Source organism: Camelus ferus, chromosome 4, assembly GCF_009834535.1.
Source record: "Camelus ferus isolate YT-003-E chromosome 4, BCGSAC_Cfer_1.0, whole genome shotgun sequence".
NCBI classification, from domain to species: Eukaryota; Metazoa; Chordata; class Mammalia; order Artiodactyla; family Camelidae; genus Camelus; species Camelus ferus.
In genome coordinates this window covers 45,428,075-45,716,432 of record NC_045699.1, presented here as the reverse complement: position 1 = coordinate 45,716,432, position 288,358 = coordinate 45,428,075, and the positions used below count along the sequence as shown (strand labels likewise).

General features: G+C 41.9%; 5 protein-coding genes, 1 long non-coding RNA gene and 1 other non-coding gene across 33 annotated transcripts; 3 read left to right on the top strand and 4 right to left on the bottom strand.

The window, feature by feature from the left end:
• The first annotated feature begins 19,751 nt into the window (after positions 1–19,751).
• LOC116663196 lies at positions 19,752–33,171 on the top strand. Its single transcript, XR_004319340.1, has 3 exons — positions 19,752–19,763; positions 28,848–28,850; positions 33,052–33,171. It is a non-coding gene; the product is annotated as an uncharacterized LOC116663196 (long non-coding RNA).
• A 17,400-nt stretch (positions 33,172–50,571) lies between these two features.
• XPA (XPA, DNA damage recognition and repair factor) lies at positions 50,572–73,612 on the top strand. 2 transcript variants are annotated; one of them, XR_001366445.2, is made up of 7 exons: positions 50,572–50,846; positions 54,859–54,969; positions 58,216–58,321; positions 61,212–61,377; positions 63,251–63,368; positions 66,330–66,554; positions 72,154–72,290. XR_001366445.2 is itself a non-coding variant. In XM_006187779.3 (6 exons), exons 1-6 carry the CDS (start codon positions 50,669–50,671, stop codon positions 72,300–72,302), a joined length of 828 nt encoding a protein of 275 aa, XP_006187841.1. In that variant the 5' UTR covers positions 50,574–50,668; the 3' UTR covers positions 72,303–73,612. The 2 variants fall into 2 exon arrangements, 1 of the variants encoding a protein (XP_006187841.1); XM_006187779.3 differs by lacking the exon at positions 66,330–66,554 and having other exon boundaries at positions 50,574–50,846; positions 72,154–73,612.
• Positions 73,613–75,320: 1,708 nt separating this feature from the next.
• NCBP1 (nuclear cap binding protein subunit 1) lies at positions 75,321–110,397 on the bottom strand. Of its 2 annotated transcripts, XM_032478034.1 has the most exons (23): positions 110,001–110,397; positions 104,681–104,769; positions 104,019–104,119; positions 101,888–102,044; positions 99,657–99,764; positions 99,179–99,300; positions 98,228–98,297; positions 97,132–97,347; positions 94,887–94,984; positions 94,081–94,144; positions 92,483–92,593; positions 91,698–91,762; positions 90,310–90,372; positions 90,004–90,078; positions 87,990–88,093; positions 85,583–85,705; positions 84,550–84,652; positions 83,626–83,719; positions 82,686–82,789; positions 80,882–80,996; positions 77,870–77,998; positions 77,124–77,237; positions 75,321–75,845 (listed from the first exon to the last, which is right to left on the bottom strand). In XM_032478034.1, exons 1-23 carry the CDS (start codon positions 110,032–110,034, stop codon positions 75,732–75,734), a joined length of 2,373 nt encoding a protein of 790 aa, XP_032333925.1. In that variant the 5' UTR covers positions 110,035–110,397; the 3' UTR covers positions 75,321–75,731. The 2 variants fall into 2 exon arrangements, with proteins under 2 accessions (XP_032333925.1, XP_032333926.1); XM_032478035.1 differs by lacking the exons at positions 104,019–104,119; positions 104,681–104,769; positions 110,001–110,397 and having other exon boundaries at positions 97,132–97,255; positions 101,888–101,929.
• Positions 83,426–83,497, bottom strand: TRNAA-GGC. Its single transcript has one exon. It is a non-coding gene; the product is annotated as a tRNA-Ala (tRNA).
• Positions 110,398–110,483: 86 nt separating the features above from the next.
• TSTD2 (thiosulfate sulfurtransferase like domain containing 2) lies at positions 110,484–141,822 on the top strand. Of its 20 annotated transcripts, none has more exons than XR_004319335.1 (15): positions 110,484–110,632; positions 113,974–114,186; positions 118,466–118,779; positions 120,754–120,874; positions 124,980–125,105; positions 125,907–126,012; positions 129,166–129,284; positions 129,718–129,876; positions 130,440–130,578; positions 131,449–131,735; positions 132,097–132,177; positions 136,561–136,905; positions 138,437–139,956; positions 140,561–140,663; positions 141,446–141,822. XR_004319335.1 is itself a non-coding variant. In XM_014561834.2 (11 exons), exons 2-10 carry the CDS (start codon positions 114,022–114,024, stop codon positions 131,733–131,735), a joined length of 1,536 nt encoding a protein of 511 aa, XP_014417320.2. In that variant the 5' UTR covers positions 110,484–110,632; positions 113,974–114,021; the 3' UTR covers positions 132,097–134,211. The 20 variants fall into 20 exon arrangements, 5 of the variants coding, with proteins under 5 accessions (XP_014417320.2, XP_006187886.2, XP_032333928.1 ...); XR_004319329.1 differs by having other exon boundaries at positions 131,449–132,177; positions 138,437–138,485; positions 139,846–139,956; XR_001366442.2 differs by lacking the exons at positions 132,097–132,177; positions 136,561–136,905 and having other exon boundaries at positions 138,437–138,485; positions 139,846–139,956.
• On the bottom strand, positions 133,029–211,133 carry TMOD1 (tropomodulin 1). Of its 4 annotated transcripts, none has more exons than XM_032478041.1 (10): positions 210,989–211,133; positions 193,087–193,241; positions 175,617–175,773; positions 168,738–168,857; positions 161,831–161,920; positions 160,757–160,887; positions 158,974–159,081; positions 154,801–154,944; positions 141,310–141,454; positions 133,029–134,662 (listed from the first exon to the last, which is right to left on the bottom strand). In XM_032478041.1, the coding sequence occupies exons 2-10, from the start codon at positions 193,204–193,206 to the stop codon at positions 134,598–134,600; spliced, it is 1,080 nt and encodes a 359-aa protein (XP_032333932.1). In that variant the 5' UTR covers positions 193,207–193,241; positions 210,989–211,133; the 3' UTR covers positions 133,029–134,597. The 4 variants fall into 4 exon arrangements, with proteins under 4 accessions (XP_032333932.1, XP_032333933.1, XP_006187843.1 ...); XM_032478042.1 differs by lacking the exon at positions 210,989–211,133 and adding an exon at positions 205,047–205,179; XM_006187781.3 differs by lacking the exon at positions 210,989–211,133 and adding an exon at positions 204,994–205,163.
• Positions 211,134–216,290: 5,157 nt separating this feature from the next.
• On the bottom strand, positions 216,291–279,548 carry TDRD7 (tudor domain containing 7). 3 transcript variants are annotated; one of them, XM_032478032.1, is made up of 18 exons: positions 279,413–279,545; positions 272,192–272,335; positions 267,372–267,584; positions 264,905–265,046; positions 263,729–263,942; positions 251,967–252,040; positions 249,463–249,680; positions 240,447–241,033; positions 237,094–237,280; positions 232,844–232,955; positions 230,936–231,138; positions 229,807–229,941; positions 227,986–228,072; positions 227,180–227,314; positions 224,784–224,894; positions 223,072–223,574; positions 219,083–219,243; positions 216,291–216,751 (listed from the first exon to the last, which is right to left on the bottom strand). In XM_032478032.1, the coding sequence occupies exons 3-18, from the start codon at positions 267,576–267,578 to the stop codon at positions 216,531–216,533; spliced, it is 3,297 nt and encodes a 1,098-aa protein (XP_032333923.1). In that variant the 5' UTR covers positions 267,579–267,584; positions 272,192–272,335; positions 279,413–279,545; the 3' UTR covers positions 216,291–216,530. The 3 variants fall into 3 exon arrangements, with proteins under 3 accessions (XP_032333923.1, XP_032333922.1, XP_032333924.1); XM_032478031.1 differs by lacking the exon at positions 272,192–272,335 and having other exon boundaries at positions 279,413–279,548; XM_032478033.1 differs by lacking the exons at positions 263,729–263,942; positions 267,372–267,584; positions 272,192–272,335; positions 279,413–279,545 and having other exon boundaries at positions 264,905–265,041.
• Positions 279,549–288,358: the final 8,810 nt, after the last annotated feature.

The window sequence follows — 288,358 nt, the reverse complement described above, 5'->3', positions numbered from 1 at the left end:
GGGTTCAAAAATCTCAGGTGAGCCCAGGGAAGGGTGAGGAAGCTGTGTAGTAGGAGCAGGGGCCTGTGAGAGGATGAAGCTGGAGAGGTGGGCTTGGGGAATGTTTTCGGGAGGCCCTGTGAATTCCACCTGCTGAGAGGTTTCCAGGCCTCTCTGGACGGGGTATTTGGATTTGTCCCTGTGGCAGCAGGGAATTGTGCTGAAGGTGTTTGAGCACAGCTGCTAGCTCCAGTGTGACTAGGGGCACTGGCTCCCACTCCACATTGTCACGGCTCCTCTGTTTTGAACATCCAGGGCCTGTCTGGGAGGCCAGCAGCAGGAACAGCGCGATGCACCAGGAGGCAGGAGGTAAGAGTGTTGGCCCTGACTCAGTGCTGGGTACCTGGGACACATCACTTTCCCTCTGTGTGTCTCAACCGCCACTTCTATAAAATGGGAGGAACCATCATTCCTGAGCAGCCTAACCCACAGGGCTGCAGTGAGGATTCAGTGAGGTAAAGTATTCCAACAAGCCCACTAAGTGGAGATCCTGCTATGTGCCAGTTCCTGTATTCAGGCCTAGGGAAGACTGAGATGAACAACACTGATCCTTGCCCTTGAGGGGCTCACCATGTTTTGGTTACCAGACAGCACAATAAGGCTATGGTCAAGTTAAACCCTAGAAAGAGCCTTTGCCCAGTGTCTGGGGAAGAAAGGCTGTGAGATGAGGGAGACATTCAGAAAATCTCCCCAGAGGAGGTGGCACCCCCAGTGGTTAATGTATGAAGGAAGAAATGATGTTGAAGCAGAGGAAACTGCATGAGCAAAGGTATGGAAAAACAAAATGCTATGGTCTATATGGGCAAACAAGTGGCAAGTGGTATTATTAGGACATTAATTTTGAGATTTGGAAGGAGACTTAATGGACACTGCTGACAGGAACAATGCTTGCATTTAAACAGATTTACATAGCTAAAGCTAAAGAAGTGAAGTTCTAACAGCAGAATTTCAGGAATTAGCTAGTATAATGCTTTTTTTTTTTTTTTTTTTTTGTCCCCCTTGAAATTGTACCATCGTCCCGTTGTTCTCTATGACAGGTTACATCAGTGATGTTGGGCAGACTGCAGGTCTTGAATGCCTGGCCAAGGGGTTTGCTCTGTAGTCTGCAGACTAATGGAAGAATTAGCCACAAAAGCCAGAGGATTTAGAATGGAATCCTTGGCATTCTCTGCATGTGCAGGGCTGGCTAGGCAAGGAGGTTCCCAGAAGAAAAACAGAGAGACCTTTGCCCTCCTCCTGCACTTAGGCAAAAAGTAGAATTAGGATAAGGTTGGCTGAGTGATCTGGCTATTGTGCCTGCCCTTTGGGTGTCACCATCCAATCTGCCATAGTGCAGGGGGCTTAAGGCATGCTGCTCAGGAGGCAGGGTGGTAAGCCCCAGCTGCTGCTCGGGCTTTGGGGAACTACTACATGTGAATAAGCCTGAGCCAAGGAATTAGTCCTGTTGTTGCCTGGAGGAAAGAGCTTGGCTGTACCTCCCTAGTTGGGACACACACTGTCCAGCCTGCTGCCACTGGGGGGTAGTTTCTCAGCCTGTTTCTTCAGGCTCCCTGGAACCTCTGAGCTTGAGAGCTGAAATCTCCCATTGCAAGGCTTCCAGAGTGGAGAAAAGCAAAGGCTGAGAGACATAGGGCCTGGCTCTGCCCTTAGGCCATTGTGTGACCTTGGGCAAGTCTGTTCACTTCATTGAGCCTCAGTTTCCTCATTTCCAGAAGGAGGAAAGTCTTCCAAGGGCAGATATGAGCATTAAATAAGTTAATGTGTTTGGAAGGGCTTTGCAGTGGAAGAGGTATCATTATCTTTATTAAAAGAGGCAGAAGTGGAGAGCAGAAAAGCATGACAATAACTGAAAGTGTGAATGCCCCCATACTATTTGATAATCTCAAATTATTAAAAAGTTTTAAGGAATAGTAAGTGTATTTTGGTTATGTTTTAAAAATTAGCTATATCCCTTAATGGCACATACTGAAATATTTATAGACAAAACTATATAATATCTGAGACATGCTTCAAAATAAGGAAGGATAAAAGCATGAATTGCCAAAGAAATCTTGAAAAAAAAGGACAATACTGGAGGAGTCATGCTCCCTGACTTTAGACTATACCACAAAGCTACAGCAATCAAAATATCATGGTACTGGCACAGTAACAGACACATAGATCAATGGAACAGAATAGAAAGCCCTGAAATAAACCCACGCACTTGTCAATTAATTTATTGACAAAGGAGGCATGAATATACAATGGAGAAAAGACAGCCTCTTCAATAAGTGATGCTGGAAAAACTGGACAGCCACATGTAAAAGAATGAGATTAGAAGTTCCAGTCAAGATGGTGGAGTGGTAGGACCACGAGCTTGCCTCTTACAACTACAATGAAACCACAACTGAATGCTAAACAACCATCGAAAAAAGACTGGAACCTAGCAAAAAAGATCTTCTGCAACTGGAAACATAAAAAGGGAACCACAACAGGACAGTAAGAGGGGTGTGCTCATGATATAATTGGGCCCCCTACCCCTGGGGGTGGGCGACCCAGAAGCTGAAGATTTGTTAAGATGCAGAGGCCCTCCCACAAGAGTGAGAGCTCTAAGCCCCACGTCAGACTCCCCAGCTCAGGTCCCGGCATTGGGAAGAGAAGGAGACCTCAAGACATCTGGTTTTGAAGGCCAGGGGGTTTGGCTCTGGGAGCCTCATGGAACTGGGGAAAACAAGAGACTCCGTTTGCTTGAGAAGCATACACAGAAACTCACGTGCACCAAATCCAAGGGCAGAGGCATTGATTTCATAGGAACCTGGGCCAGACCTACCTACTGGACTTGGAGGGTCTCCTGAAGATGTGGGGGATGGCTGCAGCTCACTCAGGGGACATAAAAGCTGGTGGCAGACATTCCGGGAGTGTTCATCTACATGAGCTTTCCTGGAGGCTGACATCTTGATTGGATCATCAGCACCAAGACCTAGTCCCACCCAACAGCCTATAGGGAAGCCTCAGGCCATACAACATACAGAGTGGGAACACAGCCACACCCATCATCAGACTTCCTAAGCCACAAAGCCTCTAGACACAGCCCTACCCACCAGAGGTCCAGGACCAAGCTTCACCCAGCAGTGGGCAGGCACCTGCTCCTCCTGCCAGGAAACCTGCATAAGCCTCTAGTCCAGTCTCATCCACCAGGGGCAGATACTAGAAATAAAAAACAAGAATCCCAAAGCCTGTGGAAGGAATCAACAAACACATAGAAAGATAGACGATGTGAGGTGGCAACGGAATATCTCCCAGGCCAAGGCACAAGATAAAATCCCAGAAAAAGAAATAAGTGATGAGGAGAAAGGTAGTTTATCTGAGAAAGAGTTTAAAGTAATGATGGCCAGGATGTTCAGAGAACGTAAGAGGAGTATAGATGCACAGAGTGAAGTTTTTAGCAAAGAGTTGGAAAATATAAAGAATAGCCAAACAGAGTTGAAGGATAAAATCACTGAAATGAACAATACACTAGAAGGAACCAAGAATAGACTAAATGAGGCAGAAGAATGGATCACTAAGCTAAAACACAGATTAGTGGAAATCTACTTCAGAGCAGAAAAAAGAATAAAAAGGAATGAGGATAGTTTAAGAGAACTCTGGGACAACATGAAGTGCTCTAATATTCGCATTATAGGGGTCCCAGAAAGAGAAGAGAGAGAGAAAGGACCTGAGAAACTTTTTGGAGAGATAACTGAAAACTTCCCCAACTTGGGAAAGGAAATAGTCACCCAAGTCCTGGAAGCGCAGAGAGTTCCACAAAGAATCAACCCAAAGAGGAACACACATAGTCATCAAATTGACAACAATTAAGGCTAAGGAGAAAATATTAAAATTAGCAAGAGGAAAGCAACAAATAACATGCAAGGGAACTCCCATAAGGTTATCAGCTGATTTTTCAGCAGAAACTCTACAGGCCAGAAGGGAGTGGCATGATATATTTAACGTGATGCAAGGGGGAAACTTATAACCAAGAATACTCTGTCCAGCAAGGCTCTCATTCAGACTTGATGGAGAAATCAAAAGCTTCACAGATAAACAAAAGCTAAAAGATTTCAGCACCACCAAAGCAGCTTTACAACAAATGTTAAAGGACCTTCTCTAGTCATCAAATCATAAGAGTACAAAAAGAAGAGAAAAAAAAAAAAAAGAGAGAGACCTACAAAAGATTGATTTGGCTGTTCTGGGTCTTTTGTGGTTCCTTATAAATTTTGGAATTATATGTTCTAGTTCTGTGAGGAATGTCGTGAGTATTTTGATGGGGACTGCGTTGGATCTGTGGATTGCTTTGGGTAGTGTGGACATTTTGACAGTGTTGATTCTTCCAATCCAAGAGCACAAGAATTCTTTCCATTTCTTTGTGTCATTTAGGTTTTCGGAGTATAGGTAACCTTCTTGGTTGGATTTATTTCTAGGTATTTTGTTGTTTTTGATGTAATGGAAATGTCTCTGCCAGTTATAAAATTCTGGTTTTTGAAGTGAACAAAAGTGAATGAAGGGCCGCAAATGGCAAAATATCCTCCTTTTTTATGGGTGAGTTGTGTTCCATTACATATATATATACTGCATCTCCATTATCTATTCAACTCTTGATGTGCACTTAGGATGCTTCCATATCTTGGCAATTGTAAATAATGTTGCTGTTAATAGCGGGGTGTATGTATCTTTTTGAATTAATTCTTATTTTGTGGTTGGCTTTATTCCTTTGATAACTATGTAAGTTTAAAAAGCTAAAGCTCTAAACATTCTTAGAAATAATGAACAGTACATATATGTAAATTTAAAAATACACTTGCAGGAAAAAAATGATCTATCAAGCCACAAAAGACATAGAAGAAACTTAAAAGACATATTATTAAATGAAAGAAACCAGTCTGAAAATGCTACAAACTGTACGATTCGAACCAAATGACATTCTGGAAAAGGCACAGCTATAGAAACAATAAAAAGATCATAGTTTCCAGAGGTTTGGGGAGAGGGAGGGAGGGAGGAATGAATAGATGGAGCACAAGGGATTTTTAGGGCAATGAAATTATTCCTTATGATACTACTATAGTGGCTACATGTCATTAAGCATTTGTCAAAACCCTTAGAATGTACAACATCAAGAGTAAACCCTAATGTAAACTATGGACTTTGGTTGATAATAAGGTGCTCATATTGGTTCATCGATTGTACCAAATATGCCACACTGATGAGGGATGTTGAGGGTAGGGGAGTATATATGTGTGGGTGGGGAAGGCTATGTGGGAACTCTGTATTTTCTGCTCAATTCTGTTATGAACCTGAAACTACTCTAAAAGAATAAAGTCTATTAAAAATTAAAAAAAAAGAAAAAAAGAATGAGATTAGAACATTTTCTAATACCATATATAAAAATACCTGAAACCATAAAACTCCTAGAAGGGAACATTGGCAGAACACTCCTTGGCATAAATTGTAGCAATGTTTTTAAAAAATCCGTCTCTTAAGGCAAAAGAAATAAAAGCAAAAATAAACATATGGCACTTAATTAAATTTAAAAGCTTTCACACAGCGAAAGAAACCATCAACAAAACAAAAAAGGCAATCTACTAAATGGGAGAAAATATTTGTAAATGTTATGATCAGTGAAGTGATTAATATCCAAAATCTATAAACTGCTCAGACAACTCAATATACTAAAAAACAAAAGCAAAAAACCCAGTTAAAAAAATGAGTGGAAGACCTGAATAGACATTTTTTGCAGGAGGGTATACAGATGGCCAACAGGCACATGAAAAACTGCTCAACATTGCTAATCATCAGAGAAATGCAAATCAGAACCACAGTGAGATATTACACCTGTCAAAATGGCTATCATCAAAAAGTCTACAAATAACAAATACTGGCAAGGATGTGGAGAAAGGGGAACCCTAGTACACTGTTGGTGGGATTGTAAATCGGTGCAGCTATTGTGGAAAACACTATGGAGGTTCTTCAAAAAACTAAAAATAGACCTACCATATGACCTAGCAGTTCTGCTGCTGGGTATATGTCTAAAGAAAATGAAAACACGAATTTGAAAAGATACATGCACCCTAGTATTCATAGCAGCATTATTTACAACAGCCAAGAAATTGAAACAACCTAAGTGCCCAACAACAGATGAATGGGTAAAGAAGTTGTGGTAAAAATACACAATGGAATATTACTCAGCCATTAAAAAATGAAATTCTGTCACTTGCAACGATGTGGATGGACAAAGAGAGTATTATACTTAGTGAAATAAGTAAAACAGAGAAAGATGAATACTCTGTGTTATCACTTACATGTGGAATCTAAAAAAAATAAAACAAATGAGTGTATATAACAAAACAAAAACAGACTCACAGATTTAGGGAACAAGCAAGTGGTTACCAGTGGGGAGAGGGAAGAGGGAGAGGTGAGATAGGGGTGTGGGATTAAGAGATACAAACTACTATTATAAAATAAATAAGCAACAAGGATATATTGTACAGCACAGGGAAATACAGCCATTATTTTGTAATAACTTTAAATGAAGTATAAAAATATTGAATAACTATGTTGTACATATGAAACAAATATAATGTTGTAAATCAACTATGCTTCAGTAAAAAAAAAAAAATTAAAAGAGGGAGATGGGAAGAAACAGAGAGAATGGATAGGAATGAGGGAGGTAGAAAGAGAATGACTCCAGAGGAATGGCTAGGAGGCTGGAATGGGGTGAAAGGAGAGGGAGAGGATGAATCAGGGAAAAAGAGACATCAAAGGGCACAGGGTGGGGAGAAAGGAGAAGAGCAGAAGCAGTTGTCCCTTCCTTCTCTTTCTCGTCGGATCCCTCATGTGACAAATTATCTCTAACTTCCTCAGCTGCTGGTTGAGGAGGGTGGGAGATGGAAAGGCCATACCTGTCTCCCTGGGCATCCTATCTTTTCCTAGAGACCTCACAACTTTTACCATGTAAGGTAATATTCACAGGTTCCAGAAATTAGGACATAGACATATCTTTGGAGATACTGTTCAGGCCACCACTCCATCTGATAACCCGATAGACTCATGGAATCACCTGCTGTCTCTCATTCATTATATAACTTAGTTGTTAGGAACAAAAGCTCTGGAGTCTGACTCCCGGGTTCCCATCCTAGCTCTGCCATTGTCTGTGGGACCTTGGGCAACTTCCTTAATCTCTCAGCACCTCAGTTTTCTTGCCTGAAAAATTGAAGATAGTATCTCCCTTGTAGGGTTGTAATAAGCATTAAACAAAATGCTCTGTAAAAGCACACAGTATATTACCTGGCACACAGTAACCACTCAGTAAACGTTAGCTATTGTTAGAGACGGTGGTTTTAGGATATGTCCACAAATTCTTTAATATTCCTTCCTTCAAGAGGTGAGGCTTAATTCTCCTCCTCTTGAGTATTGACTGGACCTAGTGCCTCACTTCTAATGAATAAAGCAGAAGTGACCATGTGTGACTCAAGGACTAGGTCATAAAAGATGCTACAGCTTGCTCCTTTCTCTCTCTTTAATCACTTGCTCTTGGGAAGTGAGCTTTTGTGTCATAAGGACCTCGTGGCAAGGAACTGAGGTCTTTAGCCATCAGCCAGCAGTAAGTGAATTTGGAAGAGGATCCTCCAGTCCCAGTCAAGCCTTCAGATGGCTGCAGCTCTAGACAATACCGTGATTGCAATCTCATGAGAGACTCTGAGCCAGACGACCCAGCTAAGCTACCCTTGGCTCTCTGACCCATAGAAATTGCGAGATAACGAATGTTGTTTTAAGCCACTAAGCTTTAGGGTGATTTGTCATACAGCAACAGCTAACTACTAAATTAGCTATTATTTTTTAATCTTTAGACATTAATTATCTATTGCATGCCAAGCAAAGGAGATTATAGGGATGGCAGAGTACCTGCCCTCAAAGAGCATTCAGTCTAGTGGAGATTGGAAGGGGTAATGGAATATAAAACAGGGTTTGCAGTAGAATGTGAGACAGTGCCAATGTGATCCGAAGCACAGACAAGGTAGAAATATGCTTTATTAAGACAGTATTTTGTTAAAAAAAAAAAAAAAGGGCGGGGATGTCTGCTGATCTGGTTGGGCCCATCTAGAGCACCAGAATATAGGCTGAAATTCAGTGGAATCCAGCCAGTGTAGGGGTCTGCATATAACAGTACTTGGAGAGACTTTATGAAGGAAAAAAAACCTCAGTAATTTATTAAAATCCCATACTAGAACTAAGTATAAACTTACCTCTGATCAAGAAATTCTACTCTTGAATATAAACCAAAGAGAAATGTAGTTCACCAAAAGAAAAGCATATTCATAGCAGCATTATTCATAATATTCCTAAACTGGAGATGTCTAGAGCCTATAAGCAAATTATAATATATTCACACAATGGAATATTTCTCAGCAATAACAAAGCACAAAGAACTGGTATATGCAACATGAATGAATCTCGAAAATACTATGCTGAGCAAAAGAAGCCAGACACAAAAGAATATATTTGCATATGCCAGGATCAGGATATAGGATATTTCTAGTACTTTCCTGTATGCACCTAATAACTCAATTTAAAAAAAGATAAATGGGACCACTAAAAAAAATGAAGCATATTATTAAGCAAGAATTATGTACATTTTATATATTTATTTATGCATAAGTGTATATACAACATACTACAAATCAGTGGCCTCTGACATAAACATGCAGCTCCTTGCCAGTTATCTCATTGACTTTGCTGTATGGCTAAGGCAGCAATTCCTAACAAGTGTACGCTGGATACCACAAAAGTGTAAACTCAATTTCAGCTACAGTAATTCTGGATGTGGTTGGAAGGTTGAGCTGGAGAGATTATGGGATTGAGAGCAGCTGTAGTACAATTTACTGTGAATGAGAAACAGGATCACACACAAGAGCTCTTCTTTGTGGGTATGTCAGGGAATACAGCCTGAGCAGCTGTCTGTTCTATTAAATAATGTCACAATGCCGAGAGGCCGGCAAATGAATGCTGCACACCTAGGGGTACAGTATAATCCCTTCAGACATACCTCTGGAAAGCCTAGTATTTGAGAGTGTGTCCCAGTCTCCAAAGATCAAGAACTACTCGGCTAAAATAGGGCCTCCATTCTGGTCCATTCTGGGTCTGTCTTGTCCGAAGTTCACATATCTTCCTATGGACTCCTGTTCTGTGCCACCTGCAGGAGGGTGATATTTTCTTGTCTCATGGCCTTTATTAATATTTAAAGAACATCTTTGGCCTGTTTTATGACATTACTCAAAGCTTGTGACAAAAGCAAGTGAAAGCCTTTGTGAGTTTATTCCTGGAGAAGTCTGTTTCCTGTTCACTCTTCAAGATCCCAGCAACCTGTCTCTGTGTCCATCTGGAAATGGCTTCTCTTCTCTAATGTGAGCAGCCTTCTCTGAATCTCCTTGTGGAGATTATGATGTTATGTTGTGATCATTCTGAGAGTTATGATCTGTTTCCTTTGGTTGGAAGAATAGTTTCCTGGGTAGAATCTAAGCGAAAAAGACATCTCCTTTGAACAGAAACATGAAGAAGGTGATATCTTTTGTGCAGTGCTGTTGACCTTCCTGGCTGCTGAAGTCAACAATTGTCTGCTTTACCATTTCTTGACTGATGCCATGTAGCCAATTCTTGATAATTGAGGTGAACCCAGGTACAGTAGTGGGACAAAGGAGGAGGTATAGTCACTTCTACCTGGGACCGGGAAAGATGAGGTGGTCAGGACTCTGGTTTCAAGTGATGGATAACTTCACTTTCAAGTGATGGATCAACTTAGGCCAACAGGGACATAAACTGGCTCATGTGAGCAAACCCTGGGATGGATAGGATATGGCTTCGTGTAGGTTTGGCAGCTTCATGATCACTGGTAGTTCTGGGTGTATCTTCTCAGCTTTGTCAACAGAGAGGAGTGGGTTCTTTACTCCCAGCTCCAATTTAGAAATCCTGAATTTGTTTTGGGTCATATGGCTGACCTTTGGGAAAATCACCATGGCTCCAGAGATGAGGGACTATGATTGACCCAGTTTACTCATCCTGTGGCTGGGAGAGGGGTTTTGATTGAAGGTGAGGAGGTGAGGAGGGAATAGTTCTTTAGGAGAGAGGAGGGTACTGTTACCAGAATAAGGGGGAAACATGTACCAGGAAGATAAGTTTTTCATCACAGAAAACTTCAGAAAATGTGGTATTTTGCAGAAGAGCCATAATTACCTCCCATGCTAATATTCGCTGCCTTTGCAATATGACTTTGCTGTTCTTCCAATCTCTACCCCTTGAATCTGGGTTTGGTCATATGGCTTGCTTTGGCCAGTGGACATTTGCAAATGTGTTATAAGCAGAGAGTTCATAAACACTTGCACATTGGGATTTGCCCTCTCTCTTGCTTCTGGGAAGGATAAGAGCATGTCCAGATAGACTCTGGCCATTCCTGCTGTCCAGACTTCTCAGCTGAGGCCCTGGACATGTGAGTGAGGCCACCACCGGCCATCTAGCCCTAGCTGAGTTAGCCTAGACCAAAAGGACTATCCACCTAATCCACAGACTTGTGATAAATAATCAGTGTTTTTTGTTTTAAGCTACTATGTTTTGGGGTGGTTTGTTATGCAGCAGAAGCTAACTGATATGGAGAGGGTGGTGCAATTTAGTAAGACCGTAAATTGGCTAGACATCTGAGGAAGAGTTGGTAGTCAGGGAAGGGGAAACATTCCTGGCAGAAGAGACAGAATCAGCAAAGGCACAGAGGCATGGAACTGTGGCACATGTGGACACCTCAGTGTTTTGGTTTCACTGAACACAGAGATAGAGTTGGGAAGTGATGGAGGACACAACTAAAGGACCAGGTAGGAGCTAGATTAGAAAGAGCCTTCCATAATGGGTTACAGAATTCCCATCTATAGGGAAACCATGGAAAGCTTTTAAGCAGTAAAGAGACCTGATGAGATTTGTATCCTTACAGAATATCATACCTATCGTTAATGGAATGTGTCCCATCTTCCCAGTGCTTTAGATATGCGTGGCTAGAAGAATGCTCTGGCCGCAGGGTGGGGAGTGGACTGGAGGCAGTCTGGAGGTGCAGACAGACCAGCCAGGAGGCTGCTGCAGGCATTTGGGTGAGAGCGGGTGGAAGCCTGAACCGAGGCGGTGGCCCCTGGGATGGGAGAGAGCAGGTCAGATGGGAGAGGTGTTTGGGGACCAGTTCCCTAGTGATTACATCAGGGGAGTGAGGAGGGAGGAGCCCAGGAAGGACTCTTAAGGGTCTGGCTTAGGTGACTGTGGAGAATCTTGGAATCAATGGTATTGAGGATTTTTAGTATCCTATAAACCCAGCTCCCAAGGGTTGAAGGGGTCTTAGAGACTATCCAATCTCATTCTCTCTACTTCACATACCACTGAGAATGCTCAAGCTGATTTAAGTAGTCTAAGAACATTCTTTTTTTTTATGGTTGGAAAAATTACTATTTTTTGATGTGGCTTTTAAAAAAATTTATTGAAGTGTAGTGGGTTTACAATGCTAGTTTTGAGTGTACAGCAAAGTGATTTAGTGGGAAAATTATTTTTATTGTATTAGGAACTATTAACATGTAAGACCCATGATTTCACTGATATTATTGCTTAGCAAAAGGCTAAAGAAGTTATTTCAATTTAAAAAGAAAGTTGATAAAGTGAAAAATACTGTCAGGAAATTGATAAAATGAAAAATATTGTTAGGAATAGATATGGCTGAAATTAGAAATGAGTGGAGTTCAGGGTACCCCGCACCACCTGGAGCACAAATCCCCACAGGATCCCAGATGGCGAATGCCCATGTCTTCAGGTGATTGGGTGGGACTGACCTGCTGCTGAGCCTGGCTGTCCAGTCAGATCTGGCCCATTGGCCCTTGGGAACTGACAGGGACATCTCTGTCTTTGAGTTGCCTTCAGAGGTAGATCCAGCTTGTTCAGGTTAAGGATTAGATGGTGGCTGTAAGAAGGTAGAGAAAATTAACATGCCTGTTCTCCAGAGGCCTTCAGGAGCCTCTGGCTCAGGGAGGTGAACTTGTCCTCACCTGCCTGCCCGCCCGCTTGCCCTTTGTGCAGATCTCTGAATTATGCTCAGAAAAGACTCCTGCACACCGGCTGAAATTTCACGTGTGGATGCAGGGACTTTGTCTTGGGAGGCACTGTAAGGGATGGCACCCACCATGCCCCTGGAGCCCCAAATCACTCACTGTGCAGGGTAAAGGGCAGCTCTGGGCACCGTGAGGATGCAGTCTGTGACTTGGTGGAGGGGATGATTAGCTCTGAAGCCCATTAGCCCGCCCCAGCCATCGGGCGGGGCATTCCCGCCTGGACATGGCCTTTCCTGATGGGCTGGGCCTCCCTTTGTGCAAGTCCCCGGCACAATGCATAATCCTGCAGACCTGCCCAGCAGAGGCGGGCGGACGGGCAGGAGTGCACTTGGCTTCCTGTCTGGCTGAATGTTTTGAATGGGCGCTGGGCCCATTCTTAATCCCCTAGCGGCTGACTGTCCCGTCATGGGGGCAGAGCAGGAAGGAGGGGAGGACAGCAACCCTCCTGTCTCCTCTCCAGGCAAGAGGCTGGTAAGGCCCTGCCCAGCACAGTCCTGCCTGCCTTTCAAGGTCATGACATGAGACCAGCCATGGGACTGCTTGCCGGCACCCTCTTGGAACCCTCTACCCTTCTCCCAGCACTGTCCTTGGCCAGAGTTGGTCATGCTAGGATTACAAGCAGGGAGCTAATGGTGGAGGAGGAGAAGAGCTTCAAGATCCCAGCACATCAGAACTGGAAGCAGCTTTAGGGATTCCATTTCCCCCTCTCTTTTTACAGATAGGGAAACTGAGGCCCATACTGGTCAGGGACATGCCGAAGGTCACAAGAGTAAGTGGCAATAACAGACTTCAGTCACAAGCAGTAACGTCCAGTGGATGGCAGCTGTTTCTCGAACTGCTTCCTGGAGCATCTCCAATGACTGGGTGACGATTAATGCCCCTGACAAAGAGTTACGTGGTCAGATGTGCTAGGAAATGTTGCACATGCACAAAGCACATAAAGCAGCAGAGGCCTTAAGAAGTCGTACAGGGTGTGAACTTGGTCAGTGTTAATGCCACACTTTCCAAATGTACTTGGCAGTGCAGTTCTTTTTTCACTCTGCACCTTTTCTCACACGGAAGTATCACTCTAAAGCATGCCATCTAGAAATTCTGCACTAGACCATACTGTATACTTAGAAGTGCTGATGAAGATGGTGAGGACACTTCTATTTAAACCCTGTGGAGTTTAGCCCTCATGGGGGCCTGTGCAATGGGAGGGATCTCCTTTTAGACTCAGAATCACCCAGTGTTTATGGAGCATGTCTTATTACCAGGTGCCTTGCATCTTGATGATCTCTGCTGAGCCTCCCCACAGTGCTGTGGGGTGGGTAATAAAACCTTGACTTCACAATCATGGAAACTGAGGCACATGAAACTGAGCAACTTGCTTGAAGTCACCTGGCTAACAGTCAGCAAAAGCAATTTTAGGCCAGGGTCCTCCCAACTTAAATCCAGGGCTCCTGCTCTTCTGCTGTGCCCCCCTCTCCTCTTCCCATACACTCTGATAATAAGAAGCAAATACATCAAATAATACATCAAATAAAAAAAAAAAAAAAGCCTGGGTTCATTCCCCATTCCACTCCTGATGTATTGCGTGACCTTGGACACACCTTGTCCCCCCAGGTCTCCTCCCCTCCCCCCACTACAATGAGGGTTAGACGAGGAGCCCGGTCCCTGTGGCTCTCTTCTGCCCCGGCATTCCATGACTCACTCCATGACTCTGATCCTCAGGCCCAGGTATATGTCATCCTGGGGGGTGGGGAGGGCGGGTCAGTCCAGGGATGAGGTAGCATGAGGCTGGGTTCCTGTGTGGCATCAGGACAGACCAGCTGCCTGCCTGAGAAGGCAGAGCCTGTGCCGACTCACGCCTGGCACCTCGTCAGAGCCATGGGAAACTGTCACCCAGGGCTCAGGGATGGAGTCAGCCCTGCATGGTGCTGGTTCTAGGTAGCATGACCTGTGACACCCTCATAGGTAATGAACTCCTTAATGGGGGGTGGAGAAACTTGCAGGACTACTGAGGGTGGGGCCAGGAAAGGGGCCAGCAGGTAGGCAGTAAGAAGGCATTGTGGCATTCTGGACCTGACTTGAATTTACTTTTTCAAGCTGTTTTTGTCATTATCTAGCCAATTGGTCCACTCTCTCTCTCTTTTTTTTCTTTTGAAAAAAAAAGGTGATTGTCTTAGTTTAGGTTACCCCAGAAGGAGACTCTTAAGACAAAGATTTAAGTGCAAGTAGTTTATTTGGGAGGAGGGGCGGGTCCCAGGAAATGCTGCCATGGAGCCTGGAAGTAAAGCAGGGAAGGGAAAGAACACAACGAATGGCACATTATCAAGCAAGTGACCCCTGTGTGGGCAACTGGAGCTTGCTGGTGCTGGGGGGCTCTGGGTGCTGGTGTGTACAGCCTCAGCATTGACCTACCTGAGGGGCGAGGCAGCTGGAGTATGTATCCCCTAACTTGTGTCAGTCACTGGTTAGGGACTGCTACCTGGAAGGGGGCTATGAATTCCCCAGCATGTCTGGCCTGTGCTGGGAATGACTGGCAGGGAGAGTGCCCAGACAGAGTGACAGGGGCTGAGGGCATGTGGATGGGCGAAGGCATCAAAGTATCTGCCACAGAGAGCTGGTGAGCCAAAAGCTGAAACACCTACACCTGAAAAGGGGTCTAAGCACTGCCACAGTTTGCTGAGTCGGGGAAGGAGGAGGAAGGCTGAGCGAGTCACTTGCCCTCTTGGGGTTTAGTCTTTGTGCCCAGGTGGGAATGGAATCCCTGCCCTGCCTACCACACACTGGCCCAAATCATAAATTGTAAAAAGATGATGAGTATATATTCACCTCGCTCCCATCTGTTCCTTCTCATCTGCCTGCACCCAGTACCACGTACCAGTTCTCAGTCACTTCAGCTAGGATTGTGAGCATTTTGGTCATCTCAGCACCAGCACACCCTTCCTACCCAACCTGGCCAAGGACTCTTCTCCCTTAGAAAGGGAAAGGATTTTATATCTAGAAATTAAGAATATTAGGCTCAAAAGGGATTAGAATGATATGGGCCTGGGAGTCAAGAGACCAGGAATAAGACTTCAGTTCATTCATGTTTTCACCTAATGTTGACTGAGGACCTGCCATCTCCATGGGCTGAGGGTGCCTGATGAAGACACAGTTCCCAAAGGAGCTCTGCGTCCTTAGGTAAGCAGCCCCCTTGTCTTCTTGTTGCTTCGGTCTCCCTGCTGTGAGATGGGTCAGGTGGTTCCTGGGGTCCCTTCTAGCACTATTGTTTTTTACTTTAAGTACACACACCCAGTCTCCTGAGATCTGCAGTCCGGGGTCAGTGGAGGAACCGGAGGCCAGGGTCCCACTGTGCCTGGAGATGATGGGCGGATGCAGGGAAAGATCCACGCTGGGCCCTCCAGGGAGACCGCCATCATGCCTGGGCTTCATCCACTGTGAGCACCGCGTAAGCTCTGCAAACAGCGGCATGAAGATGGTGGATTTGGACAGCATTAAGCTGTATTAAGTCGAGCTGTTTCTACAAAGAGTATATTTTAGCATAAACCTGACACCAAAGACAAGCTGAGAGGATATAGCACTTGTAAAAAGTGGCTTCATGCCATCCCCAGCACCTGGTGCAGAGAACTATTCCCCAATTCCACCCACGTGTAGGACTCTATAAGGAGAAAATTGCACGGCATCCTTTTCCTCTGTTTATTTTAAGAACACATCTCTTGAGGCCCTAAGCACATGACCCAGACATCTGGGCCAATCAACCTCCTAGCTACTGTGATAGATCCAAGGATGATCATGTGACCCAAAGCAGGCACATTAGAGTCCTTTCTTGGGATTTCTTTTAACTGGTGGGAAAGAATCCTCTCCTGATGTGATGGAGATTTGAACCTAGAGATGTTGGAGAAGCCTGTCTGTGATAGGACAGAATGATGCCAACAGTTAGAGATGAGATGCTGAGAACAAAGTATCTTGGTGTCTGAATCTCTGGTCCCAGGCCTCCCTGAGGCCATATCCAGCTCCACCCCTGTCCTTCTTGGTTACTTAAAACAATAAAATGCCTTCAATAATCATGGCCCCATGCTTGTGTGAAGGATTATGTAAGGTGATGTGGTGGAAAGCTCATGGCACATAATAAGCCTAGTAAATGGAAGATGTTGGTCTTGTTTTGGATTCTCTTGACTTGGAGCCCAATTCTTCATTTAGTTTATTACTTTTCTAATAAATTTCTGGGTCCTTACAGTCCTCAGAGTTTCAGACCCTCTGCTATAAGACACTTGTTTCCAGGCACAGATGACGGTGTAGAGAGCGATGCAGAAAGCCTCACCTTTTTGCTTTTAACCACTGAGAGTTTGAGTTTCCGTCACTAAAACCTCCCATGGGACCTTAGTCAGGGCTGTGGGCAGGGAGTTGGGGTAGACTAGCTGCCTTTACCTCCAACAACAGAGGGGTCCCTCAAAGCCAGTGTAGACTGGAGGGGACACAGGAGAGCTCACACTAGCCTTGGCACTGGCAGTGAATCTCTGAGTGACTTTGAATATGTCCACCACCACTTACTCTGCTTCCAAGAAAAAAAAATAACCACTCTTACTGAGCAGTTTTGAACATGCAGATACTCATAACGATCCAATAAAGTAGGTACCACAGTCACCCTACCTGGCTGATGGGGAATCTGAGGCACAAGGCAAATAAATAAGACATCAAAGGCAGCATGACACAACTAGCAAGTGGCAGAACTGGGATTAGGAGCCAGGTAGCCTGATTCCAGAGTCCATTCTATTAACCACCTCACCATATCATCTTCCTTTTGAATTGCGAATCAGGGTGTTCTCCTGCAATCAGACCGTTGCAGATTTGGCAGGAGGAGGGCACACCAGATAGTGTGATTCTGAGGTTGAAATTGCCAATTTGTATTAAGGTAAAACTAGAGTAAATTTATTTAATCTCCGTTAAAGGCAGCATGCATGACTTCTTTTATTAGTTCAGAAAAAGGAAAAAAGGCCCATTTTCTGCCGTTCGCGTGAGCAGACTGGATGAGCATTATCTCAGCAGTATCTTTACAGTTTGCAAAGCTACCTGCAATGTCTCTGAATTTAAAGGATCCTCTGGCAAGGTAAAGAGTGTTGTCTCCCATTTCACTGATGAGAAAACTGGGGCCAAAGAGGGGAAAATACTTGTAAATGTGCATGCATACGCGTGCGTGTGTGTGTTTCTGTGTGCATTTGCAAGAAGGGCCATGAATGTTCCTGCAGGCCTGGATGCCAGCTATGAGAAGAGCTCACAGTTGTGACGCTTGGAGGCAAGCGTTCCAGCTCACTGCAAATGTATGGAGTCACTCAGACTTAGCTAAGTACACAGCAGCCAGGAGCCTGCGCCGCCGCAGCAGCTGAAATCAGTGGGCAGCACAAAAAAGTAGGTGTGGCTTCCTCCCCTCTCCTCCCTTCCCTCTTCTCCCCCCCACTCCCACAGGGTGGAACTGCCTGGAACAGGCCCGGCCTGGCCCATGAGCCTGCACGCGCAGTATCCAGGAACAACTGCAGGGCAGCTCTGGGGCACGTGTGGAAACATGCACCCTGACACACACACATGTATGTACATGCATGTGTGTACATGCATGGCTTTCTAGAAGGAATACTTAGGAAAGGTGTGGGGCTCTGGGTTCTGGTCTGGCTTAGCCTCTGACTCCCTGGTGACCTCTCCATCTGTATAATGGGCATGAGGATGCCTACCTCCCAGGGCTATTACAAGTATCCAAGAAAATATGCTAGGATCTGAGAACTCTGGATCTGAAGGAGCCCTGGGAGGCAGTTAGCCTAATGGTCAAATTTCACAGAGCTGCTGATGCCCAGAGAGGGACACAGAGCAAGTTAGGCACAGAATGGCTAGAACACAGGCCTCCTGACTCTCAGGACCTGCACACAAGGGGTGGCCCTGAAAAGTACAAAGTGCTATTTAAAGTGAGTTCTTGCTTTTGCATTTTGAACATCCACGTGATGTGATTTTGAGACCAAAGTACTTTGTAAACGCCACTTGGGAACACAAATTCACATGTACTCTGCCAGGGGCAAGGGGAGGAGGATGTCCTCCTTCTTTGTGATATATTAGCTCAGATAGGCATACGAAAGACTTTATAAGTCTCAGTTTGCTTAACATATTTGATTTGCTTTCTGCCTACAAGTTCATACTAAGCTTTTGCATATCTGCTGGACTCTTTATTGACACTGTATCAGTCCAGCTTTCCCTAAAAGATAAACTCCCAAATAGGTGGAGAGGCAGGGCAGCTGGGTTTTAGGGCCACTGGGAGTGTTTGCCCAAGTCCCTGACCCTCCACTTGCCCATCTGTAAACTGACAGACTTGCACTTATCTTGGCCCCTGCCCGCCCCAAACTCTACTTCCTCCCCTAAACTGTCACTTTGCCCTCTGTCTGCAGCTCTCTGTCAGCTTGGGCGCTCCTCCAGGGCGGGAACTGAAACCCGAGTGCCCCTCACAGGACCCAGCCCACAGTCGCTGCTCTGGAAATGGGATGGCTCCCAGGTGAACTTGGAGTTCAGACATGCAGGTCACAGGAGTAGGAAGGGAGAACCTAACGACAGTAGGTTGAAAGCAGTGGGGAAGCCAGCATTCCTTCTTTCCCTCTGCTCCTGCTACCCAGCCTGTGTAACATTCCAGACGATGTGATAGGACTTCCAGGGCAATCTAGATTCTCCTACTAATAATCACATCCGTTTATTCAGCACATACCATGTGCCAAGTGTTACATATGTGTTAACTCTAATCCTAGTTGGGTCTACTCCCATTTTCAAAATTGGGACCTGAGGCCCCAAAACCTTCATTTATTTACTTCAAGGAGAGGAGGTAGGATCTGACCTCAAGTGTGTCTGATTCCCAGGGCCACACTCATTCTGTCATAGTTGTAACTGCTGGTCTCAGAATGGGATAGGGAATGACCGAGGCTGCCTCAGATGGTGATAATTCACCTCGCTGGTCCATAACCCATGGAAGCATGGAATCCAAGAAGATTTTCACACCTGATGAGCAGCAGAATCACCTGGGGATACTTAACTAAAGCGCAGATTCCTGGGTCCTGCTCCTGGAAGACCAGGGTGCTAGGTTTGGGTCAGGGGCGGGACTGTACATTTTAACAAGCACTCCAGATGATTCTGAGGCAGAAGTTTAGAAATCACTGAGAGATCTGGGTCTAAGATTCTTCTAAGTTAGAACACTAAGGAGCCAGGAGAGCCAGCGTTGAGGGGAAGGAGGGGGAAAGTTACTGTGAGTTAAAACCCCCTGATTCATTTGACATGGTCACACACAAGAAGATATGTTTATATCTTACCTTGATCCAAATAAGATTTAAAGCAGTATAGGAAAAAATAAACTCAGGATCCCAAAATTAAAAGTTAATCAGTACTTACAGATCTATACTGAACAGATATGCACATGTGTGTATTAAAAGACATTTATAAGAATGTTCATAGCAGCACTATTTATAATAGGCACACATTGGTAGCAACCCAAGTGCCTTTCAGTAGGAGAATGGGTAAATTGTAATATTTTGTAAAATGGACTACTATGCCTTAGTGAAAATAAAATAAAGCATTGTTACAGTCAAAACCATGATGAATCTTAAAGACATAATGTAGAGTGAAAGAAGCTAGACACAAAAGAATACATATTGTATAATTCCATGTATAAGAGTTTCAAATGGAAAAACAAATCAGAATGATACCTCTGAGGGGTATTTGTGTCTGTATGTTTGTGTGTGTATGTGTTTGGATTTTTTTTATTGAAGTATAGTTGATTTACAATATTATATTAGTTTCATATATACAACATAGTGATTCAAAATTTTTATAGACTATACTCCACTTAAAGTTATTATGAGATATTGGCTATATTCCCTATGCTGTACAATATTTCCTTGTAGCTTATTTATTTTATATGTAGTAGTTTGTATCTCTTATCCCCTACCCCTACCTTGGCTGTCTTCTTTCCTCTTCCCAGTGGTAACCACTAGTTTGTTCTCTATATCTGTGTCTATTTCTGTTTTATGCTCATCATTTGTTTTATTTTTCAAATTCCACATATTAGTGATAACATACAGTATTTTTCTTTCTGTGTCTGATTTATTTCACTAAGCATAATACTCTCCAGGTCTATTCATGTTGTTGCAAATGGCAAAAATTTGTTATTTTTTATGGCTGAGTAGTATTCCACTATATATATATTTACATGATATATACATTTACACCAAATATGATTAATTTTGTTTGCATCAAACCTAAAAGCAAGTCTCTGTGAGCTGATCATGAAAGAGCCAGGTAAATCAGGAATTTTAGAACAGCTCTTTAAGACAGGATAAAGCCAAATGAAAGAAAATGCCTCAATTCTAGATATATAAATACAAAAGAGAAAATATCAAGAAACAAAAAAGTCACAGATATAGATATGTCTCTTTCTCTATATATCACATATTCTTTATCCATTCATCTGTTGATGGGCACTTATTTGCTTCCATATCTTGACTATGATAAATGATGCTGCCATGAACATTGGGGTGCATGTACCTTTTCAAATTAGTGTTTTCATTTTGGGGGATATATACCCAGGAGTAGAGTTGCTGGATCCTTGTAGTTCTATTTTTAGTGTTTTGAGGAGGTCTGAGGGGTTTTGACTGGGAGGGGCAAGAAGTCTTCTTTGGTCTAGGTAATGTTCTCTATTTTGATTCACAGGGCATAGACATAGGTATATGTTTGTGAAAATTCATCAAGCTGTACATACTTAATATATATGTGCTTTACGGAGTATGTATTACGCATCAGTTTTTTTTAATGTTAAGGAAAAAATTGTAAGTAGTGGAAATCTCAGAGAACTCCAAAGTACTATCATCAAGCAAATCATATACACTGACCCAAGTGCAAAGCAACTAGAATTCAGTTTTTGAAAGATAGCTCCCCCTTGCAAATCCATATACCTGGAAACAAAAACACACTTGTAAATAACTCTTATTAAAGAGAAACCCAAATGGAATTTACACTGATGGGAGTACCATTTCTTAGTTCCTGGTACGTAGCAGATACTTAATAAATATCTGTTGAATGGTTAGATGTCAGATCTGTGAGATGTTGCCAAAGCAGTACTCAGAGGGAAATTTATAGCTTTAACTATTAAAAGAGAAATAGCTTCACTATTAAAAGAGAAAATTTAAAAAATAAGGAGTGGGATCACTAAATTTTCAAGCCAAGAGTCTAGAAAAGCAATGAAATAAATCCAGAGAAGTGTAAGGAAGAAACTGATATAGTTAAAATGAGAAATTACTGAAATAGAAATAGCAAAATCAAGGGAAAAAACCCAGTGCAGATGATCAACAAAAGGCCAGTTCTTTGAACAGCTGATAAAATAGCCTGGTCTTAGGAATAATTAAGGAGAAAAACAAGATACAAACAGCATCAAGAACAAAATAAAAGCAGGGGTTAAAAGAGGAATCTGACTGTAGACATGGAGATTTAAAGATGTATAAGAATAGTAAGTAGTGAGGTAACCATGGTAAATGGAAAGTAAGGACAGGCATGGACAATGAAGGGCAGACAGCTTCTTGGAGTTTCCTGTTTCACTAGGATTAGGCAGGACAGGGGGGTAGGAGGTTGAGTGAAACAGGTGAAGGGGATTAAGAGGAAATTTTCCAGTTATAAAATAGGTCATGAGGATGTAACGTGCAATATAGGGAATGTAGTCAATAATATTGTAATTACTTTGTGGGGTGCCAGATTATCACTAGAATTATCGTTGCAATCAATTTGTAGTGTATATAAACGTTCAACTACTATGTTGTATATCTGAAACTAATATTATGTGTATGTCAATGATACCTCAATTATAAAAAACAACATACAAGCTTTGGTTTGCGTTAGATGAAGTTCCCTTTATCCTCTCCACTCCAAAACAAAAACAAAATAGTGGCAGGATCAGGCAGAAAAACAAGGCAAGCAAGGCATTGTGTCCTTGAAGGGCAGAAGCACAGATCCCACCCTGGTCATGCAGGACCCTGGAGACAGCTCGCCAGTCTGGACCACCCATCCCTGCCCCAACTTCCCTTCCTTACTCATGTCTCCTCTTTGACCTCAGGAGGGCTGGCACTGTGTGAGATCCCTGGGCCCTCCTAGTTCTGGCTATTTCACCTCTAGGATGCTTTGATTGTGCAGGGTCCCTCTCTCCAAGGGCCCCAAGGCATTTCCTTCTGGGGTGGTCGGGCTCAGCACACCTCCAGCCAGGCTCGCTCACTGGGAGGTCGGGAGCCGCCCCACCCAGGGCCTGCTCCTTCCTCCTGAAAGCTGTTTGGGCCAGGGACCTGGGCCAGAGAAATCCAGGGCAGTGAGGACGCTGGTTCCTGGGAGAGAGATCACAGTCACCTCATCTCTTACAGTGTCACTCTGCTACAGAACCCAGTTTACAGTCCCTACTCTACACCCTTCTCTACCCATGCCTGCCCTGACTCTTCCTGACTGAGTCTTACCGATGATATGTTGGTAAATGTTTAACAAAGGCTCTCCTAAAATAGATGTATCCATATATATTTGTATATAAGTTTACTATATATTTCCCTGATATAAAGAATGTGTGGCATAGAATTTACAAATAATGATACAAAATACTCTTTACTATAAATTCCATACACCTTTAACTTCAGTGCTGCTATTCCTTATGAAATCCACTATTGGTTTTTATAATTCTATCTCCAACAATAGTGTTACAAAATCAAACTACGAACAAATGCTTGGTTACCATAGGATTCAGCCAAGAAGTCACTCATGTCACAGAGTGAAATTCTTTGATGAATGTTGGCTGATATTTTCATTTACATTAATGAGTAAGACAAAAATGAAAAAATGAAGACATATAATGGAAATTCATTCATTCATCAATGACAAAGATAATTTTTTTGCTGAATCAGATAATAGTTTTCAAGTACCAGAAGAATTTTCTCATATTTTGGTGCTATTGATAATGTTTAAAAAACCATAGACATGACAGACTTTTAAATTTAATCTGCATTATTAACATTTTCTCTATCACTTTGTAAAAAGTCCAGAGCCTGAACTCTAGACAGTCGACAAAGCATTAAACCAAGTCCTGATTTGTAGCATTTGCCCATTTCCATGGTGTAAACACTCCCACCACTGCCAGGTTCAAGCTACTGATGTGATGTCACTGTCACCATGGAGCTGGGGAGAGAGGCATGGGAGCACCCTGTTTACAGCATTCCCTCCGTACAGATACAATAGATGCAAACAACCTCAAAGGCACCGATCATAGTAAATTAAAGTAAAATAATTAGGAAGTGAGGAGTTTTGAGTATTACTCTTGTTTCAAATATTATTTATCAAATTGTGTATTTATATAATTTATTTCTAATAATAGCTATGTCTAAGCACTGACATGCAAGATTCCTGAAAATTCAGCAGTCAGCTCTCACGAGCTGGCACACACTAACACCTACATGTCATGTGTCTTCACTCTGCTTCAAGGTCCAAATGCCACTTCCCCCTTGATGTCTTCCCTGATTAATTCAGGTAGAGGCCAAATCTCTCTCCTATGTGCTCCATAAGGTTGGGCACCAGGTCTGATCTGCCTCTGTCCTCAGTGCCTCAACTCCCTTTGGCACTGAGTAAGCATGTGCCAAAGACATGTGTTGGACCAGCCCTCTCCACCCCAGCCCCAGATGTCTTCTATAACCTGACCCTCCTGGTGCATGGTCACCAGCTCCTCCACTCTGCCCCTTCAGGTACCTCTGCAGGCCACATGGAAACTGTAGGGACAGGTTCTCAATAGCAGGGCAGCCACTTGGCCTCAGTTTCCCTCTCTGTAAAGTGCTAAGGAAGGAGAGAGTAGAAAGAAGGGAAGCACAGTGATATTCCTTCTAGTCTCTTTTTCTTAGCATATACTTATGGGTTGCATTACATCTATACATGCTATTTGGTGTATTGTGGTTTCTCATAGAATATTGTAAGCAATTTTCTGTATTCCTGTATTGTTTTCAAATTTTCCACTATTAGTGAATACAGAATGTCATATTTTATTTAATTAAAATTCACTTTACCTTTGTTTTGAGACATGTATTTAGTTTTTTGTTTTCTAGAACCAGTTTTACCTCATCATCACCAGCACTGAGTGTTTTCATTTCAGAAAATAACATGCTAATTTCAACATCATGGACTGTCTTATTGTTTAATGTGCTTTAAAAAAATTTCCAAGTGCTACTGGACATTTTTCTGTCAACTTTTCTCCTAGTTGTCCCTGCACTTTTAAATAGAGAGCACAGATCACAAAGCAACTTGATTCTTAGTGTCTTGAGTCATTACCAACACCAGGAGCTCTGGAATGTGTAGACTTTCAATCCAGACTATGGTTCTGAGTGAATACAGCTGCCATTTATACTCTTTTGGACATTTCTCCTGTCAGGCTGTTAAATATTGCTTTTTGCTAGCGTCAGTAGGCCAGCTCTTTAGTCTTTGTTTGCTTCTGCTCTGAGAAACCAGACACAATAATGAAGCCTGTTAGAACTGCCTCGAAGAGAACACACAGGGCGTTGGAGCTGGCTTGCTTCATTGTGAAGAGGGTGCATGTCATGTGGTACAGCTGCCCAGAGGCCCTACAAGTTTATACCCTAACTCATGGCTGGCGTCTGGATGTCTGAGGATGTTGGATCAATGATCCCAAGAAAGCAGAGTGACTGCATTTGGTTTTGTAAAAATCATGCTGGTAGGACAAGTGGATAACACTACCTTCACATGTGCATTGAGCTGACACTCTGTGAAGCCCTCCAGACACGTCACAGTACCCTTATGTGGGAAGAGGGCACCACGTTGTGAGCGGGGATGCTCAGATCTGACAAGATTATACAAGATCCCTCAGCTGGTGTGTGGTGGGGCCAGCCGTAGACCTGTGGCTCTGGACCATTGCTCCCCAGCTACACGTAAGGTGTGCATGACTTGAGCGCCAGTGTGTCTGTTCCTTCACATGTTCGCTCATGTTCAGAAAGCAGGATGTGGGGAAATTGCTCTTAAGTACAATAAAGGAGAACCAAGCGGTAAGCTCACAAGGTCTTTTGTTTGGAATGGTACCTGTTTGTCTAACTGACTCTCCCCAAATCACTAATAATGTCTTTGCAGCCAGGAGATGGGCCACCCTGAATCTGAGACACAGGCGTCTCTTTTTGGAGTTCATAATGTCATTATTCAATCTATCCTGGTGCCTTGTGTTGGATAAATTCAAAAAGAGAGAGGTGACTAGGAGGAAGGAACCGTGAATGCCATCCTGTGGATTCCCATGAGGACCCTGGGATTTCTGAAGGCGGGGTGGTCTGTGAGATTCTGTGGCACATGAAGGATTCTCTATAGGTGACCCTCCATTGAAAAGGCACTAGTACCAGTGTAGTGAGCACACAGCATAGAACAGCAACATAGGTTGCATGAGCTGTGGACAGACCAGAGGCACCTCACAAACAGAGCAAGGCTGGAATCTTGACTGCCACCTCTATGACCCTCCGCAAGTCACTCAACCTCTCTGCTTTGCCTGCATCCAGGAGACCTGGAAGTGCCTGGGAGATTGCCCACCCTACCCCCTTCTCTGGTAACTCTGGGTATAGAGGTGTAAATACTCCAGCTCCCTTGCCCCTGACTGCTCTGGGGTGTAACTTTCAACAGAGTTCTCTTGGGAGATGAGGGTATCTTCTGAGTGATTTGCTTGATCACATACCTTTGCTGGGACCCATTTCCTCTCTGATTCTACTTCCCTATTTCCTTACGAGTTTGCTTGGGAGCTCCTCCTTGTAAATCAGTTGCACATGAGCCCTCCTCGCAAGGTTGCTTCTGGGAAACCTGATTTAAGAGGCAGCCGTGGAGATGCTGCTGCCGCGGCTGTAAGATAGAACGTATACAGGCTCACAGAGACTCCTAGAGGGCTTCTCTGCCGCTTACTTAAAAAAGGAATCAGCTGGGAGGTTGGAGGGAGGAGGAATTGGATGAAGGCAAGTCAAAAGGTACAAACTTTCAGTTATAAGGTGAATAAGTACTAGGGATATTATGTGCAATACACTGCTGTATGTTATATATTAAAGTCGTTAAGAGAGTAAATCCTAAGAGTTCTCATCTCAAGGAAAAAATACTTTAAAGTTTACTTTCATTTTGTATCGACATAAGATGTTGAATGTCCACTAAATTTATTGTAATAATCATTTCATGATGTAAGTCAAATCATTATGCTGCACACCATAAACTTATATAGTGCTGTACGTCAATTATATCTCAAAAAAACTAGAAGAAAAAATACCAAAAAAAAGGAAACTGGTAAAAATTCAACCTTTCAACAAAGTATTAAGCAAACTTTTTTTAAGCTCTTGAAAAAATTTTTTTCAAGATATTTTGTAGCATTTTTAAAAAGTTTTCATACACATGGTTTCATTTGAGCCTTGTTACATCGCTGATATAGAAAGAAATTATTATCTCCTTTTTCCAGTGAGGAAATTGAGGCCCAGATTGATAAAATGATTTGCCTAAAGTTACTCAGGTGTATATGACAGAACCAGGTCTAGGTACCCAAGTTTTCTATGACCAAGTTCAGTACCAGTGTATGGCACAGGGCTTTGTTTTGATAGTGTAATTGATGATGATGAAGTGTTTCCAGTGATTTTTAATAGTGTTTGTTAACATACTTATAAATCCTTTTGTAATGTTCTCAGAGCTGGCCCACTCCATTATTCTTAAGAAGAGAAAAACCTTTCACATAAATTTTCCCATTGTAAACATAATACCTTCTCATCACAGAAAATCTGGGATATATAGAAAAAAAGAGCAATAGGAAAAAAATTTTTCATAATCCCAACAGTTTCTTCTAGTTTCCTAGCATTTTCTTCTAGTCCTTTCTTTTTAACATGCATAGTTGTTTCTTTGTATCTTAGATACTTAGAATAATTATTCTTAGTTAATACCTATAATTTGACAATGCACAGTCATCTTTATTGATCTGTAAGTGCTACTTTCTCTTTTTCTAATCCCCCTGCTTTTCTTTCACAAGATAAACTTGGTATATCTTGTTGTGCTGGAAAGTAAGGCAGTGCTCAAAGGAAAGAATGAAGGGGGCAAATCACAAGGACATGGGAATCAGCTTGAAGAGGCTCCCAGCAGCCAAATCTGGGATAACTTGAGCATCAAAATAATTAAGAAAATAAAGAATAATAAACCATTGAAAAATAGCAAACTATGAATCTATACTGATAATAAATAGACCAATAATAAATGAGTGAATACCTAGGGAAGAGGAAGGGATTCTTGCTTACAGTAAAAATGCCAACCAATAAACCTGAAGGGAGTGCTGTGGTTGGAAGACTATTGTTTTGCTACCATCATGGTAAAGTTTGGTTGGAATAAGTATCATCCTGCTGAAAAGAGCTTTTCAAGCTGAAATGAAAGGATGCTACGTAGGAACAAGAAAGCAAATGAAAGTGTAAGACACACTGGGAGTGCCCAGGAGACCTCTCTGTAGTTATCATTTCATTCTAGATCATCTAACTTGTTTTAAGTGAAAACTGATTCTTTTAAATTCTTCCTTTTGTTTCTTTGTTTGTTTGTTTGGTTGTTTCTGATGTCTCTAGATGCAAGAGAAGGGAAACAGTGTTGGGTGTCTCCAGTTGTTGTAGGGTAAGGTGGTCAAATCTCCTTTCTGCTCATTCCTGCTAATTCAAATACCAACCCCCCGCCCCGAGCCCCCCCACCCCCAACACACAATGTAAACAGCCTTGTTTCTTGGAGCCTGTATTCTGTTGTCCTATTTTTAGCAATAGGTAAAAAGAAAGAAGACATTTCATTTTGGATGGTGGTAAACATTAATAATATTTCTAATAAGAAACCTCTCAAGTTGTTTTCCAGTTTCATACAATTTGGAAAGAATAAAGTCCAAGTCAGGGAGACAAATATTTGAGAGTTATGTGTGGGTTTAAAGAATGTTTACCCAGTCCAGGGAAGCATCATTTGCCACTGAAAGTTTCCCCGTGTCCTGTCCCCATCGCCATGTCCCCCTGTAGAAGGTCAAGTGGCCTTATGCACAGGCTCATTCCTTGCATTCCTGATCCAGGAGCATGGGGAGGGGGGGGGGGGGAGTCACTGCTGTCAGGAGCAGCCAGTGGGGACTAGGACCAGAAGCCCATAGTTGCAGAGGAAATTCAAATACCCTGTACCCTTCCTTCAATGGCCAAAAAGCAGAGGATTGCAGTTTGCATCCATTTTGGACAGAATGTTAGAAAAAGAAACAGGTAAACCAAGGTCTAGACATCATTAAGACCAGTGACCTCAAATGGCATTTACATAGTATATTACGGTTTATCATCTATGTCTCATCAGCCTGCTAAAGAGCAAAGAGGTATCTCTTGAAGGCTGAGTTCTAGCTCCAGCCCAGCTACTGACTTGCTGGGTAATCTTGGGCAGGTAACGTGCCTTTCCTGGGTCCCAATTTCCTCACCTGTAAAATAAGCGATGGAATAGGTAATGCCTAAGCAGGTCCCTGGTTATTCCTTTGTAACCCACATGACAACTCTGAGATAGGTGGGGAAAAGAGCATTATTCCCATTTCAAAGATTAATAAAAACTGAGTCTTATCAAGTAGATGAGCCCTGGCCAAAGTTGCAGTGTAAGTGGGTTTGAATTCCCTAACCCCTGTGTTCTTTCACAGAAGACCCCATTGCACAGTTGCATTGGAATTTTGTACTCCAAAAGGCATTGCACGTAAAGGAATAATGTGGACGAAGGCCCGGATTCCTGTCTTTGTAGCCCAGGCATATCTGCTTCCCCCTAATGCTCATTACTTTCTCTTTATGGGTTTAAAAAATTGGCTTATTAATGTTACGTAACTTGGTTTTCCATCAACACTGAAAGAAGAGCCCACAGACAGTCAGAAATAACCCTGGAATGTCAAAAATGCAGCCATTTCTCTTAGGCATGTCAGCAAAAGATGTGCTGGCTGATTCCAAGTGGTGAAGTGCTGAGCTGAGAAGTGCCCTTAATGGCCCCGTGAGCTGCAGGAGCAGTAGTCACAAGATGGGAACTCTCTGTGCAGCCACAGACCAGTCTCTGCTGTGAGCTTCACCCACATCATGTCATTCGTCCTCACTGCAGTCCTAGAGTTGGGAAACATCATCATCCCCACTTTGCAGAGGGAAAAACCAAGACCCTCTGTGTTTGGGGAACTTGTCCGGAGAGTCTCTGTATATGTGTTGGAACTTGGATGGAATCTGAACCAGGTCTGTCTGTCTGTCTGCAAGGAGAAGGTCTGTTTTCATTACCCCATGGTCACTTGCTACTTTCCAGGTTATTTGGGGGAAAATTTGCAAATCTGTGTCGCATACACAAAAGATTAAATGGTCATTTAATTTAATTTAATGACCATTTAATGGGAGGAAACCGGTGGCTGGTGGGCTTGGAAAAGAGAGAGACTTCCTTTTCAACATATATCCTTTACCCATTCAAAATGTTGACCCATGTGCATGTATTACCAATTTAAATGAATTAATTAAATTTAACAAAAGGTGACCTCTTATATTAGTTTCCTATGGCTGCTGTAACAAATTACCACAGCCTTGGTGGCCTGAAACAAGAGACATTTCATCTCTCACAATTCTGGAAGCCAGAAGTCTGTAATCAATGTGTTGCAGGGCTGCACTCCTTTCTGAGGCTCTCAGGAGAATTCATTCCTTGCCTTTTCTGGTGGCCTCAGGCATTCCTTAGCTTGTGGCCACATCATTCCAATCTCTGTGGTCACATTGTGTCTTCCTCTTCTTCTGTGTGTTTATCTGATAAAGGTACGTGTGATTGCATGTGGGGCCATCTGAATAAGCCAGGATAAGTTCTTCCTCTCAAGATCCTTAATTTATTTACATCTTTTGCCACGTAAGGTAGTACTCAGTCTTTTGCTATACAAGGCAATATTCACAGGTAGCAGGGATTAGGATGTGGACACATCTTTTGGGGGCCAGCTTTCAAATGACTGAACCTTGGAATTATCAGATGAATCTCCACCCCTTCTATCAGATGTTATTTTCTCCTGGTGTCTCCCTCTGGATAGGATGCTGGTATCTAAACCATCTAAGCAGTTGTTGATTTGAAGCTCATATAGGGTGTTTCTGTGGCCTTCTTGGAGAGTTATATGCCCAAGCTTGGGAGTCAGCTTGGGTGGGTTCTAATCTCAACTCCCCCATTTGCCACCTGGGCAGAGGGTGGGGGGCACTTTGGGAAAACCAACAGGCTGATTTTGCCAGATTAATATTTCTAAAGAACAATTCTGATGACATGACATCTCTTCCTTCAGGCCTTCTATGGCTCCCCAGTACCCACCAAATTAGCTGCACACCCCTTACCTTAGCATTCAAGGCCTCCTAATGACTCCCCTGTTCAGGCCCTGTGTCCCAGGCACGTCCATCTCATGAGAATATGGATTTGTCTTGCTCTTTCTTACTTCCCTGCCTCTACTAATGCTCTTTTCCTGCAGAGAATTCCTTTCTTCCTCATCTCTGCACATTGAAATCCTTCTCAGCCTTCAAGGCCCAATCAAATGCCACCTCCTCCATGACGTCTTTCCTTGTCCTTTTATCTGGACAGAACCTCTCCTTCTATTACTCCTTTGGCCCACAGCATCTCTTGCATCTCTTGCACTGTATATACACCAGCAGCTTGGCTTTGTGTCATAAGCCTCTCCGCTGACCTCATCTCCTCTAGTGAACAGTGGCTTCTTGTGGGCGGGAAATGTACATCTTATGCACTGTCAGAGTCAGGAACAAGACTGACCATAGGGTAAGTGTGCAATGATGTTGGTTAAGTTGAATTTATGTAAAAATAATAGAAACTCTACTAGAAGAACCCTAAGTAGTTGTGTGTTCAAAATTTTTCATTTTACAGATAAGAAAATTGAAACCCTGACTGGAAAGTTGCATCTTCCAGCCCAGTCTTTCAGGAAATCTTGAGGGATTAGAATAAAAAATGGAAACATTCCATTTAGGGCCCTACTGGCTTTTAGCTTGGGAAATTTTATTTATTTCTAATGATGGCAAATAGCAAAGGGCATGTGCTTCACGGTGAAGTTTATCTGTTTTAAAGAAACAAATACAAACAATTTGGTTCCTTTCTCACTATTCTCTGGCCACCACCAACAGATTCCAACCCTAGTCTCGCACATGGCCTGGTTAGAATACTCTTTGAACTGCACTCTAAATTTTTTTAAACCTTTTTTCACTCAGATTTGAGCCTGAACTACCCTTCAGATTCAAAGGCTTCGAGCTGTTTTTGAGAGTCCCCCTTTCCCAGGGAAAACACAGACAGGCAAATGAAATCTACCTCACACAGCAAACCCTCCCAGCTGTGAAAAGCTCAGGGAGGTAGGCCAATCTTCACCATCATCTTTGTCATCTGGCAAAGCGTTAAAAGGGTGAAGCAGCGAGGCAGAGCAGAACACCTGTGGCCATTATGAAAACCATAGCCACCTCCCCGCCCTCCGTGCTTTTTATTCTGAGTGCGCAGCATCTGTCAGCCACCGAGGAAAACCCTGCAATGGAGGGCCCAGAACTGGGGCTCAGATGAGCTGACTGAAGAATCAGAAGGGATTTTGTAATAAGCCCATTAATTCTGTTCAATTGAAGTATCTTCCAATTCCACACAGCCAAGGACAGCTGTACTTTGGTTTGACATTTTATCTGGCATTTTATGCCTGTCCGACAGCAGGGGTGCAGGTCTGCACCAAAAAGAAGGGCCAGAGATCTGGACTCTACAGACCAAGGCAGGGATTCTGGTGCTGTCGCTCACCGGCTGAAAGGGGTCTTGGCCAAATCACTTAAGCCCCCTGAGTCTCAACTACCTCATCTGCAAAAGGTTCTTGCCAGGAGCACATTAGAATGTGTATTTTATCAGGAGCTTAACCTATTAGGTAATGTGCAATTGTTCATATTAACACCAACTTGGGAGAAAGGGAAAAGCAAAACTCAGTGGTTGAAGGAAGGTCGTTTACATAAAGGAGAATTCACCTGTCCCTCCTAACTTTGGTTTCTTGACTTAAATCTGAGCGAGGGTAGGGATGTCTTAGTACCTAGGGTTGGAGGGGCTTCCAAGGGGACCCAAGTGGACTTAGCTATGGGGAAGGGATGCTGCTGGGGGCCCAGATGCCACCTTACTCACACTTGGGGTCCTCATCTAAGACAGCCCTGTTTTCCCTGCATTCTGTGAGGAACATCTTAATTACTCCTGGGCCCCAAACAATTGAAACCACCAATGTCTCTTAGAAGGCAGAATCTCATCTTAAATTGTTTTCTTTGTTTATACATTCGCCGAATATAAAAATAAATGCTGATGTTCTTGCTATAATGTTAAATCAATAAAGTAAGAGACAGCATTGCGAAGTGGGATCTCAACTATGTAAAAACCATGTATGCATAGATTAAAATGTTAATCATGGTTGTATTTGAGAGCATAGATAATGGACTTTTTCTGCTTTTCTATATTTTCTAAAAATTTAAAAGGGCTTATCAATTATTCTTATAATAAAGAAGATTCTATTCAGATATATTTTAATGCCCCAAAGGAAAAATCCATTTACGTATTTTCATGAAAATTATATATACAACTTTAATAAAAATTAATGATAATATAATACTGAAATTTTTGAAAATAAGATATTTTGTGAATATTAATAGATATACTAAGTCTGAGTCACTCAGTAAGAACAATACAGATGAAAGAATGTTACAACAAATTTCTTTCACAACAAAAATATCTACATGATCAAAAATGCCTTCAGTTTCTGAAAATCATACACTTACAACAAGGAACATTTAATTCATTTAAAAGCACAGCACAGGGGGAGGAGATAGCTCAGTAGTGGAGTGCCTGCCTAGCATGCACAAGGTCCTGGGTTCAATCCCCAGTACCTCCACTTAAAAAAAAAAGTAAATTAATAAATCTAGTTACCTCTTCCCCTAAAATATAAACAAACAAACAAACAGACAAATAAATAAATAAAAGCACAGCACAAATGTAAAAGAATTGGGGCAGCCTCTTGGGGTTTGTTGTAATAGAATTTAACCTATATTTAGGTTCAAAAAACATTGTGAGCTTGTTCAAAGTCGTAAATTGGAATTAATGAAGGACTGTATTAGTATTAAACATATGTAATAGAAATGTATGTATAACAGCACTGTGCAAAGTTAAGTTCCATGCAACTGTTATTTGGCAAGAAGTCTTAGATGTCACCTGAGGAAGAGGTTCAGTGGTTGGAGACGCTAGGTAAACTCCGTGGTAAAGTATTTAATAGACCTCATTCTTACACGACTTGGAGCCTCAAATATACTGATTTTCATTGTGAATCTGCAAGAAGGGTGTGCAGTGTATAGCATTTGCTCAAAGCATTTGACTGGAAAATCTTTTTTCCCCCTCACAAAGGACACTTCACATTGAAATATGCAATGTCACAGGCATGTAGACTTTATCTTTTCAACTTTTATCTTTGAGCCCACGAAGCAGAGTTCATCTTTCTCTATTGTCACAAAAGGGGTGTCTTATGAATTTGGAGCACAGCACAGATCACAATAAACCATTTAATGAATCATGTCACATAGAACCAAAGCCCAGTTCCCACCATCAGGTCGAGTGTCCATCATTCCCTTGCAGAAGCTGGGCTCTGATGAGACACCAGGGGACCAGAAGGGACTTGTGAGCTTCATCACATGTTCCATGCTTTCCCCTCCTTTACAAATTGGCTTAGGAATGACAAGCGATTCTGAGACTCACCCCGCCCATCCCCCAACACACATATGCACGCCCTTTGCTGGCATGCGAAGCGTGCTTAGAAAGGGGAAGAAAAACCCAAACCACAAAACCCCACATTCCATTTGAGGGCTGTATGTGTACACACCCTGGACCTTTGACCCTCTTTCCCTGTTGAACAGGGGTTTTCGAGGCTTTGAGTCAGGAGTCCTGGACTGCTAAGATGCTACCCTACCAGGTTCCAGCCTTATGCTTTCAGGGTTTCTCTTCTTGGGGGCTGTTTCTTCATCTGTAAAATGGAATAATGAGCCCTGGTCCTGGCTAACTTCCCAGGATTGTAGTAAGGATGAAACAGAATTTAAATGGTATGAAAAGCTGGAAACATGAGGCTTTGTTATACCATTACAAGCAGACCCAATACACTTTCCTTTTTTGAAGTGGTCAAGAGAGTGAGAAAAAACAGGGGACAGGCTGGAAAACCTAATGAAAGTTTCCAAAGATTCCCAAACTTCTCTCAGCCTCCCCTAGTCTCTTCACCACTTATCCAGCCAATCTTTGTCTTCTTACCAAACACAGGCTTCCATTCACTCTAGAGACAATGAAAACAGGAGAAGACAGGACAAGCGAAGAAAAGTGTGTCTAGAATACCATCCATAGCATCTTTATTCCAATTCTGATAAAATGTTTATACCACCGAGAAATGCGTTCAGATGAGCACTTTCTTTAAAAATCATATTCCAAAAAGGAAGAAAGGAATTTGGTTTAAAGTATCTGAAGCAGCCATAAAAGAAGAAACAAGAAAAGATTCCAATAACAATTCACCACACCTCTGAATCTGGGAAAAGTTGCCATTAATTATAAGGCAGAACTGGATTAAGTAAGTCTATCAAAATGACAGAAGAACAGGAAGACTGGGCATTGCATACTGTAGATTCCAAGTGGTTGTTTCAAGTTTTTAATTACAAAAAGGAGAAACAAAGAAGTACTAAAAGAATAAATATAAATATATATATATATATATATATATATATATATATATATATATATTTGTGTGTGTTTACATATATAAGTGTTTCTATAATTTTGGAATGGTGAAAGTCTTCCTAAGAATGACTCAAAGACAAACCACAAAGAAAAACATTGATTTAGTTTTCTATGTAAAATTAAAAATTTTTATTTGTTAAAAAGCCATAAACATCTCATACATTGCTACATGGGCTTTTTAAATGATGCAGCCACTTTGGAAGACAGTCTGGCAATTCCTCAAAATGTTAAACATAGAGTTACCATATGACCCAGAAATTCTACTCCTATGTATATACAAAGGAAAAATGAAAACATATGTCCGCACAAAAATTTGTTACATGAAGGTTCATAGCAGCATTATTCATAATAGCTAAAAAGTGGAAACAACCCACATGACTATTAACTGATAAATGGATAAAAAAAAATCTGAGATACCTGTGCAATGGAGTTTTATTCTACCATAAATAGGAATGAACTACTGACACCTGCTACAACATGGATAAGCCCTGAAAACATGCTGACGTATACTAAAAGCCACCAAATTGTATGCTTTAAGAGAATTTTGTGGTATATGAACTTTTTTCTCAGTATAGCTATTATTTAAACAACAAACAATGGCATAAATAGCTATTATTTAAACAACAAATAATGATAAATCCCAACATTGTAACATTCACAGAGATGGTTAGTACCTGTAATACACAAGGAGGGCGTATACAAAAACTTGAAAATAAATAGATCATTGAAAAATAGGCAAAAGCTAAGGTAGATTTTCAAAGGAAAAGCAGTACAAAAGGCCAATAGACATTTTTATGTTTATGCTCATTTTGAAATTTTGATTATCAGATCTGCTGCTAAATGTTATCATTTAGCATGTTAATAATAAAACTCATATTTTACTATGTCATATTATGAGAAGGGGTCACCAGGCTTTATCAGAACACCAATGTGTCTATGACCCAAAAATTGCTAGGAATCCCTGAACTATAGGAAATGGGTAAAATATGGTATGGCATGTCCATAAAATGTATGGTATGTCTGTACAAGGAAATGCTGTGTGGCCATTGAAATTGATTTTGTAGTTGAGGATGTAGAAAATTGGAACTCTCATATACTGCAGGAGAGGGTGGAAATTGGTGCAACCATTTTGAAGACTTTTTTTTCTGCTAATGCTGAATATATGCATACCTCTGACCTAGCAATTGCAGCCCTAAGCATATATGCAACAGAAATGTATACATATGTTCACCAAAAGACATCTACAGAATGTTCATAGCAGCTGTCACAGCCAAAACTTAAAAACAGCCCACATGTCCATCAACAGCAGAATGGATAAAGAAATTGTGATATATTTATACAAAGGAATACTATATGGCAGTAAGTGTGAATGAACTGTTGTATATGCAATGACATGAATTAGTCTTATTCATACACTGTTGAGTGAAAGAATATAGACATAAGAATAAATACTGTATAATTCCACTATCAGTATATAAATACTATAAAGTTCAAAACCAGGCAAAAGTCATTAAAAACTATAAGTCAGGATAGTGGCTTCTTTTGCAGGAGAGGAGATAAGAACTAAGAGAGGGTCCAAAAGGTCTTTTGGAATGCTGGTCTTGATCTGTTATTTTACATTGATACTGGATATAAAAGTAGATTCAATTTGTGAAAACACTTTAAATTTTATGCTTACAATATTTGCATGTTTCAGTTTTATATTCTATCAAAAGTCTGCTTTAAAATGGCATTGCAGAAAATTTTTAATAAAATGAAAAGATATTCATGTTGTCATATTATATTAAAAATGCAGGTTGATATTGGTGTAAATAGTGTGTAGAGGATGCTACCATTTTTTTCCTTAAGGATCATCACACATATATGCTTGTAAATGCATAATGTATCTTCAGGAGAATATACAAGTAAATGATGGGAGGGATTGCTTCTGGAGAAGGAGACCGGGAAAGAGATAGATATTTCACTTTATGCCCTTCTGTACCTTTTGAAGTTTTAATTATGTACCTATATTGCCAATTCAGTTCATACCTAAATTAATGATAATACAGATTACAAACTTGTGTGATTTCATTTTTGTGAAAATGAAGGTCTGGCATGACGAATATCAAAATGATAACTGTGTTTACTTCTGGGTAATATGATTATGGATGAGTTTTCTTTATTTTTAAAAATATCTGTATTCTCTGTCTTCTAATGTGAACATGTATTTCTTTTGAGAATGAGAAAAGTCATTAAGTTTGTTTTTGCAATTCAGTTTTTATGAAGTTATTGAAATATAATTTGCACACAATAAAACGTACTGATTTTAAATGTACAGTTCAGAGTTTTGTAAAGGTACACTCATGTCATCACTGCTCAATCAAGACATACAGTTTCCATCCCCTAGAAAGTTCCTTCCTGTCCCTCTGTAGTCAACCTTTCCCTCTCCTAAGGAAGCAGCCATTGATCTAATTTATAGCATTTTAGCTTAGTTTTGTTGGCTCTCAAAGGTCATAGAAATGGGATTAATACAGTATGTAATCTTTTGTGTCTGGCTTCTTTCACTCAACATAATGATTTGAGATTGATTTATATTTTGTGTGTATCAATAATTCATTATAATTTTTTTTAATGAAGAGTAATGTCCTAAGCACTTACTGTTTTCCGATCTATAGAGTGAGACCCCATCCACACAGAAAATAATCCACAGCCTCTCCAGGTATGTCTGCTGCTGGCCAAGTGATCTTACAGCCTCCATATCCTGGGATGAGAGACAGCAGCACCCCCTGCACCCCGCCCCCAGGCAGCGCCCGTCTCAGGTGAGAGCCACCCTGCTTGTTGCCATTGTTCTGTGAGTGACAGCCTCCGGGGCAAATGGAAAGCCGTCAACCTGAAGGCTGTCAACAGCAGACAAGAATTCCTTTCTTTGTCAGGCTGGGTGGTCTCTGTGGCTTCGGCATCAACCTGCACAAAAGATGATAAGCATCGAGTGTGCTTGCAGAAAAACATCGCCACCACCCAACGACTCTAACCACACTCCTTTGTAAGGCCAGGATTAGCCTGTACGAGGCTTCCCGTGACTGTGTACAGATCATCAAATCCCAGCCCCAGGAGGGCATCCAGAGGTCGTTTAGTCCATTCCCCCCATCTCGACCCTGACCACCTGCATGCTTCATAAAATATATTTGTCCCAGATTCTTAGTCATAGACTTCTAGAAGGTGCCTTAGAGATCACCTGGTCCAACCCTCCTGGGCTTCAGAAAGGGGTCCAGACTTTCCCAAAGTCATATAGAGTAAGGACAAGAACTCACGTCCTAGGAGCCTTCCTCTCTGGGGTGCTCTTTGCACGACTCCAAGCTGCTGCTGTTAATACGTGAACGCCCCACTCAATAGTACAATGTAAAGTGTACCTTCTAACTTCCCAGTGAAAAAGGGGTGTGTGAGTATATGTGTGTGTGTGTGTGTGTGTGTGTAAATCAATGTGTAGTTTTGATGGATCTCCCACAGCCCTTGCCTGCATAAAGGCTTTCTTGCACTTGTGGCCAGGACACCAGGCCCAGTTCATTTATGGAGTGGTTTGGTGCCCTCTACCGGTTGTCAGTACAACAGCTACCCCTTCCTGGGTGCCTACTTGTGCAGGACATTCAGCCTGTACCATTATTTCTAATTTCAAATCCCAAGAAAAGGCCTGTAGACTACGCAGTTTTATCCCTGTTTATAGATGAGGAAATCAACCCAGAGTGATCGAGCCTGGATTCACACCCAGCCTTGTGAGACCCCACGTTCCTTCCATGCCTCCATGTCAATACCACTTGTCACAATCCTGATGCTGTGTAGCACTTTCCCTTTAAAATGACTTATATATACCTCACAAATCTGCCAGGAAGTGGGTGTTAACACCCCTGTTTACACAACAGGAGGCTGGGCTGGAACATCAGTGACTTGCCCAGGGTCCAGGTCCAGCAGACCCTGGGCTCCTGCTTGCTGCCAGGCTGCAGCTCAGGAGAACTGCACACAAGGCCCACAAGGGAACTTCTTCCCGGAGTGGTCTTCATCCAGGAGAGGGATTAGGAGACCGTGTTCCTACCCAGGGGACCGCCCTCTATTCCAGGCCCCGAGGAACTCAGAGATAAAGAAAACACAGTTTCAACTTATGGGGAACTTGCATCACCATCCACTGATGCTGTGCAACTGAGCCCCTGGTGTGTAAATGAGTTCATGAATGACTGCATGAATGAATGAATGGAAGGGCTGAGAGATGAGGGATAGGACTAATGGCAGAGGCTGTGTAGGTTGGGGGAGGTTGGGCTGGCATCCTATGAAGATTTCAGTTTAATTTGAAGAGTCCATTCCCATCAGTAACAGTAGTCTGCAGACAGATATTGCTGATTCTGTGGGCTTGGGCTCCCAGGGTATGCAAGGAGAATTAAGAGGACCACAGCAGAGATGTAGAGGGGTTTTAAGCCTGCATGATATTTCTAAACATCAGCATCAAGATTTAGAAATTGGAAGATTTCACATTGAAGTCCTAATTTTTAGCTCCTCTCTAACAAATTGGAAGGCCTGGCCTCACTGGGCCTGCTGTAGTCCTGTCACAGCTGTCCCCTCAGTTCCCTGTTTTCACCCCAGGAGTGAGGATGACCAGTGGTGCCATTTCTCATTGCACAAGTGCTTTTTAAAAACATTTTTTGGTATATATATATTTTTATTGAAGTATAGTCAGTCTACAATGTTGTGTCAATTTCTAGTGTACAGCACAATGTTTCAGTCATACATGAACATACATATATTCATTTTCATATTCTTTTTCACCATAAATTACTACAAGATATTGAATACAGTTCCCTGTGCTATACAGTATAAACTTGTTTATCTATTTTATATATGTTAGTTAGTATCTGCAAATCTTGGACTCCCAATTTATGCCTTCCCACCCCCTTCCCCCTGGTAACCATTAGTTTGCTTTCTATGTCTGTGAGTCTGTTTCTGTTTTATAAATTTGTCTTTTTTTTAGATTCCACTTATGAGTGATATTATATGGTATTTTTCTTTCTCTTTTTGGCTTACTTCACTTAGAATGACATTCTCCAGGTCCATCCATGTTGCTGCAAATGGCATTATTTTACTATTTTTTATGGCTGAGTAGTATTCCATTGTATAAATATACCACATCTTCTTTATCCAGTCATCTGTCGATGGACATTTAGGTAGTTCCCATGTCTTGGCTATTGTAAATAGTGCTGCTATAAACATTGGGGTGCAGGTGTCTTTTTGAATTAGAGTTCCCTCTGGATATATGCCCAGGAGTGGGATTGCTGGTTCATAGGATAAGCCTGTTTTTAGTCTTTTGAGGAATCTCCATACTGTTTTCTATAATGGCTGCAGCAAACTACATTCCTACCAAAATTGTATGAGGGTTCCCTTTTCTGCACATCCTCTCCAGCATTTATTGTTTGTGGACTTTTGAATGATGGCCATTCTGACTGGTGTGAGGTGATACCTCATTGTAGTTTTGATTTTCATTTCTCTGATAATTAGTGATATTGAGCATTTTTTCATGTGCCTATTGGCTATTTGTATGTCTTCATTGGAGAATTGCTTGTTTAGGTCTTCTGCCCGTTTTTGGATTAGGTTGTTTGTTTTTATCTCATTAAGTTGTATGAGCTGTTTGTATATTCTGGAAATTAAGCCCTCATCAGTCTCACCTTTTGCAAATATTTTCTCCAATTCCGTAGGTTGTCTTTTTGTTTTGCTTATGGTTTCCTTTGCTGTGCAAAAGCTTAGAAGTTTGATTAAGTCCCATTTGTTTATTTTTGCTTTTATTTCTATTGCCTGGGTAGACTGCCCTAGGAGAACATTGCTGATACGTATGTCAGACAATGTTTAGCTTATGTTTTCTTCTAAGAGGTTTATAGTGTCTTGTCTTATGTTTAAGTCTTTAAGCCATTTCGAGTTTATTTTCATTTATGGTGTGAGAGAGTATTCTAACTTCATTGATTTACATGCAGCTGTCTAGTGTTCCCAACCCCATTTGCTGAAGAGACTGTCTTTACTCCATTGTATGTTCTTGCCTCCTTTGTCAAAGATTAATTGACCAAAAGTGTGTTTTTTCTTATTGTAAAAACAAAAACATTTTTTAGGTCTTTCCAGAAAAAAGGAAAAATAAAAGACCAAATCATCTATACATTTAAAAGGCAAGTACTCAACTGGCTTCAGTGGTTTTCATTACCAGCTTGGACACCATGACAACTTGAATTTGCTACCCTATAGAGTCTTTGGTGCGTTCTTGTCCGTGTTGTGTGGCCCTCAGGTCAGATCTCACCCTGTTGCCACTTGGGTCTTCAGCTCCTGAGAGATGAGGGGCCACTGGAGCAGGCAATGCATGTAGTCCTGGGTCTGGCAGGGAGACGAGAAGAAACGAGATGAGACGAGAAGAAATCCTGCCCACTGAGGTTGCTGTGAATTTCCAGTTAAGTGAGATGATTAAGGCCTGGCAGACCACATTGATGTCTGTGCCCCCGGAAGCCCTTTGGAGATGCAGCGCCTTGTTTGTGACTTTCTGAACTGACCTCCCTCCCAGCACTTTGTTCCTAGCCCTTCCCTCCCTATCTTGGCCACAGAGATGGTGCTCTGATTCCTCGAGTGTTGTCCAGAAGCGAGCACAAGCTTCAGATGTGGCCTGAGCAATTGAAAACAGCAGGATAAACATCTCCCTCAGTTCAGACACCCTGCTTTTTGTTCTTAGGCACCTCAGATCACATCATCTCTTTTTATCAGTCACATCACATGTTGGTTCCCACTGAGTCTGTGAGACACTGAGACCTTCAGATTGTTTTTCCATGCACCCTTCTCAAGAGAGTTCTACCCCTACCTTAACTGAAAATCATAGACATTGAAGGTTGAATATGGTCCTGAAGGTTATCTAATGCCACCTCTCATGTACGCAGAAAAAGACTACTTCATCAAGCACCCTGACAAAATTTTTGAACTGAAATGAGGAAGTTCACATTAACACACTTAATATTATGTTTTACCCATAGCGCCACTCCTCCGAGAACAGATCTTGATTTTGTAAAACAAACAAAAAACCTAAAACACATTAATCATCCTTTCCAGATTAATGTCATGCATAAGTTAGTACAATTTCTATATTTTCACGTGGGTTAGTAGCACATATTAGATATTCTGCTTACCAGGGTAATTCATTATCATTGTAGAAAACTTAGAAAAAGTATAAGGAAAACAATGAAAAACTCTGGAATATCTAGAATATATAAAGAACAGCTCATTAATAAAAAGGCAGATTATCCAATTTTAAAATGGGCAAAGGATTTGAGTAGACATTTATCCAAAGAAGATATATAGAATACACACTACTATATATAAAATAAATAAACAACAAGGATCTGCTGTGTAGCACAGGGAACTATATTCAATATCTTGTAATAACCTATAATGGAAAGGAATCTGAAAAAGTTATATATATATACATATATATGTATACATATATATATAAAACTGAATAACCTTCCTTTACACCTAAAACTAACACAACATTGTAAATCAACTATACTTCAATTTTTTAAAAAAGAAGATATACAAATGGCCAATATGCACAAGAAAAGATGCTCAACATCATTAATCTTTAAGGAAATGCAAATTAAAACCACAATGAGATACCACTTTACATCCAGTAGGATACTATAATAAAAAAGAAGATAACAAGTCCTGGCGAAGTTGTGGAGAAATCGGAACCCTCCTATATTGCTGGTGAGAATATGGAATAATGCAGTCACTTCAGGAAAACAGTCTGGCAGTTCCTCAGACTGTTAAACACACGGTTACCATGTGACTCAGTGGTTCCACTCCCAGGTATCTACTCAAGAGAAATGGTAACACGTAGCCACACAAAAACTTGTACATGGACAGTCACAGTATCATTATTCCTAATAGCTGAGAAGTGGAAACAATTCAAAGTCTATCAGCTGATGAATGGGTACATAAAATGTAGTATAATTGTACAATGGAATTTAACTTTGGCAATTTAAAAAATGAAATATTGACACATGCTGCAACTTAGATGAACCTTGAAAACATTATGTTAAGTGAAAGAAGCCAGACACAAAAGGCCACATATTGTGTTATTCCATTCATAGGAAATGTCCAGAACAGTCAAATTCATGAAGACAGAAAGCAGATTAGTGGTTGCCTAGGGTTGAGAGGGTTTGAGGGAACATGAGGAGTGACTGCTAGTGGGTATGGGGTTTGTTTCTGGGGTGATGAGAATGTTCTAAAATATATGGTGGTGATAGTTGCCTAACTCTGTGAATATACTGAAAATGATTTAACTGCATGCTTTAAATGGGTAAATTGTGTGATGTGTGAATTAAATCTTAGTAAAGGGTAAGACACGGCCTTTTGTGAGTGCTTTGTGTTCTCCCTGACTCATGGTGGATACAGTGTCCCCCAGCAGCATTGGCTGGAGAAGTGTCCACCCTGGGCCAGCTCCTCTGATGGTCCCTGGATGCAGAGGGATTCTGCCTCAAGAAGGCAAAGCATCTTGTATCACCCAAGGGAAATAAGGCAGCGGCAGGATTATTATATAAGATAGAAGGTTGGAAGATTGGGGTGCTTGGGAGTTGGGGATGGAGGGTAACTGAGAGGCCTCAGAGGAGGGAAGAGCTTACTTCCAGCTGAAACATTGGGGAAAGGCTTCAAGGAGAGGGGAATAGTATTCTTTAAGACAAGATTGTGACAGGTGGTGATGATGTGACCAGGAAGAATCCAGGTTAGACTTTAAGTTCCTCGAGAGGAGGACCATTAATTCATTGCTATATTCCTGGTCCTTAACACAGGACCTGGGTTGGAGCAGGAGTGTCATAAAGAAGTTGCTGATTAAAGTCAACATACAAATGAAGGAATGAGTGAGTATATGAACAGAATAATTGCAGGGGGAGAAATAGCCCAGAAGCAGAGGGACACAGGACTGGCCTAGAGGATAGACTGGTTTGGCTAACGCATAAAGTTCAGTGAGAATTCATGGAACGTAAGTCCCCCTAAAGGCAGCTAGAACTGGGTGATGTGGACTTCGAATTAGCTACAGACTTGGAGTCAAATGACCTTTGAGCAAATGGTCAAAACTGTACTTTAGAAAGATGAAGCTGTAAGGCCAAGTGAAAGATGGGTCAGAAGGGGTCAGCCTCGAGGCTGAGAGACCAGTTTAGAGGCTGCTCAGGCAAAAGATGATGGAAGCTCAGTTAGGCCAGTAGTAGTGGGACCAGAGAATAGATGGGGGCCAGGGACACTCATCCAGTTTCCAAGCATTATAAAAACTATAAAAACAAGTGCATCTGGTAATAAATAGTTTGCCTATTCACCAGAACTACAACTATTAGAGGAAGCACTTGCCAATAAAATTTAAGTGGTTTGTGGTTTCAAGTTGCAAACACACTTTTTATAAAGGTAATTGAAAGGAAAACCCCAATTGGGCATAATAAGAAAACAGGAAACCACATGACTACAACCCTGTTAGGTGGATTGGAGTTTATCAATATATTGGATGAACCCCAGACCACATTCATCCCACCCCAAACTGGTAACAATAACCCTTGGGTCAGGCTTCAGACAGAAGACAGCCTGGTCTGTTTCAGGCTGCCTGATTAGCTACATAGGGTATTCCAAAGACCTGGTTTCTGATCCCAGCTCTGCATTAACTCAGGCAGAACAAGTACTAGTGGAGAAGTAAGAGGAAGACTTGTTCTAATTTCAAGACTTACAGTTTAGTGGTTGAGAATATTGATCCTGGGGCTGGGCTGTGCATGGTTGAACTCAGCTCTGTCACTTACTAGCTTATGACCTTGAACAAGTTACTTAAACACCTCTGTGCCTTAGTTGTCTCATCTATAAACTGGAATTAGTGAAGATACTCATTGAGTAGTTTTGAAAATTAGATTAACTGATAAATTTTAAGTGCTTAGAAACACCTTCTATGGAGGAAGCAACATATAACTTTTATTATTATTATTATCATTATCATCATTATCATTATCATTATCATTATCATTACAAAAATAATGGCCAAAGCTAGACAACAATGGAGTAGGCTATTTTGAAGTAGAGCGCTCTCTGTCACTACCGGTGTATATGCAGAGCTGAAGTGGTTGTTGCGTTCAGCTTTGGACCCTGAGTTTACGGTGCTGATGAGACATCCAGCTAGGCTTATTCAGTATTATTTTTTCTGTTTATTTAACAAATATTTAATGAGCAGCTACTCTGTGCCAGGCACTAGGCCAGGCCCTGGTGATATTGGGGTGAACTAGAGGGGCCCAGTTCTTGAGGACCTGATAATCTAGTAAGGATGGCATGTAGGTGTCATGTCTGGTGTGGAAGGGCCACAACCCCAGCACACATGAGGTTCATAGGCAACCAGAGAAGGGAGTCAGGGCAGGTTTCCTGGAAGAGGCAGTAAGAAGCAAGGTCCACTGGGCCACATTCAGGATTTGGGGAATGCAGAGTTGGGAACATCTGCCCTCGCTGGTCAGTAGGTGACAGGATTTTGGCTTCCAGTGCTGATAATAATTTTTTCTAGGCTCTGTTCTTTGTTGAATCCTTTGGACCTTCCTTCTTGAAAAGAAAATTCTTGTGAGTCTTTCAGATTTTTTCTAAATCCCTTTGCACACACATTTTATGGATAAAGGTTCCAATATGATATTTTTGCCTCACTCCCTTTATTTTTTGGTTCAGGGAGGTTGAAATCTAAGTTTCTCCAGAAGGACAGTCAGTCACAGCCGAAAGAGACGGCATTTCCTGCATTACTAAATCAATACAGCTTAAGTCTACAGGGTCAGGCTACTTTCTGTGCTGCTGTCGTCCCATACAGCTTCCCCTCTTGGTGTGCTCCATACCGCAGGTGTTCTATTGTGAATTTATGCCAATGATGTTCAAAGTGACCACATGAAGGGGTAAAGCCCTGGGACCCTCGGGGAAAATAAAAGTAAAAAAGAAAGCCACACACATGACTCTTTGCTAGATAATAAAGACAAATACGTTCACGTCCTGTCATCTCAGGCATGAATAACCCCAGTAATGCACGCAGAGAGGAGGCCTGTCAGGAAACACTGCCAAGTTTCTCAGTTCCCTTCCTGACTTGCATTCTTACCTGCCTGCTCTTTCCCAAGCTCTGTTAGGGCTTTCAGTTCTTTCTGAGCTTTATTAATTACCCCCCTTTCAGCCAGGATCACAGTTGGTCTGGGAGATGAGAGAGGTACAAAGCAGGAAGACAGCTGGAGTCACAGGTTCTTCCCGAGACTGTAAATGGGGAGAGGCAAGAACACATTTACCGGTCTGTTCTCCTTGCCTGTTTTCCTTTTGGGCCCCCACCAAGATGACTCATGCCGCTGTCCTCCAGGCAAGCCCTGCAGCCTCTGTCACCATGTGGGATGTACAGATCTGGGCACGCATGCCTCCTTTCTCTAAAGGAGGAGTCTCGGCTTAGCTTGGTTGAGGCCTCAGCTAACAATTCAGACCCAGTTACACGAAACTTACTAACAAAGATCAGGAAGCCCAAGGAGAGGGAGTTACCAGTAAAAGGAAACCCAACAGGTTGTCGAGAGTTACAAAATACGAGGGCCTGTACAGCATCTGAGCTATGGTCCACGTCCTTCAGTACTCAAGCTTGGAATGCTTTGTTGGGGAGGAAGTTCTAGGGGCTAATTATTCTCAAAAGGTTTCCTTCGGGGAGAATAATTACCTTGTCTTCCATAAATATTATGCAGCCTGAGAGATTCTTAGAGCTGTGTATAGTCTAGAGAGGTCATGTAGGGCGCTGCCTCTCAAGGTTTGCTGCCCATTAGAATCATGGGGGTGGGGAGGGTGCTTTATGAAACCCTGATGCCCAGATCCCACCCCTGACCAATGACATCAAACTCTCTGGGAATGCAGGCATCAATGGTTTTTAAAACTCCTCAGGTGCTTCCAATATACAGCCAAGTTTGAGAACCTGGGGGCACATACTATTCAAAGTGTGGTTGGTGGAGCTGCAGCCCTACCATGGAGCTCATTAGAAATGGACAGTCTGGAGTCCCACCGTGGACCTACCAAAGCAGATCACCAGGGGACAAGTATGTGCACTAAACTTTGAGAAGTAGTTACTTGGGCAACAATGGGCCAAATTCAGCAACTACCCACTGGAACTGGGCAGTAACTTCCCCCCTTAAGAGGAACTCTTACATGCCAGTTTGCCGGAGTCCCACACCTGGACAGATTCATTAACTTCCATTACCTGCCTAGGCCCAGTCAGAATTTGAATTTTTAAAAAGCTTATTATAAAATAAAATTTACCATTAGTAACGTGTAGTACATTCACAGTGTTGTGAAGCCATCACAACTATCTAGTTCCAAAACATTTTTGTCACCAAGCAGGACCCTTTTGTCATCAGTGACCATCTGATATCTGTAATGGTGTTTTGTAACTGCTTAACTGTATAATGGCTTAAAAGGTTTTTCTCATGCTTTTGCTGACCAGGGTTAGGCTGGAAAGAAGGGAGTCTTGGATGGTCCACTCAGCCCTCTTGTGGTGCTGATGCTGCATGCAGGGATCATGCTCAGTGCCCTGCTTTTGCCCCAGTGCCCTGCTCCTGACCTCACTGCCCTACTCATGACCCCAGTGCCCTCCTCATGACCCCAGTGCCCTCCTCCTGACCCCTTGTGATTTCCTTATATCCTGTTGCTCCAGTGGCAGGCCTTAGCCTGCTTAAAAGGCTAAAAGCTTTTATCAACCTGACTTTAAACTGCACAAGTTTTTCTCTAGAGCTCTTTTCCAGGGAGCCCCTTCCTATGCATTCTTTGTTCTAGGTACGAGGATATTAATAGAGTCCCAAAGCTGAAGGTGAACTTCATACTTAGCAGAGGGAAGGGGACCACTGTGTCCACAAAAACAAGGACAACTTTGTAACAATTTGTTACCCTTTATGTGATCTCTATGGAAACTAGCTCCACCCCTTAAATTCTTGAACTTTTACTATAAAACTCCCTGCCTTCTCTCCCCAGTAGGCTCACAGTCTTAGAGGCATTAGCCCACTGTGACCAACTTTGCCTAGCAAAGAAAGAAAGCTGCCTTTTCTACTTCATCCAAAATTTGTCCTGGCGTCTCAACTCAGTAAGTAGGGTACAGAGGCCATGTTTCGGCAACGTTTTCATTACCCCAAAAGGAAACCCATACTTATTAAGCTGTCACTTCTCATTTCCCTCTCCCCTCAGCTCCTAGCAACCACTAATCTGCTTTTTTGTTACTATGGGTGTGCTTATTCTGAATGTTTCATATAAAAGAAATGCATAATGGTTTCAAGGTTCATCCATGTTGTAGCATGTGTCAGTACTCCCTTTTAATGGTTGAATCATATTCCTTGTATGGGTATGCCACATTTTGTTTATCCAGTCATCATTTGATGGATATTTGGGTAGTTTCAACCTTTTGATTATTGTGAATAGTGCTGCTATGAACATTTGTATGCACAGTTTTGTTTGAACACCTGTTTTCAATTTGAGGACCTGAATTCAATTCTTTCTACCCAGGAGTGGAATTGCTGACTCATGTGGTAATTCTATATGTTTAACTTTTTAAAGAACAGGCAAACTGTTTTCCACAGCAGCATCTTTTTATATTCCCATCAGCAATGTATGAGGATTCCAATTCTCCACACCCTTGTCAATGCTTGTTATTTTCTTTTTTTCCCCTCTTAATTCTAGTCACCCTAATGGGTGTGAAGTGGTATCTCACTTCACTTTTGATCTGATGCTTTTGATTCATATTTCCCTAATGACTAATATTGCATATCTTTTCATATGCTTGTTTGGCTATTTGTATATCTTCTTTAGAAAAATATGTATTTAAGTCCTTTGCTCATTTAAAAACTGTGTTTTTTGCCTTTTTGTTATTTAGTTGTAAGAGTTCCCTTTTCAGATACAGGTATCCCCCACTTTTCAAGTTTACTTTATGTTACTTTGCTTTTACAAAAAGACCTTCATTAGTAACTGTTTTTGCTAACATAAAGAAATCTGAAGAGAATTTCTGCTTTCAGGGGAAAAAAAAGGCAAAGTGAAAATAGCGTTCAGTGTTTGTTTTGCAGTGAGCTGTTACAGAGGAAGCACGTTTTGAGAGAGTGACACCACTAAGCACCTTCCCCGGGAACCGCTCTCAGCATCTTAGCATCCAGTCGCCATAGCTTTGAACTGTGTCTGTGAGCATCTGTGCTTTATCTCGATTTATTTTGTGCATTAGCAAGGTGTGTCATAAGGTGATGGCTTCTTCACTTTATGCCATTTTAGCTTACAAAAGGTTTTTTAGGAATGTTCTACTTTTGGATGGTGGGGGGGATGTGTATGACTTGCAAATATTTTCTCTCATTCTGGGAGTTGTCTTTTCACTTTCTTGATAGCGTCCTTTGATGCACAAAAGTTTTTAAATTTTGATGAAGTTTTTTCTTTTGCTGTGCATGCTTTTGATGTCATACAGAATTACAGATTTTATCACCTGGACAATATCAATGGGTAGCAAGTGAGAGGGATCTGAGGGGAAAGGGAGTAGGAATGGCTTGAGGTCTCTGTCTCCAGTTCAGCCAGAAGATCTCAGCACTTAACTGCTTTATACACATATAATTGTTAGATTAGAACCACTAGGTAGTGCTTCTCAAACTTTAACCATTGAATATTAGTAGGAAACCTCAGTGTGCTAGTTTATCCTAAAAACTAGTCCTAAATGGTTTATGTAGTAATTAGAACTTAAATGTTTTCTGGCTTCAATTATTTGTAATAAAGAAAATGCATATTTTTGGAAAAGCATACAATGTTTCTTTTGCTCCATCTACCACACTTTTTGGGAAGTCAGAATTTGGCCCAAGACCAAATTTGTTGTCTACCTGGTGGCAGGTCACCCATATTGAAGAAATATTTCATGGAAAAGAAAGCCAAGCTCATGCATACCAGACTTAGTACGGGGCGCTGCATCTGCCTGATGTCACATAGCAAGTGAGAGTTTAAACCCAGGTATTCTCATTTCAAATCTAAGACTTTAAACCCAGGTATTCTCATTTCAAATCTTAAGACTCTGTCCCCTAGGCCAGGCGTTCAAAGTAGTGTCGGACCAATCAATCATCTACTGATCTCTCTTGATTGGCACTATTGTTACTACTAGTCACCGTCATTTTTGGAAGCATTTTCTGTGCCAAGCATTGTGCTGAAAGGTTACATCTAATCCTCCCAACAACTGTGTACGTGGTTCTGTAATTATCCTCACTTTACTACTGAAGAAACTGAACTCAGGTTAAGTAACTTCCTAACAGTCACGCAAATGTTAAGTGTCAGAGCTAGGATTTAACCCAAGTCTGACCACAAAGCCTACATTCTGAACCACAAAATTAAATTATTATTTTAAAGATGACCAGTTCCTGAACACTGATCTCTGCATCAGCCCTTCCCCTGGATTACAAGCCGGCAGGTACTCCCCGCCCCAACGCATGCGCAGATTTCGCCCACTGCTCCTCCCTCCCGCACGTGCTTCTCAAATTGCGCAGGCGCGCTCTCTGTCAGCTACTGCGCTTTGGAGCCGGCACGGAGGCGGTGCTCGTGCCTTCGGGACGCTTAAGTGCGCCAATGCGCGTGCGCGGGGCTAAGTCGACAGCTCTCTGAGGAGGATGGAGATGGCGGAGACTGAGGGTGCTTCGTCTGAGCCGGCGGCTTCAGGACAACCGGCGGAGCTACCTGCCTCCGTGCGGGCGAGCATCGAGCGGAAACGGCAGCGGGCGCTGATGCTGCGCCAGGCCCGGCTGGCAGCCCGGCCTTACCCGGCGACGACGGCTGCGGCTACCGGAGGTTTGGGCCTTGGCGGCGCCTGCCCCTTCTCTCTCCTGGCGGACCGGGTGCCGCGTCCTGGGTGTGGCGTCCACTGCCCTCGCGTCTGCGCGCAGACCCTCCTGCAGTCCCGGGAGGGAATTCGCGCAGCTGACCTTGTCACAGCGGGCAGCCCAAGACGCTGAGCGACTCCTGACTCCCAGCCCTGGCCTTTCCTCACCGCACCTGGGCTGTGCAGCTGCCGTCTTTAGTTTGAGAATGCAGCCGCCCTCTCGGGCCAGCGCCTCAGCTCTCCCTTTCTGCTCTCTAACCGCAGCTTCCACCCGTCCCAGGGGTGGTCCTTGTATAAAGCTGTTAGGCCTGCATCCATTTCAGTAATAATCCTGTACCTGCTCCCTCATTCACCCATTCTACAAAGGGTGATTGGGTGCGCATTCCGTACCGGGCCAATGCTTGCCAAGTGCTGGGCCCTGAGCAGAGCAAACAGACATTAACTACTGCCTTCGTGGGGCTAACGGAGTGGCACCTGTTGTGCTTCACATATTTCCTTTTAGCTGATTTGATTCTCACAGCTAACCTGGAAAATAATTAGGGCAGGGTTTGGTATCCGTATTCGACTGAGGTGATAATTGAAAACCAGAGAGGGAAAGGGGGTTAGCTCCGGTCCATTCCCGCAAGGGCAAAGGCTAATCAGGACTGGAACTCAGGTCACCTGACCATGGGTTCAGGGCCTTTCTTTGCTCACCAGCTACCTCTGCCATACTAGGCCTCTCTCTCACCCTTAGGAAGAAAGGCTGTTACTCTTGTCTGGATTTCACCTTCCCCCTTTCTTAGGGCAGCCCTTGACCAGCGCCTCAGCTCTCCCTTTCTGCTTGCTTTATTGTCTATTTGTCTGTTTGCTTATTGTGTATGTTTTTATCCATCATATAATTCTCCACTGGGGTCAACTAATAATCTTCCCCAAGGTACCTAAAATACAGTTTGGTTGACATGAAGTCCTTCAGGACTATCTCTGCAACATGAGGCACGTGTGTTCCTAAACCTGTATCCATACTGTGAGAGTAATTGAGCAGTCACAGCTGGGTCATCTGCTATGCCTTTTCATCAGCCAAAAGTAAGGAAGAGTGAAAAGAGTCTGAGGTTGGCTGCGTGTCTTGATATTCATACTGGTATTGAATCTGCAAATTCCAGCCACTTTTAATAGTTCTGGTCTCATCCTTCCTGCTTTCTAGTGGTTTTCTTTTACTCCGTTCCCAACTTGAAGCATTCTAGGGTCAGGAGCATAAATTGTTCATTTGCATTAATTCATACTCAGGATTCCAGAAAGGTTTCTAGATCTGTACTAAATGGCTGTGGAACAGGGGTGCAAAATAGAACATAAACTGGTATTAAGTTAAACTTCTGATGATGGAAAGCAAGGTAGCATGAATATTTTGTGAGATTTCCTAGGCATTTACCAAAGACCTGAGCTGTGTTGTAGCATTGTGTACACCCTGCCATGCTTCAAGACTTAGGTAGGTGCTGAGATTTTATCTTTGTAGTACTTTTATTTCAATGTATGGTACAATTTTCATTTTCTGTGTGCTGTGATACATGCCATTAAAAAGACTGAGAGGAACTTGCTTAGAATGTGTTGCTTAGAGTAGTGCTAAGGGCCTGGGAAAATAGCAAAGCATAGAAGTAGAAATTGGGCTTTGTTTTTGGTGTGATTTAGCACTGTTCAGGATCCTGCTCAAATTATGGTCTTGATTATTCCAGCTTCCCTTCTTAATTCTCATTGCATTGGTGGTCATTTGCTACACTGTTCATGAAATCAAAATCATATTCTGGTACATTCATCTATTTCTGTCCATTCAGTAAGTATTCATGGAATGCTTATCTATTGTTCAGAATTACAGAGATAAAAGCACTCAGTGTAATGGAGGGATATGGAGAGATGAGAGAATTGCTGTTAACAGTAGAAACAGGCCTCTTATACTCTAATCCCTGTATTTAACAGAGGAAGAAATTGAGGCCAGAGAAGAGGAGTGACTTAATATATATTAAGTGTATCTTTTAAAAATTAGTTATAACAAATATATTCATGTAAAATTCATCTCAATTTTACCTATGTAAATGCTCCTGTAAACACTACAGGAATCAGTATAGTGTACAGACACTTCTAGAACCTTAGAAGCTTCCTTAATGCCACTTCCTAGTCAACCACTCACCCCTAGAAGTAACTACTTTTCTGACCATTTGATTAGTATTATCTATTTTTGAACTTCATTTACATGGATTCATACAGTGTCTGGCTTCTTTTGCTCAACATAATACCCGAGAAATTCATCCATGTTGTTGCACGTATTGGTAGTTTGTTCGTTTATATGTGGTCTAGTACTCTTTTATGTTGTTATACTTTAGTTTTTCCATTTTCCTTTTGATGGAAATTTGGGTAGTTTCCAGTTTGGGGCTATTACGAAGACAACATTTACGAGCTTTTTAAAAAAATTTAGGTCTTGGATATGAGCCTTTTTGTATCTGTTTTATGGTGGACATATGCACTCATTTCTGTTGCGTATATGCCTAGAGATGGAATTCTGGGTCATTGGGGAGATGTATATTTAGCATTAGTAGGTGTTGCCAAACAGTGATTATATCAGTTTAAAATCTTGCCAACAATGTATGACAGTTCCAGTTGCTCTATGTCCTCATCATTTGCTTTTGTCAGTCTTTTTCATTTTGGGTATTCTGGTGGGAGTGTAGTGTTTCATTATGGTTTTAATTTGTATTTTCTTAATAACTGATGGTGATAAGAACTTTTTCATCACTTGCCTTTTTTTTTTTTTAAGTTATTTGTCTTTTACTGCTGGACAGGATTTCATTGTGTAATCTGGATATGAGTCCTTTGTCAGAGATACATATTGCAGATAGCCTCTCCCCTTTTGCATCTTGTCTTTTCACTCTCATAATGGTGTCTTTTGATGAATAGAAGTTCTTAATTTTAATCAAGTCCAATTAAGCAGTTTTTTTCCTCTTATGGTTAATACTTTCATGTTTTCGTGTTTTATGTTTAAGAAATTTTTGGCTACCTCAAACTTGTGAAGTTATTCTGTTTTCTTCTAGAAGCTTTATTGTTTTACCTTTTACGTTCAAGACTATGATCCATTTAAAAATTGTTTTGTGTATATTGTATGAGGTAGAGCCATAGATCATTTATTGAAAAGACCATCTTTTACTCATTGTTTTGTAGTAATACCTTTGTCATAAATATTAATGCCATTTTTCTCACTGAATTGCTTTGGAGCCTTTGCTGTAAATCAAGTGACCAGTGTAGGTTTCTTTCAGGACTCTCTCTTCTGTTACATTGGTCTCTTTGTCTTTGTTTCAGTACCATTCTGTCTTAATTACTGAAGCTTTATGGTAAATCTTTAAATCTGGTGGTGTAAATCCTCCAGGTTTGTTCAAGATTATCTTGGCTATTCTAGGTTGTTTGTATTTACTTAGAGATGTTAGATCAGCTTGTCAGCTCCCATTACACACACATACACACAGACATACTCACAGATATACACACATACACACACAGCTGCTGGGGTTTTGACTAGGGTCACATTGAATCTTTAGATAAATTTAGGGAGCACTGACATCTTTACAATATTGAGGCTTCCAATCTGTACATAGTGTATTTCTCCATTTATTTAGGTCTTTGATTTCTCTTAGTGCTGTTTTCCAGTGTAGTGGTTTTATACATCTCTTCCTAGATACTACTTTGAAATTATAATTGTAGATTCTTGTGGATATTCTACATACATAATCCCATCATCTGTGAATAAATACTGTTTTACTTCTTTCCAACCTTCATGCCTGTTTTGTTTTCTTGCCATGTTATAGTAGCTGGGACCTTCAGTGTAATGTTGAATAGAAGTGATAATAATGGACATTCTTGTCTTGTTTGATATATATTAAATTTTTAAAAGTTCCTGTTTATGCATAAGGGAACATGAGGACTTATTTAGTTCATTTGTTGACCACTTTTACTTACTTTTTGTAGGCATGGCGAATGTAAAAGCAGCTCCAAAGATAATTGACACAGGAGGAGGCTTCATTCTGGAAGAGGAAGAAGAAGAAGAACATACAATTGGAAAAGTTGTTCATCAACCAGGTAAAGTGTGTTTTCAGAAAATGGGTACCTAGACTGGTCATTTTGAGTAACATGCATAATTCTTTGCAAATTGATGTTAAAAAATGCTACATTTGTGCTCACACAGTTGGCTTTGTAAGAGAGATGCAATTTGGCAGTTTTGCTAGTAGATTAAAAATTAAACAGATCTGTCAATGATTCATTTAATTTGTGGCTTGTGTACTTAGGGTCGATGCTCTCTGTTTTATAATAGGCAAGCTGATAGCATAAATTCTCAAAATTATCTTGATAGGCTGAAATGAGGGGCTTGAACCCAAGAGATAAGATTTAGAACATTTCTTTTATTTATGTTTGGAGGGAAAAAGTGGTTTGTAAAGTATAAGATAGGGAAACCTGGCATAAAAAAATAATAATACAACTATTATCTAAGATTAAAGTTTTGATAAATCACAAATCTATATATATCTCTGTATAGCCACCTATCCTCTGGAAGAGGGTACTTTGACACTGTTTGAACAAGATAGTTTTATTTGATCATAAGTTTGAAGCCATCGTGTAGTGTAACAGCTTAAAAACCTTCCAGTTTTAGCTGCAGCAGCAGAAGTGTTGTGTATTCATCAGTGCAGGTAATAGTCCTGTTTTATGTATGTCTAAACTATTGTTTTCAGAGGCTGAGACTTGAAGGATTATATTTATTTTCAATTTGGGTGCCATATTTTAAGATGGCTGTTAACATGTGTATGTATGTGTCCGAAACAAAATGGAAGTACTGAAATTGACATGTGAGGAACAGTTGTCAAAACTGGTTACAATGAACTAGAGAACACTTCAGCTGCCAGCAAATACAAGAAGTACTCCTCTGTGAAAGAGAGATATGTGCTGTGATTTGCTTTGGAGGGCAGATCTTGGACAGTGAGTGACAATTACAGGGAGGGAGATGCCAGCCCAGTGTAATGAATGTGTTCCTTACATATATTTAGCACTTTGCACTTACAGAGTGTCAACACATGTACCATGAGCCTCACAGTGACTCTCTGAAATGGAAAAACTTCCTAACCATGTGGAGTGATGCCCTAAATAGCAAAGCACTGAAGGAGTTTAGAGATTGAGAGACCACCCTGTATTAGGAGGGAAGGCATTGAATTCAATTACCTGTTAAGTCCTTATGATTTTATGGATATGAAGACTCATTGTGACTGTTTTTCTGTAGATTCCTGAATCTACCATGGGCATATAAAGCCCTGTTCATTTAACAGGTCATGCAATAGATATTTATTGGGAACCTCTGTAGTGCCTTTCTGCTTGACTGAGGTGTGCATGTGGCCTGTGTCATTACTGTTATTCATGCATTGATGGTAGGGCTGCTACTTGCAAATAGAATTCTGGTAGTGAATTTGTGCAAATTAGAAAAAGTGTCTTTTGGTTCACGAACTGGCCCATACACAGAGTACAGGGAGAGACCGAAATAAGAGGCACTCCAGATTGGTAGGTGGCAGTTTTAGTAAATAGTAGAACTTATTTATGAGGCTTGAATTATATACCATTGAAAAAATAGGAATCTATGAGTCTACGTCGATAATAAATAGATGTGTTAGTAAACGAATGAATAGGGGAGAGAGGGAGGGTTCTTGCTTACAGTTGACTGGCAGTTTCCAGATGGTAAATGTAAATGGAGTGATGGAGTTAAAAATCATCATTATGTATATTTAAAGTTTTCTATTATAAAGAATTTTTAAAATTAGGACAATTATGCCTCCTAATGGGTATTTCTGACGGCAGTTTCTTTCCAGTTCTAACACATTCTGGTAACCAGTTTTTTGAAGATACCACTTTGACTGTGTTTTCAGTTTTTCCCTTTGTATCTATGCCCCTCCAATATTTTACAAAGAAGAGTGATTTTTTGTTAATGTTTGGAGATTAGTGGGATTGAGGAGTGTTAGAATATTGACTGACTTTATGTTGGAATTCGGTAAGGGAAGGCAGTGATTAGAATATGTTGAACAAACCATGAATAAATGACAACTCTGTTTTTCCTCCCACTGGGAGTTATGGCAGTTCTCAGAGTTGGGGCTTGGCAGTAGCAGTCATCCTAAAGACTTACTAGAAGAGCTTTCAGATTCACTGAAAGAAACAGTTCTGTAGGATAAAGAGCCTTAGCTATGTATTTGAAGTCTCTAAAAAAAAAAAAAATCCTGCTTTACTCTACCTAGGATAGTTCCTGTGCTGGGTTTTGAGGATTATAGGTAAACAATCTCTGCCTCAAGAGATTTACAATCTACCCAGTGGTTGAGACAGATGAAGAGAAAGCTGTTTGCCCTGCTGGTAGGGGGTGGAATGGAGGGAGGGAAAGTTGCCCATTTGAAAGTGAATTCGTATTGTCTCTCTTCTACTGTTGTCTTGCTCTTTGCAGCTCTTTTCTGTGTTAAGTGTTAGTGCCCATCTCCCTTATTTGTAAGCAGCTCCTCCACCCCCCTCCTCCTGCCTTGGGACTAATTTTCATACTCTCAACAGTGCTGTGGGAGGCCGAATAAAGGCCCCCAAGGACGTCCACATCCTAATCACCCTGGAACCTGTGAATTTATTACCTTACAGAGGGAAAGGGGCTTTGCAGATATGATTAAGGTTAAAGACCTTGAGACAGAGGATTGTTCTGAGTTATCTAGGTGGGCTCAATGTAATCACAAGGATCCTTAAAAGTGGAAGACAGGCAGAAGAGGGTCGGGGGAGGTGTGAACAGCGTGATGTAAGAAGCTGTTTTTGCTGGCTTTGAAGATGAAGGAAGGGAGTCTTGAGTTAGGGAACATAGGCGGCCCCTAGAAGCTGGAAGTGGCAGGGTGATAGATTGTCCCCCAAAACCTCCAGAAAGGAGTGCAGCCTGCCAACACCTTGACTTTAACCCACTGAGACCTGGGTCAGACCTTTAAACTACAGATCTGTAAGAAAATAAATTTGTATTATTTTAGCCACTAAATTTGTGGTAATTTGTTATAGCAGCAATACAAAAGTAATGCGAGTACCTTACATGTGGTTTGGGTTCAAAAGTGCCTGATGAATTGATAATTTTTTCCTTTGTAGTCTTTCCTTTTTCTTTTTTCCTTAAAAATTTTTTTTAGATAAATGTAAGATTACTTAATGTTTTATATTGTCTTTTATGGAAATATATTTGTATCAGGCATAAAATACCTGCTAGTAAGCTAATAAAATAGAGGAAAATGTATTCTAGTTACAAAAAAAGGAAATTTAATGAATTAATCTTTCTTTCTTTAGGACCTGTTATGGAGTTTGATTATGTAATATGTGAAGAATGTGGTAAAGAATTTATGGATTCTTATCTTATGAACCACTTTGATTTGGCCACTTGTGATAACTGCAGGTACTTTTTAATTTCAGACAGTGTTTTAAATGACTAAAGTTTAATGTTTGCATGTAAGTTTAGATGCAAAATGATAGTTAGGTCTATTTGGATTTAATATTTTCTTAATAATCATGTTTTTTGTTTTGAGAGTCTCCTAAAATTTCTTTTTTCCATTTTACCAAGGAAAGATAGGAAGCCCTTGCTTATCAAAATTAATGCCACATAAATAGGAAGGATGCCCCTGATTCTGCCATAGACAGGTCCTTTTCCTGTCTGCTTGAGGGAGGGGTGTTGACTGTCTCTCAGTAGCAGGTTCCTAACCCTTCTCTTCCCCCAGCCCCTAAGGATCCCTTTGTTTCTATCTTATTTTCTGAGCAGGGTGTGTTGACATCTTGGTCAGAGGACTGGCACCTTCAGTGAGAGAAGGAAGTATAATCTCTCCAGCCACTGCCCTGGTACCCTCAGAACACCTTTCTATTCACTTTTCACTCTCCTGAATAGGCAGGGAAGAGAATAGATGAGGAAGAATCACATACTCTGTCATTCTTTTTTTCCTCCTAACCTTTTTGTATCACTGCAGAATAATCCTCCTCACTCCACGTGGTTCCTCTGTCCCTACTGAATTCCTCAGCCAAGTCCTGCGGTTGGGGTCTGTCACACCTACGGATCCCATCTTGGCTCCTTACTTAGCCTTCCTATCTGTTCCCTGTTCCCACTTCTTGTATGTACAGCCCCAGATCAACTCCCCACCGGCCTGGAGGGCCTGCCCTTTCAGAGTCCCTGCCCTTTCAGAGTCCCTGCCCTTTCAGAGTCCCTGCCCTTTCAGAGTCCCTGCTGCAGACATTGAGAGCTCTCACCGTTGACTTGTTGCTGAGTAGAATCCTTAGAAGGTAAAGAGGATGGGAGATGTTTCTGGTCTCATGGTCAGATCTGTGACAGGAAATGTTCTGGCAGCCACTGGAATTATAAATTACAAACTATATTTCTAGTGACGTAACAGTGTCATTGATGTGCCCAGTGGTTAAGGTTCACAGTGTTGCCACTCTCCTTCAAGTACAGACAGCGTTCAGGGACTGAATTACCCCATATAACCTTAGTTCCATGAGAAAATGGAAGGAACTTATGTATCAATTTAAAGAAAGTTGTGTAGTAATTTGGAAAAAATATACTTTTAAACGTAAACATAATTAGGAACACGGCGCTCCATTCTATTTTCTTCAGCATTTTTGACAATTTTAAGATAAGTACAGAGTGGTTTACCTGTCCCCTCCTTTAGCTTATACTTCCACATTAGTTAACATTCTTAAAGTTATTCCCATTTACAGCTTCCTCCCCCCTTGTCATGTGCCTCCTCTTCAGTGTACACCATTTCAGTCAAGGCCAACTTCATTCATTAGCTCTTTCTCCACTATCCCATGTTTAATTTCCAGATCCATTGGTTTCTCTGTGTAAACTGTGTCCTGAATTCATCCGTGTCCCATCCTCCTCCCGTTACTGCCTTAGGCTGGGCCTCCGTCTGCTCTTGCCTGGACCATCGCGGTAGTAGTCTTCTAACTGGCCACGTCGCCCACTTTTGCACCATTAGTCTCTTCTCCATGTAGCATTTTACTCAAAGCTCTTTAGAGGTTTCCAATCCATTTAGAATAAAATTGTCTTCACCATTGCTTACAAGGCCCCTGCCTACCCCTGACTTTATCTCCCATCACCCCTCACCTTCACTTACTTGAAGCATTTCTAGTCACTGCCCGCTTGCTGTGAACTCCATTTGCAAAGCACATGCCTGTCCTGGAGGCTTTGCATTTGCTCTTCTCTCTGCTAGGAATGTTCTTTCTCTGGCGATTCTGCGTATTCTCCGACTTCTTAAGGGCCCTACTCAAATGTCCCCTCATCAGTGGCCTTCTCTGATTACCCACCCAATCTGTCTGAAAATTGCTGTTTCTTTACCATGCTTTATATTCCTTTACAGCACTTTTATCTGTCATTATGTTTGCTTATTAATTCTTCTCCTAACTAGAATGTAAACTGCATGAAAACAAAGCTTTATTTTATTCTTTCTGTATTCCTAGTGCCTCGAACATACCTGGCATGTAGATGGAGAACAAATGAATGAGAAGAGCTATGTAATTGACTATATTTCCATTTTTACCTGGGCTTTGAAAAACAGCTGTGCTTGGGGCAGTTGGACCTTGTATATTTATATTCCTTACACCCTGCCCATCCTGACTTTGAGCTTTAACTTATATTTTTTAACTCATTGAGTCTTTTTTTTTTTTTTTAAGGTTTTCTCTTTGGGGGGGGGGTAGGTAATTGGGTTTGTTTGTTTATTTATTTATTTATTTAGGTACTGGGGATTGAACCCAGGACCTCCCGCATGCTAAGCACGTGCTCTACCACTGAGCTATACCCTCCCGCATCCCCCATTGAGTCTCAGTTTCCATTTATATTTACTGAACTTATGGAAGTCATTTCAGATCCTTTGTGGAAAAGAGGGACTTAAAATAAGTAAAAAAGAAATTCTTAAAATGTTGAATGATATGGATCTATCTGCTGCTAGTATAGCTTCTCACAATTAGTAAAAGGAAGTATTTTTCTCTTAGAATTCTTATGCTGCCAATTTGACCATAAGACATTACTTTCTTATTTCAGTTATTTTCGAAGGGGTAACTAGGTTTATTTATTAATTCTTTTTTTTAATGGAGGCACTGGGGATTGAACCCAGGACCTTGTGCATGCTAAGCATGCGCTCTACCACTGAGCTACACCCTCTCCCTAATTTGACCATAAGAGTTTCAGGAAACAGTATTTTATATGTTTCTTTTGGCATATATGCCCCTAGGTTTTTGGGCAATTTGAAAATTTAATTTATTTAAAATAACTACTTATATAAATGGACTTAATCTGTTTTCAGAGATGCTGATGATAAACACAAGCTTATAACTAAAACAGAAGCAAAACAGGAATACCTTCTGAAAGATTGTGATTTAGAAAAAAGAGAACCAGCTCTTAAATGTATTGTGAAGAAGAATCCTCATCATTCGCAGTGGGGTGATATGAAGCTCTACTTAAAGTTGCAGGTCTCTGATAAGTTACATTCAGTCATTTTAAATGCTGGGTCTGGTGAAGTTTAACAATGAACTAGTTATAATTCATTTAATTTTTACTTGCAGAGAGTTAAAAAGATCCTTTTCATTTTATTGCTTTGCATGAGTCCTAGTCATACATAATGACATTTAATAGTATGTTCCCTTACTTTGCTTTTTGATGTGGCACTTTGGAGCAAATATATTACTATTGGGTGATGTTAGGAGTATAACTTGGAAACTAAGAAAGCTTGGAATAGGGGTCAGACCATGTTTCTCATGCCCACCCCCCCCCCAAATAAAATCATAAAAAAAAAATTGGGGAATTTCACCAATGCCTAGAACTTTTACGCCACTTGGGAAGTGCTCACCTGGAACCCTGTCAGCTGACCCCGTTTGTCTAGTATGTCTCAGAGCAGATTTCTCAGCTCCTCTTGCTGCAGTTGTATTACAGGTGTGCCAGGATACTTAGCCACCCGGCACCAGGGGCTGCTAGAGTGCACAGGCTGGTGGGTACCTTGTGTCTGGCCCCAGGGTGGTAAAAAAGTCATGAGACTCTATTTGTGCCATTATATTTAAAATATTGGGGGGCATTGCTTTAGAGCACAGTTTGATTGGGATATATCAGAAAATCCTAGAATAAGCTACATTATAAAACTAAACTTGTACAGTGAATGTTCATGAAACACGAGACTGTTGATTAGAAGATCCACAATTATTTTATGTACCATTAAAAATGAAAAAATGATTTTCATTTTAAGCAATTAGAGAGGTTTGCTGGTGGAAATCTGTTTTTTTTATAACCCCGTGGGTCATAGTTAAGATTGAATTGATGCCAGTGCTGTGTTGTCACTTGGAGCTGTTACTTTATACTTAGTGAAATAGTGCCATTAGACTTCCTGTAGGTTTTTTTGCTGTATGTCATGCTTGTGTGTATACGAAAAGGAAAAGGCAGATTTATTCAGGTGTTCTTAAACTTCTTCATATTCAGAGTCCAATTCTTCTGAACCACTTTTTGACTCAGGGTTGTTAAAGTACCATTAATTACTTTGGTGATGCAGCATCTTCAAGGATGTCAGATTGTGGAAAATGTGATGTTTTGAATTTATGAAGTAACAGTGTATCACTTATGTTAAGAAATTTTAGTTTGGCTAAATTGATTGATATTTTGGTCCCCTTAACATTTTGTGAGAGATATCCCAAGCATAATTCTCTGTGTGTATATTATTTCCCTAAATGTAAATAAATATTATAAAGAGTATAGATTTACAATCCAAGGTTTTTAAACTAGAATAAAGATTTTTTAGGCCATTCAGCTACAAAAGTTTTTTTTTTTTTTTTAAACTCATATTCCTGAAGATCAGAAGTAGTCAAGTGGATAGAAACTCGTATTGATTCTGGAGAAGAGTGTTAGTGATTGATTTTCTGTGGTGGGAGATTTTTGGAGAGGACGTCATATTTAGATCTGATACGGCTAATTGGTCAGCAGATTTTTTTTTTGGTGGGGGTGATACTGCCAAAACTCATGTAATTCATTGACTACATGTACTTCCCTTGATTGAGGTGAAAACAAATCAGAAACAGTTGTAGTCAGAGGACAGCTTTTCTATTTATACAGGTACACCCTGTTTTATTGTGCTTTTCACATATGTAATCTAATTCAGTATACATTTACTAAGGGCTTCATAGGTTTAGAGGGAGGTAATATTAGAGCTGCTTAGATCAACATTTAAAATCTTTTAAATTTCAAATATTTATAAGCTTGTACTTGAGTTAGATCATTCTTTGGCCACCTGTGAATTTAATAATTATAAATATTTTACAGCAACGAATTGCAACTAATTTAAATATGGATTCTGTATTGTAGATTGTGAAGAGGTCTCTTGAAGTTTGGGGTAGTCAGGAAGCACTAGAAGAAGCAAAGGAAGTTCGGCAGAAAAACAGAGAAAAAATGAAACAGAAGAAGTTTGATAAAAAAGTAAAAGGTAAGTGGCTACATTTACATCATGAAGGACTGAATTTTACTACTTTGTAAAAAGCCTTTAGTTAAGTTGTTCCAGTTTAATGATACAATGTCACCAGTAGATTGAAATGTGTTTCTTTCCATAGACTGAAGGAAAAAAGACTTAGTTTGCCCTCAGTAGGTTGGTGTTTGAAACTTGCAGTCCATACCTCACAGTACTGCAGTTCTGAAAAAGCATGCAAGCCCTCATCTTAAAGTGAATCACATTTTTATGAGGAATGATGGCAGGATCAGGGAGGATCAGGGATGTATCCCTGGTTAAGGATTTGGCATAAATTCTATCTTAAATATGATCCATGGAGTTATAAAAGACAAAGATTTCCACCAACAAACCTCTCTAATTGCTTAAAATGAAAAAATAATGCCCAAGTCTTAGTCACCTTCTAAGCCTAATTACTTTTATATATGAACAAAAGACTTAGAAAGGTGGAGTGACTTGTTACATAGTTGCTAGAGATTTGGGTCTGGAGCCGGGCTTCCACGACTGAAAGCCTGCATTGGCACATTCATCCTCTGTCCATACATCTGTCCATTCATTCCTCTGTTCATCTGTCTCTGTACTTACTTGTGCACGCATGCATCCATGTGTGCATATGTGCAGAAGTCTGTCTGTCCACCTGTGCATGAATGCATCCAACAGTTACTAAATGTCAGCTATGTTCCAGGCACTGTGCTAACATAAATGCTGGAGTCACAGTTTGTCAGAAGAGAAAGACTGGGAAACTTAAAATTGTGAGTGTGACAAGTACTGGCATAGTGATGAACATAAGGTGCTGCAGGGGCACAAAGAGCACTTTCTGCTGTATCACAGGATCCTTAAAAAGAGCCTCAAAAAGTAGGCATAAAAGTTCTTCCTGCAGTGACTGTGCATCCCAGTATGGTGTAAAGTGTACATAGATAGCACATATTCTGTGTATATACAGGGTTATACATACACTAAGTTGAGTATCTTAGCCAGAATAAATAATGTGTTTTTAGGATTTAGAAGAGGTTTTGGAAGGTGAATGAATATAGTTCAGATGTCTTAAACAAAAAAGAAAAATAATTGAATGTAAGCCTGCCTTGTTTCTTCTTATTGTGGGGCACTTCTTTCCCCCTTTTCAGTACAAGAGTAATTCATGTGCAGTGCAGAAAAGTTAGGAAACTACAAAGAACTTCTATCCCATAATTCGACTACCCAGACGATCATTAATAACATTTTAAAGTCTATTCTTGCATTCATTTTCTATGCATAGGCCCTTAAATTTTTTTTTATAAAAATGGAAGCACTGTTGGACATTTATGAATTTTATCAAAATTTTTTCAATCTTAATCTCAGTGTCTCAGCTTCTTCAACTATAAAATGATGATAAAACTGTAAGGAATCGATGAGACATTACATATAAGTTGCTTAGCTGTGAAATGGGGCAGAGCAACAGCCCCAAGTCATAGTATTTCAGTGGAACATTATGTACCTGTTACAATACGGCAGCTCTGCATGTGTGACTGTAGAAGGACACTGTTTAGAGAACAGTTTTGTTTTCCCCTGTAGACATTGTATAATGGAGGCAGGTTAAAGGACCCATTTACATAGCCTTGGACCTGGGTGTAAATGTTCAAGTGTTTGTCAATTATTACTTTATTCTCTAATTACATGAAGAGAACAGTAGTTGAGCTTATTTCAAGTTTTTAATTCAACTTCCTTAATTTTGATTACAAATAAAAATTTTATTATACAAAATGGATCAACTTAATATTTAAGAATAAAAAATCAAAGTTTAATTAAAAAAAAGTTTATCAAGACAGATAACCCTATGATAAATATCCTTATATACATCTTTATATAAATTATAGTTAATCAAAATGTCATTTTCTGAATCAGAGGGCAAGCACACTTTATGGCTTTGTAGAGAGGCTTCCCACAGCAAACTGCGCCGTATAAGAGCATTTCATTGAAGAATCTTCCCCAGATTAGCTGCTGCTGTACCACAGTCTTCAGAAACACCTGCAAGGGACCAACTGAGAGGAATTGGAAAGACTCCTTTTGAATTTGGTCCTTTAATCTCTTCCATGTTCTAGTGCAACCTTTCCTCCCTTCCAACATTGAGGAGAGCCTTGAAGGTTAAGGTAACAGAAGGCACTAACTGAGGGGTGTAAAAGAGGAGGGCATATTTATAGATTAATCACGGATCAGTCCAGGGTTTTTCCAACTCCAGCTCCCTGAATCACCTCAACTCTTCCCTTTGTGCTGCCTCATTAAACAAACTTTCCAAGATGGTATTTTGGGGTAGACAGTAATACGTGGATAAAGGAATTAGAAACTTGTACCTGCAAAGTGATGAAATATTTTTAAAAGGGGGTCTGTAATTTTTCTTAGATACTGTTTCTGTAGTTTGGTCAAAATGTCATCTAAAGGTGACTAAATTCCTATAATTTGACTAACAATAAAAGATTATGGCATCTGTTTAATTTCTTTATGTTTTTTTCTGTAACAATTCTATCAAGATAGTCATGTCTATTAAGTATTAGTATGAATAGAATGTTTCTTTTAAGATTTACATGATTCACAAAGGTGTTTTTTAAAGGAGGTGTAAGCTCAAATGTAATTGGCTGTCTTTCTCACTATGTCACATTACTGCTGTTAACCACCAGATAAATCACTGTGGATTTTCCTCATCCTTGAAGAGTTTGAATTTGCCCTGAATTTTTTCTTAGACCTCTTAAGACTAAGGTTTCTTTAGTTTATTTCTTATTTGGATGAAGCATGTCTTGTTACAAGAGTGGTATGTTTTCAAAGACCCTACAAATCTAAGAATGTTTCTCTGTTTCACTTGCATATGAAAACATGAGTTCTCTCTTTTGTATAAACATTACATCATTGTGTCATCTAATGTGCAGAGGTCAATGCCATGCCTTCTTTAATTATGGCTTCTTCTTACTTTAGAGGTTGGTGGATATGTTCCTGTCCTCCTCCTGACTAGTGGAGTAGACACTGTAGAGATTAGGAACAAGGAGCTCACAATGCAGTTTGCTCAGAAGGCTCAGAACAGAGAGGAATAAAAGCAAGTCTAAAAATTTTAGTTGAAAAGAAATTGGAACCTGGTTCCTCTTGGTCTTCTGATTTTGACCCACAAAGAAGCTGTCACAAAGTTTACTTCTTTATGGAAAGGTAAGAGATTACATTTACCTGCTTTTAGAATATGACCTACTTTTACAGTTGAGACAAAATTGATCTTACTACAGAAGAACACTGAAGTATAGATAATATAAGGTATATATGTATAAATATTGACAAGGTGAAAGACGAAGAATTTTCTTGTCAGCAAGTTCAAATTGTTACAGATCTCTTAGATCCAGGAACGCAGAAGTAGGGATGATGGTATCACTGCTGAGTAGTTCATTAGATTTTTTAAAATGCAGTATGCCTTGGTCTTGATATCAGACAGGAACTTAAACTGGTGCAAATACACAGAACGTTTTGGGTTTGCGTGGCTCCTTTCCACTGATAAGGTGGAGGTGAGGCTTTTCTTTAAAGTTATACTCAGCTTTCTCTTACTTAATCCTAGTAGAGGTTAGCCTCCTAAAAAAAGGAAAAATTAATCTTCATTGTTTGTTACTGTGCACTTTTTTCCCCAGAAGAGGTGGGTAAGAAAATCCTATTTTGGCGCCTCTTCTAAGTTTGTGAACATTTTACATCCTGGGCCTGTGGTCATATTTATGACTGTTTGAGATTCCTCTCAAGAGAGTTTGAAGGACACAGTTTCTTGTGACTCTGCTTCGGTTTACGGAGGACAAACTTCATATGTCATTTTGTCATTTTCTTGTGATCTTCCCCTCTAGTTAACAATGTGCACCTTATGTCAAAACTTCGTGCCCTCCCATCAGGTGTTTAGAAGTCTCTGGTCTCCCTGAGCTAATTCTCTTACAAGTTTACCTCATAAACTGCATTGGGCTTCTTTGAATACAGGCTGCCTCTTTTGCAAAATTAAGATATTAAGCTGAATAAAATATAGTTTTAGAGTGGTATAAAATACATTTTTCATTGAAACAAACATTCAGGGGAAAACTCTGGGTAAACAGTAGCAGCAGTTCCTGAAGGTAATTGTCAGCAAGACTGATGTTACCGTGAACGTTTTTATAACCTTCCAAGAGAAGCAGCCGACACCTTTTCGTGCTGTGGAGTTCTAGGCCAGTGGGGCCAGCAGGCTGGAACATGGTGAGTTGCTGTTCTGTTCTCCAGCCTCAGTTAGGCTTTCAGGGCTGCTTGGCACGTCCTCTCTCCATCCCATGGTTTCCTGAGCTCCCCCAAGACCTAGCAGGCCTTTTCTCAGTCTTATAAAGTCTCTGACCTTTCTCCCTCCCCTTCTCATTCTCAGCAGTGGGTCATTGACCTCTACTTTCTAAAGTTTTAAGTTGCTTAAATGAAGTAATGGGAAAAACTTACTGGTCTTTAAACATATTTTTTATTTCACGAGATACTGACATTTTGTCACTCTGGCTTCTCTCCTATTCTCTCTCACACACACAACTTCGCTGAACCATGTAAGAGTTACTTGTAGGCATTGTGATTCTTATCAGTACTTCAGCATTTATCTGCTCTGAACAAGGACATTCTTCTACAAAACTAAAAAATAATCACGCACAGTAAACTTAACACTAATATAATGCTGTTATCTAGTATACGATCTGCATCATTTGTCTTTTCCCCAGTTGTTGCAGTGTCTGTTACAGCTTTTTAGTTGTTGGGTCCAGGGGCCAGTCGAGGATGATGCGTGTCCAGTCTCTCTTAGTACCCCAGCCTTTTTCTTTCATGGCATTTTGAAGAGTCCAGGCCACTTGTTTTGCAGAATGTCCCTCTATTTGGATTTATTAGCAGTGTACTTCCTCACAGTTAAGATTCAGGCCGGTGGTGTGTCTGAGCGCATTACCTTAGGAGACACGTGGTATCAGTTCTCCTCTAAGAGAGTGAGTTTGTTGCTTTGTTAAGGCAGGATCTGCCAGATTTTTCTGTTGTAAAGGTACGCTTTTCTCTTTGTAATGAATAAGAAATCTGTGGGGTGACTGACACTGTGTGAACATCTCATTCCTTAAGTCTCACTCAATGGTTTAAGCACACAGGGATGAATCTTGCCTGAGTCAGTTATTATTAGGGTAGATATAAATGGTGACTTTCTCTTTTTGTTATTTCTACAATTATTATTTGGCTTCTTTTGGAAAGAAGAGTTTTATTTAGAACCAGATTGAACCATGGATTCTTACTCTTTCATCAGTGTTAGAATCTGTCCAGTCCTGTCATTATTATGCTCAGTTTTGATGCTCAGATTGTCCAGATTTGGCCAACGGAAGGCCCTTCAGTCTAGCTCCTTTTTTTTTTCCTCAATGTTTTTATTCGGAAGTCCTTTCAGGCTGGCTTAAAATTGAAGGGTAAGAGCAGCACAGGGACGCTCACATGTTCTTACCCAGATGTGCCTGTTAGCACTTGTATCATCTGCATTCTCTCTACACACTCAGGTTTTTTTCTGAACCATTGAAGAGTAGATTGTTTACATCACCACCCTTTATGCCTAAATACTACAGTGTATTTCCTAAGAATAGGAATACTCTCTTACAGAATGAAATTATAGTATTGATTTTTTAATCTCATCTGTCATCCCTGTTCCAGTTAAGTTGACCCAGTTATGTCCTGTGTGGTTTTTAATTCCAGTACAGGATCCAGTCTACAAGCAGGTACTAGCTTTAGGTACTGAGTCTTTCTAAATTTATTCTGGAATATTCCCACAGCCTTTTTCATTTATGACATTGACATTTTGGAAGAAGTCTCTTCCTTTTTCCTGCCTGCCTTTTTAGAAGCAATGTTTTACATTTGGGGTTTTTCTGATGTTTCCTGATGGTTAAACACAGGTTATTCATTTCAGGCTGGGGATAGTACATAAATGATATGCCTCTTCCCAGGATCACGTCTGGAGACATGTGCCCTCAGTGGTGATGTTAATATGCATTTTTGATTTGATAAGCAAAAAACCCCTGTAAGACCAGGCACATGTCCTGCTTTTCCTCAACGCTTCCCCTTAGATTTAGTAACCATCCGTGGATGGTTCTTCCCCAAACCAGTCTTTGGTATGCTGGTTGTTAAAATTGTTTGCTAACATCAGTGCTCCCTCCACATTTAACCAGTTGGAAGCCAGCATTCTGTCCAAACCCTTCCCCCCTTTATTACTGTTATGGATTCATTCACTCCTATTATTCTCAATGGCTTTTGGTTCATTTCTGTCCTTAAATTATTTTGGTGCTCAAATTAGTTGTCTCAGATTTGGGCCACTAGGAGTGTCTTCAGGCTAGCTCTTGCATCCTTTTGACATATCTTCATCATTCTTTGAGTACTTCTGCTTTCTAGCTCAAAACACATGTAAATCTGTATCTATAATTAAAACCTTGAGTTCACATTGAGAGACTCAGTTCTAATCTAGAATTCTAGTGCTCCTTTTGGTTCTCTCCCTTTCTGTACTTGTAACTCCCTTCTCTGACAGTGAGAAACCTGACTTAATTGTCCTTTATAATATGTATAGTTATCTGATGAATGACCCTGAAGGTAACAAATTTCTCTTCACTGTTGCTGCCGCCGGTGTAGGAGACCCTCCTTACCATTTTCTTGGGGCTCCCCCACCCTCCTACAGATGCCTGCTTTACTCGCTCCACTTCATGGCTTTTTAGAACTAGATTGTTCAGGCGGGGAAAGAAGGGCAAGAAAATGACAGATGTACCAGTATTTTAGTACTTCCTTACTTTCTAGCACCAAGTTTTTCCAGGAATATCTAGTAAATACTAAAGATATGGCTTTATTGTTGTCATTATGTATCTTGATAGATTAGCTGAAGAATGGGGGGGGGGACATAAAATCAGTATAAAACCTTCTGTTCAGTTGTGACCAGTTATGGCTAGTAAGCTAGATTTTTAAGTATTCTTTTAGTGTTAATAATTTTCTTCTGTCTCTTCCTAAGTTCACGTAATGCTCAAATTAGGCAGAATTTGGGTTAGCTTAACAGTGACTGGGATGCAGTCAGATGTTGAGAGATTTTCTTAGTGGGGTAGTAAAGGAAAAGTGGCCAGGGTACCTTGCATCAGAACAAAGCAAAAGGGGGAGGTATTGGAATTCAAATGGGAGACATTGCCCTGTCATTGTCTGGTCAGCATATCACTTATTTTTATTCAGAAAATATTCTAAGGTAAAATAAAAAATTTAAAGATAATGGGTAGTTCAGATTATGTCTAGAAAAATTAGGCTCTTCAGAATGAGAGGATACAGAAACAAAGAGGTGGATGAATGTGATTTTCTCCCTAGTCTAGAAACTATCCAGAGCTGTACACATTGAAGCTTGAAAAGAATAGTCTCAGATGAAGTGCTTCATACTGAAGGGATGAAAAGGTGGCCCAGCTCAGTGGTTAAAAACGTGGACTGAGCTGGACTGTGCCTGTTTGACCTTAGGCAAAACTTACTTGCTTTTCTGTGCCTTAGTTTACTCATGTAAAATTGGAATGACAGTTGTACTTATATCAAAGGATTGTGAGGATTAAATGTGTTCATATAAAATGCTTAGAACAGTGCCTGATACATAGCCCTATTTGCTTGCTTATCCTCATGATATAATAAAGGCTGAAAATACAAAGATTCAAGTAATATTTTGATAATTTCTTACCATAGATCTAAAATGGATTAAAGAAAGTGGAATTGGTGTACATTGATTTTTGTGGTTGAGATTTGGAAGATAATGATCATACTCTCCCTTAGGTAGTGCTGCTGTCAAAGACAGTGCTGGGCTTGATGGATCCTTGGTCAGAGTAGGAAAATGTGAAGTTATTGTTGCTTTTTATTCATTAAACTAGAAACTGAAGTTTTTAGCTTGTTAATTTCTAGTTAACACGAAGCCCTGGATTTCTTCAGGTAACATGCCATGTGAACTTTAGAATGTCATCAACTAAGTTGCTTTTCAAAGCATCCAACATAATTCTTTTCTTTGTAAGAATGACATTTTAATAAATGTAGTGGGAAAAATTGTGAACAGTGGAATGAATGACCTGGGTTCCCATGCTATCTTTGCTCAGTTTCCCTACTTGCAAAATAAAATGAAGTAAAAGAAAAACTCTGGTTCTTCCCAGCTCTTAGTAGTGATTCTTTTATTTAGGTTGTACTTTGCAGTAATTATTAGCAATATGTCTCCTAAAATATTGCTCTTATTTTATAGGAAAAAGAATTTAATAGCCACAGGGTCAGTTACACAAGCAGGTTTTCTAAGATGAAACATCACCCAAATTCTTGGCTTTCTAGTTTTCTTGCAAGAAAAGCCTGACTTGCCTCTCAAGAGACTTACAAGGAACTTAAAATGTTCCTTATCCTCACTCATCCCGGCTGACTCCCCTTTCCTGCCATGGCATCCTGTTTTTCATAGTCACCTGCTTGAAAAAACCCTATTCTTTCACTTGTCTTCTGAATCTGGTCTTTTGCTGTCCCTCTAGCCCACATACCCCATTTCTGAATCTCTCATCTCACGCTACTCCAACGACCACATGAATGATTTTGCAGGCCAAGCTAGTTAGTGAAGTAAGAAATTAAGTTTCCCAAGTTTGTATAATCAGTTTTGATTTGTTTAAATTTAAGGTAAACCATGTTTGATTTAAACACATACACGTGTATAGACACGGCTGAAAGCCTGACATTTTTGGATTCAGTTGAACAGCACCACTGAAAAACTGGCTTTCATTTTTTTTCTTAGAACTACGGCGAGCAGTAAGAAGCAGTCTGTGGAAAAGGGAAACAGCTGCTCATCAACATGAGTATGGACCAGAAGAAAACCTAGAGGATGACACGTACCGGAAGACTTGTACGGTGTGTGGCCATGAACTGACGTACGAGAAAATGTGATTTTTAGTTAAGTGATCTGTTTTACATTTAGATAATCCTGTTCAAAATTCACCAAAATGTAAAGTCTTCATAGATGAGAGAAACACTTGTATAAATAATTTTTCAATAATTATAAATGTTAGGGCTTAAGAGCAAGTTTCAGTTAAGGTCCAGCAGGTCTGGTTGTGGGCAAAATACTGGGTCTGTGACCATTTTTCTACAATAGGGGTGGGAGCTGAGCAGTAGAAAGTGGGTTCAGAAGTGTGAGGTTAGAGCTAAAACTGAGAAATAAGCAACCAAGGTAAACCCTAAATTGGGGTAGCAGGAAGTTTTTTAGTAAAGGCAAAAGCTGACTGATGTGGATTCTTATTCCAAGAAACAGCCCAGACGGTGGTAGACCACCGCGCAGCAGAGGTCCTGCCAGGTCTTCCAGACTATTCCTGTCTCCAGGTCAGGGAGTGGGGAGCTATTGCTGGGACAAGTCCTGACTGGTAGCAACATACAGTGAGTTGTGGGAGTCTGATCGTGTCTTCCGTATCCTTAGGGTTTACTACTGTAGAGACCTTAATATTGAAATATGGATTAAAATGATTAAACAGCTATACTGTTTGTTGATTAAAGAAAGTAGTGATAATAAGTTGATCACAACTTGCTAACATTTACCGAGCATTACTGTGTGCCAAGTGAGCACCATGCTAATTAAGTGCCTTACTACAGGTGCATCTAACCCTGGAGGGAAGGAGGCTTGCTCTTGCAACCTGACTTCACCCCAGACCCCTGGACTAAGTTTAGTCAGATATCCCCCATCTTGCCAAAAGGATTACAAGGCAGTTATATCTACTCAGGATTTGATCCCATATGTTGATTACAGGGTCTATGCATTCTTTGATAAAAACAAATTCAGATTAAGTAAAGTAGATATTTTCAAGTTGTTCTTTGATGTGACTTTTTATCCTACTGCTACAAATAGGAAATTTTTATACATTTTCATTTTTCTGTCTCGATCAGTTCTTGGAGTTGTGCTTGAAGGAAGGCAAAAATCAAAACAAGTCAAGCCCAAATATAGTACTAATTGTTCTCTATATAAGTGTTCAGTACACTAATGTTTAATATATATATATTGAGTGTTGACTTTTTTGTGTTATGCTAAATATTACAGCTCAGTAAAAACTGATTCTTAATGGGCAGCAAGACATTCTTGGGACAAAAAAAGGTACCAGCTTGATGACAGAGTAACTAAGGGTTCAGATTCCACTTACTACCTTAGGTAAGTTACTCCATGGGCCTATTTGACCTGTCAGGTGGACATAATAATCTGTCTAAAGACTGTTGTGAGGGTTAAATACGGTGAATCTATAGCACTTGGCACATAACGGTCACTTGTTAACGAGCACATATTATCAAGACCGGTTTAGTTATAGATTTATTTAGGTAAGGTATGTCTATTCACTCTTCATCAAATTAAGACAGTCCTGGTACCCAGATAGCCAACTCTGTTTTACTCTGGTTGCCAAGTTCTGTCCTCATCTTTCATTTTCAGGTATGATTGTAGATTAGTAACTTACACAAATTGTTGCTCAGTACTTTCCAGGAAAAGCAAACTTATCTTCACATGAATTGCTTTCTGCATAGTTCCTGGAAGGGAGATTTAGAATCAAGGAAAACAAAGATGTTCACTTTGATAAAAGCATGTTAAATGGCATCAGTACAGTTTAACAGAATATTGATTTATTGCAAGGTACAGTGTACGGTGACATGCCATTCTTTTGTCTCTCTGGGCTTCATGTGGGAAGAGCAACTGTTGAATGTTTGCTCTTGTACCTTTATTTCTTCAAAATCCAATCTCTAGTTCAGTTTTTCTGTATACCTAGCAGCCAGGCTGGGACAGAGCAGGGTCACATCAGTGAGCTGCTGTAAGAAGCAACCATTACACATGAAGAGAGGATCCAAGAGAAAGGAGGTGAAAATCTAGAAATTCTTCTAGGATCTGGATCAAGTAAGTGTAACTAGCCAAACTCTCATAATGTAGTGCAAAGGATTACAAAGCAGCTTAGGGTCAAAGTTACCAAAGCCTTACAATGCTTATCCTTTAGCTTCTTGAGGACAGGAGCCATTTCTAATTAATGACATAGTTTGTGGGAAGGAGGAACAGTATAAACAGAAGAACATTCAGCTAAGAACCTGGATTTTAGTCCCCTTTCTGCCAGTAATTTGCCATGCTGCCTTAAACTTGTGAGTACTTCTTGTTCTTACATGGCATGGTGTTTAAAAATCCTAGGAATTCCCATCTGTTGTGAAGATTATAGTCTGTAGCCACTGAATGTAAACCAAAGAGACCCATGTATCAATATGGAAAATGCTTAATGTATCATTATATACTTACGATACACTAAATTAAAAAAAAGATACCTATATTGTACAAATGCACAGAAATACTACTAGTTGTGGAATTATTGGTAAATTTTTTCAAAGGTTTAATGAAAAATTCTAAAAATGCTAGAAATTCGGAATGTCAGATAATCCCTTGTGTATTATTTTACAGTGTACTTTTATTGTCTTAGTTAAGTCTCAACACCAGATAGGAAACAGGCTCAGAAATTAGTACGCGGACCAGATTGCATAGAAATAAAATCCACCCCTAAACTGAATGCCAAGTAAGTATAGTTTTAGTCAATCTAGCTACTTCTAACATCACTTTAGTATGTAACTCATCACTTTAGTATGTAACTCACTATATGACCTTGGACGGTACACACTGCAATTACCTGGGAGCCTTAGCTACCAGTGATGTCTGTGTTCCACTCCCAGAGACTGTGGTTTAATTTAAAAAATTACTTGAGAGATTCCCTGGTGATGTATATCCAAATTTGGAACTGCTACTCCAGGTAGTAACACTTTTTAATAACAGTAGTGTCTTAAAATACTATACTTATGAAAAATATCTTGAAGAGAAAATTTCAGATGGAAGTAAGTATACTTTCAGTAAGAAACCACCAATTTTAAAGTTGACTGAGATGATAAATCATTGAGATACCAAAGTTTAAAAAACATATTTTTAGTTTTATTTCAGCCATGTTAGGTTATCCATGAGCTGTGAGAAGCTATGCTACTTGATAATAAACCCATCAGTTCTATGTACTACTTTGTAAGCTTGACACCTGGTGTTCCACATACCTCAAATCAGTTATCTTTTGTGCCTTAAGGAAAAAATATATCAGAGAAAAGCTGTATCTGTCACATATATAATACACCTATGGTCATCATCACATTACTGTTATTTTAGGGGCAGTTAAAGGTAAGGTAATACCATTTTCACTGTCCTTCAACTCCTGTTTCCTTTAGTAAGTGAAAGGATGCTACAAGAAAGCAAGCATTCAAACCATCAGAACTAAGACAAGTTATTTTGAGATTTAAAAAAAAAATCTTGACATTAAGGGGGAAAAATGACTGTTAGGCCTGCAGGGCACAGAACTGCTGGAACACAGCCAGGATATGTGGGTCTAATTCAGCAGTGAAGAGCAGGTTCTCCAGGGTGACCATGTATTGCTGGATTATTTGGTGATGCTGTGGACACAGGAAAAAGGGTAAATGTTTAGGCCAAGAAAAAGAGCACTAAGCCATCTCGCAGAACATTCCCCTCAGCAGCTCCCCGCACTGTGGAATGACAGGACCGAGCAGGAAAAAAGAGTGTGCCGACTGGAATTACGGCCCCTAAAAACCCCCAACATTAATAAAATGTAGGGGGAAATAAGAAAAAAGGATATTCAATAACTTAAATCCAGCCTGGCCTGCTTCTGCGTAATGCAATTCATGCGTCAAGGTAATGGCAACAGCACGTGCTGCTACTACTGTTACAGACTAGGTCCAGCCGTGTCTCTCCTAATTAGGACAAAATACAGTATGACGTTTAAAAGTTACCCGGACAGGGACTAGGAAGATTAAAAAAGACAGGGAAGGTGGTGTACATTACAAAATAGGAATGGCACAATGTTATTTGTTAATTAACCATACTTAAACATCATGGTCTCTGAAACGTAAGAAAAATTTTGGAAGCATTTCCTTTTCTTTGCTTTTTTTGGATTGGAACATTATTAAACATTTTTTCTTTTCAAAAGAGAGATTTTGACAATTAACCAATGGTCTGTTATTCTACAACAACCCATGCCTCATTTATCTTACTGAAAATCAGTGACTTGTTGAGCCTAAGTGGAAAAAAGTGTCAGAAAATGAAATACTCTCTTCTGTGCGCACATATATAATCTTTAATATACTCAGAGATTCCTATAGGACTAGAGGCTGTTAAAAGTTCTTTTTAATTTGACAGTATCTAAAGATCTAGAGTGAAGTTCTGTTTGGAGGCCTAAACTTTTTTTCCCCTTTGTCTTCTGCTTTAATCACTCTTCTCGAGATCAAACAAATAAGGAGTTGGGATGTTTAGTGCCCAAAGATACCAAGGATTAGTCCCCTAGCAGAGAGCAGGTGTTGCATTTTGCTTTCTATGAGGACCTCAGGGGACTTAAATAGTACCCCTAGAAGCAAGGACATCATTTGAACATTAGATTTTAAGGAATTCTATAAATCCAATTACTGTTCCCTTAGCATTTTCCCCCCTACATTTTGTATCACAGCTAGGATTTCCAGCAAAGATGGCAATCTGGAGTCTGAGTGAGATAGAGCCAATTTAAGCCTAAATATTCTGATGAGCAGCACTAGGAGCAAATGGATATGAACTAAAGGGATTACAGGTACGACATAACCTCCTGACAGATTTGATGAAAATGGAAAACCCTTGTGGCTAAGAATAGTGATATTAATATTATCTAATCAAAGTTTTACACAAACCTGTAAGAAGATCTGCTGGAGCCTCTCTATACAGTTCTTATACCACGGCGTTAATACACTGGTCCCATCAGTTTCACATCGTACTAAGTGCTCGGTCAAGATCATGATAAAACGCTGGAAATGGGGTACAAATTTCCAGAGGTGTTTGTTAGAGGGAGAATTTTATACTTCAGAAACAATCACATTTTGACCAAGAGACCTCAAAGGTACTGCTTGTTCCACTATCTTTGTGGCATGTATCCCTAGCCGTCACAAAATTAATACTGTCTGTGTAGAAAGGCAGACCAGTGACAACATGAATTAGTACATCCTTTCTGGCAATACATGAAGACCTTTAATGTCCAGATTACATATGCTAGTAATTTTTCTTAGCACCTATTCTAAAGACATAATCAGAAATGTTAACAGGAATGTGTACACAAAAATATTCATCAGGAAGGAAAACAGTCATCTAACTAGATCAACAATTGGAAATAAATATGAAAGAGGTATTTAACAAAGAATCCCCAAGGTTTTTTTTGTTTGTTTTTTTAAAGCATGGAGAAATGCTCATGCAAGAACGCTAAGTAAACAACAGAATTTAGAGGTAAACATGGTTATCTCCAAATAGTGAACTCTATTTCCCTTGTAAACTTTTATGGTCTTATAAAAGAGCATGTATTACTTTTATGATTAAAAACTATTTTTTTTAAAAACTAAAGAAATGTAATTTTCTTTGTACTTATCAATGTCCCAAGCCAAGATACCTGAAATATGACAAGGAAGAGATTCTTTTGTTCACTCTGAGCAGATTCCACTTTTTCCTGCAGTCTTTCTATTTGTTCCTCAAGAGCCCCATCTTTCCTGTCACTGCTTCTGTCGTCATCATCACTTCGCTACAGAAATGCAAAGGAACAAAAGGAAACCACCATTTAGAATTCCAGTGTATTAAATCCCATCAAGTAAACAGAAGAGTTTTACTGTCTCTGGTCAAATGCTATTTGAAGACTTGTATGCTACAGTAAAAGTACTCCTGTCCCAGACACACAGGCGTACACCCAAAGTCCTGTGGGTGCTTATCTAGGTCAGGGAAATTTAGTGGTACTTATCTTGGGTGACGGCGGTAGGAGTGTTTGCAGAAGTCAGTTATGCCTTTTACAAGATAGCCCATTCAAGGAGGAAACGTGTCATGTTTTCCCTCCATTCAAAATGAAAACAGCTTTGAGCTCCATGGAAAACATACAGTTGATTGTTACTCACCATAGTTATGTTTTATGAAATTGCCATGAACCCTGAGTTAGTGAATGCTGAGCCCCTGCTCCTAGAGAAAATACAGGGTTAGGTTCTTGGGAGCCTCTTATCACAACATGTTCACCAACTGATACACAAACCTTGTCTGCTGTGTGTTTCTGTTTTAAAGATACATATGTCTAATAAATAATTATATACAGTAATTTCTTTATACCAAAACACTAGCTGAGGGGGATTTAACATTTTTCTGACCTTGAGTAACGTAGCCATAAATTTCCTTGGCTTTCAGCCCCACAAGAATGTTGTCCACTATGCTTTTTTAAAAAATTGGTCGTCATCTCATGAATCCACAAATGTAGTAGCAGCTTCTCCATCTTTTCTGTCACTTCATCACAGACTAGATGTTACTTTTAGTACTTGGGAAGCAGCCTCATGTACAGACTGGTGAATCTCCTCTTCCCTCTTCTGGATGTATGTGTGACACTGCTGATTCATGAACACTGAACTCAGGGCCAACAGCACAGTAACTCATGCCTGAAGGAAGCTTACCTAGTATGTACTTTTCACATCAAGCACATCATAGCCTTCCTGTGCTTAGAAACACTAGACAGCCCGCAGCCCTAGGCTTAAGGGTCATTTTAAACAGTGAAATCAACAAAAAGCCCAGCACAAACATGAAAAATGTAGCACTAATATACCACAAAAAGGACACTCTTAACAGTATGAGAAGTGAAACAGAGAAGGCAGTGTTGTCTTGTTCTTGTTTGACCTCGGCTGGGAACAAGCCCACTGGGCAGCTCAAATTTTTTTTTGCTGCTCAACAAATGACTGGGAAAGCACTTCATTTTGTATTGGGTTAACTAATAAATTTTAGACAGAAGGTAATTTAAAAAACAAAAAAAGAACCTGCAAATAATGAGGATAGATAATATATCCTTATAACTGTTTTTCTTAGTTGACCATTGGAAAAACCAACAGCATTGGTTTTCAGTCACTAATACATCACTATGTGAGCAGCACCAACAGGGGCACCCTGCTGATCTTTCATCCCCAAATGGGCCATACAGCAAAGCTGGGCAGGCCCTCGTGCAGCTGAAGAGGCTGCACATCCCTGAAATAATTCAGAAATGGCTGTGACTGACATAATAAATCAAAGCAGACTGTTCCAGACCCTCTGCTGGCAACGATGGACTCAGGACACCTCTGTTAAGCTTAAACAATTCCCTACCAGCTTACCCTGAAGAACTTCACAGCATGTGCTTAGGTGTGGGGTTTTTTGGTAAGGCGCAAGAGACAGGCATGATTTTACAGATAAAGAAACAAGCTGAGAGGTTAGATAACTGGTGTCACACAGCCAGCAAGTGGCAGAGCCAGACCCTGACTCCAGGTGTGTTATGTACTGAGGTCCTTTTAGCAAGAAGGTAGGCATCATCAAACCTAGAAAGCTTATTAGTTCCTTCTAGAGAACACTACTGGTAGGGCCCCAGCTACGCCAGCCTCTTCCGTGCTGCAAGCAAAATGTTTCTGTTTTTCATTTCTGCTTTTATCTTTAGCACAGCATCTGTTACAGAGTCTAGGCAATGGGGTACACGTTTGTCTTTTCCTAACACTACACTAAGGCAAGGCTCTAGAGTACCACTGCTGATACACCTTCTGTGATGAGGGAAACGTTACGTAAATCTGCGCCGCCCTCACAACCACCACTAGCTACACAGAACTACTGAGCACTTGAAATGTGGTTGGTGTGACTAAAGAACTGAATTTTAAACTGCATTTAAATTTAATTAGCTTCAAGTTACACATTGCTAGTTGTTACCATACTGGATGGACACCACATACCTAGAGAACAGTGCAGCCTGAGGGAAAGCCCCTGCAGTTTGTAGATGTATAAAATGAGGATGACACTGTCTACCCTGCAGTATTTTAGATCTGTACACACGTATGTCTATGTGGAGAGCAGCCTTCGAACCTGCTACAGGTTCATGTAAGTCATTAAACTTGCTTTCATCCTCTAGTAAGCGCGTATAACACTGGACAATACTGTCCTGACAAATACCTGCACGGTTTTGCTAAATCACAGCACACAGCAAGCTCACTGCTTCCACCCAAATGGCTACAATACTAAACCTATTAACATGAGAAGTACTCTGCAGGCCTGGGAATGACTACCCCACACGCCTCACAGTACTGGGGACTCGGTGAACACCGAAGGTCTTCTCCCTCTTCCCCTCCTGCATCAGAAACTCAGAAATACGAGTGTCCTCCTTCCTTCTCTTCCCTTTTGGGAAGGCAAACATGAGACTGACCCAGAGACAGTGAAGTATGGAAAAGGAAGGTTTGCGGCTTCCTAGGCAGGTTCACCACGCAGGGTAACAGCAGACCCCCAGGACCTTCCTCTTCCCCCTCTTCTACAGACAGCTCTGCAGTGATGCGGTCTCAGAAAAAATAAGTTCCCATCAAGGTAATGAATATTCTCAAGAGTTTCTGGTATACTGTCTTTGACCATTCACAGTGGACACAAGACTTACCCGTTTGTGTTGTCTTGCAAGTTTTTCTTTAGCTTCTTCCAGCTCTTTCTGGATCTTCAGAACATGTTTGTTCATCTTACGAATTGTGGAGTGCAAGATTTCCCAAACAAACAATCTTAAGGTAATAAGACATTTGGTTACTATTTGTCACACTACACTTGTAGAAAACGAGATCTCTCAACTTTCATAACCTACTCATTCTTAAGGTCTGACAGAGTCTTCTACTCTTTAGGCAGAATAAGTCACATTTCTCCAGCAGCACGAGTGATTTTACTTGTACTGTCAACTGTGCAAGCTTCTAGTGCCACTCATTAGAATCAGGTGACCTTCCCGAAGGTAGTACTGGGTTCTTGTCATTTTTCTTATTTCCATCTCCTACTAGACACACATAGAAGGTATGTGTACATACTCAACAAAATGGAAACCAGAAAAAATACTAACATTAGGAACAAAAATATATTTTTCCCTTCTAAATTTAAACACTAAGTATTGGAAATTTCTTGAAATGGAAACCTAACCTAAGGCTCATTTCACATGCTTTATACTATTTAGCACAAACTCAGCCAGTTCTCTTAGAACATTTAAGAACCTCATCAGTTGATAACTGTCAACTGTTGGGCTTTAAAGAATGAGCTATTTATGTCATCTACTTTCTCAGCAAATTGTAGGTGCTTTAAAATGTCTGTGGCATAATTTTTTTTTAAAGTAGCTTCTTTACTACTTTTCTGTCCATAAATTAGATCTCATAATCCCCTAGGATATACAGCACAGAAGACTGCTTCCTTCTACAGATTTTGATCTGGATCATGAAAGTTTGAGTGGAAGATAATAAAACAACCTGTTCATAAAACTCAAAGTCTACGATGTTAGCAGACAGGATAAAAAAGCAGAGTACTTTAATTCTGGAGAGGGTGGTCAGGGAAGGCTTTGCAGAGTTAAGAGCTGCAAATGTAAACCACTCAGGATAATGGCTAATACATACTTGGGTGATCAGTTTTTTTGAGATTTTATAAATCTGAGAATGTCTCTGCTGCCTTCATTTGTGAATGCCACCTTCGCTGTTATGATTATCTTAGATCATACCCTTTTGCTACAACGATTCAGTTTATTTCAGACTAGTGTCCCCTGCCAATAATAGATATAATGAAGACGACAAAGGTTTTGATGGGTATTTGTCTTGTCTTTTGTTTCCTGTTTTGTGGCAACTTTCGCTGTCCCAGTCCCGATCAGTTACAAAGCCTATGGACTCAACTTCATGTGTACGATCAAGCTTAACAAAAAATCTCTTTCCTTTAGGGGGAAATGAATCTACAATGAATCTTCTGTGTATTAAATCTAGGATTTTTATGACTGAGGTGAGACCTCTCTCCCTCACAGGCATCCAGGTGCCCACTAGGCTTTCCTCAATGCTTCCTTGATGGTCACTTAATCTACGGTGATGTTATATGATTTCTTCCCGTTCCTGGTGTGCATTTCAGGTGCTCAACGGAGCTGGAACTCTTGCCCGTGTCCCACTGACATACAGCCTGATCTTCTCCCTCAATAGTTTGGATCTTTTATAAGCATTTCTACTTGACTGGTTGAGTCCTAATTCAAGTTACTCGTGTGTCCCTAAGAGACACTGCAACCTAACTGGCTGAATGTCTACTGCGCAGGAATCTTTGCCAAGTGCAATCCTATCAGATTGGATCATTACAAGATTAATATCAACCTGGTTTGCACCAGAATTTGGAGCTCGTGTCTGAAAGACCACATATAAACCAATTCTTAGAAAATACAAAATCTGTAAAATAATCCATATTACCTAGTAAAGTCACGAGATAGTTCTGAAGAGAAGATCCAGTTTGCTACTGCAGCGCAGTCAACAATCTGTGTACGAATCATCTTATCTACTAGCACAGCGATCATCTACAGTGAGGAAAGAAGAGTTACTAAGGCAAATCACACTTACATGTAAACCACAATAATCCCACTGCGACAAAAGTAAAATAGGAGGGCTGTGAAATTCATTATGAGTGGTTATTGAACTGATCAATTTGACCATTAGATCCTAAGATTTATTTTGGCTTCTGCTTGGCTCCGGTACTTACTCTAAGAATACAATTAACACCAATAAAGATGGACTGAGCAAAAAGACACACTGAATGGGAACACTTAAATTGTTTTTTAATTTTAGATGATATACACAAAAATATATAATTTCCATTGAATCTTAAAATTAAAAAATACGTTTCATTATGAAAGTCTTAAATATATTCTGAAATTTGAATTCCTCTTTATAATAATACATGGTATGAAAAAATATATTGAAGTTTGAGAAATCTAGAGCTTATCTGTAGAAACTGGATAGACTAGATAATTATTTCCTATCCAATTGGACAATCTTCCAAGAAATAAACATTCTTACTGTTTAAAATGTGTTGAGGTATTATAATCCCAAAACCAATTATAACACTTGCTTTTTAGAGTGACTCAAACATTAGTACTTCCACAACACTAAAATCACAGATTTTATTATGCAAATTTTTTAAGCCCCCTCCTTAATAGAGGCACTGGGGATTGAACCCAGGATCTTGTGTATGCCAAGCACACGCTCTACCACTGAGCTATACCTCCAACTCCCTATAGATTTTGAAACTATTGTATGGTCAAATTTCATGTTTTACAAACTAAAACAATGATATTAATTGCCTTATTATTATACCTGTACAATCAGTACCTCAACATGTGTAGTCAGTTTTTACCTGTGGATGGTTCCGCCAGACCTCAAACATGACTCTTAGAACATGTAATTTTCCTTCATCACTTTCAGCTAGGGTTTTGAAGACTTCATGAAACCTTTTGATAGTGGGGGAAAAATACCACATATAACCTTATTCAATAAGCAATTTAATGTTTTTAATGCCCATACAATGTTATTCAATTTACAGTGCAATATATAAATGCAAAATAACCAAACATTAACCATTAAGGATATAAAAGGTATGATTAGGAATTTGTAGTTTGTATGCAATTTGTCACAAAATCTTAGGAGAATTACAATATACTATCACTAGCCTAGGATTATAGTTTATTGTGTATCTAAAAATAAGTGATGGCTAAGGAACTATCTTCAAACACGAATGCAGTATTCTGACTGCACCTTCTCTGGGAATCTTGCAAGTCATACAGTAACGTGGAAGTTGAGATGGGGTGAGGAGTCCAGTTTCTTTGCGTGGCAGGAGGAATACCTATACGTTCTTTCTTCTTTTAGACTGACGAGTTAGAAAGTTCTGTCTTTAGATGCCAACCTCTGGGTGGCTCCCCAAAATGTAGCCAGCTCTCGCTTCTGCTTACCTTCTTTTAGGAAGACACTTAGACAGGGTTCTTGACTTCTTACTGTATATATGACTGTCCTATGGACCCAGGTTTTCCACTCATTTCTCTAAAGGTCTATACAAAAAAATGTACATTCCACACATATTTGCAAACTGTACATAAAGACCGACAGGAGCTGCAGGATGGCGGTTTTAGCTACCACAAATCAAAACCCATTATGTCAAATTATATGACAATACTATTCATATCTTCATATTCAACAATTTTAAGTAAAAATTACTATACCACTGGTATTTACCAAGCAAAGTTCCAAACCCTCAAGAAAAGGTGCATGTTCTGATTGCACTTACTTTGCAAGAGCACTGAAGGAGTGGCTGAACGACTTGGCTGCTAAGTGTAGCAGAGTCTGTACAAACACCTCTATTTTCAGTGGGTTAAAACTGAACCCTTCATCTGAAAAATAATCCACAGTTAAGAGAGTCAGAAAAATGTTAAGTAATGTAATTCTTTGGTCCTTCACCTGAATAACTAAACAGATGGCACACTCACATCCAAATACTAAGTCAGATAGCAATGTCTTTGAGTACTAATAAAAAACAAAAGGCCATTACTGATATCAAATATTCAAAATATAAAACTAAGTATAATCTTAATTCTTAGTTTTTGGGGATTGTTTCCCTAATTCTTCCATATGATCCATTTCTTTTACAAATACCACATAGATTTCCTTCTTCATATCTCTCCACGTGGTGGTAAGATAGTAACAAAATCCCAGCAATAAACAATGCAAATACCAATAATGTTTTATTTTTGATTAAGCCATTTTCTATGCTTATGTACAAATCTAAAAAAATTTCCCCGCAAATGGTTACCCAGTTGTCTCCGCAGACTCTTCTTCTGTTTTACTGATTAGTCTTTGTTTTAGTTACCGTAGTTTTAAAAAATATTTTAATATGTGATAAAGCAAGTCCTTCTCATCACTTTTGGTCTTATCTATTTATTGACGATAAACTTAGAAATTATTTTACAATTTTCCCATTCTTGCCCAGAAAAAAATCTACAGATTTTGGTTGGAATCACACGGTAAATACTCAGTAAATGTTAAACATTATTATTATAACAGCTTAATTTGGACAGAGCATCCAACTTTATAATACATCAAGCCTTCCTGTGCAAGAACCTCTCTAAAGTGAGGAAGCAAGGAATGTTTAAGGGAGAAAATACCTGGGTTCTAAGGAAAACTGACAGGCTGGACAGGCCAAACAAATACATTGCTTTATGAGTATTCTATGAGATTTAAGAGGAACTCATGTTCCAGAATTACGTTTATACTTTAACCTGACCCATACATAGTTCCATTCAAGAAATATTTAATTCTGTTACCATCATCATCATCCTGGTTAGGATTTGGTACATCTTTCAGAATGCTGAAGATTTCATCATTCGTTGCTTTACTTTTAAAGGCAACAGCTAAACAGAGGGCAACTGAATGTCCAGGAAGAGAGTCTAAACACAGAAGGGGGAGGAGGGCAGAGAGGAGAATTAGATCAGGTTTTAAGACGATTCTCACAAATAGTTTAGTAATTGTGAAACTTAAAAAAAAAATTCTTTTTTTAAAAAAATAGGATATTCTTTATCCCAAGATCAGTATTTAATCTATATAAAGATAACCATATGTGAAAGTTTCATTTAATAGGCCAATGGTTTTTCACTTAAAATACAGCATAAGAGAGAACTCTCACCTCAATACTTCCTTAAGAACAATTAGCTAATTGTAGTTCAGAGTATAAAGGGTACTGATCTTCCTCAGGAATGAGGGGTGAGGGGAAATGTGGATATAGTTGCAATTGTTCTTTGACAGTCCTCAAATCCCTAGGCCTCTGTAAGCTGAAAAGCCGAGAATCAACTGTATTTCTTTCATTTTTGTCAATGTACCCTTCCTCCTCCTTCTTCTTCCTAAGACAGTGGAAACTAAGTTTGAGTTTGAACAAGTAAAGGCTGCTAACTTAAGACAGATTTTTTGCTTTTCTCTTTTGCTGAATCCACATCCTTGAATCTACGCTAGCCAGATGCTCATGGGCTGTGACTCCACGAATTTACCATTGGTTACTATCTGTCGAGTCCTTGTATGAAACTTGTGCCAGTATATACTGTAGGGCATCACCAGAGCAACTGGAAATCTACATTTAATGTAACGTGGACAAAGAGGTAACATAAAGGTAATCCTGACATAGAATATGAGTGAGTAAAGTCAATTACAACAGGTCACATGTGCTGTGTGCTTTTCCTTGAAAGTGAGAGAGAAAGTAAGTGGGAGAAAAAAAAAAAAAAAAAGAATCCCCTGCTGTTAAGGAGTCTACATTCTACATGGGGAACCAAGATATTCACATAAATAGTAGCCGGAGAGCAACACAAAACTGGCTTGCTAAAGGCTTAAAAAACATTGATACGAGTGGAGCTTGGGCTAGACCCTGAAGAGAGAACATGGATTAGAGACAAGAAGGGCTTCCCAGGACCGGGTAATGGCACAAACAAAGGCAAAACCATGAACAAGCAGCACGGAAAAAATAAAAAGGAAGTGGGCCTGGCTGGAGTAGAGGTCCATCTGGGAAGAAGTGACATACACATATAACAAAGTAGAAACAACTGTTAGGAAGGCCTTAAATGTTAGGCTGAGTTATTTCTGTGGGAAAAAAGAAAGCTCAATGTTTAACAAAAGTCTGAACTCTCTGATGTCAAAGACTGTATCTTACCGTCCTCTGAGGCAGTACAAAGCAGAAATCAAAACTTGGCACTTACAAGTGTCACACCAAGCTTTGCTCTTTCAGGAAAACACAGTGGCTGAGAGCAGGACTGCTCAGCTAGTAAGCCTGGATTTGAGTCTGGGCTCTACTGCTCAAACAATCTCACTCTGGCTTCACCTCTTTGAAGCCATTTCTTCATTATAAAATTGTTATAATAAACATACCTATTTTTCAGAGTTGTTTTAAGGATTAAGTGACATAATAACATAGGAAATGTACTTAACATTAGGATCAACTGAGTTTATTTCAAGGAAAGCAGGTATAGTCTGAGGTGCAGGTGGAGAACCAGGAATGCAGTATGAGAAAGCAAGGGAGTGCGGTGAGTATCAAGATGCAAAGACATGAAATGGGAAGCTCACGGAGGAGGCTGTTCAGTGCCATCTGAAAAGACTAACTTGGAAAAACTCCATACTTAACTCTCTACTAGTGATCACCAATGTACACCCTTACCTTCATTAAGTGGCATATCAAATTATAGTCCCCCTGATTTACAGTGCAAAAAATGATGTGAGCGAAAAGTAGGAAAAGCATATTTAAGAATTTACTTCTAGAGACACACTGCTGGTCAAAAGATAGTTATGTGCACCTATGTTCCCACACCTGAACTGTTATCAGATGAAAATCAATTCAAGGAATCTCCGCTGCCAGGAAAACCATACATTTCATTTTGATAAGTTATGGTTCTAAATTCATCCTGCTATACTTAGTAGCACATTTAAAATGTTATAGATATAAAACTAAAAACAATATTAAGAAAAAAGAAAAAAGTTTAAAGAAATAAATAACTAAGTATATCACAGTGAATCTTCAAAATGAGTATCAGGGGAAATAAAACAACAGTGGCTGGTGAGCAATCACTTTTCAAACAAAATATAAACCTAGTAAAAGGAAAAGTTCACTTTCTCCACCTTAAATAACTGGCTTCAGAGAATACTTCCATCAGTACTTTCTAAAAAGGGATGGATTTGTTTTATTTTATTACTTACTGCTACTTTCATCTCCATACTTGTAAATGCAGGTTGGATTTGCAGGACATAGAGCTGAGAAGGTAGGAGGGACAATATCTAATATCCGCTGATGGTAAGACAACCTACAATACAAATAAGAGCCTCAGAAAATGTCATTCATCAGTTCCATTCTTCAGCAACATCCAACTTACCCAGAAAGTTACAATCTCCAACACCCTGGACTCAGCTGACAACCAAGAAGTAAAAAGGGAAAACAAGTTCTTTAAACTTTTGTCTAGGCCAGCACTTCAGAACTCAAGTCTTCTTCAAAACTTACTGGTTTGCACTGAGATGTGGGCCAGTGGGTCCATGAGCCTGGTGGCCAGGAATACGGGGTGGTGATGATGGTGGGGTGAGGTGAGGTGAAGGAGACAGTTTGCATAGTTGGGAGGCTGGTTATACTGCAGCAAATACTTATTGAGGCTAATGAAAGCCAAGTTCCTTAATGCCGAAAAGGTATCTAGAAATCATGGCAAAGGGGAAGGCTAAAAAAAATGAGATGCTCGGTTGGAACTAGAGGGATACACACACTTCAGTAGACATGAAAGTTATAGACATGCCTATATGCATGTGTTTATGTGTGCAGAAGTATATGCACTACCCTTGTCCATCCAGAGGGCCTAGACCAATGATACTCCAATAGCAATAAGCACATCAAATGTCCAGATCTTGGTTCCTAAATATCATACTCTACTACTAGAAACTCAGACTCGAGTAAATAGATGACCCCAGGGAAGGGGCAAGGAAACACAAGATGAGCCCGGAACATCGTGTGCTAGAAATAAGGAAATGCTCAATGAATGGAGGGGGGACATTAAAAAAAAAAAAAAAAAAAAAAAGACACAGGAGCCACAAGGGACTCCCAATGGCCAAATAAGGGACAATTTGAGCATCAAAATAAATAATGACAGTAATGAATTATAACCCCCTGAATGAAACACATCCATTAGTCCCTACTGATATATAGACCGAGGAATTAATAAATGGGTGAAAAAGGTAAGCTCTTTCTTACAATAGAATAATAACTAATAAAAGCAGAAAAAATAATGTAAAAAGAGACTCATCACAGTGTTGGCAGATAAAGGTAGGAGTTGTCGGTGGAGGTGTGATGAAGAATAGGATATGAGTGTAACCTCAGAATATCTCCTTCAAAATATTAATCAACTATAAAGGGAAAGCTGGTGAATTTAAGGTAGAGAAGCATGGCAAACACTGATATGGCCATGTGATCATTTCCAGTGGTGGGATAATGCAAGACTTTGAGTCATGAGGACACATCAAGGAGACACAACAAAATAAGGCCTACATTCTTTAAAACTGACAATGACACGAAGATAGAAAAAGAATAATAGCTATTGAAGATTGAGGAATCTGAAGAAAATGACAACTAAATGCTACACATGTTTCTGGATAGCATTCTGGACCAGAAAGGAAAAAGACATTTTTGGGATGGCTGGCAAAATTTTGGCAGCCGCCGAGTATTGTATAGTAGTATCACTGTATGCTGGTCATGTAGAAGAGTGTTTTTGTTTTGGAGGAATATACAATGGTCTGATAAAGGATGACAGGACATCATATTTGCAGCTTGTTTTCAACGGATTCAGAAAAAGACTGATATAAAGAGTACATACATACAAGGACTTATCATTAAAAAAAATGTAAAATGTTAACACTAGAGTATCTAGACGAACATGATACAGCATTCTTTGAACTATTTTTGGCAACTTTCCTGAAATTTAAAATTATTTCAAAGTATGTTTGACAAAAACAAAAACAAAACCAAAACTTTTTGGCTTAATTCACACAGAATCCAGACGGCATGGTTGCCTAGGTTTTTCTGCCTAAATCTTGATTAAAAACTGAAAAGGAAGAGAGGCAAGTACTTGGATTTTAAAAATGATATTCTGGACACACATCACAAATGCAGAGAAAAGAAAAATTCCTTCACAGAAGTTAGAAGACCTAAGCTAAGGAGAAAACGCAAAGAGCTTACCTCATACATTTTTCTAGAACTTCTCTTACAAACTTTGGTTTGGGACTTTCAGGATCTTGAGTAAGACAATCTGACCTAATGAGGAAATATAGTTTAAGTTTTTATACATCTCACTATACCTAACTTGTACATAGCTACAAATAGTTCCCTTCCATCTAAATTTCATTTATCTATATAAACATCAAAAATAAACTAAATCTTTCAGACTGTGAAGAAGATTGCTTTTATGCTACAGTTTTAATTAACAGTTTTTTAAAAAACTACGGTAGACTGTAGAGAAAAGAAAGATGCAATGTAACCACTTACCAATCTTCCCAGCTCCAACGGAACTGGAAGTTACTTAGATGATGGGAAAACCAATTAATAAACCTATACAGAGAAGTAGGGTGAGGACAAAAAAGGATGAATGGTTGCAATTTACAACAGGTTACATAATCCTTCAGGCAAATAAAACCATATTTTATAGTTAAATAAAAAGCACACCTCTCTAGTTACAGCTGTGTCTTCTCCTGCTACTTGCCCTTTTTTGTACAAATTCTGTAACTCATCTTCTACTTCAAAAAAATAAGTGTATCTCACTCCTCCCAACAGTGCTATCCTTTTTAAGTGAATAAGAGATATGATTTGAGTGCCTGTTTTGTATCAAGTACCTTATATATGTTTATATAATTTAATTCTCACAACAACTTCTGAGGAATGTATTACTTTCCTTATTTAATTGACAATAAAACAAACATAGGGTGGGGAAAAAGAGGTTAAGAGTATTTTATAAACGGAGGAGCCAAAGCAGTCTCTCATCACCACACCATGCCCTTTTCACCACAAACAAAAAAATACACCATTGAAGTTCCTTTTTCCATTAAAAATATTTATCTGATCTCTCTAACTAAAAAGGGATCACCTTAGTATTCTGCATAATGTTATGAAATTTGTAAGAGCCCGATGCTTGAATGAATGGCATAATTGGGATACTCAATACAACTGGAGGTTTATTAATTAGACTGGAGAAAAAACTCAGCACTTTCTTAAAGTAAATCCCTCATGCATCTATAATTTCAATCACTGAAATTACTCAAGATAACAGGTCAACAAAATAGGATAGCCCTTACTGATAATTTTCAAATATTCCATTTGAACAATGGACATGATAGATTATAGAAAATGTTCAGTATCTGCCCTGATCTAATTTGGGAAACTGACAGAAAACTCAATATGGTCTTTTGTACAAACTGAGTCTTGAAGCTATAGTTATACAGAAGCTAGCTATTTCAGAAGCAGATACTAACTATAAACAAAAATACACGTTATATATATACATATAAAATAAATGTACAGTATTAGACTCTGCTTTTACATATGGGTTAGAATAAAGCCTATTTTAAAAGCTTACCTACCCAATTACAGAGGGAAAAGTATAACCACACCAAGGCATCAAACTAGTAAACAATGAAGGAAATTAAAGAAAACCTCAGCGTGGGCATCATTTCATACTGGAAGTCAGACGAGAAAGTGTAATGTTATATTACAACTATGAGTTTTATATTTATATAAAAGATTATATTGAGGAGGCAGGAAAGAAAAACTAACTTGGAAAGTATTAAAGAAGGCAAATGTTTTGCTGATCAAAATCTTTTATAAAGCATAGGGAGCAGAAGCTGCTAACACTCAGTATAGAAATAAGGCAAGTACTATACCTGTCTACACATGTAGTATTCATTGTGTCCAAACGCATATATAACATTTCAGTTGCCTGTGCAAGCTGTGAATTTCGGGATAAGGAAAACTATTCTCTACTCTCCTTGAAAATAAGTTGTAATAGAAAAATAAGTAACATTTCCTAGAAGTCTGTATAACAACTAATAATATTGAGCATCTTTTCAAGTGATTGATCTTTGAGGATCAATGATGTACATTTGACCTGAACACATCCATGAAATTAAGATAATGAACATTTAGATCACCTCCAAAATCTCTCCATGCTCCTTTGTAATCCATTCTCTCTTCTTCCCCTCCTCATTTATGCCCCCAAGCAAATACTGGTCTGCTGTCACTAGATTACTTTGCATTTTCTAGGATTTTGTATAAATGGTATCATTAGCATGAATTCATATTTGTTTGGCATCTTTTACTTAACATAATTATTTTTTAATTCATTCATGTTGTTGCCTGCATCAAAAGTTTATTGTTTTATTACTGAGTAGTATTCCATTGTATAAATACAACAAAATTTGTTTGTCTACTGATGTATTGATGGATATTTAATTATTTCCAGTTTCAGGTTACTACAAATAAAGTTATGAACATTAATTCTCCTGGATAAATACTCAAGAGTAGAATGGCTGGATTGTATAGTACATGTAACTTTTAAAGAAATGCTAAACTGTTTTCATGAAGTGATTTAAACCTACAAGCAAAAATATTTAATAGTCTCTTAAAGCAAGGCCAAAGAGAGTATGTTTAAAAACAAAGGAAAGGATACAACTTGGGGTAGAGAGCCAGGCTGAAGTTTGCACAGTTCAATGAGAAGTGTTGTGTACATCACATCAATGTGAGGGGGTGCTGGAAGTTGAAAGAGTTCTGCAAAGATCACCTACAAAGGAAACATGAGTCAGAACAATTCAACAGCTATCTATGCACTTCTACTATGAGAAAGACCTCAATGTTCTAAACGTCAACTCTAACTCTATGGCATCCATAATGAAAAAAAATTAATTTTTCATCTTTAAAAGTATGTTTTTTAAACACAAAGATCTCTAATTAAACACTGTAATGAAGATTCCCATTTCTATAACTCAAATAGGACTATGCAAAAATTAATGCTTATTTGATACTCTCCGAAAACTGCAATTAAATCCCAAGTTTGGAAGTATCATTGTTAGTTCAGGGAGGTACAGTTTACTGGGGGCTCAAAGACCCATCAGTTTCATTCCTATAAGATATAAAGCCCTTTTTAGACTCTAAGCATGGGAACAGAAGACAGTCTAGTCATTCTACACTGCTACTTGAAATCTTTTTGGTAGTCCAAAACTTCTTTGCCATGCTCTTGTTCTGAAAGCTGTTTCCATTCTTTCTATAATTATGGATCACCTACCTAGAATCCTAAAGCCTGGTCTGCATTCCTTCCTCTCACTCCCATCCCCCACACTTCTGTACTTCATTCTTATGAATTTCTAAACATTTTGAAGATTTAAAAATATAACTTATGTTTTGCATTTCAATTTTCATGTCAATGAGTCAAGTTCAAAGCCTAAGCACAGTCTCAAGTTTTATAAAGACAGAACAGGTGCAGTACTTTCAAGAAAGCACACAGGCTCAGTGTGAATAAAAAGTGAATCAAATAATGCATAGTAACTGCTCACGTTGAGTATTTTTAACATAAAGGAATAATGCAACTGACAGTTTGACCCATCTGTCAAGTGAAAACACTGTTTTTTTCGCTCTTTTGATTTCTAAGAATAAATAAGGATTCACACCTACCTCTACCATACAGTACAGGAAATAATATACTGGTCAGGTATATGTTAGTAATAAGAGGCCAGATAAACACAGTTAAAGATAGGTTATCTAGGGAGGTAGGGGTGAGTACAGCTTAGTGGTAGAGCACATGCTTAGTATGTATGAGGTCCTGAGTTCAATCCTCAGTACCTCCATTAAAAAAAAAAAAATATATATATATATATATATACACACACACATACATACCCACACAGGTATTTGCCTAAAAATACAATATTTTAAAGTATTTAAGCCACTTATACATCTGTTAAGTGGGCAATGTACTGACAGTTAGAAGTAACTTACATTATCCATGGTAACTACTCATGAAGATAATACTAAATAAATGAACTGCAGGCAACTCAAAATTCTACTTGGCTACTGTTCTCAACCTCCTCTTTTCTCTTAGCCGCTAACATGGCTAACAGAGCACCAAAACTGAAAGCGATTTCCTCTTTGCTCTGATAATTTTCAGTACCTGGTAAGTACCAAGAACAACAAAATAGACTAGGAGTAGATAATACTTCAAAGTCAACAGAAAGATTCGGAGGCTTAGAAACAAGCTCCATGTGAAATGCTTACCTCAACTATGTGGTAGTTCAAGGGGATCTTGTTCTTCCCAGGATAGCTCACTAGCTGTGCAGCACTAGAAAAAGTGTAAGTGAAGTTTAGTGAGTTTAACAGATACACAAAAAATAAAATAAGCAGCTTCAAAAGCAGTGAGTTTAGCTACAAGGAAAGGAAATCTTTTCTGAAATGTTCTAGATTTCAGTTACTTCACTTAACTACAGCACAAATTATTTTGTCTACCACAAGGAAACTCTTTAGTGCATACAAAACTCCTTAAAAGATCAAAAGGAGTGTATGTAATAATACTAGGAAGCATATTCAGATCTACTAACTTAAAAAGTTTTATAAGGTAGACCACTCTCCAAATACTACCTTCTTTTCCACCTTAAAAATCTAAACCCAAACTTTCCAAGGGTTTAGAAAATATTTAAAATCAACCTTTCCAAAGCTTGATGTCTAACTATTAGAAAACAGAGCAAAACCATTAGTATTCATTTATTCCCGCAACATTCATACTGAAAATAGCTTGCCATTCAAGTTAATTTGTCCACAGCATATGGCAAATATCCACAGAAGACAGCAGGCATCATACGCATATTGCTATAAAGCACTACCGTCTGACACAGAACCCAGAAAAGTACTATTTGAGGGTGAAGTGCCTCCAGAAAGCAAGTACTTGTTTTAGAAATTGGTCTTAGCAAGACAGGCATCAGGAGGACAGGAAGATTTTCTTACTCTTAACATACACTTGTCTCTTATTAAATCATCAAAGTCACTACTTCTTCACTCTAATAAAAGCACCATGAAAAGACTCTTACCAAGTCTTCCTTTCCTTCCAGTGGGACTTAATGATGCAGTGAAGATTCTCTTCTATTACAAATCTTTCCACTGAATGACTCCCTGGCATTACAGGTCCCTAGAAAGAAAACCAAATGTACCTACAACAGACCTACACAAAATATTCTTTTTTCATTTATTCAACAAATATTAAGAGCTTATTATGTTCCAGACACCGTATTGGATGCTGGGGATAAAAGTTCCTAAATGTGAAAGCAAATTTCATTGCTGTGTTCACTTATATCTACAATAGAATTAGAATGTCAGCTACAGTGTTTCTTTTACTACACTTGACACTGTACTCTCATTGCCCACTTCCATTCTTAAATGAAGCAAATAATTTTTGTATATTATTAGCCTTATACAGTTTATTTTTTTTAAACCATGGAAGTGGATTACTTCCGTAATAAACATGGAGGGAAATTTTTATTTCAAACACTATGTAGACAAAAAACTCCTGTATGCATTGGGAAAGATATCCATACTATGTTGTTTTAAAAAAGGTTAAAGAACATTATCTATATGATATTGTTTACTTAAAAAAATATGCATAGCAAACAGGTTCAAAGAATTTACTGATATTATTATTATTTATTACTGTAGACTCTTAATGGTGGTGATTTTTACTTTAATCTTCTTTATAATTCCTAATTAAAAAATTTTTTTTGGAAAGGCCAGAACAAAAGAACTAAATCCTCTTCAAACATATGTTTTGTATATTTATGCTCTTCCTACAAAGGATGACAGGCACATTACAGAGGCAATATCAATTAAGTACAAATAGTAGAGGAGAAACAAATTTTAAGGTCCCGTTCTAATGTTTCCCTTGCACAAATAAATACCTAATCACAAAGATTCTATCAGTCTTATTGTAAATTAGACTTTCAATTATATATACCTAATTAGATCATTACATAATGTTGACTAAAAGCTTTTTATTATACATGGAATATGGCAAGTGGGTAACAAGTTATAATTTCGTATATATAACCGATTATCCAACAACTTTTTACTTTGGGATAGAGTCTACATACACTGAAATTTCACTGGTCATACGTAATTTTCCATAGGACAAAAGAGAGAAGATAGGGAAAGAAAACTCAAATTTGACCTTAGGTGGTGATATTAGTTCTTAGGCCAGTGGTTTTCAACAGGGGGCAATTTTGCCCCTAAGGGGACAGAGACATTTCTGATTGTCACAACTGACATTTAGCCTCTAGATGCCATTGGCATCTATAGAGTTAGAGGCCAGGGAAGCTGCTAAGCATCCTACAATTCACAGGACAGCACCTAACACAAAGGATTATCCAGCCCCAAACATTAATTTTGCTGAGGCTGAGAAATTCCACCATATGCTGAGTAGGATGCGCTAAGCAACAGGTATGGGACTTCAGCCAGGCAAGCTTCTATTCAGAACAAGTCCAGTGATCAAGTGCTTGCTGCTTGGCTATTAAAGTTAAGACAGTCATTCAAATGCAAAGGTATAAAATAATTAAGGCATAATTAAAATGTAAGTTTTTATACCAAATGTTAATATCATAATTATACATTTTAATTGCTGAAGTATAATGGCTATCAACAACTTGATCTCATAATAAAGCACATATTTAAGAATTATAAAGTCTGCTTATACTGATCTTTGGGGTTTTTTAATTAAAATACTTCATACTATTTAAAAAATATAATTATATAATATAAATAAGACAAACTGTTGAGGGTTAGAGAGATGAACAACGTCTAAAACTGGGTATTATTCTTAGAAAAACAGCCTTATTAAGAGTAATAGCTAATATTATTGAGCACTCATCATTTCACATACTGTTCTATGCATATATGTGTATTAATAATTGAAACCTCATTACAGTTTAATGAGATACATACTATTATTATTCTATTAGGAAACTAGGGTAGAGAGGTAAATAGCTTACCCAGAATTACACAGCTAAGATCTGACTAAACCAGGATTAAAACCCAAGCCAATCTGGCTCTCAAACCTATGCTCTAAAATTGTACACTGTGCTCTTAATTCATACAGGCTAAATAACTTCTTGCATGATGAGGTGATACTATTCACTGAGTTAAACCGTTAACTTCACTGCCACTGACCTTAGATAATAAACAACTCAAAATTAAAATGTCTCACAGGCACAATTCAAACAAGATTAAACCACAAGTACAATACAACATAGGCCCTTTGAAGGACACTTCTGTTGGTCACGCATGTACCTCGGGATCATCCGTGTAATCAAACATTCTGAAGATGACCCTTGGCATCGGGTACATGGAATCTTCAGTGTGAGGAGGTGGTGTGAAAGGAGGCAGATTGTGCTGCAGTGCTTCACACAGGATACTGTCAAAGGCAAGATAAGGTCTTAGGATGTGCCGCTCCTGCCAGCGATCCTTTTTCAATTTCTGAATCTGGGCCCACAGGCAATCTAAATACTAAAGACAGATTAATTTTTAATAATTAATAGATTTGGGAGGCTAGACCAAATAACATTTTGACTAGGTAAAACCAAAAATCACTACCTTCTAAAATACAGGATACAAAAGTAAGCTAACTTATAATTAAACACAGTGCAACAGAATAGTGCTAAGTTTCTGTTTTTGTTTTAATTACTTTATAAAGTCTGTCTAGGGCTATTCCCTCTTACATTTTTCAAATTAGGCATTTAAAAAAAAAAAAAAAAACCACATCAACTCTACAATATCAGCAACCCCACAGAGTAGGGAATGTTTCAATGACATTCTTTTTTTTTTTTTTTTAATTGAAGTGTAGTCAGTTACAATGCTTCAATTTCTGGTGTACAGTATAGTATAATGTCCTAGTCATGCATATATATACACATACTCATTTTCATATCCTTTTTTAAAGGTTATTCTAAGATATTGAATATAGTTCCCTATACTACACAGAATAAATTTTCTAATCTTATTTTTATATATAGTGGCTAACATTTGTAAATCTCAAACTCCCAAATTTATCCCTTCTCACCCCATTTCCTCCAGTAACCATGACTGTTTACTCTGTCTGCAAGTCTGTTTCTGTTTTGTAGATGAGTTCATTAGTGCCCTCTTTTTCCTTCCCTTTTTTTTTTTTAAGATTCCACATATGAGTGATATCTTATGGTATTTCAATGACATTCTAACATTTATTAAAAATCCACTATATGCCTAGAGCTATGAGGAGCTGAACTCCTGATACGAAATGTAGAAACCTAGCTAAGGTATACAAATGGAACAATGTGCCAGTATCTCAGAGAAGAGAATCTACTGAAGAGCCAATTGTGCTTGTTATCACAAGAAACTAAAATCCTTTTACCTCTTCCTGTGGATGCGGTTTCTCAGCAGTCCATACTTGTAGCATGGGCACATGAGTCTTTTGGCGTCTTCTAAAGATAAAAATGAAAATCTACATTTAAGTTTTTAAAGACAAGAAAATATGTTCAGTTGCTTTCATTATTAATAAAATGCAAATTAAAGCAGTGAAACAACATTTTAACCTATCAGGTTGGCAGATACCAGAATTTTTGATAATGTTACCAAAATTACCAAAACGTGGGCAGTTTCAAACATCACTGGCAGAGGGCTAATTGATATAATCTCTTGAGAAGAGATTTGGAAGAGTGTAATCCTTTGGAAAACAATTTGACTAAATTTATCAAAAGTAAAATTGTTAACACACTTCAGCCCAGCAATGCCATTTCTAAGAATTCACGTCCCCCACAAACACATTTGCACATGTACACAAAAACACTATGTACAAGGATATTCACTGAGACACCGTTTACAAGAGCAAAAGACTTACCAAAGCCTCAATGTCTACCACCAGGAGACTAGTTAAAGAAATTATGGTACATTAAGAGTAGAATACTGTACAGCTATTAAAAAAAATGAGGTAGAGCTATAAAAGCAGGTGAAGAACTCTGTGTATACTGGACTATCATTTGGATTAAACTGGGAGAAGAACATATTCAAATGTTAGGGTATTCATACTCATACTGTCATTCTTTTGCAAATATCTATATATTATTTAAAAACTACAACTTTTGAAAAATATAAAACATTAAAAAAATCTATCATTTAAAGGTAGCTTAACATAATGAGAAAGTAGATTTTTATCTTTAGACTTTTACTTTGATTTGTAACTTAGTAGATATTAACAATATCCAAAGAAGTACCTATTAATGGATAGAAAATGAAAGTTATAACAAAATTATTCTGGAAAAACTTAAGGGGACACAAAACCATTACCATGCTGCTGTGCTCTTACTTAAGATAGCTTTCAGTGTTGGCAAAGATGCGGTCCATCTCAGCATCTTTCTTTTCATACAACTCCTTTCCAACCCAGGGCAAAGACGACAGAAATGTATACACATACCAATCCCTCCGCACCTAAAGAATTTTTAAGAAGGTATGTTTAAAATAAGTGCTAGTGAATTTTCATTCATATTATATTTATCCTTGAATGAAATCCTCTGGACACTATTTCATAGGACGTAAGGAAGACACCTGGCTCATTCAGAGCATTTTTAGATGTATTAGCTTTAATCTTACTAGACAGAATCATCTGAACTAACATACAGATGTCAAGAGAACCCACAAGTATGCCAGCTGACTTAACTTTTAGATATTAAGAATTTATAACATGATAATCTGCTGTTGATCTTTTGTCTTTTACTACTAAAGGGTTACTAGTGAAAAATTCCTCGTAGTATATGGACAAGATTTAGCACAAGGGGTTTTCTTACCTGAGGCACATCTTCTTCCTGAGTTACACTTACAAAATTTTCAAACATAGCAACCATTGATGGGGCAGCAATGACATGACAGTTTACAAGATCAGATAAAAAACGGACCTATTGGGGAAGACAATTTCTATTAAATCTCAATGTCCTTTATAATAATTATAAAATAAGCAATCTTGTAATGGTTGAAACCACAGGTCTGAAAACCTATAGCCCAAGGGCCAAATCTAGCCCACTGCCTGTTTTTTACACAGCCTGCAAACTAAGAATGGATTTTAGATATTCACATGCTTGGAAAAAACCCCAAAGAATATTTTGATTCATACAGTTTATATGAAGTTAAATTTCAGTGTTCACAAATCAACTTTTACTGGAACACAGCCACGCTTACCTGTTTACATATTGTCTATGGCTGCTTTTATGCTATAACAGCAGAGCAGAGTAGTTGTGACAGAAATTGTAGGAAGGACAGGAATCCGTGAATTTATGGCTTTGCATTTATACTAGACTAAGAACCTAAACAGTAATATTCTAGCTACTGTAACCAATAATCTTTTCTGTTTGGCTGTGAAAAAATTTTCACTGGACCAAGGAAATGGAAATTTCTGAACAGATACTTATTGGGTGTCTTTTGTGTGCCACTGCTGTCCCTGTCGTATGGGAGCTCATAGTCTAGTGGGACAAGAACAATTTCAACCCAAAGGAATGACTCCTATGCTAAAAGATAAATAAAAAAGTGCTCTAGGAACAGGAGCAAAGGGAGTAGGGGAAACATCATAAAGAAGGTAACAACAGGGCTAGGTCATAAAGAAGAGTAAAGTAGTGCTCAAGTGGAGAACAAGAAGAGGCTTCTAGGCAGAGGGGTTTAACAACAAAGTGTGTCCAGGTACCTGCAAGTAATTTTGATATAGTTGGAGGGTATGGGGGAGGCAAGGACAGAGAAACATTAAACCACGAAGGGTCAGGTTTAATGAAGAATCTGGACTTAGAGCCTGATGGGTGTCCAAACTCTCGATTTTGTACTCAGTAGAAATGAATTTGATCACATACCTTCAAGACATAGATATTTATTTATAATATATATTATATATAAAAAACTTATGTTTATATATTTAGTTTTACACGTATATATTTATAATATATATTAATATTATATATCAATCCATGTGTTACATATTAGTAGGGCTTAATTCCATTTCCATTTGAGATAAATAAGAATTCTTATATTTCCTTCCTGCATCATCTTGTGCACCAGGCTGTGAAGACAATGGGAAGGAACTGAGGTTTTTCACATGTAATCAACATGAACAGAGCCCAGTTACAGAACGACCACTCTGGTGCCACTGTAGAAGGTAAAGGGAAAGGCAGAGAATCCGAACACAAAAAGATCAGTGAAGAGGCTGTTAAGACAGGAGGAGGAAGGCACAAACTACACTAGAGGCCCTGGAGACAAAGGAGAAGGGACATACTGGAGAGAAATTTAGGAGGTACAACTGACAGGGCTTGGGGAGTGCTTACAGTAAGAGGGGGCAAAGGGAAGACAAAAATGAACGCTCAGGTTTCTAGATGGGCTATCCAGTAAACAGCAGCCACTGGGCGTGGGGTGGGGTGAGGGCAGAGGAAAGGAGGTATGAATAATTCATTGATTTAGGCAAGACACCTTAGGGCGATCCAGGTAGTATTTGGAACACAGGTCTGGAGCTCAGGAGAAACAGATTATAGATTTGGGGCAGGGGGCAAGAGGGTCATCTAAATAAAGGTAGTTTATCAAGCTATGAGAGAGAATGAGAATGCTTCAGGAGAGCATGTTTGAAGAAAAGTGAAGTGAGGACAGAATCCTGGGAAACAAAACTGTAAGGTGCAAAGGAAGCTGACTCAGTAAAAGACTGAGGAATAGAAGGTAGGAATAGAAGCAGGAGGTCCTGAAAAAACTGGTACTGCAGAAACCAAGAGATAAGAAACTAGTGTAAAGCATTACATGCTGCAGGGAGGTCAACTAGGATTAAGGGTGAAAAGAAGCCACTGGTAACGGACTTGGTAATGAGCAAGAGCAGCTGTTGTGGTGAGCGGGGAACCGTTTTTCAAGAGAAAAGATAAGTTACTGGATTGTAGCTCACCTCTCCCCTCCATCCCAAAACTAAGTCATAATATACTGGAAAAATTAAAAAACAAAACAAAACAAAACAAAAAAACCAAAAGTCCACAAAAACCAAAAAGCAAAAAAAAAAACTTACCAAATACACAGCTTCACTATAATTGTTTGCTTTCAATGATTCTTTAAGCTGACGAATCATGGCTTCTACAAATTCTCCACCAAAGTTGTAATTTCTGGCATTCAGCAGTCCAACTAAAGTTGTATAAATTGTCAGCTTCTCAGGTAACAGACGTGCACTGATTTGGGATCCAGTACAACAAGAAGATCCCAAAACAACATTATGTTAAGTTACTGAATTTTACATTATGTAAATCTTTTATCATTTTAGTAACTTTATAAAGAACAGTATTACATTTAGCTTTGTTTTAAAAACTATTTCAGAAAAGGTATAAATGTTGAGAAGAGTTGCAGACATCACCCTCTCAATTTTTTCATTTTAATTCTAGTTAGTTAATCGAAGAGTTAAGAAAGTAAAACACTCCAGTTGTGAAGTCATCAAACTAAAATAGATATAACTAATGCTAAACCAGTTTTTCTTCCAATGTGCTTAGTGGAATCAAACAGTAGTTCTACAGAAAATGATTTCCATGGTAAAATATCTGGGAAATGCTGGGTGAAACAAGTTTCTTTAATACAGAATCATAAAGGGGGAGATAGAACATTCAATATTTCGAAACTTAGCTGAACAAATTCTGTCATGAGATCAGAATTCCACTTTGAATATTTCAACACTATTCTAGTTGCTTAGAAAAAATTCAGAACTAAAATCAGTTCCTATCAGTTAAATCGCTGATTTCTTTCCATCCCAGTTTGCTTACTCCAAGTGTGTTAATTTTCATTAAAGTTATTTCAAAAGTAGGGAAGAGGAGGGGGAGGCTATAGCTAGGTGGCAGCATGCACACTTAGCATGCACGAGGTCCTGGGTTCACTCTCCAGTTCATCTGTTAAAAAAATAAATAAATCTAATTACCACCCCCCCCAAAACACCTAAAAAATAAAATAAAATAAATTGTAAAAAGGCATCCTGCAGGGAAGATGATTACAGTAAGCTTTGGAAAAAGCAAATGTTGATCCCTAATTTAGGCAGCCTTTAGAAATGAGCTCAAAAAGAAAAGCAAGTAAGAACTCATGATCATTCAGATTCTCTTATACTTTTTGTCTTTTCCCAAGGTTCCTAGCAAGGGTGTTAGTGACAATTTAGATTTTTAAAAAATATTTGCATTGATAGTAACCATTCCCCTTCTACCTTCCCTTCCTCTCAAAGTCATGGCTTTCACCAGAGTTTAAACATAAATTTACTCCATTCTAATAAATGTTTGTTTATTAGAACAGAAGGCATCTATAGACAACTACAGCAAAATAATTTTTCTTAGTCATTTCTTAGTCTAAGGACATGTCTTCCTGGATATTAACTGGGTTCCTTTAAAAAACTGTATTCCAAATTATTTGTACTTTATGAGATGTTAAAGTGAAATCCACTGATAGTTTCAATTGGTGCATACATTTTAAAATTTCAAAATTGAGCTGTAAGCAATAAAAATAGTATTTTAAAATAATTGAAATGACAACTTAAAAGTCACCTTCATAATGAAGACTCCTTTATCCAGATGTCATAGCTACTTCTTCTCAAGGCATACAGTTTAGAGTGATCAATGTCTACCTGAGCAGCGAGGAAGTCTGTATTGCTAATTCCACTACTGGGAGACTGTTTCATGATTTCATGTGACACTTTTCCCGCTTTAATTTTGTCACAAACTAAATGCTGAAACTTGTTCTAGCTAACCTAACTCAGACAAAGATTACGCCTATTATTCCATAGCTTCAAAAGCTTCTTCAGCAGTCCAAGAAGGGCTGTAACTCAAGTGACTGGTTCTCAAACTTGTTTGATAGTACTGATTAAAAATACAAATTAAACTAATATATTTAAATGTATATGCTTAAAAGAAATCACTAAATGTGAAAGTGTCTACTTTCTCACTTAAAAGTAGTCAACTCAAATGATTCTAAGGTTCTAAGAAACAAAGAAAATGCTCAATTTTAGTCCTATTGAACTCTAAGAGTTCACCAAAGGTCATTTCATTGGACAAATTTCCTGATAGAAGGAAAGCAGATGGCATATGGAACATACACACGTCTTTTGAACATTCTCAAAGCATTTAAGAGTAGATAATACATTATTATCTGAATTCATAAATGTTTTGTATACATACACTGTACAAAGAAGCCTTAAGATCTTGCTCTTGTAGTTAGGAAGATCAGCTTCTAAAACACCAGCCAAGCCTTCTAGGTTGCTCTCCAAAGAGCAGGCACTCTGTAGAGGACAGCATATTAAGTATCTGTCAAGTACTCAGCAATCGCTGCACTGAAATTTTCTAGGTGATAATAAAAAGTTAGTTTTATATACATTAAGGCACTGTGACAGTTTAGTATAAATCAATTCAGATTGCCATTGTTTAGAAATCCATGAAAAAGAGAATGAATGAAATTTAAAAAGCAATCTAAGATAGCATAAGTATTAGGAATGGGAGGACATCATGGGCTCTATCTGACTTCTCTAATTCTCTCACTATATGACTCTGGGCAAATTACCTCAAGTATCCAGGACTTGTTTGGTTCTTCATTTTTAAATTAAGTGGACTATTCCCTAAGGTCTCTTTTAAGAATCACAGTCCAAGAAAACTACTAAAAACAGTCAATTCTCAATTATCTTCATTTCAAGGGTTTTAATACGCATTTACTTTGGGATATAGATGCATGGAAATAAATCTTTGCCTAAAACTTAGATCATCAAGTTTTTAGATGCAGAAATTAACCAAGTACAGTCAACTACAACCCCATGCCCATCGCATTCTGCGCCTCTTTTCGTGCATACCTTTTCTCCTACTTTGCATATTAAAGATTCCAAATGATCTTCGGTTTCATTTGCATCAGATGTCTTTCTCCTTTTGTGAGGCTGTCCCCCTGTTTCAACAATGTATTAAAGTAAACATTATACAATGAATCTGTTGTCAAAAATTTTATTTAACTGTTTTGATGCTATGATCTCTTTTCTACCAGAAGCCCTACTATTTACACATGGCAGAAGCTCTTAACTGATCCTCCACTTCACAGACTAGGCTAGAGGAACCAACAGTCTCCATACCCAGGGACACTATAATAACTCCAGGAGGCATTATTTACGTTAAATTTTGTGGGAATGGTGCCCCATGGAGCTATGCAATGCAGCAGCCCTGTCTGTTTCTGTGGACAGGTAGGAAAGGTGCCCACAACACACTCAACACCAGCAGTCAGAGGACTCCTGTCACACTCAGGTACGGCTACACCCATTCTTTAAACCTGAGTTATTTATTTATCCTCAGTTGCTTGCTCCTAAAACCTGCAAGTGCCAGTAGTACTCATTATTCTAATAATGAAAATTATTATGTGAACTGATGAAATATGGGTACAAAACCAAGTTGAATGCTTTGAAAAGATTTGACTGAGGGGAGCTTTTGTTAAAAAAAAGAAAGGTGTGAAGAGGAAAATATCAAAAGATGGGAAAGGAAGCATAAAACATGAGGATTCCCCACTAGTTTTATGAGTGTCTGAGCTCTTGGCTCTTCAGTTAATAGTTTTGGTTCCATAGACAATGCAGCACTAGAGTCTAGTTTACCCCAAACAGTGGGAATTACAATCAGCAGGCAGACTCAAAGAAAAGCCCCACTCACTATATCAAATAATTGGTGGGGGAAAGTATATGTTTTACAGTTCCCTGCTTTAACTGGCTCTTGATTCTGTACTTTACAGATCCTATTATGTTCAAAAACTATCATTCAAAGAATCGTACAAACAAAAACTATCATTCTGAAATCATTACCAATCATCTGTCTTTTTGGTTGCTAAAGAATTCAAGTTGAATGAAGCTGTGCTACAAATCAACTTTAAGCACTGAACTGTGTACTGTTCAGTCTTACTCTTACTATTTTGTTTAAAACCTTAATACAACCACCTTACATCCGTTTGTGTAATAACATAAGGCTGAAAAAAAATCAACTAGTAACATGATTTTGTGGCTACACACAATGTTGGCTAGTCTCCCAACATAAATCAATTTTTGACTTCCACCAATTAGATTTTTAGGACAACATGTGGTCAAAGAAACAATCATCTGTAACTGTGCTGGGGCTCTGTATTAATAATGAACATTTGCAGATATAGGGTTACCCAGGAACAAGTTATATATATTTTCAATCTTCTCCAGACTTGTATACCCAAAGGAACTGAACCATTTTTCATAGTTCATAATCACTTGCCACTGGAACATTTGGCTTGAAAAATACAAAGATTTTCATAAAACACAGCACTTGGCTATTCTAATCTTGGGGTGTCAAAAGTTTTTCCAATGTCTGAAAGGATCTTCAGGTTCCTACCACCTGAACGTAAGCTGAATAAAACTATTACTATCCAGACAGGATCAGACAAAGTATTACAAAAGGCTACAGGGCAAAGCACTGTGCACTTTAACTTCCCAACCCCTTAGTCATCATTAAGATCTAGTTTAAATAACCACCAAATACAGTTTTGAAGGGATAGTGACATAAAAAATATAACACGCATACAGCACGACAGCTGAGATGTATTCCTGGAGATATCTGTCTGTGTAAAATATGGACATGTGTGGTATAGTGGATCAGTGACCTTGATTCTCAAGTATACATTAAATCTGTTACAAGATTTCTTATAAAGTTTCCACTATCGGAAGAGCCAAATTCAACACAAAGGACTTGAAAAAATTGCACGTTTGATGAAATGTTTACATAAGCTGTCAGCCAGCATATTAAAATAGCCTTCTCCAAGAGCAGTGCTTCTCAAAACTGGGTGGGATTCTGCCCCTCAGCAGACACTTGGCAATCTCCGGAGACATTTTCAGTTGTCACCACTGGGAGAGTGTCAATGGCATCCAGTGGGCAGAGACCAGGGATTCTGCTAAACATACTACACTACACAGAACAACTCCCAACAACAAACAATAATCCAGCGCAAAATGGCAGTAGTGTTGATGCTGAAACTCTGTTCTAGGAAGCAGAACATATTAAATGTTCTTCAAAACCAGATTCCAGGAAGGTTGGGAAAATGCAGATGCTAAAAAACTAGAATGAGGACAGCTTTTTGTTTTGTTTTGTTTTAAATCCTTAACCAGTGCCCCCTTTTTTCTGGCACATCTTCTTTGCCAACCATTTATCCCACATCCCACCTCCACAGCCTCCCTAAATTAACTATCCAGCTGGCTTGTTCCCAGATCAGTTTGGAATCATACCCAATCTTAAAAGCAACCCTCACTAGGCCTTCTGCATGCATGGTAAGAAGAAAATAATGCTATGGGGAGAGAAGGTAGGATTTCTGCAGAAAACCTAGAAAATACAAGTTTATAGTCCTATCTTTCAACAGCAACCCCCCCCCCCCGCCCCCTTCTCTTTTCTTCCTAGTTGACTACATGTCTGGAGAACTGGAAGAGACAGAAAGCATTAAGGAGTAATTGATGCCCCATTCTCACTTAACAGTTTAGAGAATATAAAGGAGGGGGGTGGCTACAGACACAATGTGAACTCATGCACAGTAACAGGATACTGAACTCAAGAGAAGGTGGCGAAAAACATGGGAAAATAGAATAAAATACTTTAATTATGAATAAAATTTTGAGAATTAGCTGCTTTCACCTACCCTCAAGAAAACATATCTATGGTAGCTCTCAAAACAAGAACAGATTTTATACTAAGATGTAACTATGTATAAGTCTTTCAATATAAATTAAAGTTATACATTGCCACTTCATTCTAAAACTCTTGGCTAGTATAGAAGAAAGAAGTAAATCTCTATTAAAACCCATCTGAAAGGATCTTAATACACCAAATAATTCTTTCCCCTATAAAGTGATCCTAATTCTATACGGACACATTGTACTAAATCTTACATCTTTATATAGAATTAGATGTACAATTAGACCCACAAAGTGGAAACAAAACCCAACTCTGAAAAAGAGAACGTAACAACAAAAAAAACAACTACAACAAGGTAAAAGAGGAAAGTACAGTGATTCTGCAGATATAAAGAAATAAACATCACTTCTGAAATAAGCTATATTCTTGTCAAAGTAACAAATCCCTTCACTTCTATACATTTTATGTTTTCTATAGTTAAGTAACAAAACAGTCACATTACCTAAAAAAGGTAAGGACCTAATTCTAACTAGCTTAAAAGAGACTAACATGGGGTTTTGACTAAATTATGGACAATCTAAATAATTTCTTAAAAGGACAAAACAATGTTTTGAACAGCTATTGCATGCATATCCAAAATAACTGAAAAGCTTCAGAGACATTCTTAAAAAGATTCTAAGAAATGAGTTAAAGTCAACACTGCACCAGTATCCACACACATTCATTTCCATTTAGGACTCTGCTGTCCTTGTCTATAAACTAACCTCTAGGTGAACTGCATTGGTACAGTCTCCTAACGTGTCTCCATGGATTCTGGATATTCTAGTTTCAACAGAGATACAATTTTAAAATCTCCCTCATGGGCTGATCCTCTGCTACCTCGCTGATCTTATCTCCTACAACTCTCCCCCTTACTTCACTATAGCAACATTTGCTGTTCTGTGAAGATGGCAGGGATATTATAGCCTTAAAGCCTTTGGTTCCCATTGCTTACACTACTGCTTTCCCTCACGTAGCCATCTGGTTTACTTCCTCACCTGCAGGTCTTTGATTAGATGCCCTTCTCAGTCAGGCCTTCCCTGACTAACCAATATAAAACAGCAACTTCTCCCCCACAGAAGCCTCAACCCTCTTTGCCCAATTTTTCTCCATATAGCACTTATCACCATATGATAAACTATATTTACTTGATTTTTTTTCTGCCTGTAAAAGGAAGTTTGCAACTTTATATTATCCACTGCTATATTGCCAGTAGTTAGAACTATGCCTGGCATGGTTAAAAATCTCGAATAAATTATTACATCTAGTCAAGCATATGAAAAGTCATGGCAGCCAGCGACTGATAAGAGCTGACAATAATCCAGAAATGCTCAGATGCATCTATTTCATTACAACAATAATAATTCAGCCTATTTTAAAAGAGTCTTCTATAGTATTTATCACCTTTTAGGCATCAACAGGTCATAAAATACACATCATCAGGAGCATTAGTTACACGTGTTACCTCACTTAACCCTCACAAAACAAAGAGTTACCTATTGTTACTTCTACATTACAGACTAAGGTTTAAATAAGTGATATAACCTGGGCAAGATCACAAAGTAAATGGCAGAGTCTAGCTTTGAACTTAAGCCCTCTGATTCCAAAATTTGACCTCTTAACCACTACACTCTTACCAAAGAATAAAACACTTAAATATTAATAACAGAATTACTCTTAGTTTTTCTTTTTTCGAATGTGTGTTCTTGACTGATTTTTGTAAATGTAAACATCTTTTCCTACTTTTAACTAACAAAATTATTCTTGGTTTTTATGATGGCAACTCCATAGTCCCCATGAACGCAACCATCCAAATGTAGATGGGAATCCCTGATTGAAATTTTTAAGGGCTCTCCAGTTAGTCTTCGGGCACTCCTTACACAAGCGAAATACGCTTACGGCCAGTTCAATGTATCATAACAACCTATGAACATCTGTTTATTAGAGACCTTTCGGGTGTGGATAAAAAACCAATTTCTTTCCCCGCCGCTTGAAAGAGGGCAAAACAACGGAAGACCGGTGCAGGGGCAGAGCTCAGACTCCGATTCTGATCTTTTAACTTCCGAGAGCCCATTTTAGGTGCAGTCTGAGGGTCAAAACGAGACACTGGGACGAGTGGGTCCCTGTCACTGTCCCTAAGAGGCTGCAGCACAGACACAGGTGTACTTCCCTGCTCGGCGGTGCAAAGGGCCAAATCTTGAAGAGTCCTCAGAGACAAGAGGGTCCACCAGGCCTCCCCTCGGCCGACGACTAAAGGAGGTAGGGCGGGGGAATGCAGGAGCTTCTCAGAGGTCGCCCAGCCACACTCCACTGTGCCACTCGCCTTTCCTCTGCGGCTCCCCGAACGCTCCCGGGCGGAAGCGCTTCCCGTCCCTTCGCTCGAGACCCGAAGACCAAGGGAGCCAAACGTCGGCCTCACCTGGGCGCGGCCTCGCGGGCCGAACCCAGGGCACTCACCATCGTTCTCGTCGCTGTGCCGCCGCCGTGACATGCCGCACGCCGGCGCGCCGCCGAGCAGAGACGCCGGGCGGGAAGCAGAGCAGGAACCGTCGGTCCGCCGGCCGGCGCGAGGAAAGCCGCGAGGCGCGCGGAGCGGCCGGCGCGCAGGCGCACTCGCTCGCGACGGCTCCCGGAAGCGCTAGGGAGAGAGGCGGGCCGGGTGGGCTCAGCGGGTTCGGATCCGGGAGAGCCAGCGTCTGGAAGCTCACCAGGCCGCGGGTGTCTGGTCTGCACGCAACCGCCCCCTCGAGCTGCCTCAGCCTCTTCGCCGCTTCCTTCGCCCGCCTTCGCTGGAAGTCCTTCCGGGCCACGCGGAGAGCACCGCCTCTTTAGTCGGCCAGAGCCGTGCCTGCAGGCCGGCGGTCAGGAAGGGACGCTCTAGTCCCCGCCTCCACTTCAGACCCTCTCTCCAGGCCTCTCGGTGGTTTTCCCGGCGGCCCTTTCGCTAACGGCCTAGACTTCCGGAGCGACGTGAGGTCCCTACGTAAACATCAGGCCGGGGCTGGACGCTCCAGGCCAGTGAGCGGCAACAACTGCTAGGCGGAGACCGTCCTGTGAAGAAAGATCCAAGAAAGGATCGGGACCGACGGGTACGTGGTCATCTTTCTCCCACTTTCGGGCCTTTGCCTGCTCGGGAGAGCTGGGCGGAGAGATTGGCCCAGGCCTGGCGCGGGGCCCGGGTGGGAGGCGCCGCCGCTCCAGTAGCTCTGGGAACCGAGACCCTCCCTAGCGTGAGCCTGCTCCTCCGGGGTTACCCCTCTGGCCGTCTTTTGACCTCCCGTCCCTCTGAGTTGTTGTTTAGGAAGGGACGGGTGATTGTTCTAATTATGTTTTCAGTGGTTTTTGGATACCTTTATACTATGTGAATATCCCCTGGCACTGACATCTCTGATGAACACCACGTCTTATCTAACTGCCTTGTCCATGGTCATCTGAAATTTCACACGTCTGAAATGGAACTCTTGATTTACTCTGCTGGCCTAACTTATTCCTTCTTCAGTCTTACCTATTTCAGTAAATGGCACCATCCATCCAATTGCTTAATCGAAAAATGTAGGTAGGAGTCATTCTTGGGTCCTTTTCTTTCATTCCTACCTAACAATCTATTGGTAAACTGTACACTCTGACTTTCTTCCTGTACCGCTAGTTAACTCAAGCTCGATCTCGCTTTAGAAATTTATACTATTTCCTTTGCCTAAGATCTCAGCTTCTAAGTCTGCTTGGATGGCTGCTTATCATTTAGGTCTCAGCTCAAACATCAGGCCCTTAGTGAAGCCTTCACTGGGCACCCAGTCACTTTTTTATTTAATTCCACAAATACTGTGTTTATTATGTGCCAGGCAGTGTTCTAGATGCTGAGGATGCAGAGGTGAACAAAGGAAAACCCCTGCTTTCTCAGTGCTGGTGACTCATTCAGGAATGGTCAAACAGTGCAGTCAGAGGTAGTGAGCAAATGGAGGAGTGGGAGAAGATGAGATGAAGGAGGTGATGGGAGGGGCTTTGTAAGGACCTTGGACCTTATCCTAATATGATGAGAAGCCTTTGGAGGTTGATCTGACTTAATTTATTAATAGTTACCTCTCTGGCTTCCTACAGGAGGAGGGCAGTTAGGCATTTGCAATAATTTAGTCAAGAAATAATGGTGGCTTACATGTCCATCCATAATGGATGGATAGACAAATTGTGGTATATCCATACAGTAAAATACTGCTCAGCAATAAAAATGAATAAACCTGCATCAGCATGGATGAATCTCAAAATAATTATGCTGAGTAAAAGAAGCCAGAGAAAAAAAGTGCACACTGTATTACTCCATTTGTGTAAATGTTTAAAAAATGCAAACATCTAGTAGGGAAGGGGGCGAGGAGAGATTACAGGGGGCACCAGATGCTTTTGGGAGTGATGGATATATTATTGTATTTGTGATGATGGTTTCATGGGTGTGTACATATGTGAAAACATAACAAATTGTACACTTAAAAGAAACTGGTGGCTTGTACAGGGTTGGTAGTAAAGGTGATGCAGTGTGGTCTGTTGTGATTGTATTTCAAAAAACAGAGTTGACAGGATTTTTAATAGTCTGAAAGAATAAGGAGAGAAGAATCCCAAAGTTTTCTGTCTGAGTAACAGGAAGAATGGAATCATTGTTTACTGAGGTAAGGAAGACTGAAGAAGAGCAAGTTAGAGTTGGGTTTTAACGGTTGCATTTGAACAGCCTGTTAGCCCTCCAGCTGAAGCTCTCCACGGGAGTTGCTTATGTGAACTTGGAGTTCAGAGGAATGGCCCAGCCTGGAGATATAAATTTGGAGTCATTTAGTGTATAGTGCTCTAAACATAAAAAGTCCTTTATTTATGATTATTTCCCTTTTTTATTTTTTCATGGAAGCTTCAAATATTTACAAGAAGTAGAGGAAATTATATAATGAACCCTTCTGTGCTATATCAGCCAGCTTCAGCCATTATCAACTAATGGGCTACAATATAATATAGTTTCACGTATATTATCTCCCCTTGCCCAACTATTCTAGTAAATATAGTTTGTAAGTCCTGGGGGCTAGATGAAGATCACCTCAAAGGTGATTGTAGATAGAGCAATTGAACACTTAAAGGCTGGGGTGATAAGGAGGATCCCCACCAAAGGAAACAGAGAAGCAGCAGCTCTTATCACTGATATTTTCATTTCTTTTATTTGTTTATTTATTTGGTGTCTCTTCTCTTAGAACATAAGCTTCAAGAGAACAAGGAGCTTATGTTTCATTAAGACCTGTATCCACAGCACTATTTTTTCTGCCAGGCACATAGCAAAGTCTCCATACATAATAGTTAAGAATATATAAAGTGAGCACTGAAAGAGGATTTAGAGTAAGGGGAGATCATTTTGGGGTGGTGTGAAAGGCATGTGTGGAGACCCCAAGCAGGGCTTGTCTGTGGAACTAAGTGAAGTCCACTGTGGCCAGAATAGTATATGTGAGGGAGAGTGTTGTCTTAGGTGAGCCTGGAATGGTAGGGGACTCTGTATGTGCCGAACCATGCCTGTTCCTTTCCATTCCTCACTACAGTCCTTCAAGGTAGAGACTGCCACCATGTTTTACAGATCTAGGAATTAGAACTCAAAGAAATTAAATATCTTGTCTGGGTTCACATACTTGGACCCAGCTGCTCCACAATCCAAAGCTCAGGCTTTCCCCAGTCTTTCATGTTGCCTCTTCACATTTGTCACTTACAATATTTGCTTTACTAAAGAAAGAATGTAGTATTGGTTGTACTGTGTCCATTTTGACAAGATTTGGCCACAGTAACAATTTGTGTATTTCCGTATATTGTATATTTCTTCTGGCTCATTAAAATAGGAGCTCTCTTGGTAGTTATTTCTTCTAAGGAAGGGAATTTGCACAGCTCGAAAATTAGGCGACAAAAAAGAGCAAAGTGTTCATAATTGAAGGCACTAACACACAGCTTGGTTAATCTTGATTGTATGTGGTGCTTTTTTCAGTATCATTGCATGGTTTGCCCTCTAATTCAGGTTTCTGCTCAGATTCTTCTGCCTTTACCTACTGACTTTACCTTTGAGTTTTAAAGAGCCCCTCAGTCACTTTGACTCCTTACCTTGCGTATTTGTCTTAATAGCCCTTTTTACCATCTGACTTTTTTTTTTCAAGCAATTTATTCATTTGTTTACCTTCTGTCTCTCCCCACTGGAAAGTAAGTAGAGATTTTTTCCTGTTTCATTCACTTCTGTATCTCCTGTGTTTAGAACAGTGCCTGGCATAGGGTTGGTGCTAAAAAAATATTTCTTGGATGAATGAGTAAATGAATGGATATACTAGGCTACTGGGCCCATATTCATTTTGCAGGATTGATTAGCTTCAAGTTTACTTAAGTAGTAATCAAAGACTTGGGCATTGTTGTTTTTCCCTTGCTTACTTCCTAGGAGATAGTTCACTGACAGGAATCTGTCCCACTGCTGCAACCAAACCAGATGCCTTCTTCCACTGCACCAGACCAAGGAGATGACCTGGAGGCCTGTGTTTTAAGATTTTCTGACCTGGATTTGAAAGACTCAAGTCTTATCAATCCCAGTAACAGTCTCAAAGCAGAACTAGATGTCAGTACAAAGAAGAAATACTCATTTGCAAAGAAAAAGGTAAAATTGCTGTTGACGTTTCAGGATCATATAGGCGCAGTTAATGTAGGTACATCTAGAAGTAGCTCATCACGGTTGTCCTCCAGGGAGTGGAGGGCTCATGAGACACTAGGCTGCTGCCATGTTCAAGGTAAGCTCTAGTCAGGGCCATTAACTAGTGATCTTAGTTCAGTGCCGGCAAAGGGGAATCACAGGCAAGGTGTGACTCTGGAACACTGGACTACTTGAGGACAGATCCTAGACAGATGGGCTGGATTCCTTTTCCCACCTAGCGTTATGGGAAGAATCCCAGAAACCCAGGAGACCTAGTCATAAGGAGAACAGACAGGTGTTAGGGCACCTGCTATCTAAGACTCCTGATCTGGTCTAGCTGGCAGGGCTGTTGGTTGAGAGAAAGGGCAGAGCAGCCCAGAATGCTGCAAGCTTACCGAGGAGGGTTGGGATTGGGTTTCAGTGGGGTGGTATTGATGCTGCTCTTCTGTGCCTTTTATTCTGTTTTCAGAGATCATTGACTAGACCCTCCTCCTGCTGAAGCTCAGAGGGAGGAAAATGACTGAGGGAATGCAATTGAGACTTAGTTTTCTTACCTCCAGCCTGTTGTCCCTCTTTTGCAAAGACATCTTATGCTGGCTCCATGTCAATGAAGAATAGATGTCTCTGCTTATGACTTCTTCTCAACTACCCTTCTGCCTTCATCTCATGCAGATTTCCTTGAAAATGAAACCCAAAGGGTACAGAAAGTTTTTTTAAAATGTTATTTTGCAGTAATTTCAAACTTATAGAAAGGTTGCCAGCATTACCCCAAAGAGTTATGGGGGTACAGTACAGAGGATGCCCATACTCATTTGGCCAGAAGCTTCATTCATGTTTCATCAGTTGTCTCAAGTGGCTTTTATAGATCCACTCTAAGGTCACATGTTACATTGAGTTGTCATGTCTCTCGTAAGTCTTCAGTCTGGACCACTTTCTCTTTTTTTCCCTGAAATCATGACCATGACATTTTTGAAGATTATAGATGAGTTACTGTGTAGAATGTATCTCAGTTTGATTTTCACCTATGTTTCCTTATGATTAGATTCAAGTTACGCTTTTGTTAACAAGACTGCCTGCCCCACAAGGGAGGCTGTGTTCATCTGGCCACTTTCTGTCAGAGCGTTCACAGTGCCAATTTATCCTATTACTGGTGATGTTAATTTTGGTTAGTTGATTAAAGAAGTGTCTATCAGATTTCTTTGCTATAAAATTACCCTTTTTTCCCTTTCAATTAATCAGTATTTGGTGTGGGGAAGCTTTGAGACTATGTAAATGTCCTATTCCTCAACCAAGTTTCATCTACTAGTTTTAGATCCATTGACATTACTTTGCTGAATTATTAATGTGATGGTTGCTAAATGGTAATTTTTTTTAAACTTTATTTTTATTTCATTTTTTGATGGAGGAGGGATTTAGTTTTTTTTTTTTTTTAAATGGAGTTACTGGGGATTGAACCCAGGACTTGTGCATGCTAAGCATGTGCTCTACCACTGAGCTATACCCTCCCCCTAAAATGGTAATTTTCTAATTGCTTCATTGCTCCTAGATTTCTTACTTGGAATTTTTCTGTAAGGAAGAGCTTTCTTTCCTCCCAATTTATTTGTATCAGTGTGTCCTTAAGAATTCCATCTACTCAATGGGTTATAACCTGTTATCATTTACTTTGATGCTGAGATTATCACACATTTGTCTGGGAGCCCCTTCAAGCTAGTATCTCTCTGTGTCTTTGTGACTTGCCTGCATCATTCTTTGAGCATTTCCTTACTTTCTGACTCAACAGGATGTTTCAGGGTCATCTTGTATTTTCCCCATCCCATTGCTGGAGTCAGACATTTCTTCAAGGAGCCCTGGTTCTTTCTTAATGGAGAATTGTCGAAAACCAAAACCTGGGGGCTCAGTGATCTCATTGCTGCTAAGGTGTTGCTTTTCCCAGGACCTCTAGTGGACAGAGCTAGGAATATATATAGATGAATACACACCTGTATGTATCATACATACACTTTTAAATTTACTTTTATATCAATACAAATCAGATGAGTTCATACCAATGTCTTCAGTTCCACTCCAACATCACAAGGTTTATTTTAACTGTCTGCTTTTCGTATTTATAAGTCCCGTATTTGGTGAAGTTTGGTGGAAAACCTAGCTCCCTTTAGTCCCAGTATATTTACTTATTTGCTTATTATTCCCCTGTATGCAGTCTTCCCACCCTGCCAAGTTGCCTCCCTTACCAGAGCCTGCTTTCCCCAAATAGGCATCACCCACCTTCTTGGCTCTGGCCTGCTTCTCTCTTCTTGAACAGACCCTACATGGACTTCAACTGCTGCTGGGTCCTCAATGCCTTATTGATGATGCCCTACAAGACCTGTGGCAGGCCACATGCACACTGAGCCTCCCATCTCCCTCAGGCCTGCCTGATGGCTTTTTGACAAAGGAAGAAAGGTGGAAAGAAGGGAAAAAAATCAGATTTTATATAGTATTTCTTTAAAGACCATAAATTTTTAAGACCTCAATGATAATGAGGCCTTGGATGCATACATTTACATTTATGTATGAACTAATAACCATAGTAACTATTGCTATACAGTAATTGTCAATTGAAATAACCTGTGTAATACTCAGCCTGTTACTTATAAAAAGTGTTTTCCTTCTGAGTACCAGCAGTTAGAGGACAAGATTTGAAGTTCTAAGTTTAATACAGAGAAGCACTTAAGTTGGCATACATGCCATCTCTCCCTCTCTCTGTCTCTTTCTTTTTTCCTTTTTTTCCTTTTTTTTTTTTTGGCCTATACAGAAGGATTAACTGCAGGAGAGGCAAAAAAAAAAATGTCCTCCAGTGTAATTTCAGGCAACCCCATCCTGCTTCAATCTGAGATAGTCCAGATCCGGTTGTGTACAGATTAAGGAAGATCCAAAAGTGATGCTCCATATTTAAAACTGTTATTCTTCAGAGAGCCCAATTTTGGATGCTTTACAATAGTCTTCAGATGCACTAAGAAAATTGTTTAAAATGTATATATATATTTATAAAAATACCTTCCTTCCCATTAGACCAGGAGGGAACATACTCTGAGAGGCTGATAATCATAGATCCCATTTAACTTCCATTTATACATCAAAAAACACCATAAACAAAGTTGAAAAACAAATGACAAGCTGGGAAACAAATCTGGATAACTACTCAACAAAAGGTCACTGAAACCACTTACAAATCAGTAAGAAAATGTAAATGCTACAATAGAATAATAGGCAACAGATGGGAACAAGCAAGTTAAAAAAGAACATAGAATCAATGTGAAAAAATACTCAACCTTACTACTAGTCAAAGATATGCAAGTAAAAACAGGATATTTCTTTTGCCATTTAGTTGGGTCAGTATTAAAAATATTGACTATAAAAATTTAAATACTGATACAACTTAATGCTGTGGATAAAATGGAACCCTCATGCATTGTTGGTGAGTGTATGAATTGGTACAATTTTTCAGGTAATCACTACTTATCACAGTTTAAAATTTTATGCTTCTTCACCTCTAAAATTTTCTTCTAAATATTTATTCTAAGTAGATAGTTAAAGAAATATAGAAAGATGTATGCATGGAATGCTCATTCACCATTGCTTATAACTGCAAATATTGGAAAGAAAAAAGCTCATTAGTTGAGAATTGGTTAAAAAAATTATGATGCGTCCATAATTTTCTCTTCTGTTTAAATTTTTTTTTTTTAACAATAAGCCTAAATCCTTTTTGTAGTAACAGTAAAGTTATCATCCAAAAACCGAATCAGAACATTTTGGTACATTTCTTTCCGGTCTTTTTCAGTGTACGTTTTAATGTAGTTGAGATTACATTGTATAAGCAAATTTTATCCAGTTGTTTTCATTTAACATTATATCAAATATTTTTCCATGTAATTTAAAACTGGCTGCTTAATATATTCCATAGTAAGTATACTCCATAACTTCCTTGACCATTTCTTTTTTGGAAATGACTGATAAAGTTATTTGTAGTGTTTTACTAATATTTGCCTAAAATTCAAATCCTTTTCTTAAGAACAGTCCCTAAAATTTTTAAAATTGAAGTATAAAGCTTATTAATAAAACTCTCACTCTCTCAGGAAGTTCTTCTATAGAATAGTAGGACATAACACTATAAACTCCCATGGGAAGATAAGGGATTTCACTGAGACTTTCATTAGCTTTAAACCTAAGGTTATTTAACAGTGACATATTTATAATGTAATTGCAGGCATTTGCCCTTTTTGTCAAAACTAAAGAAGTTCCAGCACCTCCTTTTGAATGTAAAGAGAAATGGTGGAAATGCTGTCAGCAGCTGTTCATGAGCCAGACCAGCATCCATAGACATGTGGCAACACAGCATGCTGATGAGATTTGCCATGAGACTGCTTCTGTTTTAAAGCAGCTGGCTGTAACATTGAGCACCTCAAAGAGTCTTAAGTCTGCAGACAAAAGGAACCCTCTAAAAGAGGACCTTACTCACAACCATGAAGTGTCTGCTTGGCTTCCTGATACAAGCTGCTTTAGCCCTGATGAGCTGATAAGGTAAGAATTTCACTCACTGTCTTTTGTTCAATTTTTAAAATAGTTTTCTAGTCACAGTCGGATACCACCACCCATCTACTAAAATGGCAAATCCTTAAGGTACAGAATTTCTTACCACCTAAGCTAGGCCGATAAACATGTTCTGTGTGTAATAGAAGACACAGCTAGGCGGTAGCACATACCCACACAGCTGGCAGTGTTCGCTAGGCTTCTTGGAAGCCATCCTACATCTTCTCTTCTCGAGGGAGAGGTAAAGAATAGAAAATTATATTATTTTCTGTTATTATCTTCTACAGAGAAATTGGAAGGCCCAGAAATGTTAATAATTCCTCTACCCTGAATAATGTCAGAACTTAAAAAGGGGTTTTTGTTACCAAATATGGTTTCCTGAGCTGAGTATGCGTTAGAAAGGGTGTTAACTTTTAGACCTGAGGCACAGGATTAGAAATTTAGATCTGCCTTTGAAAAACTCACTAAATCATAATATTACATAATTCTAGAGGACAGATTTCTGATTTTAAGCAATTCCAGAACTATTTGGTGAATAGAATATGCCCAAATTTGATAAACTTTTGACACTAGTATTAGGCCAAGTTCCCTTGTTGATCAGAAAGAAGAGAAAGTGAGAAAGAGAATTAAACTTGGAGTCAGACTTGAGCTAGTCACTAAAATTCTCTGTACCTATATATCCTCGCCTCTGAAACTGGAATAATAACGTCTGCTCTGCATACCTGCATTATTGCCATATGAATGATGCAAAATGATGATGGTAAGAGCGCTCGTGAACTATGAAGTGCTATACAAATGTGGTCGCTTCGTTTCTGCATGGCCCTGCTTTCTAGTTAGAACAACAAAGAAAAGGATACATGAAACATTTAGCAAATGGTATGAGACAGGCTATGTAATTATCACTTAAAATTGTATGGTTCAGACAATAATTTGTTACAGGAATTTAGAGAAAGGAAAACAGATAGGCTCTAAAACAGACAAGAAGGTTTCAGAGGAGACTAGGCCCTGAAATCTGCAGAAGGCACTGATGGGAGAGTCACAGATTCCAGAGCTGGATGGGACCTTAATTATCATCTATTAGATCATTCTCTAAAATACGTTCTGTACAACACTAGCTCTGGAGGATGCTATCAGGTACTGAAAAAAGGTACTAAAGACAAGTAAGTTTGGGAAGGACTAGGCTAAAACGTTCTTTATTGTAGGACTGCTCAGGGTGAGCCTTCAATAGATGAAGGGCTTTTACTGCGACTCTCGGAGGGAGGTGTTTTCTTTGGATTTCTTGAACATGTGATTTCATAGAACAGCTTCAGAGCACATTTTGAGAAATGCAGTTTATTTTAGTCCTCCGGTTTTACAGATGAGGAAATGAAGGCTCAGGGATGATCGGATACCCACCCAGGTCCCATGACTAGTTAAAGTCAGCAGAGTGCAGTAGAAAGAGTATGGGTTCTAGTGTCAGAAGATTGGTGTTTGAGTCCTGTCACTTTGTAGCTGTCTCACCTGAGGTGAATTGGCCCCAGTTTACTCAGCTATAAAATGGGGATAATGATAATCTGTCTGATGGTAAGAGGGTTACATGAAAAAATGGAAGTGAAAATTTTTTGTACAGAGAGAGATTCCAAACAGATACTGCCTTGTCTTACAGGAAAAGCCAGAATGGACTCATTTCCAGCTGTCGTGTGGAAAAGGTCATATCCTGTCCCATGGATGTGACAATTAAATGAGGAATCAAGTAAACTCACTTTTTATAAAGGAAGAAGTTCAGTGCAGTTATTGTCTTCTTTAGAGCAAATACAGACGGCAGTTGCTTCTCATTTCAGGAGAAGAATGATAGCTGGGGGCACAGGCAGGCATGAGCTGCTCCATTAAGCCTTCCTTCTGATGTGCCTGGATATCTTTTATGAATTGTGGCCTCCTTATGCCAGAGACTCAGATGCTCTTTCCCTGTGGTTTTCTGTTTTATAGTGGCCAGGGCAGCGATGAAGGGGAGGTGCTGCTTTATTACTGCTACTGTGACCTGGAGGATCCTGACCGGATCTGTGCCTGGCAGACAGCTCTGTGTCAGCTCCTGCACCTCACAGGCAAGGTGACAGCTTCTCCCACACCCCATCCTTCACTGGGCTCATCTTGCCTCCAACTTGGATTGCAGAGGCTGTGCTTGTTACAAAAAGGATTTGCTGTTGGGTTCTTAGAAATTAGCGAAATCCTGCTAGGCATTGAAGTAGAATACTAAAGTAGCTATTAACATGATATTTTTAAAGAATACTTAATGGCATAGACCAGGGGTCAGCAAACTTTTTCTTAAAGAGCCATACAGTAAAATTTTAGGCTTTGCACAAAAAGTACATGGTGTTGTAACATGAAAACTGCCATAGACAGTATGTAAAAGAATGGGTATGGCCATGTTCCAGTAAAACTGTAAGCAAAAGCAGGCACAATTTGCTGACCCCTTACACAGGGAAATGGTCTTAATATATTAACTGGAAAGACATTTTACAGAAGTACACATGTAGGTGTGACTTCCAGTTGCTTCTTAATTTTCCTAGAACATGTCAGCATCTTTTACCATTTTGTGGTGTTGACCTTTGCTATTTCCTTTCCTTGAATGCTTTTTCCCTAGATCCTCACATGGCTCATTCCTCACTTCAGATCTCTCCTCAGATGTTACCTCCTCAGAATTCTAATCTGAAGTGTAGTTCTCTTTCCAAACTTGATCACTTTCTCTACCCTCTGCTCAAAGAATTTCAGAGTTTACTACTATTGGAGAGTATAATCTTTGTTTAAATTGTTATAGTCTGTCTCCCTTGTAGAATATAAGCTTCATGGGGACAGGAACTTTGTCTTAATTGATGTATTGTCAGTGCTAGAACAGGGCTTAGTACATAGCAGACAGTAAATGTTTAGAGAATGTTGAATGAAAGAATGAGTATGGGTTTGTAACAAAACCACCAGTGTCTGTGTAAAAAGATGGAGCATATCAAAATGTTAGTGACTATCAAAATGTTAGTCATGATTATCTCTACATGATAGTATTGTGGATGGTTTTAATTTTCTTGTTTTTTAAAAAATATCTTTGATGATTTTATATATAGTATATATGTACATACACTTATGTGTATATTATATATTTTACAAATTTGAATCAAAAGGAAGTGAACTAGATTCCCTCTGAGATCCCCTCTGGTCATGATACTACACTGTCTTATGCCTAATCTTTCCCACACGTGCCCCAGGTTTTAGTTTCCTGAGGCAGTCATTCGCTCAGTCAGTGTATTTTTCATACTCATGTTTTCTTATGGATAGTGACTGAAAGCTTCATTTGCCTCATCCAGTTCATTACCAAGTTGTGTCATTTCTACCTCTAAACTGTCTCTCGTCTCTGTTCAACTTCTGTCCCCCACTTCAGATCAAGCCTCATCCTCTCTTAACTAGTTTATTTCACTAGCTTCCAGACTACTCTCCCTTCTTCCATCCTTGCCCGCATTTAATCATTCTCCACACAGTAGCCAGAGTGATCTTAAAAGGTAAATGAAACCATCCCCCTCCATTCTCACAGTCTTTCAGTGGCAATCCAGTACATTTAGAGCAAAACCCAAAATGTGCCCTTAGGTTCCTGCATGATACGGACCCTTCCGCCTTTCTCGCTTATCTGATACCACTCTCTACTCGTTACACTCCAGCAAGACAGTCTTTCAGTTTCTTGGAGCCCACAAAGTTCTTTTTGTGCCTTTGGGCCTTTTTACAAGAAAAGTCTCTTTAAAGAACTCTCCCACACCCACTGTGTTTCTCTTGTTTAATTTTCACTCAATTTTCAGTTCTCAATTTTGATGACACTCCCTCAAAAACATCTTTCCTGACCTTTAAATTTTTTAAAATATATTCTTTCATTGCATCATACAGTTATTTTTCATAGCACTTGTCAGTTTGCAACTTTTATCTTAATATTTGTGACCTTCACCAGTCTGTAAGCTTCAAAAGGGCAAAAACTATATATTTTTTAACCAATATAGCCCCAATTCCTAGCATAATTGCTGGTGCATTGTAAAAAAAAAATTAGTAAACATTTCTGGTCTATATACATTTCTTATTGTCTCTGTTTAGAGAACACCTTGAAAAATGGATATTCTCACAGGTAAACCTAAGCATACAAAACTAGGAAAATCAGTCTCTTGGTTTGGGGCAGATTTTTATTCTTGGCCCAGCCCAAGAGATGAACTAGTAGTGAGGGTCTCTACCCACAAGGTGGCAGCACCTGCCTGGATCTTAGCTCTGAATTCTAAGGCTGCTGCCATACATGCCAAGTTTTCAAGTTTTGTGTTGGTAGATTTGGCAGAATACTGGCACTTAGGGAAAGAGGAGAACTTGAAAATTCTAGAATTGTGGAAAGGAGCTCTGATCCCTTTTCTATAAATTGCTTACTGCCTCAAGAAATTTGAGGGGATGTGTTAGAGGCTTTGGAAAGGAAAAATGACAAGATTTAGACCCAATAAGATCTGGTCTGGAATCCCAGATCTACCACCTACCAACTCTGTGCCCTCGGGCAAGTTACTTGATTTCACTTAGCTTCTGTTTCCTTTTCTGTCAAATGGGAATTGTGATACCTACCTTTCAGGATTATAATGTAAAGCTCCTGTCTCATAGTAGGTGCTCACTAAATCCTAAGTGTCCATCTTTGTCTCTGAGGTCTAAGGCTTTCCTCACCCAGGAGCTACTTTAAACGATTCAACTGAAGCATCCATGAACAGGAATTGAAAGTCTAGTGCATGAGTTTAGAGATTGCTCTGCCCCAGCTATTTAGGGAGTGGGTGTGCTTGTCTTTTGTTTGGGTTCTGAGATTAAAATAACATAGGAAAGAATCTTCTGGACTACCCAAAAGACAGTTATACAGACGTATGTACCTCTCCATCATATTTGCCCCAGTCAGAGACAGTTTTAGGGTAAATTTCCTAACCATTATACTGGGTCAGCTCTATTTTTCTATGTTGTCCCTTAAAAAAAAATACAAGTCGGTAATAGGTACAGTACCCTGTACAGCAGAGATGGCATGTGCCTCCTGCTTTCCTCTCCTAGCCCAGAACAGGCTTCACTAGACTGCACTCCTCTTTCTCAAGGAGCCTGATGTGATTCAGAATGCTCATCCTGGAGCTCCGGACAGCCACCACTACTGAGTCGGCCCTGGCCTGTGAAATAAATCCCATTTATGTCCATGTCCTAAAGAACTGAATCAAGTGAGGCAACAAATGAAGTATCTTCTCTAGGCCCTAATAAAGGGGGAGTCTTTAAAATTTTTCAAATTCTAATGCACTGGTAAGCATCTTTTTGTCTAGAACTTTTCTCTAGAAAGTTCAGCTCTGTCTAAAGGTGATCTATCTTTAAACTTATCTGAAGGATTCTGTAGTACCAGAAGAAGTAACAGGCCCCCTGGAACACTGCCTCTTAAGGCAGTGGCCTTAACCCAGGCTTTAATGTCCCTTACCAGTGAAGCATTTCAAGGAGAGTAGAGGGTTTGAGAAGGCAAAAAGCCTCAGATTTGGATACACCTTCATTTGTTCAACAAACAGGTATTAAATGCCTACTATGTTGCAATTACTACTCTCAGCACTGATTATGCAACAGTGAACAAAACAGACACAGACTCCTGGAATTTGTATTCCAGTGCGTGGGTCTGCAGTGGTGGGCTTCCCCCCCGAACACTGCAGAGATGTCCTCACGTGCATTCCCAGCCCTTAGATGCGCTCTGTGCGGTAGGACTTGGATAATAGCGCCTCAGCAGTGTTTCTCATTGTTGGTTCTTTTTTACCTCTGTTTTATCAAGATGAGGAAATTGAGATTCAGAGAAGAGAATTAGTTTTCTCAAGACCACTTGGCAAGTAAGTGGCAAAGCTGAATCTTGATTCTTAATCTGCTGACCTCGATTTAGGTTAAGCTTTAGCCACTGGACAGCTAGAGCTCCAGAGAAAATGGGCCTTTCTGCTTGTTTTAGTCATTTCACTCTCTCGTTCAGCAGATGTTAACTGAGTACCTTGTCTGAACTGTGGGCAGTGCCATTTTAGAGAACTACAGTATCTTTGTGTGGTAACACTGCTTTTCTTGTTAAACTCATTGACACATATGGGCCTGCTCTGCCCTGGGAAGACTTGAACCAAGCTAAGAACAGACTGCATTCCCTTTCTCTCGTCATCTTGTCTCAGGTTCGGATTGCTACAGAAGGAATCAATGGGACCGTGGGTGGAAGCAAATTGGCCACCAGGCTCTATGTGGAAGTCATGCTTTCTTGCCCGTTGTTTAAGAATTACCTGTGTAAGGACGATTTTAAGGTAAGAAAATTGAAAATAAAATGGATCTAGAGCCATTGCTTCTGCTTCAGTGCCTCTTCCTGTTCTCGGTTATGAAGAGGGTCCATGTAGAGAAAGAAGTAGGCAGTGCCGGATGGAACACCCTGTCCCCACTAGCTTACCAGGCCATGTGGTGGAAGGAGCAGGCTCGTCTCAGTTCGTCTACCAAGTGGCTATGCGATCTTGGGCCTCAGGCTCCCTTTCTATGGGATAAGGACACTACAGTTTACACTCTCTAAACCCTGAAACGTAGCTGTGTTTGCTCACTTGAGAGACACCTGGCTATTTCAGGGGATCACTAGTATTTAGTAAACCTGATGTCATCAGATCAGCACTTCACACCACACGGGGAACAGAGCTGTTGCTCTCACAGCGCAGCTGCTTTGTTGGAGTGACTTTATGCTTGAGCATTAAAGGTGATGGAGGTGGTGGGAAGTACCTTGCTAGTGTTAGTACTGTTGATATGAAAAGAAAGCTCATGGCTCCAGAACAAAAGCTGGGATGTAATCTTATGTGTTGAAATTGCTCAGTGGTGTTTCACTTTTAAATCCTTATTGCTATAGAAACACCTTTTCAATGTTAACACTTCTGCACATGGTAGATATGCAACAAATAAGTGCCAGATATAAGATTTATGTCTTTTGTAATAATAGGGTAGCTGAAATATTAAGAAACCTCAAATAAGGAACAACTGTTTCAATGGGAAAAGGGAGTTAGATAACTTAATAAATATACCTGGAGATGAGAGAGAGATTGTATTCTGTTTTGTTTCTCATTGGCTAGACCAGCAGAGGAGGAGCTTGCTGTTTTCCAGAATTGCGTGTTGGTGTATTTGAAGAAATTGTACCCATGGGGATCAGTCCTAATAAGCTCTCCTATAAGAAGTCTGGTATGCTTGCTTTTAGAAGAAACATTTTGTTTTTCTTCATAGGGACGAATCTTAATATATGTTGAGACAAGTGTGAAACTGGACACACTGATCTGTAAAAGTTGTGATAAGTCCTCTCTTTAAAATGGCTGTGGGGTGGCTACACTTGGGTCATTCAGTCTTTAAATTGGTTCTTCTCTTTGGTGCTCTGGGGATTGAAGACTCACTGCTCAGAATGACCTGGCTTAGTTATTCTTCTTGGTGATGGTTTGGCAAGAAGTTGTTTTCTCTTTCCAAAGATAGCAATTTGGGGAGAGTATAATTATTGCTTGTAAGTAGTTCATCAACTGAATAACCAGGCTTTTCGCTACAGAAGCAAGTGGCTTTCAACACCAAAGCAGTTTGTTTGCAGGTGCTGTAGAAAGTTCTCTCTCCCCCTCCCTCATGGTTAACATAGATGGTTGTAAGATTTGTTTGACCAGGTGTTTTTGTTTTTGTTTTACTTTTTACAATAAAAATTTTCAAACATTAAAAAAAGTAGAGAAGACAGTAAACTCCCAAGTACCTCTCCAGCCTTCAGCAATTACAGATTCATGGCCAGCTTTCATCTATACTCGTCCCCTTTCCCCATCCTGGATTATTTAGAAGGGAATCCCAGTGTCATGTCATTTCATTCATAACTATTTTAGTAGATATCTCTAAAAGATATTTTGAAAAAGTAAGTAATTATAAAAGCATTATATCTAAAACATTTTAACACAAATTCCTTAATATTATTAAATATCCAGTCGGTGCTTAAAATTGCCAGTTATAATTTTTTAAATTTGTTTCTATCAGGATTCAAGAGAGGCCCACTCATTGTGATTGATCACTGTCTCTTTAAGTCCCTGTTAACCTAGAGATTCACCTCCATCTTTTATTTCCCTTGCAATTTTTTTCTTTTTTTTTTTTTTTTTTTTTTTTTTGGGAGGGGTGGATCTGTTTATATTTAATGGAGGTACTGGGAATTGAACCCAGGACCTCATGCTGCTAAGCTTATGCACTACCACTGAGCTATACCCACCCCCTCCTCAATTTGTTTTTTTGAAGGAATTGGATCATTTTGCCTGTAGCATTTCCCACAATCAGGGTAATGCTGATTGCATCTCCATGGGATGTTCCTCTGTCCTCTGTGTTTCCTATGAATTACAGTTAGATTTATAATAGTGCTGTCTAATAGGAATATCACGTGAGCCACAATGGAATTTTACATTTTCTAGTAGCCACATTTTAAAAAGCAAAAGGAAACGAATGAAATTAACTTCAGTAATATGCTTTATTTAATGCGATATAGCCAAAATATTATTTCACCTTATATTCAATGTAAAATATTATTAATGAGATATTTTACTGGGTTTTTGTTTGTTTTGGGGTTCTTTTTGTATTTCAAGTCCTTGAAATCCTGTATCTATGTCACCCTCATTACTAGCATATCTCAAGCCACATTTGAAGTGCCTGTTAGCCGCATGTGACTGGTGGTACTTTAATAGACAGCTCAGATCTAGAGACTTGATCAGGTTCAGGTTTGATTTCCTTTTTTCTTTCTTTCTTTCTTCCCTCAAGACTACTTCATAGGTAGTATTGTCTTCTTTCATCAGGAAGCACAAAGGTCTGGCTGACTCTGTGTCATTTTTTAATATGTAAATATTTAAAAGGTGGCTAAGAGTTAAACCAGAGGAAAATGAGAGTAAGATACAAGCATCTGGGAAAAGAGACTCATGTATGAGGAGAGAGGGGCCACAGAGGGCCGTGTTTGCTTAGTGTCCCTACCTTTGCAGGAGGCAGGAGGACCACAGGCAGCTCTTCTTGGTGCTACAGGACATTGCTCTGGACATCAGGGGAGGGTGGGCTCCAGGTAGGGCTATGCTGCTTTCATTTGAGCCAGGTTGTTTGAAGGCACCTCATTTAAGCACGTCCATATGAGTCACTGTCTGCTCAGGCCCCCACAGGCCAGGAGAGCAGCCCCGGTCACAGCAGCAGCAGGCACGTCCCCGCGGCTCCCTGTGAGTAGAAGTCTTAGCAGATGTCCATGCTTCTCTCAGTTTTGAACCTCCCTTTCCACCCCACTGTTTTGGTGAGCATGGAATTATGTGACAGTAACCTATATAGAATCTGGCCTCGTTACATTCTCCCTGCAGTCCTAGGTTGGGCAGGTAAGAATCCAGATCCCTTGGCCATGCTCTGGGTCTCTGGCCCCATCTGGCTCCCAGCAGTTTCAGGTGGTTGTCGGGATTCACCCGTGAGTGGAATGAGGCTTCTTTGGTGCTGTCAGGCTCTGTCACGAGTGGTGACTGAAGTAACAGAGCCCCCACCTGTGAGGTGTGTTCTCTCCACTGCAAAATTCACCAAAGTTCCTCACAATCCCTGGGATGTCTGGACCCCTAAAGACACAGGACTATTTCTATCCTGGAGAGTTGAGAAGGCGTAGGGCCCCACAGACAGGTTCTTTCCTTTTAGTCTCCTTGTATTCCACTTATCTTCATCTCCTTTCTCTCCTTCTTCTAGCTTTCATCCTCTTCTCTCTCACATTTCATTCCGGCTGTCAACCCCTCCCACCATTCTCTCATTTACTCATGCACACAAACTTAGACACATTCTTCTTACCCTTTTCTGTATTTTTAAAAAACTTATTCCAACATTATTCCATAACCTCATGCTCACGCCTGCCTACACCAAGGTTCTTAGCCTTAGGCTTGGGCTTGACCTTGGTATAGATGTTTATAAAGCCTACAGTCAAGCATATGTATGCCCAGGCTCCTCCGTGTACAGGAGCAATAGAACACTGGCTGTAACGTGGATCAGCAAACCCACGTGACAGTTCATATCCCTACTGTCTGGCTTTTATTATTGGGTTAGGCCACGTATGAGGATGCAGCATTCTTTGACTAATTATTTCTAAACAGCCAAGTCTCCACAGTGCTCACCTGAGGAGGGAGAGTGAGGATACATGGAATTACTAAATTTTTTCATTATGATCATCAGATAGTGTTATTGTCAGACATAATTGTAATTATGAAGAGACACGGTTTGGGTGGGGAGAAACAAAGCAACATGAAAGTCATTGGGCTGGGTCAGTTGTGATTGGGTTTTTTGTTTTGTTTTGTTTTAACTAATTTTGGTTTGGTTTGGTTTTAGGAATTCATTTATCCCCAGGTGAATTTCATAAAGAAGTAGAAAAGTTTCTGTCTTGGGCAAATCAAGAACAAAGTGATACTGTCCTACTGGACTGTAGAAACTTCTATGAAAGCAAAATAGTAAGTACGAACCATCGAGTTCCCACAGGTAGCATGTTTCTGTAGGGGACACTGTGGCTGAGTCACATGGCTCTCCACCCACTGCTAGCAGCTTCAGAGAAAACCCAAGCCTCTGAACCCAGAATCTGGCGAGAAAGTCTAATAAATTATGAATTAAAGACACCTTGGTACTTTCTGGCTCTTACATGCCTCCCCTTGACGTGTGTCAGGGATCTTCCTCTGAGGTCTCTGGATAGGTGACCCACAGCCCACAAGCCTTGTTTCTAAGTTTTGGATCTTGAAGTTGAAAGGTCAGAGTATGGGATGAAAGCAGCAGTGAGCAAGTGCTTCCTTGCCAAGGCAGGGGAGGGGGGTGGTGTTTGACACAGAAAGAACCTTTGTTCCTACCAGGTATGTTTCTGATGATTTTCCTTCTGCTGCTGCTGTATTGTAGGGACGATTCCAGGGCTGCTTAGCCCCGGACATCAGGAAATTCAGTTATTTCCCTAGCTACGTTGACAAAAATCTAGAACTTTTCAAAGAGAAGAGGGTGCTGATGTACTGCACTGGGGGTATCCGTTGTGAGCGGGGTTCAGCCTACCTCAAAGCCAAGGTGAGTCACCACCCTTAGGGCCCTGCATGCGTGGAGGTGAAGAAGGCTCCACCAACAGCGTGTGGAGCTTTCCCACCCCCAGCCAGCCAGGGATTTATCTTCCCCTTCTATGGTTCCAGCAGGGAGTTTCTAAGTATAAAACCTGAAGTTCTTAAATCTCAAGATGTGAAGAGCACTTGACAGTCTTAGAGACTCATCAAGTACAAAAGGGAAAGATCAGTTAACATCTCCCTTTTCCTAATCCTTTTACTTGATCCTGAGAAGAGCAAATTCAATAATATTACATGTCCTGACAGGTGTCTTCCTATATTTAGCAGGCAGCAAAAATAGTTGGGCTTCCCTGGATCTAGAGAGTGGAGGCCCTACTGCTGTCATCATCCATCCTCCTAGTAGGCAAGATCTGGCTGTTGGTTCCTTGCCCCCTCGGTCAGCAATTTTTCAGTGTCCTGCAGTGACAGCCAGGAGCCCCATTTTGGCATTCCTCACAAATGCCGCTCCTCTGTGGAGCTTCTTACTGGTCTCTGCTTGTCTCCTCAAATTTCCTCTTGTGTTTCTGCACTTAGGGAGTGTGCAAAGAAGTGTTCCAGCTCAAGGGTGGCATCCACAAGTACCTGGAAGAGTTTCCTGATGGTTTTTACAGAGGGAAGTTATTTGTTTTTGATGAGCGTTATGCCTTATCCTACAACAGTGACGTAGTGTCAGGTAAGTCAGCAGAGGCTCAGACCCTGAACTCACGGTCAGGCACAACGTATTCACCTTCTGGAAGGCAGGCCAGTACTGATTACTTGAATAAAGCAAGGGAAGGGAATACATAGTGCTACCACTTCCCAGTGGAGTTGGAGATGCAGTGGTGGGGAGACAGAAACCTGAACCAGGAATCAGGAGGCTTGGGTTGGGATCTGGCTTGTCTACTAGTCAGGAAATCCTTTAAAATAAGGATAACCTCTCTGTCTACCTACTAGGAGTTGAACTAATAGGCTAAATCTGGGATCTTATCCTGGAGTCAGTAGATAGAAGTCAGAGGTTCTGCGAATTTGGAACAGAAAATTCCATACTTTCGTAACCTGCTCACTAAATGCAGCACTTCCTTCGATTGTGAATGTAAGCGGCAGATCAGTAGTAGTAGATGTACCTGAGAGTGTGTGGACCACAGAAGCCGAATGTAGACGTGGGATCATCTATATTTAGGCCTGTTGTTTCCCAGCTCAAAAGGGATGATCTAAAGGAAAAAGACCATTGAACATGGGGTGGGTGGCCAGCTTCAACTAGTTAATGAAAGAGAAATGTTACTACCTGTTTTCTAAATGGGAAAAAGAAAAATGGATCAGTGAGTGCTGCAATCAGGAAGACAATTCCCAGAAGAAAAAAGTGGGGGTGGGGGAACCTTGTCTGTTAGAAGACAGGAGACTCAGACTGTTTAGAAACCTTCCCAGGCCCAACAGGATACATCAATTGCTGATGAGCTAAGAGTTACATTTAGGAAGTGGAGAAGCGCCTGTCTACACGCGCACGGGTACGTGTGAGCATGTGTGCACTAGTGTGTCTACAACAAGGATTTTCTCTCTTTCCCAGAGTGTTCGTACTGTGGGGCTCCCTGGGACCAGTATAAACTCTGCTCAACCCCCCAGTGCCGCCAGCTTGTCTTGACCTGCCCCGCCTGCCGAGGACAAGGATTCACAGCTTGTTGTGTCACATGTCAAGACAAAGGGAGCAGACAGGCTGCAAGCCCAGCCCAGAGCAGCTTTAAAGAGGAATGCGAGTGTACAGCCCGCCGGCCGCGCGTGCCCAGGGAGCTCTCGCAGCCGGAGCGGCTCCCCGGGGGCCCGGGCCGGGTGTTGGTGGAGAGGGGCCACTCTTAGGTGAGTGTCCCCATCAGTGTTTCCCCAGGCCTTCTCAGAGCTAGGTTTGGGACAGCCACATACCGGAGAACAGCAGGGCTGCAGGAGCAGAGAAACAGAACTTTAGTGCTGCCAGTGCCACCATGGCCAGCTGGTTTCTATGCTGGCCACCTGTCCTTCAGAGGAGGAGGGAAAGGGGAGTTGGGTGCTGACCTCTTACCTGAGACTCAGAAGATGCTTGAACACAGAAAAGGGAGCTGTGTGGGATCCCAGAGCTGCTGAGGGAGAGCGCCTTGAGCATGGTAACCAGGTCGTGCCTTCTCCGTGCCAAGCAGCAGGGCTGGTAGGAGTCTTTTTTCTTTTCTTTTTTTTTTTTAATTAGCAAACCTGTCGGTTCTGATGGCAAAAATGTGAAAGCTGTGACCCTGGAAGTGGACTAACTCCTCAGAACCAGGTGACATAGGTCAGTCCGTCACCCACCCCTACCCTCCTCTCTTCTCTGCCTGTCTCAGAGCACTAGGCCAGGACCTGCAAACTACGGCATTTGGCACAGCTCCTTTTGTAAATAAAAGTTTTATTGGAAGAGCCACACCCATTCATTTACACAAGACCTATGGCAGGATTAAGTATTCACACAAGAGGCGTTATGGCCTGCAAAGCCTGCAGTATTACAGGTGTACCTCAGAGAGGATGCGGGTCCAATGCCAGACCACAGCGGTGAAGGGAGTCACAGGAATTTTTTGGTTTCCTAGCGCATACAGAAGTTATGCTTACATTATACTGTAGCCTATTAAGTGTGCAGTAGCATTACATCTAAAAAAATGTACATAACCTAATTAAAATTTTTTATTGCTAAAAAATGCTACCATCTGACAAAGAAGGGTTGCAACAAACCTTCAATTTGTAAAAACTGCAGTATCTTCAAAGTGCAGTAAAACAAGGTATATCTGTATTCTCTGGCCCTTTACAGAAAAAACTTACTAACTCTGGTCTAGATCAACAGCTCATCTGATGGAGGAGATAGTTTTAAAGATGTGGCCCCGCCTTCATTTTTGTTGATTTGATTTCTGTGAGCGATTTCCCCATAGTAGCTTCTGCTTCAGCACCCACACTCAGGCTCTTAAGTGTTCTCTTTGAGAGAGTCACATTAGCTTGGTGACACTGACATTTGGGTAGTAGCTTTTAGATGAACACCTCAGGATACCAGACATTCTGTGGGAGGTTATTCAGCACTGTCGTGGTCGTTCCCCAGCCTTCTGGCCAAAATGTCAGGCCCGGGTCCCTGTCTCACAAGTCCCAAGAAACACGTGCGCAGCCGTTCATAGACCAACAGATTTAATATTATATTGCAGTTTCCAGTGATGCAGAATACAGCTGCAATTGTGTTTCAAGGAGAAGCCGAGTGGGGCTGGCCATTCCTGCAGCACGGAGCCGCTCCCGGGCCCGTCTGCAGCCTCAGTAGACACTCCTTCGTGGTGGTGAGGCCCTGGCTCCACCTCTGGTTACCCTGTACTGTCCACATCATTACAGTTCAGTGTACAAGACTTTTCCTTTTTCTTTAAAAGCCTCTCTCTCTGCTCAGTGCTCTGCAGCTTAGTCTGTGATCATCAGCTCTTTGGCCTGTCCTTTATCATAAGATTTGCTGAATCACTCATGAAAATAAATCCCCAAGCAACAGAAATACTACTTTAACTGGCACTGTGGTATATTAAAAGGCACAAGGGCATTGTGGCTTAACATTTTTGCTGGATCCTAAGAGATGCACATGATGTTAAAAAGGGATCCGGCAGAAATGCCAAAATTACATTTTCAGAATAATCATCTTAGGATGTTTTGGCCAGGTTTCCTAATTCTTAAATATCTAGATTTTCTTCACCATTGGCCTTTAGAGGCTTAATTTACAGGCATGAGATTAGCAGTGACTTGTCTAAGAAGCGATGCAACAGGTAGTTGGCGTCTGTAAGCATAAGCCATGATGTACTAGAAAGCTGTCTTTCGTGTTTACTTCATATAAGGCATCGGCCCACTGTACAATAGAGAAAGGTGTTTTCAAGTATTTGGCCATAGGTTGTCACATCCATCATAAGGTTGGACATTTGATAAAGAAAACATTCTTTCTGACTCCAGTATTAATTGTAAATTAATCCCAGATGTTCATAAAGAACACTCAAGGAAATGTTTGTTACCTGGAGTTGGTTTAAAAAAAAAAAAAGGATCAGTTTTTAAAGTTTAAAATCTCACCAGTGGCTTTTTCTGTTATTTCCTCATATCCAGCATAAGGAATCTCATATGTTTTTTGATTCCTGGCAGGGCTCGTGGCTTCAGTCTTTATTTCTTGAGGGAAAAAAATTGCATTCTTGATCCAGTAATCAATTTGGCAACTTTAATCTTGAGGTTCTTAAAATTTAAAGGAGGGTTAATAAAGAATGATGATCTGTTGTGTTTGCTAAAGAGCTAAGATCAAACTTGTAATAAAATATTTTATAAGGCTTTCAAACCACGTGGAAGAGGGTGCTGTTTGTTCATGTGTTACACGTGTTAAATGCACCTGAAATACCACACAGCAAGGCCGCCAGAACTGGGCTCCTGGGGCTAAGTCACTGCTGCTCTAACATCGTCTTCGGTGAGATCTGCCGGTTCGGGGGCTTCTTAGTTTTTAAATAACAATCAGACTGAACTTCTGTGACTAAAGAAAAACTTCACATTAACCACAGTTTATAAAAATTTCAACTGCAATCACTAGTTAACCTAAAACCTTAGTGCATAAAGAACTGAACCACAACAGTTTTTGTGCCGGCGTTCTGCCTTCCTGGCTTCCACTGCAGAGCACAGCTTATCAGTAGAACACGTCCAGTTCAAAGGCGTGGTTGGCACGTGCACACACTAGACGCCACTCCGGCACTTGGGAATGATGGGCCCGGTCAAGTCGGCCAGCCTCCTCTTCCTCACTGGAAAGGAATGGAGATGACTCGTGAGCCGGCTCTCCCTGTGCACCAGGAGCCACCAGTGTGACTCTGAGCACTGGGAAGCTTCTCCCCAACTTTGTTAGCGAAGTCTGAAGTCTTGTTTTTAAAGGAGAGTTTGCGATCATTCACTGAGGAGGGTCTGTAGTGGTGTGGATTTGTTCATAAATCATGTCTAAACCACTGGCCACACAGGTATAATAAGACCCACTTTATCCAACTCTGCTGTTTTCCTTTGTGTAGAGAGGCCCTGGAGTTGAAGATCCTTATTCCGGTTCAGATAAGAGTTAAGTTCAGCCGATCTTAATGAGACTAGGGTCTTAACCTGTTAGGAACATTTCCTGCAGCTCTTTCTCAGAGCTCCTGGCCTGCCTGTGTAAACAACAGAGTCCCCCCTGAAGATGACCCTGCATTATCTGCATCCCCTTATGGTTAACCTATGGTTTCCCCAGGGGCAAGACAATATAAGCTCAAACACTGTTCATATAACAAAGTTGAATGTCGTAAAGAGGAAAGCATTAGGCAGAGGGTTGCAGGCTGGGGTCATTAGCTCACAGGATGGCTGGGGATGGTTGGCGGGAAGCATTGGGCAGGGGTAGGGGTGGGGGTGTCCCCTTTGTTGTAATAAGGGAGAGTTGAAAACAAAATAGTGTCTGAAGATGAAAACCAGGCAGCAAGCTAGATCAGCCACAGAGAAAGTTCATTCAGAGAGCCTGTAGGTGGCAGTCAAGGGGGTTGCTGGTGTGGCTGAGACAGGAAGCTACTGTGAGAGGAAGAAAGTCTGTCTATACTTAGATGCCTTCCAGTTCTCGAGATGAGCAGGTAGACCTCAGATCCATGTTTATGAGCTACAACAAGAACTGAATGGACTTATCTGTGACACTGAGCATACAAAGCAGAACCGCCAGGAAGGTGCGTTACTCTGGTTGTGGCTAAGAGCTGGCGGGGAGGGACGCAGGGTACATGGGCAGCCCAGTCTGGGGCTTAGAGTTCAGGCTTTGCCTGAGCACCTCACCTTCCCCTCCACCCACCTCAAAAGAATAATTAATGCAAACCAGTGGGCAGTCTCCTGGAAAGAAGATTCCTGGAGACCATTAGAATGTCCAACAGCTTGAGAGAAGATGTGGGGGAACAAAACCCAAAGCCCAGAGAGCAGAAGAGGTTTGCCTGAAGCAACCAGAGGGTTTACATGAGCCAGGCTTCGAAGCATCTCCACATTAGCTGTGCAGCATTACTAAACTCCATTTACACCCAACCCCTCACTGGAGCCGCTCCAGCAGTTCTGGACTCAGTGTTGCTGCTTCCATGTTGTGGATGAGGAAAGTATGGCAGGGAGGGTCCATTTCTTGCTCAAAGCAATTCAGCTGGTACCAGACGGAACCAAGGCTTGTGACTCATCTTGAGCCTCGGTCCAGCGCCTGCCTCAGTACAATCCACCCCTGCCTATGTAGGCCTCCCATATCCACATCGCATCTGGTTCTTACAAGATTAGCTCCTTTTCCCTGGAGAAGAGAAGGGAGCCAGGGTCCCTGAGAGCGAGCGGCAGAGGCAGGACTGGAACCCGAGACCCCAGCATGTGGCTCGAGGTACAGAAAGGGATCCTGTGGTTTTCTCCCCTACATGCCCTCATTATGTACGTGGGGCTGCAACTGTCCAGGGTCTCCCCCCACCCCCCGCCACATTGGCTTTTACAGAGACTGCATGGGGAGAAGGGAAAGTCATCCACTTAACTCAGGCACTAATTTTCCCCATTTTAATAATGAAGGAAATTGAGGCTGAGAGAGGGAAGTAACTTGTCTCAAGTCACAGTGAATAAAGAAATGGGAGCAGAACCCAGGTCTCCCAATATCCTCCTCCAAGTCCAACCTGCTTTTTACTTTCAGTCAAACTCGGCCGTGTTGCTTATTGCAACTACCACAGACTGGTTTCTTGTCAGAGCCGGAAGGAATCTTGAGTCACCTGGACCAACCTCCATCCTCCTTGAGCGACCTCCGCCACTTCCCGCCAAGCTTTACACCTCCATTCTGTCTCTGGGGAGCATTTTATATTCCTTTATATTCAACAGCATTTACTGAGTGCTACGATGTGCCAAGGACCAGAAATAAACGACACAGCTTAACAGGAGACCAAGATACACCTACATGAAGTTTGATAAAATATCCCAAGTACCCTGGTCAATCTCTAGCATGAGAGGCACAGTGACCGGTCAGATCTTCTGGGGATGGCAGGTGACGTACTGGCTGAATCTTAAATGATAAAGGGATGGATGGTGGGAAAGTACTGAGAACATTAGGAGGCCCCTGAAGGGAGGGTTTTGCCTGTGTCACTAGGAAGCACTCAAGCTACCTGGACCAGTTGGTACTAATATGGCAAGAAGATGGCTTGTCGGGGTGTCAAGAGATGAGTTTGACAGGGCCTTGCCCGGAGAGGAGGAGGACAGCACAGTTTCCGGGACCAGGCTGCTGGTTCCAGTCCCACTCTGCCCACTGACAGTGGGTAACCTTACCTACTTCTCAAGGCCTCTGTTTCCTTCCTGTAGAATGAGGATAATAATGGCACCTGCCTCACCCAGTCGCTGGGAACATCACAGGAGTACAGCTGAAGTGTTTAGCGCAGTGCCTGGCACACAGGAAGCGCCATGCAAGTATCTGCTATGATTACTAAGGGACTGATAAGCCATGTCAAGGAGTCTCACCTGACAGCAGTGGGAATACAGAAAGGGTTCTAAGCAGAGTGGTGAGGCAAGCTTTGGGTTGAGCGCTGTGAGAGATGCCCGCCCTGGAGGAGCTGGAGGACGCTGGGTGTTGCAGGACGCCAGGCTGAGGGCTGGGCAAGAGGCAGAGCAAGACGGATGGTGAGGAGGTGGCTGGCTGGGCTGGGGGCAGCGCATAGAGAGAGGTGAAGATTTGAAGATTGGCCTGAATGACCGTGAGGAAAGTAGTGCCCTTTCCCAAGATGGTGTTCAGGGGAGATGATGAAACTGATTTAGGGCGTGTGTGCTGTGTCTGGGGTGCCTGTTAGAAAGCTCTACTCTGAGAACGTAGTAAAAGAGTGACTTTCCCAGGATGGGATGTCTTCTGCTTTTAAACAGGTTCCTGCCTCCTCTCCCCACCCCAACACAGAGCACTGTCTCAACCTGGAGGCAGCCATTCAGATTTCATTAAGTGGAGGGAGCTTCAGTGGCAGGTTTACAGGACCCGAGCACCAGCCTGGCTCTCAGCTATAGTGTGGAAACAGGAGTCATCTGAGGTATCACTGTGGGAAAACAGAGATGGGGATCCTCGTCTCCTCCCTGACACCCCCTCACCCTGGTGCCCTGCTCTCCCCCACAGAACTCTCTGTTAAGAGCCCAGTGCACAGGGTGGAAAGGACCAAAGACGCACCTGTCAGGATGGCCCTGGGCAGGCCATCTGTCTGCAGAGGCACTAGCTGACCCACAGCCTTGAAGACTAAATGTCTCCCAAGGAGGAGCCCACCTGCCTCTCAGGCAGGCAAAGCCCAGGCACCAGCACAGAGGCGGGCTGGAGTGAGGAGGAAACCAGAGAAGCCCGTTCTGCTCCACACAGAGCTTGCTTCCTGCTGCCGGCCTGCAGCAGCGGTCACTGGAACAACCCTGGAGGCTGGGCAGGGGCTGGCAGGAGGCTTTTGTGACAAACATACTCAGCTGGCAAACATGGAAACCTGCCTGCTTTATCAGAGCATCAAGGGCAGGATGAAAATATGGTGCTGGGGTAAAAAGTCAGGATTTCTCTTTTGCAGGAGGACGCTGAAGCACTATCAGAAGCGTTTCTGTCACAAAAATTAGCAGGTGGGCACAAATTTGCTTTTAAAGCTAGAAATCCTACTTCAACTAGTACTCTGGATGTTGTATGCAGTCACTTAGACGGTTCTGCTCTAATTTCTTCTGTGGGAAACCCCAAGAGAACAGCTGCACAGTTCCCTGGGGGTAACCCAGAGGCCCATTTTAATCACCTGTCATTCTTGTCCAGGAAACTGCCATGGTCCCACTTCCCACCTGCTTTCATCACCAAACTCCTTGGCATTTAAAAAGCCTCTGGCTCACAGCCTCCCCCTCCTACCCAGCCCCACTCCCGTAGACGCCCACATGCCTGTCCGTCGTCCTGCCTTTGCCCACGCTGTCCCCGCTGCTGGAATGCCCTCCCTCCCTTCTCTGTGAGCTCCTGTTTTTCCTCCCAGCTCTAACTCCGTGTAATAGTTCCTCAGTCCTTTTGGATCTTTGTCTCTTCCATCCCGCATACTAGATACTACCGCCTTGTCTTTGCCCATGCCAAGCACCCCCGCCAGGAATGCCCTCTGACCTTCTGTACAACCTATCTCTTCCTTTCAAGGCTGATTCAGGGCCCACCCACCCCAGGATGCTTGGCTTAACCGGTCTCCGTCCTCACAGATCATTTCCTCCCTTTGATATAGTTTGTAGGCATTCTTGAATTTGAGGGCACATCTTTGAGTCTTTTCTCCCCTAAAAGGCTGTAAGTTTCTTGAGTCAGGGAGCTAGCTTTCTGCTACCCTTACATCACTTCGCACAGTCCGGGGTGCACAAAAGATGCTCCCAAAGTGCTCAATGTAACTAACAACGGGTGTGACTTGACTGAGCCACCGTCTGGAAAGGCAGTCCCTCCCAGGCCTCAGCTCCTCCATAACAGAACGGGAGTGAGAAGCCTGGTGCCCCGTCCAGCTCTGGCACGCCGGGCTCCTGCTTAACCTTAGCAAGTCCCTGGTGATAAGAAGTGGGCTGGATTTTGGAATCACAGACTCTCAGGACAGAGAGTCCTCAAGGACCATTTCATGTAGCCTCCAGCTGTTCCTGGTGTCCCCTACAGCACCCCTGATCTCTAGTCATCTGGAAACTTCTGTCCCTAGAAAGAAGTCCTCCAAATCATCTTGCCACTGGGAGACCAAAGCTGGATTAGCCCTGAGGGACTCAAAAGAAACTTAATCTAAGCTAGGAGAAGAAACAAAAAAAGTGAGGTTACTAGGTATCAGAATAGATCTCCAGGCTTTTAAGTGCTGGTTCTGCAGCCAGATCACAGCAAGGCTGAGAATCTAGATTGCAGGGGCTCACTCAGCAATTCAGTGTGGCTATCACCTCTGTTACACAGAAATAATTCTTATTTGTTTGTGTTTGCTTTCATTTTATTTCAAATAAGGACACTTCAGATAAACCAGGACACATGGTGTGGCTTCTTGTTGTCGTTTGTTTGATGGATGGACTTTTTTGGACCAGCAGCTCTAGAAAAAAGTGGCACTTGGAGGAAGCAGTGAGTGTGCAGCCTCTGGGCTATGATTCCTTAAGAGCAGGAACCTATACTTGCAACCCAGGGCCCTCCAGGACTTTGACAGATGTTTGTTGAACTAACTCAATCTAAAGCGTGTGTGTGCATGTGTAGCTCTGCGGTTAACCACACAGAGGTTCTGAGAGTACCTGCCTTGTGCACACACACCTACACACCCATCCCCATTCTTCTAGGCTTTCCTAGAAGAATGAGGATTCACCTGGCCTCAGATTCATCAGCAGGAAGTGACATACTTGAACCCTGAGATATGCTTTAGTATTAAGCTCCTTGCATTTTACTGAGTGTTACAAACAAACAAACAAAAAACATATTTAGAGCAGGTTTGAATTTGATGAAAAACTCACTGAAGACACTGTCCTTTGGAAACATAGTTATTTCATAATTCAACCCCAGAAAGAAGATTTCTTCTTTTAAAAAAAAACCATTATGCTTCCTTCTCTTCTAAGAATAACGTAAACTGCTTTGTCTTCCTCCCACCTTGATTCTAGGATACTCACAGCTGAATGTAATGATCAATTAGGTTAACAGACCTACTCCTGTTTTTGTTTTTTCTCTTATTTTCCTACAGCCTTATCAGACATACACCTCTTCGGACACAAGTTCTTTTGGCAGCCAGCAGGAATACATATAACAAACTATCCCTAGAGCCTGACAACCATTGGCATCTGGAAGTGAGTCAGTGACTGGTCTCCCTTTTTGTTCAACTGACTTGTATTTCTACTCAGTGCTTGCTCACAAGAAAGATTATGACATTTTCTTTCGTTTTTTAAAGAAAAAATACAAACTATGCCTTTAACTGATATTAAATCAATTGTAACCTGTCTTCCTTAACTATGAAGTCAACATTTCCAATCTCCTTTTTAAAAGCAACCTGAAGTCTCCTAGGCTTGGGGTGTGGATGGGAGGACTGGTTGGTGGATTTGGGGTCTGGGGCTAGAGCCAGGCTGTATGATCTGGAGAGGACTCTGGGCTCCCAAAAGACGGTTCAGAAGAGGAAGAGGCTCAAGGCTGGCTTTGTGGCCCCGATGTTTCATTTCGCTCAGCTAACACGCTGAGGGTGCGCTCTGGGGCCAGCCCTGGGCTGGAGGAGGGCCCGGCCTCAGCGCCTGCAGGCAGGGCGCCCACGTCTAGGGAGAGGTCTGGGGAGGAGGCAAGGGGCAAACACCAAAAACAAGGATGAAAGCGAAGTGAGAACCGGAAGTCAGGCCCAACAAGAGGACTCCCTCGGGGAAGGCGGCAGTGGAATCTCCCCTGCCATACCTCCCAAGACAGATAGAAAGAACGGCCGGCAGGTGGGCAGGGGGCACATCTACTCACCAAGGTCGTTGTTGTTCATCATTGCGTTGGATGCCCGCAGCCGGGGCCCCTGCTGGGTGAAGTGGTAGCCGAATTTGAGAAGCGTTGCGTTTTTTTCCAACATGCTCACGATCTCCATTTCCACTTTGTTGCCCAGGGGCTGGCTCTTTGATCAAGAAAAGAACAACAGTCACCTCTCCTTCGTTCGTGCAGCACCTAAACCTCCTCTACAGGCAGAAATGCCGAGTGGTGGGCGGGGATTTTAACACCTCCCCGCCCCGCCCACTCAGAGCGCAGGGAATTGGAAGTTTGGAGAAGGCGAAGGGTCACGCAGCCAGGAGCAGCGAACGAGCTGGGATTCAAACCCAGGGCCGCTGGACTCCAGGGACAGATCTTCCCACTGCCCCACAGCCGCCTTCCTAGAATACTTGAGCAGGAAGGACTTTCATATCATCTCGTCTCAAGGAGATTTAAAAATCCTTCCGCCCAGTCTAACCCCCCATGCTAATTAAATCGGAATTGCTGGTTGCGGTCCTCAGGTGTCTGTGGTTTTGAAAACTCCCCAGGTGATTCCAATACACAGCCAGGTTTGCTCACCAGTCATTCTGACTCATTTCTATAAATGAAGAAACGGAGGCCCAGAGAGGAAAGAGGATGTGCACAAGGTCACACAGTAACAAGGGACTGCCAGAGTTAGCCTCCTAAAGCCTCACTCTGATCATGTTAGTGCCCTGTGGCCAGTTCTACAGTGATCATCTGACAGAGGTGGAAAGAAAGGAAAGGAAGACGTGAGCATACACAGTGTTGGGAAGGATATGATAAGGACATTCATCAGTCTCATTTATAATAGAGGGAATAAAAGGGAAACAAACATTCAGCAAGAGGGAGTTGCTCAAATAAATGATGGTTCAGCTTTACAGTAGAACACAGGCAGCTGTACAATGATGATGCGAATCTTCGGTCCCAGGCCTGGAAAGATGGCCATGAAACCATATTGAGTAGACAAAGCCTAGTGACAAAAGGGGTCATATTTATGTAGTTACCTGCATTTCCCATACACATACACGTGCACTGAAAAGGCCTGGGAGCATACTGGTGGTGGTGGGATTTTGTTTTCATCTTTATATCTTATTGTATTGAGTTTTCTGTTACCATGTCTAATAAGATAAACAAATAAACATAATCTTAAAGAGGTTTGAAAAGACATAGAAGGCGGGCTAACATCATACTTAATGATTAAAGACCTTCTCCCCACCCAGAGCAGGAACAAGACAAGGGTATCCACTTTCACCAGCATTGCTGTGGAGGTCGTAGCCAGGACGACTAAACGAAGAAGAGAAATAAAAGGCATCCATATTGGAAAGGAAGAAGAAAAACTACTTCTACTTTCAGATGACACAATACTGTATCTCAAACATCCTAAGGAGTCCACGGAAAACTATTAGAGCTAATAAACGAGTTCAGCAAGGTCGCAGAGTACAAGATCAATACCCCAAACCCAGCTGTGTTTCTATGCACTAGCAATGAGCAGCCCAAAAATGAAATTAAGACAATTCCATTTACAATAACATAAAAATACTTAGGAATAAATTTAATAAAAGAATTAAAGACTTACACTCTGAAAACTATAAAATAGCATTGTATATTAAAGAAGATTTGAATAAATGTAAAAACATCCCATGTTTTTGGATCAGAAGTCTTAATATTGCTCAGATGGCAATACTCCCAAATGGATCTAAAGAAGCAGCAAACGGAAACACACAACCACCTCCAATGACTCCCCCCTGCCAATAACTGCTGCCATCTATGGAGAGCTTACTGTGTTCCCAATGCCCTGTGCCCAACTTGTAGGGTCTCAGTTCATTCAATAACCCAACAGGATTATTGGATTAAGCCCCGCCTCCTCCTCAGCCCCACACTCAGTGCCCTGCACAGTTAAGTCCCCGCTTGCCTTTCCTCTCTCAGTCCTTACTCAGCCTGTTTACCCAAGGGATGGGGATCTGGTACCTGGTACCTGCTGCCGGGAGAGGTTTGCTTCTAAAAGTTTACGTGCCCCCCGCCTCCATGTGGAACATGCCCCTACCCTCCCGTGCCTACCTGTTGATGTGTCCTTAGTGCTTTAATACCCATCGCAAATGCCCCCTCCTCCACAAGGCCTTTCCTGATCCTTACCCCTGAAGACCATCTTTCCCCACTCAGCACTCAAGTGATACATTGTGTGTCCCCCTCTACTCCTGACCCAGTCCATCTGCATTATTTGGGTCACCTGCCTCCATATCTGTCTGTCCAACAAGACCTGTGTTGGTTAGTACAGCAGCCACTAGCCACATGTGGCTCTTTAAAATTTTTTAATTGACATAACATTATATTAGTTTAAGGTGTACAATATAACTATCCGATATTTGTATACATTGTGAAATGATCACCACAATAGGCCTAGTTAACATCAGGCCCTATACATAGTTACAAAAAAAAGTGGTTTTTTTCTTATGATGAGGACTTTTAAGATGTTCTCTCCTAGCAACTTACAAATATTGCAATACAGTATTATTACCTATAGTCATCATGCTGTGCATCATACTCCCATGCCTTATTTATTACTGGAAGTTTACACCCTTTGACCTCCTTCACCCATTTCACCCACCCCTTCCCCCCCACCTCTGGTAATCACCAATCTGTTCTCTGTGAGATTGGTTAGTTTTTTTCTTTTGTCTTAGATTCCACACATAAGTGAGATCATATGATATCTGTCTTTCTCTGACTTATTTCACTTCACATAATGCCCTCTAGGCCCATCCATGTTGTCACAAATGGCAAGATTTCATAATTTTTTAATGACAAATAGATTCCATTGTATATACCACATTTGCTTTATCCATTCATCCATCAATGAACACTTAGGTTGTTTCCATTTCTTGGCTATTGTAAATAATGCTGCAATGAAATGGGGATACATATATATTTTTTGAATTAGTGTTTTCATTTTCTTTGGATAAATACCCAGAAGTGAAATTGCTAGATCACATGGTAGTTCTATTTTTTGAGGAACAGCCATACTGTTTTCCATAATGGGTTCATCCATTTATATTCCCACCGATGGCGCACACAGGGTTCCCAATTCACCACATCCTCACCAATGCTTGTTATTTCTTGTCTTTTTAATAACAGCCATTTTAACAGGTGTGAGGGGATATCTTACTGTGGTTTGATTTGCATTACTCTGATGATTGGTGATACTGAGCAACTTTTTATGTACCTGTTGGCCAGCTGTGTCTTCTTTGGAAAAATGTCTATTCAGTTCTTCTGCTCAATTTTTAATCAGATTTTTTAAAACTTTAAACTTAAAAAATCCTTAAATTTAAAAAATGAAATTAAATAAAATTTACATGGAATCTAAAAAATAATACAAATGAATGTATATAGCAAAACAGAAACAGACTCAGAGATATGGAAAACAAACTAGTGGTTACCAGTGGGGAGAGGGAAGTGGGAGGGGCAAGATAGGGGTAGGGAATTAAGAGGTACAAACTACTATGTATAAAATAGATAAGCAACAAGGGTATATTGTATAGCACAGGGAACTATAGCCATTGTCTCATAATAACTTTTAAAGGAGTATAGTCTATAAAAATACAGAATAACTACGTTATACACCTGACACTAATATAATATTGTAAATCAACTATACTTCAATTAAAAAAACGGAAACATTAAGTAAAATGTAAAATTCAGTTCCTCAGTTCATTAGCCACATTTCAAGTGTACAATAGCCACTGGCTAGTAGCTACCATATTGGTCAGTGCAGATACAAAACATTCTAGTCATCACAGAAAGTTCTGTGATGACAGGATGGTGCTACCCTAGATCATGAGTCCTTGGAGAGAACACAGAACCCTGTATCTCTAGGTCAAGGTCAAGGAATTGAATTGAATGGAAGAAATAGGAACATGATTAGTGCAAAACAACACAGGGGGATGGACAAAAATACAGCAGCCTAACAGCCAAAGGGATGCTTATGGAACCGCATGCTTGTTGAGACGCTATTGAGACTCCAGACAGAGAACTCCTCCCAGGTATTATGAGTTCACCAGAGCTTGTCTAGGTTCAGATGGGGCTCAGACTGCTGGCTAAGGCAGGCGGAGAAACGATAGTGAGATTCCACCAGCCCATCTGGCAAGGCTCCTGAAAGTGCTGGAAAGAGCTCAGGTCTGTCCTCAGAGGCCCCAGCACAGCCCTGGGCTCTGGCCGATTTGGCCTGGCAGACGACAGACCATCTGAGACCCCAGTAAGGAAATGGCAGGTCCCCCGTCCACCCCATTTAGCAGGAAGCCTGGCCTCTCCTTGACATCACTTGCTGGGAAAGCTCTCCTAGAACTCATGCAACTTAATAACAACAACAACAAAAAAACCCAAACAATCCAATCCAAAAATGAGCAGAAACCTAAAAAAGCAATTCTCCAATGAAGAGATACAAATGGCCAATAGGCATATGAAAAAATGCTCAATATTGCTAATTATCAGAGAATGGCAAATCAAAACTACAATGAGGTATCATCTCATACCAGTCAGAATGGCCATCACTCAGAAGTCCATAAACGATAAATGCTGGAGAGGGTGTGGAGAAAAGGGAACCCTACTACACTGCTGGTGGGAATGCAGTTTGGTGCAGCCATTATGGAAAACAGAATGGAGATTCCTCAAAAAACTAAAAATAGACCTACCATATGAGATCCAGCAATCCCATTCCAGGGCATATATCCAGAGGAAGCTCTAATTCTAAAAGATACATGCACCCTAATGTTCATAGCAGCACTATTTACAATAGTCAAGACGTGGAAACAACCTAAATGTCCACTGACAGATGACTAGATAAACAAGTTGTGGTATATTCATACAATGGAATACTACTCAGACATAAAAAGAATGAAATAATGCCATTTGCAGCAAAATGGATGGACCTGGAGACTGTAATTCTATGTGAAGAAAGCCAGAAAGAGAAAGAAAAATACCATATGGTATCATTCATATGTGGAATCTAAAAGAAGAAAAAAGAAGACACTAATGAACTTATCTACAAAACAGAAACAGACTCACAGACATAGAAAACAAACTTATGGTTACTGGGGGGAAAGGGGAGTGGGAAGGGACAAATTGGGAGTTTGAGATTTGCAAATAGTAACTACCATATATAAAATAGATAAACAATGTTTCTTCTGTATGGCACAGGAGACTATATTCAATATCTTGTTATAACCTATAATGAAAAAGAATATGAAAACGAATACATGTATATATATGAATGACTGAAACATTACATTGTACACCAGAAGCTAACACACTGTAAACTGACTACACTTCAATTAAAAAAATAAAATACCACCCCACCTCAAAACACATACACACACACACAAAATAAAATACACATACACACAAACAACTCTGGTCTCTTAATTTTTCAAATAGCATTTAGTGGTCACTGTGTGCTAGGCACACCATAAGCACTTTACATAAGCTAAGTCAATTTCTCCTCTCTGTGAACCTATGGAATATGTAGTATTCTTACAACTTTCATCTTACAGATGAGGAACATGAACAGAGATACTAAGAAATTTCCCCCAAATCACAGAGCTACTCAGTTTCAGAACCAGGATTTGAATGTGGGTAGTTTGCTCTGGAGCCTGTGCGAGTTCCCATCTCACTCGGGTGCCTCAGAGGGAGCTCAGAAGGCAGAAGTAGGGCTGATGAGAGGAGCTACAGGCAGACGGAGCTGCTCAGTGTGCAGACTGAGGTCTCATCATTGCCAGCGTCAGGTAAAGTAGCGGACTGTCCGTCCCTGCAGGTTTGCGAACAGACGGGCCGCGTCTTGTAAGAGTCTCCTAGACATCCTTACGAATGGGGACACTTAGGCTCCGTGACCTTTAAGGCCTCCGGGGCCTGCATCCTGTACATCTATGAACAGCTTGCTCGGATGGCATAAAAAGTTAGGAGGCAACCTTGACAGTGTGTGGAAGGCAATTAGGAGCCCCTTGGGGAGAGACTGGGGTGGTGGGGGTCACACCAGGACTGGCAACACAGACTGCCAGCAGAGCCAGGGAGGGGGGTTGGGAAAGAACTCCTGCCCCACTTCAGATGTGCTTGAGATTTAAATAAATCATTTGTGAATAAATATAATTTCATTATTAAAAGTTCTAGTGATACATAGAGAACTATATTCAATATCTTGTAATAACATATAATGAAAAAGAATATATATAACTGAATCACTATGCTGTACACTAGAAACTAACGGAACATTGTAAATCAACTCTATTTCCATTAAAAAAAATCCTAGTGATACTAAAGCAGATGGAGTAAAATGAGTGTCCCTTCGCATCATTTATCCCCAGTCCTACCTTCTTTCCACACAAGTAACCTCCATGGCCAATGGGGTGTGTTCCTATGGATTTTTTTCTATGAAGTATGTAACAAAAATAAATATTTTTCTTATTTTAACTTTTTTTTTCTTAATGGAGTCATACTACACATATTGTTCTGCAACTTGTCTTTTTCATTTAATGTTTTCCACAGATCTTACCAAGTCAGCACACAAAACTACCTTATTCCTTTTAACAGCTTCATGGGATGCCCTGGTAGAGATGGATATTTCGTTTGCTTCCAGTTTTCCTTGTTACTAATAATGCAGAAATGGGCTTTGCAGGGGAGGGAAGAGGATTCTTCAGGCTGAATGTGGAGATACAGAATGGGTGGGCTGAAAGACTTTTGAATTAAAAGTGTGACTGCCCTACCAGAAGGACACAGATGCTGACGTGCCCTGCAGGAGTGTAGGACAGCTCTCGCTCCCTCAACCTTTACTATAACCACCTGTTATCAATCTGGAGAGAAAATGATCAGATTCACTACTTAAAAAAACAGCCAACCAACGACTCAGGTGGGATTGAGCTGCGACCTGAGCTGGCGGCTCTGAGACCCTCATTCTGGCCAGAGGCACCATGGACGTCAAGAAGCTCACTTGATACATTTCATGGAGCTAATCGTGGCCTTTTCTTTGTGGTCTAGAAGATGTGGACAAGCAGGAACACTAGAAAAAAGCAACAGAAAGGAGCCCTGGGAATTATCTAATCCAACTCCAGAAGTCCCAAACCCTGCAGAGGGGAGCGCACCACCCTTCGAGGTGCCTGCTCCATCCTTGGGCTGCTCTGCTGGTTTGAAAGACCTTTCTGGTCAAATTGCAACAACAGAAAACAATATAGATGATTCTCACTCTGCAAATTAAAATATGCCTGCAAATTCTTTGATATTCTGCCCTTCAAAAGGTAGAGCCAAATTCCCCACCCCTTGAGTGTGGTTGTCCATAGTGACTCACTCCTAATAGGCAGAATACAGGATGCCAACAGACAGAAGTGAATGCCAATGTAGGCTCTATAAAGGGTGTTTGCAGCTTTCTTCTTTCTCTGCCTTGGATCACTCACTCTGGGAGAAGTTAGCCGCCATGTAGTGAGGACACTCAAGCAGCCCTGTGGAGAGGTCCACATGGCAAGGAGCTGAGGCCTCCTGCCAACAGCCATGGAGGGAGCCACATGGAAGCAGTTCCTCCAGCCCTGGTCAGGCCTTCAGACTGCACCTTGACTGCAATCTCCTCAGAGATCTTGGGTTAGATCCATGCAGCCAAACTGCTCCTGGATTCCTGACTCAGAAACTGTGAGTGAAATACATGTTCATTGTTGCTCCAAGCTGTGAAGTTTGTTGTTTTTTTGTTTGTGGGGGGTGGGGGGCGGTGCTGGTATACAGCTGATAGACTCACAGACAATGCTGAGCAAAAATAGCCAGACAAAAAAGAACACATGCATGTGATTCCATGTATATCAACTTTAAGAACAGGCAAAATTCATCTATGGTGATAGAAATCAGAATATGATTGTATTTGCAGGGTACTGATTGGCAAGGGAGCATGAGGGAGACTGCTGGGGTGCTAGAAACGTTCCACATCTTGATCTTGGTGATGATTACACAGCTGTATATAAATGTATAAACCCATTGAGAAGTCCACTTAAGATGTATTTGCTTTACTATATGTAAGTTACACTTCAATAAAAAGTAAACATAAGTAGGAAAGGAAAGGAAGGAATAAGAGAGGAAGGGAAAGAGGTTAAAAGTTATTCCCTGTACGAACTAGAATCTCTCGGATGTCAGTCCTCCCCACCCCACCTTTCCACCACCAGCCAGGTCTAATCGACAATAGAAATATCTCCTCTCTTTATTGAGAGAAGACCATGTGCCAGGTACTGATTAAGGGATCAACACATCAAGCCCTCTCACAACCCTATTCGGGGAGTACGAATATCATCCTCATTTTATAGGTGAGGAAACTGAGGCAAGGGTACATTAGTGCCTTTCACCAATTACACAACAAGAACACACCAAGCTGGTGCTAAGCTGGGTCAACTTGATCCCTTGTTTGCCTTCAAGTGTCAGAGATTTGAAGCCAGGGAGACCCCATATCTGTCCATCTCCAGCCTGGAAAGCTCCTGGCTTTTTGGAACAGAGTACAGCCTCCAGTGGGGACCTGACATGGTGCAAGATGCACTATCATAAATCTTTATTCTGATTTCATTCTGATCCGCGTAGGGAAAAGGTTTTCTCTACGTCATTTCCACTGACTTTATCTCATCTTTCTCTGAGAAGTGAGGTCAGTAAAGGAACATAATTGATATTTAGAGGGATAGTGATACATGCCCGTCCTCTTGGGAGGCTGAATATTTCCAGTCTGAAATACTTCAATTCAAAATGAGACTACAGAAACAAAAATTATGTGCAGACAAGAGCTGCTGCTTAGAAGCTAAAAGTAAAAGGAACAAAACAGAGAACACAATTGGTCTTGCTCTCTTGGTTTTCAAGAGTCTGTTTTCTTCTATCTTGCAAAACCAGCAGCCACATTCAGCCTCATTTAAAAACCAGTTAGCCAGCTGCCATGAGTGTGGAATCTAAAATTAAGGGGTGTCACCATGAGTGAAAACCTTCAGGATCCTATTCCAGCATAGCTTTTGTTCTCTTTCTAAATTTATTTCCACTAGGACAATAATCCAATCTGGAAAAGAAGAAACACAATCTACACTTCCTTTATTTTCTTTCAAAAATACTAAGCACATCTTCACTGTCAAATATGGGAACAAAATGTGAGAAATCCGGCCAGTTCCCCTCAGATGTTGCACGTATCTCCACTTGGGGAGGGGTCCTGTTTTCAGGCCTCATCTGTGCTGAGGGGCAGGTTGAGTGCCCTGTAGCCCGAGGGCCTGACGGTCCCCTGGAGGGAGCTCTGTGGTGGGGAGGGGTGGGTGAATCAGGAGGGGCAGAGAACCACTGTTTGGATGGGGCTGACTTGGGGTGGGTGTGTCCTGCCTGCGTCCTGGGGACTGAGAGGGTCTCTCCTGTCCATCTGCAAATGAAGCCTGTCTGGAACCAGGATGCCTCAGTTCCAACTCAGCTCTGACACTAACTTGACCCGCAACCTTGTCATGCTCCATCCCTTCTCTGCCCCTGATTTCCCTATCTGTGAAAGGAGGACTGGACTAGATGTTTCTCAGCGCCCCCAGCTGTGGCTCAGGCCCCCCTCCTCTCCCTCCCCAGCCTCTCTGCCGTCCCAGGGCAACTTCAGGGGCAACAGAACATTGCATGGAGGTAAAGAAGGCCTGGCTGAGTAAACAAACAGCCCCAGAGCCCTATTCCTGAATCTGTGTCCTGAGCCAGCCTGCAAGGCTCCGTGTCACCCAGGGCAGAACTCCCCAGGTCCCTTTCTTTGGCTGTATAAGGAGAAAGGACAGAGACTCTGACACAGGTTACAGGCACAAGGGCTGAGGAGAGAGTTGTGGCCTCTCAGTGACTAACCAAGAACAAGGAATAAATCCAACACCACTCACCACCTCCTCTTTGCCACACCCTGCACAGCCCAGTGCTGGGGCCCAGCCTCTGGGGACACTGTGAGAGGCGTGGGTGGCCTTCCCCAAGCCAGGCCAGCAGGGCCCCTCCCCGAGACTGGCCTCAGCCCACTCTCCCCATCCCCTGCCAGACCCCCAGGAACACCTCCCCACAGGCCCCACATCTGGTGGTCAGAGCCCGCCCTGGTCTCTTAGGCCCCGATGCCCTCTTCCCACCCACAATCCTCTCCCATCCAGCCAGGGACTATCTTTGCAGAGTGTAACTCTGACTGGGGCCGACAGCAGCCCACAGACCACTCTCCCTCCAACTACCCATTCACAGCCCTTTGGAATCCCACTCCCTTTCTGGCTTTCCTCCGGGACTCCTGGTAGTCTAGTTTGGATGGGTTCCATGTTTCCCCTCCCCTTCTCTTTGTTCATGTGGTTCCCTGCACCAGGGATGCCACAGCCTCTATTTCACCCTCAGAGATACTGTCTACTCTACGGGCTTATCTCAAATTCCACCTCCTCCAAGAAGCCCTCCCTGATGCCTGCTCCTGAATGAGATTTCTTCCTGCAGTGACCCACTGTCTGTGGCTTGCTGGAGCACCTGGTTGGACGGTCAACTGTACACTTGTCTGTCTTCTCAGCCAGCGTGGAATCCTGAGAGGGCTGAGCCAGAGCCAGAGCCTCATTCAAACACAGAGCCCAGCATAACCCTCGGCTGTAGTGGGCATCATCCAACACTGAGATGAACGAAAAAAAAGATGCTTCTGGGATGGGGTTGGGGCAGGTGGTGACCAGTCCTCCGGCCTGGCACCAAGGGAAAAGGACAGCTTGAGAAAAGCCAAGGCCCACACAAAACTACAGTAGGGTTCAAGGGCCCAGACAGGCACAGCTCATGGACTTTAGAGTCACACAGACCTGGGTTTGAATCTTGCCTCTGTCACTCACTTGCTGTGTGACCTTGGGCAGGTTACATAGCTTGCCTGGGCCTCAGTTTCCTCCTCTACAATGCTGGGGTGGACTGTGACACCCACTCACAAAGTCTTTGTGAGCATTAAATGAGATAATGGATATATGGCACCTGCTCAGTAAATGAACTCTTAGAATAACATGTGAACTCCCTAGGTCACCTTCAGAGTAATTATAAAAGTGAACAGCTTCATAGTTCGCATCTGTTATCTCCTTAGAAGTAGAAATTCTTATTATCCCCATTTTACAAGTGAGGAAACTGAGGCTCGACGAAATGAATGTTCTCACACCAGGGTGTTCAGCCAGGGTGAGGGTGATGGTCAGCACTGGCTCTCTCTCTCTGGGCTCTGGGACAGCAGTGAGAGGGGAGGTGGGCAGCTCGCTCCCTGCCAGCTGCCACCACAGTGACCTGAGGCCAGGGTCATCTCTGGCCAACATTCTGCCCCAGGAATCAGGTTTCAGCTGACGTTGGGTAGACCCTGACTCCCTGCCTGGCTAGGCCTGGAGTCACATGAGTAGCCGATCCCAGAGTCTGGCCCAGCACTGCTGCCAAGCCTGCTACATGCCTTTGTTCCATCTGATCTGCCCCTGCTGCCTGCAATACAGCAGGGTCAGCAGTGGAAGAAAGGGTGGGAGTGATGGAGGCTGGGAATGGGTGATGCAGCAGCAGGCTGCTGGCATGTGAGAGATCGAAGGAATTCGATGCAGCAAATTCACATGACAGGGCTGCTGCAGGCTCATGTGGCCTCTTTCTAGGAACTAGAAAAAAGTGCCTTCTCTGGGTGAACAAAGCCCCACACCAAGGCTTGGAGAGTAGAATATGCATTGGATATTGCTCCCTGTCATCTCATTGTGCAGTGAAAAACATGCACAACTATCCAGGGCAGCCCTGCTTACCAAGTACCACTGCAGGGTCAAGTTCTGAGCTGGGTATTGGGATACAGAGATGACTCAAACATAGCACCAGCTTCTGAGAAGCTCAGAGGGAAGCAAAGGTGCTAGGAGAACACAGGGAGGGAGCCCTCAACTCTCTCTAGGGGGAGGCTTAGAGGCCCAATAGCAGGCTAAAGGGAGAAGGGAGTGATATGCTGGCTCTTGGGGGAAAAAAAAAGGTTGTTTTTTCAATTTCCATAGTATAAATACTTCCACTAGGGGTGACTTCAAGGTACCATAGTGCCATCACTGAAGGAAAGTTGAGAAGAGGCGCCCACAGTCAGCTCTGGCAAGCGATTCAAACTGGCTATTGAACACCACTGGGAGAAGGAGAGGCTTCGACTGAATCAAGAAGGAAGATGAGGATTTCTCTAGGCAGAGAAGGGCAGGGGCAGAGGAGGACATTCCAGGGAAGGGAAAAGCAAGAGCTAAGACAGGGAGGTGTGAAAGCAAGTAGGGAGCAAACTGTGAATAGTTTTGTAGGGGTCATGATTGAGAAAGGACTGTCAAAGTCTTCTGGAGGCTAGAGATGCTCTATTCTTGACAGGGGTTACATGCCTGTTATGATTCATTAAGCTGTACATTTAACTTCTATACACTTTTCTGTGTGTCTGTAGTATTTTTCAATAAGGATAAAAAGTAGGGATAATCTCATTCAGGGGCAATCAGTGTTTACAACTTTGTTACATTTCTGTCTAATTTTTTCCTTATACACATATATATATGATCATTCAGGAAACATTTTCATGTAGAAAAAAGAAAACACCCAAGTTCCTGATCCATAAACCATAAAGAAGACAGCATTTTAGCCCTGGAAGCAACATGGTGTAGTGGCAGGAGTGTGGGCTTTAGAGTCAGAGACCTGAATCCAAATCCTGCTTCTGGAAGTGCTCACTCAGTGGCCCTAAAAAAGCTGCTTGCCTTTAGCTTCTCTGAGCTGTCTTCTCTTCTGCAAACTGAGACTGATAACACCCACATACTGCAGGGTCGTTGGGAAGATTAGAGTTGATGTGTAAGGTGCACAGCACAGAGCCTGGCCCACAGGAGACCCTCAACACATGCAACATACAAGATACTGTTATTAGCAACATCTCAGTCAGAACTGAAAGAGTGTTCCCGAAAATAAATGACTGAACCACAGAAGTTATAGAGACACAATAACCCTGTAAGAATAGAGACAAACTAGAATTTGCCCAGAAAATAACCCTGATGATAAGGACACTTAAAAGCCCTTTGGGAAAAAAAAAGCCCATTGAGTGGGCGTGACTGATGAAAATGGGAATATTTAGCTTAGTGTGGAAGACTCCAGTGGTTTATAAGATCTGTGCACCCGATGTGTCCTGTGTGCAGGAGAGAACAGAATTAATCCCAACAAATACGACTTATAGGGAGCTAGTTTCTACTGGATATAAGGAAGTATATTCTCACATGAGGATGGAAGGGGTGATCTTGGTAAGGAGTGAGCTCCCCATCACTAGGGGTACACAAGCAGAAGTGGGGAGCACTTGATGGGAATGATGAAGAAGGCAGGCAAGTATGGTGCAGGGTGTGGACTGGTCGATCATGGAAGTCCCCTAAAGCTGGGCTTTGGCGCTTTATAAACAGCAGCATCTGCTCCATGTGGTGGCAAGTGGGAAAGTGCAGCACGGTGAGTGTCACTTAAAGGACACGAGGGGACCCTTGCCCATCTTACCTGGTTATCGATCTTCAGTTCCACCAGAGAAGTGTTGTATGGAAGAGCTTCCACCAGGCGCAGGATCCCAGCTCCAGAAATGAAGTTGGATTCCACGTTCAGCGTCTTCAACACCTTATTCACCTTGAGCATCTCAGCAAGGGCCTTGAACCGTAGGAGGAAAGGGAGGGTACCCATGAGTGTCCCGGAGCAAGGCTGGAGCCCCTGTGGGCAGAACCTAAAACACTGAGGGATCCTTGCTGGGAGCAAGAGTCCTTTGCACATGGAACCAGGGACCAGGCAAGATGAGCTCCACAACTTCCTTCAACAAGCAACACTCTGTGTCCCTCCTCTATTCTCACCTGCCACAGCCCCGAACCTCTCACTGCAGAGTTCCATGCTCCTTAGCCTGCATCGGAAGCCTCCGTCACCTGGTTCCCCCACCCCATTCAGCCTCAAATCTGGCTACCCACTTTCGATAGGGCTACCCTCAGTTCCCAGGCACGCCCAGTGCTTTCCCTCCACTCTGCCTTTGCTCATCCTTCCCTACCCTCTGGAACACCCTTTCCTTTCTGCTTCACTTTTCCAAACCTTGTCCATCCTTCAGGGCCATTCTCAATGCTCCTTTCTCCAAGACCTTTGCTAACATCCCCAGCTAGCTGTGCCCGCCCTCTTGAACCTCACAGACCTTACCCATAACCTCCCTCATGGAACTTGTATTCCTCCATTTACAGTTGTTTTTATACTGGTGTTTTCTCCACCATTAGACTATATACTCTTGGTGGCCTGATGATACACCTTGTTCATCCCGTGGTGCCCTCAGTGCCCACACAGTGCTCAGCACGTAGTAGGTCCTCAGTCACTGTTCACCAAGTGACTGGTGGAGTCCCAACCTTGCTATAGATTCTCCACTTGTCTCTTCTATTTCCCTGTTGGAATTCCATGGAGTTGTCATTCTCTTTGAGCAGCAGAGGAGGGAGCCTGGGAAGCCACCCCACTGGGCAAGTGACCAGGACAAACTGGAGGAGAGGAGATCAGGTCATCCCCGCACGTTTTGGAGGACTTTAGCCAGGGGGAGTGTAGATGACAATCAGAGCCTCTGAAGGAGATGAGGTAATTAGTATGTGGTGGAGACGATGTGTCATGGAGGAAAGGAGACACCAGCAGCTGATAGGCCAGGATGTATGATCAGAGGTTGTCTGAAATGAGGATCTGATCCAGGAATGCCCCTCCCACCAGTCCTGCTTGCTGAAACCCTTCACAAGGCTCAGCTCCCAGAATGCCTTCCGAGCCCAGATCCTCAGCTCTTCCTGTTTCCCTGTGCCCCAGGATGGGATGTCTGCTTACTCTGTGACCCTGAGTAGACTGGAGCCCCTGGGGAGAGGGACCCAGTCTGTGCCCTCTCCACAGCATCCTTCTTGCTCCCCAGGAGAGGCCTGGCCTGATATCAAAATATTTAACAATAGTAGGTAAGTGGACCAGGCTGATCCCAGTGGACATGCTGGTGGCTGAGCAGGTCCCAGAGGTACCTGAGTTACGCCAGTTGTCAACTCTTTGGAACGGGCAGAAGAGCTGGGGCAAGCAGTGGGGGCACTAACAGAGCTCTGGTAGCCTATTTACCAATTGGCCCAGAAGCATTTCCATCCTCAAAAATGAGTATCCTGGTGTGAACAGGCTGACATCAGCTGTTGGCCTGGCACAGGGTCAACGTCCCATAAATATTCGTGGAGCTGAGTTGAGTGCCAGACAGGATGGCCTTCGGTTTCTGATCTACAACATAGCAGTGGCCAGGGCACATGGCTTTGCCAGCTCTGTCTCCATGGGCAAACTCAGGATCCACTGGAGATGTCCTGAGGCCAGAGGACATCTATCCAGAGGTTCTCCATTGGCAGCAGTAAGAGACTATGAGTTATTTCTATCATTTCAAAAACATCAAAGGAAATTGTCCTACCTATTTCAAAGATCAGAAGATAATTGATTGCTATAAGTGGACTTCAAAGCAAGGAAAGTTATTAGAGATAAAAAAGGAGAGTATAGAATAAAGGGGCCAATTCTCCAAGAAGACATAACAATCCTTAATGAGTATGTGCCTAACAACAGAGCATCAAACCATGTGAGGCAAAAACTAATAGAATTACAAAGAGAGATAGATGAATCCACTATCATAGTTGGAGACTTCAACACCCTCTATCAGATATGGACAGATCCAGCAGGTCAAAGATCAGAAAGGACATAACTGAACTCAACAACACCATCAATCAACTGGATAAAATTGACATTTATAAACTATCTTATCCAACAACAGCAGAATACACACAATCTTCTCATGCACACATGGAACACTCACCAAGATAGGCCACATTCTGGGCCATAAAACACACCCTAACAAATAGAAAAGAAAAGAAATCAAACAATGTGTGCTCTCAGACCACAGTGGAATCAAACTAGATATCAATAACAGAAAGATAACTGGAAAACTCTCAAATACATGGAGGTTAAACAACATACTTCTAAATAACACATGGGTCAAAGAAGAAATCTCAAGATAAATTAAAAAGTATTTTGAACTATGACTAAGTGGGATTTATCCCAGGTATGCAAGGCTGGTTCAACATTGGAAAATCAATTAATATATTCCATCAGTCAACAAGCTAAAAAAGAAAAATCATATCAATAGATGCAAAAAAAATTGACAAAATCCAACATCCATGCATGATAAAAACTCTCAGTAAACTAGGAATAGAGGGCAACCTCCTTAAATTGATAAAGAATATCTACCAAAAAAATCTACAGTTAACATCATACTTAGCAGTGAGAGACTTGAAACTATTACTAAGGTCAGGTGCAAGGCAAGAATGTCCCCTCTCAGCACTCCTTTTCAAAATACTGTAATGGAAGTTATAGCTAATGCAATAAGGCAAGAAAAGGAAACAAAAGGTGTACAAATTGGGAAGGAAGAAACAAAACTGTCTTTGTTTGCAAATGACATCATTGTCTATGTAGAAAATACAAAAGAACTGACAAAGAAAAGTCCTGGAACTAATAAGCAGTTACAGCAAGGTCGCAGGATACAAGGTTAATACACTAAAGTCAATCACTTTCCTATATGTCAGTAATGAAAAAGTGGAATTTGAAATTAAAAACACAATACCATTTACATTAGCACTCCAAACAATGAAATACTTAGGTATAAAGCTAACAAAGTATGTACAAGATTTACATAAACAAAACTACAAAACTCTGATGTACAAAATCAAAGAACTAAATAAATGGAGATATATCTCATGTTCATGTCCAACATTGTCAAGGTAATAGTTCTTCCCATTTTGATATAGATTCAATGCATTCCCAATTGAGATCCCTGCAAGTTATTTTATGGATATCAACAAACTGATTGCTGCTAAATGGTTAATTACCATGCCTGGTAAGCTAATTCCTGCACCTTTTACCTGCTATTGGTGTTGTACTAATCACATTGTACTGTTATCTGTCAGCTGTCTGCATGGCTGAACTGTTTTGTTAATGAAAGGGTGAGCTGTGATTGTCTTGGTCACAGTTGTACTCTCAGAGCCTAATTCTGCCCTGGGCACAGACAGACTCAATAAATATGTGTTGAATGCTTAAAAAAAAAAAAAGAATTGATGGCTAATTTATAATAAGTACAATTTAATTTAATTAGCAATGTCTTTAAGACATAGGTAAAAAACAAATACAATTGGTTGTTGGGAACCACTGATAAAAATAATAATTTTTAGATATGAAGAAACAGGACCAAGGAGGGACAGGCTCTTGTCCAAACATGACATGCTGCGTGGAGAGAGACTGGCTTAGTGTCCATGTGACTTGCATTTAAATCTCAGCTTCACCTCTCACTTTCTTTGCAACTTTGGACAAAGCAAGTTGCCTGAGTTCTCTGTGCTCTGGGTTCTTCATCTGCAAAGTGGGGAGCCCTGCACCTCTGGGATAAGGGGTGGTTGTGGAGATTAACTAAGATAATGTACAGATGGTGCCTGGGTAATGGCCATTCTGTCCACATCCTCTCCTGGTTCCTGGACCAGTGCCTTTCTCCACACACCACACCACACCACACTGGGTTCCTCATCAGTGGCACATGGCCAGTCCTGAGGCCACAATGTGAACCTTTCTGTCTCTATGCTTCCTACTCTCAATGCAGCAGAACAGACAGGTACATACAAACGCCACGGGGTCATTGCTCCTTGTCCCCACGATGCTGAACTTCTTCACGTACGAGTTCTCTTTCAGGGCTTCTGCGTATGCCTTGAGAGTGGGTATGGGGATATTCTGCAGAGAGAAAGGCAAGCAGTGACCAGCAGCGCCTGCCAGGGGCAGGTAGGGCAGACAGATGGGGCAGTAACTCTCACATATGCAACCTGATTTCCAGCAAGTCTCTGACCAAAAAGCTGGATGGGCAAAGGCCTCCTCCTTTGCCCTAAATGGCTTTTGGTAAACAGATTGAGAAAATCCTCCCTGAAAATTTCAGATGGGACCTGCAACTTTCTCTCTGTACATGCAGAGACCGGAGGAGAAGGAAGACATCAAGGCAAAGGAGGCAGAGAAGCATGCCGAGAGCTCAGGCCTGGGTAGGGGAATGGGCAGGGGCCTGGCCTCCACCCCAGCACTTGGCAATGTTCCTGACTCACTGTGTGACTCTGGGGAAGTCTCTTCCTCTCTCTGGGTTTGCTTCTGGAAAACTAAGTTGGGATGATCTTTAAGAGACATCTGTCCCAGAGGGTCTCAGCCCCGCCACATATAGGAGGCTTCTGAGGAACTTTCACTGCTGATGCTCAGGCCTGCCCCGGACCAATAAAATCAGAACCTCTGGGGGAGAGGGACTGGGCATTGACTTTTTTTTAATCTTCTCAAGTGAAAACCACTGATCTAGTCCAAATGCTTCATGTGCAGTGGGGAAACTGAGGCCTGGAGAGGGCTGAGCCCTCACCTGAGGCCCCACGGTGAAGGGGCAGGGCCATGGCCTGGTTCCACACCCCCACGCCTCCCCAAGTCAGTGTGTGCTGCCAGGGTGCACAGTTCTGAATTGTGCCAGTGTCTCCCACTGCGCACATGGCAGATAGTGGAGGCACCCAAGAGAGAACCTGGCTGTCTGAATGGATCTTGCATTTCAGAGCGTCACTTTAGCCCCCGTGGGAGCAGAGCATGGGAGGCCAGGTGGGGGAGATCACCGCAGGCACAGGTTTCCAATCTGATAGTGCCGTGAGACTGGCAGCCACTTAAAAGAAAGCGGAGAAGAAAGGAAAGGGGAGCCAGGAGTGAGGGGCCCACTTCTTAACTTACCCCACCTACCGCCCCCTCCCTCGAGAACTAATCCCTTTGGCCTCCGGGCTGAGCAGGTGGGCAGGCAGCTGGGCCTGCTTCTGAATTCCTTCTGTGGCCTGTCCAGGGAAGGACTGCCTCTCTATCCATCCCTCCTCTGCCTTTGGTTGGCACACGAGAAACATCCAGAGAGATGTGGGCCGATATCGTGGAATATGTCTTGGGACCTTTGGTCGACAGCTCCCCTCTAGGGTTTCGGAATGAGGCTGAATATGGTTCAGGGCTAGGCCTCTCCCTGGGCTTGGGTTACCCCATGAGCCTGGTGGGCGCTGGGCTTTTCCAGCCTTGAGATCCAGTGTAGCCATATGTGTCTGACTCAAAATTTTATCTCGGAGATGCTCTCAGTGTTTTGAATAAGGTGGCAGGTTTCCAGAGTTGAAGCTGGGCTGGCCTGTGGGGAACATCTGGGTCGGACGTCAGTCCCAGAAAGAAACCGGAACCGTGGGCTGTGCTGTTTTACACTGTCCTCCCTCTGAAAGGTTTTGTTTCTATTTCTGATTCAGAAGCACCCAGAGTCCAAGCAGGACACTTGTCTCTGCATAGCCAGGCGCGGGCCTCTGTGTCTCGCTGGCATGGCACAGGGCTTTCCCCCACCACAGGGGAAGCGGGCTGAGCGGGGCCTCACCCGGATGTTGTTGAGGTTGACCTCTTCAAGCTTTGGGTCGTTGTTCTTCACCCGCTCCAGCGTTTCCTCTACATCTGTTGCATTTGGTTCTTCATCAGGCACGGGCTTGTACTGTGTAGGTTTGATCACACCTAGAGTGACCAACAAGAGGGGGGTGGCTCACAGAGACAGGGCATCACTTTCCCTCGACACAATGACACTGACGCTGGAAGGAAGTGGGGGCAGAGCTCAGGGATGTGAAAGGCTGCGCATCATGGGGGCTACAGGGTTGGGGGGAGGGTGGGCAATGAGCTAGGAGAAGCCCTGGGCAGGGCCAGGAGTCTGGGCCCCACTTGGACTCTGCCTCTGTCGTCCTGCAAGAACTGGGTGAATTAGCTCAATTCTCCAAACCTCGATGTCCTCATCTGTAGAGTGTGAATAGTCGTTCTACGACTCGTTAGGATAAAACGAAGCCTGGATGGGAAAGAAATGAGTAGGCCTTCCAGGGCGGGGATAATTACGCTTTGGGTGCCCTCATTTCTCTTTGGGGCCAAAATACCAGCTTGGAACAATGCAGTGGAGCAATTAAGACAAGGCACTATGGGCACAGGGAAGGACAAGTAGACCCATGGAGCAGGATAGAGGCACCCAGACAGACCCATGTGGCTATAAGGACATTTATGATCCAGGTGGAGTCCCAAACCAAGAGTGGAAGGTTGAACTTTGCAAAGAGTGGTGTTGAGACAATGCAATACTGATTTTAAAAATGAAAGTGTGATCTCATCTCACACCACACACAAAGATGAACTCCATGTGGATTAAGAAGTTGAATATAAGAAGTAAACCTTTAAAACTTAAAAAGGGAAATATAGGAGGATGTTTTTACAATATTGGGGTAGGGAAGGCCTTTGTAAACAAGTCACAAATCCCAGGAGAGGAAAAGGAAAAGGAAAAGGTGGATAGATTTGGCTCCAATGAATTTGAAATCTTCTGCAATGAGCCGGAGAGCAGGAGTGGGCAGAGGCAGCCAGATGCGGGAGGACCCTGCACTTCCAAGGCGCCCTTGCTGGGGCAGGGAGGGGGCCGGGTACTCACTGTTGAGTCCCTCCTTGTTCACGATGGAGCTGCTGCCCAAGGCCTGGTAGTACTGCTGGTTGCTCATGAGCGTGTGCATGCCCAGGATAGCTGTGGGGACACAGAGAGGGCCCATGACATGCCTCTCAGACAAAGGGCCTCCCGGGCAGGAACATTCCACACCCCAGGAAGTTTTGCTCACAGAAAGGGCAAGAAACACTTGCAGGTAGACTTTAAAATTTTATTCAGTTTTTACTCTTGCCTCTATTGACGTAACTCTTGAATCTCTGTCTCCAGCCTAGACTTCTCTAGTCCCCAGCCTCAGATTCCTAGATATCTCCATGATGTCCCAGGATACAGGATGCCCAGTTAAATTGAAATTTCAGATAAACAAAGAACAATGTTTTAGTATAAGTGCATCCTATTTAGTATTTGAGACCTATTTATATTAGAAACTTATTTATTGTTTATCGGAAATTCACATCCAGCGGAGTATCCTGTATTTGATCTAACAACTCTCCCTCCCCATCCTTCAAGATTTGAAGCCATGCTTCCTCCCCCAGGGAGTGCTCCTGGATTCCAACCTCTCCCTCTCTAGCTCTCACAGCACCTGCTCTCCTTGTCACAGTACATAGTCTACACAGTGTTAGAGCTACCTGGACATATGTGTGCTTCCCCTACTGGACTGTGGGCTTCCAGAGGTCAGAGAATATTCTCTCTCTTCTACCTTTTCCAGAATATGGTATTTGATAAACATCTGCTCATTTAAAAAAAAAATTCCCCTGGTCATTTCATTAGACATGATGTCTAGTTAGAGAAAAGAGCCCTTAGGCAAGAGTCAGGAGACCCAAATTCCAGGCCTGTCTCTGCCCCTGATGGGGTGTAAACTTGGGTAAGTCCCCTCCCCTGTCTGGGCTTTAGCCTCTGTGCAATGAGGGGTGAGACTACACCATGGGTTCTCCATCATGGCTGCACATACAAATCGCCCAGGAGCTCCAAGGCACTACAGTGTTCCTCCTAGATGAACTGATCTGACTCTCTGGAGATATATTTTTAATCTCCTTGGATGATTTTTGATGCTTAGTAGGAGCAAAGTACCACAAGACAAGATGATCTCAAAGTCTCTTCTGTTTCTCACATTCTAAGAGTCTTCTCTTCTAAAATTAGACTTGCCTGCTCATAGCTAAGGAGAACTGGTAGGGAGGGAGGCATCTGCACTTTTTTGAGCTCCCTGGGCTTTAATTTAGGCTGCGTCTACGTGGGCAGTGGGAGCTGAGCCCTGAGTCAGCAGCAGGTGAATCAGATCACCTCGAGTCACCTTCTGGAGCTGGCTCTTCCAGCTCCCACACAGAGAGCGGCTTTGGTGGTTGTTCGGGGCTGCTACTGAGATCCAGGTTTGGAAAAGTTGCTGGGAAGCAAAGGAAAGATGTAACCTCACATGGCAAGCTGGTCTTGCTTAGAGTGCATAGAAAGGTGGAAAATGGAAAATGCATTTTGTGCTTGGATGATAGCTTTTCATAGTGATCCAGAAAGTGGGGGCAGAGGCGAGAAGGTTACAAGGAAGTGCCAGGGGACAGAGGAAGAAGACGTGGGCTCTAGTCTGGACCTTGGTACTAATTTGCTGTCCAGGCCACCTCCACTTTCTGGACCTCAGGGTTCTCACCTGTAACATGGAGAGTGTTTGAATGATGATCTCTTACCTTCACATGGGACTTAATAGCCACATGACAATTTCTCACCTTTTTATGCTGTTTGATTTTACAACAAGCATCCAGGGCAGGTGCTGTTGACCTCCCATTTTCCAGCAGGCTCGGGAGGGAAATGGTTGGTCAAAGACTGTTCAGCGAGGACCCTCCTGGCTTCTAAGTCAGTCTTCCCACCCATGCCTCCACACCCTAGGTCACCAACAGGTCTAAAGTTCTAAAACTTTCCCTCAATGTCAGAATTCTAAGGACAGACAACATATATTCTAGGAGGCAATGTATGTCAATAGCAGGCCTAAAAGGAAAGAAAACCATTTTGCAGAGGAGATTAGGGTTCTAAGAAGGATGGACGGAGGAGGGAGGGAGAGAGGGAAGGAGGAGGGAAGGGCCATGCTCACTCTCCACTGCTGAGCAGAATGCCTGGTGGCTCCGAAGCCAGTTTTCCCTTCTCCCACCCTAGGCACCAAGTCATGACTTTCTGCTTGCTTGGTTTGGTACACTCCACGTCACCAGGAGTCAGTGATGGAGAGAAACAACACATCACTGCTGCTTCATTCTTTGTAGATATTGGCAGGGCTGAATTTAGCACTGGGGAATGTGATTTCTTAAAAAAAAAAAAGTCTAGATCTTCCTCAAAACTCAAAAAGGACTATTTTTGAACTCTGAAAAAGAACATCAAGTTCTCCTTTCTCTCTCTGCCTTGGCAGGGTTCATTCAGCTGGTAATTCCTCTTAGGACACGGAGAGATAGCGGTACACATCCCTAGCTTCTCCAGCTGCCAAGTGGCTCGGGGCAGGTGGCAGGAAGGCGTTTTCCTGCATCCTAGGAACAGGTGAGAGAAGCTGGCTCTGGCTCAGGACTTGGGAGCAGTTGAATCAACTGCTCCTGGATAAGCCACACCCTGACCCTCACTAGAACAGGAGGAGAAGAGGTGCCTAAGGACAGGAAGGTACTCCAGAAGCCGGGGTGGTCTGGCTAAGACTGTCTTTGATAGTCACAGGTTCTGGGCTTGCCAGCTGCCCTGGGGTAGCCTAGGGGTTGGCCATTCTGAAGGGTGAGTCTCCCTAACCCCAATTCCTTCTTGGGTCCTGCCCCGCCTGCAGGGTCCCTAAGGTGAGCCAGGGTCACATCCCTGAATGGGGAGGGGAGGCACTGATCACACACGTGCCTACAGCTGACTCCTGGTGGCCTCCGAGCTACAACCCAAGGCCACGTGCCAAGGAGTTAGCACTGTCAGGGGCAGGTGCATTGCTCATCACCCACGCTCAAAACTTTTCATGTTTCTTGTCTGTCCTCCTCGTCACATCCCAGGCCTCCACAGTCAGGGTCTGGATCTGATTCATCCTAGCTATGTACCTTGACTCTGAGTGAATGAATGAGTGCATGAATGATGCACAAACAAGAAAACAAATGAGCAAGTGAGAGTTCACAGGTCTTGCTCAGTGTGACACATCTGCCTGGGTGTCCTCTTACATGTCCCCATTGTCTCCAAGTATCAAGCCTGACGCAGGTGCACCTGCAAAGCAATGGCTCAGAGGAGCCACCTCTTCCCCAGCTCAGAGCCTCTCCCCCACTGTGTCCCTCCCTGGAATGGACCCCCCCCCGCCCCTTCCTGCTCCCCTAGCTCTCCCCACTCTTCCTCCTTTTGGCTCAGCTTCGGTCTCAACCCTCATCTTGCAGCCCCACCACCTAACAAGCCCCCTCCTGCACTCTGCTCTTTTCCCTATGACACTCACTCGACACTCACTCTCACTTGTCCTTTCATGTTGGCCTCAGTGTTTGTTTAACAGCTCTGCAAAGGCAAGAACCCGGCTGTTCGCTTACAATTAGTCCTGAGCAAACGAAGGCTAAGTTAATGGGACTGCTCTGCCTGGGAGTTGAGTTGTGAGGACTAGAGATGACCCGATGACCCTGTGCCCAACACACCTCCTCTTCTCTCTCTAATGAGTCCTCCGCTCATGGCTCCAGCTACTCCCTCCTCGAGAAAGGCTCCTACGTCCCTCCAACACACCCAACACTCAGGCAAGTGTCCAGCCTCCATCGCCCCGGTCTCTTGTGGCATCTTTGAAACTGACTCACAGCAGAGCAGCTCTCCTCCTGTCCCCCAGGCACCCAGCTGTTTCCTGGGGCCTCAGGCCAGAAAGTCTGGCATCATCTCAGCCTCTTGGCCTCTAATGCAGCACTGGGAACAGCTGGACTCTCGCTGGAGCCACATCCCAGACACAGTCCACCTGGGCCCTTGGCCTTACCTGGGGCCTGCTTCCTACATCCTCCCATCCTCCCATCCTCGGAACACCACCGCCTCTAGGCTCAAACCCCTGCTTTCACGTGGTCTCTCCCAATACTCCTCTAGGCTCGGGTGTCAGTGCTTTAGCTTGACATCCAGATCCTTTCCTAATTCGGCCCTATCTGCCCCCAGCCGACTCGGTAAGACTCAGCCACGCACCCCCTCTCATCCCACTGCGTCCATTCCCCTGCTCTGGAGGGCTTTATCCTGGTTGTACTGGGAGGTGATGCTGCAAGTGGGCCCTAGAACCAAGATGCCTCCTGGGTTCCAACCTCATGGGCAAGGCATTTAATCCACTGTGCTTACTTTCTCCATCTGTAAAATGGGGACATCAGTAAAATGTACTTCATAGGATTGCTGTGGTCAATAAATGCAGCCAGGTATTGAAAGCAACTCCCATAGCTCCCACATAGTTGGGAGTCAACAAATGTTCTGCGCCTCCTTCCACTGCCACCTCTCAAACGCTGACATTCAACAACAGGCGTCCAAGGTTAGCCAGTTAACGCCGGTGTCGCCTTACAGCACCCCTCTCCTTTCCGGACATCGGAAGGGTATGGTATCATGAACAGATACTAATAATTAGCCATGCCAACAAAAATAAAGAGGAATGGCTTCAAGAAATCCACACACAGAAACGTAGCACAATATTGCTGTTCTATTTTGGCACAGGAACTGGCGGTTCCAACAGTGGAGTCATTTGATAATCCCTCCAAGCTGCCTAATGAGGAGAGTGACGTCATGCGGAGTGATTGGAGAAGGACCAGGACACCAGCAGCCCCCAGGGTGAGTCAGTGTGGAGATGCTGGACAACAATCATGTCACCCACCCACCTCCCTCCTGCACTGATTAACTAGAAGTCAAGGGGACCCTGCATCAGGGAGACAGTTCCGTCAAAATACACGAGCCTCAAGTGGGATCTAATATGACTTGTGTGGCTTTAGACAAAACAAATCTTGAATGGCCGAGCAAACCAGCTAAGCACCTGAGCTAAGTGCTTCGCTTCCACCCCAGTGAAATCCTCACTGCTTTGTCCTTCATAGTGAAAATGAACACCTTTCTCTCTCAGCCCTGACACCATTGAAGCCACTGCCCTTAGTCCTTTCCCAAAATTCCTGCCTCCATTCAGGGTTATCTGGATGGAGTGTCTACACATTGGCTCTCTTCTTGCACCCCTTAGGTCCCTGAAACCTGGCTTTGGCCACCCCCCACTCCTCCCCCAGGAATGTTGTCAAGACTCAGTGAACAACACCCATGAGAAGCAGGAGGGTGTGAGAGGCAGAACACAGCTGCGGCTGGCAGAGTCCCCTCACCTGGCCCCTGGGCTCACACACGTGAGTCTCCAGCCGGCCCAGAACCCTCATTCAGTCTCCCTAGCTCTTGCATTAGGTTCTGCCCATCTTGACTCAGTGTTTGGTTCCCAGCCCATCTGTGGCTGAATGGCCCCCGCTGTGGCTACTGTTACCCTATTTCCACTCCTTGTCTCCCAAAGGCTTCTCCCTCGGCTAGGGCCCTTGACTCCACCTGCAGCTTGATGATGCTAATGACACCCACCTCTCCATCTCCCCTTGTAGACCTCAAGACTTCCACTCCAACTGCTCCCACTTGAGTGGCCCACAGGCATCTCTAACTCCAAAGGTCCTAGACTAACTCTGTATTTCCCTACACCTGCTCCCCACCCCTCCACCCACGCTACAGCTGAACTGTGTCCCTCCAAAATTCACATGTAGAATAAGGAAATGTCTGGAACTATATTTGGAGATAAGGTCTTTAAAGAAGTGATTAAGTTACAGTGAGGCTACAGGGTGGATCCTAATCCAATCTGTCTGATGTACTTACAAGAGGGGATTAGAACACACAGAGGGACACCAGGGGACACTACACAGAGGGACACAGGGAGATATGGTCATCCACAAGCTGAGGAGAGAGGGTTCAGAGGAAAACAAATTTGTGGACACTTTGATCATGAACTTCAAACCTCCAGAGCTGTGAGAAAGTACCCTTCTGCTGTTTAAGCCACCAGCCCGTGGGACTTTGTGAGGGCAGCCTGAGCAGACTAACGCACCCACCTGCATTAATGGTACCGACATCCACTTACTCTCTGGAGCCAGATCTGGGCTCCTCTCTGACCTCATAGTCGACCCTGTGTTTCCCAACCCCTTCCCACTTGCCTGAGTCTCTCCCTACCCCATCCACTCCCCTTTCATCATCTGGCTGAGGGTTGGTATCCCCCAAGACTGCAGAATAATAAAAAGACCACTACCTGCCCCACTGGCCAGCGAGCACAGCGTGATGGTGTGCAGGCTGTGGCCAGAGCCTGACCCTTGGTGGGTAAGGGACACGGGCGAGTGGGGTAGGGACTAGATAGTAACAAGGGGACAAATGCAGGTGGCAAAGGGCCCTGGATATCAGGCCACCTTCGGGAGTTTTAGGTGTTGTTTGTGAAGATCACATGGAAATGCACAGGAAGATGGAGGGTGTTGTAAAAATATGATATCTGGGTGATGACCTCAAAGCCCAGCTCTCTGAGCTGTTCAAAGTGGTAAAATCAGATGACTTGCTCTGACCCTCTGTGAGCCTCCCAGCCCTCTGTCTGCCCCCTCTAACCTCTCCTCCCAGGCAGCCTGGGCAGGATTGGATGCGATGGCTGGAAGGGGCCCAGGCTGCCCTCCCTGGGATACTGGCACATCCCTCTGGGATGGGGTCTCATGGCCTCAACAGGTGGTTCCGTGGTGGGATGAGCTTGGGTGGTTTTATCTCTATTTCCCTCATTTCGGTTTTCGATAATAGATTTAGATTAAGATAATAGATAATAGATTTCCTCTAGTCCTTATTAGAAACAGAGAGGGTGTTTATCTTATAATGAATGATCCAGGGCTCCCCTGCAAATGCGAGTCCAAACCTTTTGGAGGATGTGGGGAAGATCAGGAACACCTCTTACCTGCGATGTCACAGAGTTCTGCATCTGAGGCGTTGGCCAGGGCCTCCTCCAGCTCTGGCTCCAGCGTTACAGTTTCCAGCACAGGGTCCATCGGCTTCTGCTTGGGGACCCAGACCTTTCCTGAAAACACACAGGCTCCCATTACAGGGTGCCCATGCTGGGCAGCCTCTGGTGACAGCCCCAGGTGGGCTGTCCCAGAGCCCTGTGATCCCTCGATGCTGAGACTTCCTTAAAGCGTCTCCCTCTGGGGACAGAGACCAGACTTGCCCAAAGAAAAGGACTCAGAGATCTCCAACAAAGCACCCTTCACATTTGAAAAAATTAACTTTATAACTTGGTCAAGTGGGACTGCTTGCGATGGAAAACACTGGTCATTGGTTGCAACAATTTGTAAGTGGGGAAAAATACAAAAGAAAAATATAATAGAATGTCAGGGTCTGGGATACTCTAAACAAGGGTTCTGGCTTGAGAGAAAAATTCAGAAACATTTTAAAACAAAATAAAATACACTCAGGTTATTTAAAGAGGAAGAAGGTGAAAATATAATGTCTTCTGGAACATCATATTTCTAAAGTGTCAGAGTCGTAAATGAACAACGGAGCAAACAGGCATGCACAAGGATGGCCAGGCAGCATTCACCCAGAGGCGTTGTTGGAGAAATTATGGGGCACTCACACAATGGCGTCCCAGCAGTTGTTAATATTAAGGATGATGGCGCTCTCTGCTTACTAACAAAGGAAAATGTCCGAGACACAACGCTGTGTTTTGAAAAAGCAGGTTTACAAAACAGCATGAATTATTTAAGTCCATTTATGAAAGATTGTACATGTATATATTTATTCTTACAACACGTATTTATTGAGTGCCTGGCACCTTTCTTGGCGCCAGGGGAACAGCAGTGAACAGACTGCAGTTTAGTGAAAGGAGACAGATAATAAACAAACATGTAAAGATGTCAGATAGCACTAAGCATCACAAAGGAAAACAAAGCAGAGCCAAAGTTTCAGGCTGGTGGGGTGGGGAGGGTGGGCTCCGCTATTTTGAGTAGGGTGATCAGGGAAGATGACCTGTGAGCTGGGACCTGACAGAGTGAGGAAATAAGCCCCCAGATCAGCAACAAGGATGCCCACTTTCACTGCCGCCACCCAACACTGTGCTGGAAGTTCCAGTCAGAGCAAATGGACAAGAAAAAGAAGTAAGTGGCATCCAGGCTGGAAAGAAAGTATAATCATCTCTTTTTGCAGATGACATGATCTTATATGCAGAAAACTCTAATGATTCTGCAAAAAAACACCCCCAAAAAACAAAAAACTAGGGTACAAGAATAACATACAATATGCATGACTGGGGACATTGTGCTGTACACCAGAAATTGACACATTATAAATTGACTGTACTTCAATTTAAAAAAAAAAGGTTAACATACAAAAATAAGTGGTGTACACCAGCAAAGAAAAAGCTGAAAGGGAAATTAGGAAGACAATTTCATCTACAAAAGCATCTGAAAGAATAAAATACTTAGGAATAAATTTAATCAAGGAGGTGAAAGACTTGTGCATGGAACACTATAGAACACTGCTGAAAGAAATTTAAAAAGACCTAAATAAACAGAAAGATACCCAGAGTTCGTGGATTGGAAGACCATATTAAAATAGCAATACTGCCCAAAGCAATCTACAGATTCAATGCCGTCCTTATCAAAATTCCAATGGCTTTTTTTTTTTTCGCTGAAATGGAAAATCTAGTTCTCAAATTCATACGGAATTGCAAAGGGCTCTAAACAGCCAAAACAATCTTGATAAAGAACAAAGTTGGAGGCCTCAGAATTCTTGATTTCAAAACTTACTGCAAAGTTAAATGGTGTGGCACTAACATAAGGATAGGCCTATCACCTTTTATCTCAAGGGGATAAAATCAAGGGTCCTGAAATAAATTTGACAAGGGTGCCAAGTCCACTGAATGGGGGAAAGAATAGTTTTTTCAAGAAATGGTGCTGAGACAACTGGATATGCACATGCAAAAAGATGAAGTTGGATCCTGATCTTACACCATAAACAAAAGCAAACTGGAAATGGATCAATGACTTAAATATAAATAGCTAAAACTATAAAATTCTGAGAAGAAAACACAAGCATAAATCTTTATGACCTTAGATTTGGCAACATATTCCAGATATGACAACAAAAAAAGTAAGCAATGAAAGAAAAATAGACCAATTGAACTTCATCAAAATTTACAACTTTTGTGTATCAGGGGACATTATCGAGAAAGTGTAAAGACAACATACAGAAGAGAAAAGAGTCACCAATGATACATCTGATAGGGTCTAGTATCTAGACTATATAGAGAACTTTTACAACTCAATAACGGAAAGAAAAACCATCCAATTTAAAAATGGGTGAAGGACTTAACTGACATTTCTCTAAAGAGGATATACAATTGCCTCCTGGTGTCCAAAGGGGATTGGATGCTCAAGCCTCATATAAAATGGCATAGTATTTGCATATACCCTACGTACATCCTCCTGTATACTTTCAATCATCTCTAGATAACTTATAATGCCTAATACAATGTAAATGCTATGTAAGTACTTGCCAGTGTGTCGTAAATTCAAGTTTTACTTTTTAAATTTTTCTTGAACTTTTTTCAAGTAGTTTTGATCCACCATTGGTTGAATCTGTGGATACGGAACCTGTGGATATAGAGGGTCAATTGTACATATGGCCAACAAGATACTCAACATCATTGGTCATTAGGATAATGCAAATCAAAACCACAATGAGATACCACTTTACAACCATGATAATGGCTATAAATCAAAACCCTAAAACCAAAATGGAAAAGAACAAGTGTTGGTAAGGATTTGGAGAAATTGGAGCCCTCACGTATTGCTGGTAGGAAGGTAAAATGATGCAGCTGCTTTGGAAAACAGTTTGGCAATTCTTCAAAAAATTAAATGTAGAATTATCGTATGATCCAGCAATTCCACTTCTCAGTATATACCCAAAAGAATTGAAAACAAGTAGTCAAACAAATACTCGTACAGAAATGTTCACTACAGCATTAATCACAATAGACCCAAAGTGGAAACAAACAAAATGTTCATCAACTGACGAATTTGAATATTATTTGGTAACAAAAGGGAATGAATGTGTCTTGAAAACAATATTCTAAGTGAAAGAAGTCAGACACACAAAGTCACATATTATATGATTTAATTTATGGGAGATATTCAGAATAGGTGAGTCCATAGAAACAGATTGGTGGCTGCCAGCAGGGGCATGGGGAGTAATGGTTAACTGAGTACAGGGTTTTATTTCAGAGTGATGAGAATGTTTTGGATCTAGATAGAGATGGCAATTGCACAACAATATACTAAATGCCACTGAATTGTTCACTTTAAAAGAGTTAATTTTATGTTATGAGAATTTTACTTCAACTGAAAAAAAAAAAAACTTGCTCACTTTGGCTGCTGATGAGAATAGCTTGATGTGGGGTGAGGATGGAAGCCAGGATATGGTGAAGAGGCTCTGGCAAAAGTCCAGGTGAGGTGATGGTGACCTGGACCAGAGGTGGGGAGGGGTGGGAAGTGCAAAGAGAAATGCCCAGAAGAATATTCACTAAAATGGGATCAGTGCCTATCTCTCAGCAGAGGGAATTACTTTGAATTACTTTGTTTTATTATTTGAATTGTTTACAGCAAAGATCAATTACCTATACAAGCAAAACAGACAACAAAGTCATCTGGGGAAAAATGTAACATAACCTTCACCAGAGGGGATCTGGAAAAGGGCAAAACAAAATGGCTAAAAAGAAAATGAACTGTGAAAATGAGGCAGTGACTAATAGGATGAACATTCAGTAAATATTTAAGAGACCTGTGGTTTATTATACCCCTACAGCAGGTATCTCCATGAGGGTGGTGACTCTAAGACACTACAAGAGGGACTCAGACTTCTTCCCTTCCTTCATCTCTAGTCGGGATGTGGGTGTGATGACTGGAGCTTCAGCAGCTAGATGAACCATGAGGCAAGGATATATTGCAAGGATGGCAGAATGAAAAACTGGAAAGGTTACTGATTCCTAATGCCAAGGAATATGTCTTACCAGCCCTGGAATGCCTATCTCTGCAGCTCTTCTAAGTGAAAGAAAACTAAATTTCCATCTTAAGTCTTCCTTATTTTGTTTTACTTTTCCCCCTAGCACATGCAGCCAAATCTGCATAATGAAAATATCCTGCATGGAGCTTTATTCTGATCCCCTCACTTGAATGAGAGTGAGTGAAAGTCCAAATTCCTCAGGACTTTGCACCAGTTTATGGCTCCTACCACATCCTGCTGAGACTTGCGGTGACTGGACTGCTATTTCCCCTCAGCTGAGGATAGCTCTCGGCCCAGCATGGGGTAAGTGCTCTGTAGGGCTGGACTGAATGGCCCGGAATCTGCCTGTTAGAGCTGGAAGTTCTCCTTCTCCACACTCTCTGTTGAGACCCACATTCATTCAATATATATGGACTCCAAAAGTCATCACGTAAATACTTTATGATGATGATGCTGGTGGTGGTGATGATGACGATAATGATAAATCTTTTAGGCTTCTCTTACGAAAATAGAATAAATTCTAGCTACCCTCCTTAGGCCAGCCTGGTTTTTCACGAAGGCAGTCAGGCTTTGGGAGTCTGGAAAGCTTTTCCCGGCTCCAGTCCAGGGCAGCATTCCGGGAAGAGGCAGCAGGATTGGTTTGTGTACTGCCCAGATTCCCTTCCCCATCCCCCATCTCCAGCTCATCCCCTGGGAGGGGGATGGGTACATGAGGGATGCCAGTCATGACTCACCACTGTCCACCCAGGCCTGCTGCTGTCTCTCTCACAGCCTTGGTTTCCCCAGTTTTCAAATGTGCAGGTGGGATAATGGGAGTTTTAAGGCTCCCTGAAATCCAGACATTTTATTATCTATATCTGCTGCTCAGAAATCATACCTCATGGAACAAGAACCTTGCTTAAAACCATCTTGTGCTAACACTCTCAGCCAGGCACACCCAGCCCTGATGGTCAAGGTTCCCTTCCCCTGCCACCTGCTCCAGGATGCCTCAGACCATGCAGTTCCTCCAAAGCTCTATAATCCAGATGTCTCTCGGGCTTCCCTGACCTTCCAAGTTTTTGACAAAATCTAGACTGAGCTCCAGTTCCAGGCGTTGGGATGGCCTAAAGTCCTCCCTACAATGCTCACTCCTGCTGGCTCTGTCATTTTATTATTTATCAAAGTGCTACCCTGTGCAGCACATTGTGCTAATACAACAGGGATGCAGAGATAAAAGCCACAGACACGGACCCTTGGCTCATCACGCTGACATTCTTGAGGGTGAGGAGACTGGAAGAGGCTGAAAACAAGCAATTAACTGCCCAATTAATTAACTGATTAGAACAAATGCTTTCATTCAACAAACACTTATTGGGAGCCTACTACATGCTAGGGTTTGTTAGGTGCGAGGACAGAACCTGCGAACAAGACAGATGTGATGCTCGTACTCACGGAGCTCATGCTCTAAGGAAGGAGCTCACAAGCTCCATTATGCATTGATGTAATTTGAACTCACTCATTCACTCAACGACTCTCTACTGAACCCCACTGTATCCCAGGCCCTGTGCTGGGCACCGGGGGTTCTGTATAAGCAAAAACAGCTGAGTCCCTGCCTCATGGCGCTTTCAGGCCAATGTACATAAAGAGATAATAATAAAACAAGAATTGCTCTGAAGGACACACCCAGGATCCGGAGACGGAGAATAACCAAGGGGGAGTTGAAGGGATGGCATATCCTAAACAGTGTAGACAGGAAAGGCTTTCCTGAGATAGGAGACAACGGTACAGGTGAGACCGGAAGGGTAATAATAGCTAATACTGACAGAGCCTTCACGATGGGCCAGGAGCCATTGTAAGTGCTTTACATGTATCTTAACATATATAGAACAACCTCATAAAAATCTTGGGAGGCTGGTAATATTCTTTTCATCAGCTCATTTTACAGACAAGGAAATGGAGGCACAGCAGGCTTAAAAATATACTCAAGTTCACACAGCTAGTAAGTGGCAGTGCCAAGACCATGGCCAAAGGAGATCCAGCTCCAGGCTGTGTTTCTAACCATGAAGCCTCTTACAGAGGAGGGAGGGCCAGCCCTGAAGACAGCATGGAACTGACAGTAGGACCAGCATTCCAGGCAGAGGGTGTACGTGCAAAGGTCTGGGGTGGGAAAGAGCTTGGAGTGTTTGGGAAACAGAAAGAAGCCTGGGGGGCAGCAGCCCAGGGAGTGCTGGCAAGCATGATACAGGAGGACTGGAGAATGGTTTGGAGCACGAGGGAAGTCCAGCAGGGGCTGGACAGTTGGAGTGCCTCTCTGCTCCCTGAAGCCTTCTAGATGGCCGGCCTTAGGCTGGAGTAGAGATCTTGTAGGGACAGATGAAGGAAGGGAAGCTGCAGCTGCTAGACAGAGGAATTTTGGGGAAAGAGCAGGGATAGTCAGGGTCTAGGGACAGGGCGTCTTCTGTTCCTGGTTTGGATGGGACAGGCCTTGTTTGCGCCTCATGTCCTGAGATCATTTTAATAGTTCCTTCTTTCAACAGTATCTAGGTTTGTATGAAAAATAAAAGAGACACCCTAGTCAAAGGGGATGTAGGGGAGTGTTGCTAGTCTGCTTTACCCCCAAACTTCACCATGCTGACCTCCTGCCTCGATGCTTTTGGAGTTGCGTTTGTGACTTTGGACCCAGCAGGGATGAGGGCAAGGAGGCCCAGTCACATCGGGCCCAACTCAGGGCCTGGCATCCAGCTGGCACTCAACAGTGCACAGGGAATGATGTATTCAAAAGCATAATATTGTTCAGTACCTCGCTTCTCCCCTGTGTAGGGGACCAGATCTTCTCGGTCCTTAAACTCCTTTGCTTGCTTTTCCAAGTGATCCAAGAGTTCCTCCCTTTTAAAGGGGCCCGTGGGCGCCTTGGTGGTCTGATCCTTCTGCCTCAGGCCAGCAGGCAGCAGTGCATTCTACAGTGGCGGTTGGGGGACCGGTGACACAGAGAGAGAGAAAGAGAGAAAGAAAGCAGTCAGCTGCTGAAGATTCGTATTTCTCCAGAAACTCTTCACTGAACAACGGGGAGCTCGGAGCTCAGAGCTCGTGAATCAGTCCAAGTTGCTCATTTACATGTAAGGAAACCAACAACCCGGAGGGGCAGGGATTTGCCCAAGGTCACAGGCAGATGGGGCAGAGCAAGGCTAGGGCCTAGGTCTCTTAACCATCCCTGCTTCCCAGCTTCTAATGTTTTTAAAGGCAAGGGGGTGAGGGGTCAACTGACCAGGGGCTGAGCATAGACGGCGGGCACCCAAGAGCATATGCTGAGTGAGAAATATGATTAAGTTAGTGTTTGGATGCAGGAGGGTATTTACAGCCATTGTCTATAAAGTGTTTGGGGAGAGAAGCAGCCCAAGGGGGTTGAGTTAGGGCCCAGGGTGAAGAATCAGGCAGGAAGAGGCAGACCCCCAAAACAAGCAGGGAAAGCTGGGCAGGACTGCGAGAAGGGCCAGGCATGCTCAGGCTGCAGCCCTGGACGGCCCTACAGCTGCTGTCTACCCTCCTGACTGTCGTGTTCAATGCTGCCTGTTAAATATTTTGACCGTTGCCCCTGGAGATGGGTCTCTCAAGAAAGATAGCACCAACCAATCACTGTGTTCTCTTCTTCAAACATGAGCAGGCTTCTAGGTGTGGGCTCACTACTAAAGCGGATTCCTAATCAGGGTGGATTTGAATCACATGGGCTCCACTTTCACTCAGCCCTCAGTGTTGTAGAGGTTCAAAGAAGTTCACGGTTGCAAGCAGGCTGAGAGATCGTCTAGTGCACACATGCTCCCTTCAAAAGGAAGCTGAGACTTTATTCAAGTGATAAAATTTTGTAATGTACCATAGCATAATAAATAGGTCACAATTTATAGCACAATAATGAAGGTACACCTGGTCCAAGTGGACTTAAACCCTTCCTACTTCTGAGATGGAGGCAAAAGACACACATGAATTGGCTCTTTAAAGTATGGCTTTTTCCCCAAGTAAATATTAGCTTCAGTGAAGAGTTCTAACAATTTTCCCAGGTACTCTCTAAAAGCTATATGACAAAAACACATCATAGGGACCAAACTATAAAGATGCTATAGAGAATTTGTTGTGTCCTGCATCTCTTAAAAAGAAGTATACTTCTGGGAGGGAGGGACGAATTAGGAATTTGGGATTAGTAGATGCAAACTATTATATATAAAATAGGTAAACAACAAGGTGCTACTGTATAGCACAGGGAACTACAGTATCTTGTAATAACTTATAATGAAAAAGGACATTAAATATATTTATAACTGAATCACTGTGCTCTACAGCAGAAACTAACACAACATTGTAAATCAACTATACTTCAATTAAAAAAACCAGAAGTATACTTCTAAGACTTGCCCAAATCTAGAACAAAAACCAGGGTCTTTCTTCAGATTAGGGGGACGGGGACAATCTTCAAGTCTGATCATTGCTCCCTCCTCACCCCTTGTCATTCAGGGAAGTCACGGAGGATACTGGGAAGGCTGATGTGGGCAGAGTCTCACCTCACTTCTTGCTGCACTCCTAAACTGGCAACATTGGAGGGCCATTACATCTCCAATCTTGGTATCAGCAAATGCATATCTTCACTCATTTGCACTCCAAATCCTTTCCTAAAAGCCCCCTCTGAGGGGGGAATGCTGTCAGGTATGTGAAGAGAGCTCTGTGCCTGGCACGTGGAGGGATAAAGCTTGGGAGGGAAATACTACTGTTCAGCTGCAGTATGATTTTTTTGTACAAGAGATTTTACCTCTGTTCAACACCACAGTGCTGTTCCAACCACAGCAGTGGGTGCAAGATCAGGTGACAGGAGTGTGAGCCCGGCGCTGGGAGAGCTGAGGTGAGCAGGGCCCTGTACAGAGATCAGGGGCTCAGAGAGTGAGTGGTGCGGGTGTCCATGCAAATGGATTTAGGCCACAAGTCAGGAGGGACATTTGGGAGCTAGAGCGAATTATGAGAGGACAGCCAGTAGGTAGGAAATCAAGCCTTGACTGATTTAAGGGTGGGAGCTGAGAACATAAGTGGTGCCCCAGATGTCCCCATTTTCCTGAAGCAGCAGTCCTCAGACCTGCCCACTGTGACATGAAGGATGAACAAGGGTCCACAGATAAGCCATGCTTGTGGGCATGTCCCAGGTGAGCCGGGATTTCCTGTGGCTATTTGTGTGTGTTTCCACTCAGTGTAAGTACATTTACTGTAGCTCAACTGAGTGAGGGAACAGCCTAACTGGCCCACAAACGTCCATCTGTGATTACCCATAATGAGTCATCAAATTCTTTGTGACGTGCCAGCACCTCACAGCTGACCCCACACCAGGCTTAAGCCCTGACTTAGAGTAATGAGGTCACCAACTACACGATCAAGTCACCTAATCTCACTGTTCCTTCATTTCTACAGCTGTAAAATGTGAATAATTCCTGTCCCTCTCTCAGAATTGAGAAAATTAAATTCGATAATGCTCGGCACAGTGCCCGACACGGTGATCACTCACAAATTATTACTGACCACTGTTGCTCTTATTCTATAATCAGATAAAATCCCTTTTAACAGGAGATCAGTTACCCAAATATGTATGTTGAACGGGGGCTGTATTACCTAAATATATCTTAAAATTCAAAAAATGAACACACACACACACATAAAATGAATTAAGAATGGAAAGCAACTGTTTTCCCAATGATGCCAACAAGGCATCAGATTTTTGTCACTGTAAAGGATTTGGATGGCAGTGAGGTGCTGGGGTACATTCTGGCCTCCAAAAGGCTCAACGTTGTGTTGGGAGAAACCCACAAGGTTGTTACTGAGGGGAAAAGGGTTTGCAAACTCACATCTCCTTTTGAATATATCTGATAGAGGCCACTGATTTTCACATTTTTTTTTCTTTTTGGTTTTTTTTTATATCTATATGAGATGATGGATGTTCACTAAACTTATCGTTAATTATTTCACAATACATGTAAGTCAAATCATTATGCTGTACACCTTAAACCTATTCAGTGCTGTTTGTGAATTATATCTTAATAAACCAGAGGGGGAAAGTAGGGTTTTTCAATCTTGCCACAAGAAACATTTGGGCTGGATGATTCCTTGTCGTGGGGGCTATTTTATGCACTCTTGGCTGTTTAGCAGCATCTCTGTCTTCTACCTAATGGATGCCAGGAGCAACCCCTCTCCAAGTTGTCACAGCCAAAATGTCTCCAAACATCCAGACGTCCCCTGGGGGGGCAAAATCATCCCTGATTGAGAACTATTGTGTTAAACTGAAGCCCATATCATGATAATAGGGGAATAAAACTTTTTTTTAATGTATCTTCAAAATATTACTTATGTAGCATGTTAAAACACAGTTTCATTTATCTTCATTGAAAGCAGTTGATTTTTTTAAAAGGCAAAAACATCAAAGGCCTTTTCTAACAATTCTCAGCTTATTGGATTTTTAAAGTAAATATTGAAAATATTAGCCTCGCTAGTTTATTTTCATTCCATTAAGTGGTATGTTTAGTGAAATATAAGATGATTTCCAAGTAAAACCAAAGATAGTTGCATATTTTTAAACTCATGATTATTTATCATTTTAACTTGTTTTCAAAAACAGCATATGAACTCACATGGTATACAAAAATTAACTCAAGATAAATCAAAGACCCAAATGTAAGAGCTGAAACTATAAAACTTTTAGAAGAAAACACAGGCATAAATCTCTGTGACCTGGATTAAGCAATGGTTTCTTAGATATGATACTAAAACAATAAGCAACAAAAGAAAAAATAAATTGGACATCATCAAAGTTGAAAATGTTTGTGCTTCAAAGGATACTATCAGGAAAGTAAAAAAACAACCCACAGATCGGGAAAAAGTTTTTGAAAATCATATTTCTGAGACAGCTCTAGTATGTAGAATACATAAAGATCTCTTAAACTCAAAATATAAGACAAATAACAGAATTTAAAAAGTGGGCAATGGATCTGAATAGATATTTCTCCAAAGAAGGTATAAAAATGGCTAGGTAGCACATGAAAAGATGCTTGACATCATTAACCATCAGGGAGACACAAATCAAGCCCAGAATGAGATATGATTTCACACCCATTAGAATGGCTATAATAAAAAAGACAGATTAAAAACAAGTGGTGGCCAGAATGTGGAGAAATTGAAACACCCGTACACTTCTGATGGCAATGTAAAATGGTGTAGCCCCTCTGGAAAACAGTCTGGTGGCTTCTCAGAAGATTAAAAATAGAGTTATCATATGATATAGCAGTTCCACTCCTAGGTCTATATCCAAGAGAAATAAAATAATATGCTCACCCAAAAACTATTACATGAACGTTCATAGGTGTGTTAGTCACAATACCAAAAAAGTGGAAACAACTCAAATGTCCGTCAGATGATGAATGGATAAATAAAATGTGGTATATCCACACAACGGAATACTATCTGACAATAAAAAGGAATGAAGTACTGATGCAGGCTACATCACAGATGAAACCTTGAAAACATCATGCCAAGAGAAAGAAGCCAGTAACAAAGGACTGCACACTGTCTCATTCCATTTACATGAAATGTCCAGAATGGTCAAATCTATAGAGACAGAAAGTAGCTTAATGGTTGCTCAGAGCTGAGGATGGTGAGAAACAGGGAGTGACTGCTAATGGGCACAGGTTTCTTTTAGGTGATGAAAATTCTCTAAAATTGATGATGGTGACTGTTGTATAACTCTGTGAATATACTAAAAAAATGAATTGTACACTTTATTTATTTTTGTTTATTTTTGGGGGTGAGAGGTAATTGGGTTTATTTATTTATTTTTAATAGAGGTACTGGGGATTGAACCCAGGACCTTGTGCATGCTAAGCATGCATTCTACCACTGTGCTATACCCTCCCCCTGAACTGTACACTTTAAATGGATGGATTTTATGGTATGTGAGTTATATCTCAAAAAATGTTATTAAAAATGGACTAGGTTATCTAGGGAAAATGATAAAAAAATAGCTAATGCAATGCCAAGGACAGGGGCTCTTCATGTGCCAGTGGCCAAAGCTGATACTGAGATTGGCCAGGCGAGAGCTGGCCAGGTTTAAAATGATGTCCTGTTTTACAGAGTGAGGTGCTGTATAATGTCAGTTAGTCACAGAGGAATTAAATGGGTAAGAAAATACTGCCTTGGATCTCTCATAGGACTATTAGAACCTGAAACTGACTTTGAGACCCAGGCTATCTAAGTAGTGAAAAAAAATGTTCCCACAACTATTTTGTTGTCAGCTTTGACCAGGAGAGTATTTGTTGAACATGTACATGTAGAAATGTATCTTTCATTTCTTTATTTCTTATTCAGTCAACAAACGTCCATGGAGTGTCCAGGAAGTGTCTAACACAGAGGGTCAGGAACCCACCATGGGCTCTCTAATTTGGAGAAACCAGGGAGATGGAAGGTAAATGGGGGAAATGGAGTAAAATGAGAGAAAAATCAATTACAGCATGTCTAGAAAACAACGTATTGTTTTAGCCTCTAAGGTTAATCAAGATCCTAAAGAGGGCTCCCCTTTATAGAATAGCAAAGATAGTCGGTAACTAGCCTCTACATTGCCTGAGAAGGTTGTGCACTTCCATGGTTCCTGCAGGTAACTGGAATCATCTACCCTTTAAGGTACTTAAGTCTCATTCTCCTAATCTTAATGTCTGCAGGGGGAAATTTATTGGGCACATGGTCTCTTTATAGCTGTTCAAAAGGAAGCATCAGTCTGGCTCCTCCAGGACAGCTATCGGTTCTGCATACGAGGAATCTGTATTGACATGCACACATCACAAGTACATCTTCAATCCAAAGATCAGTGGTTTAGGGGTGAGATTTGCTTTGGGAGACAGCTTTGGTATAAAGAACTCAGAGCAGGCCTTGGGGTCCTTACTTACAACTAGAAACTTACTTGTGTGAGGAGGGCAGTGACTGATGCCTGGGTGATCTCATTATTCTCTCCCGACGGGAGAGTTAGTGTTGGTTATAAGGAAGAGGAATTTCCAGACACTCTCTGATCTTACCCTAAATATAAAATTATAGCTGTTACTCTCCTGGGACTGGGGAGGACTGTGGCACACTGGAGCTTTCTTTCAATGCCCCCACACTCCCCAGCTCCAGCTAATTACTGCTGTCTAAGAATGTGGGTGGTGTAATCTGCTCATCTTTATGTGAAATTTCTTAATTTTTAAATATTGACCCATGATCCAAATATTTTAAAAACAATATTCAGGCCAAATAAAACACATTTGCAGGCCATGCTGCCACCTCTGATCTGAGGTTCCTATCATCAAATCTATTATCATTCCTATCATAAATCATATCCTAAAATTCCAGGTAGAGAAAGTCAAGGTATTCATGCATTTATTCCACAAATATTTACTGGATGTCTTGCCCATTTCAGGCTCTGGACTAGAGGAAGAAAGAGGTATATACATGGGTTTTTTAATTTAGAGGTTTTTAAAAATTTTTTAAAACAAATTAGGAGTTTAATACATTCTTGGAAATAATCATGGGGGTGGAAAACTAGGCAGTCTCTTTCTGTACTTCCCTAGTTGTGGTTTTTTAAAATGGTGACTTCCTTTTAAATGTTGTAAAATTAAAACAATGGATGTGCAGCTTGACAAGTTAACATCTTAGTCTAATTTTCTTACCCAGGGTCTGGAGTCCAGCTGCCCAAAGGACAATGGAAACTTTGACAGATCCTCAGCTGTGCTGTTAGGAGCTCTAACACCCTGCAAACAGGTGCAGTAAGGCCAAATATTAAGTATCTGCACAATTATCACTGCTATAGATAGTTGGGGCTACGTGAGAAGCCATCCCGGCTAGAACTATGGTGGGCTGGGTTAGCAGTGCACACATGCACAACACGTGCACACACAGGCAACATATATGTGCACGTACACACGTGCGCGCGCACACACACACACACACACACACACACATACTCACAATGTATTAAAAAGACCCTAGACCCTGGGCAGCCCAGAGCTGCAAAGCCCTGAGAGAGCCACCAGGCCAAATCTTTCATTTTCAGTTGGGGAAACAGGCGGAGGAAACTGTAGTCACTTGCCCAAAGTCACACAGCTTGTAAGTCACACAGCCAGGAAGCCTGAGCTTAGATGACATGGTGTATAATTAGCATCTCAAGGATCAGTATGACTGTCTTCAGACTGGTGGCTTATCATATGTACAGTGTCCTTTAACCTGATTCTTCACAGTGACAAGAAAAAAAAAAGCAATTTTATCCATTTTTCTCCAATAAATCAGCTATGTCTAAGAAGAAGGGAATGCAAAATATGTCCCCTTGGTCTGGGCTCCAGGAGTCCTGGGTTTCTGTTCTGTGGCTAAACCACACACAACACCTGAGAAGAGGGCGGACCATGTGGCACAAGCTCTTTATCAGCTGTTGGGAGCAGCCGAGGGCCAGGGAGTGGAACGGCCTTGCTGAGGTCAGACGCTGGACTCAGAGCCTGAGACTCTTTCCTTCCAAGCCACCAAAAACTTTCCATCCCAGCTGAATGCCTTCTTCATCCTATGGGCACCGGCCTTGTTTAAGCCGTGGTGTCTCTTGCTGGGACCATCAGACTAGCCTTGGGCTGGTCTCCCTGCCTCAGGCCTCTCCATCTTCACCCCTCTCCCCTTCCATCAGCCAGACAGACCGTACCAACTTGTGAATATGACCGGGTCACTTCCCGACACACAAATGCCCAGCACCTCCACTAACCTACAGAATCACGACCAAACTCATCAGCCAGGCATGGAGAGCTTTTCATGATTTGACCTCAACCTACCCCCGATCTTCTCGTCTTTTAAGTATTCCTTGCTCCAGCCACTCCAGGCTGCTCCACATTCCGCAGCCGCGCCCCACACTCTCACTCTGCCAGGGCATGGCTCAGGCTGTGCCCTGTGCCTGGAATTCCATCCCTCCTCCTCCCTGGTGGTCATCCTTCAAAGCCCTTTCTTTGGGCACCCTGTCCAGCCTTTGCAGTGCTCCCCTCACTGATCTGGAGATTCTCTTGCCAAACTCCCTGAGGCATCCTGCCAGTTCTTATGTAATGCCCATCCTAATTTGTCCTGGAGCATTTATGCCATATCCCCCGCCCAAGGAGACTGAATGCCTCTCAAAGGCCAGCTCGGATGTATACTAGTATTCTCTGAATCCCCAGCACCAAGCAGTGCACACTAAGAAAATGTGTTCTGAATTGTCCAGAATCACACAGCATAGATGCTCCAGCTGGGAAAAGATAGTATTTCCTGAACACCTTTCAGGTCAGCATCACACTTGCTGCCCTGAGCTGTTTGCTGGGCAACCCAACTGCTGCCCCAAGAAAGTTCGGGGAAGGGAACAAGTTATGAAGGGTGCTAGATGGAGGTGCCCATGATGGGACCAAAGTTCACAGATGGAGGTGTTGGGAAATGCCAAGCTAGAGGGCAAGATATTTGTAATATTTTCTTTGGGGATTTGGATTTAGTTAAATTCCTATCAACTCCTTTCACTCCTCCTTGGAGCTTTCAGTGGCGCAGAACATCAGGCTATCAAACTGGCAAGCCCACAGTGACAGACTTCAAATTGTCCCCAATATCATATCTCCCTTGTCTGGTAATAAAAGCACTCCACTCTTAGCTGAGCACATGGCCACTTGGATTAAAGACTACATTTCCCAGGCTCCCTTGCAGCTAGGTTGAGTCATGATATAAGAAGTGTCCAGTGGCAATTTCCAGTAATCTTCCTTCAAAGGTACTTGAATAATAGCTTTTCTCCATTTCTTTTTGCCCCTTTCCTCCAATGCCTGGAATGCACCTATCATGGCCACCACCTTAGACCATGAGAATGGGGGCTACACCTTAGTGATGGTAGAAAGATGAGCTAAATGGAACCTGGAACTCTGGGGATCTGGGGGAGCTAAGCTCCATACCAGCCCTGGACTGCCCACCTCTGAGCTTTCACTTGAGAGATGAATAAACCACTCCTTAAATCATGTTAGTTTGAGTCTCTGTTACTTATAGCACAAACTGCATCCTAACTGGTAACCTGGGTTCTCATCCCAGGGCTCTGAGGCCACAAACAGAGTACTGGTGCTCTTTGACTTTGAATTCCCTTTCTGTAAAATGGCCAAAAGCCCTTTTAGCTTGAAACCTTGGAATAAAGGCTTGAACTCCTTATTAGAAACAGATTACAAGAGTCAGTTTTTTTTTTACCATAAGGCATAATTGTTCACTTCTATTCAACTGAACAGACACTGCATTATGGGGAGATTCTGTCAGGGTAACTGTATCTGGTTGTGCAATTTGAGTACTGCACAACTCCAAGGGCATTATTTGTGCTCTGGTTTATGTGAATAGTGGCTTCCACAGTTGTGCAGTGCACTGCTTGCACAACTGTACTAGGCTGCCCTATATATGTGGTGGTACAATGTGGCTTCAAATTTCAAGACCCTTAGATTATAGCAGGCAAATCATATATTCAGGTTCAACAAACATTTATTAAGCACCTATTATGTGTTAGGTATTGGGCTAGGTGCTTTTCATCTATCTATTTATCTATCCATCCATCCAAAAATCTGTTGTATGAACATTGCCAGAATTGGAAACTGGAAGGTCTATAGTCCAATCAAATGCCAAAACTTGGTTGGTTTTGCCTGTATATTTAAATGAGTTGCTGAGAGTTTCAAATAGGAAAGTTGCATATAGAAATGCAGATTTCCAGCATCTCTTGAAAAATTAGATGATCTGGCAATATTGGGAACAATTGATGGAGAGAACAGCAAGTGCCCCTTAGTCAAACACAAACTCTCTCGTTTGCCTCAGTCCCCACCACTCCCTATTGTCTCTGACAAAGATACCAGGAAACTTGTTATCATTGGCTCTGTTGGGTTAGGGTTAACATGTATCATTGGCTCTGTTGTTTCTTCCTGGAAGATGAAGTGGTAAGTGAAAACTTTCTCATGTCCATATCTCTTTCAAGAGAGGAAAAGTAAAAGATGACCCATGATGGCCATGTGCCTTCAGAAAACTGGCCCATCTTCCTTCCTTCATTAAACTACCTACTTGAGGTGGGTGCTTGGTTGCTGCCTGTCAAGTAGAAAGAGTCAACTAGAGTGGGAGAGATGGGGAAGAAGCCGGGGAGGTGGGAAGGCAGGGCTAAAACTTTATCTATGGTGATTTTTTTTTTTCTTTTTAAGAGTGATCTGAATCAAATAAGGCAACATTTTTACATTTGTTAAAATTGGATACAAGGAACATAGGTACATTCTGTACTCTACTATATGTTTTACTATTTCCTATTAAAAATGTCAAAATCAAAAAGGAAACTGCTCAGTGTCTTCAGTGGGGAAGCCGCTGTGCTGGGGGCCTGGAAGGAGAGGGTCAGGAAGGCTTCCCAAGGGAAGGGTGGGGAGATTGGGCCTTGAATAATGGGAGGATTCTGACTTGAGAATAAAGGACTCCAAGAGGTCCCCCAGCAGCAGAGGCAGGGAGGAGGCCATTCTGGGGAGGCTGGAGGCTGGTCGGGGGGCGAGGCTGTGGGGTAGACAGAGTGCTGGGGGAGGTGGTCATGGGGCCAGAAGACAGAGGGTGGGATGGGGACACTCTGACACCTGGCCTCACTCGCCCTCACCCCGCCAGGCCCATCCTTGGCTCTGTGCATGGCCGGCAGTGTTTCTAAGGATGTGTGCCTATTTTTAGAGCAGATTTATTTCTTTCCATTTCAACTGTTTACTTCTGTCCTGGGCTTGTGAATCTGCCAGGTTTGTGTTAAAAGGGAGAACCATGGCCTTGTGGACCAAACATGGCTGCATCCTGCATGGACAAGAGCATCCTCAGGCTTATGTATATGATTTGGGGCAGAAGGAGGGAGGATTTTATGATTTTGTGGAGTCTGGTGGGAAGCCATATAGTGTGACAGGAAGTCCCAGGATTTTGTCCTGGTGCTGTGGCTGACTTGCTATATGACTTTAAATAAGTCCTTTCCCTTCTCTGGGCTTCAGGATTTTTATTGTTGTTGTTTTGATTTTTCATTACTCAAGTGGTGATTACCTCAAAGAGTTGGTATGAGGATTCAATGAAACACATAAAACTCGGGGTGAATGATGTGTGCAGGAGGGACCCTGTAAATCAGGGTCCTTTACCTGCACTGTGTCTGTATGTGTGGGGGTGGGGCGGGGGCTGGATTGTCTCTAAATGTCCCTCTGACTGAGATTCTCTAGTTCCAGGTTTTCTCCTCCATTATTTCTCCCTGCAGTTCACGGTCCCTTGTTCTCAGAACTCTTGACACATTATGGGCTGAGGAAGGCAGGTCTGCCTGAATTCAGTCTATCACCTACTAGCTGTGTGATTCTGGGCATCCACTTCTTAGAGTGGTTTTAATGCCAACCTGTGAGGATCAATCTCATAGGATCCTCATGGAGATTTTATGAGATGATCCCCATAAAACACAGCACAGCACCTGGCATGTAAAAAGACCTCAAGAGAAAATAGTTGTACTTTTAAAATTATTATTATTATTATTATTATTATTATTATTATTATTATTATTATTATTATTATTATTATTATTATTATTATTAATTTCAGGCCTTGTAGGGGGCCTGTTGTTTTCAATTGTTGTTTCTGTGATGTTATAATGTGTCACAGATTCCCAACAGCAGACTGCAAAATCAACACGTAGGACCCAATTTCTTTATAAGTTTGGGATTATCTCTACCATTTTCTCTCCTGCAAATATTTCGATCCTTTTACCAAGACACTAAAAAATATTATTCCTTTTCCCCAAAGCCTCATTAATGAGTAACATTTAGAGTTAAATTCTTTGTGTTGGTGGTTTCTTTCTTGTTTGTTTGTTTTTTCTGATTTGTCTTTATGGTGAAAATAACAACTTCAAAGGAAACTGAATCAGAAAAAACAATTTGCAGATAATTCCCCACTCTGTTTTCTGAGTCCCTTCCAGGCCTGGTCCCACACATGCTTACAGAAGGTATTAGTTAACAGCCCAGGCTACTGGATCATGGCTGTCTGGGCTGGAATCCCAGCACCACCCGTGTTGCATCCTGGGCAGTTTACTTCTTCATCTCTCTAAGCCTCGGTTTCCCCATCTTTTAAATGGGTTTGATAACCAAACCTCTAGGAGGACTAAAAGAGATAACCCATACAGGGCTTTACCCCAGTAAATGTCAACTATCTACCTGATGCTATAAGAACTTGTACACTACCCTGCCCGAGTCACAGTGTGACTTGTCATTCTCAAACGTCGCTGTACATTGCCCATTTTCCCCATCGCCTGGTACAAAGGCAGTCTGAACCCAGGAGCTGGCTCAGCTTCAGAGCAGCGTCTACTTAACTCCAGCAAGACAAGAAAGGGCAGATCCTCTTGGGGAATCAGTCAACAGCAGATACTTTTAGCACATGGAGCATTCCTCTCCCGTGGGAGTCCAAGTGCAACAATCTCATGATAAGCTCGAGTTTTTCCAGGCCGCGGACTAAGAGAGAGAAAGTTTCGGGGACTTTTTTTTTTTTTTAATGTGCACAAGTTTGGAATCACCTGCTGCAAACAAAGCAGCTTTCCAACTCCGAGTACTCTATTCTGTCACATGACACTGGGGCTTAACAACTGCATCGCTGAAAACAGAACCCCCTGAAATGTTACCTGTTAGTTGAATTCAGGTCACAAGACTGCCAGGAATTGCTCATACAGAGATGGTTAGAGTTGGAGGTGGTGTCAGAGGGCACTTAGGCCCACTGTGTCCACTTTGCAGGTAGAGAAACTGAGATCCAAAGAGGGAAAAGCACGTGCCTAAGTTGGGAGCAGAGCCAGGGGTGAACCAGTACTTCCGCATCTCAGATTGTTTCCAGGAAGAAAGGGGAATAATTTTGTTTACAGCAACCTCTGCTTCCAACTATAAAACCAGAGCACATTGCGGCTCAAACTATCTTCTTGAAGACCCCTTATAGCAGCATGGCTAAGATGTGAACTCTCAGAACCGCTCAGGGCTCTTCCACTGCCTTCTTTTAGTTTCTTGGACAAGTTACTTCAACTCACAGTTTTCTTATCTGTAAAATGGGGATGATAACAGTGCCTGCATCATAGGATTACGATGATGGTTGAATGAATTATTTTCAAAGTGCCTAGGACAGTGTCTGCACATAGGAAGTGCCCTATAAGCACTTGTTAAACCAGAATTAAAACAGAAGTGTAAAGTATTAGAGAGAGGGCAGTGGAGCTGGGTCCTGGTCTGGTTCTGTCTGGACATGTGGCCACAGCAAGTTCCTCTCCATCTCTGGGCTCAGTCTCTGCTCTGTAAGTTGGAGGGCTGGACACCTGCTGGTCTCTGCATCCCCTCCCAGCCAGCGGCTTGGAGGCCTCTCGTGGTCTGCATACCTTGGCCTCTCCCTGTGCTTGCTTTCAGAGCACGGGCCCAGGGTGGGTGAAACTTGAGCTGGAATGTTTGTGCTCTCAGAAAGAAGGGAGGCCTACTAGATCTTTTCAAAACCCCCATACCGACTTGCAAATCAGGTAACAGAGACATCTCAGTGACGGGCCAATTGTGAGACTCAGACAAAAACCCCACTGGCCTCCCGTATCTCCTATCCTCTCTTGATTTCTCTCTTCTTTTCCTTGAACTTAGAGAGAAAGAGGTCTTTGAAAATGTCCATTTTGAAACCAGTGGTATGAGGCTCACAGGTCTCAGATTGCCCAACCCTACTCCCAAATTCGAGTGCACATTTACCTTCCTCCTGCCAGAGGGGGAGGCGCCACACTTTGGAGCCTGTTTGAAATTGGAGTCTCCATACACGGGTCCTGTGACGTTGGGCAAGTTAGTCAGCTCTCTGGGCCCTGGTTTCTCCACCCCTCCAGGGGACACACACATGCCTTCCTGTTAATCACCTGTGAGAAGGCTCAGGGGAGCCGGCTGTGTGAGAGCACAGAAGCCCTGGGAATTGCTGCTGGGGCCAGATACCCTGTTATCAGGAGTGGGAGCCCTTTGCAGTTCAGAAGCAGAACAGAGCTCCCAGCTGGGGCTCAAGCAGCCCTTAGGGGCTCTACTCTCAGTTCTGAAAGGGCTCCCGCATCTGGTCTCTGCCCACTCCCAGGTCCCAGGCCTGGCTCTGACCCCAACTACCCAGTTTATAGTCGCAGCCTAATCTGAACTTATCCTCACCCGGAGGCTCAGGGCAACTCCAACAGCCCCAAAGACCAGAGATTCCGCAAGATGGCAGAAGGGTTGTGGCGAGGGGCAGGGGCCCTTCCTTGTCTTCAGAAAAGAGTTCTTCCACCACCATGAGAGCCCCTTCCACCTCTCACCCATCTCCCCAGCATCTCCTCCAGGCCACCTGCCCTCTGCCCCTAGGGCCTCCCTGGGCCTGCTGAGAGAAGTCCAAACTCTTTAGTCTGCCTTGTACCATACCCCCATTATCTAGTCCAAACCCCCTTCCACACTTATCTAATCCTCCACAGAAACCACACCTAAATTCCTCGTCACCAGTTACTTTCTGTGCATGAGCCTTTGCTTGTGGCCTTCACTCAGCAGTTCTTTGTTTTTATTCTTGACTGAGAAAAATCCAGGGCCCAGTTCCAATATCACCTGCTCTGGGAAGCCTCCCACTAGAAGGAATTAATCCTCTCCCTGAGCTCCCTGTCTGTTCCCGTTTAGGACATGGTTTATTATGCCTGCTCCCCACTGGACTGAGGACCCAAAAGGCAGAATCCCCGCCAGGCTCCCCTGCTGCTGGCGGTGCAGGGCCCAGTGCCTGGCGGGTAGCCGAGTCATGTTTACTGAATTGACTGGAAAGTAGCTACATCCTCCTTTTGTTCTCACTTTTAAAAACTCTGTTTTTGCAATTCTACATGAGAGTGATCCAGGATAGAATTAGAACAGAATAACCTTATAGCAATAACGCTGGACGCTGATTATTTCTTGCCTACATCACTTGTTTTCACGGAAACCCAGGCTAATGGAAAGTGATGATGCAGGGCTCCCCAACCAAAGCTGCCTTCTTATCAGCCCTGGCAGCCTCACCTGGGGGACCATTTCCTCCTGGCTGGGCGAGGGTGAGGGGGTTGGGAGGATTGGAGAGTCGTTAATAGCAAGATGAGGACATGCTGCTGGAAGACTCTGTCACTCCATGGGGCCTAGGACCCAGGACCCCCAGACAAGGATTCTGGGTTTTCTAGAAAGAGGACATTTAATTAAATCTGGAGATAAGACCAGACTAAAAGCTTATGAAAGCTTAGCCCTGAATGGGACCAACCAACTCCATCATTTCATGGATGGGGACACTGAGGCCTAAGGGAGGACAGCAGCTGGCCCAGGGTCACGTGGATGGGACATCTAACCTCTAGTCCTGCCTTTTCCTGCTGACCTCCACCCCCTCCACACCAGCTGCGGTTACTCGAGGGCTAGTGAGATGGCAGAGTAGTGTTCTTTTCTTTACGGATCACTGTTAAACCAGAGTTGAGCAGTGACAGGTTTTTTAAAAAGACATGAAATATCACATTTTTAATTAAATATATATCAAATGGGAAATTCACTTAATTCAGTAACATTCATTCTCCACCTTCTCAGTGCTGGGCACTGACCTGGGTGCCTGGGATACAGAGGGAGAAAGAAGGCCCCTGTCTAGCAGGCCACCTAGGAGTCCCTCCCTCAGCTCTGCAGTTGCTGGTCAAACCACAGACATGGCCAGAGAGCCTCCTGTCTCGTGATGCTGTAATCTGACTGCAAAGGTGAATTCTGAGCATTGAAACACTTACATGTGCCTACCTATGAAATGCAGTGATAAAAACATCAAACAAGTGAAGGGGATTCTCCTAGGCCTTTCTTTCTCAGTTAATTGATTCCATGACACATAGTCCCCACTGTCCTACAGCAGCTGGTTTGACAGAACGATGGAGTGGGCTCTCACAGACTCGGCTGCCATGCAGTTAGGTTGTGACACCTTGTAGGCTGGGGCAAGGGTCCCTAGGAGTCTGTACATGCTCTGTATCAGTGTCCATTATATGGTGCTGCTTCTCCCATGGCCAGGATTCAGGGGTTCAGGAATTAAGGGTGGAAATGGGAGCAGCACCACTCACTATCACCACTGGTACCCCCGGTGACCCACTGGCAACATTTTTGTTTCCTGTTCCTGTGACATTATGCTCTGCTGACCTAGAGGTCTTAGTTCTAAAGGGAGGCACAACAATGATTCCACTGGATTGGAAGTTAAGACTGTTACCTGGCCACTTTGGGCTCCCCAAGCCTCTGAATTAATAGGCGGAGAAGGGAGTGTCTGTACTGGCTGGGGTGATTTGTCCTGATTACTACAGGGAAATCAGACTGCTGCTCCACAGTGGAGTAAGGCATGTCTGCAGTACAGGGGACTCCTTAGGGCTTGCTTAGTATTACTAGGCCCTGTGATGAAAGTCAGTGGAAAACTGTAACAACTCAACTAAGGGTCCAGGCCCTTCAGGAGCAAAGGTTAGAGTCACCCTGCCAGTCAAAGAACCACAACCAGCTGAGGGGCTTGCTGAAGGCAGAGAGTGCAGAATGCGTAGTGGAAGAAGGTAGTTATAAATGCCACCTATGACCACGTGACCAGTTCGAGAAACGAGGACAATATTGTCATGAGTATTTTCTCCTTATTTTATTATGAACATGCCTGTGTTTGTGTGTGTGTGTGTGTGTGTGTGTGTGTGTGTGTGTATTAAATTGTTTTCTCCCCTCTCTTATTCTCTTAACGTGTAACATAAGATGTACTGATTTTATATTGTGGTGTTTAAGTATTGTTAATTTTACATCATAGTAGTTAAGTTATGGGATATTGAGGAGAAAAGTAAACATCACTCAAGGACTTTACCTCTTTTTCTGGCAGGTTGTACCCAGGATGGCTGTATCATGTTAGGCAGATTATGACCTTATGATTGACTTTCTATAGAGATAGGTATGGTTTAAATAGATGTGTATGGGTGCCAAGGTGACTAGGAGTGGACTTGTGATGGTTAATTCTGTCTGTCAACTTGACAGGGCCAGGGAGTGCACAGACATTTAGCTAAACATTCTGGGCATGTCTGTGAGGGTGTTTCTAGATGAAAGTAATATTTGAAATGGACTGTGATATTTGAAAAATACAGGGGAAGTGGTACTTCAGGAAGTCTGCACCTGCCCCTCCCGCAGGTGGTGACGGTTACTGTCCTTGCACCTGTGATAACACAGCCCCATTCAGTGCCTACTCACATCAGGGTCCAGCTCATCCAGCTCATTTTCCAGGGTCCTGAGTTCTTCCTCTGTTAGGGCTCCAAGGATTTCATCTTCATCCAGGTCACGGTATTTCTCTAGCTCTCGCCTGTATGACATTGTCAGAGAATGTTCTGTGCTGATCTACGTACGACCTACCAGAAAGAAAAAAATCTTAGAAAGACCTTTCTTGGATTTGCTCTCAGAGTAAACAGATGCCTCTTTAAATGCAGTGGGAAGGAATGTGCTATTGTGTATAGAGTTGATGTTAAGGATTGAATTGTATTCCCTCCAAATTCACATATTGCAGTCCTAACCCCCATACCTCAGTAACCTAGTACCACATTCCAAGTAAGAAGGCAATGCTACTTGGAAAGAGGGTTGTTGCAGATGTCATGAGTTAAGTATAGATGAGGTCATGCTGGAGAAGGATGGGCCTCTAATCCAACAGGACGGCAGTCCTTATAAAAAGAGGAAATTTGGACAACCAGGCACACAGGAAGAACACCCTATGAAGATGAAGGCAGAGATAGGGGTCATGCTTCTACAGGCCAAGGAAGACCAAAGATTACCAGCAAACCGTCAGACGCTGGAGAAGAGGCCTGGAATAGACCCTCACAGCCCTTGGGAGGGACCAACCTGCCAATACCTTGATCTTGGACATCTAGCCTCCAGAACTTTGAGACAATGAATGCCTGCTGTTTAAACCACTTAGTTTGTGGTTGTTATGGCAGCCCTAGAACTACTACCAACAGGATCGCCTTCTTCACAGCAGTTTGTGGTTTTACACCCCCATACAAACAAACACAAACAAAACCCATGGCTCATCTGTGAAATAACTGATGGAACTTTCCAGAGTGGAGAGAAACAAAAACTAGGAAAAGACAACCAACTAACCAATCAAAAAGCTGGGATTACTTGTTAACTAAAAATAATGGAAGTAATTAAAAAGAAACTAAACCCAAAGTTCTCTCAGCTGCCAGAAAAAGCCTCCATTTCAGAAAGCAGAGATGCACGTTATTAATGTTAAGTCTGTGCACGTATGGGCATATCTGCAGGAGAAATCCAAGTGGGTGACAGCTGGCTTGATAAGAAAGAACTTGCCTCCCAGATACAGAAAGGCCAGTGCCATCCTTTTCTCTAAGAATGGCTCAGCTTAAACTGACATTTTCTTTTGACCAGACCCCAAGAATGCAACGTTCAGACCATACGTGGGTCCACCCCTCGATTCATTTCTATTTACTTCCAAAGAAAGCATAAGCCGCTGACAGTGCTCTCGTATAGACGGAAAAAACCCCTCCTGAGGGCTCTCAGAGAATAACCTAATTTGGATTTTCCTGAGTGGAGCCAGGAGAGGCCCTATGGTCTGCATCCCAGGACCAAGAGGAACCTCAGGAAAGGGCTCAGAAGCTTCCAGAGACACCTCCGAACTAGTGACTCTTAGGTGGGCTGCAAATGCATTTTTGGGGTTCAAACAGGTCTCAGACTGTACGAAGCTGCACAGGACTCGGGACTGCCTGACTTCTCAGAACTGCTGGCATGCTTCCACACAATGGATGTCACCACGAGGGACAGGATACAAGCAGAATTTCCCTGTCCTTTGGACCATGAAACCATGTCTCTGAGAAACTGCTTCTGAAATTGGAATTTTATGGAACAACTTTTGGAAAACACAGCCTTAGACTCACCTCTGGTTCACATGAGGGAGCCACTCAGACTCACACAGGAAGGGACTAGGGGACAGGCCCAGCTGAGACAGGTTTGGGACCCTGGGAACTTCCCAAATGTGTTATCTTTGCCTGTTGACTTATTTTTCCTATACACTAAAATGCTTAGAAAGTCAGGGGCAGACACTGGAAAAGGGATGAGCTAGGACAAGGGAGCAGGGAGGGAGGAATCCAGATCAAAGCCAGCGGGAAGAAGAGAGAAATGGGTGGTAACTATGGGGCCCACTGAAGAAGGGGTGGGGCCAGGTGGCGGGCCACCTCCAGAATGCCACTCGAGGGATGCAGTCATTAAATTTCCTGCAGAAGTCTCCCTCTTAGCACACACAGGAAAATTAATGTTCCACTTACATGCTCCAAGGTGCTGATGAATTCAAAAATCTTATTTCAGAGGATTTAAAAGGCCCTTTCTAACGTCAAGTGCCCTGTGAATATTACGGAGTGATGAAGCATTGCATTAAATAAGCTGAGAGGAACAGAGAAGTCCTAAGGTAAACAATGAAGCTGTCAGCTTCAAGCCACACTCATCTACTTGGCTCCCAGGGATGGTTTCTCTAAAGCGAGATTCTCCTGTGGTCAGTGATGTGGGGGAACTGGAGATAGGGAAGGGACAGGGTGGGAGGGAGGTGAACACAGCACATTAATAGAGCCCACTTCTAAGCCGGCTTAGAAGAGATGGTATTTTATAACTGTTAGTAAAAGGCCTCTGTTTCCCCATAGAAAAGGTGTCAAGAATGGACCCAGGCCTGAGATTCAGAGGATGCTGGCTGGAGTGCTAGTTGTGTTGGTAACTCCCTGGGTGAACTTTGCTAAATTCCTCTCGTCTTTGGGCCTCAGTTTGCTTATCTGTAAAATGAGCATATATGGACTGGGAAATTCTCCTTATAACAAATCCCCCACCAGTGGTCTTCAAGCTGTGCTTAGGGGAGATCTCAGGTTCCAAGAAAGCTTCTCCAGAGCCCCTGCTGGGGTTAACTAGGAGAGGCTAAGCAAAGGGGCTCTCCCCTGCTACTGCCTGATCTATTTGGGATTCCACGTAAGATTTCCCTTGAGGAAGGGATTCGGCTGCTAAAATAAAAAGCTGAAAATCACTGGACTGACTTTCTTCATCTGTACAGTAAGAGGGTAACAGTACTCGCCCCATAGGGTGCTGCGACAATTAAGTGGCAACAAGCAGATAAGGTGCAAAAGCTTGGGGCTGGGGCGTGGTCAATGAAGGCTCAACAAAGTCCAGCCACTGTGAGGCTGCCTCAGCCACTGCTGCTGCTGGGGCCACCCCCCTCCCCCACTCCACTCCCCCAAACACTATCATCAGGCTGTCATGTCCCTCAGGTAAGGACCTGTGTCTTCTTGTCCTCGTGGCCCCAGTGCCCAGCCCTGTGCTTGGTGAAGGTGCTAGAAGGGCAAGAGCACATTTATGTTTTGATCTAGTGTCCTTGGGACTTGGGGCAAGTCCCTTCTCTTCTCGGATCCTCTGTTTCCCCATTTTTAAACTGGAAAGATCTGGGAGGGCTGGGAACCCAAGAGGGGAGGGGAGGCAGGTAGGGGTGATGACACTGCTGGAGCTCCCAGCATGGCCTTCCCCGATGGAGCACAGGGCTGCTGCTACCTGCTTTACAGATCGGGTCCTGAGTAAGAGCTGGTGAGAAAAAGAAAAGGATAGCTCAATAAATTTAAAACACATTTAAAAACTTAAGTCTTCCAAATCGTATTTTACACTGCCGGCATATCTGGCCACCCTGCTTCTCGATGGCAGAAGCCCTAAGCTGCTGCTAAGTATGAAAAAAACAGAAAAGAATTTATAAGCTGTGCCAGGAAGTAAAACTCGGCAGGTTGGACAGTAAAAATTAGTGGGTCAAGGGCTGAGGCCATCCATCAGGAAGCTTCAGAAATGAAAGCTCTGAGACAGGGAAGCTCCTGGAGGACCAAATGCGCTTTTAAATCTTTCAGGGGAAGTAGGTGCAGTCCCTTCTGCTAATGGCATCTGCATCTGCCCTGGAGGAGCGCTGCTGGAGGAGGCGCTGGGCGGCACCTTGATTTATGACTGCACTTCCCTGAGGTCAGGAAGAGCTGAGTCACAAGTTCAAGTGAATATTTTCCAGTTACACCATCTTGTCATTTCAGCCCGAGTGAATGTCTTGATGCTGGGCAAAGGAAGGTGGATTTACAAACAAAGCTAATTCTTCATACCCCCTCTCCCCTGTCTTTGTTCTTCTCTTTCTGAAGACACTTTGGCTAAAGGGATTGTAGGTCACGATCCCTCATCACTGAAGCCTGCGCCTCTCTCTTCCATGGGTTCCAGGGACACAAGCATGCCTGAGCTGTCCCTGGTCCCTCCTGAAAGAGTTGTTTCCCCCTGCCCTCCAAGGGGCACCTCTGGGGGCAGCCATGCTTTATATCATGTGATTCCCCCACTCAGCTGATTGGACAGAGTAGGTGCCTGCCTCCAGGGCAGCCAGTTGCTTGGCTAGTCAATGACCTATGTGGTGGCTTGGGATTAAAAAAAAAATCGTGAGTTGGATGAATGAGCTCCTTTATTTCTTGGGATTTGTATTGATTCCTGAGACTGCCCTAACAAACTGAGGGGCTAAACAGCAGAAATTCATTGTCTCTCAGCTCTGAGGCTACAAGTCCAAAATCTAGGTGTGGCAGGATTGGCTCCTTCTGGGGGCTCTGAGGGAGAATCTGAAGGGTGAGCTCACAGGGCTGAGAGATGGGAACACCAGGTCGCCAGAAGCGCCCTGTCCCTGCTCCCTCAGGCCTGGGTTGCTACAGCGCTTGTTGAATTCCCATGAGACCCCCGTCCTCCCACAGTCCTTCTGGGATCTACCGCCTCCTCAGGCTCCCTCACTGCACTCAGGTACCTCGAATGGATCCCCACCCCTTGCAGCCAAGCAAGTACGAGACTCTCCAGGTTTACCTCCTTCCTTTCTCCCCACTCTTCAGTCTCCTTGACCACAGATTCTTCTTGGCCCACTTGTTCCCTTGGGCTCTGCCCTCTTCTTACATCTCACACTCCCCTGTTGGTTCTTATTTCCGCTGGGGTCTATTACCAGTGATAAACTGATGACTCTTGCCCGGTCTCTCCAGCCCAGGCTCCCTCCTGGGCACTTCTCCTGGAGTCCCTCAGGCTTCAAGTGCCCAACTCTGAGCACGGCCACCTCACCTCCACGTCCTCACCCTGCTGCCATCAGCTCCCCAGGCCAGACCCCTGGGGTCAGCCCGAACTCTCCCCTCCCACTCCCTCAGCCCTGGTGGGTCCCCATGCCTGTCAGTCCTCTATTTTTTTTTTTAATGTTATAGTTTTTTTTTTTGGTTAGATTATGGTAAAATGCACAAACATAAAATTAACCATTTTAAGTGTACAGTATAGAACTCGGTACATGCACACTGTTGTACAACCAATACCACCATCCATCTCTAGAACTTTTTCATCTTCCTGACTGAAACTCTGTTCCCCTTTAAGCACTAACCCCCCTCCCCTTCCCCCCAGCCTCTGGCAGCCACCATTCTACCTTCTGTGTCCTTGAGTCTGACTACACTAGGTGCCTCATCTGAGTGGAATCAGACACTGTTATCCCTTTGTGACTAGACTCCTCTCTCTACCATCCTTTGTATCTGTCCCTCCTCTCCCTTGTCATGGCAACTGCCTTTTTCAGATCTGTGTTATCACAGCAGCCTCCCAACCCGGCTCCCTGCCTCCATTCTCCTACCTTCCTGTCCACACTCAACTCAGCCTCCAAGTGATCTTTGTGAAAATCAGTTATGATGCTGCTCCCAAGCTGAAAGCCACCTTCAACAGCCCCCATTATGACAGATGGAGTGCAAACTCCCCAGCCTGGGGTTTGAGGCCACTGGAAACCTGGTGGCCTCTGTACGCTCTCCGCCCCCCTGCCTCCAGCTTCTAATCCCAGCACAGGCCTTCCCCTTCCAGCTGGACCTGCCACTCATCCCCAAGCACCCCTGAAATTCTGGGCTATGTGCACACTGTCCTCTCAGCCTGGAGCACCCTCTCCCAGCCTCCACACTCTCTGAGGTCACGCTAAGTCCACAAAGCCCCTCCAGCAGCTCCCTCAACCTCCTTACTGGAGTGACACAGCCTCTCTCCTCCAGCAGGCTGTGTGTAGCCCAAGGAAAGCAGTGCTTCCCTGCCCAGCGGAGGAGACCATGGCTTCCACCTCTCCCAGTCCCCAGGCTGAACTGGGTTGGGGAAGCAATCATGTCTGACCAGCCACACATCTCAGAGCACAGCTCAGACTAAAGCCACCGTTACTGCAGGTCAGTCAGGGCTACAGACGCTGTGGAGCCAGATGGACAACCGAATTCTAGCCCAGACCAGTAACCCCAAAAGGAAGAAAGTCAACTGTCCCTCAACTGGGTGGGCAGGGTAGGGTGTGGAGGGGTAGACAAGTGGGTAATGGAAGTTTGGGGGGCTTAACTTCCTCAAGGTTTAGATTTTAAAACAGGGTCATAAAACATAACACAATAATTACACCTAAAACCACTCCAAAGTGCAGAGACTTTGCGTTTTTGACAAAACAACAACAACAACAAAGCACTTTCATGCCCAACAGTTTCATGTCCCCGGCAGGGCAAGAAGTGAGAGCGCTGTCACCTGTGTGGGATCTGGACAGACGGGGAGAGAGCTGGACCGAGAGGACCACGTTCTCCAGCCTCCTAGGTCCGAAGCCCCTGCCATCTCGCATCCCCAAGGAGCCCCTGGTGATGGCCTGAGAGCTCACCGCGCCCTGATGAAAGGCTCTCCCAGGCAGCGCTGGCTACAGAATTTGCCTAGTCCAGGGCAAAGTAAGACCAGGGGGGTCTTGCATTCAAAAATGGGGAAAAGGTGCCATTAAAGGTACCAAGACAAAGGTTTTTCCTTTCTCTCATGGTCTCTGTCTTGATCAGTCATGGTGATTTAAAAATTCATAATTAAAAAAATTATGTCTCGATCTACACAGGTGCCCCAATGCTGTGACTCAGAGCACGTACTCCAAGTCCTCTGCCTACCAGCTTCCCTCCCTGCCAGATGCAGGACAGAGACGCTTGCCGTGATAGGGTGCCACACAGTCAAGCCAGGCATCTCCCCTTCCAGTGGGGCCACTGCCCCACCACACACGGAGACGGGCGATTCCAAGTGTATCCCAACCTCTGCACAAGGACACTGGGTGCCTGGATCAGGGAGGACAAGAGGTTTGCTCTGCAGAGTTGCCAGCTGAAGGTACCTGGGGCAAGAGCCCCTGCAGTAGCTGGGCAGGTGGGGAGGGGGAGGCTGGTGGGATCTGAGAGTGCCAGGAGGCGAGGCAGCCAAGTCTAAGAACCTACCCTCAGGAGCTAGCAGGTGGTAAGGCCTCACGTGAGCAGAGGCTCCAAGCCCTGATGCATGCTCCACAGTCCATTGGGCTTCACTTAAAAATATAAACTCATATGACTGAAAAATTGTGCTGTACACCAGAAATTGACACAATATTGTAAACTGACTATAACTCAATAAAAAAATAAATCCAAAGATAAAATTTAAGAATTTTGAGAAAGCAACTATGGAGCATTCTACCAAGCACGGGGTCCTTCTGAAAGCAGGGCTCTGCACAACTGCACAACCTACAACCTGTTCCCAGCCCTCTTCAAGGACACACACCATACACCCCGAAGGCCCCAGGGCTACACCCAGCCTTGGCTCACCTGGAATGGTCCTCTTCCTTCCTAGTATCTTCCAACCCACTGGAATCTCCAGTCCCTGGGGCCTATAGGAACATGGGGCCATTGTACAGTGGCAGAAGGGACACTGGCATAGGAATCAGGGGACTTGGTTCCAAGTGAGGTGAGATAAAGGATGATGTAGTTCAGATCACTGGTTTCCTTCTCCTTTCCTCACTCCCACGGAGGTACAGCCCAATAAGCTGACCCTACAAGCATTAGATGGGTGGACACGGCTGGGCAGCCATGAGAAAGGTTTGGGGGTTCTCAAGTGACTGTCCACCCTATGTAGACCAACAGTGTGAGACGCTGGCCCCCAAAGTCACGGTGCGATCTCAGCCACATTAATAAAGGTACAGGGGACAAAGTAAGGGCAATGATGCTCAGCTCTGGGCCCCTACTCTTTTGTGCAGGGCGTGATTTTCTTCCTTTTTAATAGGCATTGGGTCTACACTGTCAAGTGGGCAAGTCTGAAGAGCACAGCTCACTGAGTCTGTTCATACGCATACACTTACGTAAGCACCACTCCCATGAAGATACAGGACATTCCCAGCCCACCACGAGGCTTTCTCATCTCTGTCTCAGCCCATCTCCCTCAAAGGCAACTCCTATTCTGACTTTTAAAACCACAGATTAGCTCTGACTGCTTTAGAACATCATATAAATGGAAACATACAGTGGGTATGTTCTTGTGTATGGCTCCTTTCCCTCAACATTTTGTCTGCGAGATTCATCTGTGTTGTGTGTTAGAGTGGCAGTTCATTCTTCTCCATTGATGTGTAGGATTCCATCACATGAATTACACCATAATTTATTCATGTACTCTACTGTTAATGGACATTTAAGTTATTTCCAGTATTTGGTAATTATAAATAGTGCTATGACTGTCTTGGTAGGACTAATTAATCACTTACTTCTCTTGGGTATGTACCTGGAGTAGAATTTCTGGATCAAAGAGGAGGCATACACTTAGTTTCCACAGGTATTGTCAAACAGTTTTCCAAAGTAACTGTACAATTTTACATCCCCACCAGCAATGTATGAGAGCTCCAGTTGTTCCACACCCTTGTCACCTCTTGGTATTGTCCATACTTTTCATTTTAGCCATTATGGTGGGTTGGCAGTGGTATCTTGTTGTGCATTTCTCTGATGACTAAGGATGCTGAACACATTTTATATGCATACTGGCCACGTGGGTGACCTCTCCTGTGAACTAGGCCTTCTCTCTTCAGTGGTGCTGACTGAGCCCAGAAAAGAGGGGCCGGGTGTCCTATGAAAAACAATTGAAGGACCAGGGGGAACACGGCACACTCTGCAAACCTCTAATGGGCTGAGCTGGGGTAGAAGGAACAAAAGTGGTCTGTGGCTCCCTAGCACTCAGAAGACGTAGATTTACAGAGGTTACCAGAACATGGATTTCCGATCAGCACAAGGAACTGTCTAAAAATAAAAAATGCCCCAGGAGGCACCGGGCTGATTGAGGAGGTGGTGAGCACCTGTTATGACAGTCACATGAGCAGGGATGCTGGAGTCCCAGATGAGGTCTCCAGAGGGGTTATTGGGAGTTGACAAGATGAGATTTAAGGCCCTTCAAGACTTGATTATGAAAGGCATGTTTGGAGCCACTGAGTGGAGAGGACAAGGACTTAGAGATCAGTTCTCTTTAAACTTTTTGTTTTCTAGCCTGTTTGCACTATTCTCCCTGGCTGATCTCATTCCCTTAGTCACTTGGGAAAGTACCTTCTGAAAACACAGGGAGACAAAACACAGCATTTGACTCCATCACTCTCTGTGGTGGCTACGAGCCCCATCCCAGTTCACACGGAGCCTCAAAGGTCTACATGTCAGTCACAGTGGTCAGATGGTTTAAATTAGGAAAGCACGTGTGCCTGTACCAGTGTATGTTTTCATTTTGCATCTCTTGAGGTCATCACAGGTCTGAGTCACTGCACGAATCACTGTAAGCAACAGGGTTCTAGGAAAAGACTCTGAATCCATGGCCCTGTCCCAGCTGGCCTGCCCACCTACCCGCCTGCCCTGCAAACCCTACTGTAGCGTATGCCACTCTGCAGCTCCTCCTCCCCAACTCTCTGCAACTGCCCTGGCTTGGGCCACCATGAGCTCTCACCAGCCTCTGTCTCTTCCATGGCTTCTTTCTCCACATCGGCTGAAAAGTGTTCTAGCAGCTAAGTAGTTAATACAAGCAGGAGGGGCTGTCAGAGTTCTGCTGTCAGAGGCATCATCTTATTGCATCCACAACCCCCTCCCTGAGACTGAAAGCTACTTGAAGGCAAGCATCCCTGTCTCCTACAGCCCATTGTAAAGCCCCACCTCTCTCAGGTGCTTCAGGCAGGTTTGTTGAGTAAGTGAATGAATGAATGCCTGGCATTGCTACTGGCTTTGACAGCCGTAAGACAAAAGCCTTGGCAGAATAAAAGTTGGCTTACAGGAAAGCTTGTGAGCTCACTCCTATTCTCACTCTCCATTTCACAAACACAAACTTTGACATCTCGCCTCCGAGCAGGTATTAACACAGGTACAGCTTAATGACCCGAGTTTCTGTATTTTCTGAAAAAGCAGTATGAAAATTAGCATGAACAAAGGGATCCTACCAAAAAAAAACAAAAACAAAAAAATAACCAGCCCAACAAAAATGTGGGAAGAGGAAAGGAACAGGCAATTCACATAAAAAAGAGATACGAATGGCTAGTGAGCCTATGAACAGAGAACCGAACTCACCCACAATTACAGAAACGTAAATCGAGAGAAGAGACATCAGTTCTCATCTCTCAGATTAACAAAGATGAAAACGTCTGAGAATCTCTGATATTCATAAGATGTGCAGGAGACCAACACACAAAAGAGAAGTACACATTGGTACACCATCTCTCAAGGCAAGCTGAGCAGTATCTCTCCAAATGCACATAATCTTTGACTCAGCAATTCACTTCTAGGAATTTATCCTGCCAGTTTACTCACTGAATTGTACAAAGATCTATGTACAAATCATCTGGTTATTACCTACATTAGCAAAAAACTGGAAACCACGTAAGAGTTCATCAACAGGGCACTGGGCAAATGAATGATAATGTAGACCCTAGAACACCACGAACACCATCCTTGAGGCTACTGTTGCCCATTATGTCTCTGTACCGCCACACAGCAAGCACTAGTCTGCACAGACCACATACCAGGCACAGTGCTAAATGCTCTACATGGACTATCTCATGCAGTCCTCGTAACTCTGTGAAGTAGGTATTTTTTAATTCCCATTTAAGCTGAAGAAACTGAAATGCAGTAATCTGACTGAACCAGTTTCCTAGGGCCACCATAACAAAGTACCACAAACTGGATAGCTGAAAACAGCAGAAATCTATTCCATTACAGTTCAGGCAGCCGGAAATTGGAAATCAAGATGTCGGCAGGGTTGGCTCCCTTTGGAGCCACTGACAGAGACTCCACTCCATGCTTTTCTCCTCGTTTCTGGGGGCTGCTGGCCATCCTTGGCTCTCCCTGCCTGTGCCTGCATCACTCCAACCTCTGACTCCGTCATCTCCCCTGTGTGTGTCCTCTCCTCTTCTCATAAGGACACCAGTCATTGGATTTAAGGCCCACCCTAACCCAGTAGGATCTCATCTTAACTAATTACATCTGCAAAGACCCTGTTTCCAAAGAAGGTCACATTCTGAGGTTCCGAGGGGACACAGTCATATAATCCACTACAGTGACGAAGGTAACAAAGCCAGCAAGCAGTAGAGCTGGCAGGAAATCCGTGCTCATTGCTACTGCTCAGGCCACCTTCCCCCAGCAGCTGTCACTTCTGTAACGCTGACAGAGTCCCAGGCCCTGTCTCAAGCATGTTACATACAATAACTCATTTAGTCCCCACAATGACTCCACTTTATAGATCATAGCTGGGGAAGTTGAGGCACAGGGAGTTAAAAGTTACCTGAGATTACACAGCCACTAACGGACAGACCTCAGATTTGAACCCAGGGAGGCATGTTCTTAACCACTACGCAAAATTGCCTGCCGGCACCCTGAGAATTAGGGTTAAGAAAACATTTCTCTCTCCTGCAAGACCGGTCTTTTTTCAAATCAGACGTGACCTGGCCTCCAATTCATCTTTCCTCCCTTTCCCTTTTGGCTCTCATGATTCATCTCAGAGCTGATGTGAGTGTCCAAAAACAGTTGCTGTCTTCAGCTAGGACCCTGGCACATTTCCCCTCCTTATTCTGCATTGGGTATTCTTAACCTAGGCTTTGGAAAGGCTTTCAGAGTGATGCATGTGCCCACGGAAATGACATGCAAACTGTTGTGTGCGTGGACATTTTCATTTTTCTGGAGCAAGGGTCCATGGCTCCCATCCCATTGTATTCTCAAAGACTTTCCTGATCCTAGTTTTCAAATTTTCTGCTCTTTTTTTTTTTTTTGACGTTTTACTAGTTATGTTGTCTGTGCCAGTTTATTTTAAGCAATCTCATACCCTTTCAATGGTGTAAGTGGAATGCAGTTTAACAACCATACACAAATGCATACAATGTTGCCATCCAGTCTGACTTTTTAAATCTTCCCGGGTTTGCAGGGAGAAGTCCGCCTTCCCAGCTCTCCGATCCCTTGTTTTCTGAGTGGTTTTGAGGCAGGCATCTGGGTTCCCATCCCAGCTCTGGCCAGGTGTTCATCCTGTGCTCATAGACACCAAACATGTAAGCAGGGTGCACTGAAAAAGGCAATTGGTTACAGAAGCCTAGAACTCTGGTGCTCAGCGGAGGTTCTAGGCTGGCCAGGTACAAGGCAGTTTGACTTTAAAGCCTTAGCAGGGCCTAAATTTCTCCGGAACACAAAGGAGAAGGCAGGAAGGCAAAAGAAATAACCCACAGCTGTGGACCTGACCTTTCCAGCGGCCTACCTTCCCTAGGGCCTTTTTCAGTGAGCTCTAGCCACGTGCCCCACCACGTGCCCCTCCCCCAATCACAGGCCCCATCATTAGTTCTCGGACCCTGAACATTCTATTACCTGGGCTTTCCCACGTGCCCCACTGCACACCACACACCCCCACCACATGCTCCACTTTGTTCTAGCCCCGCCAGGTGCTTCTGCATGTCCCCAGTGTGCTCCATAAAGACAAAAACTAAACAAAAACAACCAGAAAGAGCCCTGGAGTTTTGATTTTGAGTCAAGGCTTAAATGAATTCATTTGTAGGTTTAAATAAAAACACTATCTGAAAGCCATGGCCAAGGGAAAAGTTGGTGATAACTAGCACTCACCTTGGCGCTCACAGTGCGGTGGTCTGTGTTTGCAGGATGAGACTCACAGTATTAGTTCATTAGCGCTTATTAGGAATGATTAAGCTTATTATTTAATAAGCTTATTAGAAACAAGCTGCTTATTAGAAATTCAGAATCTCAGGCTCCCTCCTGAGCCTACTGAGCCGAAATCTGCATTAACAAGATGCCGAGTGATTCCAGTGGTAGAGAAGCACTAGTCTGGAACACAAAGGCTCATTTCTTAAGTTTACCAAACCATGGAGAGCCCTTGGTTTTTTCTGGGGAATACACACCCCACTTGGATGACCTGGGATAATTCCTATTCGGATTCACTGTGCTTTTCACAAAAAGGGGTAATAAGACCTGCCCTTCCTTCTTACAGGGTTACTGTGAGTGTCAGGTGAGAGCATGGGTTCATTCCATTTATTGTGAGGGGGCTGACAGGGGCTGCAGGGTTGGCAGGGCAGCAGAACGGGTATGGTTTCTGCCCTCACAGAGCTGATGGCCTGGTGGGGTGGGAAACCACACAGATGATGTTGTGTGATTGTCGTCATTATCACAGGGTTTTCCGTTACTTATTCTTTTACATATTCATTCATTCAATGATCAGTTATTTACTAAAACATAAGATACTTGCACTATGCCAAGCGCTGAGCTCTGAGCTCGACACTGGGGAAGGAGAAATAAGTGAACCATAAACTCAGCCCTCGAGGGTATCAGTCTAGTGAGAGATAAGGATGATGATTACATTTAGAAGACACTATGGCTGGTTCTCTGAGGTCTACTCAGAGGGCTATGGGAGCACAGGTGAGGCAATGACTGGCTTTGCTTTAAAGGATTACAAGTTCGCTGTGTTGAGAAGGGAGAGAACAGCATTCTAGGCAGAAGGAACAGCAGGGACCAAGACAGAGAGGTGAGGGCACATGTGCTTGCACCACGGCCAGAGGGTAAGGAGGAATGGAGGCGAGTGCCAGGAGATGGTTTTGGAGAAGTACCTTGGGGCCAGATCTTAAATGGTCCTGGAGTTCGATGACAAAGAATCTGGTAGGAAATGGGGAGTCCCTGAAGAGAGAGGAATAACATTGTCAGAGCTACACTTCACCAAGATCTTTCAACAGCAGCATGAGAAGGAAAGGCTTGGGGCAGAAAGACTCATCAGAGGCTCTGACAATAGCTCGGGGATAGTGATTGTGGGGATAGAAACGAACAGAAGAGATATTAAGGAAACTAGAATGGATAGGACTTCAGACCAAATGAATGTGATGGTGAAAGGTAGGGAGGTTTCTGGCTCAGAGCCTGGGTGGATGGTGTTACTGTTAACCAAGACAGGGGGACACTGGAGGAAGACTGCATGAGCCTGAGTCGGGCCTGTCGGGTGCAAAGTGCCTTTGGGACACCCTGTTGGCTTTGTCCAATAGGCTGGAGTCACAGATGCCTAGAACTGAGAAGAATGGTCCAGGCCACACGAATTTAGGAGTTGCCAGTGTACAGGGGGTAGTTGGAGCCATGGGAGTGAATGGGACTGTAGGAGGCTGTGGATGGAAAGGAATAGGGTTGAGAGAGGCACTAACATGTAAGGGATGAGAAGAAGAGATGAGTCCGTGAAGAAGGCTGAGTGAGGCCAAGAGGCACTTCTGCCTCATCACCCACCAGATTCATCTCCCAGCAACAGCCCTGGGGCCACCTCCTCAGGAGCCCCAGGGTGAGTGGTGACTCAGGCTGGGGAGCTGAGAAGAACTGAGACAGGGACAGCCCTTTCACAAATCTGTTTTTCTTCCAGAGAAAAACCGGACGTAAGAAAAAGGAGAAACAAAAGCAAAAAAAAAAAAAAAAAAAAGTGCTTGAATGTCTCTAGGTTTTCAGATCAGACAAGATCTGGGTCCAGTACCTCCTAGCGTCGAAGAAAGCCTCCCAGACTGTCCCAGGTTGACTCCAGTGAGCTCATTCTTTCCTTATCATTAAGAGCGAAGAGAATCTGGCCTTATTATTAACAAAAGGAAAATTTTATAAAACAAAGCGAGGGACAAGAAATGGTCCCCCAGTTATGCCGCCTGTTTCATGTTTCTCCATACAAACAGGCCTGTGCCTTTAAACAGATAATGGCTCCTAGTGGCCAGATTATTGATCTATTTGGTGTTCTGGCTTTAAGGGAAGAGTGAACTGGCCTCTTTAGAAATGTTGGCAGCCTGGCTGGTCCATTAGTAAGACTGAAAAATCAAAACATTGACTGGAAAAGGCCATGATGACTGGGCTCAGCAGGAGTCATCGATAGATGATGTCATTTCAGAAATAAGCAAGCCAAGGTCACGAGGCCCCTGGGCAGAGTCAAACTGCCCCTCATGGCCCATCGCCACCCTCTTTCACAGATACAGACGTCTTCCAAGGGGACACAAGGGCCTGAGCCAGAACTGGCTTTATTTTACGCTTTCTTTGCTCAGTTTGAATCTAGAGGAATAGGATTTTAGAACCTGATTCTAGAGACTGTGACATTCAGCAGGTCATTAAGGAAGACCCTCGGTGCTCCCCTGCGATGCTCCTTTCACCCTCTTCCCCTCTCCCTGGTCTGTCTCCACCTCTTCTCACACTCCTCATCCTGGAAACACCCCTCTAGGCCCTGTCCCCAGCTACTATAACCTTCTCTCTTCCTTCCTTTCTCCTCCAAGCTTTTGGAAGAGCTGTAGGCTCTGTCTCCAGGCTTCAGCTCCCATTAGCTTCTGCCTCTTCCTCTCGCTAACACTAGTAATATTGCTGGTACCAAGCACTGGACCGAGGGCTTTCCCTGCATCATCCCTCTTAATTCCCACAGCAAACCCCTATGAAATGGGTGCTATTATTATCCCCATCGCACAGAGGAGGAAGCTGGGGCTCAGACACACAGGCTGGGTCACTGGCTTCAGTAAAGCAGTGGCAGATTCCATTCTTGAACCCTCCGCAATGCCCTGGCCAAAGTCACCCATGAATCCTGCCAATCCTGGTAGCCCTTTCCCAGTCTTCATCCCCTCTGTCTCTCTGCAGCAACTGGCACTACCAGTCTCTCTCCTCCCTTGGCTCTTGGGGACCAGTTTCCCCCACTCTTTCCCTCCTTCGCACAGGGGGCCCCTGGATTTTATCCCTGGCACTTCACTTTTCTCATGATAGAAAGTCTTCCAAGGGAAACTTTGAGTCCTCGGGATTCCAGGTCCACTGGAGACCATCTTGCCACTCCCTTATCGCTCAAGGTCACTCTAAGTGTGTGGCAGAGCTGGAGCTAGAGCCAGGTGTCTTAACCTCCATGTCAGTCCACCTCCTATTACTCAGAGCTGCCACTATCTACTTGTTTTCTGCTGAGCAGCAGGAAGCAGCCCAGCCCTGGGGGAGGGAGAAGGTGGGAGACCCTGATAAGGTGGGGCGGAGGCTATTTTTAGAGGACACTGGCTTTCCACTTAGGCTGGGAGGAACTCAAGGGCCATGATCTTCTAAAATGCGGGTTTGCAAGACTAGCTCATTAAATACAATGAACACACTGAAGTGACAATGCCCCTTGCTTTCACTCTCTGCCTATTTGTTGTGTGGCTGGAATTGATAAGACCCTTACTATTTGTCTCCATTTCCTCTTAGTTCAATCTGTGAGGCTTTAGAAAAAAATATATGATAGAAAGTAAAGTAGAAACAAAAATGAAACATCAGGAAGAGGGCGCTATTGTCTGAGCAAAGGAAAGTTCTGGACAGCAGCAGACCAAAGAAAAGGGGCCGTTGATGGGGTGCTCACGGATCCCCATGATCTGCCTGAGCCCAGGAAGTGCCAGGAAAGAGATGAGAAAGGCTAGTGGAGACTCAGCCTGGTGTGTCCAGCAGCATGTGAACTTGAGCAGGGGGCTCTGCAGATTTTTGCAGGGAACAAAATGGCTGTCACTGCTGGGTGAAAGATGGGGATTTTTGAGGTGTTCCCTCTGAGGCTCCAGAACCTGGATTAGGGTCTGGTTCTGTGATTTGGACAGGGAAAAGCTTAGGCTAGGCCATCTCCAAAAGTCTGAGAGGGCAATAATTAAGGCCAGAGAGGTGGCGATGGGGCTGTGTCTGCCTGCAGGGCTCCGAGGCAGCATCATAGGCACCATATAGATGGGGAAACTGAGGCCAGGGAGCAGTTGGACTGGAGCCTCTAGCCCTGCCCCGTTCATTGGGTCTAAAGCTGTTTGACTCACAAGCTTCTTTGCGAAGATGATGGCTACCACTCAGCAGAGGTGCCCGTAATTACCGCGGGGCGCGCTTCCTGGGCGGTGCACGGCCCAGGCTATTCCGAGGGTCCTAACAGGTCTTAGAATAAGGCCCGAGTCAGGGGGATCGCCAAAGTTTCCGGTTTCCACAACCCCTCCGGATATGCGCGGCTGTGCCCACAGCGTCCCAGGTCCGGAGCCGGTGAACAGGTGGGGGGAGCGCCTGCGGTAAAGAGCTTGCCCTACTGCTCTCACGGCCCCGGCCACGAGCTCCATCGCAGGAACCGAACCCTTCCCCTAGAAATGGGGAAACAGAGGCCCAGAGAAGGGAGGAGGCTTGCCAAGTCCACCCAGTGAGCTGACGATAGCCAGGAGCCTCGCGCCTCCAGGCTCTTCTCCGCTCCACTTCGGCGCGAAAGCCGTGTTACTAGGAGGCTTTAAACCTTGTCATCTCCTGCAGTTTGGGAAACTTTTCCTGCTGCAAACAGTCGCAGCCGGATCGCGGGTATCGCGTCCATCTGAGAGCGTACGCCCCCACTCCCACTTCCAAAGCTTCCGTAACCCGAGGGGAGGCGGTGCCTGGGCGCCTGGGTGCCGGGCTCAGCCGCACCTGTAGCCTGTAGTGCGCTGGACGCCGAGCCACCAAGCCCTGGAGTCAAGCGCGCGGCGAGGGCGTCTGCCTCGCTAAGACCCCGGCCCTCAGCGCTGCTCCTCGAGAGTCCCCAGGTCCTTCTCCCGTTTACAGACGCGGCGCCGGGGTCTAGAGGGAAGGGCGCCCTGGCCAAGGCCACGCGCGTCGAGTGCCGCTGACGAGAGCACCGGACTCCGGACCCCGAGACCCGGGCTCCTCAGCCCTGAGGCAACCCGAGGCGGCGGCTATTTATAGAGGGAGCCACGCTCAGTCCCTCTTGGCGGCGGCGGCGACAGCTGAATATTTTGCCCAGATATGGCTGGGGCCCGGCGCGGGGGCAGGGAGCCCCACGAGCCCGAGGGGGACCCCTGGCCGGGTGGGAGACTTACCGGGCCGGAGAGCCACGGAGGCTGGCGCGGGCGCTGGCGGCGGCGGGACGAGCGCGGGCGGCCGACTGACGGGCGCGGGCGGCGGGCGGGCGAGCGGAGCGCGGGGCTGGACGAGCTCCCGGGCGGCCGCGGGCGGGCGGGCGGGCTCTGTGGGCTTCGGGGGTGGGAGTCAGGGGCGGTCCCGGCTCCGCGCTGTCACCGCGCCCCGCCCCGCCCGCCGCCTCTCCCTCCTTACCTCTCCCTCCACTCGGGGGCGCCGGGGCGCAGCACACAGTCCCCGGCGAGGGAGCAACACCCACTGTGTGTCCGGGGGGCCCGCCCGCTCCGAAGCTTGGTTCCGCGGCCAAGTGGGTGTGCGTGGCCTCCTGTCTGCGTCTCGGTTTCTCCACTTGTACCAGGTAGAGTTATGTGGGAAAAGGTGGGCGGATTTTCATTCTGTGGGTTCTGAGCTGTAAGAATCGGTAGGTCCTTGGATGGAGCAAAGCTAGCCAAGAGACTGCTGCATCTTTACCTCTTTTGAAGCAACGACCCGTCCCATCTTATTAGCAGCTCAGCAAGGTCTGATTTGAGCAGAAGCTTTAATCACTATCGTTTTGTGAACACGTAGTTCCAAAAGAGTCAGATGCATTCTCTCTGTACTGGGAGAACCAGAGTATCCAAAATAATGATTTAAAATAACCACAACCAAAAAAACAACAACAACAACAACAAAAAAAACCAAACAACCAAAAATCCCCCACCTTTTTTCTTCCAGTTTTATTGCAATATGATTGATATACAGCACTGTATAAGTTTAAGGTGTACAGCGTGATTTGATTTACATACATCATGAAGTGATTATCACAAGTTTAGTGAACATCTATCATTTTATATAGATACAAAATTAAAGAAAGAGAAAAAATGTTCTCTTGTGATGAGAACTCAGGATTTATTCTTAAAAACTTTCATATATTAGGTACAGCAGTGTTTTTATATGTATCATGTTGTACATTTTATCCCTAGTACTTATTTATCTTATAAATGCAAGTTTGTATCTTTTGACTGCCTTCATCCAATTCCCCACTCCCCCACCAACCAAAGTCTGATTTCATTGTCTGAGTTTGTTTTTTAAGTATAATTGACCTACAACATGTTAGTTACTTTTGCACAACATAGTAATTTGATATTTCTATACATTTCAAATTGATCACCATGATAAGTCTAGTTACAATATGTCAACATACTAACACTGTACATTTCATACCCCTGACTGATTTTATTTTGCAACTCAAAGTTTGTGCCTCTTAATCTTCCTCACCTATTTCTCTCCTCCGCCAAACCCCCTCCCCTCTGGCAATCACCTGTTTGTTCTCTTTCTATAATTCTTCCTATTGTATGCTTGTTCATGTTTTGCTTCTTAGATTCCACATGTAAGTGAAATCATATGGTATTTGCCTTTCTCTGTCTGACTTATTTTGCTCAGCATAATACTCTCTAGATCCATCCATGTCATTGCAGATGGCTAGATTTCATCCTTGTTTATGGCTGAGTAATATTTCACTGTATATATACACTACAACTTCTTTATCCAGTCATCTGTTGAAGGACATTTATGTTGTTTCCACATCTTGGCTATTATGGTAAACAGTGCTGCTATGAACATTAAGGTGCATATATCTTTTTGAATTAGAGTTTCCTCTGGATATACACTCATGAGTGGGATTGCTGGATCATATGGTAAGTCTATTTTTAGGTTTTTTTTTTTGAGGAATCGCCTTACTGTTTCCCATAATGGCTGCACCAAATTACATTCCAACAGTGTAGGAGAGGTTCCCTTTTTTCTACACCCTCTCTGGCATTTATTGTTTGTGGACTTTTTAATTATGGCCATTCTAACTGGTGTGAGATGATACCTCATTGTAGTTTTGATTTGTATTTCTCTGATAATTAGTGATATTGAGCATTTTTTCATTCATGTGCTTATTGGCCATTTATCTGTCTTCATTGGAAAATTGCTTGCTTAGGTCTTCTGCCCATTTTTGGATTGGGTTGTTTGTTTTTGTTATTAAGTTGTATGAGCTGTTTATATGTTCTGAAAATTAAGCCTTTGTCAGTTTCATCATTTGCAAATATTTTCTTCCATTCCACAGGTTGTCTTTTTGTTTTGCTTATGGTTTCCTTTGCTGTGCAAAAGCTTTTAAAGACTAGTATATTTTCCGGGAGCAAACCACTTAAATCCAAACAGAAACTTCAAGTGTTTTAATTTCTAAAATGGCTCATAAAAAGGAATTTGTTTGGATGGAAGGTAAGGTGTCTTTGGATTATTATGGGAAAGTTTCTGGTGGGGTAGACCCTATTAATACCAAATTTTTGATGTTGGTATACAGATTAATAATGAGAAACACTTTTTAAAAATCTCATTTCCATAAAAATGTATTGCTACATTACAAAACCCTCACAGCTATAAGAGAATACTCTTCTCAAGAGATAATGTGCCACATATATTGAAAGTAATGCAATTATATTTCAGATTTTAATTTTTAAACACTTTTGTTGTAGGATCAAATATTTAAGAAAAGGGCATACAACTTAAGTGTGCAGGTTCAAGAATTTTTGTCATGAGAACATCTCTTGCAACCACCACTAAGAAATAACACTGCCAGTAGCCAACTTGTGCCCTTCTGGGTCACAACCCCCTCCTAAAGATGATCACTTCTTAACTCTTACGGTGATCACTTCCTTGCTTGCCTCTGTCCTCCAGAGTTTATTTTCATTTGCTCAACTCCATGTTGTGAGATTAATTGGTGTTGGTTCATGTGCCTGTAGTTTGTCTACTCTCATTGCTGTAGAAGTAGGTTTCCATTGCATGAATATACCACAGTTTTTAAGAACATCCATTTTACCACTAACTTGACATTTAGGTTGTTTCTGGGTTTTAGATATTACCTAGTGCTGCTGTGAACATTCTTTTCCAGTATTCTCCTGTGCCGGTGCACACATCTTCAACACACTTGGAATTAACAGAAATGGAAACATTTTTGTCATTCTGGTACATGAGTAGTGGTATCTCATTGAGGCTTGAATTTGCATTTCCCTGTGTCCTAATGGGTTGAGCACCTTTTCATGTTTATTGGCCAGTTGGATTTCCTCTTCTGGGACTTGTTTGTTCAACTGTATTGCCCATTTTGCTTCTGGATCATCTTTTGTTTATTGAATATATATAATCTATTTTCCTGCTATATCTATGTATCTGTATCTACCTCTATGTATTCCTCCAATCTGTGCTTTGCCTGTTCACTTTCATAATGTCTTTGATGAACAGATGTTCTTCATTCTACTATAGTCTAGTACAGCTGACCCTTGAACAACACAGGTTTGAACTGTGCAGGTCCACTTATAGACAGATTTTTTCAATAGAAAATACTACAGTACTACACCATCCCCCAGACGGTTGACTCTGAGGATGTGGAACCATGGACACGGAGGAACTGCATGTACAAGGGCTGACTGTGAAGTTACATGGGGATTTTCCATGGCAGGAAGGGTTGGTGCCCCTAACCCCAGCCTCCTCCCCATGTTCAAGGGTCAACTGTGTATCAGTCTTTTCTTCTATTGTTAATCACTTTGTGCATCCAGTTTAAGACATCTTTCTGACTCCTGGATTATAGTTATTTTCCTATGTTATCTTCCTACATCGGCCTTTTCATGTTTAGGCTTTCAGTCCACCTGGAATTGACATTTGAATATGGTGTGAGGTAGGGGTCAAGTTTCATTTGTCTGTCAAATTGTCCTATCACTGGATTAACTTTTCAGTTATATCAAAATGCAACTAATTGCCTTATTTTAAAAATAGAAACACTCCTAAAGTTAGTGAAGTAGGAACTACTTATTGGTAATAAATTTTGGTTTTTTTCTTTCTTTTCTTTTCTTTTCTTTTGGTTAGGGAAAGAAACCATTACTAAAAAACCACTCATACTACTTTATTTCACTTAAACATTCGTGTGTCAGGATATTTTTACTTTATCATAAATGATTATTTAAATCACTAGTATAAAAATTCCTCAATTTTGAATCACTTTATAAATACTAAATATAAATTTTAAAAACCTAGAACATTTTACATGAAAAACTTAAAACATCTGGTCTTTCTTTCTGTTCTCACTTTTCTTAGATTTTCTGAAATAAAAATAAGGAAATGATTTTAAGAATTTTTATCTCTGGTCTGGTCTTCTCCCCTGAAATCTACTCAATATTTCCAATAGTTTATATATCTCCACACAGAGTCTATTAGCTTAAACATATACTATGTTCAAAATCAAAATTTTAAGCTTCCCAGTCAAGCTGAGTAAGGGGTCACCATCCCAGCCTCTCAGACCTTAATACTTGGCTTCACATTTTGACACCTCCTTTTCCCTATCTTCTGTATCTAAGATGTCAGTTCTAATAATTCAAATTAAAAACTTCAAAAAGTCTTTAATATTTTTTTCTTCATTCCCATTGCTCCATTCTTAGCCCAGGGCCTGCCTGCTTCATCTCTGGACCACTGCTAAGCCCTCCACCCTGTCCCTCTGTCAACCCATCCTGCCTATCAATTAGCAAGCACACAACGGGTGTCTGACACACGTAAGCTATCGCTCCGCCCGCCGTGGAGGATATGTGTGAGCTCCCTCTGTCAAGGGGCTCACAGTCTATTTGGGATGACTGGCACAGACAACTAGTTAGACAGTATGAAGGGTGTTGAGATCTGGGCACATGAGAGGCAAACTCAAATTTCAATGTGGTGGTGGTGGGGCACCAGGGAAGGCTGCATGGTTAGCTTGGGAGGTCAGGGAGGATACTTACAAACAAAAATTATGGGGAGAAAATAAGCTGCAGGCTGAAGGAACAGAGTAAGAGTGTTTTGGAGGGGAGCATGGCCCCTGGCTGAGCATGGGGTTCAGGAACCACCTGAAGGCCCAGTATAGCTGCTGCAGGAACAGTAGACAGTGAGTTTGGGCAGAGAGACTGTAAAAGGCCTAGGTCTTTGGTCTGGACTCTCTGGGTAATGCGAAGCCATTCAAGCTTTGGGGTGATTTGGGGTGAGAGGCATGCTGGTTTGCTTGGGCTGTGCCTCCAGCAGCACCTCTAGCAATGCTGCTGTGCTAAACACAGTCTGGTGACCACTTGCTCTAGGACATACACATCACTACACTGGGGTAGGGCTAAGTCGTAAAATCCTTAATCTAACTGGAGAAGAACCAAGCACCGCAAAGAAGACAACATGAATAGAGAGGGAAGCTCTTCACCTTAAGATCATAAAGCCTAGAAATGATAAGGTAGTCAGTTTTTATATTGATAAAGTTTTATTCTAATATTATAGTAATAATTCAAGTGCAATTCTCCTTGAAAAGTCAACTCTGTTAAAACAAAACTTGTTAAATATCTTCCATCAAACATAAGCATACTATTCAATCTTCACAGCAGTCAGAGCCATGTAGCAGAGGTAAGATTTTTTTTTAAAGCCTACTACATTTTGTTATTGCTAAAATATCTGAATTAGTTGTCAAGGTCTCAGAAGCAGTGATTAATTAACTTTTGAAAGCTCTACCAGATACTCTGACATAAAATCATGAATCCAGATATCCGTGTCTGGTAGCGATGTGTCCACTAAATAAACCACTACTTTCCGGTCCCAAGGGTTAGCATTTTCTATAACCGTCTGCACCAGTGCTACCAGAGGCTTCTTCTCCACATGATTTCGAAACACCATCGAAGCCTCCTCAGACCACTGGCTGCACTTCACTCCTAGGAGAAAGACAGGGAGTTCGAAGAGCAGTGAGGGTCAAATGAATCTTTCTTTGATCTGCTATAATGGAAAAATACTTAGTCAATCCCAAAGTACTTTAAACACACCAGGTTAGACTTGCCTAACTGAAAAACACATGCCGAACAATCTTAAAACAGTTTTGCTTACAGTATTTCTATTCTGAACAGGGTTACCCTGTAAACCTTCACCTGTAGACACAAACGGCATTTGAGGTTGAATGCTGTGTTACAAAAGGCAGTTATCATAACGACTGCCGGTTTCCACAGACTGACAACGGAGAAGGAAATATCAGTATCAATAACACTTCTGTTATTTACAGATTTCCCCCCGATGAACCAAATAATAAGAAAAAAAAAGGAAGAAGGAAAAGAATTAATACACTTACAGTATACTGATTTTTCAAAAGTACATAAAACATCATGGTAAAAGCAGTGGATTGAAAGTCTGGAGACTCAGTTACTACTTCCAGCTCTTCCTCTATCAAGTAGTGTGATCTTGGGCAAACCAGCTGATCTCTCAGGCCTCAGTTTACACATTATAAAATAAAGTGGTTGGACCAGACAAATTTTAAGTCCCATGCATTTCTAAATCCCCATGACTTTTAAACTTGAGAGAATTCTGAATTAGGTTTTAAAACATCACTGAGACAAGAATATGTATTTTCAAGAAATACTATTAAGCTAACATAAATTAAGTCCACAAATACTAGATTAAACTAAACATTATGCCCTATAGTGAAGGTTGAGGAGTTTCACATATAATTTAAATGACCTTTCAATATAGTGAGTGGGCTAAGTTCTTTGATTAACAAGAATTTCCCACGAGAGAAGCCTAGGATAGCCTCCAGGCTGCTGTCTCAGTGACTGTGACAGCCAAGCCCCCTAGCCCGAGAGAGAACTTGATGAAATGAAGTGGCTGTGGGGCCCCTGGCACAGAGGGAGCACCGGTGACTTTCAGCCACAGTGCTGGCGCCCGGGGGGTGAGGGTGCTGCACACGCTTTCCTCCCGGAGACTCCCTCACTGGGTAGTTTGATTGTCATGTTTAATAAAACGTGTTGTTAGCAAAACCTAAACATTTAAAAAGTGAAAATGAAAAATGTAACCATTAATTCTTAAGAAGCCATTCTGAGGTTTGAGTTCAAAGCAGATCAATGGCTGCCATGTCATGTGCAAAATGCCATTTTGGGTTCATATCTGTCTACCATGGGAGTTCCCTTTGAATTCTAGTAGGAGACACAAAGGAACTTGCAAATACTTCAAAATAAGACTCTATATATGCATCTTCAATAAAAGTTGCTAATAAGAAGAATTTATATACACAATTTCTTTCATTTCTGAAATCAAATAACTTTTGCCACTGCTAAGTGTATGGGGTGAGGAGTCAGGGGGGCACCGTGGGGTCACAACCCCCATATCCCAGCATAATGGGCCACCTCAGCCCTCTCGCCGTCCACACCCTCTGCTACTGCCCACAGGCCTGGGTGGAGTTTCACCTAAGTGCTTGAGCTACCTACTGGTAGAGCGCACACAGGAGCTCCAAGATTTGCACTGCTTTCTCAGAAGATAAAACAGCAATCTCATCAGACAGTATTATAAAGAAATACCACTCTACACCTATTAACTCAGCTCCTCAAATTTTAGGACAGTCACTAGGCTAGTGGGAGTGTGATGAAATCACACATTTGTGTGCCATTCATTGTGATGCAACTGGAAACTCACTTCGCCATGAAAATGGCCATAGTCAATGACCCAGGCATGTTTTATAACTGTAAAAATCCATTATGTAGATGCATTATAATTTATGCAATAAATAATAAAATATTAATTGTGCAATATTCTTCTCCTCTTGGTTATTTAGGTTGTTTCATTGTTTCCATTTGTTTTTTTGGGCTAGTATATAGAGTCGTGGGGTTTTTTCTTTGTGCTACAATAAAAATGTAAACAACCTAAATGTTCAACAATAGGAAAATACTGATTACAGAATATTTTGCAGCTATTAAAAACCATAACCAAGACCATCAACCACCCACCCAAAATGTAACTGGGTAAATAAAAAACGCTAAATGAAGAAAGCAGAATGCAATATTGTTCCTGTATAAGAGTACAGCTTTAGAAATATACTCATAGTGGAAACCAGATACAGAAAGGAATATGGAAAAACAGAAACAGCAGATACAGTGGGAGGACGTGACCTTGATAGATCATTAAACATAATCAGTGGGCCAACGATTCTGTCCTCTTAAAGTACTCAGGACAAAATGACAATATAAACTATGTTGTGGCATGAATTCAAATTCCCCAGAAATTACCTGCCAGTTGAGCTGTGACCGCTTGGAACGGCAGCTTTCGGAACATGTCCACCAGGGGCTGCACTTTTCGTATGTTGACTAATTCGTGCTTGCCATAGTCCAGCTCATACACGGACACCAGTCCATTGGTCAGGATTCCTTTTAAAAGCACCCTGTGCCACCTAGATGTGCATTGTGTTAAAAAAGAAGAAAAAAATGCAAAGAAAATAATGCACAAAGTCAACACAACTGTTTTAAGGGTAACATTTTATGCTAAAAAGAAAAATTGATATGAATGTTGTTTATCAAAATATAAAACTGTCCTGTTGTAGAAGTTTGTAAAGAGACAGCTGCTTCTTTTTCCAAAGGTCACTATTCTCTGCTTTGCCACTGGCTCATTTGATGGAATTTGTTCACTCAACACCCTTTTATAGGCCTCATGCTAGTAAAGGAGAATGACACACCACCTACTGGCCACCATTAAGCAGGAGGAAACCAGTGCCAGGGAGGGTGATCAGGACAAGGCTAGTGTATCCCTTCACCACAATGGGGAGATAGGAGACAGCCACACGTTTGGGACAAGGTCCATGTGTGGAAGGCAGAGAGAGGCCAGTGGGATCAGGGCAGGCTGAGGACAGGCGTGAGAAGAAAGGCATGGGAGGCTCTGCAGGGCCTGGTGGTTTGGAGCCAGGCAGCCTCCACGCAGCTGGAAAGCGGAATGTGGAGGGGGAAGGAAGAGAAGTCGGGCTAGGAAGGCAGGCCGGGAAGAGATCACAGAAGTTCTGAACACAAACTGGTTATTTTAATTATGCCAAGTAAGGACAGTGAAAAAACAAAACAGAACAAAACAAAGTAATCCACCACGTAAAATAAAGAACCTAGGGGTAGGAGAGTACAAGGGAAAGAGAAGAGAATGGTTTCGGATCTGGAGTTCAAGGTGCAAGAAGGAAATTCACATGAATATACTTTCCCGCTCTGGGCCTACATCATCACCATTAAGATGAGAAAAGCCTAGACTTCAAAGTTTAGGTATGAAGGACCACTTTAAACGTATAGTTTTGATTACACAATTTAAGAGTATTATTACACTAAGGAAAGGAAGACTGTTCATAATGTCTATAAGGAAAATGTCCCTGCTCCTGAGTGGTGTGACTTGGCTCCTGCCTTGGGCAGCACACCAGCCACCCTCTGAAGAAGGCCCTTCACTGTAACACACACTGGGTGGGGTGGGCCAGACTGGACCGGTTCTCTAGCCAGCGCGCACTGGTGGGAAACCGGTATAGGAAACCCACAGGACAGCTGCTACAGGGGGAACCACAGTAAGAAAGCCACAAAAAGGCCAACTTCAAACACTGTGTATAATTGAGGGGTTCCGAGAGGGAGGCCAGAAACCTTCAGATAAACCCAAGGCGCATGCAGCAAGCAATAATCCATGAATCACAGAGACAACGGGGACACCAAAGCTCTCAACGTAAGTACACGAGCTTTCGGGGCCACATAGACTCGAGCTGGAGCCCCACCTGGGCCATTTTCCAGTTGAGTCACTCTGGGCTCTTTATTTAACCTCTCGGAGCCTCAGTTATCTCACGTGTAACATTTAGTTTCAATTTACTTGCAGAAATAGCATACATAAAGTGCTTAGATTGACATATAACAGGCACTTTGCACATGGTAGCCAGCATCATTATCATCTTAAGTATTATTAAAACAAAGATAAGCTGTGCAAATAAGAACCTCGGATCAAATTGAAGAGAAATTTCCGAATGTGGAAATGCCAGTTTGGTGCAGATTGCTAATTTGTGTAAGTGCAACAGTATATAAAAGCACTTGGTCTACACTGATATCACTGTCTTTAAATTGTACAAGACAAATGACTGATGGAGGTCTGCGCTTTTAGGCTATAAATAAGAGGTACAAACAGTGAGGAGAGAACTATCAGAAAAACTGATGGAGAAAATCTATTTAGCGTTCAACTTTTAAAACTAATAGCTTAAATAAAGGCCTCAGTTTTAACTCCATTACCAATTTTAGTGCAAGGCTCATGTGAATCACCTGGAGAGTTTGCTTAAAACACAGATTCTGGGGTTCCACTGCCGGAGATTCTGACTCAGGACGCCTGGGGTGAGGAAGGAGAATCTGAGGTTGCACAGGTTATTCTTAAATTGAGATAGATTTGGAAACCACGTAATCAAAAGTGTACCTGAAATTCCTAAGTGTTAACTTACCAGAGCTGGGAACAAGGTTTAGTAAACAGTCCTGGGTTTTAAGCAAGACAGAAACTCTAAACAGTTATTCAGTTCATAAATTTTTTAAAAATATCAGATAATCTGTCCCTATATGTAAGACGTCTCGTGATTATCTGGGACAAATTAACTGGTTAAAGCCCAAGAGTCCTGAGGCAGACCTGTTCAACCCACGGGGGAGTGGGGATGAAGTCTAAGTTCTCCAGTGTGGGGGTTCTAGTCACACAACCCTTGCCTCCAAGTAGGACCCCCCCACCACTAATCACCATTAATCTGCTCCTCAGATAATAGTGAGCATTAGCTTGGTTTTGACTGTGATTAAACTATCCAACGGCAAAGAGTTCTAGTGAGGCAGATTTATACAAATGATGTTCCAGTATTGAACCCATTTATGCTTACAGTTGTAAATAACATGACATAGTAAAAATATTTTTTTTAAGATGAAAATCTTGGGACATATAAGTTGAGTGCTTTTTAGAATGACAGCTACTCTACTTTTCATTTTTAAGAGTTGAAAATTAGGGGTTTTTTTTTCCCCTATGAAAATGACATTTTATAAAATGACTATGCTTGCTATCTTAAGAATGAATGAAGGTATTTTATAGAAAAAATTAGCAGTTGGCCTTTTAAACTATATGTGTGTGTGTGTGTGTGTGTGTGTGTGTGTGTGTGTGTGTGTGTTGGGACAGGGAGGGTGGGGGAGAGACAGTTCTTTGTGTTCAGCATCATCAGATGAGCTTGCTCGTTTCCCCTACGAAAGCTGGCCAAGGGGATGGGGTGGGGCAGCTGTGCCACTGTCAGGGCTACTGTGGAGTGAGTGCAAAGTGTGTGGGATGGGACCAGCACATACTGGGGGCTTCAGGAAAGGAGGGTGTGGATCAAAATGCACAAACATGAGACACAGATTGGAAGTGCTGCACAAAGGTAAGGAATTATGAGTCTCACTGTCCAAAGGCCAAGGAGCAGTGAAACACGCGTGGCTGCCCCTTATAAAGGGTGGTACAAGCTCTCCAGGAAGCAACTGACAGCATACATCAAAAATCCTGTAATCCTTAAACAAGTGATTTCTCTTCTAGAAATCTATACCATAGATAAAATATCAGAGATCTGAATAAAGATTTAGGTTCAACATTATTTATGACAGTGAAAAATCTGGGAGAAAAAACCTACCAAAAATGGCAAGTAAACTATGATTTCTCCATATGATGGACTATTTAGCCATTAAAAATGTTTATAAAGAAATCTTATCACGTGGAAAAGTGTTCACAGAATTATGTTAAGTGAGAAGAGTCAGTATGAAATTATATATAGTAATATACCAACTGTATAAATATATATAGGAAATAACCTAGAAGAAATACATTAAGTAGTTTAACAAGGGTTATGTTGGCTGGCTGATTTTGTTTTCTTTTTTTTTTTTTGCATTTTCTCAATTTTCTCTAATAAACATTTTATTTTAAATTTAAAAAGTCATTAAATAAAAAACATTTTCTGAATAGAAAAGTATTTTTCTAATAGGAAACTAGAAAAAACATTGAAAACTTCACTTTAGATATAATTAGGTTTTAACAGGAAAATGGTCATTAGATTTTTAGATAAATGATGACATTTTAACTAACACAAGATTGCACAAGTCATTAGTCTCACTTCACATTCAAAATTCCCACTTGTGCAGTTCAACGTCCCCCTGCAGGGATTAAGGGCTCTTGGTATCATTCTACACACTTTTCTTAGGAGGAGAGTAAAATGCTTTGTCCAAGGACCTACTTATTTTCCACTTTTGCAGCATACACTTGGTCTTTTTCCACTGCTATGTGGCGCTCCTCAGACACACTGTAATACAGAATCATCTCTTCCATCAGAACTTCCAGCTTATGTATCTCTTGCCATGGCTGGATGACAAAGTAGCCCGGGTGACAGGCCACAGGCACGTACACATCCATGTGTTCCCCTGGCTTTGACAAGTGAAGAGGAGGTGGCAGTTCCTCCACGGAGAAGGAGCTGGTGTGGTCTACCACGGACTTTTTGAGGACATCCGTGAGGCTCTTTCTCAAATTCTCTCCAGTGTTGCCCAGAATGGGGGTGTTAGCACTTTTGCTGTTGGGGGAGCCAGCTCCACTAGATACAGCACTCAAAAACACATCTTTCTGATGCTTCCACAAGTCTGCATTTGTAATCTGGCGATTGATACTGCGATGAGGATCAGGGAAGTTCTTGGGGGTAAATAAATAGATATGTGCGATCCCTCTGGTTTCATCCACTTTTGTAACCTTTGGAAAACACAAAAGACCAATTTAAGAAATCCAATTTCACACTGGATTCTGAGAGGTGGCTATAATATTAACATTAAATATCAAAAACCTGTATTTTGAAAAAAAAAAAAAAAACAAACACCCAACTTGCTAAAACCATTCCATTTAAGGTCAGGGGAATTACCTATCACAGCTGTAGCAGTGAATAAGCGCTTGGGTCAAAGTAGTCCAGAAACCAGCAGCAAGCTTACGGAAATGAAAAAGTTACTAGCCTCTAAAACTCTGAGAATACCTTATGACTGCTAAAAGGAAGTGATTCTATATACCATAATGAAAATTTTAAAAAGTTAATGACATGTTAAAACACTCTGAGTATAAAGAACAGCACGATGAATCCCCATGTGCTCATCACCCAACTTCAACAATAAAAAGTAATCATAGCACCCCGCTTAATGCTGGTGGTGCACCCTCAGACTGCAAAGGGGAGGAAAAAGCTCTGACTTCCACCATTCCCTTCGGGACCTCTGGTCCAAATTCCTTCTTTGGTCCTAATATCTGCTCTCACCCCTCGCCCTCTCCCTCAGTTACACGTGAGGAGAGGGACCTTGGAGAAACAGAGGAAGAAAGCTCTACTAAATAGGCCAAAATTACAGTTACAGTTTTGCACCTTTGGCCCGGGAGACCTCTGACTACCTTGCTACCCCTTTCTGCTGGGCAGGGAGTGTCCGTGTGGGAGCACCACACGCCGACAATGGGGACTGTGCTGCGGTGTGTCCCAAAGGGCTGGGTGACTGTTAATTCTTTTCATCAGCTCCTCTGTGTTATCTCAGGAGTAACAAAAATGAGACACTTCTAGCCACAACTACCTTTAATCAAATTGGGCTAGAAATGAAAAGCAGGGACAGTGGGCATTTATCAAGAGATACATGATCCTCTGCTGGGGACTTAATTCCTTATCACGAAGGAAAATAGGAGCAGAGAACTGTTATCTCATTAATAATTGAAAAGTTACATAAAAGGTTTAAAAGAAGTACTAGAGATAGAGGATAAACTCTTAAATAAAAATTAAACCATGAAACATCGCATAGCTATACATGCAACCGATCTGATTGTAAGTGTGTCAGATATGAAAGCATCAGTTTATCGTATGACAAACCTCTTCCACAAAACCCAAATGAGTCCTTCTGGCTGATGGCTCCCTTTTTCAAGACCAATAAGTTAACTAACCTTAATGCTACAGTCCGAACAATTCAAAACAGAATCTCTTAGCCAAAGCACAGCATCTGGTGTCCACATGCCAATAGATTGTGGAAGATCTGCTAAACAGCACTTTATAGCCTGAAAAGAAAACACAATGGAAAAGCAAACATACCATCTTAAAATAGGTACTTATGAGTAATGTCAATATTACGTTCTTACAAGTCGAATGTTGCCAAGATTGAAAGCAAGCAACAGCAATAGCTAATAATGACAATCCCAGCTCTCGGGCTGGAGCATCTGCTATGTTCCTGACTCTATTTATATTACTACCACTGTCTTTACTCCTAGCATGAGCCAGGGTTACACCAGGCACTTCACGTACTTCTCACCCTGCAGGGCAGTGTGACAGGCCAGCGCTGTAATCTCATTTTACAGAATGGAAACAGACTCAGAGATACTAACTTGCGTAAGATCACAAAGTCATTAAGACAGAATTGGAACCTATATCTAGGTCTTCCCTCTAAGCCCAACTGAAAAAATGAAGTGTCATTTGGATGAAATCTGACTCTTGTTGCAAAAATCTTTGTGGAGGCTTCCTGCTTCATTCAGCATTTCCTGAGTACCTTGTGGGTGTCAGGCATTTGTGCTCACCTTTTGAAGGGGGTTGTAAAGAGAATGGAGGGTAAGAAAAGCTGAAATCCATCGATACCTAAAAGCCTCATTTTCCCTGATGCTTTTCTTCTCCCCCCATCATTGCACAGGCTTCTGCAGAATGGCTACAGCAGGCAGTAAAAGGTGACTTCAGGGACTCCCTTTAATCTCAGGGAAGCCTTTGAATTGACGGAGGCAATTTTGTGAAAGGGACAAAACTTACTTCCAGGATTCCTGGATGCCTTCTTTCTTCTGAGCCCCATCTTCCCTGTCATACCCTCCCTTCACCCTGGGGCTTCAAGTCTCCCACTATGCCCCTGGGTGAGGCACCTTTCTGGGTGGGGAGGAGGCCACTTAGAGCAGAGAAAGCAGACTCTAATACTGCAGGCACCAGGCAGGAAATGACGGAGTGAGGAGGTCCAGCTGGGGCCCGCGTACTGGACAGCACGCCCTGCAGAGGAAGATGCCACTTCCCAAGCTCCCACAAAGGGCTGTCCCGTAAAGGAGATTACGCAACAAAATCAGATTTTCTAGTCTGTCAAGAGAAGCTAGAAGTGGGCAACCAACTCACACTTTAAAACACTACATGAACCAAGAGCCTACACCCACTATTCATGGGTCAGCCTTGGCCGACAGGCCATCAGTTTGCTATTCTGAACCTCCTGGGGAGATGCTCTTAGCCAGAGGCTTGGCTTAGCTGGCTTTAAAGGTTCCCCCAACTTCACATCTATCAAATAATAAATCTAGATTAACAGAAAAAATTATAGTGGCTTTTACTAAGAAGGTACACTTGCGGAACTTTCAAACAGTCAGAACCAGTGGGATGGATCTCCCTTCCCCTCCAGCCCAGGGAACCTTTTCTAGGTAAGGCTGGCCCTGGATGGATGTTCCAACAAGGGGTGCAGATGCCAGAGGTGTTATCAGTGAAAGTAGCGCTTAAAGGTCTAACAATTTTCAGTATTATAGCAGAGCAACTATAAAAGTAATGTGCTTTTGAAAATAGACTTGAACTCAAGTTAAACAGCTTCTCTGTAATAGAGCAGTCACTGCAACACTGACTGCAGGGAGAGAAATTTAAAAAGCCATGCTAATTATGGTCAAGTGCTTTTTATTCACAGAGTTTTGACACATAAGATATCTTCTGGTAAATATAGGTCAAGAGGTCTTTTGAAATTATAGAATATTGAATAATTTTATTTTCAAGGCATGATGGATTTCTGTATAAAATCCTCTACTCCTAAAGTAGGAAATAGTTCTTAATAATTTTAATTAATTCAAAATAATTCAAACTTCTTATCATCTGAATTTTAATCAATAAAGGAAGGACAGACTGAAGTTAATCTTTTCACTAAAATCTATGGGGAAAAGGCCATATAAGAAAACGATTAAATATAAACATATTTACGAAGAGAATGGTTACCTAATTAAACTAAGAACTCTGGAAGTAAATATTTACATATAATATCCTGAAATTATTTAAAAGTCAGCACTGGCATCTAATTATTAAAATGGAACCTCTACCTGGACAACATAGCCTAATGACTTCAACATACTTGAAAACAAACATTTATCAAACAATATTCTGTAAGTCTCACTGGTCTTCTTGTCTAAGCAAAATTTTATGTCTGAAAGCCAGTGAGCCACCACATTTGGATCATTTCCAATTTTGTTACAAACTCAATCATCAAAAACTGAGAGGGCATCGCACAATGTGATTACGAACACATCCACATCTCTTCCAGCCAATCTCCCAGGCTTGTAACATACAGTACCTGAGGTGGTATTGCAATCATTTCTTGTAGAAATCGAGGGGGAATTTCCCTGAGCTCAGACACTTTTACAGATGTCACAGTGCCAGAGTCCAGGAACTGAACATCGAGGGCCCGGCTGCTGTGAACGTTTGTGATCTGCAATGAGATAAGGGTTGGCTAATTCACTAGCATGTCCAAAAGACCAAAATGCTCCTGTGCAATTACATCTTGTACAACTCTAAACTGCACATAGAAAATAACAAAGACTATCAGTGTTGATTAAATTCTCTCTTATTTTAAAATGTTCTTATTTACCCACAAGGTATTCTTTTACAGTAGAATTGATTTCAACACCTTGCTGTTAATTCATAAATATAGTAATAATTACTATGTTTTCAATTCTAGAATACCACTGATTATAAAACAATTTGATACATTATTATATACTGCTGATTATAAGATGCAGTCTGTTCTCCAAAATAATAGAATATGAGAAAAAAAATATTGTGTCTTATCAATGGGGAAATAAATAAAAGAGAATTCAGAGACAGAATTTTACTTGTAGTAGGTAAACACTATATATTTTTAAAACATAACCTATTTTTGTATTTTATAGCTTAATCAGAAAGCCCAATGATACTCTGTATCATTTTCCTAACTAAAAAATTAAAACTCAGAAAGTCATAATTAAAAAACGGAAAAATTATACATTGAATCAAAGCACTAACTACCTAGCTGTGACCAAACTGCAACATCACAATGTAAGATTCTGGGTGCACCTTTAAATGCCCACAATTGCCCCTAATAGGCCAAGTGACTGACTTTACCTCTACTCGTAACCATTTTCCTTTGCAATGGAAGAGGCAGATCTTCCCACAGAACGGTAATGAAACGAAGTACTCGGAGGTCATGTGCTGCAAAACAGAAACGCATGACACTTTCATTACTCTCAGCAAAGAGCACGCTGCTACGCTATCAGGAAAACCTTGCTGGGGCGCAGGCCGACTGTCTGACCCGTATGTAACCAGACTCCCGAGAGGCGTGTGCTGCAGTGGACACAGCGTGTGTACAGGGCCTGCAGGGCTCCTGCCTTGTTTCTCACACGTTTGTTGGTGGCAGACATCTATTCTCCTTCCTGGCACATGGCTCGTATGTCAGCCCTGTTAAAATGTCAAAAAATGTTAGCATAGAGGTATGATTCATCCAGGCTCTGGCGCCATCAGTTAAATAGGAAGAGGGAGGACAAAAAGGAGGACTGCCTGGAGGAAAGGGAGGAGGTTGGGTCAGCTGGTTGTAAATCCTCCTCTTTTCATCTTTTAACATTCAGATTCAAAGATAAGATTTTAATTTCAAAACAAATGTTATCAACACAAATATGGATATCAGTGCCAGCAAAATGGCTTCATCCTCCTCCTGTGCTGTAGCTTGAAGCTGGGATGTCACAGGGTGAATGTTCCTGCTCTCCCCAAAGGCAGCATCTCCACTTGGGTTACCAGGGCACTGGGAACTATCAAGAGTGCTTTCCACCACTACAGAGTATAAGCACATGCCTGCAAATGAGTAACTAGAGTCAGCCTCTCTAGGGTCTTAGATTTCTCCAAGATAGATTAGCGAATCAAACTTGAGTAATGATCTTGAGATACGTCTAAGATATCTGTGACATAGAAAGAGACACAGCTACAGAACTGATGCTTCTTCAATTGTAGGATGTATGTAGTCTGAACATAAATTTAATCCAATTCAGCACATATTCTGGAATACCTGTTTTATGTAAGACACTAGATAAGGTACTACAGTACCTGAATGAATTAGGTACTAACCAGAACCTGGTGAGGCTCAGTCTCTGCCTCTAAGAAGCCTACACTCTAGCACAGCAAACGAACACCCAAATAGCTAAACACAGTGCTGCCTACAAGTGCCATGAGGGACTTGGGGTGCCCTGTAGGCTAGAGGGAAGGGTTCACTTCCAGGGTGAGGGGGTCAGGGTCGAAGTGGCATTAGAGTTCCGCCACTTGGAAACCACTGCATATTATGGATTATGACTATAATGTCCTATTGGAGGTAAGGAGATCCCCTTAGGGCCTTAAAACAAAACCTCTAGAGATCCTGATTCAGAGCAGAATACTAGAATTAAAGAGTAAAGAGGTTATTAACACATATATAAACTGCAGAACTGCACTGACCAAGGTGCAGCTTCTCTCATAGACCACAAAGAGCTTGGGGAGGGAAGCCTTTGAAGTTTCATTCTCCTGCTAAACTCCATGGTCCCGTCCTTGCCCGGGCAGGGGAGCCAGCAGGCTCTGCAGACAGCGTCACAGGCAGCTGCACTGCAGGATCATCAGCTGAGCCCTGCAAACGGCCAACCTACCAGATGGGAGCACCCCCTATGTGCCGGGCACTGCGCTAAGCAGCCTGTGACTAGTCCTCATGACAACCCTGAGGGTGCTCACTATTACTATCCTCATTTTACCATGCAGAAACCAGTGGAGCTTTGTTTTTGTTAAGTTCTGAAGTTTGGGGCTCTTACCCTCTATTTTAGAGTTTCTACCTTAAACTATTCAAAAGTTACTCACACATACACAACTCAGTGACCCCTCTTGTTCACAATGTTAGGACTCGTTGCAGAGGTGGGTGTTGCTCGGCCATACCTTACAATGGAAGTAGTCCTCTATCTTGTGCAGAAGGTCGTTGAGCTTGTTCAGACCCTTACAAGGCACCTGGCAGTAGAGCGTGCCGTCGGAGCAAATGTTAGTCACTCTGACATTTGTGTACATGGCATCAACCTGGAACAAAGGACACACTAAGGATGCTTAAGAACAAAGTGCAGCTCTTCCCTACCTAAGGGGTATCTACCTAAAGAGCTCATAGAAAGTCCTTGCATTTTACAATCTTCTGAGCAAGTTGGAGGATAGACAGGACAGAATGAAATCCATAACATAAATGTGAATAACTCATTTCGATGCTGCTCCTTCCAAAAGGAGTATCTGCTGTCCTTTGTGTCAGACACAAGGTAGACACTCTGTATATATTACATTACTACCACTTTAGGCTAAAAATATCTTTAACTCTGGTTTGTCTTCTCCCCATTAATTTAGGAAAAGAATTATTATATAAAACATTTTTCTAACATTAACAGAAATGAAAATTAAAAACTCTCACAAAATCAATCCCATTATCAGCCTGCTTTCTAATCTGTGTCTACAGGATCCATGAATTTTAGTAGTTTTTAAAAATTATAATCACAGTAATGGTTTAATTTTAGCCATTTTAAGTCAAATCATAATACAAAGACGATTCACTGTTCTACTTATTAAAACAAATATTTTCCCAATGTTGCTACAGTCTTTCAAATGATCATTTTTAACATTTCACCCTATTCTCTAGAGTGGCTGCTTTATAATTTATTTAAAGGTTTCCTTCCTTGCAGACATCTATGTTCCTCACATTTTAAAAATGGTAAAGCTAGTAATTTACTGAACATCTTCACTGATCTAAATTTTCCCTACTTTTGAATTATTTTTGAATGATTCCCTATTATCTTTGCAAAATAATTTCATGTAAAATTAACATATGATCACTGTAGAAACTGAAAAATAAGACAAAAATCCAATTCCTAATAACTACTATTTATGTTTTGGCCTTTCCCTCTCTTTTTTTCCTCAGTACATATGTAATGTGTCTCTCTCTAATGTTAGCCTAAAATGTACAGCACTCTCTTCTGATGAATTTCTTTCCTATGATGCGTGTGAATAAATGACAACAGGGTCCCAGTAGTACCTGAAGGTGAACCTCCAGTGACTTGTCACATATGGCCTTTAAGCAGGTGGCATTGATGTTGATGTCGTCTTCTCCTGAGGTATCATACAGAACGACGAGTGGAATATCCGCTTTTTCAAGTATTTCCACTGCAAAGATCTTCCCACAAGTTAAAGACTCAACCACCTTCACTAGATCAGGATCATCACTTAGAACTTCCAACCCTGAGAAATATTGAATATTTACGTTTCTACTTAATTGGAGGACTCAATTTAAGATGTACAGATTGATTGTATTTGTTTTGGCTTCTTTTTACAATTATGAATCTACTACAAAATTCTTAAATTTTATAGAGAAGCTTTGTTTTACAATCTTCTTTATAGTATCCAACCTTAGGTTTAAAATATATGTATTATAATGGGAATGCCCTTTTGAATGATTACACTGATGTGGGCAACCTTAAAACAAGAAGAGTTGATAATCAATCTGAATTTCTGTCTTAGTTGAAACAGCCTTCAGTTTATATACAAACACATATTTAAGACAAAAAGGTTAATACATACAAGAAGCTATCAATCAATTATGTCTGCCAGTCATGCATTTGTAATGTTCTTCCTAAAAATAGGCCCTTTTTCATTTTCTAATTAAGTATACACAATTATTTCTTTCATGAACATACACTTACGGAAAATTTACACAACCTCCCTCCTCCTGTCCTTTCTTTTTAAGTACACCATGATGGCCCATGATACCAAAGAACTCTCTGATTTATCAAAGAAGATTAAACAGTGTTTAACATAATATGGTTATTAGGTGACTTTTACCATAGTTTAATTATTCTTTAAATTCTTGGAATATTGTAGTTTCATGTATCATATGTATGACAACTCTAAGTGAATCTATTAAACTAAGTAAACTACACCATCATTTCCCCAATGGGACTGTCACATCTATTCCTATATTTTTCTCCTTTAAATCCATAAGCAAAAGTTCACAGACTCCCTCTGACCTACCTTTCTCTTGTTCTTATTCTGTTCTCCAGACACATAACTTTATAGCATTTATCACACCTTTCATTTCAGTATCCTAAATCTTTTCCTATGTGCTTGATATGTTCTTTTCAAAACTAACTCCCATGGGTTTATAACCAGATTTTATCTGATTATACGTGAGCTTTATCTCACAGACAGAGCCAAACCCAGCTTCTCTGAGATGAAGACTCATCCCTGCTGGGAAAAAGGTACTTCTTCACAGGTCTGATTTTCATGAAAACAGCTCTGATCATTTTCTGAATTTAGCTCAGGCTTTCCTGGCATGATGCATACACATTCCAATGTCTTTCCTCATCACTAACGTGGCCTCTGTGTGTCCTCCATACTTCTGCTTATCCCTAAGTGTCACTCTCACATGTGCACTTTCCTGTGCTTCCTCGAGGAGGAAAGAGAAGACTGTGACTGTGCCAGCGACTGCCCGAGACCTGAAGCCAGGCTCGTGCTTGGGTGCATGAGGACAAGCAGCATCCACAGAGCTCATCTCAGTGGGCAAGAAACTGAGAACCACTTCACAACAGGTGGAATAACATGATTTAAACTGATCAAACCCCCTGAAACAGGGCCTCTAGTGGTTGTTACTAGGGCAGTTAGGAAACCCCCCAAAATCCCCTGTAGGATGGCCAAGACATTTTTGTAATGAAATTAAATATGCAATACATGTTAAATATAATGTAACCAAAATAGTAGAAACATTACAACATTTTAATAATGATCACACTGTATAAAGACAACATTAACATGAATTTATTATACCTTTCAAGAAACAACCAATTATTAATACCTTGAGATACTTAGTATATTTTAGGATTTAACCACCCAGAAGTACAATGGTAATACGTGTCAAAATGGAGAGCACTTTAAAAAAAGTTCCTTTTACCTGCTAGCTTACACTTTGTAGCTTGGAATGAGAGTGAACAGAACTTCGGGTTCAATTTGTATGCTTTGCTCTTTTCAACATTTTCACTAAAACCATAGTCAACATAGCATACCTAGTGGTAACAGAAACAAAGTTTAGTTTCAAATAAAATTCTTTATTCTCATTTCTTAAAAAAATCACTTGATGCATTTAATTGGCTCCAATTTACTCCATAATCAGCATGTGAACTGCCTGGAAAATGCCAGGGGAGGGGCCTCTGACTTAGCGCAGAAGAGGAAGGCTGGGGCTGGGACCAGGGAAGCTAGATTCCCTACTTCTGGGCACCCCTCCCCTCCCCCATCCTCTTCTGTGCTTTTGCCAAAAAGAAGAGAGAAGACTGCTGAGCTCCAATGCCGTCTGTTGCCAGCTTCTCAGCAGCACACTATCTGGTCTGCCAGCCCTGACTGCCCCCACCCTTTCCTTAATACCGTGATGCCTGCATCACGTTATTCTTTCTTGATTTACGCTTTCCCACTAAGGATCCGTGTCCTTAGGCAGCAGTCTTCGTTTCTAAAGGAAGCATCATGCTGTGGTATTTATCAGATTCTAGATTCCCCACAGCAGCATTTGTGATGGCCTGCTCTCAGCAGTTACGCTCCCGGGGACCGAGATGCTTTCTGTCAATGACGACAATTATGTCACGGCTGGATAACATGGAATTCTACACTGTAAAAGTAGATGCTTCTGGTTTTTTTCCAGGGCTGTGGGGTTGGGTTAGGCCTTCATCCAGCTCAGCAAAAGGTCCCAAGCCTGCTGGGCAGAGATCTGTGTTTGCAGAAACCTACATGACACTTCCTCACCACTGGCACAGGTTGTTGAGAGCCTGGGTATTATTTTTAGAGTATTAATAAAACTTTCAGTTGAAAAGGACCATAGAATCAAAGCCTTTTCCTTTTTGGAGAAAAACAAAATCTAGAAACATAAAGCTGTGGTTTAGAACGATAACTCAGAATCTGAGGGAAAGCATTGAAACCTTAGTGTGCATTAAAACAAATGATGGTTATTACAAAAACAAAACAAATCAACAAAAAAGCAGGGCAAAGGCATGGCAAAGGAATACCAAGTAACACAGAGTTCTACTTTCTGCAGTAAAATAAAGTCCACAGCTTCACAGTATCTAGATTATGGTACTAAGTATACAAAACAAAAATTTCCCCATCAGAGAATCTAAGGGAAAAAAAGAACAGAGAGATGACTAATGCCTTTCCCTGACCACCTGATAACTGGTCAGTGGGGCCTGGCGTCCCACGCTGGAAGCAGTCCGTATCGTGACTCCGGGCTCCCTGAGGCCTAGGTCGCTGGCAGGGCCCCCACCGCGCAGCCAGCCATTTCTCAGTCCCAAATCACCACCTGCTCTTCCTTCCCAAAGGCCTTGGGATTCGGGCAGCTTTTGCTTCCTTTAATAGCTATCACCACCTACAACTTGGATTCTGCTCTTCCTAGGCCTACAATGGAGACACCATGGTCTGAGAATAGGACATAACATGTGAAATCACGATTCCTGGGCAGTTCAGAATGTATTCCTAGCACCAAGGGACTAGAGAATATCTGTTCTAAAATCTCAAAGGGTGTCTATAATGTTTAGAGCTTGTTTTCTGTTCTTGCTTTCTTCTTTTGACTCACGAAACCATGTATTTGTATGGCAGATGCAGTTCATGAATCATTTGCCTGTGGACTATCCAGCTGGACTCTCGCCAGCCTCCGCCTTGTGTCCTTGCCCTGGGATCAGCAGAAGCAGGCTCATAATCCTGGCATCGGGCCCCAGTCCATTCCTGGTTCTCTGGCCCCCTCAAGTGGCCACAGATCTCACAGCGCCACCTGAGTGATCACCAACAGACATCCGTGGGATGCAGGCCTGGGCCAGGCCAAACTGGCGCCAACCTGAGGGGGTGACCACAAGTTCCCGATTCTCATACTCACCAAGATGTGTGGAAAGCAAGGAGAGAATCAGTATTTCTGCTGTCAGGCAGAATAAAATTCAAAGAGAAACAAGACTTGCTAAGTAGCTGGGGATTCTCCAGACAAAGGGAAAATTTAATCTCTGTTTCAATGGGAATATGGGGGCCAAGACCAGGCCAGGATCCCCACAACTGCTGCTGTCTTCAGGATTCACTTCCGTACAAAACACCAAGCTACCCTCTTAGTCCGAACACTGGCCCACAGCTCTCAGCAGCAGTGACACAGCCGGCCGCTTCCTCCTTGGGGAGACTCTGCCCAGTTCTGGCTTCCTTGGCACAGTCCTCTTGGCTTTTCTCCTTCTCTGGCCATTCTTATGGCCTCCTCTATCCTCTCATGCCCACCATCTAAATGCTGGAGTGTTTCACAGCCTGGTTCCAGGTCCCCTGCTCTTCCCCATGGTGATTCTTTCTCTAGCTGATCTGATCTAGTCCCCTGACTTCAAGTAGCACCTACATGCTGATGCCTCCCAACCTGCTCTACCTTTAGTCCCACCTTCTCCCCGAGCTCCAGGCTCGCCCATGTGAAATCTCATAGCTATTCTCAAACTTAACAGGTCCCACAAAATTCCTGACTCTCCTATAGACTGGCTCTTCTCCCTGACTTCCCCATTTCAATAAATGGCACCTCTGTCCACCCAGCTGCTCAAGTCCCAAGCCCAGCAGCCATCCTGAATCCTCTGTTCTTGCCTTCCACATCCAATGAATTAGTGTCCTGTCAGTTCTACCTTTGAACATATCCTGACTCCGTCCTATTACCTCTGTCTCCACTGCTGCCATCCTAGTTCAGGCTACACGTTGCTGGCTACTGCAACAGGTTGTCTTTCCTTCTTTGCCCACTACAATCCATGCCCCACACAGGCACCAGAACAACCTTTGAAGCAACTGAACCAGATCCCATCTCCCTGCTTATCCCTTTCTTCAGTTATTTTCTATGCATCCTGGTTATTTCCTTCACTGCATGTAAACTGGCTCATTTATTTACTGTGTATTGTTCACTATCTGTCTTTTTTCACTAGCATTTAAGCTTGAGAATAAGGACTTATCTGTCTTGTCTCCTTCCCTAGGACAGTGAAAAAAATGAATGAAAAGTGTACCAGGTATATAGTACCTGATTTTATAGGTAAGGAATCAGAGAAGTTAAGTAACTTTCTCAAGGCCACACAGCTAGAAATGGCAGAGTTGAGTCTCAAACTCAGGTCTAACTGATTCCAGAGCTTAAACTCCCAAAGTAGAGGTAAAGAAGGAAGGAAGGGAGGCCCAAGTAACTTCTGCCCTAAATATCTCAGCCTGGGAGAGATCATTGAGGAGTATCTGCATTATTTATTGGAAACACTGTTGCACTGTTAACACATCACTAGGGCCTGTATATGGTTCTCTTCATAAGCAATCCCTGTGCCTTCGAATAGCTTAAGTTTTCCTGAACTTCCTAAGGGCAAGGAAATGGTCGGGAAGTAGACAGAAGTTCATCTGGGAATGTTTGGGGCAGTCAATTATCCCTTACCGACTAGAGGCCACTCAGGTTTCTCACTGAGCAGAAAGCAGTGATGGGGCCACACTGACTGCGGTCCTGATCACCTGGACTCCCCAGGCCCTGCAGAGCTAAGGGTTCTGAGATGTGCTAACCCTGCTTGAAAACCTAGACAAAACTGTGCCTTGGTGAGCAAGTTGCAGTTCTGGGTCTCTGAGCTGAGGGAAAGAAGAGGCAACGGGCAGAGGCCCATCCCCAGTAATGTGGCCAAGTCTGGAAGTGTCGGAGCCTGCTGAGGGAAGAGCCCGGGGAAAGAGCCCTGTGCCCTTTCCAAGGCGACGGAGCGGGTAAGAGTTGGGGCACAGCCCAAGTCTTATTTGGGGTTCTCTTCAGCTGGCTGTGGGACTGGGAACAGAAGAATGTCATCTCCTCTAATCTGCACTGTTTCCCTCACTCCAAAGTACTGACCTTGCTAAGAAGCCCACAGAGCTCTGATTGGTATTTATGACACAGCCTCGGGGAATGGGAATAGAGGGTTTTTCCTGATTGCATCATAGGTGATGGTACGTCAATGGAGCTTTTTTTCTTTTTTTTTTAACAAAAACTCTAAGATAATATAACCACCACTGACTTAAGAGCTGACAGGGATCTTTTGTAGGTATTATCTTTTCAACTTCTAACGAAAACTTAAGGCAGTTAGAAAGGATACAATATTAAAAACAACATTTTCATCTGAAAAATTATGCTTATCTTCATAAAAATTTGCTTATCTTCATAATGCTTGCCTTTATTTTGTTCTCTTCTGTTGAGATGATCTGTGCCCGTAACCAAGCATCCTCCTCAGCATTTACAGCCAGCAACTGGCCAACTTGCACAGTCTGGACTGGTGTGACTTTAGAGTTCTTACTGTAATACTCCTTCATCTCATCTTCCATTAACTCCTGAGCAGCAGAGTAGTCTTTGCCCACATATCTGAATTAAAGGAAGAGAACACAAATGAAGCAACCTGGAAGACGGAAACCTACAGGAATTCATTAACGTTATTATTTTTCTACTGTCATCTTTGGTTCCAAACTCAGACTTGCTCACAGGGAGGAGAACATGGATTTAATAAACATTTCTGTCTTAAAAAAGGAGAATACAATATTGTGGAGCTCACAAAACACGACCAAGGTCCAACACACCACACGACAGACCAAATGCTCAACAACAATCCAGAGAACTAGAGGATGTAACAATAAGCAGCCAAGGAGTCTGGGGGGAGGACCAGGCCGAGAGACGACTCTAGGGAAGGGAGGAGAGGAAAAGAAAATGGAGACACCACTGGAGGCCAGAGGAGCAAGAGTCAACTTCATGTTCTGACCACCACTGCTGGAGAAGAGAATCTAGTTGAGAGTTCTGCCCTAAGGCTGGGTCTGAACAAGTCACAAGCTCTGAAAACCAATGAAATTTTACTAGAGAAAAACAAACTCTTAAATACTATAAACACAACTGTGTGACAGCCCATCCCTCCAGCTTACTGAACAAATTACAACAAAATGCTGAGTTCTGATACCCTTAAAGAGATGACATGCTCTAGATACATGCCTCTTAAGTTGCATGTTTTTTAAGAAGGTTTTTTTTTCTCCCAGGATACGCTTCTATTCCCTTCTACAATCTTCTGCTGTTGACAACTGTAATCACCTTGTCCCAGTTCATGTTATCAAAACAGTCTTTTTTTCTTTCTTGGCTTTTAGTCCTCAGAGACAATTCCATCAAACGCCTCCTTCCAGGATGGAAAACCTGGCAAACCAAGTTTGGCTCCTGTAACAGGAGCTATCTCAGCCATGGGACGAAGCCTTCTGAGTTTGAAGGCTACACTGTAACAGCACCAGAATCACCTGGACAGGGAGATGGGGGATACACCACGAGAACACTGCTCATTGAATTGTTCTAGCTTTTACCCAGTGCCCAGGTGGCCCCATATAGCTTTAAGAAACTATTCCTTTAGGAGTGATTTCCTGTATTCCTGGTAACTATCAGCAGGGCAGAAGACACCATGGTCAACCTATTTGTAAGCAGAGGAAAAGAAGCTTTTAAAAATCCTACACAAAATGGAAATAATGCCTCTTTTGGGGGAAATGGGTATTTTAAAACCAAATACAACATGCATATTATTCACTGCAGAAACAGCTGTAAAAGCTCTGTCATACTCCATCATTTAAGATTATGGAGCTTTGTAAGTGTTAAGGCACTACCTGGAATGCAGCTGCACTCTTGGCTCTGAGTCTCCTAGGAGATCTGCAACTCTGCCCAGGTGCCCACTTCCTGGGACCTGGAGTCTCAGGGGGCATCCCTGCAGCACTGCTACAGTCCTGGGAGCGCCACTGGCAGAGGCCCAGGCTGTAGCCTGTGGTTTGCTAGTTTGCTTAGCACGGCCTCCCGCCATGGAAAAACAAGGTGGTGAGGAGCAGCATGAGATCTGCAGGCAGCTTCTGCTCTGTGCAGCAACCAGCAGAGAACCACAGCCAGCTACACACCTTGGGTGACGGGTAGAGAGGTAATGTTCCAGTTGGTATGACAGTGGGCAGTAGAAAGAATGAGCTCATACATTGTCCCCAAACTACCTGAGCAAGTGAGCAAAGAGTGATGTGTAGGCCACTTAAGTATGCCACAAATACAAAGTTTTACAAAGTTAATTTACTTGACCTAAGGGTCCTGCATGGCACCTCTCTGAAACTTTTATGAGTCACAAGCTTAGTGTCCTGAGCCTACTGCCTGCCTGGGTAGACATGAGTGTAGAACAGGGCTCAGCCCAGCTGGGATCTACTAGGTGTTCAGGGTGGTCGAGGGACACCAATGACCTAGGGTCAACCTAACCGCAGACATTATCCATCATGCTTGCCAGTTGCCAGCCACCCTGTTGAATATGTAGAATGCTGACTCTGGGATTCTAATTTTTACTGAAAAAAGGGTCTAGATAATCTTAGGACCCTGGACTTAATCATCCTGGAATAAACTGGAACCTCCCTGGCTGAAGCCCTGGAACTGATCCAGATTCCTGCCAACCCTTTGAGAAGAACACCAGATATCACATGACTGATCCAGTCCAGCGCTGGGTGCTTGCTCTCTGATAGTGGCACCAATGACTATTGGTAACAGGTACCAAAGGGTTCTGCTAAGGAAGCGGATTTAGATTTTCTTTATAATGCCAAGTGATGAAAGTTAGCAATGTGCTTCAACTCAATTTATTAGTGAACCATAGTGGGACACCTAACCCTCAGCAAGCCATTTCTATTTTCAGGCCAAACCACACCTTAGAATAAAAGCTTTACACATTTACCACCCCTGTATAAAACGGACTTCTTCAAAGCTTCCCCACGTTCCTCTAGTTTGAGCATCCTAAGATACTGGATTCTTACTGCATTATCCACTCAGTCTCAGTTTGTTCAAAGAGAAGTGCTTTAACAGTTTTGCTGCATTCTTTCACTGAAGGACTGAGCCTTTTCCTGCTCTGTCCAGCCACAGCCACACCACGGGCTAGTGCCTCCAGAGATCAGCTACACTGGGTCCCATTCTTTACCCCAAGTCAGAATGGCAAATATTTCAGTATGAATTTTCTATGTATTCTACATTTTCTCCAAAAGTCCACATCAAGTGCCTGGAGCTGGACTGTTTTTTGTAATTTCAGCTCTAAGGCTATGATTCCTTCTCCCAGGCAATGATATCAAAAGGCTCAAGAAACCAGAGGGCTAATCTGAGGCATTACACTAGGAAGGTGGTAGCTAGCTGTTGTGACTTTTAGGAAACACTATACAGTTCCAGATTAAACAGTATTACCTACGTAGAATGACCTGCTTTTTCTATGGACTGGGTATTGCTTTTGACATATATAGTTACCATTATGCTTTTGACATACTTTTTTTTCCACATTCAGACCGTATTATCATTCTAATTTTTAAAACTGAGAGAAATCTTTTCTTGTGAAAAGCTGTTTATTTTGAACATTTAATGAGTATTAAGAATGTATTATCACACCTCATTATAACTCTTAGAACTAAGAATATACCATTCTTCCTCAACCACCAGGATCTATATAAAGAATAGCCAAGTAATAATAGCGCACCAGGATCCTAAAGAATCGGAAAATAAAACTTGCCTGATAACTACTTCATTTGTGTTGCTCAGTTCAACCACCAACACAGATGGGGACGCCTCAGTTGGAATGATCAATGGAGGAACTGCTACGTGCTCCACAAAGGTATCAGCACTTCTGGCAACGTTTTCTTCTATCTGCAAATACTCTTGTTCAACCATAGACTTGATATCACAATTGCCATGGGCTTGTCCTGCATCCTTTGGGACTTTGTCAGTGGGCAATGGAAGTTTAGCATAAAGAATGGCCTTTTGGGGATTTCCAGAAATGTAGTCTACGGTGCACACATCAGAAAGTGAGGCAAGAGTTTTCAAGGCATCCTCAGGTAACTTCACTTTGTACATGTCCTCAAATGCCTTGGGGAGCGCACTGGCCCAAAGCCCACTTGAGTATTTTGCCAGCAGTTCCGCAACTTTCTCTTTAAAGTCTCCTGGCATAACTGCTGGACACCCTTTGAGTGGTGGGATTTGTTTTGGAGCAGGAAGTGGGGATGGAGGCACTTTCTCAGCATTCAGTTCACTTCTTGAAAGCTGCTTTCTCTTCGCTGGATAAAGAAGTAAATCTTGACCACCACTGCAAGGTTTTTCCACCTGAAATTTTTAAATAAAGCAAATGACAGATATTTTAAAGACTATACACAACCTGAGAACACATTTTAAATTTGAGAGAAACACTGTTTTCAAATTAATCAAGAGAACACATACGTGTATATTTTACTCTTCTCAATTACCAAGGCTTTAATACATTGCCTTCACTTGCAAAAATCATCATGCACTGCACTTCAGAAAAAAAGCAGGGGAATGAAATAGTATGAATTTGAGGCATCCTACGAAGCATCTCACCTCCAACAACCTGAGGAAATCATGGATGCCTCTGTCCTGTCCATCACACGTCTCAGCTAGCTCTCTCTGCCAAATCCAAAGCAACAGCTTACCAAATGGACAGAATATAAGGGGGAACGAGACTATGAAAAGGTATCAGAGTTGTTGGGAATAAACCACTGGGAAGAAAGCTAGGAAATATTCAGGCAAAATCGAAGTGTTGTCTCTCTTCTTCTTGCAATATCCTGAGAAAATCCTCAGCTTTTCATTGTTTAGAAAGGATACTCCAGAGGTAAGTTACACTTTTTCCAACAATCACAGTAGAAAGTTAGCTAAAACTGCTGTCCCTCCAATGAACAAGACTTTAAAATGCCCAGCCTTTGTATGTCGCTCAATCTCCAATTTTTTTGCATGACATTCCCAAGAGGCACGGCTTGATGGCACCTCTTTTCACAAGAGAAGGAGGAGAGGAGACGCTGATGTACGGCACTATCTTTCCAAGCTCTGAGCCTTTCCACTTCCAGACCAGGGGTCAGCACGCCACAGGCTGCAGCCTCATGCAGTGTGCTACCTGTTTTTATGTAGCCTGTGAGCTGAGAATGATTTTTATATTTTTAGATGGTTGAAAAACATCAGAATTACTTCGTGTCATGAAAATGACATGAAACTCAGTGTACAGAAATGAAGGTTCACTGGCACCCAGGCACGCTCTCTGTAGTGTGGACAGGTGCTGTGCACTGCAGCAGCAGAGTTGGAGTCAAGGAGCTGTTCCGACTGTGGGTGACAGTCACATAGCTCCTGGCCTGCAAAATCTAAAATATTTGCTATCTGGTCCTCTACAAAAAGTTTCTCAACCTCTGACTAGACTGAAGTTAGTATTTATAGCCCTCTGAAATGTTTCTATTTTGTCAGGTCCTATTCATCCAGTGCTTAGCTGAAATTTAAGCCCTTAGGACTACTCCAGACCACTAAGTTAATAATACAAGCTTATAAGAAGTACCCCTTTTCTCAAGAAGAAAAGAATAATAAAATATTCTGGATGCGTATCTTGTTAGTAAAGAACATTGACTTCATTTACTCATTTTCTATATAATGCTTAGGAAGAGACAACATAGTTACAGTTGATCGTTGAACAACTCAGGTTTGAACTGTATGGGTCCACTTACATGCAGATTTCTTTAAATACCCACTCCAGTGCTCCATGATCCGTGGCTGGTTGAATATGTGGATGTGAAAGCGTGCATATGGAGGGCTGTAGGCTATACAAGGGTTTCCGACTGCAAAGGAAGTTGGTGCCCCAACCCCCACACTGTTGAAGGGTCAACTGTATGTATGTGTAAAGAAGGTATTTTCTTGTTATCAGAGAAAAGCTTTAATAAGTCAAAAGATTTAGCTGACTTAATACTAAGATTGATTCCTTTTAGTCTGACTATATATTCTAGATGATAAATAAGAGGAGAATGAATGGTAATAAAAGTACAAAACGTTAGGTTTTCTTCCTCGTTTTCTTTTGCCAATGTGTGCTTAAGTTTTGGGAAAAGTCCATGCCTGAAAAACCTAAAGCATCAATCAAGGCAGAGGCAAACTAGCCCATGTTTATCATCTTCAGGAATCCCCCGACATAACTAGTGGACTCCTGCTGACACCTTGTGACACTCTGAATAGTATTTATATGATTTTCATCGTTTGTGTCTTTAATTTTAAGCCCAGAAACACAAACATTTGGGACACTCCTCATTTTGCTCCCAATGGTTAGTCCACCTCTCTAGAGACTCCTGTTTTAAAGTCTGGAAACTTAAAATACCAATCTTCAGTGTGCTTTAAAGACACTCGAGATACAAGAATACAGACTGGGTATCTGGGGAAGGTTTGAGAAACATACTTTTTGAGAAAATGGAAAAATAAAATAGAATTCTATTTCTATGTGAGTTATTCACTTGTCATACAAAATCCTGGTTATTATAATTTTAGATTTAGACTTGGCAGTCCTCCATATCCAAAGTCAGCCGAAACTTCTGGGCCCTCTGAAAACCCATTTTCAGCCTTCACCTAACAACATCTTCTCAACTCTTTGCAACACCTTCTCTGAAGTGGATGGTAGAGGCTGATTTCTGTGGAACGCAGAATGTTTTATTCATCTAAAATAACTCTCACAAGCCTCCTGCCCTAACTGTCCACAGAGCCTCTTCTAACCCAAAGGAGGGTTAACAGCCCTGCAGGTTTATGGTCTTTTTCTTTCCAGTGAGTGAACTGGGAATATGAGATACCTCAGTGTTTAACATTCTCCCCAACTTCTGGTCCCAAAGCTTCCATTCCCATCAGTGCTTTAGATGCAATCAGGACCAACTACCTAACAACGCACTTTGTCAAACCTCTAAACATTACCTCTGACCATGACAAGCACACTAAATTCTTTCAACTAGGGATTAATACCTTAACAGAAGTTATGAACATTAGGTCTACTTGATGTGAATTTGTTCAGGGCAAGAGCAGAATTCCCACTTTTCTGGCCTTTATTCCAGAATAATGCTTAGAGATATCTGGAAGTAGTAAGCTTCTTGGGCTGTGTCTGCAGCATTCAAATCAAGATTTGCCAGTCAGCCTACAAAGGAGATTTTTGGCCAATAATCCAAAGCACAAACAATGGCCAAATAATCATCTGAATTAGAAGGCAGATTTCTTTCCTCAGCAGTTTTACTTTCATTGTTTAAAGCAGATACCCCACCCCACCACCACCAATCCCCAAACGACTAGTTCCTTGAATTGTTGGCACTTTCCATTTTTTACTGGCTGCTTCTTATCTCTAGAGGGCTGGCTATGTGCCTAAATGCCACTTTGTTCTCCGGTGACTTTGCCTCACTAAATTCAAATTTGCATTTACTAAGATTAAACATAGGCCCGACTTTAGGAACTGAACCTGATACTAACTGGAGTTGTTTCAGATGTCCTTCAACATGTTAGATAAAAATTCATGGATAAATTTAGTGATATGGAAAAAAATACCTGGTCCACGTACTTCAGTAACTAATCTTTGGAGAATGGCTGAAGAGTTACTCAATTCAAAGGGACAAATCATGAAACCTCATATTGCTAAGATCTTAAAATATATATATAATTTAAAACAAATTAATTTTTTCAATATAAGCTGTTTTAAATTTTTCATAAAACTGAAATTTGCTTTTCCCAGGCATTCTAATATGATCACCATTTGTCTTCCACAATGTGTCTTGCTTCTTCTTAATTTTCTGGTCAATAGATTTAGGAAAGACACCTATTACTATGTCTATCCTCAGCCTATGAGAAATCTCCCCGAAGGCAAGACATTGTGGGTCACAGTACGCTGTCCATCCTTCACTGTGCTCTGGTGCATCTGACCAGATTTACATGTTGATACCTTGTCTCATCCCCCAAAACAGAACAGCTCTCTTCTGGCCTTCACAAATGACCAAGGTAATCAACAGCTACTTGAAACATGGCTTTTATTATTTTCCTAGTGTGATAATCAGTTGCTAATAACCATTCCAGTTGGATCTCTCAGGAGGGTGCTTTTACAACTTCTAGTTCCTTTAGTGTACTTGATTCAGGTACATACCTGAGGAGGGGGTCAAAAGGCTTCCTGTTCTGTAGGAGAGGTCTGAGGACCATTATCCTGCCATTTTCCTCCATGTTTTCTTTGTTTTGTGGCTCTACATTTTCTCTTTGGTTTTAATACCCACTCGAAAAATCACCAGTCCAATGACTGGGAATGGGCATGACCTGAAACTCCATATATTTACCACGTATGGACCCTCACCTCCACTTTCCAACAGCAGAGACAGGTAGGTAACATAAAAGATCAACTCCCTACACGATGGAGTTCAAGCCATATCCTCAGGCAATCATCAGAAGATTTTAGTATCTAACATGCCTTAAACTTTCTATTTCCACAAGTTCATTATATTTAGCTTGATTTCTGTCTCATTTGATATCACAACTTACTTCTCTCACATCCCTCTGGGTTTTCATAAATTTGGAGTTGACAGTTTGGGTTTGGTAGATGTGAGACTCAAGGACTTAAAACATCACCTTCTTCAGGTGTCCTGTATATTCACATAAATAAAAGTCTTCATCCTATATGCCTAGAAACTTTCTTCTGAACTCTAAGAGGTCTTTACTTCTTCCTTTCTAATTTACTTGTGCTGTAAAGTTCTCGAAGCCAAACTCCTTTGAGTCGATGAAGGCTCACCTACTAACTCTGCAGCGTGGGGCTGCTGAGGTAAACTTACTGTTTCTTACGGAATTAGAATTTTCGTTGGGATTCTATAAAGGAATTGGTATTGTCCAATTAAATCAAAAAGTTTTCCAAAGCAGTTGTATGGGTCTCATTCAGCCACAATTTTTTTTTCCCACTGAGTAGCGGTTCTTTGTGCTGAAGCTTTAAATTAAGTTCTAAATTTCATTTTATATGGTCACCACCCAATACAAACCTGAGACAGTACGGTAAACTCATATTTACCTGGAGACCTGCCTTTCAGCACTTCAAGCATTAGTAATGGTTTGACATTCAAAACCAAACCAATTAAAAAACTCAATTTCAGCAGTGAATAAAGACCCCTAGGTATCTGGCAACAACGAAAACATCAAAGAAGACTACACCTTATGATTAGCCAGTTCACAGAAAGAAAGACTGGTTGAGGACCTCCTTCAGAGCTCAGTCTCTTTGAGCTAAAGCTGAGAAGTGCTGGAAAAGTTAGACAACTGAGAACGAGAAGAGGAAATGGGGCTCAATAAAGACAAAACTGATAGGTTCAAACCCGAAGCCTCTATGGAAGTGCGTGGGGCACATGCTGCACACAGGAAAACACCCTGAGACAAGCCACACCTGTCCGGCTCAGCATCCCAGACCACCGACTCTGCCACCCTCCCTGCAGTGGTTCACGGATGCTTCACTCTACGTCCAACATAACTCAGAAAGGGTTATAATTTTTAGTCGCTTCTCTTAAAGCACAAGTGTTTGTGGCATATTTCCCAGGAAGTTAATAAAAGGTAAAGGTGAAAAGTTCCTTGCAGAGGGTACCCCTGACTGTTCACAAACCATCTACCCAGAGAAACTCTTCCTCTACCATCTTGGACGAGTAGTTTTATAGACTCTGTGTATCTCAAGGCTAATACTCTCTTTCACTCCCATCCCTCTTCCCAGTAAGAACGTCATACTGATGCTAACTGCAACTATTTATATTCGGATAAATTTCACTCTGGCCCAAGGTTAGGCTCTTGCTCACAGGTCCCTTTAGGAAGACATTACCCTGGTTAAATGTGCTGCAGATCTTTCTGGGATGATCTTGGCTGGCAGCTGTGGCTTTCACTGTACATTCTAGCCAAGTCTCATCACCTTTGTGGGGAGCAGGATCTGCTCCTCTGGGATGGCAGAAACTCACTGCATCTTGGAGTCTCACTCAATCCCTTTATCCACTGCTCCTTATTTTTCAATTTAAACTTTTGTTCTGCCCCCTTCAGTTTCCTCTGTTTTCATAGAAGTAAGTTCCTCTGTAGTTTGCTGGGCATGCCTCTGGTTTACAGTGGGTTTTAACCTGCTTTCATTTAAACTGGGCTGCCCCTCAAAAAATAATAGCTGCCTTTCCCATACACCTGCTATGTGTCTGTACTGTACTGACAGCTGCTTTTTACAGTTTTTGTCATTTAATTCTAATAACTCTAAGAGATGGGTAGAAAGTCACATTTCAAAGCAGACTGAGGCCCTGATTTGCATGATGAAAGAAATATAGCTAAGAAATGGCTAAGGCAAAAACCTAATTCCAAAGCCCAAACTCTCTACTGTACTATGGGGCCCTGCAGGGAAGTTTTCTGTCTCAAGTTCCAGAAAAGCAACCTCACATTACCTCTCACAACAAGTCATATAGAGAGGCACACATTACTAAGCCCTTTTTACCTTAAAATTTCTGTACGGTGTTTGAACCTGTCTGACCTTGTTTATAGGAGAAACAGCCCTGGGCATGCTCCCAGTGTTTCTGCTTTTCAGCAAAGTGAAAAGCAAGAAGTCAGAAAAAGGGAAAATAACCATGGTGTAACTGTTTAAAACTGTCTAAAAATAACCATGATGTAACAGTTTTTAAAACTGTTTATGAGCAGACTGTTAAACAATATTCAGAGCTATTAGAAAAAACAGTTTTGAAAAATGTCAATAGACATAATTAAGACTGGCAGTTTTTGTCATCCTAGACACAATACTTCACCAAGCAAATTCTCGTATCTAAAAACTGAGTGTGATTGCTTCTCAACAGTCCTATTCAAAGTTGAGGCACAGCATAGAAACAAGGAAGACATATTACATTTCTGCTTCATGTTCTACCCTTCACTGCCTGGACAGAAAGTAATCATGCCACAAAAATGCATCTGAGAAGTCAAAAAATTAAGTATCAGTTGTGCACCTGAAATTTAGTAGGAAACCATCCATCTTCAATAAAATTTTAACGTCAAAGAGACAGGTACTCTCTCACTTGCAATCCTAGCAAGAGAAATTTCGAGGCTTTGCAGATATGTAGACTAGCAAGGATGAAAATTTCCCCCCAAAAGCTATAAATTAAGCTATACAAATACTAGTAATTATCATGCAGTATAAAATAATCAGAAACATAATACATTAAGAAGAGTCTATGAAGTTAATTTAAAATTGTTTACTCCAAAGATAACTTCTTTATCAAAGTATAATAGTGACTTATATGTTTATTGTGACAGTAAAAGGGGCTCTAAGTTCATTGAAGACATACATTCATGAATGTCTATGGATTTAAAAAATAAAAGAACCATATGCTGTCCAAGAAGGAGCTCCAGGCCCTGAACCTTCAAACTGAGCAGCCTGGTGAAACCTCAAAAATTCCAAGATTAGGGAAACCAAGGGGGTCCTCAATGCTGCTAAGCCTGAATCAAGTGAGAATACTCTTCCCGAAAAGGAGTAAAAATGAAATGAATTAGGAATTCCCACTGTAAGAACAACCCCACATTAAATATAAATCAGGGGTAACATTCTTAAGATCATTAAACATTCATGACTTTTTAAGTAGGGAAACAACCATATTTCCAGAGTTTGATATTTCCACTTCACACTGTATATTCATCAGCATGTCACATTGCCCTGAATTGTTCTTAGCACTCAAGGCAGTGACTGGTACCTGGAGGTGCACAATAAATGATGTATGAACAAATAAGATAGCTGGATGGATGGATGGATGGATGACTCCTGCTTGGAAAGCCCAGGGGACTTGAGTTGGTCAAGTGCCCTGGAGGGAAAAGTAGTTACAAAAATACATGCTGCCTTTGGCCAGGTGCTTTTAAGAGGGAATGGCCTACATTCTGCCCAAGAGGGTTAGGGGCCAAAATACATATTAAGTTAAAGAAATGAAAGCCTTCTATCAAACAATAACTGTCATGCATATTTAAGCTTAGAAGCACCAAGCACTTATAAGCTTAGAAGTACCAAGTCGCTGTTAATCCTACCATTTATAACAGTTATGCTGTTGAATGTATTCTATGTAAATAAAAACATTAAGAAATATCTGAAAATTAATTACTTTGGTTTAAGAATCTAGTTGTCTCTATTTCTGGCTGAATTAATAAGATTTCTAACAAACTACTCTGATCCATCATTTTATTATAATAAATACTCAAGTAGGAACAGGTATGAGAACTGAACAGCTCACTTTTCAATTTTTTTCTCCAAAGAAGTTTGTAAAAATTTAAAATGTGAACCCTACGTTAATTTTAAAAAATGGTACTCTATAAAGAATTAGACAAAATAAGTAAAATTTGTTCAGCTGAATATCTTTAAAAATGCTGAGGAACAATCATATAAAATCTGAGGCTAACAAAAAATGTTCTATTACTGGTAAGCTGAAGTGATTACAATGACATAGCCATCAGTATCTATGGGCAACAGTTCAATACAAAATGGTATATATGTTAGCATATATTAAACACATTTAAAGATGATTTTAAAACAAAATATATAAAAGCAGAAATTATGACACACACAGCCCTCAACCTTGAGAGAGATGTGTTAATCATAGGGATAAAGGTTAATGGAGCAAAATTATGCAATGTGCTTCATGCTCCCCAGATAAAAGGTGCTATGACTAACAACTCAAAATCTGAAAGCAGGGCAGGGAGGTGGCATCAGAAGGGAGGAATAAGAAGAAACGTACCGTGCAAATATGAGGCCAGTGTTCAAACTGTTGTAAAATTCCTTGATTAAGTTCTTCTTTATATAACTCTTTGTAAAAATGTGGAAGCTTAGATATCCAAATGCCATTGTTATGCTTGTTTAGTATCTCCTTTATGCGGTTTTGAACCTCATCCATTTTATAAGTGTAAGAGGCAGGAGGCGTGACATTTGGCTTTTCAACAGCCTGATTTAAATTATCTTTAAATTAAAAAAATGATAGAATTAACCAGAATGCTTAACACTTTAGATTACTCCCATTACCTAGTATTTGTGTCTCTAGGCTTTATTATTCTTCAGGCTTGTAGGGGTCAAGAGACTTGGAAGAAAGCAGGATTAGGCAGATGTCAACTTCATTCTAAGTTTTAACCCTGAAATAACCAGGGTCAACAGCCACCCAGAGAGGGAGCCTAGCCCCTTTATTTTACAAGGGTACTTCATAGTTTAATTTAAACATCAGGATGATCTTGCTTCATAAAGAATAATGAAATTTATTATTTAACCAATCATTTTCTAATTGCAACTAAGAAAGGTTAAATTTTAGACAATAATAGCATATATGTAATATTGAATTTAAAGCTATACTCTACAAAGCATAAGATAATGCCTTAACAGTAAAATCAAAGAACATTTTATAAAAGTAATTGTCCAGGTTTTAAGATTTGATCAATTTTTCCCTTTATTAATGAGAAAAAATAATATAGCAATAAACAGAAGTTCAAAAGTTGATCCACCTGTAATAATCATCTTAGCCTCAGTTTATAAACATAAGTAATAGATCTGGTGTCCATAGATAGTTATTAATGATTTGTTTTTATTTCCCCAATCCAAATCATTTATTTTTCATAAATGAATACTTAAAAAGTTTTGGCTAGCTCTCTTACTCACATTTATTTTTTATTTACAACTTAGAATGCCTGTGTTAACATTCTGAGGCAATAAAGAAATTTAATTGTCCACTATAGCTGACATTTCTGGCATTTTAAGAACTATGAAACTCATTCCAAACCTCTTCTAAATTTCACTAGGATACAGATTAGAGGTATATTAAAAATGACCACCTATAAACAAAATACGTTCATAGTTTAAGAAGATAGTATTTCTGGTGAGATTCAATAATTTTATTTCATTTTTAAACAAGCTGGTAGAGACACACATAGGCTGGTTTGGGGATGCTGACCTCTGAGGATGCCAGGAAGACAAAGGGAGAGCTGTTACTTGAGGATAGCTGGATACTAACTCTGCCTTACCCCTCCACGGCCTTGCTGACACTTAGTTTGGCTCAGCAAACAGAAGGGTCCAGAATGTCCAGAAGTATCTCCTATTAAAGGCATAGCTGATTTATAAAGTTCTTGCCAAATAATGATAAATAAAAGAACTAGGAAGAAGGAAAAGATGAATTTCTCAGAACTGGCCAGTCCCTCTCTTAAAGAGAGTGTCAGCAGCTGACACACAGTTGGAGTCCTTGCAAATGTACCTGCTCTGTGGGGCCACTACAGTCATTTAAGCTTTTGTACCTTTTGTTAACAAATCAAGGAAGCACTCCGCGCTACTAGCAGAGAGAAGTTATATATAAATGTGTGTAAATCAGCTGCTGGGTGAATTGCAATCCTCCTGAAACAAGTTCTTTTGGTTCTGCAGAAAAAGCTTACTCTAATTTAAAGAATTTACAACCTCTAAAGGGTATACAACTTTACTGAATAGCCATTTTTCAGAAAATACATATGTTAAAGTGATCGATACAAACACAATTAATTGTTCAATTTATTTCCATCAGAAATACTGGAAATGTATTCCCATGGAAAAAAATGATTTCAACTCAGTAAGAATCACACTTACAGCAGCAAATCATTTAAAATCACATTTAAATTTCATGCAGCATAAATACTAATTCTGAAAATAGTGTCCCTAGAGTGGGTCAAAGAGCAGACGATTTACACTTTGGGTGGAGGAGGCAAGGTAAGTGGGTGCATTTCCAATCTTCAGATTCTTCGACTTTATTATGTTTCCTATCATTTTCTTAATAGCCCTTTTGGATTTTATAACCTGAGGAATCACTTATATTCATATTAAGATGCTCAGTAGTCACTGCACAGAGTTTAGGAGACCAGCTTTTACATGGTATCTGAGTATCTGAAACTATTTTATGAGCTGATGTCCCACATTTACGTACTTTAAATCTTATTCTCTAATGAGTGAGTGACAAGGGACACAAGGATCTCTGCAGGTGACATGTGGAGGTAAAACAGAATAGGTCTGCTGTGAGAAAGGCCTTAAGTCAGAGTAATGATATCCTTGAAGATAATATTTTCCCTGTACATCACTTCAATTCAAAATTTAAAGAAATTAGGAAGAGGGGAGGAGAAATATATTCCAAGTAGGAGAAGGTGAGTGCAAAAGTCAAAAGCCACCACCAGATATTTTTCTTGGGGCTCTGAGGTTCCAGAAGCCGTAATGTATCATGAAGACAATGTTTAGAAGACATACCACTCATTTCCTTAGTAAAGGTTCTTGAGAGATGCATCTGAAAAGGTGGTGGAAGGGATGCCTTTGGGCTAAACCTACAGTATAAAAAAAGAAGTAAATTAAAATTCAAATAGCAAAGCCAATACCAAATTTTAAATGCTATACTTTTCATTTAAAGTCTCTGTGGCATTGAATAGCAAAGTCATTAAAATATTTCAAAAAGGGAAAAAAAATTTCAAAAAGGGGCAAAAATTAAAATAATACCTGGTATCAGCTTTCATGTTTCATATTCACCAGAGATGATATATTAATGGCTAATATTAACCAGAAGTTTAAAAGAAATTGGAAGTCAGGGGATTATCAATATAAAATAAAGAAAATGATGCAAAGAATAAACAGCTGAACATAAAGGAAATTTTGAAATATAACTAAGAAATGAAGGACTTGTATCACCAGATATTGAAATGTATTATAAAGGCACAACACTTAAAATAGTTGAACAGTTAAGTAAAACAGCAGAAAGCTTAGAAACACTCAATTTACATAATATCCTAGCACACAATAAAAGTGGCATTTCAAACCAGAAAGGGGATTCCTTAATTAATACTTAGAAACACAGATTTTCCATGTCCTACCCTCACTATTTTCATGTGAATTATACTAGATATATGTAGAAAGATTTCCCAAAAACGAGGACAAAGAAATAACCCCCCACCCTCTCCGTACACAGAAATCATTTGTGTTCATCTCTGTCTCCCTCACTAGATTCCAAGTGTCTTAATTATTTTTGTTTCTAATGCCTAGGGCAGTGCTTGGTACATACAAAGCAGGGTAAATGTTTAAAACGGTAAGAACAAATGGGACGACTGAGTGAATCAGTGACTACATCTTGCCCAGCAGTGGCTATGGGACTAGAGTGGTGGTAGTGGCACAGTACGCCTATTTCACAATTTTTGAATAGTATGGAATACTCTAAAAATTAGATCAATTCTTTGAAATGAAGCACATCTCATCAAAATATTTTAATTCTAAAAGAAATTATTAGATTGTAGGCTACCAGTAAAAAGCTTATTTAGTATATGATGCTCTGCCATTATGAGAACATCACATTTGTGTATTAATACATCTGTATAATGACAGAAGATGCCAAAAACATATATCCAACTCTTAACTTCTGCAGAGCTGGGAGGGAGACAGACATCCTCTCCCTTAGACCAGAGCCCTAAAAATGTAAGCTGGAATCTTCCTGTGCTTTGAGTCAGCTATGAGGGCTCTAGTAGAAAGCAGAGTGTTGTGAGCGAGGAGTGAAAGTACAGCAGGAACTGCTACGGCTCAAGCACTGACAGGTCTACTGCACAGGAAAGAACAGAGCCAACACAACAAAAGGAAGATATTCAAGGAAAACTGTAGGGACACATGAAAAACAAACATAGTAAGATAACAAAGGTACAAACCAGTTTTATAACAATAAGTATGAAAGACATTATTTTGTTTCCTAAAAGACAAATACTTACGCTGCTCCCCCCCAAAAAACCCCAAATTTAAACATGTCATTTATTAGAGACACAATTATCATCCCACTAATATTTAATAAGGATCTACTATTATGTGCTAGACATTGTGTCAGACAGTAATGATCAATGATAAACAAGAGAAATATCACCACTCTCATGAACTACACAGAGTTGAGAAAACTGACTGTGGTAAGCCGCTAGTAGATGGCCTCCTGGTATCCACAGCTGTGGTAATCCTCACCTTGAGTAATTTGCTTCTAATCAATAGGACACTTCAAGGCTGAGGGGATTATAAATAATTAGATTACAACAGATTCTAATTTCCACTTTGCCAGCATACTCTCTCCCTTGCTGGCTGTGATGAGGCAAATGGCCATGTGGGGAGGCCTATGTAGCAAGAAACTGAAGGCAGTCCTTGGCCAATAGCCAGACAGATCTAAGGAACAACTCAAAAGGAATGAAATGTGCCAACAACCATGTGACTGAGCCTGGAAGTGGATTCCTGCTCCGCTGACCCCAGCCATGGCCGATATCTTGTCTGCAGCCTCATGAGAGACTCTGAAGCAGAGGACCCAGCTAAGTGGTTGTTAGATGCCTAACCCACAGAAGCTAGGGGATAAGTATGTGTTGTAAACTGCTAAATCTGTTCATCTGTTACACAGTAGATAATTAATGCACTGATAGAATCTATAAATAAGAACAAAGTCTACTAAGTGCTGTAATAGGGGCAGTAGGTATAAGAAAAGCACATGATAAAAGCCACAAACCAAGTTAGGAGGCAGAGAGAAGGAAGCAGAAAGTAAAGGTTATTAACACTTAATATAAAGTTATCATATTTGAATAGTTTGGCACTGCAGAAGAATAGACAGGAATGGAAAGCCCAGAAACTTTGAGTCATATATTTGCAACAATTTAGTATTGGTGAAGACAGCATGTCAAACCAGCTGGGAAAGAAAGGATTACGTCATAAATGATATTAGGACATGTGGCTAACAGGAAGAAGATTCCTATTCTCACCTATAAAACAAAATAAATCCCAGATGAACTAAAGATTTAAATGCAAAAAATAAAACCATAAAAATTCTGAAAGAAAACAGAAGACATATTTACATAATATTGGAGTAGAAATGCTTTCCTAAGCATAACACCTAAAGGCAGAAGCCGTAAAGGAAGAGATTAATAGATGTACCTATATAAAATTTTAAAGTTTTGTACATCAAAAATATAATAATTAAATAAACTGAGGGAACATTGCCAACATATTATAGGACAAAAGGGTCAACATCCTTAATTTATAAATCACTTTTACAGTTTAGGAAGGAAAAAACCAAAGGATAAAGACATGTAACTCATAAAAGCCATAAAAGGGCTAATAAACATATGAAAAAGTGTAACTTTCTTAAGAATTAAAATAAAAGAAACAGAAATGAAAACACAGCTACATTTTTTCACCTTTTAGAATACCAAATAAAAACTGATGCCCAATGTTGGCACAGGAACAAGTAAATGATCATTCCCATACGCTTTTAGAAGAATCTAGTTGGTGTAATTTGTTTAGAGCACAAATTAGTAAAGCCTTCGTGTGTATATCCCCTATCTAGTTGCTCTATTTCTACCAATGTAGTCTAAGGAACTAGTTGTGAGTATATGCAAGGACTATTCTACAAATATGTTCACTGTAGAGTTGCTTACAATAGAGAAAATCATTTACATTCAACAATAGGTGGTTGGACAATGGACTACCCTGACACTAAAAATGATAATGTAGATGTGTTCTTAATGATATGGAAAATGTTTACAATATAGTGCCTTTTATAACAGGTTATAAGATAGTAATACATGACTCAATTTGTATTTTTTTAAATGTATATAACTATGTAAGACAGAAAGATACTTTTAAATGTTTACATTTATGTCTGGATTGGAGGTGATTTTTTTTTCTTCCACTTACTTTTTTATACTTTGCAAATTTTCTACACCGTACACATAAGTACTTCTGTAATCAGAACAACATATTTTAGAAAACGCTTCCTATAAATATTTAGTACATGAGTTTTACACCTACAAGTCTCAGAAATCTACATTTATTTACTTTAGCTTAATATTTGAAAGAGGCCTTTTCAATCATGCTGCCTGCTGGCTAATGCCAACAGTCCTTTATTCATATTCAAAGTCCATGATCTTACTTACTACAATTTACATACAGCAACTTCTCTCTTTCTAGGCCTAATGCGACCCTGGCCTTCAGCACCATATTCATCTATGTTTTAATGCATAAATATATTCAATGCCTCATTTTAATAATCTTTTCACTTTAACAAAATAAAATGGTGATGAACTACATTATTTTAGAAATAAACTTTTCCCAGAGAAACCACAAATCAATTATATAGCCTCAATTTTGATCCCTCTTTCTATTTTACTGTAGACACATGGTAAACTTAGACTGATACCTACAATATTAGAGAATATCAGTTGTGTTATTTTTCTAGAACCTTCTAGTTTGTTAACTGGCAGGCATGAGTTCTTAACCAGCATTTTTCAGAATGGTCTTCTGGGGCCAATGTGTCTCCTGTTTTAGTATACAAAGAGGCACGTATATGTACATAAATTAATTTTTCTAGGAAGATCATTTATAGCTTTCATCAGCTTCTCAAAAGATTTGGTAAATCCAAAATGTTTAAACTCATAATAGCTTACACTACTTAATATTACTGCTTAAGATTTCTTAAGTTTAGAAATAAAATCTTTGGCTATTCTACTCTGATAAAAGCAACTTCTTTGACTTTATAACTAGAAAGGCTGCCCATAATCTCTGCAACTGGATGGTATTTAGATTTCTCTTAAAAGATTTCTTTCAATTTGTCATTATGCTCTTTAAAAAAGGATTTAATGAAGATGTTTTACAACATCTTTAATAGACTATAATTAAAATAGTCTATAATGTAATCCATACAAAGAAAAACAGCTGAAGACAACTGCGTATGTAATTCTAGAAATCATTGTACAAGAATGTATAAGACATTCTACTACACAGAATTCAAAATTCTTACTGTGATAGGCAAGAGACAAAAGCATATATTATATTAATTCTCAAAACTAAAACCAGCTTTTGCTATCAATTTTTAAACTTTTATTTTGAAATATTCATAAATTCATGGATATTCACCAAAAAAAAAAAAAAATGTCCATAGAAGTCCCATGTACCCTTCGCCCAGTTTCCCCCAGTGGTAACATCTTGCATAGTACAGTATCAAAACCAGGCAACTGACATTGGTACAATTCAGAGCTTATTCAAATCTCACCAGTTTTACATGTACATGTATGTGCATATAGTTCTGTGTAATTTTACCACACATAGAGGTCCGTGTAACCACCACTACAATCAACATCCAGAACCGTCCTATCACTACAATGCTCCCTCTTGCTACCCCTTTTTGCCACATCCTTTCCCCTTCCCCAACTTTTAACTCTCGGCAACTACTTCTCTGTTCTCTATCTCTATAATTTTGTCATTTCAAGAATGTTATATAAATAGAATCACATAGTATCTAACTTTTTAAGATTAGTTTCTTTCACTCAGCATAATTCCCTTGAGATCCGTTGAGTTGTTGCATGTATCAATAGTTCACTCCCTTTTCACTGCTGAAAGGTATTCTTTAGTGTGGATATACTCAGTTTGTTGAACACCTACTGACAGACATCTCAGTGGTTTCATTTTTGGCTATTGTGAATAAAGTTACTATGGACATTTGTGTATCGCTTTTTATGTGAACGTAAGTTTTCCTTTCTCTGGAATAAATGTCCAAGAGTGGAATTCCTGGGTCATATGGTAGTTTCATGTTTTAACTTTCTTAAAGGAAACTCCCCAACTGTTTTCTAGAGTGGCTGTACAACTTTGTATTTCTAACGGCAATGTATGAGTGACGCACTTTCTCTGTATCCTTGCCAGATTCAGTACTATCACTATTTTTAAAATTGAAGTATAGTTGATTTACAATATTATGTTAGTTTCAGGTGTACAGCATGGTGGGTGATTCAGTATTTTTGCAGATTATACTCTATTATAAGTTGTTACAAGATAGTGGCTATAATTCCCTGTGTTATACAATATACCATTATTGTTTGTCTATTTCACACATAGTATTTTTATTTCTTTTGCTTTGGGAGACAAATCCAAACAAATATTACTACAACTTTATGTTAAAGAGTGTTCTGCCTATGTTCTTCTAGGAGTTTTATGGTTTCAAGTCCTACGTTTAGGTGTTTAAATTATTCTGAGTTTATTTTTGTATATAGTGCTAGAGAATGTTCTAATATCATTGTTTTAATGTAGGTGTCCAGTTTCCCCAGCACCACTTCTTGAAGAGACTTGTCTTTTCTCCATGGCATCCTCTGTTGTAGATTAACTGACCATAGACGTGCAGATTTATTTCTGGGGTCTACATTCTGTTCCATTGATCTATGTATCTGTTTTTGTGCCGGTACCATGCTGTTTTGATTACTGTAGCTTTGTAATATAGTCTGAAGCCTGGGAGGGTTATACCTCCAGCTTTGTTCTTTTTTCTCAGGATTGCCTTGGCATTTTGGGGTCTTCTATGGTTCCAAATAAATTTTAGTATTATTTGTTCTAGTTCTGTGGGAAATGTCCTGAGTATTTTGATAGGGATTGCATTAAATATATAGATTGCTTTGAGTAGTATGGCCATTTTAACAATATTAATTCTTCTAATCCAAGAGCTTGGGATCTTTCCATTTCTTTGTATCATCTTCAATTTCCTTCATCAATCTTTTATAATTTTCAGAGTATAGATCTTTCACCTCCATGGTTAAGTTTATTCCTAGCTATTTTATTCTTTTTGATGTGATTTCTAATATGGTTGCTTTTTTACTTTCTTTTTCTAATATTTCATTATTAGTGTGTAGAAATGCAATATATTTCTGCATATTACTTTTTCATCCTATAGCCTTGCTGAATTCATTTGTTAGTTCTAATAGTTTTGGGGTGGAAACTTCAGGGTTTTCTATACAAAGTATCATGTTATCTGCAAAGAGTGACAGTTTTACCTCCTCCCTTCCAATTTGGATACTTTCCCTAATTCTTGTCTGACTGCTGTGGTCAGGACTTCCAACATCATGTTAAACAGAAGTGGCAAGAGCGGGCATCCTTTTGTTCTTGAATTTAGCGGGAAAGCTTTCAGCTTTTTATCATTGAATATGATGTTGTCTGTGGGTATGCTGTAAACGACCTTTACTGTCACTTTAATGACAGTTTTTATCATGAACAAATGCTGAATTTTGTCAAATGCTTTCTCTGTGTCTAATGAGATGATCATGTGACTTTTTATCTTTCCTTTTGCTAATATGGTGTATCACACTGATTGACTTGCAAATGGTGAGCCATTCCTGTGACCCTGGAATAAAACTAACTTGATCATGGTATATGATCCTTTTTATGTATTGTCAAATTGGGTTTTGTTGAGGATTTTTGCATCTATATTCATCAAAGATATTAGCCTGTAATTTTCTGTAGTGTCTTTATCTGGTTTGGTATCAGGATAATGGTAGCCTCATAGAATGAATATGGGAGTGTTTCCTCTTCTTTAATTTTCTGGAATAGTTTCAGAAGGATAGGTATTAGTTCTGGCTGAGTTTGGCAGAATTCCCCTGTGAAGCCATCAAGTCCTGAACTTTGTTTCCTTGGAGTTTTGCTATTACAAATTAAATTTCACTTCTAGTGATCCATCTGTTCAAATTGTCTGTTTCTTCTTGATTCAGTCTTAGCAGGTTGTATGTTTCTAGAAATGTGTCCATTTCTTGTAGGTTGTCCAATTCATTGGCATATAACTGTTCATAGTATTCTATGATTTTTTATTTTGGTATCTCTGTGGTATCAGTTATTATTTCTCCTCTTTTACTTCTAGTTTATTTGGGCCCTCTCTCTTTTCTTCTTGGTGAGCCACGCTGAAGGTTTATTATCAATTTTATCTTTTCAAAAAAACAGTTCTTGGTCTCACTGATCTTCTCTATTGTTTCTGCGATCTCTCTTCTATTTATTTCCTTTCTGACCTTTATTATATCCTTTTTTCTGCTGACTTCGGGAGGTTTTTGTTGTTGTTGTTCTTTTTCTTATTGTTTTAAGTAGAAGGTTAGGTTGTTTATTTGAGATCTTTCTTGCTTCTTGAGGAAGGCCTTTATCACTATAAACTTCCTTCACAGAACTGCTTTTGCTGTATCTCAGAGATTTTGGAATGTTGTATTTCCATTTTCATTTGTCTCAAGGTATTTTCTAATTTCCTCTTTGATTTTTTTCATTGACCAGTTAGTTTTTAGTAGCATGTTGTTTAGTCTCCATGTGTTTGTTCTTTTCCCATTTTTCTTCCTGTAGTTGATTTCTAGTTTCATACTACTGTGGTTGGAAAAAAAACTGAGAGAGGGGCACAGGTGCACTGTGACCATCACCAGGCCTGGGTGGAAGGGGATTCTTCACCCTGGGGAAATGTTTTTAACAGAAAGATAGAATCCGCCTTTGGACTGTGGCTGTGCCAGGGCAGGAATTGCCTGCTGCCCTCTCTGGGCTAAGTCTCCAAGGCCTCACAAGGTCCCCTGTGGGGATGCTGCTATTTCTAAAATGCAAAAGGTGCATTTCCTAGATTTTGTATCTGTGGATTTGGATAAGGCAAGGGACTACAGACAAACTGCTTGCACAATTTGAAATGGGCTGAAATGGCATTTCAAATCTTCTGATTGTTCCTAAATAAAAACATAAGTACTTTTCAAAAAAAAAATTCTATTCTCTTAAATTTGTTGAGGCTTCCTTTGTGGCCTAGTATGTGATCTATCCTGAAGAACGTTCTGAGTGCACTTGAAAAGAATGCATATTCTGCTGCTTTGGGATGCAATATCCTGCAGACATCTATTAAGTCCACCGGTCTATTGTGTTGTTTAAGATCGCTATTATCTTACTGATTTTCCGTCTGGATGATCTGTCCATTGATGTTAGTGGAGTGTTAAGGTCCCCTATCATTACTGTATCATATTTTTTATTTTAGCTATTCTGATAGGTGGGTCATGGTGATATTTCACAGTAGGTTTAATTTGCATTTCACTAATGGCTAATGAATTTGAACATTTTTTCATGTGTTTTAACATTTAAAGTAATTATTATCATGTTAGGACTTAAGCCTGCACTTTATTATTTGTTTTCTATTTTTTTCTCCCTTTCTCATTCTATTTCTCTTTTCTTGCACTCTTGTGGGTTAATTAAACTTAAGAAAATTTCCATTCTGATTTATTTATAGTGTTTTTTAGTATAGTTTTCTTATTGGTTGCTTTATGCATTCCAATATATATGTAACTTATTCTATTGGTATCAATGTCTTACCACTTCAAGTGTAAAAACCTTACTTACATTCAGGTCTCCTTGCCCTCCCTACTTTACAAATATAATTGTCTTAAGACATTAGCACTTCAGCAGATGGTGTTATAATTTTTGCTTCAAGCTAATATAATTTAATAAACTCATGGGAAGAAGGATAAGCCACTTATTTTTATCTGTTTTTACCCATCCTGTTCTTTCCTTTCTGAAGTTCTAAACCATTTTATATTATTTATATAAATATTATTTATTTTCTCTTAAGAGAACTTCCTTTAGTCACTTTTTATGAATAAGTCAACTAGTGACAAATTCTCTCAGTTTTCTTTCATCTGAGAAAGTCTTCATTTCCATTTCATTCCTGAAGTATACTTTTCCTGGATATAGAATTTGTCATTGACAGGTTTTTTTTACTTTCAGCACTAGAAAAATGTGCCATTTCCTTCCTTCATGGTTCCTCCCTGGTTGTGAGTGAGAAATCTACTGTCAATAAAGCTGACACCCTATGGGTGATGTGTCACTTCTTTCTGACTATTTTCAAGAATTTTTCTTTGTCTTTAGTTTTCAGGAGTTTCATTATGATATGTCTTATTGTGTTATTCTTTAGATTCATCCAACATGGGATCTCCTATTCTTGAATCTGTAGGTTTATGGCCTTAGCTACATTTGAGAAGTTTTCAGCCTTTAGACCTTCAAGTACTCCTTCAGCTCTTTCTTTTAAGACTCTGATAATACATGTATTAGATCTTATTTCCCCCACAGGTCCATAAAGGCTCAGCTAGTTAATTTGTTTGGTTTTGTTCTTTTGAAGTCTATTTATTCTATTGTCCAGATTGGGTAATTTCTATTGTACTATCTCTAAGTTTATTGATTCTTTCCTCTTTCATATTCATTCTGCTACTGAGCTCATCCAGTGCATTTTTGTTTTGGTTGTTCTGTTTGGTTTTCCTTGGTATGTTCTCTTTCTTTGATGAATTTTCTATTTTTCTTTTTTTTCCCCAAAAGTATTTGCAATTGCTCACTGAAGCTTTTTTTTTTTTTTTTTTTTTTTTTTTTTTTTTTTTTTTACAACAGCTGCTTTAAAATTCTTGTCAGATAATTCCAACATCTGATTCATCACAATGCTGGTGTCTGCTGACTGTCTTTTCTCATTCAAGTTGTCATTTTCCTGGTTCTTAGTATAACAATTGGTTTTTTAAATTGTATCTTGGACATTTGGACATATGTTAGGAGACAGTGGATTCTATTTAAATGTCCTGTTTTAGCAGGCAGTGACCCTGTTTAGGTTTATCATATATCTCCTGGCCCACTTTTGTAGGCTGTGATTTCAATAATAATTTAGTTTTCAGGGCCCTTATGGTGCTATTCTAGTCTGGTGCATTCACCTGTTGCTGAGAGTAGGTTCTATACATAGAAGTGAATGCACTTCCCTGGGCCTGGTGCTGCTAAGTGGGATGGATGGGAGCACACTAGGCTGCAGGTCAAAGAGTACCACCTTGGGTCCACTCTTTGGGCTGCTTGGTGCTAGCGGGGCTCTCACTCAATCACTGCTGGTGCTACTTGCAGAAATGGAAGGCACCTACCTGGGCCATGAAGTGCTACTAGGTGAGGAGCAGAAGACACCACATGAGGTGGGTGGAGAATGCACCCCTGGACCCACAATCCAGGATGCCTGATTTTGCTGTCATTTTATAGATTCAATTCAGAATCCTAGAATTTAGGCACACAACCAGGCAGTACCTCAGTCATACACTGGACCTAATTAGTGCTTTGAGTCAAGATCCAAGTTTTAATTAAGTATTTTCTAGAATTATAATAACTAACCATAAACAACATTAAATGTATATTATGAAAAATATTTGAGTTAGTTGATAAAAAATATCAAAATATTTTAAAATGGTACTGTTTTAAGTAACTTAAAAAAATTAATTCTTTCTAAATATTCTAGTGTGGGGGGAGTACTTGGGAAGAGGGGAACTATCTTTTACAAAAAATGGAATTTTTGAACATTGATTTAAAGGAATATGATACAACAAAATTTGTTTTGTAGAGGTACAAATATGATGGAAGAATGTGGTACTGACATCTATGTCAGGAGTTGGCAAATTTTTTCTGTGGCAGGTCCAGTAGTACATATTTTAGGCTTTGCAGGCCATACTGTCTCTGCAAAACTACTTGACTGTGCAGTTGCTATGTGAAAGCAACCATGGACAAAATATAAACAAAGGGATGTGGCTGTGTTCCAATAAACCTCTATTTACAAAAACAGGCAATGGGCCAGATTTGGTCTAGAGGCTGTTGTTTGCTGACCTGAATTATCTCATAAAACTGTAACATTTGGAGCCAGAAAGGAACCTTGATATCACCTAGTTAACACTTTCATTGGGCAAATGCGGATACCACAGTCCCCCAAAATGAAATTACTTATTTCACCTGACTAGCAAATGGCAGCATCCAAGCTAAGAGTGTAAGGTTGTGTTATTACTGCCAGTCCAGTCTTCTGATGCATGAGTGTATAATTATGTATAATTATGGGTATGATTATTAGAGCACAGTAGAGTGCGCAAATCAATCAGATTTTATTTAAAGCTTACAAAATTAATTGTAAGAAAGGTTTTCAAAAAAAGTAATTTATGCTGAAATAGCATCTAAGAACAATTTGTGAGAGCTTTTAAAATGAATTTCACAAGGAGAGACTACCCTTGCCCAGAAAATATTAAATGGAGATATTCAGAGAATGACATTTATAGGTAGCCAGGAAAAGTAAACTAGTAATGATGCATTTCTCTATAACATGCGAACTTAACATTACACAAAACAGAAAGTATTCCCTTCTTACCCTGAACACAGATTTTTAATAAACTTCTCCTTTTAGCCAGACAAAGCCCAAATACCTGTTGTTGGTAGACATGGTCACATGCCTCTGCACTGGAACATCTTTGAACACTTCATTTCCAACAGTTGCATGTAATGTGTAAGGCGGCATTTCAGCGTCAGATTTAACTCCAAGAGAGTGTCCTTTGTCTCTTAACAGTGGTAGATTAGGTTTTTTGCTGACAGAAAAATCTGAAGAAAATCCTGGTTGTCTGAGGGTTGCTTTTGGTTTTCCTATGAAGTTAGGCATATATAACGGAATCAATTAGCTTCCCCAAACCCTGGTTTCATGACGTCACTCCCCTGTGCAGATGTTTTCTGTGGGTCTCTATTCTCAGAAGTTTGTGAGAATGTGACAAGGTGGCCACCTGGGGGCTGGTCAGTAGAGGAGGAGTAGATTGGTGTTTATTTAGCAGATGAGGTTCTTTAAAACGCGGCTTCATCTGCTCGACGACGAGCCCGTCACTCTCCCTCTGCTCACCAGCTAGCACTCCGGAGCAGTCATCTCATACTCTCACAAACGCAGCAAACTCAGCCATATTCAGTTCTCCCCGCTCTTCTCCATCGATTTAAATTCTTTCAGTCATTAGAGGTCTGGGTTCAAGTCTCCCCTTCGCCATGATACCCTCCACTCCCATTCTCACTCACAATAACTGCTTCTCTGTCTAAAGTGCTCATTGTGGCATTCAGGTATCTACTCTTTTACACTACCATTGAACTATTTCTTGAGAATTTAGTTTTAGAAGTGATTATAAGCTCCTTCAGGTAACTGTTCAGTAAACACAGGCTGAGTTGCCTACAACACCTTTGGGTACTATATAATTCATATTTCTCCGAAAATAGATTTATTCTAAAGGATATGATTTCCTAAATAAGATATTAAATCATAGGTTCCCAGTTCATCCAACATTCTAGATGAGGCTTTCCCCCAAAATAAAGACTAAAACCACACTTTGCCATTTTAAGTTTAATTAAAATCTATGCTGAGTTATTTTACACTGTGTAACTACTTCACTCAGTAAGTCATGCTTATCAATGTTGACTTTATTTCACGTGGAAATACTAGCTTCAGGATTTCTCCCCTGATACTTGAATGTTAACAAATAAAGGTGTTTATCATGAATGCAAGCAATATTTCCATATGACAATGTGTTCACTGACAGGCTTTAAAATTTGAGCATGTGAAAAGATCTTACCTTCTAGAAAAAATGGCATGGTTTTCTTTACTCTCATCTGACAATTAACCTGCCGCCCAGTCTTCCTTTTAGAACTCCTCTGACGAGCCACAAGCTGAGCAATTCTTGCAGTTTCTGTGCAGGCCACGGCATAGCAGGTAATCTAATTATGAGAGGCAAGGTGAAAGAAGAGACATTTCTCAGATTCACTGGTGCCTGGGGGATGATTTTTAAAAGTGGATTTTTGTGAGCTTACCCGTCCCAAATCAAACTGTATGTAAATGTTCATGTCTCTCTCTCCTTGATAATGTTAGAGCAAAATTATATTTTCTGCAAGAGAAATCAAGCATACTCTAGCACACTGAATAATCTTCCTTTCTTAAATTGAACATTTCATTTATTCCTTAAACGCATTTATTAAGCATCTAAAATGCGCTAGGTATTACAGGATTAACAAATGAGCCCCCAAAATCCTGTGATTCGCATATAATACTCATTGTAATCTGTGAGATATATTTTATTCCCATTTTATACATGGGAAAACAAAGGCTCAGGAAAGTTAAGCAAACTTCTCAAGCCACCCAGCTAGGCTATCTATCTGAATTCAAAGTAAATACTCATAACTGCTATTTGTATTATCTCCTAAACGTCACTAAATCCTAGTCTTGCCACTGCAATGGATTAGCTGGGTGACTTGGGGCAAATCAGTTTACCTCCAAAATCTCAGTATTATCAGCTGTGAAACAGGGAGGGGCTTAAATCTGGGGTTTTCAAACCATTCAATGGAGCCACAGGATTCCTTGGAAGTGCCTCAGGGGTGTGAGGGCAAGACAGGGCAAGCAGAGGCCCTGGCCCCTCCCACACCTACTTAAAATACAGTAACTTAGCTTTTTATCTTTTTTAAAAAATAGTGGGATATACAGGGTTTTTGAAAAAAGTATATAGACTGTTGGGACTAGATGATCTCCAAAGCCCCACCTAGTGTTAAAGTCTTTGATTCTAAGTTGAAATTAAGGACAGGAAAGCAATGAGGCTTCACACTACAAGCCAAAACGTGTTCTTATTCTTTGGCTCAGTATTTCTATTACTGAAAATATATTATAAGAATATAACTTAAAAGAAGGAAAAGTTACATACCCAAATATGTACATTAAGGGTTATTTTAATAGTGAAACCTATTTTAATAGTCAAACATTAAAAACGTCCAGAACAGGAGAATAAAGAGTTGAGTAAACTATAACATAATAACTATATGAAACATTATCAAATTATTAATTCATTCAGACACTTAATCACTTATACATTCAATACATATTTATTAAGCACCAGCTATTAGGGGTAAAAAAAAACCCAAAAACTTATCCTTAAGAAACTTACAAAGGAAAGAGAGGCAAAGAGATTAAACAGAAAACATTATGTCAAGTGTTACACTGGATGTGTTACAAGGTGCCAAGCAGACAGAAAAGAGACCTTAAATCTGTCTGGGAAATTCAGGGTCACTGAAAAAAGTTTTATTAATATAATGTTTAATTAATTTATACCATCTCCTTATAAAATTTATTAGACTGGGTGAACCTCCTCTATGACCACTCTCCCAATCCCGGGCCCCTCTCCTCCTTCCACTGTCTCCCCTACACTCCCAGAGAACAACTATCCTAAATTTTGGTGAGAAATACTCCAGACCTGTTCTATGTGTTTACATATGTAGAAATGTACCCAGAAAAACGTACTGTTCTGGGAAGTGGGTGCCTTATCTTAGATGGTGGTTTGTCCATAGCTTCCACCCTGTACACTGGACAGACACCAAGGAGTGGAACTGCTGGGTCACAGGGTATATGCAATGAAAAATGTACTTGCTACCACCCAATTGTCCATGTTATATATAAAATATTCTTCCAGAGAAATGAAAGGATTTAAAATTGTAGAATAACATGATCACTATCACTGAAGTGTGAAGGTGAGAAAAGACCAGGGACAAAGGGACTAAAGACAAGAACAGTAGGGAGGGCCCTATGACAACCCCAAGTGCTGATCAATCAATCAGGGACTAAACTAGCTTCCAGACAGCAGGAATAGCTAGGAGCCAGGTCAAATGATGAGAATTTAAAAGTGTATATCAGTTTCAGTAACCAGGAGGTCATTAGTGACTTAGGCAAATACAGCTGTACCAGGTTTATAATGGGTGGGTGTGATATTTAGGCAGTAAAGGCCTCCAGTACAGTTTTTCTGTTTAGACATTGAAACTGGGCAAACTTTAAATTAAAAATTTTTTAATTTAACAGGGTTAACATTATATTTTTACAGTGGAAAGAATCTGAGGGGGTAAAATAAAAGACATCAGAATCGAGGCTCTGGATGCTGTTCTATCACTACCAATCTCAGCTGGTATGTTTCACTTTGACTTCTATCCTAATTATGAGAATGGAAGTGCCAGACAGGCAGTTAAGGATTGGTGTGACTCTTCTGACATGCACAATTACCTTCTTACCTCTCCAGATCTACTAGTCTCTATCCTGACAACTGCTGGCACACTTCTCAGATAGGCTTCTAGTGTGGGATAACCTAATTGCTTGAAGGGAATCCAGTCTCCAGTCAAGGATCTGTACTCTCCTTGGAGCCGGGGTAATGCTATTCCATTCTTATGAGACTGCAGAACAGCTCGTAGCATTTTTGAAACCAGATCTGCTTCCAGCATCTTCACCTATAGGAACACAGCAGAAGGTTACTGTAATGATTCATCAGTCTGTGAATTCCAATATATTTTCAGAGTTTACACTTGTTAGATTATTTCATAAATTGTTACTGAATACTTTCTGTGCTACTTCAATATAGGGAAGTAACTGCTATGGTAGAAAAAATATGGAATACTATGAGAACACAAGGGAAGTCAGAAAGGCACAAAGACTAGCTTGGGAAGGTAAGATATCAGGGACTGTTTCCCGGATGAGAGGAGGCCTGATGGAGTCCTGAAGGGCAAGATGGAATCAGTCAGGCAAGGAAGAAATGGGGGTGGGGGTGGGGAGAGGTATCAGCCCCAAGGAAAGGGAACAGAAAATTCAAAAGGCAGACAGGTGAGAGAAAAGTACATGGCTGGTTATGAAAATTCCTGGTGGTTAAGTGGTTGCACATGAATGAACAAAGACTCTAAGCTGAGGACTGAAAGATGGGGATGGGAGAGGTGGAAAGAGGCAGACCCAGAAGAGATAACTATACTATGCTAAGATGTTTGTATTTTTGCCAAAAGTAATGTGAGGTCTTGGAGCGATTTTAAATAGCAGAATAAACTGATCAACTCTGCATTTTAGGAAGAACACTATTCAGTAGTAAGGAAAATAAACTAGAAAGAGAAAGAGAAATGAGTTGTAAGAATTGGAGATATGGAAGATCTGAAAATAGGGTCTTGGGAATAAACAAAAAATTGACTGCAGAGATAATTAGGAAGTGGAATCAATAGGAATTGATTAACTGGTTTGAATGATGAGAGAGACCCCTGAATTTCTAGCTTAGAAGCATGATTCATAGTAATGACCCACACGTAGGTGGGGTAGAGGCAGGTTTCCAAGAGAGGAAGGGAGTGAAATCATTTTGACATTTGGAGGGTGGGATGCTCTTAGGGCAGCCATGTAGATATAGTCATTAGGAACTTAGAAGTCTGAGCTGCTCATAGATTTGTTGGTCTTCTGCATATATTATTTGGTGTCCAGGGAATAAAAAATAAAGTTAAGGATGGACTGCTGTGGAAGGATGTCATTTAAGAGATGGGCAGAGGAAGAAGAAGCTATAAAAGGCTAGGAAAAAAGAACCAGAGAGATAGTAATGGAAAAGGCAAAGTCACAGTGTCATATAAACAAAAAGAGGAAAAAACCAGAGTGTCATATGCAGTAGACCGGTCACAGGTGAGAGAAAAAATGAAAAGTGACTACTGAATTTTGGTACCAAGGAAACTGTGGGGACTTAGCTAGGGATTTTCACTGATCAGTAACAGGCATTTTTCAAGATTAGTCATTCATATTTTCTTTGGACTAACAGTAAACAGAATGAATATAACATTCAGAGAAGGACATTCAAGCAGCCAGGAAAAGTGGACTTAGCCTTCATTCAAGGAAGGAAAAAGATAAGCCGTGGACAACTTGTTAATCTTTCCTTCAACAGTGCTATCCTAATAGAACTTTCTGTGATGGCAGAAATGTTTTATACCCATGCTATCCAATACGGCAGCCACTAGCCACATGTGGCTACTGAGCACTTGAAATGTGGCCAGTATGACTGAGGAACTGATTTTTTAAATTTAATTTAAATTAAATATGCCAAGTGGATACTATATTGGACTGCACAGAATTCTAGATAGTCTTGCCCTTTCTCTGGTTTAGAAAACTGAAAGGAGGAACAGCATACAGTTCCAGCAATTTCCTCATTTGTCCATTTTAAAAAGGAAACAAAACTGCTTATTTGTGGGTGCTCTTAAGTATAAATATGATATGCAAATGACAGAGAAGTTTAAATGAATATTATGAACAACTTATGCCAATAAATTTTGTAATGCAGATGAAATGGACAAATTCATTAAAATACACAAATCTCAAAGCTTAAGAAGAAATAGATAACCTTAATATCCTTATGCCTATCAGAGGAATTAAATTTGTAGTTAGAAAAGGAAAACTCAAACCTAGATGGCTTTATTGGCAAAGTCTACCAAACACTTCAGAAAGAGTTAATACCACTCCTACACAAACTCTTCCAGAAAATAGAGGAAGGGAACACTTCTGAACTCATTTTATGAGGCCAACATTATGCTGATACCAAAATTAAAGAAATTACAAGAAAAGAAAAACACTGACCAATATCCCTCATGAACATAAATGTGAAAAATCCTAGCGAAATATTAGTAAGTCAAATCCAACAATATGTAAGATGGATAACATATCATGATTAATTATGGGTTACTCTAGGAATTCAAGATTAATTCAACATTCACAGGTCAATCAATGTAACTATATCAACAGACTAAAGGAGAAAAATCACATATCAATAGTTGAAGGAAAGACATCTGACAAAGTTCAAAAATCATTTATGATAAAAACTCTCAGAAAACAAGAATAGAAGGGAACCTCCTTTACCTGATGAAGAGTATCTGCAAAAACCCCTCAGCTAACATGGTATATAACAGTGAAAGAATGAATGCTTTCTGCTTAAGGGCGGAAACAGGGACAGAATGTCCATTCTCTTCACTCCTATTCATTACCACACTGGAGGTCCTAGCTGGTGTAATAAGGCTGATTTCAAAACTTACTATTAAAGTATATTAGTCAAAATAGTGTGGTATTGTCAAAAGGACCATGGAACAGAATATACAGTATGGAAATAGACCCACACTTTAGTGGTCTACTGATTTTTGACAAAGATACCAAGGAAATTCAATAGAAAAAGTTCAATGAATAGTGCTGGAACACTATTCATCCATACAAAAAATGAACCTCATACCATACACAAAAACTAAACCAAAATAAATCATTTAGGTCCCAAATGACCAAGTTAATACTGGAAAATTTCTACAGAAAACATAAGAATAAATCTTTGTGACCTTGGGATAGGCAAAGAATTTTTAGACCACAGAAGAAAAAAACTGACAAAATTGGATCTCACCAAAATTTAAAATTTCTGCTTTTCTAAAAGCTGTTAAGAAAATGAAAAGACAAGCCACAGACTGAGAGAAAATATTCTCATATCACACTTGGTAAAGGACTCGTAACTAGCATATAAAAACAATATATAAAATTCAATAATAAAAAACAAAGAGCCCAGTTAAAAATGCACAAAACATCTGAAAACATAGTTTGCTAGTAGAGATGCAGATAGCCAAAAACACATTAAAAGATGCTCAAGAGTATTATTCATTAGGAAAAAGCAAATTAAACCCACAGTGAGGAATCATTATAAATCTATTAGAATGGCTTAAATTAAACAAACAAACAAAAAAAACTGACAATATGAAGTGCTGATAAGAATGCAGAGCAACTAGAACTCTCATACATTTCTGGTGGGCATGCAAGATGGTACTTTGAAAAACAGGTAATTCCTTATGAAGTAAAGCATACATTTATGTAATCAAGCAAACCCATTCCTGGGTAATTACTCAAGAAAAATGATAAACATATCCACACAAAACCTGTACTTGAATGTTTATAGTAGCATTATTCATAACTGCCCCAAACTGTAAACAATCCAATTGTCATCTATCAACAGGTGAATAGATAAATAAATAGATAATAAATATATTCATACAGTGGATACTACTCAGCAATAAAAAGGAACAGACTATTGATACATAAAAACCATAGTAATGACTCTCACATTATGCTAAGTGAAAGAATCCAGATAAAAAGGCTAAATAATATACAATTTTATTTATGTAGCATTCTGGAAAAGGCAAAACTATAGGCACAGAAATTATATCAGTCATTGCCAAGGCTTGGGAGTTAACTCCAAAGAGGGCATGAGGCAATTTTGCAGGTGATGGAGATAATCTATATATTGATCTAGAATATAGGTGTGGTAACAGTTACATACCTATATAAGTTTGTCAAAATTCACAGAACTGTAAATCAAAAAGGGTGAGTTTTACTATAAAGTGGGTCTCAATAAACTTGAAAAAAAATTCCTTAAAGTTGTACCTTTTTGCAGTCAACTCTCTTCTCCCCCTCTTACATACACCGTCCTGGTTCTGATCTGTCCAGTGATCTGCACTCTGTCACTACAGATTAGAATTACCTAGTGTTCTTGAGTGTCATCCATGTTACTGTATTTTTCAGCAGTTCATTCCTTTTAATTAATAAGTAATATTCCACCATATGGATATACCACAATTTTTTGACCCATTCAAACGATGATAGACATGTGGGGTGCTTCTAACTTTGGAGTATTAAAAAATAAAGCTGATTTGAGAAGATACATGTTTTTCTTTTTCTCGTGTAAATTCTGAGAATTGGATTTCCTGAAAATTTAATACCCATAATAATTATGGAAGGAAAGTATTATTCTCATTCTGTAGATGAGAAAAACCAAAGCTCAGAGATGTTAAATAACCAATGTATCACAGGATGTACGGAAGCCAAGATTTTTAGTCCTGGTCTATTTGATGTCAAAGCCCACATTCTTTCTATCATATTAGCCCGACTGGTACTGAAAAAAACAAAAGATAAAACCCTGAAGAATCAACATCAGGAGACAAGACAGTCAAGAAAGGCAGTAAAGCAAAAGCAAAGAGAAAAAAATGTGGTGTGAAGTCAACAGTAGACTCAGCCTACTCACAGGGATGGTATGAATCCCAAGTCAACAGGACAACTGGAGACAGGCCCTCTGAAGACCGAATAAATATTCACGGCAGAGAAAGATGACAGCTGTAGACTGTGAGTATCTCCATTACCCTTGATGTCTATCTATGCTTTGAGTATGCTGGGGACAAAGAAAGAGAGGATGGCTTCGGGATCTATGTTTCAAGGTTGCCAGATGTTAAATCTGAAGCGTGAATTTTGGCTCATAAATAGTAAATTCCTGATTACAAGGGAAATGCTTTGATTTGCAGGGGTTCATGATTCAACAGTCAAAGATCACTGAACTTTCACGATGCAGTTATTTCCGCAAGTAAAACCACCACGGAGGCTGGCCAAGTTTTAATTTGCAAGAGGGGAAACTAAAGGATCACTTGCTAACTTCCTAGTGCCAAGCCTCCCTAACTTTCTCTCTTTGGCCTCCACCCTTCCTACCTATCTACTCCTCCTCCTCTTTCCTTCAAGCCCAGTCCCTCCTACCTACTCATCTAGAGCTCCTCTGAGTAAAACTGGACTTTGCCTCTTTGTATACCTGCATATCTAAGTGGGCCTTGACTATGAATTATATACACAAATGTGTAGGTAACAAGTCAGATGGTCAGTACCCATGGAGGAACACACTCACTTGGGTGTGAGCAGTGTACCCGGATCAAACTAGAGTGTTCAGCATATCTGGCTCCTCTCCAGTCAGAACAACTTTAAATTCTCCTGCCAGAGTTTCAGTATGAAGAACATTCTTCACTGTGAGAAGGGAGTTTCTATTACCTCCCCTTTCCCTTCTTTCTGGAAAGAGCATCTGTTCCATTGCTACCCCCATCTCCCCCCCACCTTCCGCGGTGTACTTTTTACTTAGGGGGTAGACAGCAACCACTCATTTATGGGGGGAAAGCAATCTCTGCACCCACTCCACTTCTCTGCCCTCAGCTCCTCCCCTTCCACTCCATTCCACCCAGGCTGGCCTCCCTGCTTTTCCTTCTGCATTCGCCAGTCCCTCTGCTCTGGAAGCCCCTGCCCCAGGGTCCACACAGCTCCCCACATCCCCTCCTTCAGGTATCTGCTCATAGGCCACCTCAGTAAGGCCCTCTGTGGTTGGCCTACTCAAAACCAGAACTGCTGTGCCAGCTGCCTGGCACTCCCTTTACCCCTCCCCTGCCTTATTTTACTCCTTAGCCATCTGATACTCTTCATCATTTAATTTTACCAACCTGTCTTCCTGACTTGAATGTAAACTCCATGAGAGCAGGGATTTGGGTAGGTTTTGCTCATTGCTGCATCCCTAGTGCCTAGCCCACAGTAAGAGCTCAAAAATAATGACTGAAAATACATCTGCCTAACACCACTCCTTTTCTCTCTCACTCACTAAAACAATAGGAAAATGCATGTGAGCTATTAAAGGAATAATCTTACATTTTAAAAACTTATTTGCAAATTTTAATGATTGTTATAAACTGATTGAGACAGCCAATTATGCCTCCAAGCTGTGGCTGAGATCCATCATGTAATTATTTCTGGGCCTTTCCACACTGAGCCAGAGTTCTCAAAGAGCAGGCTCAGGTCAGGGCCACAGCGTAACCACAAGAAGCCCACACACCCCGATGTGTAAGCAAGCACTGCTTGAATATTGTAAGTGTGTCGTACTTATATGTATTCTTGTTTTTGAAACAGTATGCAGACACTGTTGGGATTCATCAACATAAATTGATACTGAATTCACAATGGCTTTTGATAGTTACATATCTTACCAACCAATAGAAACTAGAACAACTACTCCTGTGTGAGGTTTCACAAAGTTTTAATAAAAATTTTTAAAAATGAGCTGTTACTTGAGAAGACTGGGAAGCAACGCCTGACCACATGGCTGCAATCTGAATTAAGCATCCCTCCCCCACACCCTTTTAAGCGTGCTGTTTTCACGCAATACTATAACTCTCTGTTTGTAAACAACTTTTTGGTGGGACAATAAGATGGAGGATCTCAAAGCTGGTGAGAAGCAGGTAAGTGCAGTAAAACTTGCAAGGGTAAATGTGGTTGTATGTCTTGTTCAGTTACATGTCTTATTCTCGTGCTTGTCAATTTCATCCAGTCCAGTCCGCAGTTCCTACACTAGCAATGTCACTTCAGGCACTGAACAAAAAGAAAGTTATAACTAAAGCTTAAAAAGATTATTACTATTTTCTAGTCTACTCTAATGCTTTAAAGTGCTATAATTTTTGTTAATTCCTTGGTTATCATGGCTTTTTTTTTTCGAGATTTTTCTCAAGTTGGCAATTTTACTTAAGAACTCTGGTAAAAAATATACATATAAGAATACTTTCCTCTAACTATAAAAATCAAGCTTATTATCTTAGATGTCATCCATTGAAACACAAAAGGAAGCTTATCATGGGAATTTCAACTATCAGTGAAGTGCCTCAATGGCAAACCTTTCAGCATTCCACCCCACCCCTAAAAATTAAGTTTGGAAGTTTCTCTAAAGTGGCTCCCAAATTTCTTAAGTTGCCATTTTGCTTTTTCAACTTTCCCTCTTATTTCTACTTTCTAAAACTGTTGTGACAAATACAATTTAGAGTTTAAGAGAAGTCAGATCAGTACTTTGAGAATGTTATGCAAGCCCTTGCGACCATCAGTTAGACTAGGCTGGGGGAAATAAGGTTGGCCATCTCTGTTCTAGACCATGGGTTCTCAGATTAAAATTCTTAAGTATTTCCCTAGATAATAAGGGGGCTGCTTGAGCTGAATAAGAACCCTAAACAGCAGAGTAAAGTGAAGATGGGAGTTACTTAATCACAGCACTTTCGATTTCAAAAACTGACCAAGGTCAACTAGCAAAGACCTTAGTCAAGCAGGAAGAAATTGGCCACAAATGATCACAACAGATTGCACTTAACTTTCATGTTCTTCCTCTTACTCTTTTCCCCCATTCTTTCCTTGCCTCTCTTTCTGAATGACAAGCATCAAAAATAGTTATGTGTGCTTACCACTATCCTTGGCACTCGGTTCTTAATGAAACCCATTTTCCTAGACACATGGTATGGGAAATTACCTATGAATATATACATTACATGGCTAAGAGTGCAATGATATAGGCATTGGTTTACTGGAGAAATTTTTAGTACAGCATTAAATTTGAAATATCAGGGCTTTCCCAGGTTTTCTTACTTGCCTCATTAGCATACTTGACCTGGCAAGCTTAGTAAGAAAGCCACTGGATCTCCCCCAAGATTTCTCACCTAACTAGTAGGCAAAAGTCACTTAACTGCTTTCACAAAGGGTCTTAGGGCAGAAGTTCCCTACTAGGCTGTAATCCCCCAACATCCCTGGACACTGTAGAGCAGCACAAGGTGGTGGGCCCGACCTCAGAGAGGGGAGCTGACAGAAGCGAGGAATGCTCTTGCCGTCACACCATTTCCTCTAAACTGTTCTGTTTAAAAATGAGGAAATGGAGGTTCAGGGTCATTACTCCAAGCCTCACATATTCTTATAGCCAGGACCACAATAAGCACCCAGGTATATTCTGGCTCCCAAACTTAGGGCTTCCTTTCTGACGGCTGCTCCAAATGCATAGAGTTGGCTTCTGAAAGTAAATTTGGCTTGAGGGACACAGAGAGCAACCTGGGGCATACTTAGCAACTAGCCCTTAGAGTGGCATGAGACAGCAATCTGCCACATTCTGACTTAAGGGTGTGACAAATGCAAAAGACTTGCCAACTGCTGCAAAAATGCAGTCCTTTCATACTGTTCCTTTCTGTTTTGCTACAAAATTCATCATGAGTACCAGTAAGTGCTAACAGTGTACAAGAAGTGGGGCAAAGACCAAGGACAAGTAGTGACAACCTTTAGGAAAGCCAGGACCGAACAATGCAAACAGCCTAACAGAATTCTCACTTTCAAAACTGCATTTTGTAAACTCACAGCTTTCTCTCTAATCCACCTGAAGACGGTCCTGGGAGAGTCTGATTCTGAAGAACCTGGTTTTGGTGTGCTCTAGATACCTGCCTTTACCATGGGCTGATCCTCCCTGGCCCAGTCATTTGCATGTTAACCTGCTTCCTGTAGCTGGAGTTTCCTCGCTGCTGCTGCCCAAAGACCTCTAGCCACACGGGTCTCACTGTCATCTGGGCTCTCTCCTCTCAGGTTTCTCTTTTTGCAACTATTTCCAACTGTACTCCATGGCTCATCTTCCTGATTTTAGCTCTTGTGTCATGAATTTGAGTTGAAGAGCGGCACTAACCCCCCACCTAAATCTGAAGAATTTTCAGGGTAAACGGAAATCACCAAGCAATCTCTCTTACCTTCTTTAGTCAGCTACTCAGTTTTTCATATCTCCCAGGGCACATACTTCTGGTAAATGGCTGCCCTTCTCCATGAAGACACTATTTTAGCAACAAGTCAGGCCCCTAAAATCCAGAATGCCTGTGCTGAAAAGATTTCAGGCATGATCTAGCCAATCCCAAACCCCTCGTCACAAATCAATAAAGTGAGCCTAAGAGAAGGAAGGTTCCTGTCTAAGACCCTTCCAAGGTGATTTCTCATCTTGCAACAGTTTAACATGTTATCTTCTTTCCTTTCCAATAGTAGTCTGTTTGTTACCACCTGAATTAGTCCTTTACCAACTCTTTTTAAAAGGAAAGATAGTAATTAATGCCTTCAGGTGGTGACAAACCTCCTCAGGGTATCTTGAGAGAGCAGTTTTCTTTTTTTTATTACTGTCATTTCACACACATGCAAATTACACACACATTAGTAATTACATAGTATGAGTAGAGAAGGGTTTTCCATAAATCTATGTACTAGAGAAAAAACTGAGATCACAAGTGGCTTAGTTAGGAGTTCGGGTCTTAATCCCAGTTCTGCTTCTATTTAGCTGTGACCCTTTGTGCAAGTCACTTCAGGTCACTTTTTTCATATGAAAGATAAGGAGGGCGGACAAGATCCATGGTTCTCAGCTGTCCCTGGAGTCCAAGTTCTGAAATGGGATGTGAAAATCTAATGGAAATCGTGAGTTTGCTTCCCCCCAACAAAGCTGCATGGCTGACATACTGACTTGGCTTTGGGGTCACACTGGGTGTCTGTCTTGTGCCGATAGGAAGCTCTACCAGCCACATAATCTCACACACATGTTCAGCTAAAAATGACAAATTATTTCTAAATAGTTTGTCTGAAAGACAACATTTTAAAGAAATTGGCCCATTGGGGGGAAATAATGAACAGAAGGAAGCTTCTAAAAGTACAAAGGTGGGAGCAGAGGAAGGAGAAAGTCGTTTTGCATAAAGAAAGAAAAACTAATTCACGTAAATAGGAAATTTCACTCCAAGCAGCAAGGAATTTGTCCTTTCTGTATTTACCTGCTGACCATGAAAACTCCCAGAAGCAAAGCACTCATTCTACGTCAAATTTCAGATCTTAGAAACAGCACTCGATCAGACACAGAGTAGGCACTTAAAAGTTGAATTATAAATTTGGATTATAAAGTATTTTTCCTTCCTATTGTCTCCAACTAGATTATACTGCACAGAGAACTTAAAGAGAGGTCCTCTAAGGAGTTTAAATCTCTTGATGCAAAATACAATAGTTCATTCAGCCATGTTCAACCAGTACACTTAAAAGGGCATTAGCAGGGATTACATTTCATTTCCAACCTACAGGGACAAATCCAAAGGCACCACTAACTGCTGCTTCACAGTCTCATTCTGTTTAACTAGCAAAGAGGGTGGCTGTGAGCTGGCAAAGGGCCCCGGACTGGGGCACAGGAGATGTGGGTTCTAAAACAGCTGGCCCCATAGCAATTTCCTGCCCCCAGCACAGTTCTGTGCTAACTGATGCTTCATGAATGTCAGTTGGTTGGAAATACAAAAATCTCCACCATGTGCCAATTTATATTATATAGAGAACTTAAAGATGTGTCCCTGTATCCAAGAAACTTAAACTCAATTAGGTAAAATATGGAAAGTTCGGTGTAAAGAAGCGAGTTAACATTTCTTGACTATTATTAAGAACCAAAGGAATTACAGCAGTTATTTCACAAAAGCCTTGCAGAATAAGTTAAATAATTCCAATTGATAAACAGAAAACCAGGCTTAAAGAAAGTAATTTGTTCAAGACCACACAATTAGTTATGTGGAGAAGCCCAGATTCCACCCCAAGTCTGCAAACCCCACACTATTTGCAGTATCCAATACCTACACAACAAAGCAGCTGGGAAGGGTTGGGGACTTGGGTCCAAGTTTCACTTCTGTCATTAAGTTATTTTATATCACTAGGCAGGGCATTTTTCTGCAATTTTTTAACTTGCACTAAGGTGGGGCGGGGGTCAAGGAGGGATGAGCCAGATCAGTGGCGTTTTTTGTCTTCGTTTTGTAGGGCGGCTTTCTGAATCCTTTTGGGCTGGGACTTTTTCTAACATAGATATTTCCCTTTCTAGATCTTTGTAATTGTTTGAGAGTGAGTGGGGCCCTTGGTTATTAGTGGAAATGTATTGTACTCAACGCTGCAAGGGGACTAGAGGAGAAAATCTGTGCGGGCTCCAAGCTTCCTCCCATTAAGTTGAGGCTGAGACCCTGACTCGGTTGAGACATCATGGTGAAAACTCATTCATGGATTCATACTTCTTTCCCAACTTGGAGCTCTGTACCCCCCCAGGGCTCAAGTGCTATGGTTTGAGAGAAACGTATAGTGTTTGTGTCCTGCATTGCTTAAGCGGCCTGCAGGGGCTAGTCTGTAAAGAGAGGCCCGTGCCTTTAAGGAATTTAAAGCTCACGGTGTAAGATACGGGAGTTCAAACAGCCAGGAGCTCGGCTGTGCCCCGCCGCGCCGGTACCGGGAACCACTTCCTGGTCAGCCCCTCCCGCCCCTTGTCCACACCCCCACCGCTGCATTTCCCCCCGCTGCACCGAGCGTCCCAGGCGGCAGGGGTCAGTCCGACTCCCGATGAACGCCCAGACGCCCCGAGAGGTCGAGGGAGGGGTCCCATCAAAGATTTAAAACACAACGCTCTGGAACTTCAACTCCCAGGGGCCCAGCCAGCTTTCCGGAGATCGGGACAGGGGCATCCTCTGCAGCTCTAGGGAAGAGGCCCCGGGCCCGCTCGAGTCCAGCTCGGCCCCCTGTTCGGCTAGTGACCCAGGTGCACTGCGCCCGCCAGAACCTCGTCCGACCTCGCCCGGCACCTGTCGTTCCCACAGCGGGCAAGACCTGCGCTCACCTCGTTCTGGGGGCTCGCGGCCCGTCCCCACGCCTCTGGGCCCGGCTCCCACCGCCGTCTCCGCCAGGGCCACAGCCGCGGCCGCCGCCCACTTTCGGTTTCCCCTCACGGCCGGAGCCGCCGCGGCTCGGGGATCACCTCTAGCCCCCGCCCCGCCCTGCTTTGCCCCGCCCAGCTCCGCCCCGCCCCGAGGGCAGCCCGGCCTCGGCTCTGCGCACGCGCGGGCACCCTGGCCGCGTCCGCCCACGCCGGCGTCCGCGCGTGGGAAGGGAAACCGACGCCGCCTAGCGGTTTCTGCGCGTGCCCACGCACTGGCCGACAGCGGAAGACCGCTGCGAGGCGGGCGCAAGAGCACCTCCTTGTGGACAACGCAAGGACCGGGGGGACGAGAGGCTCGGGACCCCGCCCACCTCATCAGCACTCAATGCTCCTGTTGTTGCGCTCACCCACCCGTCAGACATTTCATTCAACTCTTACTCGTTCTCTTCTTTAATTCTGGGGCAGTTACTTTATATTATCCTAGACATCCACCCGATCCGCTCATCTCCTTTAGGTCTTTTTTCATGTCACCCTTCCGAGGAGGGTGCCACACTCAAAAAACGTCCTCTGACATTCCGTGTCTCCCTTCTCAGCTTTCTCTCTGCTTAGCACCTGTCTAGCACACTATATGTGTTTTACTTACCTTTTCATTGTCCACTGTTGTCCTCCAATGAAAGCTCTAGGAGCTCAGGGATCTCTGTTTTGTTCCCTAATCCATTCCCAGAGCTTAGGATAGCGGCTGGCACATGATAGGCTGACGTAAACATTTGTCAAATTCATTCATTCATCTATTATAAAATTATCGAACACCTACTATTTATTCACTTATTTCTTCTGCACATTAGTTCTACCAACATTTATTGAGCAATAAATTGTATTCCTTAACCTGATATTGAACACTTCCCTGCATTCATTCTGTGTGTTTACTGAGGGCCTGCTAGTTATTCAAACAGTATTTTTTGACAGCCTTATTGAGGTATAATTGACATACTATAAACTGCACATGTTTAAAATGTACAATGTGGTGTTTTGACATATGTATACAGCTGTGAAACTATACTGCCATAAAAATAATGAAAGGATCCATCACCCCGAAAGATTTTCCTCATGTACCTTTATAATCCTCACCTCATGTGCCTCTCTATCCTTCGCCCTCTCAACTGCTGGTTTGCCTTTCTTTTGCTATAGTTTGCTTTTTCTAGAATTTTATATGAATGGAATCATATAATATGTGCTGTCTTTTGGGCTGGATATCCAGCTTTTACTCAGCATAAGCATGTTGGGATTCATACATGTTATGTGCACAGTAGTTCGCATCTTTTTATTGCTGAATAGTATCCCATTGTATGGATGTACTAAACCTACCATATGACCCAGCCATCCCAGTCCCAGGGTTTACCCAAGGGAAATTGAAGCATATGTCCACAAAAAGGCCTGGACAAGAATATTCATAGCAGCTTTGTTAGTAATAGCCAAAACTGAGAACAATACAAACGTCCATCAGCAGATGAATAGATAATTGTGTATATGTGTATACAACCAGTATATGTTGAATAGCTGCTGTTAAGTGAGCAACTTTCATGGAGTACCTCCTATGTTACGGCACAAGCTGTGCTTGAAGAGCTTTTTTTTCTTAACTAAAGTATAGTTGATTTACACTGTTGTGTTAGGTTCAGGTGTAGAGCAAAGTGATTCAGTTATACACACACACACACACACACACAGATATATATGTCCTTTTTTCAGATTCTTTTCTATTATACTATTTTATATATATATATATTCTTTTTCATTGTAGGCCATTACAAGATATTGAATATAGTTCCCTGTGCTATACAGTAGGTCCTTGTTTGTTGTCTATTTTACATATGGTAATTTGTGCCTGCAAATCCCAAACTCCTAATTTATCCCCCTTCCCTGTCCCCTTTGGTAACCAGAAGTTTGTTTTCTATTTCTATGAGTCTGTTTCTGTTTTGTAAGTAAGTTCGTTTGTATCACCTTTTTAGATTCCACATATGAGTGATATCATATGATATGAGGAGCATTTGATTCAGTAGAAAGATGTAGTGGGCGATGACCAGGGAGGCTGTAAGCAGATGGAAGGCTTGAGAGCCCATGCTCAGGAGTTCAGGCTTTTTCTCAAAGGCAGCGGGAAACTGTTCAAAGTCTTCTCTGAGCACTGCTCTCTTTTATACTCCCACATCCAGTCCCTGACTCCGTCTGCCCAAATGTCTCTCCCTGGCACTTCTTTCCATCCCTGCTGCTGTCTTTTCATTTGTTTCAGGTCTCCCTCTTTCTTCTCTCTACTCCAGTCGGCTCCACACATTGCTGTGGATTTAACAAACCTTTAGGTCTGTTTAATACAAACAGACCCAATTTGGACTCTGCAGTGCTTTTAACATCCTCCGGCTCCACATTTTAGATGAAAAAGATGTAAAAAGCAGTTCCCAAATGAAAGAGTGCTAGTTGGAGTAGGAAATGAGGACAAACTCTAGAGTCCAGTGTGTAAACTAAATCATAATATTATGTGAGTTGACCCCAAGTCTGAGATCCTCTCTCCTTGCAAAAAAGAGTTCCATGTTAGGACAGTCATATATAAAAAGAAAAATTATGTTCTGCAGCTAGTTTTTTTTTAAAATCAGCCATATTTAGTTTACATATAATAAATATTTTAAATGAACAGTTTGATGAATTTTGACAAATGTAGTCAATAATATGGCCACCACCACAACCAAGATATTGAACTAGTTCATCATTCCAGAGCAATCCCCTGTGCCCCTTTGCAGTCCATTTCCTCCCCCCAGTCCCCAGCACCTGGCAGCCACTGATCTGTCACTACAGCTTTTCTTTTTCTAGAGTGTCATATAAATGGAATCATACAGTACATAGTCTTTTGTGTCTGGCTTCTTTCCCTTAGCATAATGCTTTTGAGAATCACCACATTGTCACATATATCAGTATTCTGTTCCTTTTTATCACTGGGTAGTATGCCATCACGTGTACAGGTATGTCTTGTTTATCCATTCACATTTGATATACACTTGTGTTGTGTCCTGTTTGGGGCTATTATGAATAAACTGCTGTAACAATCGCATACAGGTCTTTGTGTGCTCATGTGCTTTTCCTGCATAAAGACTTAGGAGTAGACTTGCAGGTTGTAGGATACGTGTATGTCTAACTATATAAAAAAAAACTGTTAAATTGTTTTCTGAAGTGATTGAGTAATTTTGGACTCCCCTTCTTCTACCTTCCAGCAAGGTATGAGAATTCCAGTTGTTCCAAATCCTCCCTGACACTTGGGATTATCAGTCTTTTTAACTTTAGCCATTCCAGTGTATGGATGTATGAAGATAGCACACTGAGATTTTAATTTGCATTTCTCCATAACTAATGACACTGGGCATCTTTTCATATGATTACTCACCCTTCATATATGTTCTTGCCTGGAGTGTCCATTTGGCAGGTAGGTGTTCGGCTAAGACATATCAGGAGGTTCGCAGAAGTCCTTGGGTAGCTGACAGAGTGAGGACAGGCTGCGAAGTTGTTTTTCTTTTCCTTGGGAATGGCTCTGGGTGCAGGGAGATCAAGAATTAACCCCCATGCCCTGGGTATAATTGGATTTCGGGGGAATTAAGGGACATCAAAGATGACACAAATTGGTTACTCTTTAAACACAATGGTTCACACCATTTTGTGGGGAAGGAGGTCAGAATATGTGAAAGCATCACATAGATACAAAATTTGGCATATGATTTCAGAGAAGGTTTTGGGGTCCCTAAAGTCCCACTATGAACCCATGTTATAAACTTCCTTAGAGGAAGGCATCTGTCATGAGGCCATAAAGCAGAATTTTCAGACAAGACTCCTGAGGAAGGCATTCTCTCTCAGCAAAAGCTCAAGCTTACCCTTGGAAGACAGGAGTAGGGGCCAGGAGCATCTGGGTCACTCTTTCAGGAAACATAGGCACACATCCCATCCCCAAGGGCTGTCAAGAGGTCCTCGGTGATCTGCTCAGGTGGCTTTCGGGGGACAGGCAAGGTGGATAGTAGGGAGATCCAGAACAGCTGGCCAGTAGGCAGCAGCCTGGCAGGCATTCTGTGCCCATCCAGATACTTCACAGGAGAGGTTATCATGGAAAGGGCAAGCCCAGCTGTGAGGCCCAAGTATGAGGAAGGAAGACAGATTTGCTGCCAGTTTCTCCTGGGCTGAGAAGGGTAGAAATAGCTCAAGTGTGAAACTGTCATCTAAAGTCCTTCATGCATTTTTAGCCATACTTGGGAAGCCCGTTTGTTTAGAGAGAGCTACCCCATCGGACACAAACACCAAAACACCTGTAAAAAGCACACAGAACCAAAGCTATGGGTTGCGTTGAATCTCTGTCCCTCCCTCCCTTCCTTCTCTTGGCTCAGCAAGCACCATTCAGAATCAAGGGGCGGGGGGGACCACAACCACGTTCCCAGAACAGATCCCTCGGTCGCTTTGTTTTTATCTCACGTGGTGGATGTTCTGGTGTTTGCAGTATAGCCCAAGAACAAGACGCACCTCATCCTCCCTCGCAGAGCCTCTCTGACTTTACTGCTGCCATAGGCAGCTCTCCCACCCTCCAAAATTGAGAGGTGATTTTAGAAACCTCTGGCTGCCCTCATCTCACTTCCCATCTGAATTTGTCTGTTTCTTCTCTATATTGTCTCCCCAAAGAAGACCAAAGCCAAAACTCTCATTTCTGTCACTTTATGTCCCACCAAATGAGCCCCCAGGACTTGGCTGTGGCATAATTCAGTGTCTTACGTAATTCCTCCTCTGGGAAGTCTTCCTTGAAGCCCCTAGAAAGCAATGCCTCCTGGAGCCACTTATTTGTCCTCCCAACATGTTCACAGTGGAGGATGTAGGAAATCATTCTGCCGCTCATCTCCCTTGTGAACAACTTGAAGACTTTAGATTTTACTCATCTTTTTCCCTTGAGTTAAGTGCAAATAATTTTAGTAATAATAATCTTAACTCCTTCGTTAAGTTAAGCAATATGTTCACAGTTTCGTATGTGGATGAAACGCAGCCTCATGGGTACTTTTCGCTTACATAAGGTTAGGAAAAATAGATCCATGACAAAAGGCCTCTCTGGACAGATCAACTTTCGGTTAATCATTAACATCATGTTCACTCCCTCTCCCATCAGCTATTGCCTCATGAACAAATGCAGAGAAATTTCTAGACAACTGCATTTGTTTTAACTGAGTAAGGAGAAACAAAACGAAACAAAACAAAAAACAAAAGGGAGAGATTCCCGGAGCCCAGCTAAAATCCAGGCTCTGGTAAAGCTAAGGATGTGCTGATCTAGCAAAACTCCCTAATCTGCCCACAAAGGCCTCCAAGGTGAGTCAGCTGAAAGAGGCTAATCCCCAGAAGGGACTGATGGCTAAAGCTGCAGAGGCCATACAAGCACAGAACATTGGAAAACAGGGGACAATGAAAGCTTACAGTGGTATCGTGTAGAGAAAGGTCATAGACCGGCAGGGGAGACTCTTAGCTATCTAAGAAGTGGCCTCTGCCCCTTCTCGAGCTGCAGGTCATTCACACAGCTCAGCCCTGGACAAGGCCCAGATATAAGGATGATTCCAAGGATGCAGATATTGACTTACTAGCTGATAAGGGCCCAGTTGGGTAGGGCGTGGAGCTGGGGTAACTAATACTGTAAGCAAGGCAACTGACTACAATATTACTGATTCTGCTGGTACAAAAATGATACTGTACTAGATGCTAGGGATGTGGAAGGGAGGAGACAGAGAGAAGAAATCACATTATATATAGGAGGTGCACAGTACAGGTTAGCTGACCCTGAAATCAAAGCAGCAGACAGTATTCAAAAAGAGTGGGTTCAGGTTAAAAGTGTACTATTCAGGGAGGAAGCACCGTTGCCCCTGAGTTGTTTGACTTTGGATAAATCATTCGGGGCTTGATCTTTTGTTAAATTGAGAGACCTGTGTTCTTATTCTCCCCGTGGATTCCCTTAATTGGCAAAGTTAACCCAATAAATAGCAAAGGAGCCTTCTCTTGAGGCTGTTTGGTCAATTCCCATTCCTCAGTGGTTCCCCACAGGAGCAGTCTCTCCCCAGGGGCACTTTGGACTTTCACGAGGTTATTTTTAGTTGTCACAATGATCAGGGGCATCTCCTGGCATTTAGTGGGCCCGCTGATGCTTATTGCCCTGCTGCACACAGAACAGTCCCACATATCGGAGGACCTTCCCTGTGTCCTCATCCTAACCAACATGGGAATGTCTTGCCAGTCATTCATGGCAGATTGAAAAAACTCTGCTTTACATATAAACACAAATAATTTTTTCACAGTTTCACTGTATTAATTTTCCAGGTTATCCTATCTGTGAATTTCATTTCAGGAGAGTAGGAGAGGGGTACAGAGTATGTGTTATGAGACTCACACAGGGTTGAGTGCTACTTTTAGAAATCCCCTCAGCAGCCAATCCCACACAAAAAGAAGCTGAACAAGACATTCCTGTTTACTCCAACAGACATAGGGATGGATGGATGCATTTATTAGAGTTCTGCCTCACCCCACTACCAGGTTACCTAATATTCCCTGGCACTCACCACCAGCTGAGGACGCTAAAACCACTCTTTTGGGGGTTCTTCCTGGAGTTCACTTAGCCCAAAGTCATATCTCCCCCACCGTAAGTAGAGGAGATGGTCTTCCTCCCAGTTCTCTTCTCACCCCCTCACACTCAGTCTTTTTAATTTAAAGCTGGAGCCCTTACTCTCAGCAGCAACTTCCTTAAAACAGAACGTTTTTCATTTGCAATTAGAAATGTTTAACACCTGGGGACTAGCTATTGGCTAAGAAAGGAGCTAGCAAGCTGCCAAGTTCCTGGTGTGCCTTGCTGGAGCCAGAGTGGAAGACAAGGACCTTATCCTCCAATATTGGGTTGTGTGTTCTGAGTGCTGATTGCCTGACTGCTGCTTTTGATTGCTGAAAGGCCAGCACAGAGGTTGACAGCCATTGTTTCAACCCCCAGGGACTGACACTGTTTCCAGGGAATTTAAAGAGGTAATGCTTGTTTTCCCCCACTTTGGGAGCCATATGTTTAAGAAAATCTTTGTTACTGGCTGACTGCAAAGACAGTGGAACAGAAACATCAGTGACTACACACAATAAAGAATACATGCCTTGCAAAGATAGTCTGTTAAAGTCACAAATGGATGGCACCAACCCTGAAAAAGTAAGAATCAGAAATCCTTGAGAAACAAGAGAATTAGATTTCCAGTTACTAAAATGATACTTAAAATGTTTAGTTCTCAATAAAAATGCAAAACATGCAGTGAAATAGGAAAGTATGGCCTTCTTTTTTTCCTATGGAAAAAAAGAATTTGACAGAAATCATATATGAGAAAGCCCAGACATGGGATTTTTTAGTCAAAGATATTTACTCAACTGTCTTGTATGTTCAATAAGACAAAGGAAACCACGGACAAAGAACTAAAAGTCAGGAAAATGATATATGAACAAAGTGAAAATATTAATAAAGAGATAGAATTTTTTTTTTTTTAAAAGAACCAAATTGAGAGAGAGAGAGAGATGCAGTGAGCAGGAGGGAGGGAGGGAGGAAGGGGAGGGAACACAGGAGATGGAAGTGACAGACTTTTTGTCTTTACATCTTGGAAGTGACCTCCTGTCACTCTTGCTGTATTCTGTTGGTCACCAGCCAGTCACTAACCACTTAGTAGTTGCACAAGGAATGGGGCTTCCTGGCCAGACATGGAACGCAGGCTGTGGCCACCAGGAAGGCGTGCGCTGCAGGCTGGCCCCGCGGCTGGGAAAAGTGGCCACACTTTAGAAACGACTGAGTGATGAAAAGTCCAGCCTCACTCATCGTTAGAAAACTAAAAACAGGATAATGAGTTAGATGTCATTTCTCATCTGCTGAACCAGCATAAAAATTTCCCCAAAAGTTCCTGAAATTAGTATGATTACTGGCCAAGAGGGATCCTGGCAGCTCAATTTCCCTCTAAAGTATAGGGGAACCATGGCCCATCTTGTGAGATTCCTGACAAATTGAGGTTTGCCCCTGGCTCACGCTAAAAGCAGAGAGCGGGTGATTTCTCCCCCATCCTTAGGGCCTGGCCACCCCAGCCAGCTGCTCTGAGCTGGGCCAGGCTCTGGGGTCATATCGAAGGTGCCCTCCTCACCCTGTCCTGCCGCAGCAGGTGTGCTTCCTCCAGCCTCCCCCACCCACTGGGACCTCACCGCCCCCTTCCCCATGAAGGAGGTAGAGACTGACTGAATGCAGGCTGTTCTGTGCCTGGCAGGAAGGGGTGGCAGGTGCAGAGATTCCAAGGATGGCAGAGGGGAGAGGCAGCACCCCTCATTTTGCTGGGTGCTTTCCTACTCACAAAGCATCCAAGTGTATTCACTCCAGGCTGAGTTTCAGGGGCAGCTGGAGCTGGGCTAGAACCACGGCTACAACATTCTCCTGCTAAGTAAATTTGGAGAGTTCCTCATTTCTCTGAGTTTCAGTTCATTTACAAAATAGGAGTTACCTGGTGACTGCCACCCTGCCCCGGGCGGGACTGAATTAGCTTGTGTAACTGCAGAGCATGTGACAAGTTGGAAGGGGCTGTGCAGGAGCAACTGGCTGCCTTGAGGAAGAGGGTGGCGTGCAGAGTGGTGCAAAGGGCCTTGGCGACAGATTCGGGAAAGCGGAGGCGGAGACGTTGCTGATGCTGTGCTAGTATTTCCTTGGCCCACCGGAGTCCACCAGCAGGCCGACAGCACCCCACGGGAACCCCCTGCCTGAGGGCTCTGTCTGGCATCATGGGAAGTTCCTGTCCTGCAAGTGGCACGAGCGGGGGTGTGGCAGTGCTAACGCTCAGGCAACCCTCCACCCTTGCAGACGGT

Coding starts and splice junctions, on each gene's coding strand:
- TDRD7 (XM_032478031.1), bottom strand. CDS start 267,578: ATGCTGGAAGCAGATCTGGTTTCAAAAATGCTACGAGCTGTTCTGCAG. Junction 241,034..249,462: donor ACTGGCCTCATATTTGCACG/GTACGTTTCTTC, acceptor TAAAAATTTCAG/GTGGAAAAACCTTGCAGTGG. Junction 232,956..237,093: donor CAGAAGAGAACAAAATAAAG/GCAAGCATTATG, acceptor TGTTACCACTAG/GTATGCTATGTTGACTATGG.
- TSTD2 (XM_014561834.2), top strand. CDS start 114,022: ATGCCTTCTTCCACTGCACCAGACCAAGGAGATGACCTGGAGGCCTGT. Junction 118,780..120,753: donor AGCCCTGATGAGCTGATAAG/GTAAGAATTTCA, acceptor TCTGTTTTATAG/TGGCCAGGGCAGCGATGAAG. Junction 125,106..125,906: donor TGTGTAAGGACGATTTTAAG/GTAAGAAAATTG, acceptor CTCATTGGCTAG/ACCAGCAGAGGAGGAGCTTG.
- NCBP1 (XM_032478034.1), bottom strand. CDS start 110,034: ATGTCACGGCGGCGGCACAGCGACGAGAACGATG. Junction 92,594..94,080: donor TGAACTACCACATAGTTGAG/GTAAGCATTTCA, acceptor TTTCCTTTGTAG/GTGATCTTTGCAGAACTCTT. Junction 90,373..91,697: donor AATACTACATGTGTAGACAG/GTATAGTACTTG, acceptor TTCTCTGTATAG/GTTTATTAATTGGTTTTCCC.
- XPA (XM_006187779.3), top strand. CDS start 50,669: ATGGAGATGGCGGAGACTGAGGGTGCTTCGTCTGAGCCGGCGGCTTCA. Junction 58,322..61,211: donor GCCACTTGTGATAACTGCAG/GTACTTTTTAAT, acceptor ATCTGTTTTCAG/AGATGCTGATGATAAACACA. Junction 63,369..72,153: donor GTTTGATAAAAAAGTAAAAG/GTAAGTGGCTAC, acceptor TTTTTTTCTTAG/AACTACGGCGAGCAGTAAGA.
- TMOD1 (XM_032478041.1), bottom strand. CDS start 193,206: ATGTCATACAGGCGAGAGCTAGAGAAATACCGTGACCTGGATGAAGAT. Junction 175,774..193,086: donor TGGATGAGCTGGACCCTGAT/GTGAGTAGGCAC, acceptor CCGCCACTGTAG/AATGCACTGCTGCCTGCTGG. Junction 159,082..160,756: donor TCAACCTCAACAACATCCGG/GTGAGGCCCCGC, acceptor TTCTCTCTGCAG/AATATCCCCATACCCACTCT.